Source organism: Nipponia nippon, unplaced genomic scaffold (assembly GCF_047370975.1).
Source record: "Nipponia nippon isolate SJK-2023a ecotype South Korea unplaced genomic scaffold, ASM4737097v1 scaffold_3, whole genome shotgun sequence".
NCBI classification, from domain to species: Eukaryota; Metazoa; Chordata; class Aves; order Pelecaniformes; family Threskiornithidae; genus Nipponia; species Nipponia nippon.
The window spans coordinates 5264264-5551242 of NW_028262347.1; the positions used below are offsets into that span (position 1 = coordinate 5264264).

The 286979-nt window shown below is 43.6% G+C and overlaps 5 protein-coding genes and 1 long non-coding RNA gene across 11 annotated transcripts; 4 read left to right on the forward strand and 2 right to left on the reverse strand.

Annotated features, from left to right (window-relative positions):
• The first annotated feature begins 6535 nt into the window (after positions 1-6535).
• Positions 6536-36480, forward strand: ITIH2 (inter-alpha-trypsin inhibitor heavy chain 2). The gene is made up of 21 exons (XM_009462620.2): positions 6536-6728; positions 8313-8387; positions 14779-14814; positions 15540-15712; positions 16442-16546; positions 16869-17031; positions 18303-18410; positions 19603-19731; positions 20370-20486; positions 21725-21893; positions 23107-23232; positions 24109-24290; positions 25441-25626; positions 26636-26775; positions 27330-27502; positions 30252-30386; positions 32522-32635; positions 33740-33938; positions 34621-34793; positions 35552-35663; positions 36108-36480. The coding sequence occupies exons 1-21, from the start codon at positions 6645-6647 to the stop codon at positions 36253-36255; spliced, it is 2847 nt and encodes a 948-aa protein (XP_009460895.2). The 5' UTR covers positions 6536-6644; the 3' UTR covers positions 36256-36480.
• Positions 33950-54590, reverse strand: KIN (Kin17 DNA and RNA binding protein). Of its 3 annotated transcripts, none has more exons than XM_087764244.1 (15): positions 54422-54590; positions 51894-51988; positions 50969-51012; positions 50713-50835; positions 49576-49757; positions 48184-48232; positions 47805-47862; positions 44179-44299; positions 43637-43687; positions 42817-42885; positions 41633-41732; positions 40837-40937; positions 37712-39345; positions 37222-37451; positions 33950-34631 (listed from the first exon to the last, which is right to left on the reverse strand). In XM_087764244.1, the coding sequence occupies exons 1-13, from the start codon at positions 54533-54535 to the stop codon at positions 39283-39285; spliced, it is 1170 nt and encodes a 389-aa protein (XP_087620370.1). In that variant the 5' UTR covers positions 54536-54590; the 3' UTR covers positions 33950-34631; positions 37222-37451; positions 37712-39282. The 3 variants fall into 3 exon arrangements, with proteins under 3 accessions (XP_087620370.1, XP_009460896.1, XP_087620371.1); XM_009462621.2 differs by having other exon boundaries at positions 44179-44302; positions 54422-54589; XM_087764245.1 differs by lacking the exon at positions 42817-42885 and having other exon boundaries at positions 44179-44302.
• Positions 54591-54617: 27 nt separating this feature from the next.
• ATP5F1C (ATP synthase F1 subunit gamma) lies at positions 54618-62184 on the forward strand. Of its 2 annotated transcripts, XM_087764246.1 has the most exons (10): positions 54618-54742; positions 55452-55486; positions 56430-56561; positions 57215-57419; positions 57869-58012; positions 58404-58468; positions 59097-59252; positions 60380-60476; positions 61323-61360; positions 62047-62184. In XM_087764246.1, exons 1-9 carry the CDS (start codon positions 54699-54701, stop codon positions 61327-61329), a joined length of 885 nt encoding a protein of 294 aa, XP_087620372.1. In that variant the 5' UTR covers positions 54618-54698; the 3' UTR covers positions 61330-61360; positions 62047-62184. The 2 variants fall into 2 exon arrangements, with proteins under 2 accessions (XP_087620372.1, XP_087620373.1); XM_087764247.1 differs by lacking the exons at positions 61323-61360; positions 62047-62184 and having other exon boundaries at positions 60380-60480.
• A 4927-nt stretch (positions 62185-67111) lies between these two features.
• Positions 67112-183203, forward strand: TAF3 (TATA-box binding protein associated factor 3). The gene is made up of 7 exons (XM_009462624.2): positions 67112-67421; positions 78836-79078; positions 154843-156659; positions 161636-161718; positions 177397-177652; positions 181397-181503; positions 182259-183203. Exons 1-7 carry the CDS (start codon positions 67256-67258, stop codon positions 182371-182373), a joined length of 2787 nt encoding a protein of 928 aa, XP_009460899.2. The 5' UTR covers positions 67112-67255; the 3' UTR covers positions 182374-183203.
• On the reverse strand, positions 110262-114606 carry LOC148054489 (uncharacterized). The gene is made up of 2 exons (XR_015706915.1): positions 114382-114606; positions 110262-110597 (listed from the first exon to the last, which is right to left on the reverse strand). It is a non-coding gene; the product is annotated as an uncharacterized LOC148054489 (long non-coding RNA).
• A 23940-nt stretch (positions 183204-207143) lies between the features above and the next one.
• Positions 207144-237028, forward strand: GATA3 (GATA binding protein 3). Of its 3 annotated transcripts, none has more exons than XM_087766381.1 (6): positions 207144-207278; positions 216895-217512; positions 220225-220761; positions 223612-223757; positions 229245-229370; positions 235607-237028. In XM_087766381.1, exons 2-6 carry the CDS (start codon positions 217272-217274, stop codon positions 235889-235891), a joined length of 1335 nt encoding a protein of 444 aa, XP_087622507.1. In that variant the 5' UTR covers positions 207144-207278; positions 216895-217271; the 3' UTR covers positions 235892-237028. The 3 variants fall into 3 exon arrangements, with proteins under 3 accessions (XP_087622507.1, XP_087622506.1, XP_087622508.1); XM_087766380.1 differs by lacking the exon at positions 207144-207278 and adding an exon at positions 216108-216263; XM_087766382.1 differs by lacking the exon at positions 207144-207278 and adding an exon at positions 216108-216263 and having other exon boundaries at positions 223615-223757.
• The last annotated feature ends 49951 nt before the right edge of the window (positions 237029-286979 follow it).

The window sequence follows — 286979 nt, forward strand, 5'->3', positions numbered from 1 at the left end:
CTCTGGAGTGGCCACATCCCCAATGGGAGCCGCAGAGCTGGGCAGCACTGCAGGGAATGATGAAACGCTTATGTGGCTGGAGAAGAGAAGATGGGAGGAGAAAGCCAGAGGGAGGCTGGGCAGAATGCTTCAGGCCCCCAGAGACACCCCAAATGGTTGCTGTGCTGATCTGGTCCCTGCCAGAAGATAGTCAAGGCATCATGTTCAGCTCCTCACCATTTCAAAGGGAGATGGAAGCGGCCTCATTTGTCTAGTTGGGAATCAAGAAAGACTTCAAAGCAATGACTCAGGCTGAAACCTGGTTTAAGGACACCCAAAAAATGGTTTGAAGTATTTTTCATCTGGATCCAGTTTGTTTCAGCTCCTGCATGTCTTGTCTAGCTCAGACACAGAAGTGCACTGGAGTAGCGTGAGAAGTAGAGCCCTCACTACTGACATTAGGGTGGGCTGCTCCTCAACCTGCTCTGTCCATGCTTCACTAACCAGGGGACACAGATCAATAAAAGTCTCGCAGCATAAGCTTAGAAATGCTGGAAATGGACATTTAAAACAATACATATAGGATGATTTTCCCACTGTTTTGGAAAACCTAGAGGAAACCAAGGCACCCTTGTAAAAGCAAGTCAAAACTACCCTACTGACCCTAGAGGTAATGGTAGTTCCTGGGCAGGAAGGGGAGATGTTTGCCAGTTTGAGATAACCATTGGGCAGTCAGAAGGCATTTGGAAAAACAACCAAATCTCACCAGCTATCACTCTTTGCCTCCTGATCAGTATTCGGCTTGTTTCTACAGCTGCTCTGCTTCTCCCATTGCACACGTGAGGAGCTGAGGGCCAGAGTAAATCAAAACAGTGAGACAGTGCAAAGATATTGCAATATCTGCAATATCAGATATTGTTGATCCTAAGAGCATCTGGTGAAAGGTTATTCAGACCAAAACAGGAGCAAGTACAGGATAACCAACAGGCATGAAAGAATGAGCTGGGAAAAGCACTGACCTCCCCAAAGTGATTAAGAGCAGCCAATTCTGCTCATGCTCTCCTCAGCAAGGGCACATAAGGACACAGCACACAGCTAAATAAGACCAAGGTGTGTTTTAATGCAGTTCAAATGCGGTTAGGTTTGGTGAGTGAACATTAAGCCTGGGGTCTTGATTGTTCACATTATCTCCTCTTCCCCCTCCTTGGAATACGGTCTCCTGATTTGGGGGGAAAACATAGCAGGCACTGTTCTGGGGATGCTGTTGGAGACCAAGATAAGCAGTTACTCAGGTGTGTTCACATTAGACATGTTTGATGCTGACTTTTGCCGACTTAGCAAGATGAGCAGGTGTTCTTTGGGTGGGAGCTCAGCAAATTAAATTGCCTGGCATGCCTGCGGCCAGCATGAGCAGAGACATTGGAGAGAGGCATGATCTAACAGCTGAGCTTCCACACACATTTCGCCTGGAACGGATCATGTTATATCACGGAATCTCTCTGTGTTGACACACAAACACATGCACCTTGGTGATGCTCTGCCTTCACACATCTGCATCCCCCTGTTTTTCCATGCAAGGCTCATGGGTAGGACCATTCTTCCTCATTTTCACCATATCAGTTAAATAAACCCTGTAGGGAGTGTTGAAGCTAAAGAAAATATCAGCACCTTCTAGCTCAAGAGCAAGGGTTTTCCAGACTCCAGACTGAAGCTGAGAGAAGAAAATTAGAGCTGCATTTGGTCATAACATCGGTGCCATGGCTTCACGGATTCATAAATTAAAGATTTCCCGTTCTCTGTTCTTCTAGGTGGAAGAACGGGACACCAGACACCCACCTCATGCAGGGGCACCTACATTAAATGCCCAGCTAGAAGTGTCTGAACAAGGAACTAAATCTACCCAAAGCACTAACAAACTTCAGAATTTAGTGGCATTCAAAGCCAGCAATTTGATCAAGAAATTGGCAAGAGTCCCAAAGGGTTACACAGGCATAGACATAGATAAATGTCCAGAGGTAAAATTAATTATGGTGAAGTTCAGGGAATTACATTAACTATTTTCTTTCAGGTCTTAATCTAATCAATCTCCTCTGAAAGATCTGGATGGGACCTGATGGTCCTCAGTTCTGACACTATTTGGGAGGTGCCTGTGCTCCTGAAAGGTCTTTTCTGGGGTCCCAGTGGCTGCTGATCTCCCTGTTGCCATTAGCTGTGTGCACCATGGCCCAGCAGAGCATTTCAGAACTTCAAAATCTGGTATTGTTCTGATGAAATACACCCGAAGTCTCTGCCAAAGGGCCTTGGTGCTAGGGATGTCTGCCTCTGTCTGGGGGACTGCTGTGAAACCCACTCTGAAGAGGTCATCAGAGCAGACAGGCAGGTTGCTGAGCCCTGGTACCTGGTATGTCTCTTTTGAATGGCAGTACAAAGAGAAGAAAGTTGAAGCACCAAGAAAGTCTTTTCTATATGTCCGTATATCATTTCCCAGAATGGTTGGTGTGTAGTGGGATGGATCTCAGGGCAGAAGGCACCCTGGGTAAGTGTGTTGTCTTGCAGGTACACCCTGTTCTTACCTGGATCACTGCAAATTTTCAAATAAGAAATTCAGTATGGGAAGGGGAAACTGGCTATCTCATAAGACACAGAAATTGTGAGCATTTCTCCCCAGGTGCAAGCCAAGTTAACACAATTTAATTATTCTGAGGGACAGACTCTGCCCAGCAGTAACTCCAAGTGCTTCAGGAAGAACAGTGCATGAAAACTTCCTTCCAGAGGAATCCCAGCCATGAGAGGACAACTCATGAAACAGCCCAATGGACACATACCACAAAACATCTTACTGAGATCCTGTCCTCTTCATGAAATTCTGGGGAAGTTCACCTAACCTGACAGCAAATGATAGGGCTCTGAGCATCCTCAGCACTTGCTCCTCCTGTATATTTTCTGTATCTTCTCCTTGAGAAATTTCAGCTTTTTGGACTCTTTTGGACAGTATATTTGAGCAGTTCGTGCCATCTAGTGGTCACACTGATCTCCCTATCTCGCTATTTTTACCCAAAAAAATTAAGCCACATTTGGTGGTTATGAGAGGACTGAAATAAGGGGTTACAAAATTAGTGTTTAAATTAAATTCTGTTCTAAAGGGACTTTTTCATCTCTTCAGAGCAGCAGTTATTAGTTTCCCAGTCCAGGGTCCCAGATACCTCCAGAATAGCTATCTTAAGCTTTAAGTTTCTGATGAGAAAGACTGGTCACTGGAGCTAGGGACACTTGTGTGAACAGAACTCAGCTTAGACGGAAAATTCAAGCTATAGTAGATACTGTCAACACAGCAAAGACTGGGTGCCCCATGCCTGCTGTTCTTGCAGTCCTGGATCAGCCCTGTCATAGCCATAGCTCCAGCTGCACTCATGGAGGTGTTCCTAAGCTAACTTTAAGGTAGCTAACTTAAATACTGTAGGACTACAGGCACACAGCACTGAGCAAAATCCACCTAAGGGGCTGAGTAAACATTGAGTCCAAGGTATATGGTTAGATTGTCAGTCCCTTGACTACACGATTTAAAGCCAACCTGGATGTTCCATGTACCACAGAGCTGTAAGCCAACGTCCTGTTTGACGCAGCGTGCCTGGGATCTTAGCACTGAGCTTTCCCTCTGCTCAAAAACCCTATAATAGTGATAAATGCAGAGCAGCTCACTCCAGGAGGTAGGAGTCATTTGATGAAGTGTAGATGTCCCCAGAGCTGGTGTCCTCCTCTGAGCTCTCTGACTGGACTCCCTATATTGTACATGGCATGAATTAGACCCAGAAAGGGCAGGATTCATCCCATTCTATGGTGTGGCAGGTAATTAGTCAGGCACCATATGATCAGAAAAAATCTATTTATTTCCATGGACTAAAAAGAGAGACAAAGATATAGGGTACAGTAGGGTAATCTCATCCCTCATTATGCTACTTTGGTCAACAGCCAGCTGAATATGAGCTGGCAGTGTGCTCAGGTGGCCAAGAAGGCCAACAGCATCCTGGCTTGTATTAGAAATAGTGTGTCCAGCAGGGCTAGGGAAGTGATCGTCCCCCTGCACTCAGCACTGGTGAGGCCGCACCTCGAGTACTGTGTTCAGGTTTGGGCCCCTCACTACAAGAAGGACATCGAGGTGCTGGTGCATGTCCAAAGAAGGGCAACGAAGCTGGTGAAGGGTCTGGAGAACAAGTCTTATGAGGAGCAGCTGAGGGAACTGGGGTTGTTTAGTCTGGAGAAGAGGAGGCTGAGGGGAGACCTTATTGCTCTCTACAGCTACCTGAAAGGAGGTTGTAGCGAGGTGGGGGGTGGTCTCTTCTCCCAAGTAACAAGTGATAGGACAAGACGAAATGGCCTCAAGTTGCACCAGGGGAAGTTTAGGTTGGATATTAGGAAAAACTTCTTCACTGAACGGGCTGTCAAGCACTGGCACAGGCTGCCCAGGGAAGTTGTTGAGTCTCCATCCCTGGAGGTATTTAAAAGATGTGTAGATGTGCTGCTTACGGACATGGTTTAGTGGTGGACTTGGCAGGGTTATGGTTGGACTCAATGATCTTAAGTGTCTTTTCCAACATAAATGATTCTATGATTCTGTGTTTCTATGATTATTGAAAAACCCTGCTCCCATCCTCCCCATTCTCCTCCTCTACGCTCCCCTCTGCCGTGTAGATCACTTACCCCTGCCTTCATGGGAAGCTGCAACACAGAAGATGATCTGGAGTAACACAGGGGAGGGGAAGACTGCCCAGGTCATGCTGTTTGGGTCTGAGGGATGCAGAACTGCTTATCGAGTGACCTCTGCATCCAGAAACTGTCACTTCAGGAGAAGCAATGTTGCAGGCTCTACATATGCACCATCTGAGAGCTGAACCAGAGCTTAGGGAGAAAGTAATAAATAGGTGATGTGGGGAACTACTCTGTGGATGGATCAATGCAAAAGCAAGATGAATGTGCTGTGAAGGCTGTGTACTAGTTTGGGTGCAGCCTACAGGCTCCTAAGCTTTCTAGCAAATCTGGAGCTATGTCATCTCCAAGTTCAAGAACGAGATTGCTCAAAAGATTGTGGGAGGGAGTAAATCAGGACTAATTATTCAATGCCTTTTCCAGCATAACATCTGTGAAACAGTATATGGAGCTCTCTTGTGACAAGTTCAAAGTGATCAAAAGGCCGTGGTTTGTTCTGTGTATAGTTAAAGTGTTGAACTTCTTCTTACAGGAAGCTATGAATGCTAATTTTTTTATCCAATCTCTTCAGAGGATATGATAGGTTTTTAGAAAATAAATTAACTGAGGACTGCTAAATAAATGGAAACCATCTTCTAATCAGAATGTACCATAGCTACAAGTAGCTGGAGACTAGCAGGGTCTTTGGAAAATACCTTACATGCTTGCTCCAGTTCTTATGTTCTCTGCTAAGCACCTTACATGGCAGCGAGCTGAAAGGCCACTATTCTGCTTGGGTTCCTCGTGAACCTCTGAATGTAGTTGCAGGTCTCAGCCTGAGAAACAATCTATTGAAGAGATGGAGGAAGGATACATAACAGCAGACTGGTGCTGCAGAAATCTTTTACTGAAACATCGAAATATAACATAACATAGGGTAAGATAACAGAATATAATTCATAGAATCATAGAACACTTTGGGATGGAAGGGACCTTTAAAGGCCATCTAGTCCAACCCCCCTGCAATGGGCAGGGACACCGTCAACTAGGTCAGGTTGCTCAGAGCCCCATCCAGCCTGGCCTTGAATGTTTCCAAGGATGAGACATCTACCATCTCTCTGAGCAACCTGTTCCAGTGTTTTACCACCCTCATCGTGAAAAATTTTTTCCTTCCGTTTAGTCTGAATCTAGCCTTCTTTAGTTTAAAACCATTACCCCTTGTCCTGTCGCAGCAGGCCTTGCTAAAAAGTCTGTCCCCATCTTTCTTGTAGGCCCCCTTTAAGTAATTAAAGGCTGCAATCAGGTCTCCCCGCAGCCTTCTCTTCCCCAGGCTGAACAACCCCAGCTCTTTCAGCCTTTCCTCATAGGAGAGGTGCTCCATCCCTCTGATCATTTTCACATGACTAACTTTGAAAAACTAGAACTATCCTACCACCAGCTATGATCCTTTCCCAGCCAGAGTGGAAAAAAGGTATTTGTGTGGGTCAGGATCCAGCCCAAAGGTCTCTGCCAACCCCTGTGAGATGGCTGGGTGGGAGGACCCTTGGAGAAGCACAATATTGCTGCCTCTATCGCTCTGAGAACCAGTCTTCACCTCGTTTACTATAAACAAACAAGCTAGGAGTGAGTTCTTGCTTTGATCTTTCAACGTTTTGGATACTCCAAGGTCTGTGCCTAGCAGGACGTTAGTCAAACATCATGGGAAGCTACAAAAGCAAGAAGTGAGCCTATCCAAGCCTGAGCTGTTATCAAGGGCACAGGCGAGTGAAGACACTATTTGGATAACCCTTGCTCAGGCACCACAGCTCAGACTTGCGTTGCAAGGCAAATATTTACCTATGGCCTAAACAAAGTCAGCGTTTCAAAACTTTGTTCAAAATACTGCATAAGCCTGAGCTGTTTCCTTGAACTTGTCTCAGAGAAGGAAAGATCCTGTGTCTAGTACCTATGCGAACCCTTCTCAGGAGACAAGCAAGAAGAAAATGCAGCATCTGATCTGCTTCCTGGGTTTGTTCCTCATTTCAGGAGTAGGAAGCTTTGATCTTGTTATCGACGAAATCCCAGATGTGAGTATTTCAAGGCAGGGCCTAGGTCTCCCTTCCGTGCTGAAGTCAACATCGAAGCTGCAGCTGACTTCAGTGGAAGCAGAATTGGGTCATTGCTTCATAGCTCTGCTTGTATCTCATGAATTCTCTTCTACTTTTAGCTGTAAATGGCATTGTTCTGATAATTGGTTTTCACCTGTCATTCATAGGGTTGCTTTTTTAATAATGTTAGAGTTGGGGTAATATGGGCATAACTCCAAGTTTCTTTTCAAACAGGATTCATATTTTTACCTCAGCTTTGCCTTTTCTGGTGGTTTTAACTTTTAAACATTCAAATGGACTTCTATGTTCAGACCTTCAGCATATTTTATATCCTGTTTCCCTGGAATAAGAAGAAACAGAGCACTTAGACATCTTTTCAGATGGGGTCTCCTGTGTGGACCACTGTGAACTTCAGCAGAGCTTCATATGGACTCGGGTTTTTAACAGGAATTCAAATATGGAGTGAAGATCCTATTGACTGTACATTCCTCAGGAGAGGGATGAGATAATTTATAGAAGAGCTTGTAATTGCTTAGGATAATACAAGGACAAAAAGAAGTACAGTTATAGTTTTGACTCCGAAGCTTAGCCCAAATTTAAACCCCCAGGCTCAGATGAACTTAGGTTTGGGTGTCTACACCCATTTCCATATTGCCATATCGCAATATTTCTGTGAAATCAGCAGGGACAGCGCGAAGCTTTCTTTTCCTTTGCAAGATTAACAAAAAGAATTAGTGAGCGGGGATATCCTCTTTTTCTATCTTTTTACAGCACTTTTCATGACACAGTGAGATTTTTATCCTGAGTTTGTAATTCCCAGGAAGAATATTGCAGACCTGTGGTCCTTTCTAACCATAGCTGCTGTATCAGTTTAACATCAATGTGCTTAAACAATATCAGTTAATTTTGTGCAAACCTTTGTGTGTATGCTATCATACAAGTTGGAGAGCAACTCATTTACTTAAATTTCATTATTACCATAAATTAAACTTCTAACAAACTTTAATTAAGAGTATTGCTGTGGTGTAAGAACCACACTTCTGATTAAATCAGTGCAGCTTTGCACTTGGAAAAGACCTGATGTTCCTTTTCTGTCAATGGAACAAATTTAGTTTTCACATATGTGTGTATAAAACCAGAGACAATTTCTACTGGTTTGAGCAGAATTTCTCTGATCTTGCTGTGTTAAGTGAGATCAGTATCTGAAATCCTGTAGTTACCATGGCTAGACCCATCCTGATGATAATCTGCCTCTTGCTTTTTATGGTCATTTCAGCACGTTAAATATTACTCCATGTTTCAGAAGGAAAGGCTGTAAAATGGTGGTAAAGGTCATGATCTTATAAGCTATAACTTATAGAGCTAGTTGGTCACAGTGGGAAATTTAATGCGTGAAGATGCAGCATTTTGATCTGAGACGGTTTGTGCCTCTGCTCCCCATTTGCACCAAGGGGAGGTAAATTCCCTTTGGAACTCTATTAGAGTGCTAATTAATAATAAATCAAGTGATAAATCAAGCAGTAAGACAGCAGCAACACCTCTTTCTTCCTCTTTTTCCTCTAGGAAGTAGAAAACCTGATTGACCTAGAAATCAATGGATTTCCTTCAAGCTCCAAGACGAGAAATGGCAGGCACCAGGTACAGTACCCAGAAATGCTTCAAAAAAAGGGACGTAAGAACACCTGGGAGCTCTCTCCAGGTGCCTTGTTCGATGTCAAGGGTTGTGAGTGTGCAATCAGGTGGGAACAGCAGGTCCTTATATGCACTGAGACCTCCATATCTCTTGTTGGGATAAGAACTGCTACTACCTTTTATAGGATACTGCACAATATATTGTGCAGTACCTAGCACAACAAGGCTTTGTTCCATATCTGAGCTCCTAAGGACCATAATACAGATGCTAAACAGTGGAGATACTTGTCTGTCTAACTTCATGTGTGGGAAAAATCCCATTGATACTGGTGGGGCTTGCCCATGAGAAAATGGAAACGGACTTCAGACACCGGCAATGTAGGCTGAAACCTTTGAGACCTGCAGGTATAGAATCATAGAATAATAGGATGCTTTGGGATGGAAGGGACCTTTAAAGGTCATCTAGTCCATCCCCCTGCAATGGGCAGGGACACCTTCAACCAGATCAGGTTGCTCAGAGCCCCATCCAGCCTGGCCTTGAATGTTTCCAAGGATGAGACATCTACCATCTCTCTGAACAACCTGTTCCAGTGTTTTACCACCCTCATCGTGAAAAATTTTTTCCTTGTGTTTAGTCTGAATCTACCCTCCTTTAGTTTAAAACCATTACCCCTTGTCCTGTCGCAGCAGGCCTTGCTGAAAAGACTGTCCCCATCTTTCTTGTAGGCTCCCTTTAAGTATTGAAAGGTCATCCATTCATTCAAATTTTACTCAGGTCTAAAGAGAGCAGCACAGCGTCACAGGGGTAATGAGCTGGTGGAGTCTGAGACCAGGGTAGAAAATTTGTTTCCAGCATATTGACTGGTTGCAAATTATGATATTCTGTCGACTTCTGAAACAGAAACATTTAAAACAGAATTGCAGGAGTTTTCTTGTGTTTTACACAGTAGCAACTAAAAATAATAATCATGAAATCAGTCATTTGAAATTATTAACTTTTACCACACTGAATCAAAGAAATTATGATCTGAGTGGACCTTGTCCTCCACCAAAGCTCTGGTGCTGCCTTTCTTGAGCTTGTTCAGTATAGTGAAAACAAAAGATCCTCTTGAGTAAAGTTGGATTTCCCAGCATCTTTATAGTTAAGCACAGGCAAACATGATTCTTTAGCCTAAAGCTTTTTGAAAGGGGCCTCACACAGAGTGTAAATGTAACTTATTGACATCTAAAGCCTCCATTACACTGCCAGAAAAATACAATATTTTAGCATAAATGTGAATCAAGCCAGGTCACACTTGCCAGACCAGTATTTAAATAATTTAATCATGATCTTAAGCAGAAATCCCCTCTAGCTGCACTTCTTCAGGGCATCGTTTCTTTCCAACATGTCTGTATTAGTGCCATATGTATTATGTTGCCTCTGTTCCCCAACTTTCCAGATGCATAGTGATATAGACATATGCATGCAGTAATTTGCAGTTCTTCTAGTGGTTTTATTACACCGGTTATTCCTTATATTCCCATATATTATTTCCCATCCTTTACCTATCAAACGAGTCTTTGCAAACCAGCAGAACTAAGATCTCAGCTATAGGATGAGCTACCTTTATTTTAGTTGAGTCACAATAAAATATTAATAGATGAGATTAAACTGAACTACGTGAAACATGAGACACTAGCTCTTGGCCAACAGCAGGGATACAGTTACTTACTGTTAATCACTAGAGGAAGACTGTCTTACCAATTATTGTTTTAGCGCTATGGTTTTCTACAACGAGCTCACCAGCCATTGGCAACAAGACAACAGAACTCCTCTGCAGACCCTACTGATTAGTTCTAAATAGAAAGAATTGTTTTCTATGTCCAGATCAGGTATTCTGGTGAAAAATATTTAAGTAAAAAAATATCCTGAGTAATTCCAAAAATACTGTGTCTCAGGTATGTGAATGGTCCTCGTGACCAGAGAAGCAGAGCGCCCCATGGGCTGGAATGCAGGTAACCTTGTGAACCTCTATGTGATGGTGCACTGCCGTTATCTCTGTTTTGGAGGTAGATAACGGAGATTGTGTCTAGACTGTGAGGCGGGACGTTCTGTAGCATGTCCCCCAGTCTTGGTCCTGATCTCTGACTGTCCAGATCCAGGTGAGATCACACCTATTTCCTTACTGCTCTGCCTGCCTGGTTTCTTCTTCATGAGAACCAGCACAGAAAGGAAATACGGAAGGAGAGAGAGGGTGGAATCAGCTGGCTGGAGAGCCCCCCAGCTCCCAGGGTATACATGCAACCAGAGAGACCAGGATCCATCTGCAGCACTGTGAAGACAAACTCTGCCAAGCCTTAGGTTTGAAATTGTTCTTCTTGCACCTCACAGTAAGGGTCATGATCCCCAAAAGGAGTCTGAAATGGCTGCACTGAAACTGCAGTGTGTTAAAAACTGCTGAGGAAATTACTTACATGAAAAGAAGTGAATCTATGAGGAAACAGCACCTCAAAGAACTGGGAGGACATGCCAGGTAGATCTCATCTTCTGTCTAGTTTCTCGTGCTGGCCATCTGCTTTTCAACCTTTTTCATGCCCCAGCAGGAAAGTAATTTCCTTTGAATGCAGTATAACATCTCTGAATCCACTTTCCTTGTTTTACTAAGTCACAGCTCAGAAGTAGCCTGTGGACTGCAACTTGAAAGCAGTGGTAAGCTAAGCATCCCACAGATGACGTAAAAACTGCAATCTCTTGTAATGCATTCCTCCCTTAGACACCATGGTTTCTTCCTCCACAGACAGGACAGGAGGCATCAGGGCCAGCAGCCCTGCATACTAGTTAGCTTGAAGTACTCCATATGTTCTTGATGGAAGACTGCATAGTAATTGCAACATTCATGCACAGTGATTTGAACAAATATCATTATAAAGGGCTAAATATCCATAGTCTGCACAGATGTCAGGAGAAGATGGGTCTCAATACCTGAAGATAGGGCCCAGCATCTGTCAAGACCAGATCCTTAAAACAGCTCCTGAGGCATTTGTTGTCTCCACCCTAATTAACAACTGGCCATACATTAGATATTGCACAAGATACTGTTTCTATGCAGTGCAGTCATCAGCAGATGTGGATGTGGTTTAAAGTCAAGGATCAGCCATGAAGCCTCATGCCAGAAATAGCATGAGTCTCATGTGCCACAGAAGTCCCTACAAAGCCCATGTTCTCAGTAACCACATCAGCGCTCAAACCTGAAATATAGTTATCTATAGCTCTGTCCTCCTGACCTGTTGGACTGGCTGCCCTCTGCAACCTTTGAGATCCTAGGGGGATAGTTGGCCCACCCCATGTCTGATCTCTAACAACAGCAGTGGGAGTCACTACATGTGCAAACGATAAGCTCACATCTCCATCAGCACCTCCCTTTTCTCTTCCACCCTCATAAAAACAAACAGGAAGGAAACCTGGGCATCTTGAAAGCTTTAAGCACCATTTGTAAAGTGAGTTGGGAACCCTAAGCTCTTCTGAGAACCAGAAAAGTACCACAATAAAAAAAATCCCCTCTGTGCTAAGGGCTTGGTCTTCATCTTTTCAAAATTAAATTTGTTTCAGTTAAGGTTGGTTTAGTCTTAGTTTGTATTCATGCTGGTGATGTTTCCTATGCCAAGGGTAGGTGTGGGGACAACAGTCATTCTTCACGGTCTGATTCTTTATCAGATGTGAAGTGTCCAGTTCACTGTACAGTGATGTTTGTGGGGTGTCAGATGGACTGAGCAAGGATCAGTCCATCAGGCTTTGCAGAGGGTCTCTAGAGAGCCATAAACTTCCAGATCCTGAAATCCCAGTTTGAACGTTTCAGGTGGAGCCTGTATAGCTCATAAATAAAAACCTGCATTTGTTTTCAGGCAGGCGGGAAATCCTGCAGTCTCTCTACCTGGCTTTAAAGGATCCTTAAAATCATCTCATTAAAATGATCTTGCTATGACATGTATCATCTCTTATGCAGCCCGAGATTTTCCTAGTAACACTGTATTAATTAGCTTCAAATGAACTTAGTAACTGTATAGCAAGCCTTATATGCACTATATGTGACTAATGCAGTTTTCATCAACATCTTCTGTGGTTTTGGGTCCTCTTGGTTTCACGTGCTGCTGAAACCTGAGATGAGATTGGTAGGTGTTGGTACATTTTTATAACTTAGCCATCAGTATCTGAACTGGTCTCCCTAAGTTCCTGCTCGTCATCAGTGGAGTTGAATGGCTCAATTCAGTTGCCTACATGTAGGGATCTAGCAGTGTCCGAGACATCTTACTGGCTGTCAGATATCATGCAAAACCTACAGGAACCTCACGATCTCCTGGAGCCCCAGCTGAAGGCCAGGGTGGTACCCTTGGGCACCGCCAGCAGCACTGGGTACCCACTCCTCTAATCACAGAATCATAGAATCATAGAATCGTCAAGGTTGGAAAAGACCCTTAAGATCATCGAGTCCAACCATTAACCTAGCACTGCCAAGTCCATCTATACCATGTCCTCGAGCACCACATCTATCCGTTCTTTAAATACCACTAGGGATGGAGACTTAACCACTTCCCTGGGCAGCCTGGTCCAATGCTTGACCACCCTTTTGGTGAAGAAGTTTTTCCTAATATCCAACCTAAACTTCCCCTGGCGCAGCTTGAGGCCGTTTCCTCTCGTCCTATCACTCATTACTAGGGAGAAGAGACCGACCCCCACCTTGCTACAACTTCCTTTCAGGTGGTTGTAGAGAGCAACAAGGTCTCCCCTCAGCCTCCTCTTCTCCAGGCTAAACAACCCCAGCTCCCTCAGCTGCTCCTCATAAGACTTGTGCTCCAGACCCTTCACCAGCTTCGTTGCCCTTCTTTGGACACACTCCAGCACCTCGATGTCCTTCTTGTAGTGAGGGGCCCAACACTGAACACAGTACTCGAGGGGTGGCCTCACCAGTGCCGAGTACAAGGGCACTATCACCTCCCTGGTCCTGCTGGCCACACTATTCCTGACACAAGCCAGGATGCCATTGGCCTTCTTGGCCACCTGAGCACACTGCTGGCTCATGTTCAGGAGGCTGTCAACCAACACCCCAAGGTCCTTTTCCACCAGACAGCTCTCCAGCCACTCCTCCCCCAGCCTGCAGCGTTGCATGGGGTTGTTGTGACCCAAGTGCAGGACTCGGCACTGAGCCTTGTTGAATCTCATGCAGTTGGCCCCGGCCCAATGATCCAGGCTGTCCAGGTCCCTCTGCAGGGCCTTCCTATCCTCTAGCAGATCGACACTTCCACCCAACTTGGTGTCATCTGCAAACTTACTGAGGGTGCACTCCATCCCCTCATCCAGATCATCAATGAAGATGTTGAACAGGACCGGCCCCAACACTGAGCCCTGGGGAACACCACTCGTGACCGGCCGCCGACTGGATTTGACTCCATTTACCACCACTCTCTGGGCTTGGCCGTCCAGCCAGTTTTTAACCCAGCGTAATCAGTACAGTCAGCATGGTTGTGTGCAGGACTCATTCCACCAAAGGGGAGTGTCTATTTTCAGGTGAACAGGATCACTCCATTGACTGTAAAGAACTAAGTTTGCCTAGTTGTGATGATAACGCCAAAGCAGATAGCTGCATTAATCAATTGCCTCTCCCCCTAGAGCTAGGTGAGCCAAATCCCATCCCAGGGTTACTCATGCGAGTTTAAGTTTTAGTTAATTAAACAGAATGATACAGACGACCACAAGATGTCACCACCTCGTCATAGAAATTTTCAAATGGAAATATTCATATGGCAGGGGAAAAAATCCCACCATTAATGAACAGTTTCAGCTCTTCTAAGCAGTGCATACATAACTATCTTTACATATATATAGGTGTATAAATGTAGTATCAATTATGCAATAGGTTTTTGTGTACATACATATCGCGTATAATACAATGATATAAATATATATTCTATAATGTAAATGAAAACAAAATGAAATAAAGAGGTCTGGATTTTGAGGTTTTTCCACTTTTCCTAGGAAAAAAAAAAAAAGAGAATTTTTGTCTTAAAAGCTAGGGTTTCTGAGTATGGCTATTTGCCAGCACATTTTACTTTCAGGAAGAATATTTTTGTTCTAGAAGAGAATGTTTTGTATAAAAAATAAAGACAAAGAAAGCGATCTGTCCTTCTGTTTTTGATAGCCTCTAAGTCACAGCTGGGAGATCACATGCTCCAACATCCCATGTATAAATACATAAAATAAGACAAAAGGAATATACACACTAAGTCTGAGAACGCAAACCCATTCTCATCATCTTGGAAAGCAGCTCTTAGATGCTACCACTGTCTGATCCCTGTCTTGAAACAGCCACAATCTGTGTTATTATCTTTGCTGAAATACGTTCTCCATATTTTCCTTTTCCAGCGAAGCACATCCGACTGGGGGTATGTTGGAGATCTGGTGAGTTTTTTTCTTCCTCTGTGGAAAATAATACTGAACAAAGTGATTTTCTAGTTAACCATTTCTTGGAAATCAATCCTTTTGTTTGTTCAGTTCCTTGTTTTTACTGCTGGTTGGGTATTAACCTATTTTCTTTAAACAGAGCACTGTTTGCACAATGCTGTTTATACAACTGCTCCTGGAGGGAGAAGGGTATGGTAAATATGAAGAAATAAGCATCAAAAGTGATTCGACAAAGGCAGTATCTTAATATACCAGTTTAATACTGTTCTCCCACTGCCATGGTTTAACCATTTACAAGACTAGGTCAGTAACCAATGCTTGAGGTCTCCTTTGTTTAGGACTTTTATTGAAAATGTAAGCTCTCTCCTCCTCAGCATAGGATGCTGAGGATTACTGTGTACCCTTCTATGCTGGATTCCACCAATAGAGTATTCCAAGGACTGGTTGCATGGTCAAAAGCAAGGAAAACCTTCCAGCTTAATAAATTCCCTCTTTCAGCTGAAATGTTATAATGAACTGTATTCACATGAGTATCCTGCCACAATTGCCAGGGAAAATAAGGAGGTGTCCTGAACTTGAGTTCATGTCCCATTTAGCTGCCATATTGTAAGGCACAGCAGCTCTTAAAAAGGCACTGAGACTATAAAAGGGGTTGATATTGCCCTCTAGGGAACATTTTCTAGCTGTGTCCTAAATTTATAGAGTAATTTTGTCAATTACAGGTGGAGGACGATGACAAGATAGGTCTTTACAGCTACAAAGTTCAATCCACTATAACGTCACGGTTGGCCAACACAATGATCCAAGCCAAAATGGTGAATAATGCAAAACGGTCCCAGCACATAGTGTTTGATGTACAAGTCCCCAAAGGAGCTTTTATTGACAACTTTACTATGTAAGTAGTGGGCAGGTATCAGCCTTGTGCTCTGGCAGGGTTCAATGTGGTGGCAGAATGTGGTGGGAGGGAAATATTCGTAAAAGCAGAACACCTCTTATTATTTTCCAGCTCCAGTGTAATTTTAGCAGGCTTTCTCAAAGACAAAAGGCTCCTGTTGTCATACTGTATGTCTGTTCATCTCTTCCTCTCCAGTAATTATTGGGCCATTGGCCAACATCAACAAAATCTGACAAAAGGACAGAAGGCTCAAATAGACTAAGCTCCTACCTGTCTTGTGCAAGTTGGCACCAGATCAAAGGAGAGAGAGAGACCCAAATTAGGCCCCTCACTGAACAGAAAGAAACTAGCCTGGTTCAGTATCCATTCAGAGAGGCAGCAGACAGCTTGCTGGTCAGGAGACATGTCCTGATCCATGTTCCATGCCATGTAGCCATGACAAGAGTAGCTGCCTGCCCTGCCCAAAGAAAGGGGGATGTGCGAAGGAGGTGGGGGAGAGCAGATCCTCCTCAGAGTACAAGAGTGCTGGCTACTTGAAATAAAAAAGCAGGTAGGGAAAAAGATACAGCACTACTGGAAACCAGACTTCATTACTTTGGGGTTAAACAAGAGCCACCTTATTTCATTTCCCACCAGATTAGATTTCACTGATGTTTTTCTAAAGTGAAGAAACAGTCGTCAGTTGTAAAGCTGTTTCTTTTGCAAACTTACTGTGCTTCTCTCTCCTAGGGATGTCAATGGTATAACATTTACCAGCAAAATTCGGGAAAAATCTGAAGCCAGAAAAATGTACTCTCAAGCAAAAGCCAAAGGCAAAGCTGCTGGAATAGTAAGGTATAAAGTCTTTGGCATATGGATATTGTACTGAATTTATTTATAGAACTGAGGTGACCCACCCCAGGAGGCGATAGATGGGGGGGGGACCCTGGGAAGGAAAATAAGTTCCTTCCTTACAGCAACTCTAGTATTTAATTGTCAAGGTCTTAACTTGTGTTTCTGCTTCAGCTTGATAAAACGTATTGTGCTAACAGACAACTGCAGTTCCCCAGTATAGGCCACAGTTAGACCCAGCAAATGCATAACTCCAAACCAAAATGCAAAGAAGCTCTCTTTCTCCTTGTATTTTCTCAAAATAACCCCACAGCTGACTTTTCAGGAGCAATGCCTTGGATATGGAAAACTTCAAAACTGAAGTGAATGTGCCCCCAGGGATGAGGATCCAGTTTGAACTTCACTACCATGAAATGATTCGAAGGAAACTCAGCTCCTATGAGCACGTCATCTCTGTGAAGCCAGGACGCTTGGCAAAGCACATGGAGGTAAAGCAGTGTGTTTAGGCAGCACCCCACCAGTGAATCCTCATTGAGAAAGCAGCCAAGGTTCCTGTGAGCTCCACAGTAGGACACATCATCTACAGCTCCTTCCTTTTATATGGACTCAGTACAAATAGCCTCAAGGTCACTGTGTAGACCAGCATGAGACACTTCAAACCAGGAGCTACGTAGCTACACGAGTGAGGAGCAAATGTGTCCTGCCTCCTCATACTAACACGGTTGGGCATCTCCTTAATCGTGACTGACTCACGTCAGAACCACTTGGGTAAACAAGCTTTGGCCTATATATATCCTGGTGTAAACTTGCCTTGACTGAAAGAAAACAAACAATATTTGTTGTTTATTTGGAACAGTGCTTTTCACAATAATAGCAACTTCATGAGATAGTGTCCCAGGAGAGCACACGTTCTCTGAATGACAGTCCCTCCACAACTGGCTGCCAGAAGATGATTTGTCTTATTCTTACCCTCTTTCTTACGCTCATCCAAAGGTGTCCTCTGTCATCCATCAACAGACACAGGATACAGGGCTAGCTGGACATTTCCATCTGGCCATTCTCATGTCCCTGTATCATAAATGCCTTCTTCAGCTTTCCGTGTCTTCAGCACAAGCTGTATGTGAAAGTTTGCTGCTCACGTTTCCTTAGTGCAGGCTGTGATCTCCTTCAAGCTGCCCAAAGACCTGAGTTAATCTTACTGAAAAGGACACCATGTCCTGCCTCCTAGTAGTCTTACTAACTATTCAGAAATACAACCAGAAAAAGCCATTATCTCAGGCTGACAGGATAAAACTTTTATTTTCCAAATCGCCTTGGCCATCCAACCAAAAGGGAAAATACTCTCTGTCCTGTCGATAGCATGAGTAGAGAGGAAGAGAACTTATCATCAAGTGTGAGAACTCATCATCCTCCTGGCCTCCTAACCCAAAGTAACACTTAGGCAGTCACTTCATGCTTCTTTTGGGCTTTCGGCATAAACGATGGTATCACCCTTGACTCCTACCTCACCACTTGCCCCATGGGGTGGGAGAGAGAGGAATAATGAGCGTTTTTACCAAACTCTTTCTATTCTTTGGATGCATTTTTTTTGCCTTTCCATCGTGGGCTATTTTCAGCAATGCACGAATGAGACTAGCCATAGAGGAGCATTCTCAAGAGCATCCCAACCCCCAGCTGGAGTTTGCCTATGGAGGGTTCATGAGATCCTGGTACAACACTGGCACCGCTTCATACTAATGTCCTCCCTTCCCTCCTTTAGGTGGATGTCCGCATTATTGAGCCACAGGGGCTTCGCTACGTGCATGTTCCTAATTCACTTGGAGATCATTTTGATGGAATCACCACCATCTCCAAGGGAGAGAAAAAGGTAACAGTCACAGACTAGAAATAGCATGAAAACTTCCATTTTCACACCTGTTCCTATGCAGTCACGGCATTTTTCATACCTGCTAGAAGCATGTAAAAATATGCAAAAAAAATAGTGTCTTCATTATTGATACCTAAATGTATGTACAAGACGCTCAAATACTACAGTGACAGCAGTATAGAAGTAGTGTGTAGTCCGTCCATCTTTGTGCAAAGCTTTTAATTTATAATTCTGAAAGAGCAATGCACTGGGATTGCTGGATGTGAAAAAGGTAGGTGGTGAATACCAAGTGGAATAACCATTCTGGATTAAAATTCCACAGTTTCAGTTTCAACTAAGAACATCTGCATAGGGACTTATTTTAGGACAGCCCTTTGCCTTGACATTCTTACCCTAGCTTTCTCTAGCATAGCTCTTGTGTATAAGTAAAACCTTTCAACAACAGAGAAGTTTTTCTCAAGAAACTTCAAGCAGTGACTCTGGGAGGGTACAACTCTGCTTACTCTTACATAGACATCTAATACAGGTTATGTGAATCAGGCCCAAAAAATCTGTCTGTGCCACTATAATGATACATCAGGCAGTATTGTTTCTTGATACCTAGGCCCAACTTCATATCTCATTCACCCACGTTTAACAAATTATTTCAGAGGTAGTGTGGATATGTATTACGTCTTATCTTTTCAGGAAATTTCAAGTTATCCAGTCAAAGCAGAGAAATAGTGCCATAAAGTCTGCATAACCAATCACGTGATGAATGAAAATTATTCCTCGTACTTAATTTACAGACAAATTACAAGCTCTCGTTTGTTTGGGAAAAAAAATCAATTTAAAAGCTATTAAAAATGTTGATGAAATTATGGATAGTTTCAACTAGGAAAATGTTAAATAAGCCAACATATTACTTACTAGAAATGGTTTGCACAGCTTTAATTGAAATATTTGGTGCTGTAGATGGGTCAACTTGTTTGTGTCACAGTTGCTACTACTGAATCAGCATATCCAGGCAAACCTTAGTGCTGTTTTTCTTTTGAAGTGACAAAGTCCATTTTCCACTTAAACTAAGAGTACAAATAAAGAAAGAAGAAAAATATTCAGTGAAATAAGATGTTTCATGAATAGAACTCTTTTTGTTTCAATGATCACCTTTCACACAACATCTGATTGACTGATGATCACTTCTCATTTCAAGGCTCATGTTTCTTTCAAGCCAACGATGGCTCAGCAACGAAAATGCCCCACGTGCTCATCCACAGCAGTAGACGGAAATTTTGTGGTGCAATACGATGTGAACAGAGAAACTACAGGTGGAGAACTGGAAGTAAGTGTTGCTGTTTAAACGGGAGAGGAGATCTGTAAATGCAAGAATTGCTGTCATTAAGCAAACTGTGCTAAACTTCATCATTCAGGAGAATAAGCATGAGCTCTGTATCCAATTGAAAGAACAAAGGGATTTTAAGTGGGCAGAATGGATTTACTCAATTTATGACTAAGACGTGGTCCTATATATAGACAGGAGCAGATTCCTGTCTTGTCCAAAAGCCGATGTCTTTTATACCTAGCAGCAGTCTGGTGATTTAATGTTGAATCAAAGGACAGTCATTGGAAGCTGAACCAATATATCACAAGAAGACCACCAGAACATCATTATTTTTATGTTAACATGAAGCAGAGTTATGGGGTTGAATTATTACAGACAGAATGGTGTTTTTGAAAATGTTTTTCATTCCTCCCTATGCTAGTGCATGGCAGTTGTCTGAGAACCAGGCTCTGCCTTCCTTGATAAAAAGTACAGACTATGGAGTATAAATGGTGCTACAAATACAGAGATGTGCAGAGCTGAAAGTTAGATTTGGCCCATAAAGAAGAATAACATTTTCTGCTCTGTTATTGTCTTGAGTTTTCTGACATCTTTACTATAGCTCACTTCACTGTACATTTTTTTATTTTATTTTGCAGATTTTTAATGGCTACTTTATTCATTTCTTTGCTCCGGAAAATCTTGATCCTCTGCCCAAAAACATTTTATTTGTTATAGATGTCAGTGGCTCGATGTGGGGACTGAAAATGAAACAAGTAAGTGTTTGACCTCTATTGCAAAGTGAACCTCCTGCCAGCTTTTCCCATGTGCCTTCCCATACAATTCTGTAGCAGACTGGCACTTAAAATTATCAGCTAAGTTCTTTACACTTTACTCTGTCAAAAATCTCACTGAATTTGGAGAATATTTGGTCTTCATGATTTTACTCTTTATTTGTAATACTCCTTCCATGTTGTAAGGAAGAGGTGATGCCATCAGAATACTGATTTTAGCTCTAAAGTAAAATTTTAATTGACAGATCACAAAACATTTTGCAAAGGCTCTGACCTCCTCTTTCTCTAATCTCCTCTACCAAATCCTGGGAAAATTTCAGTGGGAATACTACATTCCTGCTTTCAAAAACTTGTGGACAAATTGTTGACAGCCCACTGAAGAGCAGTGAGAATTTTTTAGACCCATGCAGGGGAAAAAATGCAAAAAAATAAGGTGTTTTAGTCTGCAAGAGAAAAGACTTGGAGGGCCATAATCAGCCTCCAAATATGCAAAAAATTGTTCAAAAAGGGAAGCTCATCAACTGACATTCATGCCCACCCAGGGTAGAATAAGATGGAATCAGATGGATTTACAGCAGGAGAGATTTGTATTAGATATTAGGAAAAACTTTGTAGTGCTGAGAGGGGAGTTGAAGAGATTGTATATCATGTGGCACTAAGGTTTTTAAGAACTGGCTTGACAAACACTAGTCAGGGATGATCTAGGTATATTTGAATTTTCTTCGGAGCACAATACTAAGGCTTGGTAGATTGCTTCCTTTGGGAAATCAATGCTGCAAAACTGGGATACGAGCTAATTGACACTTGTTTAAATCACACATCTTCTAACAGATGTTATCCAGCCTGAAATGACAGCATTGCAGACAGAGCTAAGTCTCCTGAGCTGATATGAGTAATTCCTCTCTCCTGAACCACAACATCCCATAAACTGCTTCTCTCTCTCACCTCACTCTGTGTTAGCAGGAGTTAAGCAAGGATGGCTTGAGTCACATGGCTTTGTTCTTGCTAATTGCATTTTTTCTGTGTTTCTTTGGAGAAAAGTTCAACTTTATGCAAGAAGTGCAAAAAAGGAGAGATTTGGGTAGCAGATGCTATTTTGGATTCCAGTGCTCATGTTCTTATTCATCAGAGGCATCTGTTTGCTTGTAGTTACAAGTTAGGAAAATGCTTTCAGCAACAGGAAGCATAAACTCGTCTTCTCTTAAATTTCTTCTTTTCAGACCATCGAGGCCATGAAGGCAATATTGAGCGAGCTCCGTGCTGCTGATCAATTCTCCCTTATCGACTTCAACCACAATGTGAGATGCTGGAGAGATAATCTAGTCTCAGCCACCCCAGCGCAGGTTGAAGATGCTAAGAAGTACATCCAGACAATCCATCCCAACGGGGGTATGAGGTTTTGATTGCAAGGTGCTCATGGAAGTTAGATATCACAGGAATGGGTACCTCAGACAACTTTCAGATTGGCAGAGTATTCCTAAAAAAAGTCTGATTCCCAAAATAGGAAAAGCATGCCCTGGGGTTAGAGGAGAGCAAGGATTCCAGTTTATTTCCTTCTACTAAATAAGCTACGACAGATAGAACACACCATAGAACAGCTGCCTTTAATCCATCTGTCCTACCTCCAGCCTCACAGATCCCAAATATCCTTGAAAGACCAAGCCTGTCTCATGCCTTTGTAAAGCAGATCATAAGCAGCCCAACTCCAGGGTCTCCACTGGCTGTAAACTGTAGACTACACCATAATCTACTGAATGACACCTTGGGCACACTTTTCATCAGTTTTGTGCCTTCATTCCGTGTCTGATAAAAAAGGACAGTTGCTTTTTTCAGCCTTACTCAGTCCCCTCTGTGCCACAAGCCAAACCTTTAGACAGTGTGAGTAAAAATACACCTTTTGCAATCAAGATGTCCAAGGCTGGCTGTTTCTGGCGGATGCCAGAAGAGAAAGTTTCCTTCTTCTCTCATTCAATCGTCTACCTGCAAACCCACTACTTCTTCCCACAGCAAATAATTCCCAACACTACAAATGGCCCCACTGGAATTAGTGAGAGGGATGGCAGTGGGGGAAGGTGGAGATGACAACCTGGGATGAAAAAGGGTATCAACATTTGGTCTCTTAATCGAACTTAGTGCAAAACACATATGTATGTGTATATACAGATGTGTATAAATTCATATAAATACGTATTTATATATTTCAACATCATGCTAAGAATAAAGTAACATGCTGATGAACAAATTCAGATGGATTACAGACTATTTCCACTTACAGAGATGCACATCCTGACTATGTTGTTTTCAGTAAATAATACAACTATACCTAAGGAAAATAGAGAAGGTCTGTTGACAGAAAATAGAGAAGGTCTGTCAACATTGTCATGTTGACAATGACCCACATGCAACACATTTCAGCTGCTATTTCTTTAGGGAACCAGAGTGCTAGCAGATGTACTGTAAGCACCCCAGAGGAGGGATTTTGCTGCCTTGATCTCAGGTCTTGTCCATGCTGATTACTTCCACTAGAATCTCAGAACTGATGTGGATTTGACAAAAGCTATGACAAGAATCAAACTTGTTTTCTTCATTGTGTCTTTAACAGGTACAAATATCAATGAAGCTCTTCTCCGAGCCACTTTCATCCTGAATGAAGCCCAAAACTTAGGCATGTTGGACCCTAACTCAGTCTCCATGATTGTATTGGTGTCTGATGGAGACCCGACAGTAGGTAAGGATCCTGCTTTAGGTGAGAAGAAAGGCCAGTGGGATTAGCCTGAGAAAAGCAGGCAACATGTAGACACTTTGACAGTAAGTTAAAAAAATTCTGTTCCCCTTTCTTCCAATGCCTGTGCTGCTCTTTTGCCAAGTGCTATAGGTGCCATGAGGCTTTGCACAGAAGCTTTCAAAAGATGAGCAGATTATGTTATGCACGTTATGCACTTCTTGCAATTACAGAGATGCACAAGTCCTGTAGGAGAGGTAATCACAACCTTAGAAAAAATTCCCTCTTCCAATGACCTTAGCCCACACAGATCTATGCAGTCCCAAGTGTAACATGAAAACCAGGAAAATAAAGTAGAAAGCAAATTAATTTGGACTGGGTTTGGTACAGGACGAAAGCAATCACTTACTGCAAGTTGCCAGCCCAGAAGAGGCTGCCATTAAAAATAAGTTTGAAAAAAAAGTCAGTCCCAGTGGTGGCAGAGAACATCTTAAGTATCAGAAACAAAGTAAAACCTTTATGGAGATGTCTTACGCTGCAGAGTTTGAAGCAGTAACTCTGGGAGAAGTCTAGATGTGTTACAATTGCAAATGCCCCAGGAAATTAATAAAAGCACTGGATATACAAAGAATATGCATCAGATACCAAAAAAAGAGTTCAAAAGAATCATCTGCAGTGGAAACAATTTGTTAATCTCCATCCAAGAGAAACTCAAATGTCACTGTAGGCACTGCAAAATGGAGATTCGGCATCTGAGCTAGTTGCCTAGATTTCCCTTATATTAAGAGAGAACCAGAGATGCTGGAAGAGCATGAATGCACTTACCTTGATGGAGACTTCCTCCGTTGCTCAGATGGGTGTCACCCTTTGTGTGTCTCCAAGGCGAGCTAAAGCTGACGACGATCCAGAAGAACGTGAAGCAGAGCATAAAGGACGAATTCTCTCTCTTCTGCCTGGGGATTGGGTTTGATGTAGATTACGATTTCCTGCAGAGAATCGCAACTGACAACCGTGGCATGGCGCAGAGGATTTTTGGAAATCAGGAGACTTCTGCCCAAATGAAGGTGTGTTTCTGGCCCACTGCCTCTGAAACTGAGGGTCCGGTTCTGTTCACAGCTGTGGAGCTAGGTAACTCCACTAGCAAGAGCAGAGTTACTGTAGGTTCGTGGGGGAGGTCACAAAAAGCATTGTTTCTTCTGAAGAGTCCTGCAAGATGACAATCATGCATTAGCTTAAGTGCTCCTAGTTACAATTTTTGTAGTATCTGTAATACATACTTTACTGCTCTGTGTAGGATTTATATTCTAAAAAAACAGTCCTAACCATAAAAAAAGATTTTCTGAATTAAAATTAAGGCCTGGATTTTACCTCAGACCACTTCAGCACTAACAAAAAGGCCTAGATATAAATGCTAAATGCTAATCCAAAGTTTGCCAGTGTAAGAAAAAGTTCAGTTCTAGGAGGCTATGGCTCCAAATCCGTGAGCAGCCATTGCTGATGAACAAAATCTTACATCCTTATTCATTATTCCTTATTATTACATCCTAGGTTTCATCACCTATGCAGGCTTCCCATACTTCTTCTTTCCCATACTTCTTCTTTCCCAGCACAGGTGTGCCAGGACACACCACACGGTGTTCTGCCAAACAGCAGAGTGCAGCCCCTCGGTAGGAGACAGCCTCCATCCATAGCACTGGATGGGTACCTGTTTTCCCTCTCTGGTCCCATATGCTAAACCCAGCTGTGCACACATCCCAGTTCACATCAGCCAGGTACAACAGGGTCAGAAAATGGTAGACAGTCCACAGCACAGAAGCAAATACAAGTGAGATATAGGTCTAGTTTTTGGCAAGAATTAGGTGGGAAGCAGCTGTGTGTCTTACACAGTAGCCAAGAGCTGACCAACCTGATAATAGATTCAGGTTCATATACACCTGTGTTCAAGCCTTTTAGGTCTAGGAAGAACACAGCCCATGGGCATCTAACTATTCTTTGACTTCCACAAGACTTGGGCCAGACCTTCTTGCTGTACCCTTTTACAAGTGTACTAAGGTCTAAGTATAAGGGTGTCTGCATTCTCTGGGACAAGAAAAGTCCTGCTTGTCCATTGGAGCTCCAGGTTTTGTCACCTGCTGTCCTTTCAGTAAGAGTGGTGCATGTGGGAGGGTTGCTTCAGGTACAACAGACTCACTTCTCTGTCTCCTTCCATCTCAGAATTTCTACAACCAGGTCTCCACCCCACTCTTGAAGAAGATTCAGTTCAACTACCCCCAGGAGTCAGTGTCAGACGTCACTCAGAGCAGCTTCCACAACTATTTTGGTGGCTCGGAGATAGTAGTGGCTGGGAAGGTCGACACGGAAAACCTGCAGCACTTGGAAAGCATCGTCACAGCGACAGCAGTGAGTGAAGGTGTCCCTAGGATACTTGCTCCTGGGGTTTGGGCTGGTTCATTCGCTCATGTGCACAGTCTCCTTGCTGGAGGTTATTGCCAGCGGAGTGGTTTGTCCACTTGGGTTCTGGGTGGGAGTGTGGAGAAACTCATGGGGGGTTTGTCCAGCAATGTTTCACAATATCTTCTAGTACAGGCATGAATAGTCACATCCTGCAGCCTGCCAGAGGAACTTCCTTCTAATACATATACCACATAAAATTCAATTACAAACCAGACTAAGACTATGCTTCATGCTTTGTGAAGGTGCAGTGGAGGTCCCCTAAGGTAGCTCCTTTCATGGCTGAAGCTCCCACTTTTGGAGAGTTCAAGCTGGTGGGTCTACAATGTGCCAAGTCCTAGCGCTGTCCTTTTATGCTCTGCCTTACGGCATGTGTGATGAGACTTTCCCCATGTTTCAGGGCTGCTCTTCCAGCGGGAGTGGGATGGGGTGGGAATACTACATCCAGATCCCTCTTTCTGAGGAGGAACCAAAAGATCCACACTCTTTCAGGGCTTAAGAGTTGCCATTTGTTATTTGCTGGAAAAATCAAATAACACGCTCAATATTCTGTCCTGCCAAAACACAGTGCAGTCCAAGGGTCTGTGGGAGAAAGTAGAATTTCGTTCCTGTTCCTCAGTAGGAATGGCATGTGTGAAAGCCTGAGGGGAGGATAGCAGAGCTCTGTTAAAAGCCTGTTCTTTTGTCGTGTGGTAGCACCCTCTTTGGTTACCACTGACAGCTCCTTTACCTATTTTAATCCACTGTTGCTAAAACAGTCTTTAACAGAAGACCCTCTTACGACAGCTCCCCTCCCCATGGCAGTCAGGCCAACAGTGGTGGGACCTTCTGATCTAGAAGTAATCATGGGCAGAGCCAGAGTGGGTCCTTAATGCCAGCCGTGCTAAGAGGGGAACTCAAAGCCATCTCATTCTCCTGTCTCACCCTCCGTTATCTTTGTTTTTCATTGATTGCATAGGCAAATGCAGAGCTCGTCATGGAAACCCTGCGAGATGTTGAAGAACTGGATGGCTTCATGAAGAAAGACAAATACGCAGATCCCAAATTCACTAGGAAACTGTGGGCCTATCTGACTGTCAACCAGATGCTGGCAGAGAGGTGAGGAGAAATGTGGTCTGTGATGGGAGGGAAGTGAAGCTTGAGAGCAGTCTGGTCCTCTCTGAGACTACAGCCATGAGCCTGCTCACAGAGTTTCAAATGGGTAAGGTAAAAAAATCAAAATAAAGGTAGGTGATATCTTCAGCCACATTCCTCCTATTTTTAGCACTCACAGATATCAGGGAGTAGAGTTTGGGAGCAGTTAATTAGAAGAATAAGTGTCAAACAGACCTGGCTGTGTGAATGAAACGAATGGGAGATTTGCCTTATGGAGCCTGAGTAAAAGCTATGGAGCCGTTCAGGATGAATCCCCCCTGAAGCAGAAAGAGGTCTCCTGCTGAGACTAGGAGAAGGACTGGGTTTCTTTGAGTCCAGGCCAAAGCTCACAGAAGCCAAGAATAGTCCTTCTATGGAGAGTGCATTCACGCAGGCTCTCAGCCTTTCCTTCTTGCAACACCTACCAGTTTGTCTCTATGACTGCTCTGTGGAAGCACTGTCATGGCAGCTGCCCTGCAGAGCTGCTAACCATGCCTTCTGTTTTGTTTTCCACCCAGAAACACAGCCCCCACTGCAGCTTTGAAGAGGAACATCACCAAATCCATCCTACAGATGTCTCTTGACCATCATATTGTTACCCCCTTCACAGCCATGCTGATAGAGAACGCCGAAAAGGACGAGATAATGCTGGCAGACCAGCCCAAAGACCCCAGAAGGGGCTGCTGCCCAGGTCAGTGTCTCAGTCTGTCTGACTCTACCTCTCACTGTGGCTTTCTTCTTCTTCTGTTGGAAGAACAACTGTGTTCATTGTTCACTCCGAGTGTTTGTGCTTATAGGATAGCCTGTATTTTCAGTGAAAGCTGACCAAATCTTCAGCAACTTTGAGATCATCCTGTTACACAAGTGCTGTTTGGAGCCATTGGCTTCAGTGAGGACTGCATGTGCCAACGCTGCAATAATGAGTTTTCCAATAAGCCTACAATGTCACAGATTGAACATCTTCTTACTGGGACAGATGTGCCTAGATCCCTGCACTGAAGCTGTAGAATTGACTAAACCATATCTTATCTCCACTTTTAAGCCTTGGAAGCTTCCTAAGATTGTTACCAATCAGCCACAAGCCTACATGGAATCTGAGTTGTCCTAACAGAGTGTCCCTCATTAATTAAACTTCTGGCTTTCTCCTTTAAATCCATTACTTCAATATGTGTTCCAAGGTCCTTGTTACAGCAACCTTACATCCAGCCAAATGAGGTGGGGTTGGCATGTTCTGGCATTATATGGTAGAGTAAGTCTCAAAGCAAAAGCTGTTGACATCCGTGAGTGTCTAGCAGATCCAAAGTCATCCCTGCACAGCCATGTGCTTCCAATGAAACCTAACAGCAGCTGTTTTGCACCCTCACCAGTCAGTGATTTGAAAAAGCACAACTGTTGCTGTCAGGAAAACGCTGCCAGTGCGATGCAATGGAAGCACTGAAAGTAAAAGACCAACTCCTTGAACAACTGAGTCTGAGTCTAAAACCTATTAATAAACGGGAGAGTTTACAATTGGTTGTGAAGGAAAGAAACAACCTACATTACAGCAACAGACATCATCATCCATCTGGCATTTCACACTAGAAATGATTGTGACTGCTGAAAGTCCAAGCGCGTGTCCTGCATGCTCAGTTCTCATGCTCCTGGATAACTGTAAAAATGTCCGATGATGGCTCAATGAAACAGGGCTTTTATGGCTGTCCATTGTTATTTTTTGGTTCATTTATTCTTCTTTTCAATTTTAAAGTCTGCAGCTGAGATCCAAAGAGAAATTAAATAGTTGTTATTTATACTGCATACTACAACTCGAGTTCAAGGAGCATCTGGACGACACTCATAGTCATATGGTTTAGTGTGAGGTAGTCCTGTAAGGAGCAGGGAGTTGGACTTGATGATCCTTATGGGTCTCTTCCAACTCGAGGTATTCTACAATGCTATGAGTCCATGATTCTATGACTCTATGAACTCACAACCACCAAACAGTTCAGCACAGAAACAGCATGTGTTGCATTCATGTATAATGAATTCATTATACATGGCACAAGCTGGTGAATTCAGACCATAATTATCTTGATTTAGATGATGCAGAGGATTTAAGTGATTTTAATATAGATTCCTCTGTCTTTTTGTTTGATGGAATAGTCAAAACTTAACAGCACTGAAATCGGGGCCAAGGCATCTGTGACTTTCAGGGACAGTGGGACGTGACTCTTGAAACTTAGCAGAGGACAGAGCTTGCAAAAATAATATCGAAGTAAATCTGTGCTTCGGATTGTGCAAGATGTGGGCTATACTAAAAAGTTTGCATATACAAGGCGTAGAATGGGTAATCTGAAATAGATTTTTCTGTCTGTTGCACAACTCTCATCAGAGCTGCACTGTCTGTCTCCATAGGCAGAAACTGTCTTCCACTGAAATCACTCACTTTTCAAAGGATTGCCTAACTGTTCTTTTATCATGACAGACTTATTGCAAAACTGGACTGTGCATGGGGGAACTTCTTCATGCATAATAGTCTGTGAAGTTAATATGACCTGGAAACTCAGAACTCTGTCCAGTTTTTAGTTCCTTTATTACCTTCACTGACTTCACCTGTAACTGTGCTAATAGAAATAACACTGCCTGTGTGAAAACAGCCTATGGTCTCAATTAGGGCTTCAAGGAAGAAGATGCTGACAGAGGTTTAGAAGATCTAGCTGTGCAATATTCTGTCCTGCTGTGGTCCTCCAGCTCCTTTTTCCCCTGACTCCTTTTCAGAGCAGGGCCAACAGATGTGAATATGTGCCCTGCCTCAGCTCTTGTCGTTTTCAGCCCAACATATTAAAACAAACCACGTTTCATGGATCATTTAAGATCATTTTGCTTTATGAACTAAGTGGGAGAGAGAGGGCACATGTTACTTTCTTCTGCCTCTCTCATGGCAAAGGCAGAGAGACGTCTAGCAGAAGGGGACGTTAGGAGATTGTATTTTAAATGCTTGCACTTATTTGCAACCTTTATGCATGTGGGACAGCCTAGGACATGCAGAAAGAGTCCTACCTCTTCTCAGGCACCCCAAACTCAGGACCCAAGTCAGTAAAGCTTTTTACCACATGCTAATTTTTAAAAATGCAGCTTTGGTAAAACACTTAAACCCTTGCATTGGGAGCTTTGCTGAAGTGGGGCCTATTCATATGCATAAGAGTTAAAAAGTCAGGCTCCATTTTTCACCAATAGTTTATGGTTGGCTCAGCTGCACTGGTAAGTCATGTTCCTCTGGTGGAGACACTGGAGTAAATCCATCCTAACTTCATTATAGAAATCTATATCTGTTGTAAACGGTATTGCACCTGCTTTACGTTGGTATAATGACATCAGGCTCTGATCTACTGCATTACTTTAAAAATTACACTATTAATTATGTCAGCACTAACAAAAACCTAATTAGGACTGTCATTTAACAGGTACCCTGGGATTAACTCCAAATGCACCCAATAATAACAAAGGTATCCCAGCCTGGGCCAATATCACAGCTGTACCAGTCAGCTTCATGCCTGAGCAAAGGAGTCCTCCTGTGTCCTCTCTGAGCATAAACAGAGGTAAAAGCTACAGTATTTCTCTGCCAAGAAACACCAAACAGAAACACTCATCACCTAATAAACAAATAAAGGCGATATAACCAAAGTTATTGGGCGCTTTGGGAATTTCAGCTTCTGTGACAGGATGTGAAGCCCAGTAATGATGGAGGAGTCTTTCACTTGCCTTAATTTTTCTTGTTGAGTTTTCTGAATTGTTGTAAAAGCTCTATCTTCATTTAGGGGCTAGTCCGCAAGAGAATAAATCAATGGCTGTGACTAGCTGATGAAGCTATTTCACTGCTGTTGCAGAGGACATCAGTGTGAAAGGTCCTTGATGAAGGTTGAGCAGGTCACAATCATGCGCATCCCAAATCACAGCCACCTCAGTCAAATTTTTGCAAATCCATCTAGCGCCCAGGATCAAGCTTTTCTTTATAAAATACCAGGTCATTTTGACTTTGAGTAGATGACCAGGTAAAAATATGCTCTAAGTTACAAGCATGAGGCTGGTTTAGATCCTAATAGGATCCCATCAATCCCATCTTCTGCTGCATGCTTCCCTGGGGCTGTGGCTGCTCACTGAGCTTACATTCAGCTTCTCTGCAGTAGCAAAGCTCATGTAAAATTCCTGCCGTTGTAAATGACAGATGAATGTTCTGTGGTAGATAAAAATCTCTGAATGCACTGATGACTGATGGATCCTGTTAATGCTTGGGCCTTTGCCACGGTTTAGTGCCTACTTAAACAAACCAGCTGTGAGAAGCATCGCCTATAAAAGCAGTATAACTACAATAGCTCTGGGAGGCTGCCTGTGTGCGGATGTGTGTATTTACGTATCTATCAAACAAAGAGCTATCAAACTCCTCAGCATAGCTCAAGGGTTAATCTAAGACTTTGGATAGTCAAGAAACTGCTTGGAAAAGAAGGTGAGCAAGGCAAAGTTACCTGTCCGTCCTATACATGTATTTTGAACTGGAAATTCTTTTTGTTCCTGGAAATGTTGATCAGAACAGGCCTTGGCATCAAGTTGAGGAAGACCAAGCAGTTGGTGAGAATAAGGAAAAATGATTGAGGGCTATATACTCAATATATTCAAAAGATTCAAGACATTCAAAAGCTCCTTCACCCCTTGGAGGGTACCTACCCTACTGTTCCCTGTGAAGACATTCCTGGTCAAGGGTCTAGGATTTATCTACAGCACAGGAAGAATTAAATGCTTCCAAAGGTGAGGAACACCAGTGAATGAATGGAAGCTGGCCTGGCTATCCCCATAGGCAACACTGAGCAGGGGCATGTCTCTGAATGTTAACAGGGAGATGCCACCCACCACCAAACCAGTAAGAGCTGGGCAGTGCTTTGCACTTCAAGATGAGACTGGAGGCAGCTGCCTTCAGTGATAGGTGCAGGTCTCATTTGAGGGAAATTTTAAAGGGCAATATGACTTTCGGAGGGGCCCAGTCCCACCAGGGTGTTAAACATACTGTGAGAATAAGTCCTGGATTGTATTCCTCAGGGGAGCTGGTAGGCGGGATGTATCTTTTCCCAACATCAGTAAGGTGGTATGGACTTGTAACGTGTCTGAGAGCTTCTTAGTTTGAGAGAGTGATGTCCCGGGAGTGCATCACTTCTAGAAATAGACAACAGCTAGGTGGGGGAGGGAGGTAGATATTAGTTTTGAACAAAGGTGTCACCCAAGTCCTGCTTTCTATGCCTTAGGTCTTTTCCTGGATCTAGGCTTCAAAGATATGTCTGTCTGGTGTCCAGATGGGTTCTCGGCCTCAGCTGGAGGCTGGCTTCTATCATGAAAAAATAAAGCTCAGCTTCTAGAACTCCAGGTTGAGCCTATGGCACCCTAGTGGGCAGCTGACCAGTTAAACCAGTAGTTCACTGGACTTGGCAGTGCTCCTCAAGCCAATAATGTCATATTTGTTCCTTAAACAGGGCAAGTATATGAGGAGAAAGTGTCCCAGGGGCTTTTGTGAGGAGCATCTGAGAACTTTAGCTACTTCAGGGGTGGAAAGGGCCCTCCTCCTGCTCTGAAGAGTCCCAAAAAGTGCTTCAAAATCCTCCGAGGAAAATGTCTCAGTCTTTGTGTCCCTTACCTCTAGGGCAAGTACCAGCCTGCTTCTCACACCTGTTTGTTTTCTATATTTCAGTTGACAATGACCCACATTTCATCATATACCTGCCCAAGAGCCAAAGGAACATCTGCTTCAATATTAACTCAGAGCCTGGAAAGATCCTAAACTTGGTTTCTGATCCTGGTACTGGTAAGGGAACAAAACACGGTTTACTTTGCAGCATGATTTTTTTCTCTCGGGTCTGAAAGGTGTGCAGAGGGAGCGAGGGAAATGCCTACAGGGAGGACTGTGTGCTAACAGGAATGTGGCCGGCAGGTTGAGGGAAGTGGTTATTTCCCTCCACATCTGGAGTACTGTGCCCAGTTTGAGGCTTGCCAGTACAAGAAAGATGGTGACAAACTGGATCAAATTCAGCAGTGGTCACCAAGATGATTATGGGGCTGGAGCAAGGACGTACAGGGAGAGGCTGAGACAGTTGGCTTTGGTCAATCTTAAGAAAAGAAGACCCGCGGTGAATCTTGTTGTTGTCTACAACCACCTAATCCGAAGGTAAAGATGGAGCCTGACACATCTCCAAGATGCATAGCTAAAGGACAAGAGGCAACAGAAACAAGATGCAATAGGTGAAATTCAGAGTAGGAGTGAGCTATTAGGAAAAACTTTTGCACTGTGAGGATGGCCAAACACTGGGAAAGGAGTCAAGATAGGTGAGGAAATCTCCATGATAGGTGAGGATTCCCCTTCCTCATTTGTACTTTTAAAGAAGAAAGTGGAAGACAGATACAAAGAGAAATAAAAATGGAGGCATCCCTGGTGGCAGGCAGAAAAAATGTGTAACGGTACTCCCAAAGGAATCAAAGGGAATCAGCCTCCTCTTCTCAGAGGGCTTTACCTACCAGCATTTCTTTAACTTCTGGAATATATGTGAAAAGCAACGAGCATTTGGAGGCAGGTTAAGCTGGGCTGGAAATGTGGTACCATTCCTCCACTGCCCATCCACCCCATGCTTTTCACAGACAGCAAGGGACCGAGCGGCTTATGAATCAGCTCACACTGCCAGCAAGACCTAACATCAATTCCCACCAGATTAATATGCTAAGGGGTGAACAGTAGCATCAGGAGGTGATTTAATAAATTATTCTCTTCTCTTGGCTTGCAAGATGAGAAAAAACAGGAGGTCAGAGGGGTTTCTCTTTCTTCTGATCCCATGGTACTCCCTGCTGAGATCAGAACTCCAAGTCTCCAGGTGGTGCTCCAAGATTTAGGCAACATCTTCTTCTCTGCTATTCACAGGAGTTGTGGTCAATGGCCAGCTCGTTGGGGCCAAGAAAACAGAGAATAAGAAACTCAACACATACTTTGGAAAAATCGGTTTTTATTTCAAAAACAAAGGCCTGAAAGTGGAGATCACCACAGAAACAATAACAATGAAAGACGGATCCTACGGCATCACGCTGACCTGGTCTGACACGGGGCACATCATTCGCAAACAGTAAGCTGCTGAACATTTGTTGTCTGCTTTATGGAAACCATTTGCAACACAGCATTGGACCGACCCTGCTATGGGTGGGATCCAGGTCACAGGGTACACGTGAATCTTAGCTAGATGTCTGAGCTCTCGTTATAGTTAATGAAATTAGGCAGTAGGGCCAAGAGAGCGATTCAGTTGATCAGACACAAGTAGAAAGAGCTGAATTCCTCCCCCTACTGCTGGTTGCATTAGCTAAGACCAGGATTCAGTTGCCTAAACACAAGCACCTAATGATACTTGAGATACCTTCAGGGTTCCTGACACGATGGGAGACATGACTCACAACATCCAGGAGACCTTCACCTGCAGATTAACAGCTACAGCCATGCTGGACACCCTACAGCACTAGACACCTGTTTAGGCAACAGGATCAATTCCAAAATCTCCATTCATTGTAGCAAGAGCTTAAATTTGTAGGCCAAGATTTGGTTTGCCTGAATATGGGCATGAAGTGTCTGTCCTATTAGGCACTGTCCTGCCAGACCTCTGGGTACCACTCCCAAGGCTGTGGGTTTCTGATGGATCCTCCATCATACCTGCCAGTCCCGTGCGGTTGTTCTGGATGCCTGAGAGCATCTCAAGGAACCTGAGAGCTTATTGTGAGCAGCTGAGCTGAGTCCTTCCTTTGGTTCATCTCTGCCAGGCTTCTCATATCTGTGAAGAAAGAAAGCAACGTTACTATCACCGTGGGTGAGGAGATGTCCTTCATGGTTTTGCTGCACCGCGTGTGGAAGAAACACCCAGTTAATGTTGACTTCCTGGGAATCTACATTCCACCTGAAAACCGGTTCTCTCCTGCAGCCCACGGGCTGATAGGTAAGGGCTGCGGGTCGGGCGGTGGGAACGGCGGGGCACTAGGAAGGGTTTTTGCTAGATCTTTGAGTGGGTTAGCTGGCGTCAGGGTCTTGATGGGGAAGGTGTGAAAATTATTCAAATAGAAAATGGGGGAGATTCCGGTAATGTCCTGGAAGCCCCAAGGACATTGCAGAACATCAGGGACCAGGAGATTATTCCTCGTCCCAGCTGGGGAGGGTGTTTTCAAAACAGGCCTGACTGGACTTGGTGACACTGCGATGGGGCTTTCCCAGCCTGGCTCATCTGCTGCGGATTGAAAATAAAAAGACTGAAACAAACCCCTCAAACCTTCTTTCTGAGAAGACTTCTGTGCAAACGGTTGTGATTCAGCTCTGCCCTGAATGACAGCCCTTTTCTGGCAACGGTATAAAACAAAAGCAAGGGCTCAGTTCATAGGGAAAATCAGCCCTCTGAGCCCTGGGCCCACCCAAGACTCCTTTTAAAATGTGGGAATCCTGAGCAGCAGAGGTTGTTTTCCCAAATACTCTTCGGCGCTGCAGTCTGCTTCGGTAGAAGAGGTTTGCTGGCTCAGAAGCAGAGCTTTTTACCCCCCCAGTGCGGGTGATCCGACAGCGCTGGAGACACGCTGCCCTGTGATCCGTGCAGGAGGGGTTTGCCTGCTGCAGCTAGTTTGATTTTCCAAAAGTGCCCGGCAGCGGCTTACAGGAGAGCCTCAAAGGTTAGGACACACCGAGAGCTTTAAACCTCTCTTTGATCAGGTCAGTTTACCTCTGAACCAGAAGTGTATATCCACCACCAAAGACCTGGGCAAGCTCCAGAGAAACCACAAGCCACCATGGAAGTGAAAGGCAACAAGCTCACTGTTACCAGGTAAGAACAACGTGCTTTACTGCTCTCTTTCTAAATCTGATTGCTTTTCAATGACGTCAATGACTGCAGGCTTATTAACTCTCAAGGATCTCAGGGAAAAAAAATCCCTCTCTTTGCCCTCTGCTGATAATCTGGTTTTAACAGTTGGTAAAACACTTGGGACAAGTTGGGTTCTTTTGGATTTGTGCATGAACAGTTCTGTCCATGTAGCTGCCCAGCATCCGACAGGCCGTGTAAAAGTGCCTGGGACCCCCACAAAAGGGCCCACGAGGTCACAGAACCGTAAAACCCATTGCATTTTGTGGTTGTTTCCACTCTCTGCTGGTGGAGGACACACATCTCACCGCTTTGGCAGAGCAGCGCCATGAATGAGCAGGATTATCCATGTCTTCTTGTCTACTTGTCATGCCATGACTTTCATTTTGGGTGGCCGCTTCCTCACAGGGGATTGCAGAAGGACTACAGGACGGAGCGCGTGCTTGGGACCGATGTGCAGTGCTGGTTTGTGCACAACAGCGGGAAAGGTTTCATAGACGGCCACTACAAAGATTACCTCGTCCCCCACCTGTACAGCTTTCTGAAGAAACCCTGAATGCTCCCAACACAAAACCGGTTTCTTACAAAAAAAATATTCTTATCTGCTCCTTCACGCCCCAACAACTCTTCCGAACAGTAGCTGTCAGTCTGTCAAGCCAGATCGACCGAAGGTGACTTCACCACCGTTCGCTTTATAAATGATCAGTGTTTCAAAGCAATGTAACTCCCTTTTCTGTTAAAAAATGAAATCTGTAATAAAGTGACATGCTGGGTTGTGGTAGGTGTCTTGCACTTCTGTGCCTGATTTAGTCGACATTAAACCCCATTAAACATTTCAGCTGTTTTGTAATATACATTTCACAGTAAACTCGTAACAGCATTGTGGCTGCTGCAGCGTGGGTAACACACGTGACCAGATTCAATACTTACACTTTTGGTTTTTCAGACTGCTGGGAAAATAGAAGTTCATGCACTGCTGGACTGGGCAGAAAGCAATGGGGTTTTTAAGCCTGGCCAGGAGGATGGGCATTAGATGTAAGGGAAATCCAAGAGAAAAGGAACATGGGCTCTGGAATGGGTATCGCGAGGAGTCTCCAGTCCTTGAGGATGGATTAACCAGTGGTGAGGAATGTCCTTGAAATAGCTGATGCTGCCATATTGCAGGAAAATGAATTAGGTGAGTCTGAGATATCCTCCAGCCTATTTTTTTTTGTGAAAATTTCAACGTCACAGTGGAGCTCACACCCAGATATAAACCTGGGATAGCAGGAAAAATTCAGACTTCATAGAATTCACCATCAGTACTAAAAACTTCCCATCCAGTGGGATCAGCTCCCAAAAGATGCCTTACTCTTCAATAGTATTCAACAATGAATGAGATCAGTAGCAAACCAAGTATACAGGTATCTGTACCTAGAGCCAGATTTAAAACTCTGCTTTCAGGCAACCTTAGGAAAAAAACGTTGGCCAGATTCTTCTCGGCGGCCTTAATCTGGGAAGGGGACTCAAGTCATCTACTTACCATTCTGAACTTTATTTTCCTTCTCTTACGAATGAAAGGCTGGTACATGACCTTTCTTGCAGCCATGGTGTCAGGAGTGAGAGGATTGATGTGTTTTAACTGTCTCTTCAAAGTAACTCTCCGAAGTGTGAGCAACTTCCCTACAACCACTCACTGCTTCTTTGAACTCCTTTGTTAGCTTTGGCCTCCCCACCCTCCTGCAGCAGCGAGTTCCCCAGTTTAACTAGGCCCTGTGGGGGGAAGAGAAACCTGTCAAGTGCTTTTTTAAATCCCCAAATCAGTAATTCCCGTTTCCTAGCTTGTATGTGACTACAAGCTGTGAATAATCATTCCCTGTTCATCTCCACAGAATTCGTAACTTATCTATTATATTCACTTTAACTTTTCAGGCTCCATAATTTTACGTGTAATTATTTTCAGTGATACAGAAGCAGTTCTGTTCTGTCACTTATCCTCATTACTCTCCTACGTACCTCTTCTCACTCAGTACCTGTTCTTTGAGAACGGGTGGAGCTGTTTACACAATCCAGGTTGCACAAAGAGCCTGAATTAACAGACAAGTGTGTCTTCTGCCTCCGGTTCCCTTCCTCACAATTCTCCATTCTTTAGACACTGCATTACTGCTCGACTCTGCCTTGCATTTATGTCCGGGATCCCTGGAAAGCCATTTGATGTCCTCTGTGAGGTTATTTCAGGCTACTCCAGACAGCAGCTGTTTCACTAAAACTCTGCAGTCTTTCAGTTTTCCTGCAGGGGTCCCCTGGAAACCACAAATCAACAAGACAGTGAACCTTTGAGGCAAGGAAAGGGACAAGGAACAGCGAGTTTTGCCTCTAGCGACCTTGAACTTTTAAACTGCAACATAACTGATGTCCTTGCGTCAGGACAGCAACCCTCAGCTGAGAGCTCCTCTGAAGGGTATGGGGGCTATCGGTCTTCTTTCCATCAGGTTCCAGGGACGCACAACCTCGCCGGGGGCAGGCGGGACCATCAGCTGATGGTTTGTGTTTTGCCTGGGATGAGTTGCATCTTTCTTTTACACAAATGAGGCCGTGCACCGGCTGGGCACTTCGCTGTGCTCTTCGGTGGATATAAACCAACAGACGCATCACGCGTTCAAAAGGCTGGTAAGAAATACACTGCCCTAAGAAAGGTTTATGTTTATTCCTGAACTGCCTTAGAAATTAAACATCGTACAAAATGTGACATTTTTAAAAATATAAAAAAAGTAATGTTACAGCATGCAGCATGAGTAATGTTACTCATGTAGTAGAGCAACAACGGAAGCACGAACAAAGGAAAGGGTTCTGGAAAACCCAAACAGCAATCACCAATTCATATCCGCACACACTTGGGCTGGCATCCTACAAACCCCACAAGTAACGTCCATCTTGGAGTCCATATGAAGATAAATTGCGTATTAGTATTACTAGGAACTCTGACAAACAAGATGACGGAGGAGAGCTGACTTGCATTCTACTATCACTGATGTGCTAACCAAAAAATAAGTCGGCGACAGCACTTAATAAACCAGACCATTCTTACAACATCCAGGAAAATAATCCCTTGCAGCACTGTTACCTCCCTGCTAGTCTCTTAATCCCTTCCCTTGTTCCTGCAGCCAGAACTCAATTTTGGCTGCAGATTGAGAAGTGTGTTGTTTAAACTCCACTGGCTCCGACACACGCTGCCTGCCTCAAGCAGCTATTTGTAGGTAATTCTCTCTCTTATGGAACTGCTAACATTCTTCAGTAAAGAAAATACTCCAGCTTGCAGCCATCTGCTATATTTTACAAAAGGGAATTGAACCAAATATTATAACTTTGATATAGAATCAGATGAAATATTTCCACTGATAAGATTTCCACAAACATTTTATATAACAAATCCATAGTGATCTTTAAATAAATCCAGTTTGCTTCTGGTTAAATTCTATATACATTATAAATACATACACACACACAATTAAAACCCTGACATGGTAGAGTCTTGTGTCTGCCTGCAAGATGCCAGAAAGATGTCTTTGGGAACCAAAATCTTCTCTGATCCACAATTAGCCCCTCAGGCGAGTTTGGAAATGTCTTCATACTGGATATCTTCAACTCGGCGTCCTTTTAAAGGTCCCTGGAGAATAACGTAGTGTAAGAAATAAGATCAAAATATAAACTTGTTTTTTTGTTCAATTCCCAATAGGGAGCTTAAAGTAAGATAGCTAAAGGGGCTGTACGAAATCTCACCACATTCAGACATTTTTCAAGAAGCACAACCAACGTGAATAGAACTGGAAATCAGGCATTAGTGGTTTTACTCACTGCTGCACAGAGTAAAAGCACGACGACTACTTTTCTGTTGAAGTGCTCTGTCCAAAAGCCACGTATAACTGCACACTGGAGGCTGTACAGGGGATGCACAGCAGAACGCATCCAAACTGCAGGTTTGGGATTTGCTCATGACACAGTGTTTTCAGTTTCATTATTTTCAACCTGACCAGAGAATGTGACAGGGCCTCAACACCTTCCCAGAAATCTTTTCACTTTCAGGACACTTTTTGTGTTAGTTAAAGTCCTTGCAATTTTGGGGCAAACATAAGCAGCTGTTTTGAATTAATTCACTGTGAACTTATAAGTAGTGAAAGATTTAATTTTGAATACAAACTTCTTATATATAAAAATCCTGGTCACCCTAGAATTAATAAGAAAATTCTCACAGACTTCACTGGTTTCCAGGAGTAATTTCACTTATTTTTAATCTATAGACTCAGAGTTCATGCAGGAAGGGGAAATCTTAACACCTACAACCATCAGAACTAGAGAAAAACTACCCTTGCTCTCCAAGACCAACGTTATCATGATCCTTAGCTCCAACCAAAGCCCCTGCTGTGGTTCGCACATCTGCACAGTCTCTTCTCAAGCAAATTCTCCAGAATCCAACATGGGCTGAGTTTCTGCAGCCCTTCTTTGAACAGGATCCTAACAGGGTCTCTCTCCTGCAAGCTGTGTTTAAGAAATGTGACTTTGAGCCAATATCCTCTCTGCTGTATCAATGAGTTTAAAGATTGCTTTTGCAGAGGAGAACAAAGTAGCCAGGCAGACATGATGACATGGCCTAATTTTAGCCCAGAGAAAGGCGATACGTAAAAAAACAAAACCAACAACAAACAAATCCAAAACCAAAAAATCAACCATAATCATTAACCATGAACAAGACAACAAATAAGCACATAAAGCTCCACGTTCAGTCTGGAAAAGGCAGGAGAAAATTCACCTCCTTGCATATTTCACATTTTTTACCTTCCCACAAAATAGTACAACAACAGCCACATTCAAAATAAACATACAAAATATTCTGCAAGTCTCTTTCAAGTTCAAAACTTGCTAAATTCAGCATGCTGGCATCTTTTTAAAGGCAAACAGCAGAGCATTAATCTGCAATGGGGAATATGTGGCTGTTTTCCTACTGGTTGGGAATAGGCGGGGGGTGGCCACAGCATTTTGCACACCGTAAATCCCACCCGTAAGACAGGATTAATGACACTATCTTTCTTTGTGAAAGCTCTCCAATGTACAGATAAAAAGGGCTCTACGCAAATGAGATCTTGCAGTGTTTGATACGTACAGAGTCAATGATTATCGTTGCTGAAAACCTCTTTTCATTGATAGATTCCAAGATGCCTTCATTTCCCCTGTAACCACCATTTAATACCATCACTTTCTTGCCTGAAATGAGATACAGGAAAACAGTTACACAACAGGGCTCTCAACTTCTTTTGATGGAGCTGTGAACTCACCAACACCATCAACCAGCTCTTCACCAGCTGCAGAAATGCAGACTGCGTCAGGTCTGCTGAAAAAAATGTGAATCCCAAAATCTTATGCCCTGTTTCCCCCCTACACTGACATTGTTCTGCTCACCGTTCCCTGAAATACTGGTCAGATGCTACACACAAGTGTTAGTGTGTACCAGCCAAAGAAACACCAGTGAACCAAACAGGAGATGAGGTAAGCTTTGCCAAGTACCCACAGCTAGTCGAGGCATGACTTTGGAGGGAAGATACAGGATAAATATGACCAAGGGCTCTGTAGGGCTCCCAGAGATGCTTCCTCGCAGCTGAAGAGAGATGCTTTCATCTCGTCAAATGAACTGATTCCTAAAGCACTTCTGCCTTCTCAGAAAAGAATCTAATTGTTACAAGAAGGGACTGTGAAGTCTCACAGCAGAAGCAATGTAATAATTCCCTAGAAAGTAACCAGAGGATATTTGGTAAATGATCAGAGTAGCTTACGAAATGCTGTCCCAAGAGCAAGATGGCTCTTGTTATGGTACTTTCAAGTGGATGAATTATAGTTTAAAAGAGCTGAAATATAAGTTTTGCAGTGACAACTAAGCTGAAAAATGAACAAAACAGCTATACCTGGTGCGGGTATTACAGTTTCCAGATGCGTCTGGTCAAGCTTCAGTTTGTCTCCAGAATCAATCATCTTCACAACTGCTGTATATTTGTCAATCACTTCCTGTTGTGAAAGGCAGAGCCCAATCAGAAAAATAACAAAATTCTCTAAATTTACATTTCAAAATTAACAAACTCAGGACCATGAGTCTGCATTTCTACATTTTCAGAAACAGCAAGGACTTCTGAGCTGTTCTAATGGCATCCAGCTTTCACGAACTGCTGACTGGCCCTGCTCTGAAGTTAAGGCTAGATTAAGAGGGCTCCTCTTGAACATCAATGACTGGTCTAATTGACCACTGATTTTGTTGGCCTTGTCTGAAGGTTTTGTCAACCTTCGGGTTAGCTATCTTAGCTATTCTCTCAGAGATGGAGAGTAAATTAGAGGCTTCTTTCCCCCATGGGAGGCTAGGCTGGCTGGAAGCCACACAGTGACAACTGGGATACTACCTCTCAGTGAGGTGAAACGTCACTGATCATCTTTGCGCCTATTGGAAACCATCTTCCACCTCTTATATTCAGAGCTCAATAGGAGACAGCCATTGAGACTCGTAAACCCTCCCAGATGCTTACCAAAACCAGCTGTGATTCTGAGCTCTATAGGCTCTTGTCAATCATCCAAAATGCACCTGGGTGTTGTCTTTGGCACTCTTGCCAGAGACTGTTGAGCCTTGGACTACCTAGTACAACATCACTTCATTGGCAGTGGCTAAAATAAAACACTTCGAAAGAACAGAGCAAGGCTTACAGCCTGAAGAGTTTGTAGGCAAATGAGATCTTGTTCAAAGGCAGCCTGCAGCTTAAATATCAGCGCAAAACTGACTAGTCTCAGATTAAAATGCAATTGCACTGCTTTTGGTCATACCACATTGACAAAGTGACTGTTCTCCAAGATGGATGCGTTAATAGGGACAAACTACACAGAACAAAACAGTGCTTTGGAAAGGGTCACTGAGTAAATGACATTAAACCAATTCAGAGACTCACTTCCTGCCCAGAGTAAGTCCCAATACAGTTAAGGTGACGCTTCAGCCCCTATCGGTGTTCACTTAAGGCTGAACTACTTGCACAATGAAACAAAACTTCATAAGTCATCTGATACCAGAAAAGCCTAGCCAATGCCACATGCTTCCATTTGCACACTTTACCTTCACAACTGCCTTCTTCTTGTGATACTTCTCTCCAAGCTTTTTTGTTACAATTTTTACAACAATTTCCTGGAAGATTTGAAAGGAGAAAAAAAGAATAAAATGCTAAAATACACAAACATCTACACAATCTAAACTAACTGCACATTCAGGTTGCTCTGACTCCAACCACAGACTGGGCAGCACAGCACAGGAAGCAACAATAGTAAAGACTCAGCTTCCAGGAATTTGTCTTTATCCTCAAATTATTGCCTCAAAATAGCACCTCTCAAGACTTTTTTTTTTGTTTGTTTTACAACTACAGTCACACTTGAATTCAGGATATGATGTGACGGCCCACAACAGGTCAAGGGCAGGATTTCTTGATCTAGAATTCTAGTCAAAAAGTAGAAGCTGAGGTGAGGTCTCTCAGCTCAAAGGCTGATGTTGACTTCTACATCTCTGTGCGAGTCAACTACTAGGTAGAAAGAAGAAGGCTGTAAGTAATAGCATGATTTAAACATGATCGGTAGAGACTCGCAGTACCAACTCTTTAATTAGAGAATTCCACCCCATCTGAGATCAGGCGTACAATGCTTCAGACTGCAGATCATGCTCAACCAGAAGAGTAATTCCTCCCAGATACTGTAATATTCCACATTTGGCAGCTTGGAAAGTAAGAGTGAATTTAGTTTGGAATCTGGTTTTGGATCCTTACACGAATCAATAGCGGCTTCAGAGAGGCAGAATTGGTTGTATTTGGTATAATAATAATAATAATAATAATAATAATAATAATAATAATAATAATAATAATAATAATAATTTTTAAGACACTTACAGGCTGCAACCAGTAGTCTCTTCGAGATGTTCTTTTCTTCTCCTCTTCAAGCTACAGAACAAAAACAAATAATCACCATTTACTTCCTCTTTTCATTGCAGCTTTCCCATGCCTTTGAAAAGCTGAACCATTTCTCCAGGCCCACATCAAGTGGGAATAAAAAAAAAACAAAAAAAAAACCCTTAATAAGGGTAAGTCAGTGTGTGCTTGCTGCATAAAAATCAATCTGATGAGATCCAGAAATCCATGATAATATGATGGAGATTTACGTTCGGTTTTTGTCAAGTGTTTCTAGATATTTTCTTCTCTTCCAAAATCTGTATTCCTTTACTTCCAACATCTCAGTCGTCTGGGGAATAGGCACAGATGAGCAGCAGAAACCAGTTTTAATGGGGAAGTGAAATCATTTTGCCTGGTAAGATATGAAAGTCTGAATTCCACACGAACTGAAGGTCTGAGGTCACTTCAAAGGGACGCCCTGGTAAAGTGGACATTGCCATAGGCATGGGGTTACAAAGACACAGATCCTGCATGATTATTACCTCCATGATCTCATCCAGTGCAGATTTCTTCTTTTTCTCTTTGGACTGACCAGAGCTATGAGCTGATTCTTTTCTTTTAACTGCCCCTTCCACCATCTTCAGTGCATTCGGTCCAAGGACACTGCTGGAAGAGTAAGATGGTGTTTTCACAGCAGACCTTACATTGTTTCCTCTATCAAGACGCATTTGAAGAACTGGTTGTGCAAAAAGGCCTGCTGATCTATTTAATTTCAGTTGTGCAAGTCACCTTCCAGACCCTGCATGCGTCCTTCTCTAGGACTGCATTTGGCAGCTAGAACTGAGCTTCTTGAGGTGTAAACTCCATGTCCACTGACGTTTGCTGCTAGCAGTCCAGCAGAATGAAAACAACCTAACCATCAGTTCACAAGGGCAAAAGCAAAGAGTTGATCGGGGACTTGAGTTCAATGGAGAAGCTAAAAGCAGGTCTGCAAATAAGATTTTCAAATTCAAAAGGACAAACCTGGGGCTTTAGAGAAGCCACCTGGACAGAGCAACTCTCAAACATGGTAGACATCTAGAACTCCTTCCAGACAGAGATACTTAACCTATCCAGCAATAGAAGAAAACACACGGGAATCTGTAGAAAAGGGCTCCATCACCCAGCAAATAAACACCATTGTCACAATCATATTCAAAACAGGCAGCCTATGAATTATGAAAGAAAAGAAAAATCAGCACAAAATGTTACATCTCAGGGATCAGGGAACATCTGAGTAAAGTGAGAACTGCCTAAAGGCAGCCTGAGTTAAGCCATTTTTATAAAAGACATTTGAATGCCATAAAAAAATTTAGGTGTTCTCTCATCCAGAAAGATAAAGAAGGTGGCTGTGAGGTGGACAGTAAGGTAATATTAATATGGCCTTACAACAAATCGCATGTTCTGCCGGTGGTGAGGGTGTTGGATATACTTGCAAAGGGAAGATACGTAATGGGAATGAAGACACAAAAATGGCAGCAGAAGCAAAATTGAGAGAAAAATTGTATTTCAGATGAAGTCTGGATAATCTCCATAGCAGAGTTCTAGAAGAAATAGCACATTAAATCACAAATCAAATAGCAAGTACTTAAAATAACATCTCATAAAGGGTAACATACAATTAAAATGTGACAACTGCAGTGCCTGTATTTAAGAAGGAAAACTTATCTAGCTGTGAGGTTACTAAGGGATTCCTGGGTGTCAATAGTAAAACGAATCTATTTAACATATTCATTAAGGACCCTGGGACAACGAGTGAGAGACCACCAACGCTGTTCAGGTGCATCATCAATATGGAGGACACAAGAAAGAACCGGACACTAGAAGGGACTTGTTTATCTTGAAAACCATGTTTTAAAAACCACAAAATTCAACAGCACATTATGCAAGCTCACATACTTTGAAAAAGGTTGCTCTGATTACCTTCTATCTACTGGGAGCTGTTTAAGAACAACAAAAGCAGAAAGGGGTCTGGCTATAGTCACAGATGACAGCTACCTGTGTGGACCAGTCATGAAAGAGCCAAATGCAATCCTAGGAAGCATCATGACAGAGAAGCATTAGTGCCTTGTATAAGCCATGGCGATGTTTCATTTGCAGCATGCACAAATTTGATCAGCTCCCCTGTTCAAGATTAGCTGAAACTGGAACAAGGACAAGGCAGGGATATTCAGTGGATCAGGGGAATGGGGAGATGAGGCCAGCACCGTGCAGGCCTGCTTGTACAGCACAGTGAAGGCTGAGGGGCTAAAACTGTTCTCTGTGTTGTCTGAGAAAGCAAACACCAGGGAGAAAAAGAACTATTTATGTTAAACGCCCATACCAACTGGTATAAACTGGCCATGACTACATTTACCTGGGTAATTACAGACAAGGTCCTCACCATCAGAGCAAACAGGTTTTGAAGGATCTTCCCTTGGGATTATAGGGCTGGGGAGACCCTAACTGTGTACAATGGAGGCTGATCAGTGTGCGGACAGGACTGTACACTGGTACACTTGCAGTACTGCAGACAAGAGTCAGTGACTTTGATAATAATTTCTGCTCATTCCTTAGTTAGAAGTAATTCTAATCTTACTTGTCCACTGAGTGAGTTAAGCAGGGATTTGAGGATGTAAGTTCTTGAGGGGAAAAAAGTAAGCCCAGGGCTCCCAGCTTGCTCAAGGGCAGTCGGCATCAGAAGCCGTGCCCGCAGCGGCAGCGGTGACTCCCAGCTTCACGTCGGCCACATGGATGCTCAAGGGAAGGCACACCTCCCCTTCTCAGCAAGGCTCCAACTCCATCTCTGTACCCAACTACCAGTATCCCCATGCCCTCGAAACTCCACTACCATCCACTACCTACAATCTCCTGGTCCTATTTCTGCACCCTGCTCAGGAAATACAAGCACCAGGTTTCTGTAGCTTGTGCTGCGAGCATAGGTGGGAAGCCGGGAAGTCCTACTGCATGCTGCGCTGGGGTACTGGACATCAGGTTGAACTCAACTGATCCTCAGTAACAGCCAACAGCTGCAGAACATACCTTTACACTGACACAGGGAAGCAGTTTCCATATATGACTCTGAAGTGATTCCTGTATCACCAGTGACACGTAAACCACCATCTGGTCACTTTACCATGAAGTGGGTATCCTAACTTTGCTTCTACATTACCATTACAAAGTTTACAGACAAGTATCTCTCATATGCTATGAAAAAAATTAGACTACTTGATACATGATTTCACATTCAGCCAAATTTTAGCAAGCACCTTAACTATTCCTCACTGAAACTATTCAAATGGGTGTCTGAATTAAGTTTCAGACTCATCTTAAGCACAACTCAATGCTTAGGGATACTTTACAAATTTTCCTCAAAGCCTGAAATCTGTATCTGTTATTGAAATGAACTACTTTATTGTCTCATTTTCTACCTGGCATATCTCCCATCAGATACCTTATCTGAGAGCTGAGCTTGTGATGAGAGGAAAGCTTTCGTTTTACTTGCAATACATTTAATTACAATATTGCCTCACATGAAAAGATGTACTGCTCATCAAACAGTTTCACAGACTGCTATAAGTCAGTATTGTTTGCATTATTGATCCCTTTTGTTCTGTGCTGCTCGTGGCCATATGATGACAATTAAATTAATGAGCTTTAGAAAGACTGACATCAGGTAGATTCAGCTTCTTAAATGATGATCAGAGAAAGTATTACCTCCAATTAGAGAAGGCAAGCAACCCTTGTAGGAACCAAAATTAACAAGTCATGAATACCCATTCATAGACGGCAGCTGGGACTAGATGGCATTCACTTCAAATGTTTTGACTGGATCCCTCATCCACCCTTTCACATACCAGTATCTTCTCAGAGGAACCTGCAACTGCCTGTTACTTTAGGGGCATCTGCCATGAACCACAGTGAATTCAGGAAGGCTCCTCACAGCACACATTTAAGATACACCCATTCATCCATTTTAAATACAAAAGGAACCATGAAGTCACCTAGTATCCCCTCCTGAATAACATGACAGGATGAGATATTAGACTCCAAATATTTCAGGACAAGATATATCTTCCTGCCCATGCAAATATCATTGTCATACAAGTGCTTTGCAACAGTAAGGGTTGCCCTTAAATTCTTTTCTCACCTTGTTTTAGAAGATGCTGCTATTGAAGTACTTGCTCCTTTGTTTAAATTAAATGTAACTAAAAAATAAAAAGACATTACTCTATTTCTATCTTTAAAAATAACTGCATTAAAGGATGTTACGATTTTTAAAATCTGCAAATGGAAAAGATCATAAACTTGAAAATATTCACTAATCTATGTTTTGGTTCAGCTTTTAAAATAAATTACTTTGAACTTTATAAGAAAGAATAGTCTGTATTTCCATATTCCAGTGCTCTTTATAACTGATCTCAAAGCAGTTTATGAAGCACCGAACAAGCCTCAGTGCTCATCTCGTTTTAATCACAAAATCAGTTTCAGTAGGTTCTAGAAAATTACATATATCAAAATCTGGTTACCTTTTTCTTCTTCATTTTCTCTGTTCAGTTCAGTATAGACTGGCTTTTCCTGACAAAAGAACACAAAACACGTTTCAAGAGTCAAACAGAAAACCGAGCCAAGATATCATTTTTTGGTGATCATTGATTAGCTCAGTTTTACAGACTGCTGTGAGATTATTACAAGTAAGTATAATATTCAACCTGGCTTGATTCATAGAAGATTACAAATTGAAAACATTATCTCATTACAGGCTCCTGTGCAAAATTCTCTAATTAACACTCTCTACAGAGATGCTGTCTAAACTTGCTTGATTCCAGCATGAAAGGAAAGTGGCCTTACTGTAGCAGTTTTCTCTATTTGAACCAGCATGATTAGACTGGTTTCTGGACAGACTGATAACCCAAAGAAGGAAATTCTGGAATCTTTCCAAATTTTTAGCACCGAAGGCTCAGACCATTTAAATTTCAATTAGTTTTAAATTAAGAAAAAGATAATTGTTTACAACAGCATTTAAATGTACCTATCAATACCCAGGATCAAATGGGAGGTTCCAGTCCCAGGCAACAACATGTATGGAAGTCATGGAATGATGCCAAATAAACAGATCCCAAATACCACACCAGCACTACTACCACACCCCCTAAAAGTTGTGAAATACCATAAATGAAGACGTGTCATGCTGGTTACTGTATTGTTTGCTCTCCCCTCCTAAATTCAAGAGTGATTTTTAAATCATTGATCACTTGAAGAGCAGTAATTATTATCCCTTTAGTTCTAAAGCAAGCCAGGTACAAAGCAACTCCCAAGTTTTCCTCCAGAGTAGGTTACAACCTATAATAACTGTATAGTAGAAAACTCAGAATATAAGTGAACTAATGTGGTGATTCAAGCATGGACAAAGACAGCCTAAATCAAAGCCTGAAACGGCCAGGATCAGACACTAGGGCCACAAGATACTATTCTTGTAGATTTCAAAATCACATCAAATCTAAAAGGAGCTGAAACCTCTGCTTTCTTTTATTTATTTATTTTTTGAAACTGTGATTCCATAGAGGACCTGCACGTTCATCAGCTAGCTGTAAAAACCACCAGCAAGTCGGTTAGTCAAGGAAATGTAACAAGCTGCAGTTTCAACCGAAACAAGTTAGTTAAGGCTGATACCAGAAGTATCTGGGAGAAGACTATTCCTTGTGGCTTGGAAAAGAACAGCAACGCAGCCAAATATGCCCACTGTTCCCCAGTTTGAACTGGTGATGAGCTCGTAACCTGAACGTGAAGCTTACTTATCACCTTGTAACTGGCTGCAAAGGAAATACCAGTGCAAGGATCCCAGCAGCATCGAATTCACCATTAACTTAACCAAGAGGAGTTTTGAGCTGAAGGTTGACATACAGTGCAATTTTCCTCACCAGTTCTTTCCCCTCCAAACCTCTTCTAACTTGTTGTTCAATGAATTTAGCAGTTTTTTCTTCATCATCAAGGTCCTGTTTCTTCTTCCTCTCTTGTTCTTGTTGCCTGCGAATAGTCTCTGGGTCCCTATCAATATATTGAATATACCAGCCTTTTGGAGTCTCATCAACCTTGCAAAGACCTACAAAGTCAATGCAAGATAAAGTAAGATTAATACTCACAAAAGCAAGCAAGGGATAAAGAAAATATCAAGATCATTTTCACCGTCCATGTTCACTATAACAATGCAGATACTTTACCAGAGACAATGTACCCCTTACTGACCTGGTAAAATTGATATTGAATTATCTTTAGTGTCTGTTTCTGCCCTTCAGCTACCCAATTCTATCTGGAAATATGCCAGAGTACATAATAAAGTGGAATGTTTCATAATACTTCCCTTATTGAAGCAAATGTTTCCTTCCCACTGTTTTAATAAGGAAGAAAACAGAAATCTAACATATATAAACAATACACGCTAATAGCATCACACTAAAGGAAATTTTACCATGCTATGCTATTGTTACTAACTCTCGCTAGAGTGACTTTTCAAACACTATATGACTCATGAATGTATCCTGTAGGACACAGGCAATCGGAGCCAAAGTAAACTTTCTGTCATACCACAGTGCCATTTAATCTCTCTTCCTCCCACTGAACACAAAACTGCAGATCTCAAGCTTTAACCCTTTCACTAAGCCAGGAATGAAGACAACTGCTCGCTTCTCGTCACCTTAAATACTGAAGGATTCTGTAGTCATAAGAAATGTTCTATCATAGTTTTTAAGTTTTAAATGGCAACTGTTGGAAGTTGATTTAGAATTTAGCAATACCTCCAGTAAATACAGACCAACGGATGAAACAAGGAAAGGTTCATGATTGACGCATTTATCCCAGACTTCTGACATTTTTCATAAGCAAATTCCTAATGGTTAGCAGAGAAATATGTTTGGACATCTGTTAATATATATACAGGAGGGGAGGGGAAGAAAGAAAAAGGAAATGGGAGAACTAACATAGAAGTTTACTGATGACTTATCAGCAATGCAATTACCCAATAACTGTAAAACTTCCCATCCCTGAGCAACTACATTTACCTTCTCTCCCCAGCCATTTAGTAAAATCAGTAAGTGTCTCCCACTGCGTGGCATTCATGTGGATGTGTTCTCGATGACTGATATATTCATTGTACACAATATTATTGTGGACTCTCTTTGTTCCTGAAATACAGAATTATTATTATTATTAAACAGAAATATGGGGCCTAGGAGAAAGCAACCAAAACTTCTTGCACGGAACTAATAAAAGACATTAAAAACAAACAAACAAGCAAACAAACAGTAAAATATTTACCAAATCGCCTCCTGAGCAGTTCTAGGAAATCATTTCGGAACTCCCTTAGGGGAAAAAAATAAAGTATTTCAGTAAAACTTTAATGATTACAAAGCAATTTTCTATTGTCATTACAATTACATATGTGCAGTATAAAAATGCATACTCTTTTGAACTAAGCATAATGAAATTCAGACACTCATTTCCCTTTTGCAGTAACGTAGCATTAAATGCAGTATTTATGCAAAGAAACACAGTATGGTACCTCCACATACAAGTTAAATCTTCAAAAGGATAATACCCTTTCTAAAGGCATAAAATGGAAAGAACGAAATCTAAACATTTCCCACTAATTGCTGGTATCTCATTACCAGGTATCTTCCCAGGTTGACTGACACAAAACACACGGCGGGACAAAGGGCAGCAGCGGCAGATGGGGTAGATTGATCACTCATCTCACTGCTAATTCAAGGGCTTGAGTATAAAGCCTCGCTTCAGACTCGTGCTGAAGACAGTTCCAGTCAACCCAGCTGTCATGTAGGTCAGCTGGACAAAGGACTGGGGGAAACTGTGGGACGTTAGTCACACCCCTGACTTGTTCTCTCTCGGTAATGGTTCTTTAAGCTCTTTGTAACTCTGCCTGTGTGGCAGTCGCTTAGCTGGGGCAGAACAGCGACGGACTGTGTAACACAGAGCAACTTAAAACGGGACTCAGACACGGGATAAAACAGTCAAATTTAATTAAACATCATGGCCGCCTGAAACCTCTTACATGCATTCGACAGTGACATCGCCTAAATTTTCAAATTGCCGTTAAAAAAAGAGCTGACACTAAAATGTATCAGAATAAAGTGTTTTCAATGGGACGTGATTGGGCCTCAGAGGTATGGCTGTGTAGATCTGATACAGGAGTGAAGATCTGGGTAAGAACATAGAGCAAACTTACTCAGAAAAGTAATCCATGAATTGCTGAGGATTTTCAGAAGCCAGCAGCAATTGCCTCTGGTGGGACTCAGACATGCAATGACATTTGAAGCCATTCTATCAAATAAAAAGAAATATGTTGTCTGTCTTTGTCTCAATTTGCAACACTTACACAGCTGAAGAGCATTAAAAATAACATTTTATAAGTTATATTTCTTGGAGGCTCCACAGCAAACACCTTAACTCAGCCATAGCCTATACACGGTGGTTCCGCCTCCTGATCGGGCAAGCCAGAAACAAAACTCTTCCCGAGGCCAAGAGCCTTAAGACAAACTGTGAAAGGGGTTATGAGACAGGACATTGCAGCAGTCCTCTTCATCCTTTGTGCAACAGGAAGACGTGGCACCACCCAGGTCCACCCTGGACCCATCCAGGTGCTTGTGCGAGAGCACTGGAAATGTTTGCTGGCTCCCTACCTGACCAACAGTGACGCCAAATGTGTGTAAGGAGGGGATGGTGTCCTGGGAGTGCTCAAGCTACGGACTGTGATAGTACAGCCACCTCTGGCACAGGGTTGAAGTCATCAGAGCTCCCCAAAAAGCACCCAGACACATGACGTTGACCACACCCTTTTTTTTTTGTCTAATACAATGCTCTTTCACCACAATATGATTAAATCTACAGCAAATTTCATTCCATGGGAGGCCTCTCCCCCCTTACAAAAAGATCTGGTTATAACACAGTGAATCTTTTTTACTTGTAGTCACTGGGAAGAGAAAGGGATTTGAGCTTCTTGGGTGAAAGGAAGAGGGGGGCAGAAACAGCTGAAGAATGAGACAATTAAGCATCCACAGGATGCTTTACTTCTCTAAGGCACATTAAAGAGGCTATTCATAGAGAATGAAAAACTAAAAGCACAGTTAGCCCAGGTGGAGGTACTTTTGGAGCACAACTGGTAGAAATCAGGAAGAGGACACTCACATCCCACAGGCATCTGCGTCCAAGTAAACAGACAAGTGAAAAGAAGAGGAGGAAGCTTCAGGGAAAAGGCATCTCTTCATAACAGGAGAAGAAGGGAAGAAACCACGACAGAATCAGAAGGAAGGAATCCTCAGTACAAGAAAGACATGGACCTGTTGGAGCGGGGCCAGAGGAGGCCACAAAAATGACCAGAGGAATGGAACACCTCTGCTATGAGGAAAGGCTGAAAGAGCTGGGGTTGTTCAGCCTGGAGAGGAGAAGGCTGCAGGGAGACCTCATTGCAGCCTTTCAGTACTTAAAGGGGGCTTATAAGAAAGATGGGGACAAACTTTTTAGTAGGGCCTGTTGCGATAGGACAAGGGGTAATGGTTTTAAACTAAAAGAGGGTAGATTCAGACTAGATATAAGGAAGAAATTTTTTACAATGAGGGTGGTGAAACACTGGAACGGGTTGCCCAGAGAGGTGGTAGATGTGCCATCCTTGGAAACATTCAAGGTCGGGTTGAACATGGCTCTGAGCAACCTGATCTAGTTGAAGACGTCCCTGCCCATGGCAGGGGGTTTGGAATAGGTGATCTTTAAAGGTCCCTTCCAACCCAAACCATTCTGTGCTTCTATGAAGAGACCTCACAGTGCTCCAGACATGCATCCCCTTGGCCTTGTCACCGCACCCACCCTGTCCCCAAGGGAAATCGTGGCTACCCTCAGCTTCCCCTCTGAGGCGGATGGAAGCCACCTAATTCTCAACCCCATCGATCTCTCAACCCCCTGCCCCTCTCCAGGGGGTTTGGGGCCACTCTGTGCTCCCCCTCACCCGGGGTTGATCAGTCACTCTGCAGGGGATTGAACGTCCCCAAAGATGGATCAGGGCCAACATGCTTTCTCCAAAGTGGATGAGGACTCCTCCCATGGGGGACTGGAGATCCCAATAGGATCGCCCCACCCCCAGCAACTGGGAACCCTCCAGGTCCCACCAATCTGCCCCCAAGGGGACCGTGGTCCATACAAGAGGAACTGGGGACCCCCAAAGGAGAACAAGGGCCCTCTCCAATGCTCCCCTAAATAGAGTCAGGGGTCCCCGTGCTCCCACCAAGTGGGGCTGCTATGCTCCCTAAAGGATCGCACCCCACAGATAGGGATCAGAGCCCTCACAAGCAGACTAGGGACACTTACAAGAGGAATCTGGGCCAGCCCTGTACCCCCACAAGGGGACTGGGCAACCCACAAGAAGGTTATGAGACCATATACCCCCTAAGGCGATCGCAGTTCCCCACAAGAGGACCGGGGACCGCAACAAGGGCGACCGGAGCCCCCCCATGTCCCCCTCAATGGCACCGGGGACGCTTCCAAGGGGGATCCAAACCCCCCGAAGAGGACTGAGGACCCCAGCCGCGGGGATCTGCCGCCCCTGTGTATCCCCAACGGAGCTGCCCCCTCAAGGGAACCGGGCTTCCCTACCAGGGGGGATCGGAGCCCCCCGTGCCCCCTCACAGAGGATCGCCCGCCCTCCCGCCCTCAGAGATCGAGGCCCGCCGCCCTCAGGCCCAGCCGCCGCCGGGGCGAGCTCACCTCATCACGGCACTGCTTCTGGCACATCTGACAGTACCAGCGCAGCTTCTGCAGCCCCTTGGACTTGATGCGGTTGGCGATGGCCTTGGGGCTGAGGAAATCCGACTTCCCCATGGCGGCGACGCCGACCCTCCGCCACCCCCGTCCCGCTCCCGACACCCGCCGGAAGTGACCTCCCGCGTCCCGGAAGCACTTCCCGCCCCCCGCCGGGCCCGGCTGCGCGCATGCGCGCTGCGGCGGCGCTGACCTTCAGCGGGGCTGTGGTGGAGGCGCCGCCATGTTCGCCCGGGGGGCCGCCGTCGCGCTTTACCAGCCGCAATGGTAACGGGCGGGGCTGCGGGCCGGGAAGGGGCCTGTGGGGATGGGGGGACGCGTCCTGGGGGTGGCGGCAAGCGGCGGGGCGGCCTCGCCTTTGGGGCCGGCTGCGGGGGGCTGGGGGGCCGCCGCTCCCCGCAGCCCCGCGGCGCCCAGGGGCGGCGGGGCCGCCGGCCGGCCCAGCCCCTGAGGTGCTGTGGGCTGCGGTGTGGCTGGAGGAGCGGTGCCCGTGAGGCTGAGGGGAAGAGGCCTCCTGGGGGCGTGGGGGGACGGGAGCTCGTAGGGAAAGGACGGCCGGGGGGTGAATGGGCGAGGCAGGAGGGCTCAAAAGGAGAGCTTCGTAGGTGACAGGGCGTGCAAGGAGACTCTGCTCTTGTCAGGAAATGGTTTAGCCTCTTCTGCTTCGTTTTAATCATTTTAAAAAAAAACAGCTCCGGTTTTTGAAAGTTGTACCTTTCTGATGCCCTGTTGTCTGGCCCTCATTTGCATTGTGCCATTATCCAAGGCAATGGATTAAGTGATCTAGGAGATGTGGGGAAGGATGGAAGGTATGCATACAAGGCTTGGGTTAGAGTGGCTTGTCCCTGTTACAAATTCTTTTTAAGGAACAACAGTTCTTAAATTTTCACCCCTCTGAAAGGGATGTGCCCTTGATGGGCGTTGGTTTGCTGGAGAGCTGGTGAACTATCCTCATTTCTTCTGCATTCGTTTTCAGGGGCCAAGTCAGGAATATGGCAACTCTGAAAGACAGTAAGTACTGCTTTTGTTTGCCTTGGAGAGAGGGAAAGTGTTGCAGGAAAAACATACGTTAAGATATAATTTTGGGTAGCGTGTGTCGGATAAACTAATTGTGATACACTGTAACATTGATACGTGAGCTTTTAGCACTTGTTATGTGAAACAAGTGTCCTTCGGAAAAGGCATTGCTTAAAATGTTTTCAGCGCTAATTTAGATGTCATCTCAGCAAACCAATATAGTTTTACTCAAACGTATTTTAAAAATAACTTTATCATGTGTGCTAAAACAGATTTTTGCTCACCCTTAAGAATGAATTTATTTTCTGTTATGTTTATTTCCCTGGGCATTTATTCAACATTGGGGGATAAAAGGTTGGCTGAATGGTTTCACTTTGATAATGCTTCTTTAAGCCGTTCCTTGTAGGTTCTTATACAGGGATATTGCCTTGGAATTGTGCTTGTCTATAGGACACCTGTTTTGTTTTCTTTTTGCATCAATGTTTTTATAAATCTCATTTTGCCACAAACAAAACAGACCAGGAAGTTTATTCTGTCTCTTTATAGTATGGAGTCTTTTTGGTTTGTTTGTTTGCCCCCCTTGCCATCTAGGAAAAGGTGACAGTATGCCTCAGATGATACATTTGTGAAACAGGTAGAAGTGGAAGGAAAGAGAATAGTAAATAGAGCTTATGTTGGGCTAAATGTTAAATGAATGTTATGTCTGGGGGAAAAGACGCGTTTGGGTTAGCCAGATTACTACTCTTACTGCTTTCTTACTGTAAGTACTAAGGGCATGTCTTTTATGAGGTTTATTTGTGCGTTGTTTGTTTATTTTGTTTCTTCTTTGAGGAACTTGGCAAGATGTTTTTGGATAGTGGTTGCTAGCATTTTATTGCTTGTTTTTGATGTCATTATGCCCAGTACAGCCCATGACCTTCAACTATTAACCTTATAGTTACCAGGCGCTTGAAGTCCATCAAGAACATTCAGAAAATTACAAAATCCATGAAGATGGTTTCCGCAGCAAAATATGCAAGAGCTGAGAGGGAGCTGAAGCCTGCTAGGGTCTATGGAACAGGAGCACTGGGTGAGAGAAGACTCTTGCACTGTGCGATGTGGGAACAGAAGAGGAAGGCTTTCATGGTGGTGATAAAATGCTTAGACATTTTTAACCTTTTGGTAGATTTTTTCCAAAAGAATTTATAACTCTAGGTCACTGTCACCTTGAGCATTCCTTATAAGTTATTTGCAGGTAGCCATTTTTAAGAGTTCTAATGTGACGTTCATTATGATTTCTCATTACTTTTTTTAACTGTATGTGGCTGCATGGTTGTTTTTGTTAGTCGTAAAAGCACCCCAGCTCAGAATTTCTGGCCTGCTTCTATCTGTTAATGGAATTGCGTCCTGTCCTGTAGCATCTACGGCTACTGCCAGACCTCCTTGTGAGCTCTTGGGCTGCACGAGCTCCTGAGGCAGTGGGCTCGCACAGTGAACTTAACTAAGTAATGACACTGATTGGGTGATCTCCAGTGCAGAGATCTGGCTGGCTTTGAGTTGTTTCTTTGTCACCTCTGGTCAGATCACCTGCAAACTTGAATGAGTATGAGGGAGAGAAAATTAATCTGGCTGAGATTTGGAGCCCCTTTAGAAATAGCTTTAGTTAGAATAAGTCCAAGGTATTTTGAAATGACCTATTTGCTTCCTGGCACCCTTGAAAAACTTACCCATCTTTTTTTTTAGCGCTCTATGAGAAAGCAGAAATAAAGGCACCTGAGGACAAGAAGAAGCACCTCCTTATTGGTGTGTCCTCTGACCGAGGTCTGTGTGGTGCTATCCACACGTCTATTGCTAAAACCTTGAAGAACGAGATCACCAACCTCTCAAACGCAGGGAAAGAAGTTATGGTGGTTGGAGTAGGTGACAAGATCAGAAGCCTGCTTCAGAGGTAAAAAGGAGAAGGGTTTGGTTTGGTGGTTTTGTTTGTTTTCTGCGGTAGAAATTTCAAGACTGCTCAGAAAGCTGTGTGGCATCCACAGGCAATTGCGTTTAATGGAACTGTGTGAAATTCAAGCCCCTTTAAAAAAAAAAATCTGCAAATATGCTAAAAGGGGTTTTGATCATTCAGACATTCATGAAACTGCTGCACACCACTATTATATTTTTGAAATAAAAGTCTGAAAGCTAGCAACACTGGCGCTGTTACACGTGTGTGTTTATCATTGAAGCTATCATAATAATTCAACTAAAAAAAAGCAAAATTTCTCTCAGACCCTAATTCAGTGAAATGCCTAGTTCTGGACACTAGTAAGTTGCACTAGTAAGTAAGTCTTGCTGCCACGTAGTTGTACATTAGAGCATCCGCTTGGTTCTAACACAGAGTCGATGTTACTGCAGGACACATAGCAATTACTTCCTGCTGACATTCAAAGAAGTGGGACGGAGACCTCCGAGCTTTGGAGATGCTTCCATCATCGCCTCGGAGTTGTTGAACTCTGGGTATGAATTTGATGAAGGCTCTGTCATCTACAATCGGTTCAGGTAAGATTAAACTGAAACTGCGCTGGAAAAATATTGGGTAGAAGGCTTCAAACAGCACGTTGGCCCGATGAAGTAATATGAAAACTGATTGAGTTGTCACATTTACGTTATTGCTTGAGGAGGGAGTGCATTTTGTCGCGTGTGAAGAGCCATTGTTGGTTGTTTTTTTTTTTAATAGCTGTGGTTGGAATTCTCTTTTTACTTGTATAGCGGGTGCTGTTTATACTTACAGTCAGCACATCATTATATCCACCTGGTATCTGAGATGTCTTCATCAGTATTATCGCAGAACTTTGTGGAATTGGAAGGCCAGAAGTTGTCTATTCTAATTTGATTTTAAACAGTCAATTTAGTTGAACTGAAGTGAGCCTATTACGCTGGTTTTATACAGGTCTGTGATCTCCTACAAGACCGATGAAAAACCAATCTTCTCCCTTGAAACAGTTGCTGGTTCTGGTAAGTAGTGAACTAGAAAACAGTTATGTGAAGCGATAAATCACAGAAAAAGTACTCTGAGCATGGGAATATGGTATTAAAACTCCTTATTATGCTGTTATGCTACACGTGTCACAAGTTTACCAGGTTGTTTTATCTTGGCAGTCCAAGGCTGCCCTGTGAAGGTGCTGTGGGGCAGGGAGGTTAAAAAGAAAGGTCATACTAATTTTGGTTTGAGATTCGCTCTCAAGCAAGAATTGTGCATATGCCAAACTCTGTCAGTTTGAGTGTTTTCAGCACCGAACGGCCTGGGCATTGAGGGACTTTGCACTACTCAGTACAAATATCCCAGAATGCTTCTGCAACATCGTATGGGAAGATGAAACATAATACACCGATAATGTATTTGGCCTTCGTCAGAATCTGACTTTCCTAGTATTAAATTGAATGAAAACACATAAAATACTTAAATCTCTCTGCTACTTAAAATTTTGTTAAGAAAGTACGCATAGTGCATAGACAAAATCCCTCTGCGCTGCCTTCAGTAGAGAAACCGGCTAGCCTAGCAGTCTTTCGCATGGCATTGTGTTGTTTTGCTAGAAGTAGTATATCTTGGATTTCTCCATGTCTGCTCTTTCACATTTTACAGAAAGCCTAAGTATCTATGATGATATTGATGCTGATGTGCTGAGAAACTACCAGGAATTTACACTAGCAAATATTCTGTACTACTCCCTGAAAGAATCCACCACCAGCGAGCAGAGTGCTAGGATGACCGCTATGGACAACGCTAGCAAAAATGCGTGTAAGTCTACACAGTGGGCTTCCCAGGACTTCAGTAGTTTAGCGTGAAAATACTGACCTCCCTTTGTGTAATTCTTTGTTTCTAAAATTATAAGAAATGAGCTGGTTTCTCTCTTAATTCCATTTTGAGTCTGTTTTTTTGAGCCAGTCCAACTGGGATTCTTTTCTGAACACGTGAACCTTATTTAGTCCCTGGAAAGAGGGATTGCTGTCCAGTATGTGAGAAACAAGACTAGGTAACTGGAAGTGAAATAACAGATTCTTTCATAAGAATATGAAATACTAAACTAATCTTGTAATGGCCAAAAATTCTTTACACTCTTCTCATATGGCTGGTCTGAGGATTTCCAAAATTCTTATAAACCTGTATGTACTTGTGAGCCCGATGTAATTAGTACTGCACCAATTTAAAGGTGGGGAAACTGAAACAGTGGTTAAATACTTTACCAGCTGTCATGCAACAAGCTGAGAACATACAAGTATTCCTGGAAGGGGTCCAAGCTGGGTGCAGAGCAGAGCGCATGCAGTTGGTGTTAGTGGGAGCCAGCTGACAGCTTGTAATGTGGCATGGCGGTAAGACCTCGGTCCCAAGAAGGCAGCGTTGCGTAAAGGATACTGGCGACTGAGTGAAGCTGATGTGATATGCAGTTGGGCTACCTGGAACTGTAGGTTAGTGGCTCTCTGCTGACCACCTTGCCTTGAGAGAAAGAGATGATACCTTCTGCGTTTAAAAAACAATCGAAAAATCAAAAAAATCTGGCTGCCTTTGCCAAACCAGCAGTAACTTGAAAGAAATGCCAATGTAGTTAATTGACAGTGAAATCTAATTTAAAGGCAAATAATGCATGCTTGTGTTATGTTAAAGTAAACGATGTCATACCATGGTATTTACTAGTCTGTCAGCTGTTCTTCAGATGTTTAACTCTGATGCCTCAAGCCAAATGATCAAGTTTCTAGATCGTCTGTTAATAGTGTTATCTGTAGGGGGAAAAAAATGAACGGTGCAGTAAGCCTCTTGATCGTTCGCGTGGATTTGCAAGACTATTTGGTATTCTGTTCATACGGCCTCTCTTTATCTGTATTTGAGTACTTATTATATGTTTAAAATCCAACCTTAATTTTTTCTAGCTGAGATGATTGACAAATTGACCTTGACGTTCAACCGTACCCGTCAAGCCGTCATTACCAAGGAGCTTATTGAGATCATCTCTGGTGCTGCTGCTTTGTGAGTACCTGTATAAACGTGAAACGGGAGTCGTTGCAAAGTCATGTAACGCTCGTACGTCCTGCTTCGGTCAGGTTAAGGGGGAAGGTTAGGGCACGTAGGTCCTAAAACCGAAGGGAGGACAGCCCATGGCACGACCCCCAGGTTTTCAGCTTGCGCTGTTCTACTAACAAGCGTGACGTTTGGCAGTCTTTTTTGGCCAGATAAAAGTTAAAAAGCTGGTAAAATAGATCTTTAGCCTCAACGCACAGCCTTGCCTGAACAGGCAGTGGTTTTCCTCCTTTTTGGCTTTGAGTGGATTTCCCCCCTCCCCCCTTCCACCTGGGCTTCTCCTGCTCGGCCTGCTCACACAGCCCACTGGTGTCAGATGGGGGGGCAACTCCGGCAACCGAAATGCTTTTGGATAAATCAGCCTGTGGTGGTGGTCAGAAGCTGAGAGTTTGGGGGTGGGGTTGGAAGGAGGGGATTTCCAGAATCTGTTGATACTGAATGTGTATTTTACTTCAAGTTCAGTATTTTGCTTATTTCCCTGAGAAAGAAATTTTGTGAAGGTGTCTACTGCAGGTTACAAATGTGTGGGCTTAGACCACAATGTGTAACTGCATGTAGCTAATGTGTATTACATCTAACAGCTAAAAATTTGCGCTGGACTCGGATGCAAATACATGCGTTAATGTCCTGTGTGTTTACAAAATGCCTGGAATACGGAGAATATTGCAGTTACGTGCTGTATTGTGCTCCTCACAATACATCTGCGGTCATAAATACGTGCATAGTTTTGCCTGAATTTGCATGAGTTGCTTCCTAACCTGCTTGTTCTGTTTTTTCTCATAATACCATAACCAGGGATTAATCGGAAAAAGCGGTTCAGCCAAATCCAAGAGGTAAAGTTATGAAGTAGAAACTAGATTGTGTTTTAAAATAAATGAACACAGACAATCTTGAAGTCAAATGAGGAAGTTGGAATTCGGTGGCGTTGGTCAAACTTCTCTTCCCAAAGAGCTGGGAAGCTGCCCATTCCTAGTTTGAATCTCTCTGAACAAAAAATTGAGCGCCAATAATTTAAAGCAAAATATGTCCGTGACAGCATATGTCCACATTTGACATAGTTTTCTGTGGTTTTTTTAAACAGCTCTGGGTCATTGGATTCCCTTGCAGTTACTGTTTTATTTTTTTTCGTAGTGCCTTGACCTTACGCAATGGCTTAAAAATGTCTGTGTGTAAGACATTGTACCTGAAGAGGTTGCTGTAGCAATATAAGCATATTGAAAATTTAAAACTTCAAGGCAAAATAGACTTAATAGAGAGTTTTTGGGGGGGAGAGAGTAAGGAAGATGAATGAGTTGAAGTATTCAAATTGGAGGAGATAAAAGTTCGGTGTTTCTTTTTTTTTTAAAAAAAAAAAAACACCGAACTTTTATCTCCTCCAATTTTTGATATTTTTGGTATTTTTTTTAAATTTGATATTTTTGGTATTTTTTTTAAATTTGATATTTTTGGTATTTTTTTTAAATTTGATTTTTTTTAAAAAAAAAGAAGGGTTTTTAATTTGCTTCAATTTTCCTTACAGGTAAAGAAGAGCTCTTCTGAGCATGTGGTTTAACCTCCCTGTGTCTGTGTTAACAAGACTGCTCTGTTATTTTGTGAAGAAGTGGCAAAGCCCCAGAAATCTGTAAATTCTTACAATAAACCACCTACATGAAACAAATGCTCTTGGTGTCGAAATTTCTGGCTTTGACTTGGTTACTCTTTGAAACATAATTTTTTTTTAAAGCTGTGCTTTACATTTTGTAATGCATCTGGCACGCAAAACATGTAAGCGGGGGTTTCTTTGTTTGAAGAGTGGGAGAGATTGCCGGTCTTCACCTTGGGTTTCCAAGTGTTGGTTTGTTACGTACGTGGTGCCGTGTGCTGAAGGAGGAGACTGGCATAACACTGATCTCTGATCTCATTTGAATACCATATTACTGCTATTTCTAGATGTTCGTATTCTGAACTGATCTGGTTACGAGTCATTTCAGTGTTTATTTAGAATGCACGCTGGTTTTGTCATGGTCAGTGTGTGTATATATATTTGCATGCTATAAAATACAGGAACACCGCAGTTTTCGGCCCTCGCTGGGCACGATGGAAATGTGAGAATGGATAAAACGTAAAAAATAAGAGTATAGCAAAAGCCTAAAAAAGAAATGGTGGTGGTGCAGTGTAACCATAGTAGAAAGCTGCCGCTCTCATTCTGGTAGACAAAACAAGGGCCTCGAAGGGCTCGGGAATGTACGGGATGGAAACGGGAAGAGGGTTTGCAGAAGAGATCTGAAGAGAATGGAAATGGCCTTGAGCTTCAAAGCCATCAGAGTGTGACAGAGGGACAGGCGTGCGCAGCCACCTGCTTGCTCAGGCTGCTGTTGGCTTGAGCTGGACCTAAGTCAGCGGGTCTAGGTCTAGGAACCCCACAATCAAGTCCTGAGCTTGAGCTGATCTGTTTCCTTAGAGGCAACTTGTTGGCTTAACGAAGGGATGTGGTGATACCCTGCAGCTTTGTGTGTGTGGGTAAGAAGGGAAGCAATATTGGGACCTGAGCTGAGATTTGGGAAAACGAGACTGTGTCGGAGCAGATTTGTTACGGATTTAGAAAACTCTTCGTGTGACTTCTTTTAAGGAACTACAGTGCTAATGCTGCTGTTACTCACACAACTGGAGTGGCAGATGGGTTAGAACGGGTGAATTCAGGGAGTGCTAAAACGGGAAGACAAACCAGCCACTGGCTGTTGGGAGAGCGTACAAGTCCCTGATGTATTACGCCACTCCTAGTTCACAACCTTGAGCCTCTAATTCTTTAAAGCATAACTTTATTTTTATTTAGACCCCCTTTTAAATCACATCTTGTCTTGTTTCCTTTTCTACCTAAGTGTGCAAAACATTGCTTTGAAACTACAAGCCTAAAATGACAGATTATAATTTACGCTGTTAAAGTTGAGAGTTAGCCCCATTGTTTAAACTTCCATTTTTTTTTTTGAGGTAATCCTGACGATTTATGTTCCTCTCTTCCTCTGTAAATTTATCCATCCTCTCTGTTCTCTCCCATGTGAAATTACATCCCTGTTAAGGAATAATTTAGGCTACTGCTGGCTTTCTAATGCTAATTCCTGTCCTGGTGGCACGTGAACCAAGGTCCCTACCCGTAGGGCCAAAGCTTTCCCACAGCGTCCGAGTTTTCGTGGCTGCCTGGCCTGCTCTCACCGCCTTGCAGGGCAGAGCGTGCAGCCACTGGGCTCAGCGGGGCAGGCAGCCACCCGTTGCCGTCATCCCCGATGAAAGGGATGACGCGGGTCACGCTGAGCACGGAAACGCTGGTCTGTTTGGAATGGTTGGCAAAGGGGAAACGGCCGCGTTGGCCCTGGGCGAACTGCCTGGTTCAGCGGCAGTGTGCCACGCCAGCTGGGTCCCTCAGGGACCCTCCTGCTGTCCCCAGCCCATCTGACTGTTCCCACTCCCCACGCACGTCCCTTAATTCTTCTGATAAGCAAGGAAATCCCTTCTGCAACCTCCAGCCTTCCCTTCTTCCCCCTTTCAAGACACAAAGGAGTATCTTGTACGCAGCCCGGGTCAGGTCGATGCACCTAAGGAGTAGCATGTCCACAGAGGGAAGTTCTTTCCAAGTCCTTGAATTCCATGTTCATAAAATAGTTTGTGTTGGAAGGGACCTTTAAAGGTCATCTAGTCCAAACCCCCTGCCGTGAGTAGGGACATCTACAACTCGATCAGGTTGCTCAGAGCCCCATCCAGCCTGGCCTTGAATGTTTCCAGGGATGGGGCATCTACCACCTCTCTGGGCAACCTGTGCCAGTGTTTCATTACATTCAGTGGAAAAAACTTCTTCCTTAGATCTAGTCTAAATCTACCTTCTTTTAGTTTAAAAACATTACCCCTTGTCCTACCGCAACAGGGCCTATTAAAAGTCTGTCCTCATCTTTCTTATAAGCCCCCTTTAAGTACTGAAAGGCCGCAATGAGGTCTCCCCGCAGCCTTCTCCTCTCCAGGCTGAACAACCCCAACTCTCTCAGCCTTTCCTCACAGCAGAGGTGCTCCATCCCTCCAATCATTTCTGTGGCCTCCTCTGGCCCCGCTCCAACAGCTCCATGTCCTTCCCGTGCTGAGGACCCCAGAGCTGGACGCAGGGCTCCAGGGGGGTCTCACCAGAGCAGAGCAGAGGGGCAGGATCCCCTCCCTCGCCCTGCTGGCCACGCTGCTGGGGATGCAGCCCAGGGTACGGTTGGCTTTCTGGGCCACAAGAGCACATTGCTGGGTCATGTCCAGCTTTTCACCCACCGGTACCCCCAAGCCCTTCTCGGCAGGGCTGCTCTCAATCCCTTCATCCCCCAGCCTGTACTGATACCGGGGATTGCCCCGACCCAGGTGCAGAACCCTGCGCTTGGCCTTGTTGAACCCCATGAGGTTCACCCAGGCCCACCTCTCCAGCTTGACCAGGTCCCTCTGCATGGCATCCCGTCCCTCAGATGTGTCAACCACACCACTCAGCTTGGTGTCATCTGCAAACTTGCTGAGGGAGCACTTGATCTCACTGTCTGTGTCGTTGATGGAGATACTAAACAGCACTGGCCCCAGTACGGACCCCTGAGGGACACCACTCATCACTGTTCCCCATCTGGACATTGAGCTGTTGACCACTACCCTCTGGATGTGACCATCCAACCAATTCCTCATCCACCAAACAGTCCACCCATCAAATCCATATCTCTCCAATTTAGAGACAAGGATGCTGTGGGGGAGCGTGCCAAAACTGCATGTTAATTCCCTTGAGAACACTTGTGAAGTTTCAAAAAGGGGGCCTGTCCATTTGCAGCTTTCCAGAGCACTCAAAAAAATACGTTTCTAAGATAGGAAATGTGATGCCAGTTCAAAACTGCCCAAAGTTTCTCAAGGGACTGAAGGGAGTGAGCAAAGATCCACCTGCCCTGACAAACGATGAGCTGCAGGACTTAGTCATGCGTCCAGCTCCCCTCTCCTCAGGGTGCAGACTTAAGATGTGACTGATACAAGAGACTGGGCTGTTTATTGACTAATCAACACGCTACTAACCATCTAATAAATCAAAGAGCTAATTTGTGAACTAATTAACTTACAATAACAGACTGCTATTATTTACAATGCTGTCCTTCACGCTCCGATTAGTTACACACAATTACCGAGTTACAGTTTAGCACTTGTGGTATTGGTGTACACACAGCCACCACTGCCTAACAGCTCCATTGCTCCTCGTTCTACCTCCCACACCACTCCGTAACCATTATTTTTGTTTCTGGATCTTCCTTTTTGCCACCACAGTTTCATCCTTTCCCTGCTTGTTTTTATCCCAAATAAACAACTCACCCATAAACACTTCCTCATTGTTGCCAATTTTGCTACATCTGTTCCCAAAGTTGATGTTTCTACTGCCTAGGCAATCTCGGCCTTGTATGTAATTATTTATATACCTACCTACGTATCGGTGACCTTGCAAGGTTCTGCTTTCTCAAAAGATCCCCCAAACTTGCCTTTGATTTGGCTCGTACTGGCTCTTAAAATTTTTTGTTGTTGTTGTTGTTCCACCAGGTGCAAAAAAACTGCAGCTGCAGAAGAGATTCACAAAAGTCTTCTTTTTCTTAGGTCTGGAGGAATTACTGAAATTAGAAAGGAGAGAAATTTAACAAATCAGCCTTTTTTTTTCTGCAAAGGAGAAATATCCCCTACAAGTCGTCTGGTATTAAAGTCAGCTTTGTTTTAGTGTCTTAAATCAGGCTCCTTCCTGCGTTCTTAAGCCTCTTCACTGTCAAAGGATTTTCTCTGTTACACTAAAATGTCCTCTCCCATTTCTCAGATTCCCGTTCCTTACAGCACAGAACTAATCCTCCAACTCCCACCCGAGCGCAGGATGTTGCTCCCAAACAAACCTAACACGGTGCTGGCCATACGTGTGACACATATGACAACACGTGTGGCGAGGCTGTACGGCTGTGGAGTGACGTGGTGGGACCCGACAGCCCGAAACTGCCATCTGCCAACCAAAAAGTGACCAACTGACAGGATTAGCGTGAAGAGTAATTAAAGGGCTTCACTCAAAAGGGAATATTTAATGGCAAGGTCTTGTCAGCAAACGTTTGATGTCTGTGGGGATGCATTAGGTGGAGGGGAAACCCAGCGATGGCTGACATCTGCCTCCTCCATCCAGCTGAAAAGGAAAAAGAAGAGAAAAAAATAATCAAACAGGGCTTCGGATAAACTGTTTTGACCAAGAATTTTCAGCTTTTTTGGTAACACGTGGCGTTGCTGCTGGTTTAAATGATGCGCCCGGGTTCTGCTCCGGCGCCTCACGGGTGTGGCCCCTGCTCGGCTGCTTCGGGCGAGGAAAGGGGGCAGCGGCGGTCCCTCGCCCCTGGGGAAGCCCAGCCCAGCCCAGCCCAGGGCCCTCCGAAAGGCCGCCCGACACCAACTTTTCCTCACACCGCTGTAGGAAACTCCAATTTCGGGGTTTTTTGGGCGAACTCGAGCCGCTTCGCGCCAAGGCCCGCGCCGCCGCTCTGCCGACGGCCGAGCGCTCGATGCGACGCGTCCCGCTCGATGCGCTCGGCGCTGGAACGGCGCGGCCTGAGGCGGGCGGCGGGGAGGCGCGGCGCCAAGATGGCGGCGGCGGCGGGCTGTGCGTGAGCCTCCCTCGGCCCTCCCGGCCCAGGGCGGGCGGCGGGCCCGGGCGGCGCCGCGCCGCGCCGAGCCGAGCCGGCATGTGCGAGACCTACTCGCGGTGGCTGTTGCGGGTGTCGGTGGCGCAGATTTGCCAGGCGTTGGGTTGGGACTCGGTGCAGGTTTCGGCCTGCGATCTCCTCACCGACGTGCTGCAGCGGTACCTGCAGGGGCTGGGCCGGGGCTGCCACCGCTACTGCGAGCTCTGTGAGTGCGGGCCGGGCCGGGGTCTGGGGGGCTGCGCTGTGGGGAGAGGGGCTGCGGCAAGGGACGTAGTCGTTGCCGCCTGGACGCGGTGCTGGGAAGCCGGCTGTGGGTGGCCCTGCTTGAGCAGGGGTCTGGACCAAGTGACCTCCATAAGTCCCTGCCGGCCTCGGCCATTCTGTGAAGGGAGGGTGCGGAGCAGTGCTGTGGGCCGTGGGGAGGGGAGTCTGTGGGGAGGAAGGCGGTGGGGCAGCACCGTGGAGGCATGGGGAGGGCAGCTGTAGGGAGAGAGGCTGTAGGGCAGGGCTGGAGGCTGGGGGGTGCTTTGTAGAGGGAGGGTTGTGGAGATGCGGGCTGTGGGGCAGTGCTGGAGGACATGGGATGGCGACTGTGGGGCAGCGGGTGCGAGGTGTGTGTATGGGGGAGACCAGGCTGTGGGGCAGTGTTGTGGTGGCATGCGGAGGTGGCCTGTGGGGCAGTTCTGTAGGGAGAGAGCATGGGGAAGCGGTCTGTAGCAGGGAGGTGAGGGTATGGGGGAGATCAGGCTGTGGGGCCGTGGGGAGGTGGGCTGTGGGGTACTCCCGCTGGGGGAAGATCAAGGGGAGCTGGGCTGTGGAGCAGTGCGGGGGGCTGAGAGGAGAAGGGGGGAAGCCATGGGGTAGTACTGGTGCACAGGGGCCTTAGGGCGAGGAAGGGGTGGGCAGTGGGGCTGGGTTGTGGGTATGGGTGAGGAGTTGGGGCTGTGGACTTGAAGGAAACAGAGCTCTGAGGCAGTGGGTTTGGAGCGTGGGGAGATGGGGCTGCTGCCCCCCTTTCTCTGGCTACAGTATGCAGGGTACTAGAGTGTGTGATACAGGAGGGGGAGATGGGACTGCTGGCCCTGCTGCTAGGGCTGTAGTGTTCTGAATCTGGGAGGAGGGTGTACTGCAGAAGGGGCAGCTAACCCTCTTGCGGGTTGGTATGTGTGCATGAGAGCATGCGATGCTGCTGCTCGGCACTGGTGAGGCCGCACCTCAAGTACTGTGTTCAGTTTTGGGCCCCTCACTACAAGAAGGACATCGAGGTGTTGGAGCGTGTCCAAAGAAGGGCAACGAAGCTGGTGAAGGATCTGGAGCACAAGTCTTATGAGGAGCGGCTGAGGGAGCTGGGGTTGTTTAGACTGGAGAAGAGAAGGCTGAGGGGAGACCTTATTGCTCTCTACAACTACCTGAAAGGAGGTTGTAGCGAGGTGGGGGTTGGTCTCTTCTCCCTAGTAAGAAGCGATAGGATGAGAGGACACGGCCTCAAGCTGCGCCAGGGGAGGTTTTGGTTGGATATTAGGAAAAACTTCTTCACCAAAAGGGCAATCAGGCCCTGGCACAGGCTGCCCAGGGAAGTGGTTGAGTCTCCATCCCTGGAGGTATTTAAAAGACGGGTAGACGTGGTGCTTGAGGACATGGTTTAGTGGTGGACTTGGCAGTGATAGGTTAACGGTTGGACTCGATGATCTTAAGGGTCTTTTCCAACCTTAACAATTCTATGATTCTATGCTATGTTGTCCGGGCTCATCTCTGGGTCAGGATCTGTGCCCTGGTGGGAATGCTGAGGAGGCTGTGGCGGCCTGCTGCAGGTGGGGATGTGTGTGTAGGGTCCAGGATGTGGGCATAAGGGGAAGTGCTGAAGCTGCAGGGCGCAGGGTTTGGGCTGGGTGTATGGGGCAGGGAGGCGGTAGGTGTTAACCCCTGCCACGGGAGGTGTTTAAGGAGTGAAGAGATGGAGCTGCAGTGCATGGGGTCCAAGAGCTGTGCCTTGGACAAGTGGAGTCACCTGCACGGGGAGAAAGAGGTGTTGCTGGAAACGGTATTGCTGGGGCTGGAATGCTCTGGATTGGGTATATATGTGTAAGGGGGCAGTGGTTTGTGGGGCTTGGAGGTGTATGTGGGGAAGGGGAGGTGTGGGGCTTTAATGCTGGTGGGGGATGCACGTGTACTATGCTGTGTGGGGTCAGGGATGTATGTGTATAGGGGTGACATGGGGCTGCGGTGCCTGGTGACAGGGATGCACATGTATGGGGGTGGGCAGGGGGCTGTGGGCAGGGATTGACCTGTACCAGGGCAGCATGGGGCCATATACGTGAGGCTGGGGATGTATGCGTACAGGGGGAAGCAATGGTACCGTGGGAACCTGTGTATGGGGGATGTGGGGCTGCAGTGTGTGAAGGCAGGGATGCACTGGAGTGTTTTTTGGGGGAGATGGAGCTGTAGTGCACAGGACGTGGGAAGGTGATGGGGCTGCATGTGGGAGGTGTGGAATATGTGTACGGAGAATGGGAGGGATGGGGCTGGGGATAATTTTAGTGCATGTGGCATGAGGTGCGAGTGTCTTCGTGTGGGTGCAATGGAAGAGGTTTGGCTGGATATGTGGGGGACTGGAGTTAGCCAATGCTGCCATTGAGGTGGCAAGTGCAGAAGGAGCTGGGAGTGATGGTGGGGGCAGGATGCCCAGGGCCTCGCTGGGTTTGGGGTGAGGCTGTGCTGGGGTGGGATTGTGGAAGGGGTGAGTTTACACCAAGTGGGAGAAGAGAAAGAAAGGCTCAGGCTGTCCGTGTGGTTGCAGGATTGTGAGTCTGGGCGGGGGGGGCCTTTGCTGCCTTACGTGTGGGGCAGGGAGGGTGTAACGTGCCAGGGAGGACAGCAGTGACGAGTGTGCAGAGATGGGGCTGCCAGTGCTGCTGCTGGATCTGTAAGTACTGGGGGGGAGATGAAAGGGGGGCGCGGAGAGGGTAGGGGGAGTGAGGGTGCCCTGGGGGGTGGGTATAGGCTGTGTGTGTGTGGAGAAACAGGGCTGCTTGTGCCTCCTGTGCCGAGGGGAACATGTTCCCCCTTCCTTTGGCGTGCTGGGGAGCTGTGGGGTTGTGGGCTGCCGCTGCTCCACGTGTCTATGTGTACTTGTGGAGGGGGAAGTCCTGGAGGGCCCCTTGGGTGGAGGTCAGAGCTGCTGCAGTTGGGTCTGGCAGCGGGGAAGGCGTTTAGAGGAAGCAGGAGTTGGAGTTGGGATGGATAATGTGGTTGCTCACCTGAGGTGCTGGGTGAGGAGAAGGTGACCCACTGATAGTGGATTTGGGGCTACCATAGCCACCACCAATTCAGAGAACGTGCTGGGGACTGCAGGTTATGGGAGAGATAACAGGGATGGCAGCCCTGAAATGCGTAAATGGAAAAGTTTGTCAGTGCTTCTGCCCAACTTGTGGGAGCTGTGCTAACAAGGGTGTCGCAGCCGTGGATGAGAGGAGTATCAGAGGCATGTTGCTGTCAACTGGTAGTACTTGCAGCCTCAAGAACAGAGGAACTGTGGAGGCTGGAGGTGTCGGCTTCCTCTGCAAGACTGAATTTGGAGAGTGTGTGGAGCAAAGACCCATGAGGTGGGAAGCGCGGCGTGATCAGCTCAGTCGGGAGAGGAGCAGCTATGGCCTGGAGGTGCCGCTGCTTGTGGTCATGTCCGTTCTCTGAAGCAGAAGTTTTCACTGCTGCAGTGATTCCTGATGAAGCAAAGTGATGAGCTGAATGTACCTGAAACCTGGCCCTCCCTCTGCTCATCATTTCAGGAATAATTGAGTCTGTCACTGCCAGTGTAACTGAGCTTAGGAGGGACTTAGCGATATCGCTGTAAACTTTTTGGATTTCAGTTCTAGGTTGAATAGGTTTCCTTGTACAAGCTTTCCCCAAATTTAAGAGCTAGTTAGATGTGAAGCTGTGTACAGTTAGTCTGGAAATGGGACTGTGCAATATTAACCCCTGTCTCCCGGCAGCGTAAGTGCAGCTGCTGCACCTCTGAAGTGTGTATCTCAATCCAAACAAATTATCTGTAAAGCAATTAAAGGGGACAACATAGAGAGTTTGGGAGAACTGAGTATGGGGTGAAAAAGGAGGTAACCTAAGCTTGGTCAGAGCTGTCCATTGATATGGTTAGTACAAATATTGGGGAAGAAGCTTTTGTTACTGGATCACTGCTTGTGCAAGAGATGAGTTGTTGAGCAGCGTTACTGCCGGAGCTCAGCTGCCTCTGCCACAGGTACTGCAGTGTTTGTCAGACTGGGAGGAAAAGACTCAGAGATGGTGAAAATACAGCTTTTTCCTTTCAGTGCTGTGGTGGGTTGACCCTGGCTGGATGCCAGGTGCCCACCAAAGCTGCTCTATCACTCCCCTCCTCAGCTGGACAGGGAGAGAAAATATAACGAAAGGCTCATGCTTGAGGTATTGGAAGTGCATAGAACTAAGGTATCCCTCTCTTGCTTTGGGTGTGCTTATGAAAATGCATGAAAATGGGGAAAGGAATTTTTTTTTCCCCTCTATGAATGGCGAAGGAAGTACCACAGTAATTTTTTTTCTTTTTTTTTTTTTTTTTGTGGAGGAGAGAGGGAGTACGCTGTTTTCATGCCAGTGATACGGTATTTTTTGCATTACCTCTCTTAAAATGATTCCTGTATTTCTTTCTTTGCAAGGTTTGTAAAAAGACATCTTAATGCTCAGCTGACATCTCCCTGCTTTTTCAGAATTGTTTCCTTTTGCTCCTAAAATAAGTTACTGTACAAACCCAGCTCTGGATGAATGAGTTGAATTTTGCTATGGTTTTGCATAAGTAGAATTAATTAAATTCCAATTGTAGCATCTTCATTGTTAGTGTGTTATCTCGGAGTCAAACCAGTGGGGTTCGAGTTAGCAGGGTTGTCAGCTGGAGGGACATAATCTTTGTATTCAAAAACTGAATGGATTTACTCTGACGTAATTGAGACAGTGTGGTATTGCTCTGAAAAGCATGTCATTGCCGTTCACGTATTTTCTCAGTTGCAAAAGAAAATGATGGCTTTCCCAGCTGTGTTAGATCTTTGTTCCAGCTGTTACATCCCATTAGGAGAGCTACATTCAAGATTTTCATTACTTTTCTGCTGTTGTTTCTTTGCATTTGGAGTAGCTGTAGTTGACGGGAGCTTCTGTGGCTGCAAAGAGAAGGCAAAAGGATTTGCAAAGCGGGCTTGAGATGTGTTTGATGCCGTGAAATGCTTCTGAATACAGTCTTGGGGGTGGAGGAGAGAGTGAACTTAGAGGGGAGAAAATAAGGGTTTTTCTGTTAAAGTACAGCACATTATGCTGTTCAACTTTGTGGAAAGCTTGTAAGAGGAAGCCTGTTCAATATGCTGTACGCTTCACACATGTTTTTATCATAAAACTTAAATAAAATATTTGAAAAACAGTGTTGGAGCATGTAATTCAGGTATTGAACTACAAAACAAACTGACATCATGTGGTTTCTGAGGGCGGAGTTCTACATTTTTGTTGTTGTTTGTTTTACACAGAGGTGAAAAGGGAGAAGTTCACTGTTGTGCCGCTTCGTTTTGCACTCGCATTTCATGTGGTTTGATAGAGGTGGCGGCACAGCTGGTGCTTTGGGTTAACGGCTGTGGATTTTCCAGTATATGTTGGGTTTTTTTACACTGGGGAACTGTCCAGCGAAGACAGAAGGTACCTGCTTCATTTGCTATGAATTTAGCTAATGCAGCTTGGCAGTGGGATGGTTGGTTATAAACATGCAGAATACATCGTGTTTTACCTCTTAACTTAGCACATCCAGTAAGAGAGTTCAGTTTCCAGTATATTTACGTGGGTGGTGCAATTTGTGGGAGGGATGAGGAGGGGAGTCATGGTTAATGCCCCCAAAAGCCTGATTTTTCTATTACATTGCTTTCAAAACCAGCCAGGTAGAACCTACTTAACTTTAATCACTGAGGGCACCTGGGCATATTTCAGCAGGACAAATTTAGATCATCTGCTGCTAAAACTAGAAGTGAATAAACTAGATAATTAACTTCGAGGTGTGTTGGATCTAGAAGTGTTTTTTTCAGTACTCTTTCCTTGAATTTTCGGTGTTGAGGATAGGCTTGGATATGCTGTGATTTTTTTTGTTATTATTATTTTTATTTTTTCTGCTGAAATTTGCTTACAGTGAGGAAATAAAGTTTAAAAGTTCCTCTTTAGTTTCATTTTGTGTGCTACTTTTTTGAAGATTATTTTTATGTAAACATAGAATATCTAAAGTTGGAAGGGACCCATAAGGATCATTGAGTCCAACTCCCTGCTCCTCACAGGACGACCTAAACCTAACTTTATATATATATATATATATATATATATATATGAAATATAATATAAAATATATTAAAAATTAAATAATAAATTGATATTAATAATGCAACTGCATTTATATTAAAAAGGCAGGTTCTGATCTGGTGAGCACAACATTGTAACTGGAAGGAAAAATGACAGATGTTGCAAGATGTTTTGCCAAGATAGAGCTGGCTCAAAACCTGCTCCAATATCACTGCACAATCTCCTGTAAAGGAAAACTTAACTTCATTATGGCAAATCTCTGGTTTGGAGAATGCAAACAGCAGACCAATATTTTCATTGGGAATTACCACAGTGGAGAGAATTGACCTGGCATCAACCAAATTTTTATTTCTTTCTAATGAAATGTCAAGTTCACCTCATACTTTTTGTTTGTTTGTTTGTTTTGTTACTTCACTCTTGCCAGTATATAATAATAATCTCTACCAAAGTGTTAGATTTTGATGATCAGTTTAAATGAGCTGATTCCCTGTACTGATGTTGAATGACTGTTGTAACAAATATCTGTCCAGGACCCATAACATTTGTTATCGGAAGTGTACCTCTTTATGTCCTGATAACCTTAACTGTTGATATTTTTAAGCTAATTAACTTCTTGCTGGCTACCAGTAAAGAAGGTCAGCTTGGTTTTTTGCTTGACATTTATGAGGTTAGCGGGAAAAGGAGCAGACTCTGAGCAGCAATAGCAAGAAGATGTTTTTGCCTGCCTGGTAACTACATTAATAAGACCATTTTTCCCCACTTAAGTGCACTCAGGTAAGGCATATATACTTATTAAATAACCTACTGTGTATGCTTCTGACTATTCTTGTGGATGCTGGATGGAAGCGATGTGTTGTCTGCTTGAAAGAGTTACCCTGGAGTAACTCTTCAGTGTAAATACATGGGTATTTCATGCGTGACAGGGTTGTGTGACATGCTAGAGCACAAGGAATCTGTGATAGAGCCTGTAATAAAATTACTGAGGAACGATACCTAATAATTTGCTGGTTAAAATAAATTTTTTTAAAAACCTCTTTCATAGCAGACATGAGGGTGAATGCTGAGGTATTTATAATAGACTGTACATGTTGTATGGGTGGTGACTCATTAATTTTTTTCAGTGTGTTTATTACAGAGCTGTAGTTGCTCCCTTTAAAAAATGCGGCATGAAACTAAAAGCTCTTCTGTACTTACTCATTTGTTAAATTTTCATGGATTCATACGAACTTTGGGCCAGGAAGGAGGAGGTGGTGGGGGTGAGTTTGACAGAAGTAAATCAGCTATTCCTGAGACTGAATTTAAGGAAAGGAACATAGTTTTTCCCTAACACCCACCCACCCCCTCCCAGTTTCTTTGGGTGACGTGAGCATCGGTCAGCTTGTTTGCTGGAGGGCTGGAGGAATTCTTGTGACTTGTGCAAAAACAGCTAGGCTTTAGTAGCTTCTAAAAATTCCTTTTCCCCACAAACCGAAAGCGAGCTTTTAGTGCTTGAAAGGGAGTTAGTGCACCGCCCTTGTTCTGTTTGATTTGTTTTTCCTTGTGGACAGCTAGGTTTACCTGCAGGTGATGCTGAGCAGCAGGGTTGAGGGCTGGATAACTTCCCACCCAAATCCCCGGCTCTGCGTGGATTCTGTTTCCCCGTAGTTTCGGTGCTGTACTTTTTTCGGGATCCATTTCTGTGTGTAGATTCCTCCTCACCCGCTGTTTGTTCCCATGCACAGGGAAGCTGAGAGTATCATAACTGCATGGCCATTCCCACAGGTTTCTGGTGAACTGTTTTGAGACCGAATGGTCTTAATTTAGCTCTGCTGTTTGCTGCAGCTGTGTCAGTTTTGGAGCACAGTTCCCGTTCAGGGAGATAGTACAGCTTAAAAGCTCATGAGAAAGGTATTTTCTTAGTTCACTGTTTGCAGGCTAAGGAGGAGATTTGTAACTTGCTGGATGAACTATTCCCACCTCCTTCCATCTCTTCCCAATCCTGGACAACAGATCACATTTGAAATGTTGTGGTATAGGGAACAGCAAGAGGCTGGAAACCAAAAGCTCCAAGGCTGTTTGTGATCTGGCACGGACTTGCTGTGTGACATCGGATTAATTATTTCACTAGGAGGCTTCAGCATCTGAATTTTTAAACTGAGGATAGCACAAATATCTGAAGAATATTGAGACAAGTTCAGTATGCAGAAATTAAACTTTTTTTGTGTGTGTCATTTACTTACAGAAAAAAGCCTAAGACTAAATGAAAGACCAGGAGAGAGTGTGTTACGTGTTTGTCAGCATTCTCTTTCATGTGTCTGGCTTCTGCTATTTTAGTGAATTTTTGTTAAACCAGAGAGAGAAGAGGAATGCTAAACTGTTAAACTAAAAGTATAAAGGCACAAGCCTTTATTTGATGAATCACCTGAAATTACATTTAATGCAATTTTGTGCTGTGCATATTTCCAATTGATAAGTGTTTTGATTTAAATACAGATGTGAATACAGACCTGAAATTTTGTTTGTACACTTTTACCACTGAAGACACTCTTGAAAAGAAGAGGTTAACTGATCAGTCCTTTTGTCCCTGTGACAGTTGCAGGTTTAAAAATTTTTTTTAGCTTTAATCAATCTTAGTACTTGACATTGTCTCTTTGGAGGCAAATGTCAAAGATATGGGAAATTTGAATCTTCGTCACTTTTTTTTTTGCTCACCTTTTGAACCTGCTTTCTAACATTCGTAATTGGTTTTTGATATGGTTGCTTAAATATTTCCATATTTCAATTATACTTAGTAGTTGCTTCTCTGCCACATGTTCTTAATAAGCACTTGTAGGAAGAAGTCCTTTTTAGCATTTATCACTTGCTAATCACGTTGGTAGGCTTTTTTGGAGGTTAAAAAGATCACGTGCGGATCTAGGAAAAGACCTTTTTCTATTGCAGTGATAAACTAGACTAAACTTTCACCTTGAGTACGTGCTGGTGTCAAGAGGCACACACTGAGCAAGGTACTCAAAACACCTTCTTGGAGCCCCAGCGATGGGGTAGATGATGTGCAGATCTCCTGTGCCCCAGGTTGTCCAGTTGGAGAACCTATTGCAGCATTTTCCCTGCCTGTGCACTTGGTTTTTCTTCCAAGGGAAACTGGACACTGGCACGGTGTGTGTCCGTGCTTGTCGGTACGCTTTCCAGGTCTAGGCAATGCCCACCTGGGAATGAGTGCTGTGAGGCTCACCATCAGTCCCCCCGTCCTGCAAACAGCACAGCCAGTGATTTCAGGAGTGTCCGAGGAATACGTACGCTCTACTTCTGGGATCGTTGAAAAGTTTTCCCCAAGTTTTTCTTTTTAACTGGCTGTCCGACTGGTACCTGTTCAGTCTTGACACTTAGAAAATGGTTCAGTAAGTTCAGAGGCGTATTCGTAATCTGAGGAGCAACTAAAAGTGACAACGCAAAATTTCTTAGCTGTGTCAATTATCTGAATTTAATTTTTTAAGGATAAAACACTCTTCTGTCTGCCTAATAACTATAGCGATCTCGTAACTACTCCAGAGTGGTGATATCCTCCTTTAATTATGTTTATGTAAGTCTCCACGTTTTTCTGTCGCTAGAGTCTGCAGGGGAAACTAGTATGGCACTTGTGCTAGACATTATAGAAGCACAAAATCCGAGATGGTTCTTGCTGTACGGAGTTCACATTCTAAATACAGGCGGACAAAAGATGATAACTTGGTCTGATCTCCCTTTTAGCTGTGGAGAGAATTAAAACACAAGCGACTTGCCCAGAGTCACACAAGAGGCCAGTGTTACAGAGCTGAGAATCAAAACCATAATCTGAGTATTACCCTTATCTTCACCGCAAGACTAAGAAGAGAAATTCTAGAACAAAATTCTTATTTTCTAAATGTACCTGCAGGCGTAAGTTGGCTGGGGGTTTGAATGCATCCAGTGATGTGAGAACCAGCCTGCTCGACTGCTTCGGCTTCAAGATAAACCAAGAAGAGATTAGGTTAAAGGACAAACAAAAGAGCACCCCCCCATTCTCCAAAGCTGGGGATTCACAATAGCGATTGTGTTCCTTCAATAAGCACGGGCTGGTTTTCCGTAATTACTTTTTAAAGTAAATCACAGCTTATCATCATGTAGGGATGTAATATTTTCATAAGCCAACTATACAGAATTTTAATAATTAAGTATAATTTTATTCAATTAAAAAAAATCATGTTTGGGGTTTAAGGCATCTTTTTTTTTTGTGTTATTGTTATTACGAAAAGTTAGGATGAGACTCAAAAGTGGTGCCGTGGCTACCAAAGCCGGGTGCCGAGTTCTCCCTCTGGAGGCCTTCAGAGGAATTTCCCTCTGTCAGGTCAGGGAAACTGAGGCACTTGGAGAACTTCTGTGCCATATAATTTAAATGTTTGAGCCAAATTACATGTGTAGAACAAACTGCATCCTCTCTTGGACTGTTTTCTTGGAGGTCATATTAAATAAAGATCCTGACCACTTGGCCTATAAGGTTTCACTATGCTTTTCGTAAAGAAAAGATGATTTTTTGCAGTAGAGTCAAACTTAAATTGCACCCCAGGAAATCAGCCCCTGAAGTTTAGTATAAAATATTCTCTCCTCATCAGACCACTACGTAATATTCCTGTGTTTCATCCAGGAGGTATATCTAACCGGTAGGTAAAGTGACTCATAGTTTATGAAGTCTGTAGATTTCATCTGGTGGAAAGATACTATGTGAAGTATTTTTTTTTTTTATCAAGAGATACATGAGATACCTTCTTTTTTTTTGCTACCTGTAAACTACAGTTGCTTCAACAAAATGAAATTGTTCCTTTTCTAGGTTGAAAAAAAATGTTTGGTCTGTTACATACTGGTAAAGGGCCACTTTCTGCATATTAAGGGCTTGCTTCATTCATTTCAATTTACATGATGAAACTGAAAACTATTTTAAGTGGTGTTGCAGGATGTTAATTGACCGTTGCCAGGTAAAGCTGGCTGTTGCTGCTCCCTCGGTTTTCCTTGATTTGCTTCTTGAGGTGCAGTTCTTTAGTGGCATGAATCGAAAGAAAGTGATATGGATCGAAACAAAACACGTAAATGAGAGCGTGTTCTTAGCCTGAAACGTTGTATAGCCCGATAAACAGTAAACCTGGCAGAACCGTGGGACGGTCATCTCCGTTACTGGTGGCGAGCCGTGGTGGACTGTAATCTTTAAGTGTAGATCTGCAGGTCAATTTTTTTAAACTGGATTTTTGCAAAAATGTTGTTCTTTTCTTGTTTTTTTTGTTACAGATGGCCGCACAGATCCAATTTTGGATGATGTAGGTGATGCCTTCAAGCTTATGGGGGTTAACCTGCATGAGCTGGAAGATTATATACACAATATTGAACCTGTCACTTTCGCCCATCAAATCCCTTCATTTCCCGTCAGCAAGAACAATGTCCTGCAGTTTCCCCAGCCGGGAAGTAAAGATGCAGAAGAAAGGAAGGAGTACATCCCTGATTATATGCCACCTATTGTCTCCTCTCAAGAAGGTGCGAAATTAATCCTTTGCTTTAAGTTTTGGTCCCTGTGTGTTTGCGTATTTGTTTGCATCCTCGAGCAGTTTGAGTTGTGCTGCCCATAGCAGTCGCTCAGAAAGGACCCGCTGGGTGTTACACAAGCATGGTTTCAAAACAGGTAGCAGTGCTGTGGCAAGTTTATTTTCCACTCTTTTACTTTCCGCCAAGATTAACTGGTGTCAAAATACACCGTGTTAATACACGCTTCTATAATGCATTTAAATTTTAAGGTTTTGGTTGACAATGCTTTACATTACCTTTTATGTGTTAGCCTCCCTCTTATATGTACTGCGAGAGCTTACATAATTTGGTAAAGGTAGAAGGAAGGTTGGCGAGACCGGCACAGCATTCCCAGCTCCTGACAGCCGCAAATTTAACAACAACAACAACAAAAATATAAAGCTCTTCCAATTAAAATGAAGTTAGATTTAAAATAAGGAAGTAAGAATTGTCTACAGGTACAGTGCTTGCTTTTAATTCTCTTTGCTAATGCTGATTAGGGTTTAATCATCACTGTTGCAACTGCTCTCCTTCCCCTTCTTGTGTAAAAGTCCCACGGAGGCAGGGGTTGAGGATCACTGTAGCAGTGAAACCAACGGTACAAATGCCGTGAGCTGCAGTTAGCCTGAGAATTTTAACAGTGGCAGTGGAAAAAGCAAAATAATTTTTTTCTATTTTTCAGCTATATGAGACTTGATTGCTAATTAGAGAAACCTTTAGGAAATATGACCTAGTCTAAATTTCCCTTTGAATAGTGAACGTCACACAACTATACTTTGTGGGGAAATAAACGTGTGTAAGCTTGTGGACCGGGTACAAAAATCCTGGACAGAGGAACTTTCTTTTCCAAAAGAGTGTAACAGACAGGTGCAGTCCTCACAAGATACCCACGTAATTTATAATTTCTGTGGAGCATGGTATCCATTCTGGCCCCATTATGCGTAGTGTTCTTTTTGAAGAACTAAGGTCTCAGAGACTGAACACTGAAATATGTGTAAAAATTCTGCCCTGAGTAAAGGTGACATCACTTGATTGGGTAAACGAAATCCTTTTCTGTGCCGCTACAAATGTCACACGGGGCAGTTTTTCAGTGATTTAGTAAGGTGTAGTAAGTATAGTTTCAGTCATGAAAATCACGTTCAGATAGATAAATGCAGTTACTGTGTGCTGCAGTTAGACTAAGTGAAATTATAGTCAGGAACAGGTATCTGAAGCGTAAAAGACTGTCAGATGCAATGGTTTTAGTGTGTGCAGTAGAAAAAAATATGCTAGTTCCAGTTACAATGTGAGGTCTTACTCATGCTGATGAGTATTTCTGAAGCTCTGTAGACCTGACTTTTCTGTTTTCTTTAATTACATATAATACGTAGTTATTTTATAGATCAAGAGCATTTTAATGTCTCTTGCCTTAATATAACCCAGCAAGTGAAACTGCTGGGTTTCAGTGAAACTGCAGAAATATTTTCTTGGATTGACAAGAAGGTACTAGAATCTCCCCCTTGTGAAGTTTGTTAAAAGGCTTGTTTTTAAAATCTAACAATGAACTCTCTTAAACCAGAAAGAGACAAACGGAATGTAAATATATATGTAGACAACATTAAGAAGAGAAAAGTATAGAGGAAGAAGACTGTTCTGCCTACTTTCTTGAAACACTTCAGCCTGATTTTTCAGGAGGTAAACAAACACCTTTCTGTCAGAGAAATCCAGCATCTTTGAAGTGTAACAAGTTACCCTGCACTTTGGTGTTTTGGGTTTTTGTTGTTGGTTTTTGTTTGTTTTGGTTTGGTTTTTTTTACTTGGAAAATCATACTTTAAAAATATGCAAGAAAGACCGAATCCAACAAGGCTCAAAGTGGCTGTAGACAAATATCTGAACATGGGGAGCGAGAGATGAGAGTATTAGACTCAGTCTGGTGACACACGACGTAGAATGAGAGGCTAAAAATTGAAATGGGGACAATTGTGTGCCTTTTTTAATGTAACTTTTTATACTCTTTCTCTTGCAAGTTAGATCCAGGAGTTAGATTTTAGCAGTCCTTATAAATAATGTATGAATCCTTTTAACACCCGAAGCAAGAAGATATTATTTCCAAAGTTGGATGAGAACCAGGAAAACTTCTAATGCCTAGGGCTAGTGTATCAGAGGACCTATAGACACAACTTCAAAAAATGAATACGATTTTTTTTTTTTTTAATGGAAATTTAAAGTGAGCATTAAATACAACTGCTGAATGCAGGTTTGTTATAGTTGATTTAAAATACTTATAGTTGAGGACATTTTAATTTTTAATTAAGTGTTTTCTGAAAATGCTATTTGTAATTTTGTGCCCTATGGTTTTTTTTTTTTTTTTTTGAAGGGGTGAGGTGGATCAAGAAACTCTGTTGTATATGTTTTGTTGTATTTTACTCCAAGTAAAATTTGGAAGACAAACTTTTACTTTTGCAGATTAAAGGAATGCGTCGTAAAAATACTGAGGAATTGCAGAAGCTGTTTCAATAGTGTGCAGATCTTTGTAGAGTAGAAAAAAGAATGTGCTGCTGCTAAGATTGTGCAGTTCATAACATTTGAGTTGCTTTGAGTAGGCAATAAAGATAATTAGTAATGAAGGAAGGCTTCATGCACGTTATGATGTATAATGTAAATCTTTCAGTCACTTAAAGGAACTGTCAGGAAGACTTGTTATGTCCCATTTTATATCAAAGCCTAGAGCTCAGCTCATGTTATGAATATTTATTTACTGATATGATTTAGAAATTACTAGCGCTGATATATTTTGGCAATAATGTAGCCATGACGGTCTAAGGGTATGAGCAGAACAAGTTTTATTGGGAGAGGTGATATCTTTTAATTTTATCAGTTGATCTAATTAGAAGCATTACCTCTGGTGACAAACTGACTTCATAGGTAATTTTAGCTAGGTACATTAGTAAGAAGAAGCTTTTTTTATTGTTCATTTGAAAAAAAACCCAAAACCTAAAACAAAACAGTGTTCAGTATGCACTGTGACCAGTAGGTGTTGCTAACCTCCTTCTCAAAAGTCCTCTAGTTCTGCACATGTAACTAACTTCTTATTTCCACTTACTCTAGAACTGGTGGTGTTGGGTTCAGAGTGTACAATCTGCCCAGCAGCTTGTGCGATGTTTTAGTTGTCAGTGCCAAAGACTCGATAAGAGCAAAAAGTCCTGTCCAGCCTGAGAGGAGCCGTTTCCTTCATATGCACTCAGTAGTAAGAAGTGCTGAAACAGCTCTTTGAGCGATTTCTGAAGTTGTGGGGGAAAGGGAGGAAAGCAAATAGGTTTTCAAGATCTGTAATTTGTGTCAGTTGGAAGTTCGGTTCAGTGGTACAAGTTTTGTTCCAAGAAAGCAGAAAATGTTTTCTTGCCTTAAATATGCTGTGCCTCATTTCAGTAATGTGCAGTAACTAAATGATCTGGTGCAGACTCCAAATGCTTGCACTGCGAGGATCCGCATATAAAATTATATATTTTATAAAACAATCTGACTCAGTATTGCCATGGCAAATGTTGGGTTTTTAGCAGTATTTTTACAAAGGACGCGGAAGGGATGATTTTATGCCAATGTATCATGATGTTCGCTGTCTGCCTATTTTTAATTAGTCTCCTTTTTGTTTTTAGAGTTATTTTAGCGCTGTTGTCACTAAAATGTCATGGTAAACTTGTAAGACATTAAAAAAGGAGAAAAAAATAAATTAGTTGCAAAACATGATGGTCATGCTTTATTTCTTGTGCTTTAATGTAAAAGAACATACATTTTGCAATAATACATCAACTTCATAGGATTTGTTGATTGCACTTGAAGCAAAACAGTACTGTGCTGAAACTAGGCCAGTTGAGAAAGCCCAGATACTTTTCCACAGCTAACAGTAATCACTATTATATTTTGTGATAATGTTGAGAGCCCTGGGTCCTGGTGCTTTAAGAACATGTATCATTCTCCATAATTAAAACAAAGAAAAGTGAAGTGTGAATCCTACATGTGCCATGGCAACCTTATTTTTAAGCTTCCTAGAATGAATTTCTACCTGTGCTTGCTGCCTCTTGTTATTACCTCGTTTTAAATAATAATAATAGTAATAATAATGATTTAAAAAACCAAACAAACCGACCACTTTGTCAACTGCTTTCTTTTTCTGACTTTTTGAAGTCACGGGTAGTCCATCCCTGTTTCTCTGACTGGAAGACCGAAGAAAACATGTTGCTTTTGTGTATGCAGTGCTGTTCATAGTCTATTGTATTTGCATTAGGCCCTCATTCCTCTCTTGCGCTGTAATTGTGCTGGGGTATGTCAGAAGGATAGGAAGGAGAAGACCATGAGAGTCTCTTGCCAGTAATTGGGATTTTTTGTGGGGAGAGGGATAGCTTTTACGGAGTCAAACTTCCTCCTCAATTCTTGCTTCATTTTTTTCCATCTTCTGCTTCAGATCACTCCCTCTTCACAGAGATTCAGCTCCTTTCTGTTAAGATGATCTGGAAACAAATGTCATTTTTACTGGGCGTTAAGTTTTGTGGTCTTTCATTCTCAATAATGTGTGTTCAAGCACTGGCATTGTATTTCTGATCATTGAGTCAGGACCAGTTCTTGGCATGGTGTACCAATTTAGATTTATTTGTAGCCTTTTCTGTCAGAGCATTTTATTTCCATGGCAGATCAAAGCACAAAATTGTTGATCTTCTTACAGTCCTGCCTTTTCCCCTCTTTCCTGTTGATGTGATGTTTGGACCTGTTACCCACCAAAACCTGATGCTTGCAGCCACCTGGAAGCGTGGAAACCCAGCTGTCAAATTATACATCATCTCAGAACATCTCCAGCTTTTTCTTACAGTGTTAGTTGCTAAAAATCACATTTGAATTGATTGGGGGCGGGGGGGGGTGAAGCAAGGTGCTAATCAAAATAGCATGATTTTTGCATCTGATATCTAGGGTCTACCGGTGCTAGAATTGTAGTTGTATAAAGCATTAAGCATCACAGTGGTATAAAGCATTAGTGTCTAGCTTCAGTGGCTAGATATATCAGATTTTAAAATTGTCACTGGCCCCTCAGTCTAGCCGTGCTTTCTTTGGCCGTGGTCCATAACTGAATGTAGCAAGTCTTGGATCTCAGACCAGTCTCATTTCAATCTCTGGTTTCTTCAAGGGTTAAACAAAGCCAATACCTCTTTCTAAATTAGCACATGATGGGCTTTAAAAAGGATACTGGGATATCGACTTTGCCATTTTGATAACACAGGTCTCGCCGTTGTCATTTTTAAGCCTTTCTGCCTTTCTCCAGATCTAGTTTAACCCCGCAGACTAACTCTTCTTCATTCTAACAGCTGCACCGATGATTTAAAAGCAGCAGTGATCTTTTCAACAAAGCTTTTCCAGTGTACTTGGTTAGGAAACCGCCACCCATCAACAAACAGGTACTGTGTAGGCAACCAGTTTGAAGAGTTAAACCCCTGCCAGACTGTGAATGCTTTGCTCCTGGCTGCTAACCGTGCCTGGTTGCTGAGTATTTGCAAGCATCCTTTAGCCGTCCGTGCACTATGCTGAGTGTTAGACGCTGATTGCTTTTGTGCGAATGAGTCTTCACTCATGCATATACCAGGCTAGCAAGGAAGAAGCAACAGGAGAAACAGACAAAATGAGAAAGGCAGCCAAGCTTGAGATGCAGACAGAAGAAAGGCATTGGGAAAGAGCCAATAGGAGAGGCAGGTTTCAAAGAAAAAGGAAAATAAGAGACAGGAACAAAAAAAATGTACAGAAAATGTGCCTGGTTTAAATCTTGCCATTAGTCAGAAAAATAACTCTTTTTCATAGAAGGCATGCTGATAAAGCTGTAATTGGGAAGACAACTGTATCTTTACCTTTTCTTAAGAAGAAGCTGTATCATACTCGAAAGCATAATTTCCAGTGAAATACTGCAAGAAAAGATTTAATGAGGAAGATTTTTTTTTTTTAAAAAAGCTTAAAATGTGAAGCTAAATAGACTTTTGCCGAAGAGCTTCATTTAATTTGCAGCATTTGGGAAAAAAAAAAAATCAATGTAATAAGTGCTATAGTAAAACTTTATCCGTGGCAGAAACCAAATCACATAGCTGGGATCCGTAGACTATGCAGACAGAGGCATACGCTATTTTATATTCTATAGGAGGCTAGTGCCTAACTTTTCCTTGTCATTCATGTCTTTGGACAAAAACAAAAAAAACCCACGAACCTCTTGCTATTTTTGTAAGAAGCAGAGTGGCAGCTGGAAGTGGGGAATGGAGAAAATGGATTAAAAGCATTTGCATTGGTTTTGGGAGAGAGCTCGTGATGGATTTTCATGTTTTTGTTTGTTGGGGTCTTTTAAGTGTTGTATCCTTCAGAACAAATAAACTGGCTGGAACCTGGCTGTACCTGAATAAGCAAATCGGAAAATACATTTTATAAAGATGTTGACTCCAGGTTTTTTTAAAAGTAATAATGAGGAGTTAGTAGTACTAACTATAAAAATTCAGCATTGTGAAAACGTATTTCTTTAGCTTTTCCAGCTATCTAGTGTTATTCGCTGCATATAGCAAATGAAATGAAGTTAACGTGACTTTTCTTCAAGGGGATATCATCCTTTTAAAACCTTCCCACAAAGATTTTTCTGTTTTTTCAGACCTGTTTAGATAACTTACAAGTTGTTAGTGATTCTTAAGGATTCAAAAGAAAAACTGCACAATGCAGAAGCTGACTCATAAAAGCCAGCCTTTTGCAGTAAATTATTTACATTGAATTGGAATGAAAGTCATGGGTTCTTTCACTGCATTGTGATGTGCAAATTGCAATTTTGGCTATAATAAAACTGGAGGAGAAAATGGGACTTTATGATAAAAGGGTTCTATTGTCTTGTGTATTTAGAACAGAAATGCTGTCATGATTTTAATTTCCTACTGATCCTTTTTCAGCAAAACTTTTGTCACTTGTCTTGACTCGTCATGTCAGATCAGTTTTTTCCCTTTTCTGACAATGTATGACTTTGTTTAGCGCCTGCGTTGCTTCCTGCACTGTCTACTGCTACTATACTTGAGGATTTTATTTCATCTGGATCATCAGACACCTTTGTGCCTTTGAAAGCATAAGTTTCAAATTAAGTTATCGTCTGATAGCTGGGTGTTACTGTTCTCAAGTGTTTCAGACTTTCCCTTACTGCACCGAGTGTTTTTGGTGACTCTAGGGGAGGGGGTGGGAAATGGAAAGTCTAGCCACCGCTTACAGCAGGATAAAAGAGAAGCGCAACTGGCCTGTTTTAAGGGCTGACCTTGTGCCTTTATTATTTCTTAGTGCTTTTGCTTCATGCAGGAGCCATTCCTATTTTGCTTCTCATCGAACGCTTTTAGCTTTTTCTCTTTAACTTTTGCCACCAAGGATGCTTTAACTTAATGAAAAGGTTAGTCAGTGGTTACTAACAACTCCTGGCCTTTAAAAAGCGAATAAAAATTACTTTAGCTATTGTGAGCAAAACCACAAATCTGATTGTTACCCCCCCTGCACAGGAATTTGTGCCAAACTTCCTGAGAAATGGCTGATAACCCAAGCAAGCCTTGATTTCGTACTGTACTTGAGAGAATTGTTTGGGAAGGACATGGAAGTAGAACATGTTGGTTGAGACCTCATACGTATATGTGATTTGGAGACATGTGGACTTAAGTTTCTCCAGCAATGCCAGCATCCTCCTGCTGCTGATCAACAGCTGTGGCAGGTACATGGACACGGGAAGGGGTCCACGCCTGGAGTTCAGGAGTTGGCACTCCAGGTAGTTGTTCTGAATAACGCTCCCGTCCAGAGGAAAGGTACTTGCAAGTAACTTTTTTCAGTTAAACACTTTTGAAGTGTCTGAAACATTTCTTTCCCCCTGTGAAAAATATCCATGCTTGGAGCTATTCGGGAATAGACATTGCACTGTGTTTACACGCACGTTTTCAAGTGTAGCTGAGCCTAACCTTGATCTTAGCATCAGAACAAGCCGTTGTCTAGACAAAGATCACTAGTGGATTCCGGGACCCGTATCTCTCTTGCATTTATCAGGTGAATGACTCATTGCAAGCTTCTGCAGACAAGTATGTGGTAGAGTCCAGGTTAAGACCAAGGCAGTCTGCCTTCTAATTTTTAAAATTATGACTAAGAAAGCTCATTTGAATTACTTGTCTTTTGCCACACACAGATAAGCACTATAACTTTACCGTACAGCTCTTAACTTCAGTGCCTTCTTCCAGTCTTCACCTTTGGTACGTGTTCCTGTTTTCTCCAACTCTCAACTAAAGGGAATATTAGTGAGTGGGTAAGTCATTAGGAAGGGATAACTCAGTTTTGTGTGTAGGCAGTTCCACTTCATTCTGCAAGCGCTTGAGAAATGTAAAGTTGGATGGATAACAGGGAGAGTTCAAATTAGAAGGCATTTGGAGACATGATCGTGGTTCATGTAGCAAGACACTTGGATAATTAAAGTTCATCTGTAACTGAGTGGTTTTTTGGAATCTTTCATTTTTGTAATTGCACTCACTAGAAACATTAATGGCTTTCTGATGACTTGACAAGGTGGTATTTTTATAGATTTCTTTAGTTTGGATTTCGTTTCTTTGAACAGCTGTGTATTGCGTGACTAGGTAAACTGTAATTCTGTTTGCATGTTGTGTATAAATGTATATTGTTTGGATCAGTTAAGCAAAAGCTACCATAGCATACCTGTGTTTTTGAGAAGCAATGTCAAACTCGAGCAGGGCTGGATCTGGCTTGTATTTAGCCCAAGGCTGGAAAACATAGGGTCTTCAGGTGGTAACACAGTAAGTCACAAATTTCTCTGACTTGGTTTGAGATTAATGTTTCAATCGTGGTTATAAGTGATGACGCCACGCTGCCAGAGGTGGGATTTTATATGGAGAGATAAATTGAAGTTCAACTCTGCGTGTGCGTGTTTAAAAAACAGTCCAATAACAACTTAAATGGCCTTTATTCTGGCCACTTTACAATCTGCAGCGTTCTCCTTAATTTATTTTCTTTGGTGAACTTGTTTGCCCTCTGCATTCGCACTGTTGATGTCTGCTGCTTTCCCATTCCAAAGAGTTGTGCTAAAGGAAGACTCTGCGTTTCATGTGTATTCTTACGGTTGGGATGAAGCATACTTTTCTTCAAACGTTATGAGCTCTTTTCCCTGAGGGGAGGAGGATGGTACTGATTCTGTGCGTCTGAGAAGTACAGCTTAACAGATTGGCCAAATAATCCATCCTGAATTGGAGAGTGAATAATTTTAATACCCCTTATCTTGCATAGATTTTTGTGGATATTCATCTCAGCAAATGAACTTTGCATTTCTAAATGTTCAGAGCAGCATGTTCGTTCAGGTACAGCATACTTGAATCTTAATATTCTCCAAGTTTCTCCACGTTTCTCCAGGTTTCTGTGCATGTGGGACTTTTGTTCCAGGCGTATTTAAACAAATGTTTTGCCCTTGTGTGCGGCCAACGCTAATTACGTCTGACAGTCACAACTGGGAATAGCATGGAGGAAATAATAGTTCTTGACCAATCGCTAAAACACGGGAAGTCCTGGTGCCATAGGAAGGGAGAGAAACTCACTTTTCATTTCCTTTCAAGTCCAATGTGTTCAGATTAACTTTAAAGGGAGCTGAGATGCAGCTCTGAGGATTTAGTCTTCAATCGTGTGCTACCTACGCGTGGAGCCCGTCTCAGCAGGCGGTTAGTCACCGGCCAGGAAAGCTGTCGTAGCTCAGCTGCTGGGTATCCTATTGCAAATTAAATATGAAACAAGGATGCGCTTGGTTTTGCATGAGAAACTTTTAACACATTCATTAAAGAGGCTTTCTTTCTGTTCTGAATATTTTAAATCACAATATTGTTGAAGGTGATAGCTCATCTGTAATCTCTCAAGAGATAACTAGTTTCTTTTGCTATTTTAAAGAGAATTGATGGATTTTTACCATTCTTATGTGCAACAGTTTTCATTTTCTGTAATACAGGCTTTACATGTTCAGATCAGCAAGGTTCATTGTAATTCAGTTACCTTAATGTTATGTGTGTATAAAATATTCTACAAGCAAATATTTGCAATGTGATGAAAACATGCACAGATTTTTTTTTTTTTTTTTTTTTTTTTTAAGATAAAAGCTACGGTTAAAAATCACATATCCTTGTCCAGGGAACTTGAGTTGGGATTTTTTTTTTTTAAGAAGCTTTAGAATTACAAGTGAAAATCTACTTAGATTTTGGTGAGATTTAGCCATTCGTTTATCCTCCTTTAGCATCGTACCTTAACATTTTTCAGAGTCCTTAAAACATGATATAAAATCACATTGGTTGTGATGAGCTGAAAAATCAAGGGGGAATTTTTATTGTTACAGTGTTGCTGTGTGGTTTAGTTACACTTAAAAATGGAGCATATGAAGGGTTTATCACAATATTGCATATATTGAAACAAGTCAATATTTTTTAGGACTCTTGGGGAAGGTAAACTTTATGTGAATTAAAAAGCTATAAGTATCGTAATGCTTACATGGCAGGTAACAGCCTTCTCTTAGATGAGCTGATTTTCATGGAGTACAGCTTATGTGTAGTATCTAGTTAAAACTTAAGGTGACTCAGGCTGGAACACTGAATTTCTTCAAAACCTCAGTGTAAACCTCAGTTTTATAAATGGCCCATCTATTTAAGCAGTTTTTCCTTCACGCAGACATTCCTTCTCACGTGAGCTCATGAAGCTGAGCTCCTTGCATGTATTTTTGGTCCGGCTCTGCTGTGCAGGGCAGAGAGCTGGGTGAGCCGAACGCCCAACACATCTTTTAGACCTCCCCCGGTGTAATCTCCTACAGCTGGGATGCCAGTGTAAAGCTGTGGTCTGAAAAACTAGCCCTGCTGCCTGGTCAAAGACAAAATGCTTCCACTGGTATGGGAAGTGAAGAATGTTAGAAGAAATTTGAGTTTGAATTTTGCAGTATCGGTGGTCCGTATGTCCTGTGTGGGGGATGTCTGTCCTGCGCCCTGGTGTAGCGGGCTATGATTTTCCTAGGTCGCAGGCTAAGCCAAGCAGGGTTGCTGCAGGAGTCGTAACAGGAGATATCCCAGGCAATCCAACGAAGCAGTAAATAGTGTTGATTAGTAGATGGCATTTTATAAGAAGCTTGGTCTGCTGTTGAGACTGGCATATTTCAAACGAGATGAAAAATTAAGCCCTTGCCACTTGTGGTGATTAAAGCCTCGGTGGCTCGCTTTTCAAGAGTAGCATGTGAACCCTGCTGGCGCGGTTCCAGTTGGGTTATAGAGTTCTGCCAACCGAAATGCCCCGAGCAGTTTCAAATTCGTGGAGGAGAAACCGCTCGGCGCTGTTCTGTGCCGCTGAATAGCCGCCGCATCCTCCCACCAAGATTACTGCATTTCAGCGGTAATTGAAGCGATGCTGAGTTGATGCCAGGTCCTATCGACGGAATGCAAGCAGCAAGCATATTTTTTCTTTTTTTTTAAGGGTAAATCCAGCAGTGCACGCGTGTTTTCTAGGGTAGCGTTAGACCTGTATGTGTAAATGATGATAAATAAATAAATGCAAGGTCGTTACGCTCTTTCAGGACAGGGGGTAGAGCCCATCCTGGTATCAAATCTGTGTTTGCAGAGGAGAGAAACGTATGTGATCTGCAGGTGCTGCTAACGTACTGAAGAAACTCAGGCAAATAAACAGAAATGTTGATTCCTTTTATCTAAATAGTTTTCTTCCTTTCACTTGCGGGCTGCTTTTGTGCATAATATAGATAATAATTTCCGTGCGGTATATTTAGCAGTCGATGTATAGAAAAGGTGTGTGGACTGTTAGAGTAATTAGATGCGAATAGCCAAGGAGAGGGACGACTGGTTCTAGTCTGCCGTGAAAGAAAGGCCTGCGACGTGGGAAGGCGATGCCACCAGAAGGATGCATGTTGGGGTTAAATAACTTACAGTAGGATTTTTGTCAAATGGAATAATTCTTACTAGCCCCGTGGTGAAACGGCTAACGCTCGTGCTGCTTTCAGACTCCAGCGTTACACATGTGCTTATTCTGTGCCGTAGCTGTTGGCCTTATCTAAATGGAAAACCCTTTCCAGCTTGAGAACAACTTAGCAACTTTTTAATATCAAAAAGAGCACATTATACACAACACATGTACAAGACTCAAAGGAACATGTATGCTGCCTAAAGTTTTTGGAGCTTGTGTGTGTGCGTACGCTAATCTCCTGAGAGTTCATTGCTCCAAGCTTTCATCGAGAGCAAAGGGAGTCAGAGCCGAAGACTTCTGTGCACTGCCACTCCATCTGAAAGACCCAGCTCCTTTTTCCTTAGTTCAAGGCAATACACCCATAAGTATGTGTACATCGTTCCTATCAATGCAGTCGCAGGACTCTGACTTTCTTTTTAAGTGAAAATAAATGAAAATGTTTTCATTCCGTATTGTTAAACGGCGGAGGAGGTTTCTGCTACAGTCTAATTGTCTTAGATCTGTTTCTCAATGCAGCACATCTTTGCATTAAGCTGTTATTACCTTTTAATGTTGTTTAGAAGAGATAAAATACATTGGTAGTATCTCAAGGGAAAGACTCTAGATGCTGGTTTTACAAGGAAAAGCTGAAATGTGGTTTAAAAACCTGCTTTCTTCTGGTTGTCACAAAGATGACTCTGAGTTGACTGCAGTTCAAACTACTCGGAGTTACTGCAGCGTCTAAATGTCCAGTTTTGCCATTTCTTTGCCTTAATTGGTGTAAGTTTTGCTTTCCCAGATAATCTTTTATGAAAGGGCAGTGAGATGAGGGAATGAGCGAGCTTCGGAGTGAGAGATCCAGTCAAGAAGTCGTGTCCACTTAGTATCACGTTAACAGGCAGCGAACACGCGAGCTATCAGATTGCACGCTAAACACTATTCTCCAGAATTAGGTGACTTTGTTTCCTTCCCTGCATTTAGTGTCCCAGCGTCTCCCAGAGGTCGGGGTTACTTTTTGAACAGCCAAAGCTGCATTAGTGCCATTCTTCTTCTGAATGGTAGTTCATTTATTTCTCTAGCATTAAGACAGAGGCTGTAACCTTTTCATTTTAATGAGCCAAAGCTTTGTTAAACCAGGAACCTCTCCTGGTCATATGTAGCATGGTACATGAACATATTTAAGGCAATTCAATTTCTGTAAGAAACGGTATGCAAAGAAAAGTCTTGCTTCCTCATGCAAAGAGCTGGATTCCTAATTACAACGGAGTTGACAAAGAATGACATTTGGCAAAAATCCAGAGCAATACTCAGCCTCGTTGCCTCTTGTTGCAGAGTGAGGCACCTTAACTGCTCTGTCATCACACCTTCTGATTTAATATAAGGCAAGTTAGAAATGTAAGTGGAGATTTTTTTAAGATTTTTTTTTCCTCCCACGTCTGTTTGAGAACATATTAATACTGCACTCATCAAGGATTTACATTTCTTTAATGTTAGCTATCTATATTGAATTATATCACAGCTACCTTCACTCTGCTGATGCAGTATCAAGGCTGAAACTTTTATTCTGCAAAACCCAAGTCATTTCTCTCGAGCTTTTATTTTGCCTTTTATGTGCATCTCTCACTTACAGCATTCATAGCAAAATATGTGTTCCTAAAATAACAGCAGCATAATCTGGTTACATACAGCAAAGGAAATAATACGAAAGATCTAGGCTTTCTCTAATCCGAGTCCATATAGCATCTTACATTGCTATGTGTTATGTGGCTATAAAATGCATTGCACAAGTGGAATATTTTAAGCACTGTGTTAAAATTTGCCATTTTTAAAAATTTAGCATCAGTAAAAGACTAGTATTAAAGTTTACTGCTTTTTAATTAAAATGAATTAAATGTGTTTATTTGGAAGTTTACTTGCAATTGCTTACTAGCTCTTTCTACCACCGCCTCTTTTCTTGCTCGAAAACAAAACAAAGGAGCATATATCCAGAGAGGGTGGTTGCTTGTACACCACACGCTGGCTTTCAGAATGGAAACTTCAGGAGGGAAGCCGAGAGGAGCCAGACGAGCACATGCGAAGAAAATTAAATGTTTCAGGCCGATCTGAGCAGTGGAGATCAGATAACTACAGTCGTGGTGTATCTTCTTGGAGGTTGTATTCGTAGTTACTATGCAGTAATCTCTACTAAAGAACAAGAGCTTAGTGTGTGATATACCTGGCACAATTTGGAACATGAGGCCCAGCGGTTTGCTGGAAGCAATCTCTGTCCTCAGGAGACAAAAAAAAGAGACACCAAAGTGGTCTGGCTCTGGCAGTTGTTAGAGTTTGGGGGAAAGGGAAAACAACTAAAACGCTGTCCATGCTAGTGAAGAACACGTTCTGCGGTTGAGTTGAACCAGAGCCGTCCGGGCAGACCAAGCTGTCGGCAATGTCATCGCCGTTCCTGTTGCAGCTCTAGGAAAAGCGCAGGACCACAGCCTGTCTCCAGTTGCACCCCCATCAATTTGAGGTGCCGAGGACATGGTGATGCTGGGGGAAGGGAGATGACGACTTGGAGGGAGCCAAACCCTTCCCACAAACTTGTTGTGGTACTGTAGTTCTGGTGTGTAACTCGGTAAAGGGAGGTTTAGGGGTGTGATGTAAAAGAGATGTAAGCCAGGACTTGAAGTGTGTGCCTAAGGTCTGTTGCAGTCACAGATAATGGTGCTAAACAAATTAACTTGGGTATTAGAAACAGCAGAGCCATGTTAACAGGACACTTTTGTCAGGTCAATTTATGCTCTTGAGAAGAGCCAAAGCCAAGCTGTGCCTGGCAAGCTGAACCTCTGTCTAGGCGGGTGTCCTGTAATGGGAACACTTGGTGGAGAGTGCTTTGGATTGCAGCTTGCACAATACCCTTCTACAACGTACACGTGTAGCAATATCTGCTTGAAGGACTTCTTTATTCTGAGACTACATCCACATCTTTTTGTTCGATATTCCTTGATGGATGCATCTAAAGAAGAGCAGGAATCCCTGCCGAGAAGCAGAATACGTTAGTCCAGGTGGAGTGCCGCGTTAAGGGCACATCATTTGCTTTGCTAGCTGAGCAAGGTTTTGGGATACAGGTACACCACTCTCAAGTTTAGACTGGTTCTGAGATGTCCTTTCTCCCTGCAAAACAAGTGGGCTACGTGTCTGCAGAGTGTTGGTCAGCGTTTGGAGTCTGTTAATGAGCCAACTGTACAGAAAATACATGTTCCACTCGTTTTTCTCTTCATCAATCTCCTAGATATCCTAGAAAATTAGATATTTTCCTTTTCCCACTTGAAACTCAATCAGATGAGATCAGGTGTTTTCAAATAACACAGCTGTGGTTTTTCACTACAGTTATTGTATCTCATTTAGGGACATGGTTTAGAGGTGGACCTGGCAGTTAGGTCAACGGTTGATCTCAGAGGTCTTTTCCAACCTTAATGATTCTGTGATTTGCTGCTTAATGGAAATTCAGTAATCATATTGGTTCAGACTTCTACACTGACTGCATTGGTGTATTTTTAACAGTCATATTTTACAAATCACTTCAGAAATGCGTAGGTCGCACACTATTTTCAGAGGAATTTCCAACTTGAAAGGACAGTAAGCTTTCTTTATCTTAGCTAGAAAATCCCGAGGTGTAAAAGCCCGAAAGGTCTATATCACTCTTCTCCCTTCAGATACCACACGTGCAACAATTTTATAGCATCGTTCCAAGCCTCAAGTTGAGAGAAGTTATGACTTAAGGCTATTGAACATGTAGTTTTTCAGACAGCTGCAAGTTCTGCTATTTCTAAATGCTTCTTCACCTGCAACAAAAGCTCTAGTTATTCTGTGTGCTAATGTATTCAATAAAATTTGATTTAAAACATTTTTGATATTTTAGCTGCATTTTGCTAATAAAAAAGGAATGTGGAAGGAAATATTTTGTGAACTCAAATAGCTGAAGTCTTACGGCAACTTTCTCACATCGGTTCAGCTCCTAAGTGGAAACCATGCGTAAGATGTTGTATTTCTAACAGATACAGTTGGGGTTTTTTCCCCCCTAAGAATTATAAATGTCTGAGGCATGATTTAAAATGGAAATAGCATCGTAGCCTTCACCGTCATGTCACTATTTGCTATAGTTAAACCATTCGGGGAGATAAAATAGATTCAATAGAGCTATCAGATAGTATCTCACAGTCTTTTTATTTAAATGCGCCTCACTCTTAATGCGAAAGAGACCATGATATATGTGCCTATGTATGTTACCGAAAGGGACTAAAGAGCCTGAGTGCTGCTGGTGCTCAGTGAGTTTTGCTTTTCTGTGTTAGTGTTTTTGCAAACCTCATGTACCCTTTTCCCCCATCCTAACTTTTATACATGTATTACTTTCCTAAACCAGCATGCTAAGCAATATTTTTTTTTTTCTCAAAGCTCAGTCTTTCCAGCATTCTGGAATTTTAAATTTTCCTAAGCCCCTTCTAATTTGTGTGCAATATCCTCAGCTGGAAACTGGAACCTGGTTTTGACGTACAGCTCTACACGGTTTCCATGCAGTGTTGTGGGTCTTCTAGTAGTAAGACTGACCTAAATGCTATGGTCAAATTCGGTGTGCCTTTTCTCTCTGCCAGTGCATTCCTCTTACTAGTAGTTACCGCTCCGAAGTATTTCATGCTTCTCTTTCTAGTTAACAGGTTTCTTGAAATGCATTAAGTATTTTTTTGTCTGTGTGCAGAGATCAGCTTGCAGTGTTCTAAGCATAATAGTTTATTTATGCATATATTTCTCATAGCTGCCATTTTCCATGAATGTTTGCGCCACACTTTCAATGTTATACTTTCTGACAAGTTTCATTAAATGGGATCATCCTTGTTTTTAGAATATGCCACAATAAAAGCATGCCTAAATTATATTCTTTTGGTTCCTTACTAGATAGCTCTCTCTACTCGTTCATTACCACTTGTCTGCATTCTTTCAGCATGTTTAATTTTTCGTCCAAGACTTTTCAAGTAAGATTTTGTGATACTGTCAGATATCAAACTTTAAAGCTTCTATTACAGTTTCCAGTTATCTATTATTTTTGTAGTTCTTTCAGAAGAATCTGAAAATTGATCAAGTTATCTTTTTTCTTTTTTTTTCCTGTCTAATCTTGCAGTGGTTTTTTTCTTAATACATCCTAATTCTGTTATGGGTTGAAGTGGTAGTTGTTAGGGTCATTCTTTTGAAGTGTGTGTATATTCTGGACTTACTGATAATATTAATTAGATACATGTAATAACAAGCAGCTTTAGTAATTAGTGAACTCCTGATAGAGACAGCACAATAGTTTGAGACATGTCTTGCTGCTCGAGAAAATTCAAAATGATCCAGATGCTCTTCGTTTCGGTATCAAAACAATGTTGCCTGCTATGTACAGGTTTCTTGGGTTCGGGACACACACCATTTGGTACTGACTGGCTGCTTATAATTCTGGAATTTGCTAGTGATGGTTACAGTCTGAGACTACTCAGAATGAAAAAAAGGCAAAACAAAAATACAATATGTTTATTCTACATCACTGAAAAAGCTTTTCTTCTCTACAAGTTTTGTTATAGAAATGTGAAGATATTATTAAATGAGCAGAAGCAGCTGAAAATGGAAACTGCCCAAGAAGTTAAAAAAAGTCAGCATAAAGTGCAGAGAGAGAGAGAGAGAGACAGACAGACAGACAGACAGACAGACTTAAAGCGTTGCAGTTTGTATTTCCATCCCTGTTTGCCTCCCTGGAAACTTGCCCTGGGTTTGTACTTAGGACCAGCTGCTCGTGGTAGCCGAGAGAGATGTGGCTGTAACCTATGACCACCCTTACAGGCAAATGCTTTTCTCTAGAGTTCTTGTTAAAGGACAAATATAAAATAATTTTCAATCTTTTCTTACTGGAGTTTCCTTTTATTTCCCTAGTTTGTGTTCGTCTGAAAAGGCAAAAGGGTTTTCTTTGCGTAGATGGATAGTGCAGGAGTCTTTGACTATTAATTTGACTATTAATTAATTAATGTCTGCCTGGTGTTATATCCAAACTCAATGGCTGCTGTGGTCCAGATTTAGCATATCTTAGAGGTTTGAATGGTTATGCTTAACACTGAAAAAAGTTTTGACATGTATCTTGACACTGTTGCATCAGTGCTAACTGCAATTTTTTTTAATCCAATAGAAGATATACTATTATATCCAATTATTTTTCTCTATTAAATGTGCTTATCTTGGCTTACATACCACTGATGTGGCTTAAAGTAATTTTATCACCTCCACTTAACCTTCGGTGTGCATGAGTTCAAATGTATGTCCAGCGGAGGCTCACCTGCGGCGATCTCTGCAGTGGTCTCTCATGGGGGGAAAAAAGCTTCGTAAAAAATTAGACTCGTGAACATTAGGCTCACAACACAGATTTGAAGTTTAAATAAGTGACGCGTGAGGAAGGGTGCCTCGGTCCTCAAAAGACACACTTTTGATCTCTCAGCTTTTTCTATACTATTTTTCTACTTATTTTTCAGGGCGCAGTTAACCAAAAGTATCCCAGCTTTGCTGATGTGAAACAGAGGCAAAAGAGAGGTAGATCTGGATGCAGAAAGCCCAGGGCTTGTAACAGTATGTAGTAAAGAAACAGGCTGTCGGGATTGCTAAGAACTCATATCTTTCTTTGAAATTAGCAGCACCTGTAGGTACTCCCAACCCTGAAGGTTTATACCTAGTTTTAGCATCCTGATTTCAAACCATTGTGCTCGATAAAGGTCGCAGAAGACGGTGTCCATATCAAAGCCTGAGCGAGCATCCCGCTCGCATTCTCCAGCATCACCATCTAGATGAGGGTTTGATAGATTACCACCTCTCGGGAAGCTTGCGAGGTGGTGGAAAAGTTACTGTAATCTACAGTACGTGCAAAAAAACTGCCTTCAGGACTGCCAGCCTGCATTTATGTTTTACATTGAATGTTCTCTGTCATTTAAAGCCACATAAATTTAATATTTCTCAAGAATAGGATGGGGGTTTTTTTATTACTACTATTAAAATGAAAGCAGGAAGATCACCATTTACCCATAGTTTTTAAAAAAGGTGTCCCTAAGGTGGAAAGACAGGCGTTTTAACCTGGTCTGTGTTTGCTCCTTTCATGCTGTTCACCTTGCTCCTCTGCATATCTGGAGAGCACAGTGTCTGCTCTTACCTAAATTTTATGGCCACAATCTAATCTAAAATATCTGGGTGCTTGTGGCTGTATTTTTTTGCAGGTGACAAAAATTATTTGTGAGTTAGTCATTAGAGAGCTGTTCAATAACTTGTGAATTTGGGGAAAAGGCAACGGTCAGACTTTCAAAACTGTGGTTCATTTGTATTAGTTAAAATGCTTAAAGCTTTGGTCAAAGAAAAAAACATGAAAGTGGGATCTCCTTTTATTCTTCCTTCCCTCCTTCTATTCTCCCAGATTAAGGTAGGAAAGCCAAGGGATGTAAGGGAGGGTCTGCCTACCTCACGTCTGTACGAGGTCAGTCCCGAGAACCTCCGTTTTTATAGCTATGAATTGTGCTGCTGAAATAGTTCCCCCAAACACAGAAAATTAGAAAAATTGCATTGAAACCAGATTGTGAAAATCCACTCTCTCAGGAAGAGTTTACTTTTATTTGGTCCTTTTAAAATCCCAGTTGTAATGGGGGGGGGGGGGGGGGGGGAGTGCGGGTGTCATTCAGTGGTTGGTTTTTTTTCCCTTAAGGAAAAAGGAATGGTGAAGGAGCTGTCAGAGATTTCTAGGCTACACTTTCCAGTCGTGCTAAGATCCTTTACCTCCTATTTCTGTTTCCCCTTTTCCACTTGGCCATCTGAAACTGGAATTCTGAAAAACAATGGCCAGCCTCCCCTTGGTGCCTGGGATGGTGTTTATTTAGCTGGTTTATTGTCAGGAGCCAGACAGCAGTATTTTGGGGGAATTTACCATCTCGGGAGAAATCAGTTTTCTTTGTTAAAATGTATTGAATAATGAATCAATTTTTTTTTATTTGGTTTAGATTATTTCATAGCCCGTTTGCTTTCAAAGGTGTTTCTAGTATCATCTCATTATATCCATCGTAATGCATAAGAAAACTAAGTTGGATCTTAAGAAAAGCAGTGCTTTAGTACGGGATCCTAAACAGATTAGTCTTCGGGAATATCCTCGCTATATGGATCTTGCGAGTGAGCACGAAACAATTCAGACCTCAGACATTGCTTTTTAAATTTCTTTGAACTACGACTGTCTTTCGAAAAGATTAGTTGCAATCTCATTGAAAAATGCACACCTCCCACCATCCCGCGCTGGCCTGTTCATCCTGCGGGAAGTTGGCTTAATTCGGTTTTGTGAGGGTGCCTGATTTTAAGCAGAAATGATCCCGAAATAGCGATGCCTGGTTTTGTGTCCTGTTTGGTGTCCGTGCAATAATTCAGCATTATTTTGATGCCTCAGCAGAGGGCACTGTTGTAGCATTAAAGGCAGTTGAAAGTCTCATCTCCAGCTTTTCTTGATTTTTTTTTTTTTTTGGAAAGTGTTTAATGTTCTCCATGTAATTAAATTCAGTTCCCTGTATAATTAGCAATGGAGCCTTATTCTTTGTGCCACTGCTGTGGATAGTATTATTTTTGTCTCTATTTGCCTTCAGTCAATGCAAAATACTGTTGCCTATCAAAACGTAGAAAGTTTTATTGCTATCTCTCAAAGCTAAGCAATATTTAAAGGTGGAAATATAAAACTGTATAGTTAGTTTCATTTAGTTGCTCAGAGTAAATAGGAAACCTTTAAAATTCCTGCTCATGGCTTGGGAAATAGCAGAGTTAATGCGCCATAATAATTTTACCTTTGTATCTGAATGTGTATTATAATATTTTTGGATTGTCGGTACTTGCAGGTTGTTAAAAATATATGCAAACCTGTAATATTTAATTATGTGGGAAACCTATTGATTTTATTTGGCAGATTTTTTTATTTCCCTCTTTAATTTGTTTTCCTGTGTATCTTTGCAAGAAGTTGTACTGTATTAATGCTGTTTAGCATATTGAAATATTAATTACAGAGTGATCAGGCATAGTTATTTTTCATTAATTGCAAATGCAAAGTAATTACTGTGACCTAGAAGTAGTTTGCTTGTCCAAATACCTGTAAGCATCCTAATTTTTTTATAATTTATGAAGACCAGCTACAAAACATTGGGTCAGAAAGAAATAATTTTCTGAGGTACTAGAGATCTTAAATCTTACTGCTTACATTACATGAGAACGGTCTGACTGCTTGTACAGAGAAGATATTTGGAAGATGGGAGTCTATTAATATTCTGATATATTTGGCTCGTAAATTGGCAAATACGTACAGAATTAATTACAAAAAACATGTTCTAGTTTTCTTTCAGAACGCGACTCTTTGTCTGTAACTGGTTGAGTTACATGAACAACCTGGAGAAGTTTGCATTAAAGATCGAGGGATACGCTCTGCCGCTGACTGGCAGGATACTCTTACATTCATTTAAAAATCAACCACAAAAGACATCGTCTCCAAAAATCTCTGTTGCCTTAGAAATAGCGAGGAATCTTTTTTTTTTTTTTTTGGTAGTTGAAAATGTTAATTGATTTATCGACAGCTAAATGAGGTCGGGAGGATTGCGAGGAAAGGAGCACCAAAGAGTTTGAAACGAAAGCATGTGATAGGGATCCGTACGCCTCTTCACTTCTAGGGCTTCCAGGAGAAATCGTGGGGTCGGGGCCTGATCCTGCTGCGGACCTGGTTCCTTCGTGGTCCGTAGGGTCTCTAGGAACAGAGGGCTCTGCAGGATCTGGCCGCGGGCTGCCCGGCTGCAGGCAGCAGGACTCGTGTCTCAAGGCCAATGCCGCTGTCTAAAGTCGCCGCTAGGATTGCAGCTGGAAACAGCAACTTGAAATAACAAAGGCAAAAGTTGGTTGCGTTGCTTTTTGTCAGTGCAGTGCAATGCAACTGGCTTTTACTTTCACAGAGAGAGGCGATTGCCTCCGAAAAGAAAAAAAAAGCATACTCGGTAATACTGTTGTGCAGCGAATTGTAACGATCTGGCATTACATATTTTCTAAGGGGACTAATACTGTGCCCAAGCAGACTCTAATTAAATGTACGGTTTTGTTCTTTAAAGCTTTCTTTCATATCGTTTCCTATTTATTAGTGTCTCCTTACATCTGCTTGGTAGGCTAATATTCAAGCAAATTCTTGTTTCGTCTGAAACATTAATACTGATGTACTGCTCCTGTATCATCTCTGTAGCTGTTATCTGTTGTATGTTTTCCCCATGAGAGGCTATCGCAGGTTTTTAGTCCAGACTGTTTGTATTTGACAAGGTCAAGATAAGTTTTATCTCTCTAGATAAGTCAAGTGCATTAGGATCAATACAGTTACAGTAAAATACATTGGCAATATTTATTGCCAAGATCCTAATGAATTTTTAAAGCTTGTAAGACTCTGTCAGTGTAGTGTGGATGTCCTAAATCGTTGTTTGTAACGGAGCCTATGCAATTATAGAGTTAGGTACTTTCTAAAAATAAAAAACGTACAACTTTATGTTTTTTAACAGAGATGGAGCTTTATGTTCCTCCTCCCCCAAATCCTAACAGATTCTTAAGACGCAATCGAAATAAGTGTTTACTTTCTGTTCACTTGGGTGTCTGTATAGGGATTTAGGAGGCTTATCCCCAAGTTACCTGTTATGATTACAAAGTTGCTCTATTTTTAGCACTCTAATAGTTTTTTGGAATTTTACCTTCCATTTTTTATTGACAAGATAATTGTCTTTGTTTTGGCTTTGACAGAGTGGCTTAGGCCAGTTTCATTTGTGATATAAATTTCCCTAGGTACATATTTATGCAGTTAAATCAATAAGTATTTCATAATCTCTCTAAATACTTATGTAACTTAATAATTCCAGCCATTATGATGCATCCACTTAAATATGTATTTTATGTAGGGGCATTTAAAAATGCAAATTATAGGGATTATTTTCCTTCAGGCTTTGTATTTTTCTGCTGCATCAGATAGAGAATAAGAAAATTAACCCACAAAAAATCCTACTAAAGTAATACTGAAGATCTGACTTATATCCGGTAAAGATAATTTGTTGATAAGACTGCATGGCTCGCTCAAACTCATTTTGCTTTCTCTGTTTTCTGTAGTTGATCTTTTAAACCACGCGATGCAGCCATGGTAGCATGAGGACTAAGTTAAGGAGAAAGTTTCCACCTTTGCCCCAGTCACCTACTTGTGGGTCTTCTAGTAATGCCCCGTTGTCATTTTTTGTAGGTGTGTTTTCTACCTCTCCTGGCTCCAGAGCACCCAAAGATTGCTTCTGCGTATTCTTAATACTTCGAAATTCAAAATCAGGATTGATAATACTGTGTTCGGAAGCTGCTGCGTAGCTTCTCTTCGTCTTTACTATGGAGGTTTGATACCTGACACTTTTAATTTAATTTAATTAGGGAGGCAGAACCCCATCTTCGTGTTCATTAAGGGGATTATTCATCAAAGTTATTGCTTCCTTGATGGAGAATAACAATATCACTCGCAATAGCTGATGTTGCTCTCATAATTACATTACTTTCTACTATTTTTCTCTCCAGGGCTTTGTACTTAGTCTCTTTATTTGAAAATTTTAAATTGAGGGAAGCATAAACTTCTGGTATAGCAAATTCACGAGGGCCACATTTATTTTAGTCTAGTAGCTTTATGTCATGTAAGTGCTTCGTTGAATTTTTTTTTTCCTGCTTTTTATTGGTTCTCTGCGCTGTCTTTAAATATTTGTGTTTCTTTCAAGCTTAGCTGCACTTCAGCTCGGGGCCTGAGGTTTCTGGCTGCCTGTTTGCTGATGTAGCTGAACTCCACCGCGCTGAAATCCTGCAGAGATCGCTGTAGTAAGGAAGCCTCTGCGGAGCAGGGAGTCACTGTGGGGTTTGCTGGCACAGAGTCGAAATCTAATGTAAAATTAATAAGGGGGGGGGAGAGCAGACTGTTTGCAAAAGTTATCTTTTGTAACACAGCCCTAATCAAATATTCAGAAAATGACAGCTTTAAAAATAGAACAGTTGTCCTTTTAAAACATGAGTAGTTTGGTTAATTTACCCCCAAGTATCCGGTGTCTGTGACGCAGAAAAACCCATATCTACTAAGGGGGGGGAAAGAACATTGCAGAAAAGGTGACAAGTTTTCACCTCTTTCCTCAGAGAACATTTTAATTCCGCTTTAATCAGGCTGCCAATAAAGGAGTACTTGGCTTTCAAGGGGAAACAAATCAAAATATGCATTTATCAGTCACGAGGCAGAATTCAATCGCTCACAACTGATGAACTCCAAAAGGAATGAAACTAGTACTATCACACTGCCTTGGTGGTTTGCTTTGTACTATCAAAGAGCTGGTACTATCTTTTTCTGCCACATCCACTGTTTGTCTGTCATCCCTAATTATGGCCTTTCAAAAGAAACGCTTCATAATTGCTGTTAATAGTTAAAATAAAAAAATTTCGCATCTAGATAACTAAACTAGTGTTCTGCTGTGTGCAGATTTGTACGTTCTGCAGCTGCCAAAATAACTAAAAAAAAAATTAGCCAGAGATGAGGAAAGAGAAAGAGGTTGCAAAGTGGTACCGTCAGTGTTATCATACAGGGCTCCTGCGAGGGCATGTCACAGGCCTGTCTTACTAAAATAAAACTTTATTTTCCGCTAGGAGAGGAGACTTTGGGTTCACGTTGCACTGCACAGGTGGGCTCTCATTTCAGACTCCTCTCTGCCGCTCCAGTTAAGAAAGAAGAGACTGAAGTGGAAAGAAGTGGGGTTTTTTTTGTATTGAAGCAAAGTTGGATGCTGTTTCACGTATGGGTGTTTCTAGGTTGTGGCAATTGGTTGCTCTGGGTTTTCTGCCTGTTTAGCACGAGGCGAACACATTGCTCACTTTATTGATATTAAACAGAGTCGTCCTGATGGTTACAGTAGTTAGGCTACAGCATTATACACAAAGCTGAATCTTTCTGGTGAGAGAAACTGCATTCTTTGGGCTTATCTTGCTCCCTGCGCTGGAATTTACATGCGTAACTACCAGTGCATCAAGATGAGTTTTTCGCCTTTGTGTGGTTTGCATCTCAATGAGGGTGGAGAGGTGCAGTCTGTTTAGCTTTCCTTCTCCCTGCCCTGAAAAATGGTTAAAACTCACCTCATACTTTATTTATGCTTTGTTCCATCCGACTTCTCTTCTGCTAGTAAGGATTTATGAGGCCAGAAAGCAAGAGCCAAACTGCTCTTCTGTTTCGTTTTCTCCATTTCTCGTCCTTGTTTGCTTTCTTTTTTGCTCCCGGTGCAGAACGCGCTTTCCCCTGCCTGACTGCCTGCCCCTCTGGGGCAAGGCCCGGGCAGATCCCGGGGTGCTGGGCTCCCAAACACAGCACCATGCCCTGTTCAAACCCACGCCTCCACTCCGGGGTCCCGGGATCGCATCCTGAAACTGGTTGTGCAAAATACCAGCTTTGGCGTGAGTTTGATGTGCAAAAACACCAGGATCTGACCTCTTGTCTCTCCTTTTCCCCTTCCTGTGCTTCCACAGTATCTCACTTGTCTTGCCCGGGTCTGGGGAGCTTTCTGCTCTCCTCCATCCCACTGAGCTCCATCCTCTCTTCAGATCTCACCTCCTGACCTCTTTTTTTTTCCCCGGGAGTAGATGAGACAAGGGAGGTACGTTGTCATGTGGATGGTATATACAAATAAACGGCATTGTATTTTTTTCTCTTTTATGGTTGATTTTAATCTTGTGCTTCAAAAGCATGCTAGTAGTGGTTGCAGTTAAAAGAAATATAAAGTAGGATTATTAAAGCGCCTGTTTGGGTCACGCGTTTGTGAAAACGAATGTGTTGATGTTGCTTGAATAGCTAGGAGAACTTGTGATACTCTAAAATTAAAAAGCGGGGAGAAACAAGGTAGAAATGTGATGGTGGGGGAGAAACTTTTGTCTCTTCTTCTGTTTGAGCGTTGTAGCGTAGTGGTAGCAAAGGGGTTTGTGTGCTCAGCTATTCATTTCAGGACTGCTTACATTTAATTGACATGAAACTGAGTGTGCTTCATTTGAAAGGTATGTTGCACAGCTTCGGAAAATGAAGTTTAGGAAAATCAAGTAGAACCGTAAATAATAGTAAGTTTATAAAAATACTCTTATGCCTGCAGATAAATAATTTAGGATTATAACCTGCCGTTGCTTAAATAAACAATTGACTTTACAGACAGTACAGAAACCAAAAGTTTTCAAAATAACCTTAATTTTTAAAGGAGAGCTAAAGGAGACTCGTAAAGCTTTGCATGGAGCTTCTTACATTTCATGAATGCATTTGCATTCGTGCTTTTGTCACATAGACCTTCGCAGACTTCGTGCTTTCATACATGTCGCTTGAATTCTTGCCCCTGTTGCCCAATTTACTGATGATTTACTGCACTCAAGAAATATTTATATATTCATTCTGGGAAAACATGGAAACATTACTTCTCTGTTAGGTAGTTTTGCTCAAGAAGTAACCTGCTGAAGGTGGTAGTGTATTATGTGTCTGAAGCATTGAATTATTGTATATACAGGCTACTAGTCTTAAATTAAACTGTTTGTACTGCTAGGTGTGAATATAAGATAGTTCTGTGTTTTCCAGAGAGCTGATGATTAGAAAAATGCCACATTATTAGACAGCACTAAGGAAGGTATGTCACATGAAGCCTGGAGGAGGAGGAGGGGGACTACTGGGTAAAGGATGAGTCAGAAGCTGACAAAGTTCTTCAGAATTTGGTAATTACGAGAAGTGAAAATAGGCGTCAGCAGGAGCTGGAATGACAAGGATCTCTAACTTCTTTTAAGAATGCAGAAATCCAGGTGCTGTAATGCTGGGTCTGTATCCTGATAGAGGCTTTGGTTTGTTATCCCGTGTGTGACAGGTAAATTCCAAGGGTATCACAGAAAAGTATGAAATGTCCTTTGGAGGACAACTAGAACATCCTACCCCCCAAAATAAAAATTTTCCCTTAGCTTTCCCTGCAAGGCTTGTGTGCTGAATCATAAGGACTTAGAATAGACTTTTTTAGTAGAGCTGTGGCTAGTCTTATTAAATGTGTCAAATTATTTCCAAGTTTTTCACGAATTTTGGAGTTTTTTGGCGATACATTTCCTGAATCTAGTGGTACGCTTTTGGGGGGGGGGGGGGAAAGATGAATTTTATATTTTTGTCTGTGGGAATTAAATGCCTAATTTATCTTTACCTCCTCTGTACTTCTACCTATACTGCTCTTTTTTTTTTTTTCCCTTTTTATTTTCATTTTTCTTTCAAGTAAGCGTGTAAGATGACTGGATACTTGTGTCACAACTTTGGCCACTGAGTTCTGCCCTTGTGGGTCTAATTAGCTGCCCTGTTATATTGCCATATTATGTTGTTTGGCATGTAACAGCCACCTATTATTATTTTTTTTTCCTGACCCTCCTATGAAGGGAAACCACCATGATTGAAGGGGCCTCTGATTTTGTAGCCCTTTCGCTGGATGTGTTTGTGTATGTTACTTCAGTATTCTCGGGCAATTTTTATTATGCTTCTCATGGCCAAATCTTGTTCTCAATAAGATCAGTGGGAAATGTCCCCCTTATTTCTTTGGGGGCAGATTTTGCTACTGTGCATTTATAACTTCAAAGAGAGCAATAAATAGCTGGTCCCCATCATTGGAGTGAAACACACTTGAGTGAAAGGTCAGAAAGAGGTGGCAATGCTAAGAAATGTCTCTAAATGTCAAAATCAATTAAAATATTACTTTATTTAAATTACCGATTTCATGGCATTATTCTAATTCGTGGAGCCTTTTAAAGCCATGAGTTCCATTTGGAAATATTAACAGTAAAAAGCATTTGGGTGCCTGAAAGCTGTGGGTTTGGGCGTTTTTATTACTATTTTTTTTAGGAGATGAGTAAGTTGGAGTCCTTCTAGTTTATGAAAGCATAGACAGAAGATGTAAGACACAGGAATATGAAGGAGAGATTAATGCAAGACCCTTTCCTGGCTGCTTTTTAATCTGCTGCAATTACTGTTTATTCTTAACCCTGTAAGTAAATGAAGTTGGAAACTCAGCTATCCCTTACCAAAAAAAAAAAAATCGGTGCATTGGGTTTCAGAGAAAGACGCCACCGCCATCGCCTGCAGTGTGGTGGTAACCTAAGGGTCAGGCGAACTTGAACTGCAGCATTAGGTCTGTCGTTACGTCTATCAAGCTTTTCCTGCGAACCGGCGCTCCCTGCGCCGCTGACTCGGGCTCGCACGCCGCTGCCGCCGCAACGTTTTCAAAGCAGCTCCTTCCTGGTGCCTTTGGCACGACAGAGAGGAGAAATACATGTCATCCACTGGTTTCGCCGCCTCCGGTCGGAAGGAGCTTTTACCTTCCCGTTTCACTCGCTGCTGAGAACTTCGCCTGAGCTATTGTGATGGGAAGTAATGCTATTTAAAGAGAAATATGTTTTGGCATGCCATGTTTATCTTACGATAGGACTTGTTAAGTGTCTGATGTGTAGCTTGTTTTTACCATGGACGTGCTACAGTTGACTAAAAAACTCGAGGCAACATTTAGCGTTTTATTTGATCCAGCACACACATTTTTGATGCTCACTTAATGTTCAAATTGGTAGCAGCAAAGTCCAGCTTTCCATAAGTAACTACTAGCTCTTAGCCTCATTTTTCAGATTGTGGTGTTCCATACTGCTTTAAAATATGGTCTAATCTTTGTACGAATGGCTCCGTCATAAGCATTCATGCACTAAACACATGCTTGGTTGAAAAGGTAGTTTAAAAATTTAGGTGGTAGCTGACCTGGAGGACAGACAAATGGCCTTTTTAAGAATTTTCCCCAGTATTGCTATTTGGGTTTACTTAAAACTTAGTACTTTCCAAATTAGACAAGATGACCAATGAAAAATAAAAGCTTTGTGAACTAGTAGCTTCTGGTTTTGAGTACTGCAAACCCAAGGAGCCATTTACCCTTTGGATTTCACAGCTGTGATGATGCACAAGATGATTCAACCAGACTGAACCTCCACTCAGTTTAATGTATTCATTGGTTTCTTTTTTTAAGCCAGAGGAATCATTAAAACATTTATTTCAACCTTCAGTATAACAGGCAGTAGATTTCTCATTGGCTTGCTTTGTATCGAGTCCAGGACGTTTGGAATTTTAAATCTTATTTTCCCCTCCAATATTGCCTGTGTGCACCTCTTGCAGCAGGCAAATGCTTTCACTGGCAGGGCAAGCTAAGGAGCACTTACTGATAAGGAAAAGTGACAATGAACTTCAAAAGAAACAAAACAAAACAAAACCCTAAAACACAGTGTGTGAAAGCTTGACCTCTGCTAACTTGACCCTCTGTTTCAGGGCATTTTGTTTGTATTGGATGCAAAGGGGTGGCTGTGGGTCTGCAGCCACACAGCAAGGGAGCACAACACCCTATAACTGAAAACTCCTCAGTGATTAAATCTTGATTATTGGAATACTTGATTATTGGAATATCTCGATTATAGTCTTGATTATTTTGTTCCTCTTGATTATTTTGTTCCTCCTGATTTTTGAAACTTCTGGATGTGCTTAAAGCACATTACATTCATAACTATAAGAACTAGAAAGTGTTTGCAGTGAAAGCCAGAATCGCTCATGCAGTCTTCTGGACCTGCACATGAAGTCCAGAGAGAAATGCAAAATACCTCTTTAAAAAAAAAAAAAAAAAAAAAAAGTAGAATTTGGAAACCTGCTAATATGCTTTTTTCCCCCCTCTCTTATTTCCCTTAGCTTCTTGGATTAGCAAATATAGTTGGGAGAACTATATACGGTTTGTATTTTTAATATTCTTCCAGACCCGTTCATGCCCTTCCAGGGATTTCTCAGGAGTACCAAGGGGACCTCCCTGCATGGACAAAGCATTTAGTTACTTTTGGAAAAATTTCTCATTCCTGACAGCTGGAGCAGGAGCAAGACACGGGGCTTTCTGGCTCTTGCTGCCTTTTTGCTTGGCAGAGTGGGGAAGGACCAAGGAGGAGGGGGAGAGGGAGGACCTGGAGGGTGGTGGAAGCGGAGGACGGAGATGCAAGATGTCCTTAGGGCTGTAGGGAGGTGTTTGGATCTCAGCACCGCTCTGGTCAGCTCTCCTTGTGTGTGAACGTTTTATGCAACAGTTTGTTTAAACAAAAAGAAGAGAAACGTTTTTGTAAAATGGCAGAAGAGGTAGCATGGTGTAGCAGGAGATCGTAATAGAAATGGTCTTTTAAGTGTAGTAGATAAAGGAAGCGTTGGGGGTGCAGGTAGCCTAATCTGCTAGAGATCTCGGTGAAATGCCAGCTGTGTTTGGTTCTGTGTTTGTGTGTATATTCCCTGCATTGTTAGATGCTTCTGTGTCTGAAGGAGTGCTAGCTGCTGCAGGAGCTTTAGAGAGGTATGAAAAACATTCCTTCTAAAAATACTGGGAAGCTCCCTCCACCCCCATTGTTTATTGGAAACTTTTCCCCCCTCTTAAGATATTTGATTATGGTGTAATGCAGCTAATTTAAGCATCTGTTTATCACCGCCTGGCTAGACTGAATGTGAAATTTCAATTGAATTACCTCCCAAGAGAGCTTTGAGCTCTGAGGGTAAAACAAATCATTTTCTCTCCATTCCCCTGGGATTGTCAATAAAAAGAATTCATCTAAATAGTTTACATGCGTTTTGAAATGTTGCATCTACTAGACTTGGTTTTGTTGTTAGTGGAAAATTGCCAGTGTGAGTAGAATATCGGCTTTAACTCGGCTATGGCAGTGTTGTAACATGGTAGTACAGTGTCTGGAAAGGCTACAGCTATGAAAGCATCTGCGGCTAAGTAATTCATATTTGATCAATAAACGTGCATGGTTTATTTTAGAACAGAAGATAGCGTATAAACCTTAGCTCACTAAAACCTCAGACCGAAGCTGCCACCAGCCCAGTAGCTTCTCCAGCTCTTCCAGCTGGCGTATGTTACAACAAAGCAAATTATTGCTGTGAGCTGCTGGTGGGACACGGTGAGCCCCTCACGAACACCGCAGCTTTGTCTGCTCCTAAATATTTGTGTGCGCACGTTATTAAAAATATTTCCGCTTCCACAAGAAACAGTAGATTTTCTCGTTTATTTATCATCATGTCAACAAAAATCTGGGAGGGGGCAGAGTACAGGTTTTTCTTGCTTTGCAAAAAAACTAGTTACCAGGTTTACATCTTCTTTGTTATTTTGGTAGTGCGAAGAGAGGAGATTTTCCTTCTTTGTCTCACTTAGATTTGAAGTGAAATCTGCTGCCATCCGCATGCAGAAGACCTGCAGATCTGATCTGTAGTTGCTTTTACAGTGGACTGGGCTGCTCTGCTGCAGGGCAGGTGCTGGGACGTGTGGCCGTGAGCTGCAGGCAGCAATCCACGTGCTGGGGATGCCCCGGTGTCTCCCTGCTGCTCTCCTGGAAGGACAAGCAAGTTTTCCTCCAGCTGAGTTTACTGACTGGGAAAGAGCTCTAGACTGTCTCGACGTAAATAACTGTGGGCTACATTTCCAGATGCAAGCAATGACAAAAAGATCAGGCTTCCTTATGGGAATATCCACACTAACCTTTGTGCCCATCACTGGGCTCTCACCAGTGCAACACCACTGTGCCCTTCAGCTCAGATCTTCTGGCTTACTTGGAGCTGCAGTATAAAGGCTGAGAGTAATTTCATTCAAGCAGGAAAACTAAAATCCCAAGAGTAATCAAACTGGAAGGTGTCATGACAGCGTGAATGCTTGTACCCCAGCTATTGTACCCCAAACCAGCGTGCAGGTAACCTAGAGAGTGAGCAAACCAAAGGGAGGTGGACAGCAGAATTTGTTTTGCCGACAGCTCTCCTCTTGCCAGCAGCAATTCCAGCTGAGAGTTAGAAGAAGGTCTCGCGGTAGCGAGATGCTTCATCAGCAAACACCTTTATACCAGTTTGCCTTTTATGATGTGGCTAGTTAAAATTTGCTCTTGTACAGGTATTCAGGCAGTGAAGAAAAACTTCTTTAAACATCTTCTAGCAGTGATAGCAGTAAGAAGATCGGAGGTACCCGTGCAGAGCAAATGCCTGTTGATTATTTTAGAGTGGAGACATGTTCAGACCTGCAGGAGCTAGCCCAGGTTAGCAGCTAAACTTGTGTCATTGCCCTTTTACTCCTTGTCTCCTGTCCTGGTTCTGTTTTTATTGATTATAAAAATCATCTCATTATGTTAACTGGGATAATTTTAGATGACATAGCAGTTGGGATGACAATCAAAAATCAGAGTCCAAAAACTGCACAAACTTTTAAATAAAATAGATGACAGCTTGAAAGCTTAAAGAAATTTTAGAGTACGCTTGTTCAGCAGTTTGGTTTTTCTGCAGTCATTCTGATGGCTGGTCATGTGTAATGGCAAAGCCTAAAGAAGTTGAATTCCACATATGTGGCTAGCGTATTTTCCTAAGAGCTCTAACCAGCAGTAGTTCCTACAGTCATCACAGGGAGGGTTTGAAGAAAGGGACACAATATTGCTTGTTTACGTATCGATATTTTCTTTATTATGAGGGATGGACTGTTTAAAGTACTTGTTTGCAGAAGCAACAGAAGTTATTCACAGATTGCAATGGTCTAGGAATGATTACTTCTAAATGTAAATTTAAATTATAGCAACATTCATCCTTAGCAGCAAAGGCATAATCATGGTAAAGATCATTCTGGATTTTTATTCCAAAATGGTAGTAGACCAGAAGTCTGCGGGTACGTTGGAGCTTTGGCACGTGTTGTGAGATGCTAATAGTCTGTATTTCCTTTCTGGCTCTAAATACGGAACTCTTTTGACAGTTTAAGTATACTTTAAAACGATTAATCCTGACAGGGTTGATAGTAACCTAAGAAAAATTTTTTTAAACCCCAAAACTGCAGTTTATCTTAATGAGTAGCTCACACTGTCAACAGCAAAGCCCTGTTACTGTGTGTAATAGGGTTTAGAGACTATCACGATGAGAAAGGACAGGTCTTGTAATTTTAAAGTACATGAGAAGTAAGAGACAGCCCCTTCTCTGCAGCCATCCGTAGTCCTCCAGTGTGCCCCAAGCCCCAGGTGCTTCACCTGTGCCTCTCTCCCCTTTCTTGCAAAACAATCTTAAGAAGAAATTTATTTTTGAGATCCTTGAACTGAAATGGTCTTCTTTTAGGAAAGGTGTGCGAAGATACCAGCTACTTAAGATAAAATAGATACAAGTGTTTGTGTAATGTTAAAAGCAAGCACCCACATGAGAATAATCTTGGAGTGTTTCCAAATACAAATCAGTCCTGTGTCACAAAAAGTCAGAAGTCTCCCTTGAATGAAGATCATTACCCTCAGGGTGCTTCTTGGTCACTCTTTAAAATTCTTATAAAAACAAAGAAATTAATTATCCAGTATAAAAATGGGGCATACGTCTCCTGGCAAACATTCAATTAACTTTTTAGTGCTTGCTACTTAACGTTGTGTTTGACCAGTCGAGCATTGAGAACGACTTTCCTTTGAAAGGGAGCTGGGGTGGAACGTGGCATTGCGCTGGAGCTTTGCTCCGGCGGCCAGTTGCGGCTGGTCATCAACATTTTTCCCATGATCGTTGAGTGTGGAGCTAGTTATATTTTACTTATGCATGTGAGATGTAGTTTGCTTTGGGACAGGTTTTTTTGTAGGCTGGATGATGTTTTATTGAGAATATAATTTAGCTAGTTTTGCAATCGTAGACTGGATTGCAGTGGTTGAGCATGAACTACCAATTAAAAGCAACTGTATAATACTTCTAACTCCCATGACTAATGGGCTGAAAATATGGAGCTCTTTGACCTGGATCGAATCCAAGCTAAAGATGAATTATGCCACATAGATCACATTTTCTACTGTTAAAATGGCAAATGGTGCAAATGTAAACCCCAAAATTTAAGAAATACTGACTTCCAAGGGATGAGCTGATGTGATGAGAGATATATTTTCAGAGTAATGCATGAGCAATACTTGAATAAATTTTCTTTTTAGAACTTTTACCTATTTCTGTGCACATCGATATCATTATAATCTCCTTTCACCATTAATCTCCTGCTGCTTTGCTAACAAGTGACTGTGTACTGAAATAATTGGAAGGGAAAGGTTCCCTGGGTTTTTTTTTATTGAGTGCCCCGTGTCCTTTAGATTGGCAGTATAAATCTTATTGTTACAAGACATATCTTTTTTTTTAAGTGCATCCTGTATGTAGAGATTCTCAAATTGATCTTTGATTGTTGTGTATTATTTATATGGGTTTTTTTCCTCAAAAGGATTGCTAAAATTGGTGAATTTGGTGTTAAATCTGGTAATCTAAATAGCCAAGTTTTGTTGTTCTTGTAGCAGAGCAAAATTAAATATCTATGGGTTAAACTTAAGGCTGCTCGGACTGCTAAAAGCTGTATAAATATGCAAGGCGCCGGAGCTTATGTGAAGGAAAGTGCTCTGCTCGTCAAACGAGGGAGTGATTACGTGGCAGGGCAGTAGGAGTTCTCTTGGAAACAGGGGAAATTATCAGCGTACCAGGACAGAATGCAAAGGTCGATCTGCTGAATACAAATAAAGTATTGAGCACCAGGTTCTGCCTCATGGAGCTGGCGCTTTTGGAACCGCTGTGATAAATGCACTGATAAATTCGAGGGAATGAGTGCTATTGCAAAAGCCTGATGAAGGCTAGAAAGTGTCCAGCTAGTAGGAATTGCATTGCTTGGTCAGGCACAATGAAATTAAATAGAATTTGCTTTAGTGAAATTGCATCAAGGATGATTAAAGGTGCTGCTGGGAGAAGGTGGTGATCACCTTTCACTGAAGCCACTTCAGTGACTCTGTCGCTTACTCCTTACGTCTGTTTTGTTTTTTCTCCTTTGCTCGTTTCCTCTAACTCCAAGGCTCCTCTCCCTCTCCTGTTCCCTTCCACCGTCACGTCGTGCCCCTGCTCCGAGCCTGGAGGTAACACCAGGGCTTCTTCAAAGAACAGGGAGCTCGTCAGAAGCCTCTTGTCAGCACCATTCCTTGGGACCGTGAGAGTTTGCCCAAATACACCAGGTCCTGCACGTCCCCCTAACCAATATGCAGTGTTCTCCGTTCCCTTGTTCTTTGGTAGTTGCGGTTTGGGTCAAGATTTGGCCTTTTAGCTGCGCTGTCAACAGCTCCAAAAAGCTGATCCGCGTAACGCGGCGCCGCGTTTCGTTCTTACCTAGGTGAGACAGAGACGTGCGGGTCGGAGCTGCTCTCTGCTCCATCCCCAGCTCGGCTGTTCGGATCTGCCGTTGGGATTCCAGTCTGTAGCTCATTTCCAGCTAAGTCACCAAGCAGTCTCTGATCCCTAGCTGCTCTGGTGTGGCATCACGGGCTTCTCGCCTCTGTGGCTAAACTCCTCTTTGTTTTCTTGATGCAGAAGTCTGCAGAAAAGACCGAGTCAACCTCCTGTTGGTTTTGCTTTAATATTTTTGCATTTTGGATGACTTTTTAGGGACCTTTGGCCTCATGGGTGTTGAACAATGAACTGTAACAAGATTCACATCTTTCCAGTTGTTTTGCTTTCTTAAAATGTGACGGCAGAGCAATGCCTGGCAGCTGCGGGCAGGACCGAGGCCTCGCTGTGCTCCACTGCGTTTGCAGGGGAGCTGTGATACCATGAATGTGAAGTTTGAATGACGTGAACTGGGTTTTACCCCAGATGGGCTGACAGTGTAACTAGTCTCTTCAGGTAAAACGAAACACATATGCACACAGAAATACACACACACATGTATATAACCACGTGTAACATCCATGTGTTACCGAGATGAGACAGTATCTCATGACTTTTTTATTTCCATTTGATATTTAAATGATCCTCTGGCAATGGGACCAGAGTTGCATACTCTAAGTAAAAAGAGACATCTTCAAATTCATGTAAGAAAACCTTGGCACTGTAAGTGGAGCCTATTTCCTCAGTGTATATATTTTCTTGAACAGTTTGACATTTTACCTCTTCTGCTGCTGGTTAATACTAGACTGAGAAGTGTAAGGAATATTTTTCATTATTACAGTTGTTGGAGCAGTGCATGTGCAGAGCTATATTCGGTCATTTATTACCTCTTCATTTTTGTAACAATTGTAGCATGAACTAATTATTTTCTCAGCTTGAGAAGTATTGGAGTTGCGTTTGATAACTGTTTATTTTACAGACCCTTTTTTGAAGGAGTGACCTAAGCTCGGATGTGGGGTCCTCTGCTCCGCTCCCTTCAAAGGCACGGGGACGATCAGGGGCTTTGCCAGGGGGGAAGAAGTTGGGCAGTAGATTGGTGCACCGCCTTCGTCCACGTATGAATATCCAGGTGAAAAGTTAATGCTGCCACTAACGGGATTATCTTCTGCTCCGTGCTGGCACATCCCTTGTATTGCCCAGACAACAGCAGAGGTAGCCAAATGGAGCCGCGCGGCTCGGAGGAGGTGGGGAGAGAGAGAGAAGCAGAGGTGTTTCAGCAAAGAAATCAGCACGCTGTTAGGTTTAAACTGTTTCTCTTTGCTTATCTTGGGAATCAGAGCCACCGAAATGCTATCTTCTCTCTGCCATTGACTCCTTTCCAGAGGATTTGCTTTTGGCCAGTACGAAGGAACCTCAAATACACTGCAGAGCTCAAAACTTGCACCAAAATGAAGCCATATTAATAATAATAATAATAATGAGTTACAGTTTCCTACAGATTTAAATGGGCTCAGTAAATGTGACACCACGTTTAGCTTCTGAGGTGATAATGCATCAGATTACACTGTGCGGTTGTTTTTCGTGGCATGTCAGTAAAATGGAAACTAATATTCTACATTGGCATTTCAGAAGATGTTTCTTCAGAGGGTTAAGCTTTCAGTGAGGATTTAAAGACTGTTAGTGTAAATGTGACCGTTCTGTGTATTTTTCAATTCAGGCAGCCTACTTCTATTATAGAGAAAATGTTAACAACTTAATATTTTGGTTTAGAGTTATAGATGGTAGAGTTTTAGAACATAAATAGATGCTCTGTATGGCAAAAAACTTTGAAATAGCACTTGAAAGAGTTCATCAGCTTCGTATTTCCATAACTTCATTAGTTCCCTAACTTACTTAGTGCTCAAGCAGCGTTTGCTGGGTGCTTTGTATGCGCACAAAGGGGCAGTTTTTGCCCTGAAAAGCTCGGTCTTGGGGCATCAGATGTAGGATTTGTTAATGCAGGAAGCAGTAAACGATGACCAATTCTGTACAGTTTTAACTGTGATAGCTGGTTAAAGAAATTTGCAAGCTATTCTTTAAGAGAAAATGAGGCTCTCAATTGCACTAATACTTTCCTTGAAAGGGATTTTGCTTTCTGTAGAAAACTGCCTTTTTGTGGTAAACCAGAAAACTACTTTTTTTTTTTTCTTGTAGGGAAGAGTTCTTCACAGGAAACCATTTTCTGACCAGCTTTAAAATACAGAGATAACAAAGACCACTTACAGTTTTTTCTCATCACTCCTAGGGAAACTAAATGCTAAACTCTCAGCATTATATGAGGTTTACTGAAAGCAGGAAAGGTCCTTGCTTTTTCATCCTTTGCCTGTACCCCAGAAGAGGAAGAAAATAAAGTAAAATATAAATACCAGGCTATTTTTGCCCCAAAGTTGTTATTGAGAGCTTTAGCTGCTCAGTGCTTTGCTGTCTTCTCTGCTCTGAAACCGTGCTTATCGGTCTCTCTTGCAGCAGCCTGCATGGAGATGGCAGCAGCCTAAAATATTTAAAAATGTGTGGGACAGGAGGAGGTTACATTGGCTTTTTCCTGGAAAATGTGACATTTTCACCAAACGTTGATACAGCAAAAGTTTTTTGAGGGAGAAACCAGAGCTTCCATTTGGAAATGCTGCTGTAACGCTGCAGGGAAGTCATCGCTGGGTCGACTCGTGTGCTGTCTCCTCGTGGCCCGGGTTCCCTGGGTGGACTTTGGCTTCTTCATCCGAATGACTGTGCCTTTTCATTAAGCTGTGCTGGTAAAGCAGAGAAAACAAGTCTGGTTGGAAAGCTACATGTACAGAGGGCAGCAAGGAGGGGAAAAAAAAGAGGCACCGAACTGCAGTGCCTCTGAGATACAGCGATGGCGGCTCTAGAAGGCTACATTGGGTTTTCATCTTTTAGACAAAAACCAACCTTGTGGTCCCAGTAATGCTTTCTAGTAGCACTTGGTGTTTGCTAAATTGTGTGCTTGCCCATTAAGCTTCCTTTACCATATGTGCAACATCAGCATTTATTTGTGTTAAAGCAAAACAGCGTCAGAAGGTACTTCATTAATATAATGATGGGTCTCTTTGGATCGCCCTATAAATATATGTCACTGCAATACCAGGTATCATTCATCATATTTGTCCCTGCAATACCAGGTGTATCGTTCCCAGACTCTGCTGGAGCAGCTTAGGTCAATTTGTGTAGCAAATCAATGGCCAGACTAGTATTAGCACGTAAGATTTCTTGATTCCTGGCCTCTTACCTGACCATAAAGAGCACGATAATTTTGAAATAATTGGTGTTTTGTTAGGGTTTTTAATGAAAAAAATAATATATGCATATTTTTCATTTTGGCAGTCAGAGGTCTCAGCCCAAACAAGCAAAATCAGAGCTACAATAGATGAATAAACAACTTAGTTGATGTTCTTCGTTATTGGCAGTTGCTGTAGCGATAGGCTGCCACAGATTCCCATATAATGGTTCTGGTGTGTGGCTGCTCGCCACATCAGTCAGATCGGAGGTGCATCCTCCCTGGTAATGGAGATGATAAAAATATCTTATGCCATAAAACTGGGTTTTCATGGTACTTAGAACGGTAGGAGTTATATGTCCATGTGGGGTGGGTTTTTTTGCTGTAGCAGTATAAAGCATGAATCAATTCCCAGAGGTTTGTCCAGTGGGATAACTCCAAGTGAAGAATTTTTTTGTTACAGCATCCCTGTGCTTGGTCTGGCTAGTGCCAAAGCAACGCAGCTGTGTAACTGTGGTGGAGGAATCCCATTTCGCACTGTATTTTTAAAGACCATAAAACTTTATTTGAAGGGCAGAAGCGGAACACTTGGAATGCACTTCCTTATTCTTAACCCCAAGGTCTCAACTCCGTGATGGCATGGGATGGTTTCTTCTTTCTGCCCCTAAACAGTGGTTTGTCCCTGGTTTTTCACTAATTCTAAATTGTGTGTTTACGGGCTGTTCATGGTGCATATTTCCCTCCTCACCAAACAATAGTTTTTCATGTAGCAAGGTGTAGCCCTCCGGATCTTCACCTCCAGCATGACGGGATTGGGTTTTTTGGAGCGCTCAGCCCATCAGAATTCGACCCAGCTGTGTTTATTTCAATGTGTGATCTTGCACATGCATGAGGACATTCAGACGTAGCCAGTGCCTTCATTCAAATCTCAAATTGCTCGTTCAAATAAACTGTGCCGTGTCTGAACGGCTGATCAATAGCACATCGGTTCCTTCCTTAGACAAGAAGAAATCCAATGGAAAAATTGATTATTAACACTACACGGTAGAAAAAGGAGGACAGAGAAGGCAGGAAATCAGGCTTGGGGTTTTGGTAGCTGTTTTAATTTGGCTACATAGCTCATAAAATGTCCACATATTAAATTATGTGCTTTGGTTGTAACATGAATATGGATTTTGGTATACCGAACTCCGCATGCATTGGAAATCTGTTTTTTGCTGTGGAAAAGCTGTGCATGGAACACAAAACATTTTGGGATGGTTAGATGGGGATGTGCTGCTTGTACAGGAGAGTTTATGTTGAAATATATACTCAAAAAAAAAAAAAAAAAACCCGGAACAAAGTAATTTCAGCTACAAAATGTATTTTCAGGCCTTCATATGGTTGCTTGACTATAATCTCATTAACTATTCTTTTAATTGAATATGGAGGCAGACTTAAGCTCTGAAATTTAGGTCTAAATGTTTAAAAAAAAAATAATCAAAATTGCTCCTGTTGAGGGATTTGGTTCAGGATCCTCTTTAAACATATATGGGAATATTCACACGGGCTAATGCAGGCTAACACAGATGTCTGGGTTGTTTGACACATGATAACAAACGGGAACCAAAGATTTCTATAAAGCCATTGAACAGAGAGACTGGGGAGAAGATTCAACACATTGGATATCTAAACTAAATGTCTAAAGAAAATTATACAAATATCTCTGGTTCTCCCCTATTTTCCTCCCCGCCCTGTTCTTCCAACAGAGATTTATATTAATCCACTAGCAAAAAAAGGTGGTTTCCTTCTTTGTTCCGCAGATTGTTTTGGCCTTAAACACAACACAATCTATAAAAATGCAATTATTTAAGTTTTCGTTTTTAATGTGCCTCTTCATTTCTAAATTGAAGAACCTGGGATTAAAAAAAGCACGTAATGTGAATTAAATGTGGCGGTGGACAGCGAGTGTTTGTGTTACAGCAACAGAATCGCAGGTTCATTTCCTTTGTATATCTTACTGCAGTTTTGCAAACTGGGATGGGGTTTTTCCAGCTTTTTCTGTATACTTTTCCAGGGGCTTTTGTTTCCAAAGATGTAAATTGAAAGGGATGACATTTCCACGCAAAGAGAAGAAATGTTTATTTTAAGAACACACAAGTACCCAGTTACAATATAACTTGTTGAATCCTCGATGCCAGACTGGCTTTGCTTGGAAGACGAATGTGAATTTGAAAAGGACCCTGTCAAAGTAATTCGGCTTTACAGCTTACTCCTATTAGCCAAATCTTTGCTTCAAGCTCCTCTGTTCTGTCTTGTAAGCATGCAGTAGCAACGTTTAAGAAAAAAAAAGTTTGCAGCCGTGGTGCATATGTGGTGAGACATTTTCATGATTTATGTACTGTTTCTAAACATGGGCCAAGCCTTCCCCTCTGCCCCCTCCCCAAAAAGAAGAAAAAAAGGAAACAAGCACCCAAAAACCTCAGTACAAGCAGAGAGAAGCAAAATGAGCAAAACCTCAGACAAGTTTTGGTTAGAGTTGTATTTTTTTCCCCCTACACCGATGTTGCTGTTAATTTATAGGTGGAGCAGCCTGTGGCTGCGGGGAGATGTGTCGAGCTCCCGGCTGGGTTCCCTGGTCGGGACGGGGATGCTGTAGGTCACGGCTGCGACTCGCGGTGTCTGGCTGCAGGTCCCCGGGCACAGCGGAGACCGGTGCCGACTCGATCGTGCTTTCAGCTTGCGTGGAAGAAGAAACTGGTTGTTTAAAACAGGCTACCACATTTTCGTCATGCCTTCTTTTTCTGCCAAAGTTGTACAGATGCAGGGAGTGAGAGTATCCTCCTGCCACCTTTCCGGAGGCATTTTTATCCCCACACTTCACTGTAAATTGGAAAAGCAATAAAACAGGGGAAAGGGACAGTGTAAGGATCAGCTGAGCTATAGCAGTCACTTCCTGAGGGTGCTTAACCTTGCATATATGATTTTCTTTTTGTCTAACTGTTGCATGTGTATCTGCAGACAATGTGCTGTTAGAAAAATTAGAAGTGGGAATTAAATATCGCGCTACAGGATGGTACGGTAAAGCTGGGGGTTTCTCATGTAACTTTGCAGAAACATTCTGCTTTCCGCTGATCTTTTTTTCAGCATTTAGAGATGTAAGATTTGCAGTCCTTTTTCTGGCATATTTTTTAATCCTGGTATGCTTCTTGCACTCTACTTTCCCGTTCAGATTTCTGTATTTCTAAATGTTATGTGTATGGACAAGGGTTCATAAATATATATGTTCCTTGACGGTTTCAGTTCATGCGTGCGTGTATTAATATATATCCCTCGATGGAGTTTCAGTTCTGCTGCAGACGCGATGGATTTCTCCCTCTTTATCAGTGGCACCATTAGTAGAGATAGAAATGGAAACTTTTTCAACTAAAACCAGCTGGGATATCATTGATCAAGATACAGTCTAACCCAGGAAAATGGGGTGTAAGTAGTAATTGGAGCTGTAATACAGTTGAAATGATGTTTTTCTTGCTGTTTGTTTTTAGGCTATTTCATGACCTATTCATTCATTCATTCTCTCTCTCTCTCTCTCTTTTTCTCTTAAAAATATAAATTTCTCAAAGCTAAAGATAAGGAGGGTTTTAAGGCTGCTTAAACAACAGATGGAAAGGCTATCAGTTTGTTCTTTCAGAAAATATTTAATAATACATTAGAAGTTTGTAGAAGGGGAAATATGACTCTCTAAGGAATTTTCAAGTTAGTGACATCTTTTCCCTTTAATGTGTTATACTTAACATTGCTGTTTAATAGCATGGAATATGGAGACTTCATAGGTTCATGTTGTTTTGTTGTTGTTGTTGTTTTAAAAAAAAAAAAAAAACCAAACCTTCCCAAGGCACTGGATTTACATTTTAAAAAGAAAACACATTACAAAGACCCTGCCGTTAACTGTACAGAAATGAGCATTTGATGATGAGTTTCAAAGGAAACAGATTAGTGGTTAGCAAGTACTGTGGCATTTGGCACGTGTGCAGATTCAAGCAATAAGTCAAAAAGACACAGATAAAATATTCTCAGGGGACTGGCTTTGTTGCATCTGTTTTGATGACAAAGATCTAATTTTGAATTATTTTGACAAATTAGAAATGCAGTTTACACCAGCAAGTATTTTTCCCTTAAACGTAGAGTGCCAGGCAGACAAAACGACTTGCCTTGACTATCTTCTTTTCAGTACTTAGTCTCCATAACTAAGTTCTGGAGTCAGCTCCGGAAACTAATTTACCTTCCTTTCTAAAATGCATTTTAAAGACAAAACCTAAACCGTATTAAATATTTACATGTCATCAGTCACCGTAATTACCATAATGTTTATATTCTGTTTGCAGAGAGTGAGGGAGGTGGTCATGCAACATCAAGAGGCAGTTGATATTTAGGAGACAACTTCTATCGTAGCACGATCACTGTGAGCATACTTTGAGGCAAGGAAATTCTTTTTCCAATCAAATGCGTTTTATTAGAAGATTCAATCATCGATCCTTCCTTGCAATCCTCCTTTCTCAGTTGGCTGCCTGGACGTTATTAATTTTCACTACAGGTTAGCCCAGATATGGCTCAGATTTTCCCAGTTTCTTCCCTCTGTAGTTCTTTCCATTCCCTCCCTCATCCCAAGGACTTTCTTCCCAGCATATGCCCATCGTTTTTATACTCTTCTTTTTAGGAAGGTGATATTAAAACAGTATTATAGCAGCCTCCAGTACATTTGGAGTCTGTGTGTATTGATTACATGGGATTAGTGATTGTAGCTACGTGTACACACAAAAATAGTTGTTGTACATCTTTGGCCAGTTGACCTCGCTGCTGATCAGTCTCCCTTTGGATTTCTAGTATTAAAAGCTCCGTAACAAACTCAGAAAATTGCTTTTTTATTAATCAGTATTCTGGAAACAGAGGAAAAGTTCTCGCCTTTCTTACTCAATTTTTCAAAGATCCTCTGCAGTTCCTCCTGTATCACACACCAAAGCCACATCCATTCCTAGAGCAGTGTTTAGGTTCTGTGTATCGTGATAGTACATAGTACCCCAGCTATTCGGAAGGGGTATGGACCACCAAATTTTAGCTTGTGTAGTTCATGATATAGCAGACTTAATGTTGTTGTATAAAAAAGCTGCTTTCTTTTAAATGAAGAAAAATCATAGCAATCCAAAAAGTGTTTCTGTCCATTAGAAGTTTGACAGTAACACCTTGGGTGTGAACAGCTAGAAGAAATTTTAACAGGTTTGAGTCATTATTTGTTAAAGCTGCACTATAATCTTTATTTCTAAATACACATGTGCACACATATGCATCACAGTTGTGCTGCAGCTTTTAGCTTCACCCCCCAAAAATGCAGTCATCTCAAATCAGGCCAGGGAAACTGTTATGGAGGTATTTTGTATGTGCTCATTTTGAGACGTAAATCACTCACGCAGTGTCTTGTTTGTATGCTGAGGGAATCCCAGAGCATCTGGAAAGTCACACCTGCATGAAGATACATTAGAGCCACCTCCTGTGACAGGTAACAGGTAGATGATTCACAGCCCTTTGCCTCAACTTTGTCCTCCCGCACGATGGCACGAAGAACTTTGTCTTTATACACCCTAGTGTTGTGAAAATTGCAATAATAAATTTAACATCCGAGCAGAGTAAGAAAGCTTGTTTATTTTTGCCATATTTGCAGTCCCCTCACTCCTACATAGATGCATCAAACTCCATGGCAGTTATCTTAAAAGAATGAAAACCAGGTTGGAAATCCCATTAGGATTCCACACGAGGGTTTCTGAGCACTCCACATCTGCAAAAAAATTGAACATTTCGTCCCATCCCTTAAGATTGGGGAGGCAGCACCGCTCCTTGTGGTACAGAGACGCTTGTACCGTGCGTTGCTGTTTCTTCCACCTAGCCTGGCTGCGAAGTAGTCAGAGTTTTTGGCCATAGGACACTCAGAGCCATGAGCCCAGATAATTGGCATTTAAAAGCATTGCCAGGATCATGTAAAATTGTGGTTTATTTTCTCATAATTCAGGAGAGTTGTTTATTTAATTTTTTTCACGGTGGCAATTATAATAAACGTGCTAGTGTTTCAAAAAGCATAATAATGCATTGTTTTTATGGGGAGACAGAGCTCCAGAGGAAATGATGGTTTGATTTTGTGCATATTTTCTGCAGTAAACATTTTTGGCATTCCTCTTTTTTTTTTCTAATACTTTATTTTTCCTTCTTGGTTTAATGCAGCATAACCTTCTCTAAATTTAGTGGGAAGTGTAAACGTATGTAATGCTTTTTCTGTGGTTAGAAAATACATGTAGCATTAAGTTATTAAAGCTTGACTTTAAACTATGTCTTGGGCTAATGATTTTACAGTATAATTGCTTTAGTTAATTTGAAGGCAGGTATACATACAGCTTATTCCATTTTGGCACTATAAAGTTTGCCATTGGTATTATACCTCATTTTTTATATGATTTACATAATTTGTGAAACAGATTTAATATTTTGTGTGTGAGCTAATTAGTTTCTGGTTTAGAGCCTTCATTGTATGTTCATTGGGTTTTGAACACCTTTTACAGTAGCACAGAAGGTCATTGTTGGATCTAAATTCTTTGTAGAGCAATCAATCCCGTTTTAATAAAATAAGTTGCGTAATTTTTAATGTAATTAAATTGGGTTACACGGAATTGTTTTCAGCTGTAAATTTGCTGAATTGGAAGAAATACAGTAGTGACGTGTTAATTACTGCGCTGTGCTCTTGTTATGGTGTAGTTAGAGATTACTGGACTTCGGATGAGCGCAATTTTATATGCACCTCTGAGGAGCTCTTAAAGGGTGTCTGACTTCTTCTGTTAGAGGGGGAAAAAAGGAGGAACATTTCTAGTAGAATTAAAAAAAAAATCTGCATAACTTTCAGAAGATTCAATGTTAATGTCGGTAACATTTATTAGTAATTGCCGGTTGACAGCAATACCAGCACTGACCAAGCACCGAGCTCTTTGGCAGGTGGTGGCTGAAATAAAAATGCCCCTTTCCCAGTTCCAGGGGCACGCCGGAGAAATGGAGCCCCTCCGTGCACAGTAAGCATCTCACAGTCACGTCACACGCCAGCCCAAAAAACTTCTTTTCCTCTGGTATGTGATTCCTACATGAGGGCGCACGCTGGCTGTTTTCCTCTCCAAGGAATTGTTTTCTTGGCTGCCGCCATCCAGTGTTTAACAGTACTGTGCAGCTTTAACGGCTCCTGGCTTATTAGGAGTCTAAACAGTCTCCTGTATCCTTTGTGTCAAAATGAGTGAAAGCTTTGGAAATCATTTTGGGATTCATTGAGCAGGAAAAGGAGTTGCTCGAAAGAGTCAGACCCTGCAGAAAGGCTAACTTTGCAAGTTAAAAATGGACAGTCGCAATTCCTTTCCGAAAGTTTTTTGCATCCGTTCCTTGTGCTAACTCAGTCTCTTAATTTACTCAGATTATTTCTGTACGCAAATTATTTCTAATGTGGATTTTACCTTTCTGTTGCTATGTCTCTTTTTACCTGCGTAGCTCGCACATGCATGCTCATGCTTTTTTTTTTTCTTGGTAAAATAGTTGCATTTAGTACAGAGATAAATTAAAGTTAATGAGACAGAACCAGAACACGGTGCAGGTATTTCCCTCTGTTTGTGTGCTGTTAGGAACTGGTTCTGGGATTAAAAAAAAAAAAAAAAAATATTCGATCAGACACAATGCAAGTCCGTATCTCGTGGGGCAGTTGCTGTAAGTTGTACTCCGTGTGTAACGCTGGATCTGCTACACGCATTTTGTGTTAGCAGCAAATACTAACAGTCGCCTTCGTGCTCTTTGCTAACGTGCATCTGATTTCATTTAACAGCGCACACGAACAGTCTCTTACGCAGCCACTGCCATAGAGGTTTTTTGATTATTTCTAAGAACCTTGAACAAAGGCTGTGTTTTTCTGACATGTTTACGTGTATACGTAGCTATTAAAAAAAAAAAAAAGATAAGCTGACTTTTTATTGCTGTATTTGCAGTCATTCTTGCTCAGCATAGAGTTGTTAGACCTTTGCAATACAATTATACCAGTGGAAGCCTTTAAGGCATTTATTTCCAAGTGGGAATACTGTTTCTCCTACTTTAAACAATTAGATGAAGTGTAATCTCACTTTCTTCCTGTGGGATGCCACACTTTTATTGCTATCATTTATCAGTTGCGAGATGTAAATAAGACGTAAGCTTAGGAGCCCGGCTCAAATAAAACCAGATTGTATTGATTCTTGTGTGGTACAGAATGAAACGGAAAATCATCTGACATCCACTCGGTGTTCATCGAAGCAATTTTTAAAGAATAAAGGCTGAATACGTACAATATAAATTCCTTATCTTGTTTACTTGATATACCTGTGCAGTTCAAAAGTCAGAAACCTGATAAAAATTGCAGCTAATTGTGTGAGATAGTGCCTATTATTTTCATTATAGGTTTAAAACGTGTGATGTTGTGGGTTGGTCTAAAAGCAGCTTTGAAGTATGCAGGAACTTTGGAGATGTGCTGACAATTTATTGATGGCTGCCTAAAGACAGGGAGAGAAAAAAAAAAAAAAACACCAAAACTTTCACATCACTGACAGCAAATGAAAGGGAGTGAAAAACGGAGGTTTTGTCCATGCGGCAAGTTAATGATTTTCTTTTTTTAAAAAAAAAAAAAAACCTTTCCCCATCCCCCTGCACTGCCAGGGAGACAAGACGGCTGCTGATTTCTTAAAGCCTTAAAGTTAGCTGACCTCCTAGCTGAACCCGACTTTAATGTAAACATTTTCTTGAGATGGTTCGTAGCAGGGCCAGCAAATCTGGAGAATATTAGTGGCGCTGTGTTTGCGGGAAGCAGGAATCCCTTGGTAATTCTTGGGAGCTCTTTTCCAGGCCAAGGCAGCCTGAGACACAGTTGTGTTTTCAGTTTTGCAGGGTTCGTTGGTAATGCCCTGTGTATCGTTTTAAAATGTAATTAGTAAAACGCATAATTAGTTTTTGCTTTGAAGTCGAGGTTTTTTTAACTCGCTCTCGCTCCATTAAAACTCTCTATCTTCCCCCACCATAGGTAAATAATATGATAGCATAATATTCGTGTTGCTTTAGTCATCGACGTTTTGGCGTTGGTATACGAATCTAAACAGCAGAGGGAAATTAAGAGCAGGGCTTCCTCCAGATCACCTCTCTTTGCAAGAATATTAAGTCCCTTTAATGCTCCACACTTAAGCGAAATGCATGGCTGCTGACTCGACCCCGATATTTTAAAGAAAAGTTTTATGCTTGTTTGGGTGTTTGGTGGCACTTGCAGGATCTTCTTGTGTGCCCATTCTGTACAGCGTGCATTGATTACCACGGCTGCATGGCGCCTGATCTCATCAAGTATTTTGCAGGTAGCAACTTGCCGTTGAATTTCTAAATTTTCCTTACCTGCGTGCTCTTTTTTCAAGATATTTTGTGTTTGTCATAAGCTTGAGCAGCTGTTGAAATGGCATGCTGAAATGAGATGTAATACTTAGCACTTACTTCTCGCTTTTCAGCTTCAAAGTGCTTTTCACACGTTAATTGATCTCCCCAGTGTCCCAGTCTGCCCAGTACTTGCTGCAGTACAGCAGCGTGCCTGGAGTGGGTGCACTGGTGAACAGGAGTCCGACGGACGTCAGTCACTTGTGCTTATTACGCCCTAGCACATGCTCTGTGTTGTATTACACTAACTGTAAAAATCTTAATTTTACTTGCACAAAAAAGCACGTTTACCCATAAGAAACCTGTGCCTGTTATGGGCAGTTGGTTGCTGTCACTGCATGTTAATCCCTACTCCAAAAATTGAGCTCAAGCTGTTGGTCCATCAGGTGAAAACACTTGATAGAACAGACAGATTGATGGAAAGAAACCATGTGTGTAGTTGATCTTTTTTCTTCTGTGCAAAAAAATACAGCAAAATTCCTTTTTCGATTCAGAAGGAAACCTTACAGTTCTTCTATGAAAGTGTCTGAAATCCAGTGTTCACTTTCAGCACAGGGCCACAGAGATGGAAAACTCCCTTTAGATTTTTCATTTGAATTATTGGGCACGCTTGCAGAAGGGAGTGGGGGGGAAGCCCAAGACTGATGTATTCCCCTTATATTTTTTTTTATTTCAGTTTCAGCACTATGTACCATTGCCGTCTTGATCAAAACTCCCATGAACAGCACAAAACCGGTGCTTTTGCAGAGTTAGAGCAGAACCCAGGCAGGATGTTACCAACATTTGCTGGTTTTCCGAGATGAGTTGCATCAATTAATCGTTCTTCTCTTGCCCTTCTACCCCAGCTCCCTCTAGTCATCGAGCCTGCTGCGCGTTTTCTGGAGCAAGGATTCTCTTCGTTTACCTTTTTTGTAGTTTGTAGGGTGCTTTGAACGCACTGGTTGCTAGTTGGAGCATGTGCGACTTTCTGAAATAAAAATAATAATGTAAAGGGTCTGTGTTATTACATAATAATTTGATTGACGTTTCTCAAAGTATTTTTTTTTTCAGGTTTTGATCGCAGATATGTTTAATTGGTGTTAAATTTGGCTGTTGTGTATGTTCGTTGTCATGGCTTGTTTAATGCCTAGTGTTTGCAGTTGTCCTAGTTTTACCATCTTGAAAGATGGTTTCTATTTAGTTCCCTTAATGTTTTCCACAGTTTGTTTTAAAACCCACAAATTTAGCTGAAGTGTTTGTTTTTTTACTTAAGAATGTTAACTTTAGAAATAAAATATTTCCTGTTTATCAGCAAAAGTGTTTCTTCCCACTTGCTGGCATGATTTCGAAGATGGATTTTTTATTTCCTTCTCTTACGCCGCCTTTCTTTCTTGTGCTAGACATAATAAACCCTGAGCAATGATAAAGCTTATTTAACCCAAATATACCTGCCTCACCTCAAATAAATACAAAATAAATTGGGCAAAAGAAAGAGATAATATTTTTGAATCAGTACACAAACATTGCTCTCTGTAAGATATTCATTGTACTGCAATAAATGGGGAAAATATATTGAATTTATGCACACATGATTGACTTTTCATACAGTGAACCCAGGTTAAACATCTTGAATATGGAATATGAATAGAGCTAACATTTTCATATGAAGCAATAATGAAAATGAACAGAGCTCCATTTCGACTGATAGCAAAGAACATTTGATACTCCAAGGCATAAAATGTGTTTAGTACTTGGGTTTTGTTAAGCCTGACAGAAGCCTGGAAATGGGACGGTACAACTGCCGCATAAAGGCTGCTTCTGTACCCGATGACAGGCTCGAGGACGTAACGGGGTAAAAACAATAACGCCACCCGCCCGCTCTTCATTCCCTACAGTAAGAGGAGAAGGTATTCATGGCTGCGTGTCGTCAATGGGTTCGCGTCTGAAATTATCAGTCGCTGGGACGTGGGTTTTGTTCCCCGGGCCGAGCCTGGCGCCAGGCTGCAGGGAGAGGGGCGGGAGGGAAGAGAAAAACTCCTCTTCGTGGAATTTACAGGGTGGACAATGCATGTGGTTTGTTTGGGGTTTTTTCCCCTTGTTTTGTTCTGTAATAGCCCTGGATGAAATGGGTTTTAGGCCAGGTAACGGGAAGGATATCCCGGTGTTTTCCTCTTCTAGTGAGGTGCATGGCTTGCAAAGCAGCTGCAGTTTAAGCGTACCGGCATTACTTGCTCTGGGTTCCTAACCACAGCGGTCCTTTCTTCTCCCCCGTGGCAGCATCTTCTGTTCGCCCTGCTCCAACAGAGGATAACAAGCCTGTATTTTCAGGATTTTTTCCCTGCCGTGATTTCAATCCCTGATGAGCTTTACTTGTCGAGTCTGTGCGTGTTACTGTTTGACAGGCAGAAAAATCAGAAGTCAAAATATGCAGGTAACACAAAAACCACCCGAAACTTTCTTTATATTCCCTTCCCTGCCCACCCACCCCTTTCACTTCTAGCAGAAGCTCAAGTTGCTTTTCTCTTGCAGCCCTATGAATGCACTTGTTTCCTTAGTCGTAACCCTATAAATGCTCTTATTTAACATGGGCTGTGTTTGAAGAGTTGACCTCTTATTTCTTTTTAGTGTTTTAAATGAAAAGTTTAAAGGTACCTAAAAAGCAACTTAAAGAAAAACTTGGCCCGGCAGTTAAGGTTTGATGTCTGAGTCTTTCCAGCTCCTGCATACATGCAAGGAAACTTTCCTGAAGAGTCAGACAAGGGAGAAATTCATCCGATCAGCAAATACACAGCTCATACAGCTCTGAAGGAAAGCTTGGCTTCCACTCAATTAAAACAGGCTCTTAATTGATCCTGTGCTAACCCAGAATGGGAGCTTTTTGCTTTCTTTCAGAAAGATGGAGACAAAAATAAACTAACAAGGACACCTGTCAGCTTCCAAGCTCTGGGTGTTTTCAGATGTGTCTGCTGAAAGGACGTTGCGATGCTTACGGTTTAATCATCACAATGATGATTTACATTAGCAGCTTAAATATATAGAACTTCCTAGTGATACCGTTAACTAAATCTGTACTTAAATTCCTTAGGACTGACCTGAAATACCTTGGTATTGTGTATTTTAAATACAAATGCCATATCAGCATCCAGGAGAGTTAAAGAGCCACTGGAGGGCTTGCTACTTCTGTGCTAGCTTAAAGGTGATGCGTTTTACTGATCTTCAGCATCAGCTTCAGCCAGTGTAAGTTGAAGGTCTTGGACCACTTATCTTTGCAGTGACTGTTTTCTGTATTGTGGATCCTGTTATGCATTAAAAAAATGCGTTTTTAACAGGTTTCTCTGCACATCTTGCAAGTTCATTATTGTGAGTGAAGAGTCTTAATTCAAGAACTCTTTGAATTTGTGTCAAGCTTTTGGCTGATCCAGCACGCAGTCATCTTGTATCATTTAATCTCCGTTTGTTCATCTGTGAAATGCATGTGTTGTGTCGCTTAAGAAATGCACTTAATACACCAGTATCTCCTGCAAACAAATAGGATATTATGTATAGAGAACTTGCTGATGGGTGGTAGGACAATGGTATATGCTGAATTTTCCAGACACAGAGGGTGTAGAAGGGACAATACAGTTGTGGTTTTTGAGTATTGTGTGAGAATAAAACTTTTTAGTCCACCAAGGAAGACACTGTACCTCATTTAGAAAGTCCTTTGAAAACCTGCACAGACTGTTGGAGCTACATTTTCCAAACCAAAAAGTGAGACAAAATGGCAAAGGGTGAAGGCCACCGAAGATTTTTGTCTTCCCATCCTTAAAATTATCACTGTTGTCTGCAGCTGTAAAACTGTTTGGTTGTCTTGCCCGACTGGAGCCCTGAGCTCTCCTGGTGCAGCATCAGCCTTGCTGTGCCAGTTCCTCATCTCAGGAGGAAGATGAAGAACAGTTTTGCAATTAGTGCAGCGGACTGGGATTCGGAAGATCGGGGTCAGGCTTGCTTTGTGACCTTAGATAGGTCACTTCCTCCATAAATCAGTATTATTACAGTAATATTTCCTTTCCTTCATCTTAGGTATGTCTTCTGTATTTGATTTGTAAACTGTTCTGGCGGAGGGCTTTTCAGGTTAAGTCTGGACAGCATCTACCACAATGGAGTTCTGTTGTTAGCTGGGGTCTCCAAGATGCTTCTTTAATAAAAACAATCATAAATTCAAAGCTACTATTATGTTATATCATTCTTTTAAACATTGAGACACATGAGGTTATACTTGTTAAGCTCAAAAAAGTCAGGAAATACCAGTGGTGAGGTTGGACGCAGAATCTTAACATGTCATCGCACGAGTGTGTTACAGTCACAACTTTTTTCTCACGTGCACGATACCATTAATGTTTGACTTATCAGAACTCTGCAAACAGGAGTGGATGCAGCATGATGTTGTGCACTCAGAGCAGTGCTTCATTTGGCAAATCTGGATCTACAAAACTACAATACAGTAGTTTTGTTTGGTATTTACATCCAGGCACCTAATACCTAATTTAGTCATTGGTGTATCGTTTTGTAGGTACTCGTCATTGTGTATGTACGAGATTCTTTTCTGCTTTAATTTTATTCACTTGTAATACTAGCCTTTACGTTGAATATTTCAGAATCCAGAGAAGCATTTTAGAACAGCAAAATTTTAATCAGTGTATGGCATGTGAATGAACCTACTGCTGAAGCCCAGTAGAAACGATCTGTGTACGCCCAGTTTGTCCAGTGCTTCCCAGTTTAAAGCTGACCGTGCCTTTGCAGCCCAGCCTGTGTGCACAGGAAATCCCTGCTCACGGTTGAGCAGACCTAGGAAAAGAAAACAACGGGAGCGAGATGCCTTTGCCAGGGCAAGTCATTCAGCCCGCTCTGGTTTTCCAAGTATTCCCCAGACGTGCTGCTGTAGAAGAATGGGCAGATCAGATTGGTTTTTCTGTTCTGGCAAGACACACGCAACCAGCAGATCATCAGTTGGGCCCATCTGCAGCGTCAAAGATATATAACTCAACTCAAAGCACTTCCAGTCTTTCGAGAGTTAGCAGGCATCCCTGTCACTGTCTCAGGATAGTTTTATGCGAAATTTGTTGGATATTTAAAAGCAAAAAATATATAAGATTCGTTTTGGCTGCACACTAGTAGATTGGCCTGTTCTGTACATGACCAGAGTTGTGCCTTGCATCAAAGCTTGCATGGACGGGGAAGGGGGTTTGCTACGGTAGGAAAGTCCGTGAGTAGAAAACTGAGGTCCAGAAAATGCTGTCCTACATCGTTTCTGCAGAGTCCAGTTTTGTTTGCTTTTGCTTGATAAGGAGTGAGGCAAAGATCTAAAAGCCCTGACTTATTTAAGTAGGAAACCTCGTTTGTACTTGTGGAAGTAGGGCCAATTAATTCATGTATATGCCTGGTACAACACAGCTTCTTGGAGCATGGTGTCCCTCTGTTTCATATTACTTTGACAGCCATGTAAATTCTCGCTTTCATTATTTTACACTTTATTGAATTTACATGAGTGGATTCAATGATACCATACCTAGTTTTCACCAAAAAACTCCAAAGCACCATTAAGAGAGGTTGCTCAAGTGGTTTCCACCTCTGCTCTGTCACCCCTGGGGTTTTGTTCTACTTTCCCATGATTTGAGCAGGAGTGAGTAATATGGCCTAACTTTTTTTTTTTTTTTTAAGGTTATGACAGGCCAGACCTGATAAATTTTGGCATGATAGGGAAAGCTATAACCTGCTGAAAATGGGGGTTATAATTAAAATGTGTAGGCACCCTGAATTATAGCTGTTGCGAGTGTTCCAGCTATAGTAATAATTGAAGACCTTTTAATAATTTTATATGTTCTTTTCTAGCATGGCCTTGAGCTTACGCAGGACTTCAGTTTCAAGATAATTTTCTTGTCCTCAAAAGTTAAATTGCTTTCTTTAATATAAAGCATACAATAAGGAGTGCAGCTGAAAAGCTGAATGCCTACTGAACCTGCTCTTTCAGCATGAGACTCCACTTGTTAGGAGCAGATCCAGAGGAACAAACACTCTTTTATTATTAGATGATAAATCCCTGATGCCGTATCACTGTTTTGGCTTTCAACCTTATTGAGCTTTCAAGAGAAATGCCTCTGTTTATAACATGAACTGCCCAGTAGCATCCAAATATCTGTCACTGTACTATGGACTTGAATTTTTATTCAGTAAACCGTGTAGTGTGCTGTGTTGTTGATAGCATGTGTGATACTATAGGACTAGGATCTGGTTTATATCCTGATGAAAAGCTGTAGAATGAGATGTGGGGTTTACCATTTTTATTACAGAATTTTGATTGCAAGTTAGAACTTCTAATAAGTTTTAATTAAAGGAGTTGGCAAATTAAGGTAGGTTCTTCTGAGTGCCTAGGAAATATAAAATACTATTTCTGCCGAAAGTTATTGGGATTGTTATTCCTAGATTACTGAAGCGCTGTTGAGAATATGGCCCTGAGTTCAACAATATCTGTGCTGAAGGCAAAAACCTATGTGCTTTAGAAAGTATTAATTACTACCACGTATAAATATGTAAATAAATAGTAATACCTCTAGCATCTGACTTTGTTAAATGCAGAAAGTCTGTTGGAATGGAAAAGCAATTTGTATTTCTGCGTGCATGCACATACGCGTGTTTGGCAAATTATGCTTCCATGTCTGAGTTTTAAGTCACTGTTCTCAAGTAGGTTCTGCAGTCTCTAAAATTGGGGAAACTGAGGCAAGGCTCTGAATTTATTTTGCAGGCACCCGTGGCAAAGCAAAGATAAAAGTTGAAATTCACTGGCTGACGGATCAGTGTCTTAGGTGCAGGGTTGCCTGTGAAATTTGCTTCCAAATCTTTTCCTTTGAGATACCCAGCATGTTGTTCCAGCAGGAATCTTTGCTTTTGACACAGCAGTGGGGTATTATGCCAAGAAACATCTTAATAATATTGATATCTTAGCCCACAGTACAATATTTGTTTAATATTTGGTAAGGTCTCAGCTGTAACAACCAGCTAGCAAAAATTTTCTTCTGATGGGAGCTTTCTAACCAAGTCCTAGCACGTAGTCAAGATCTGGTATTTTATAATGCCAAGAAATGTTGTTAAAAGGCTTTATAAGCTATCGGGCTTTAAGCGGTGTTTTCTGCTGCAGAGTATCAAATTGATAGTCAACCATAATTTGGTTTTTAAGTTTGTCTGTTGAATGAGTACCAATTTGTATAGATAATATATTGTGTGTTAAAGTGAGTGCTCCGCTTTTGTACATTCCCGTCCATTAAGAAGATGAGACCTCGGATAACTAGGAGTTTCAGATAATGTGGAATCAAATACGTTAGCAAGTCGTACTGTAACAAATCAGCACAATGACTATTTTATGTTTGAAGTGGAGATCGTGTTTTGAGTGCCTGTAAATGCCTTGTTAGAAAAAATCAATTCTGAGCATCCCCTTTCTCCACGTTTTGATTCATTTTACCTTGAATGTATTTTGACACTGAAAGTTTCAGTCCGCTCACATGCAGGGTTTAACTCTCTTGGCTTTTTTAAGCTTAGTCCAGATTTACACTAAGGTGGCTGGGAACAGCGTATGCTTTTGAAGGGCACGTTAACCAGTGCTTAATTACTGTGTATGACTGGTAAAGCAGTGTAAGAAAAGCATGCACAGAGGACATCTGAAGAAGAAATTAAACTTAAACCACATGACGCTTCTCAATTGTTTCCTCAAGACATCTCCCTAGACCTCAAACTCCTCATATTTTTGGACGTCTCCAGTTTTTTGGCAGACTTGCACCGTGTAGAACAGTAACACCATAGCATCCTGCCCAGTAGGATTGAGAGAGCTTGTTTCGTTTGGGGCAGGCAAATGAATAAATAAGGCTTTCTGGTACACTCAGAGAGCTCAGAGCACTCAGGGAAAAATATCAGTAATCCTCATTTGACAGAGGGTGGGAGTAAGGCGCAGAGTTGCGTCTTGTCAAGCACCGCCGAGCTGGTCACTGGCAGAGTGCGGCCTTCAAATCTGCTTGAAATAAGAAAGTCGATGAGAGAAAGAGATACGGGAGGGCTATTCAAGGCTGCCAGTTTGGAGGGAGAGGTTTATAGAGAGATGTAACGTGTTCCTTAGTTTGATTTACTTATTTTTCCTCGCTGAGGAGAGAGTCTGCTATATTCCACGTTAGATAGTCTTTGCCCTGGGTGCAATAAGCTTTTGCATTTTCTGAAGGGATATATTGGTAGTATTGTGAAAATGTGACTGTGACCTATTTAGAAGGGTTAGAGTGGGGTACAAATCTCTGCACTAGGAAGAAGTATCATTTTCCAGCTGGGCAGAAAATCGCATTTCTTCTGTAATAGAACACAAGAGCTCATTGAACACCGGAGTGGAGTGGCTGAGCCGTCGGCGCTCCGCTGGGGTAATGAAGTCTCCGCTTAAATATTCCATCAGATAGCAGAAATCCTGGGAGTCCCAAGAACAGAATTACTGGCTTAGGCAGATGACCAAAAGTTCTTCTTTTTCTCAGGAGAGACTGCTCGGCTGCAGCAGAGGATTGTTTTTAGAGGAGCTGCAAGATGCTTTCTGTATGTATTCTCCTTGCTAGTTGTCAAGGGCTGAAAATAAAGAGGGGAAGTATTATACATAAGCATAACCCTGGACTGCCAAGATGACGACGTTCAGAGATTCATGCACATTTAAACGAGCCTGTCTTAGAAACGGGAACTTTTGAATCAAAGGCTTCTGTTTCTCAGAAAATCGACCATTTGACCTAAATGCACAGAAGCTGGGTAGGGGGACTACCCTAAATTATTAGGGGTGGGACAGTCCAATATTTGTGTTGATAACGTTGCAGCCAGGATCAGACAGTTTGTAGGAAGAGGTAATATCTCTTCTTAGACCTCCTGTTGTGGTCAGGAAAAAAGCAAAACAAAAAACTTTCAAGCACGCAAGGTCCTGGCGAATAGCTTGTGCATCCAAAACTGCATCTGTTTTTTCCATCTGTACTTACTAGGCTAACAGGAGATTGCTTCCCCTTATAAGCCTAGACTTTGCTGCCTTTCTTCAAGAAATACTTGAAGATGATGGACTTTTAGAATTTAATTTAAGATTTAAAGACGCTTCACAAATTCACACTGTAATAAAAATATTAGCGTGCAAGACTGTGAATTTGGGCGATGTCACATCATTAGGTTTGTGCAGGTGCTCTGAAGTGCATCACAGTTATTAAATTTCATTGTGCGAGACGGGCAAATCTTATCTTGGCCTCATGCTAGCGTCACAGCAGTGAACTTGTTGAATTCCCCTAAGTTATGGAAATACCTGGTGTACAACCTAAACTCTGTATTACAAGTTTTGACACAACTCTGTTTCAACCAATGGGGAACATATATTATTTTCTATCCTTCAAAGCTGCTTTTCTGTAGAGATAGCATTGGCAAGGATAGCTTCGAAGATAGGCGCTCACTCAGCGGAGGAACATTTCTGTATTACTCACAAAGATAAGGCGGTATTAAGAACTTCCTTGGAGTTCTTACCGAAAATCAATTCTATCTTTTATAGTTCTCCAGAGATAATTCATCCTTCTCCCCATCCTAATCCGCACTGCGGGGGGCGGAGGCAGGGAGGAGGCTGCGGTACAAAAAGTGGATGTTACAATCTCACAGTCCTTTTGTGATTTATTTTAAAATTAAAAACTATACCTTGCCTGAATGGGGCATCAACCACTAAGTGATGGTCGTTCCCAAATAGGTCATAGCCCGGTGACCAAAGTAGCTAATGAATTGCAAGGAATTAAACTACTCTCTCTGCCAGAAGAAACTACTTCTGTTTTTTTTCAGTGGCAGGAGGAGCTTGCCTCTCCTAAGGAGAGATGCAGATCATACTGCAGATGAAAAAACACCAACAATTCCTTTTTTTTAAGACATATCCCCTAATCCAAGGAGTGAGAGATGGACTCTTTCTCCTTCTGACTGTATAAAAAATATGATTAGCCAGATTACACCTTCTCTTAAGCAAAAGGTAAACTAGTAGGTTCTGTGTTAGATGTCCAAACTCATCCTACACTTGTAATTTTCAGCTCTGCCACCAGTATTTTGTGTGACAGTGGCCATACATAGTTTGTCCTTTCTGAGCCCCGTTTGGTTTTTTCCCTCTGTAAGATGAGACCACTGATTTTGTTTGTGCAAATTCTTTGCCATTTGTGGATGAAGAGCCTGTAAAAATATGTGGCTGTGGTATGAGCAGGTTGTCCTGAAATATCTGGTCTTGGTCGCAGAAAATTCCCAAAACAGTAGCTTGGCAAAAATATTATTCCTGAGCAAGAATGAATTTAGACTTTTATTCTGAATCGAGTATCTTGTGCCTCTAAATACCTGCTATTCTTGAGCAGTCATAGAGCTTATTAATCTTACTGCTTATGATGAATGATATTTTTTGCCACTCTGTCATTCAGCATGTCTGGTGTATGTCAAGGGTAATATTCTCTTGAGGTGGTGTAGCATATTGAAAATGGAAATAATGTATTTGCAGTTTCTCAGGTGTCTTGACTAAAATTGTTACCTGTCTTTTCTCCTCCCAGTTCCTTATACTTTTGAGCATAACTGACTATTTTTTTTCTTTTCTAATTTGCAGAAGGCATAGATGCAAGTCGTGACAACACCTTTCTTACTCAGAGAGTTAAGAAGGTGTCCTTGTTCTTGCTCACAAATTTTATGGATAGATTTCTTTCTCCCCGTAAGGCACCTAGGTTTTTTTATACAGCTTTCTGTGCAGATAGCTGAGTAAATCTTAGATTTTTGTAGGAAACCTTTAATAGCCAGAGCACAAGATATTTATCCCACGGTAGCAGATGTATCTCGCAGACCCATAAAGAATTTATGGCAAAAGGAAGCTAGTAGATATTGTATTAAAATTTCTAATGCTTTGTTTTTCTTGTTACTTCATCCCACAGTTCTGGAGGTCATTTTGATTGAACTTAATGAGTTCCTGCGTGTACACAGAGTACACCAACGTTTTCTGTTTGTTTCTCTAGCCCAGAAATGGTGGAGGAGCCGGGGAGAAGCTCAGAAATAAAACAAGAATTTGATGTCTGCCAGGGTCTTATCAAGCACTTGAAACAAACTCAAATATTTGTGGATCTGAAATTCTTTGTTAAAGGCTCTTTAGCTCCCTGCAAAAGAAGTGGTGGCAGGTCCTTTTTGTACGTTTCAGTGATATTTCATCTTTGAGAGAGATTTCTAGACATTATCTGAAGTTCTGCTACTGTCTGTCTTTCAACTCAGAGCAGTGACAGTTCTTGGTGGGAGGGAGAGAGGAAAGGGTTTTCCTTCTCCCACTTTATTAGGGGATAATATGGTGTAAAGAGCAGGAAACAAAGCAAAATTTAGAAGGTAAATGGAGGAGTGATCTCTGCTGAGTCAAAGATGCCATTCAGGAAAAATAAATAAATCTCCTGCCCCAGCTGGAAAAAGAATCTTCTGTCCTACTGCAATGAAAGAGATCTGAATAAGCCTTCTCCTGAACTTTCTCCATCTGCAGCAGGAGGCTGAATGGGTACACAAGCACCCGTATCTACCCTTAAGAGAAGATGAAGGAATTCCCATCTCACCTGAAAGGGCTTATAGGTCTACCAAAGTACAAAAAGCAAGGTTAGCAACAGAAATCATGTATGTATACGGTGATATACTGACCTTGAACGTTGTGTTTTCATCATATGCCCTTCTTTTAAGTTGGAGGACCGATACTCCCATGTCTGCCGTAGGCTGCTACGTGCTGGCTGGAAGGTTTATCTGCTGTAGCTGTGGGATACTGCCAAGAGGAGCAGGCATGCTTTCCTCTCTGGCTAGTCGTTTCTCCCTCTTTCCTTCGAGTTGGTTAAACAAGTTGATTACGCTAAAAGTTGTTTTTTTCAGGGAGGAGGGAGAGGAGAATTTGGCTTTTCCTTCAGCTCACTGAACTGATCTGCCCTGTGGCTGCAGGGCCACTGGATGCCGTGGGACGAATGTCAGAGCATGGCTGTGCTTGAAGCAAGGGTAACGTGCAACCATGCGCTAAGGTCGTCTACATTAGACGGTGTTGGTACCCCATGTCCCAGGCTGCTGATCATTGCAAGCAACTTCATCCTCTTGAGCATTGTATTAGAAACCAGAAAAACCCAAGAGATTGAAAGCTAATTCGTCTTGGCCGTAATGTGCTAGACAGATATATTCTCGTGGTTTGGCATGGTGACACTAAATTCACCATTTTGAGCAAGACAATCTATAACTTAGTAACCAAACTGGGATTCTTCAGCTATTCCTGGTTTCTACTATAACATATGAATAACAAATCAGGATCTGCAGAAGTTATATATCTAAAAGTTCGATATCTACATCCCTTCTGAAAGTAATGAATGCTTCATGAGAATCTGAGGTGTAATTACTTTTTAATAACTGCTGAGATACGTCACATCTGAACAGCTTCTTATCTAAGAATATCCTCAGGCATTTTTTATTTTCCTGGACGTGCATAAGGAACGAAGCCACAGTATTTGCCATGACAGGTGTGAGATGGAAGAACTCGGGAGTGAAGAGACTCTCCCTAAATGAGTGTTCGAGGACCAAAGCTTGCAGGATTTAGCATCATGTGATGGAGAAACCAAACTAGCAAGCAATTGCTCCCCATTCACATTTTGTTCCACAGTCACTTTGGCCATGCGTCCACATCGTTATTTATTCTATCTTCCTCATTTTGCCCCTGAAATACTTATTTAGTGTAACCCCCCTTTCTCTCCTCTCCCTCTTCTCAGTACTTCTTACAGTCCAGTGTTTCATGGGCTTCCTGGATGTTTTATCCTTTACCCTTTGCTTCAGTCTTGCCTTTGGCCACCAGTCTCCTTCATGAAAATATCCCAAGTGACACGAAAAGCAAATGTGTTCTTCCCTCTTCTAGTTTTTATCTTTCTGCTAAATGCTAGCAAAAGAGAAAGCTTAGAGTGAGGGACAGGGAAAGGCAGAAAAACTGTAATACAGAAAAACGAATATTGTCTGGGTTTTGGAAGGGGCAGGCAATGAAGACCAAACTAAAGGAGGAAAATACAAGGATGAGAGAAAACAGAGAATCAGAACAAAAAGAAGAAACAAAGAAATGCGAAACAAAGTCTTCAGTGTTGTTTATGTTCGTGATTTATTCATGCAGCAGTGTGGGTGATGGCAGCGCTTTACAAACGTAATTCAGGTCCCTGCCCCGTGAATTTACAATTTGAATTGGGAGGTGGGAGAAATTAATGCAGAAAACCTCCCGCATTTCAATTTATTTCTCTGTAACGCATCCCAGAGCATATTTCATTTTGGGGAGAGGAGGTAACGACAGATTGTTGTTGCTAATAGGATTTGGGTCAAACTGCTGCTTACTATTTGGCACGTAACTAGATTAATGGGGGGGTGTTCTTAAAAATTACATGCCATGGCAGGAAGATAATCCCCTCCCCACCAAATTTCAAGTCCCGTTCATCAGCAAAGGTGTTTGGCTGAGCGTACTCTGCAACAATTAAAACCCAAGCTTCCCTACCACTGGCTTTAATCCTAGCTTGGAAGGAGCTCCCTCGCCACGGCTGAGCGCGCTTCGTTCTGCCTGAATCCCGAGAACACCAACAGTTCGTGCTCACTCCCATAGATAAATCTCCCCTCCACCCCCAAAACTTATGAAGGCGGAGGTGGTAAAGGTCTGAGTTTATGGAAGTCATATGGAAGCTTTATCTGCGTTAGCCAAGAGCTCAAAGACAGTCAAGCAACCTAGGTTAAAAATTGCCAAACTGCCCCTCCAGATGCTAGCAAGGGCTGGTTATATCCATCTACCAGAATGGCATTTATAATTACAAGGAAACTATGTCTAGAAAATAGCTTATACGAGGTATTACATGAGATCTGCTGGAGCTGGAAGGTTGATGGGCTTTTAAAAATAAAGTTTGCAGATTTTGTTTGACGGTGGTGGTTTTAAGAACACGGGTTTAGAAAGTGTGGCAACAAGAAGGTCAATTGAATAGTTAGAGATTAATTTTGCATCGGCTATAAATGCTTTTGCTGCGTCTGATAGCTAAGGGAAGTTTTGTATCTCAAGGTGAAGGAGTTGTTTTTAGTTTGTGGCTTCTTCGGAGGTCTTTGTAGAGCATCAGCTGACGTCCTTGGGAATTTCAGTTCCCTCTCGGCACGGAGTCACCTGGTGGTGTACCCGTCTCAGGTCCATGAAATGGGAAGATTACATGGGAATCCGACAGCTCTAAAATGAAGGATTTTTTTTTTTTTTATGTCTGAGTGGAAAGTTAATGTTACGTAAAACTGCCTACTGAAGCCAATTCTTTTGCTAAATTTGTTTTCATAGGGTTTTTTCACTTCTCCCATGTGTCCAAGAAAAATATTACTTAGCTAAAAGACATTAATTCAGTTTAAATCAGGGTATCAAGCCCTCTGAGTCTAGTGCTGATGTGTGTGCACAAGTTTCTTGTTTAAATTAAGTCTGCTGGTTACTGGCTCTTTGTTTGTTTCTCCGCTATCCCTGCTTTCCCTATATTCCGGATGCTTATCTCATAAACTGCTAGAAACCTAACGGCCGAGTACCATTTTTTAAATAATTCAGATGGAAAAGCAATATCCTGCAAAATTTCTGTAATCAAGTATGTATACAATCCAGCTGGTGCGGAAACTTGAGCAAAATAGATCCTTAACTTCTAGTTAAGCCTAATTAGGGTGGGTTTTTTTTAAAAGCAGTGTTCGATGCAAAACCACTTCTCATTTTGCTTTGCAATCAGCACATCATTTTTGTTTTGTTGAAGGACACAAGTTGCATCCCTTAGATATACAGCTTGGGCAAAGCTTTGCAAAACAATTAGTGCATCTTTCACATGGTCTAAACTTGATTGAATAATTACTCAAATAATGGTCAGTAATGGAATACATAGGGTTATCTCGTGGCTAATCCTCAGGTAATGGAGTTGGTGTATCTCTGATTTTTCTCTTAGCCGTTCCCAGTGAACAGGAGACTGAGACAAAAGTGATTATGGGAAGTAGAGGGAGTCACTGGAGGCCAGCAAGGGAAAGGAGGCCTTATCTTAAGCAATTAATCAAGAAAACTCCTATTGTGGGACAATTATTCAAAGCTAATTCTAAAATAGCTTTAGAGCCTGAGGTCCTGGAGGTTTTTGTGTGTGTTTTTTGGTTTTGGTTTTGTTTTGTTTTAAGTATTTTGCCAAGGTCGTTGGGAGCACCTGGGCAGACCTCGCATCAAAATGAAGGCTGCTGCGTACTTCGGAGTGAGTTGAGTGTAAAGTGCGGCGTCACGCAACGTTGGCTTTGAGGTGGTTGTCAGAGCCATAGTTTTTTATTTAAAAAGCAGGTTGGAATGTTTCTAAAAAGAGACGGTATTTTGAAAGTTGCCTAATGTTTCCACAAAAATGTCCTCTGTTACTTTGCATCCATTGCAAGCAATATTGAGAGGGGCGTATCACAAATCATTGCACCTCTGTGCCCCACTCTCCGAGCGTACATGCAGGACTCTGATATCTCTGAACCTCTCTCCTATTTTTTTTCTCTGTTTTTTTGCACTGCTTTTTGCTTAGCTTAGTTGTCCTACAAAGGCTTGCAGCAACTGCAGAAGCGTAGGATTGTTTTGTGGCTGTGGCTTTGCAAAAGACCACGAGGTCTTTCCAGTCGTCCCCCAAAAAAGCTCTTGTACGGTGAGAGCATCTAACAGCCGCCCCTTGCTCTGTTTTTAGCCTCTGAGCTCCCTTGGAAGTGAGATTTATTTGAAGATGTTGCTGTGATCCATGAGGTCCTACGGAAAGAAGCAATAGATTTTAGCAGCTGTCCCTGAAAAATTATAAGGTCGCTGAAAAAAAAAGCAGAGGTTTTAAATTGGATGTGGTTTAAATTTTCCTACGGCCTCCTGGATTGAGCTCCTTGCTGGAGTGGGAAGCTGCCCACAGAATTATTACTCGGCACGGTCACCCCATGCTCTCGCAGCACTTTTTTCTCCAGCGGTGCTGACAGCAGCGTTTTGAACCCGCCTTAGCGCGGGGCTGTCCGATCCGGTTTCCGATGGCTGTCGAGTGCCGCCTGAGAAGTGCCGCCGTCTGGATGTATAGGTGATCACGCTGCCCTGATTAGTTTTCTCTCTGCCTATGGGCACCTTTTGCAGGGCAGGGTTACAGGGAGAGCCAGGGACACGCATGTGCTCCCATACAGACTAAATGCAGAGAGGCTGAAAGACAAAGAGAGTCACTAATTGGATTTGTAGCTGTAAGGAAAAAAAACGCTTAAAGTAAACATTTTCCTCTCTTTAAGTCTTTCCTTGGCTTCTTTCTTGAAGACAGCTTGAAAGTATCTGTTTCGGGGGTGAACCCTTCCCAGCAAATTTAATTTTGAGGCTTGTCAAGCTTTATTAAAGCCTTATCATCAGTGATTTCCTTCTCTGCTAGATCAAGAAGATTATATTTGTTATGGGATTCGTATTGTATCTCAGAATTCTTTCCAGCAAATGTGAGTTTTCATGTATGTACCAAGACACACCACTACCAATTCAGAGTACTGAAGTCCCGGGGTGTGCGCTGTCAGCACATAGTCATGAAGACTTGGGATGCTGTTCAAAGTCATAAGCTGGGACTGCATTTGTATTTCTGAGTTAGCAACTATTTAAATAAACGCATTGCTCTGGATGGCAAAAGCATTCCTAATTGCTGCTGGTATCCTTAAAGAAATGAGCTGATACACCCATTCCCAACAGCTGGAATATTTGGGCAACACTTCTGGGTATGGTGTGCATACATATATTAAAAGAGAGGGTGAACACATGTCTTTTTTTACTTTGAAGATGTAGTAACTCTGTTTGCATTAGTGGGAGTTGCCAGTCAATGGCAGGGCTATTTTTATTTTTTTTTCATTATTACATTTCAGGGACTTATGTTCATCTGTGCCACTATGGATAGATACCGCAGATCGGGGGTTTGTGTAACAGTGTAGACAGACTTTTCCCATTTTATTCTAGAGCACAGGATCTGGCTGACATTTTTATACACCTGAATTCATATATTGAAAATAAACTTCTCCCCCCCCCAGTCTTTTCTCATTTTTATATAATATTTTTTTATTGCTGGGAAAATACTTCATTTCCCTTTCGTATCCGATGAAGACAGTCAAATGGATGGAAGAGTCTCTAAATACGTGCTCTGTTGGGTTTTGATTTTTTTTATAGTGCCCAGAAGTAACCAAAGCACTTTGAAAAATACAGATACGGTTCTTGCCCTGAGCAGCTTATCATTTGGTTTCGAACGTGCCCTTGCAATTGCAAGTAATGCTCAATAGGAAGAGGAGCGGAAAGGCAATTAATGGCCAAATGAGTTGTTGAACTAAAAAGTTATTTGAAGGTGATATAAGCATTCACAGCCTTTTTATGATGGCAAAGTTGCATCTTTGTCCTGCATAGCAAGAGTGATGATGGTCTTTAAGTTGCGTTGAGCCAAAGCTTCCTTCTGGTAATGCGTTTTTCCAGAAGCTCCATCACATGAGCAAGTATATAACAGATTAATACCCAAAATAGCCCAGGTTTACTTTTGAGGGAGTAAAGCAAGTCCCAGGCAGACGCCGGTAATTGTAGCCGATTGCAGACCTCGTCTGGCAGAGGTGCTCTCTCTCCACCTGAATTTTGTGCCGCACCTAGCACAGCGGTGTCCCTGTTTATCCTCTGAACGTTGAGATGAGCTCATCGTTCAATAGGAGACCACTGTCTTCCTATTCCCATTTCTTCCATGCTGCCACTTATACATCAGACATCTTCCCTGCGCTGATCAGTATTGCCACCGTCTCCCTTCCCATCTCTTCTACCTTTGCCACAAAACCAGTAATGAGTCGGGTCACTAATGATAGCTGGGCTGAAGGGCATGTTAGCTATTTATAGCAGCAATATAAATAGAAATATGCTTATTAATACAATCTAAAATACCCCATCGTGCCATCATGTCTGTCTCCTACTTGCTGTCTCTGAGACTCCTGAGGACAAGAAATGTGACTCTTAAATTCTAGCACCTGCGCCCTAAACCACAGTTCTGCTGTCATGGGTGCGTTACACAGAAAGCAAAGCTTTTGGGGTTTAAATTTTGAATTTTTGGGAAGAAAGGGTGAGGTCTGAAGTAATACAGTAAAAGAAATATGTGATGTCCATGGGACAATTATGCCTTATCATTTCTGGGGTTCTTTAGCTCTGTTGCAAAATACGATGTTAAATATTATCGCCGTATTTTCTCACTTCCGAATCAAAATACCTGAATGCATATGTAGGTTGCAAATCTGTGAAGGACTCAAACAAATTCTGCAACGCCAGGTAAAAATTACTAGTATGGCAGAAGTACAGGTAATACAAGGTAATAAATACCTAGTTTGTTCCTCTGCTAGGAGGTATAAATACTTGCTTCCTAAAATATTTGTAAAAGTCTGGGGTTTTTAGCACAGGATTTTATTGAAGGTAGAACAGTATATTTTCTTATACAAGACCATAATATATAAAAGGAAAAGTAAATTCCTTCCAAATGTTTATATAAAGTTCAGTGGTTTTGTTTTTAGTAAGATTTGTGATACTTGAAAAGCTGGTTTGGAAAGCTCAGCCAGGAAGATTAGATACAGAGGTGCAAAGTGAAAAGACTGACCGTCTGCTTTCTTTTTGTCAAGAAAAATACGTATAAACCCCTCGTATTACATTTGAGAATTGTTAGATACAGATAATACGACGTGGATTTTGAGTCTTTAGATCATAAATTCGATCCTTGCAAGGAGAGTAGCGCCGAACGTTAGTTGTAACAGAAATTCTCATCCGGAAATACTTCCAGGAAGGTTATTAAAATACTACAGGTACTGACATCGGCTACAAAGATCTACTTGTGCATATTTCTTTAAAGGGGGGGAAAAAACACCTTAATACACAGTATTACCATAGCTAGGCCCTATTATACTATTGTAATCATAGCTGAAGCAAGAACGGTGATTAACGATGGCAATTTATTGTATCTGACGAGGGGAGAAAATAGGAGATGTTGTCGTTATCATAAATCATATCATAAATAACCAAAGAGAAGCACTCAGAAAGCTTGTGTGGTGTCAGCAGCAAGCCCTTTCAGGCACGTTAGCCCAGGATGTAGCCATAGAAACCCCAAAGTCATATTGTTATCTTAGTCTTGCTGCAGTTATGTGATACAACAGTATTAACATATAGATTAGGCCATTTATAATACTAGGTGTCATTTCAGGTTGGCTTGCTTATATAGCATTTTAGGTTTTTATTGTGCCGAATGTTAGGGAAACGCTGCATTTTTACAGGTCAGTATAGAGCCATTTATAACGTATCGGCTTCACACCTCTGTCAGTCTTGCTAATGTACTCTGTTATTGATTGGTTGTACTCTATGAATTGTCATTGCCTAATTACCTTGTCTTTGCTAATAATTTCATTTTTTAGAAGTCAAAATGTTCCTTTAAAGAGAAAACCTCTACCCCTGCATGTGTACTTCGGGGTGAGTTCCCAATTCTGTTAAGGATCGTACAACCCAGAGGGAGTAAAAAGTAAAATAAAAAGCATACAGATTAATCCAAATTTTGTCACGGAGGTTTTCTGTCCCTGGCTGTATGTTTTGATCAAACGGCGGTGGTTTTTGCATCACACTCGGTTCTGCAAATTTCAAGGGAGAGACTCCATCACAGGTAATTCAGAGCAACACCAATGTGACTGAACCAAGGCTGCCCTGCTGATAGGGAACTGGCTGGTTCTCACACATCTTCTCGCTCAATCACTGCCTAAAGATGCTTCTGTGGTTGGTTTTACTCTCCATCCAAAGTCGGCATAACAGCTCCAGACACATTAGCATAGCGTTGCCATGCACATGCATTCATTCATGTATGTATGCGTGATCTACAAAAACTATTGAGCCACTGTTAAAAAGTCAAAGCAAAAATAAAGCCTCCCTCTTTGTATTTAGACAGAAACATGGTTTTGCTTGCTATATGCAGCGCAAATGCAGGACTGATATTTTGTCAGGTCAGAGAGAGATTGTGAGTGTAGCTGATAACAATCTGCCAACGCTGTTTTTCTCTCTTCAGCAGGAAGCTGGGTGTGTCATTTTAAGAACCCTGAGTAGTTTGGCTTCATAAACATTGCATATTCTAAAAAGTATTGTAATGAGGACCGCCACTAGTAAGTATTTAAAAGTGTTATTCTCATTGCATCCAGTATCCTAAAGCAGCCCTGAAGCCAAAGTTGCACATTATACCCTAAAGCCAAGATCTGGTGTCCGAAGAGTGATGCTCCGCACCTCTCTCCTTTCCCACACCCTTAGGCTTGCATGATCCTGAGGTGGGCTTTTTACTTTGCCGACTGGACAGAAAAATACTTTATCCTTTTTTTTTTTTTCCTTCCACCCCCAGATATATTTCCATCTGAGTTAGGCCATTAAGTTACTTCACTGTGGAGAAGGGGCAAGGTGGTGATATAAGAAAGGAGCTGCAGGACTTTCCTCTGGCTTATTCTAGCCCAAAAGTTTGAGTAGCATCATGACAGACCAGATTGGTGAATTGAGTTTAAACTAACAGTTAATCTTTTTTATTTTAGCCTGGATTAATTTCCCATTCTCCTGCACAAATTCTTGAACCAGGACAAAAGAAAGGATGGGACTGTTTCTTTTTAAAGCAATGCTGTGATGTAGAACTACAGCTTTAGTAGTTGTGGTTTGTTTCTGGCAAACTATGGATTTCTTATTCCCATGTTGATGTTCATCTCCGTTGATTTCATACCAAGAAATGCCTAATCAAGAGTGTGAAGCAGTTGTTCAACAGGGTGAAGAGGTAACTGAATTGGGCTGGAAATTTCTGAGTCCTGAACCAGATTTTTGCTATCATCCATATGTCAAAATGGATGGATGTATTTTGTCATTAGGGATGGCAGGGGGGGGTTGTCGACCACTTGTAGCTTCTTGGACAGGTTAAGAACTACTTTTGGAGTGACTGATAAATGTATACACCAAGTCAGTCAGCCTTGTTGGACACCTCCAAGTTCAATCCAGAGTAATACCGATTGCTGAAGGCACCAGCCAGCCATTTGGGCCAAAATTTTGCAAAGTGACTAATGAATCTGGATGCTTAACTTCAGGTACCCTTAACATCCTCTTTACAGTGTTTCAGTTATATATGCAAAATCACTAGCCACACCTGAAAGCTCTTTTTTTTTTTTTTATGTATTTGTGGTTTCTGCATTTTAGAACATACCGAGAAGGCACTGGATTGAACTTGCTGGCAATGTCAGTGGAAAAAATTTGAGACACGTGGAAGATGAGCTCCTTGATGGTGCTCTCTTACCAGCTCTCTTCCCATAGAAGGTGTCAACTGGAAAATGTCAGGGTTGGGTAATGGGTTGGTTGATCTCCTTTATATGGTAAAAGTGAAATTTGTTGCTGTATCACCTGTTTGGTAAACAATTCACATCAGTGATCAGTTGTGTTCATATGGCAAAGAAATTACATATATAACAACATATATTAAAAACATATATATATACACACATATATCTATATAAAATCTGGCATTTTAAGCTCAAAATGTATTGCAGGTATCTTAGTGTGTTCATTTTGCATTAGGGTATCAGGATATTGGCCTGTAGGATATCAGGATTGAATTTTGTCGCTCTTCCATTAATTTCCTTTATGGACTACAAGCATACTTTCTGTTTGTTTTGGGAAAAGGCCATTGTTATTACAAGTTAAAGAGATAAAACCTATCATGGCATAAGAAAAAAACTTTTCACTGTTCACAGAAGTCAAAAGCCCCTATTTATTAGGATATGACAGGGATGTTAAGATCTTGACTTAGTGACTTAAAATTTCCCAGAAGATATCTTTGGCTTAATCTCGTGCTTTATCTAGACAGTAGGAAAATTATTCTGGAAGTCTACAGGAAGTTTTTTTGGTATTTTTTTTTTCACTAAAAAGTTTCATATGTTGGGTGGGAACGATCGCTTCCTTTCTTGCATTTGAGAGGCTGAGCTGGCTTGTGTAGAAAACCTTCAGCTCGATATCCATGCGGTCCAAAGGAGCATATGCTTGGAAAAAAGATGGGTTGAAGATTTTAGTGCAGGCACTGCCACATTATTTCCTTTCATGGGTCCTAATTTTCCTTAAAAACCCTGACACCTTCAACTTCCATACTTAGGTACTTGGTACCATCCTGATATGAGCAGAACTGTGCGTGAAAGAAATGCGTGATCTACTGATAGATCTTTATTTGGTCATTTTGCATTCCGTTAGGAAATAAAATGTTCTAATTCTGTTTAAAAAGAAAAGGGTTATGGAAGAAATTTAACTGTTGAAAATAGACATGTATGAGTTACATGGAAACATCTGCTCATTCAGAATTGTATCCTAGTGGGTTTGCTCTGATAGGTGATACTGTTTATCTGGCATACTAAAGTTAATATCAAATACCAAATGCGAAAATCTTGCATTATTGTAACAGCAAGAGTTGGCTTCCATAGAAAGTGTTACCTGCCTGAGCTTTGTGCAATTAATACATTAGCCATTGCACTGGAGGTGAGAGGCTGCTGTTACTCACACCATGTTATGCTTTCTTCAGCGAGTGGTGCCCGTCTTTAGGCCAGCATGTCTGACCCTGCTTCATCTCGTACCTAAGAAATACTGGTTTATTCTTAGATCTCCAGGTCTTAGCCAGATGGTTTTATCCTACCACCACCCTGTGACATAGAGAAATACTAATCCAGTTTCCAGAAGAGAGACTGGAACTTTGCTTAAGTTAAATACCAGCCAACAGACAGTTTTTGGCAGGGTCAAGAGCTGAGCAGAGATCATGTCTGTCCCAATCTGTGCCATGTTCCTTAGGACATCATCTAGCTGTAAGTGCTCATGCTGCTGTCTCTGAAGCTACCAAGTAAAAAGTCTAGTAATGACCAAGATGATGACAATTTTAATTTTACATTTATAGTTTTATATATATTTTTAAAATATATATATATATGTGTGTGTCATAGGTTTTCTTGCTTGAAGAATATCTATACATAGGTGCATTTCTCTTCAATCAGAAGAGTTTTGCCTCTATTTTTTCCTGCCTTCGCTTTCATCTGACCTGTTGTTGAAAGAGCAATGTGTGCAGCCTCCCCTGATGAGGCAGCCAGGAGAGCGTGATAGCGTGGTATGGGTAATTGCACTTCTTTTTCTGCAATAAAGGCAGAATTTCTGTTCCTCTGTATCCCTGTGTCAGTTTTAAGGACAAATTGTCCCTCGATCATCGTGAACTTGGAAGTTCATTACTGAAGTGTTGAGTATTGCTGTCCTGAAGCTGAGCCACGGCCAAATTAAGAAGGTATATATTCAGTAAGCCTTTGGTTTTGGAGTCCCTGCTGTGCTACAGGAACGCGATGTACAAAGAAAGAAGTTTTGTGCTTCTTCAGTGGTTTCTCCTTAAAAAGGTGCTGGAGTTTTGGTTTCTTGCCTGAACTATTCAGCTTAAGAAATTTTCCAGCGTTTGAAGTGGTGACAGATCCCCACGGCTTGCATTTGGGATTCTAATGCTTTCTGTCCAGAGATCCCGAGGAGCTACATATTTATCAAGTTCAGCTTTTACAGCACCTCTGCGAGATGAAATTATCATCGCTTGTCAGATGGGAAGACGACAGTACGTAGCGTGACCTGCCTGAGATCGTGCTGCAGAGCTGTGTCAAGGGAGGACTGGATTCCTTCCTCCCTTAACTTCAAAATCATCCCTTCGTGAAAGTGAAGAACTTGCCTCGTTACATAGACAGGCGATGTTGCACATCCTAACATGCTCCAGTAAGAAATGCTCTCTTAACAAACAGTTTTCTCAGAAGCAGCGTGCTAAGAGCTGTCAGCTTGTTTTATTTCGGCGTTGGACAAGTTCACCTTTGGGGCTGCACAGCGACGGCTGAACCCATCCCTCCTGTAACCTGTGCATCGTCTGAACCCGCACATGGGCCCGGCTGACATAATAAACAATTGCTCCGTATAGCTTTAGTAATGTGAGCATTAATATTGATCCAGCACTGACTTCTCTAACAACAACCAAAAAAAAAAAATGTATCTGTTATCTTGAGAAACCTCCCAAACAGCTCCAGTCTCCTTTCATTACAGGAAAGAGTTATTAGGGCAGATGGCCGAGGTGATATCCATTTGACCTATAGATGCTAACTCAAGAGTCGGATCATTAATAAGGTGGCCGGAGATAGGGAGAGATGGGAGTAAAGAGAGTTAAAAAGCAGTCCTGTGCACAAAGGATTGCGCGTCGAGAAGCGCCGGGTAGCAAATGAGATGGACAAAGGTGAAAAAGTGGCTGCGTGGTTTTAAATGCTCATTGCCAAGTCAAGCAGATTATGCTTAAAAGCTGATGTTTTCCATATTTGGTTCCTGCTCCTGCGTGAATCCTTCTGGAGGAAAAAGAGCCTGTAGCTCTTGAAGGCAAGACAGAGATTTGACTTTCTCTAATTAAACCCCCCCCAAAAAAAGTGCTTTATTGTTTTCTGCCACGGTCACAGCTGCGGTGGCTCGGGTTTGAAAGCCACTGCCTGGCAGAAAACCAGTCCTCGCTGAGGATCAGACCGTGGCCTTGTTCCAAGAGAAATTTGGGTTTCATTTGACCACGATAGGATTCCAGATTGTCATCTGAGCATGTCTGAAAAGTGGTGAATGTGTGTCAGTAGTTAAGTGCTCGTGAACTTCCTTAGTCCCTGGATTGTTCAGGACTGACCCAGGCAATTTTTTCCAGATGTTTTGGGGAATCCAAGGCCATATAAAAGGGATGGTAATGCTTCTGCTTCCTTACTAAGTTGTCTTTGCGGCTTGCAGGAATGTGCATGAAAGCTGGAGCCAAGACACCCCGATTTCTAGTCTCACCTCTACAAACTGCACTTTAACCTTTTCTGCCCTTCCCTGGCATCTCCACACAAGATCACAGAAACTTCATGGTCCTGGTGCAAACTTTACTTGGCCTTATTAAAAAAAAAATAAGCATCGCTCTTTTTTTATTGTACAGAACTCCGGTCCCTGTTCTCCAAACCTCCTCTGAAATTGTTTTTTTGCCTTTGATCCAGCAGCTGCTGGTTTTCTGTAATCCTGAGTAGGTAAAACATGAGAAGCACCTTGGGATGGGAAGGAGTTACAAAAATATGAAAAATTGCAGTGCACTTCCGTGAGACACGGTGTAACAGAGTGGCTGTTTAAGCAGGCACCGGGCAGAAATCTTCAGCAGATAAATGTTCTGATTTTTCCAGGAAATGTAGGGTTTTTTACGGCTTGTTGCAGTTGTTTCTCTTCCACTTTATTGACTCTTTTTATCCCCGTGTTTTTTATATTAAAATAGTTTATGTTGCTACCTCTAGAGTCTGAATGATCAAACCCTGTCTTTCCTAATGTTTGAATTTGGATACACCTTTCGTCTTGTAGCCAAAGCAGAAGACTTCTCTAAATCCCGCTTGTAAAGTATGGTGTTTGTTTTAAATTTCATCGCTCTTTAAAATTTTAAATGAAAACAAACTCTCAGTAGCAAACTAGGTTGAATGGGGTTGGGAGGGAATTGCTCGGTAGCAACCGGTGCTGTATGACATCTGATGAATGCTAATTCTTCATCCCCAAAACAGTTTTGAGCAGATGAAGGCAGCTGATCTCTGCAACAGCTTAAACAGAGATTGAAATGACTTCCATGATCTGGAAGCAGATTTTTTTCCCCCATAGCAGGTGCAGGCTTGGTCTACAGTGATTTCTCAGTTATACTCTAACTTTGGAGTTTAAAAAATTTAATGTCAGTGCCCAGCCAGGCAAAACCTAACTCCCTAACATTTCTGTTTTTCACGGAAGGCTAAGACTTTATCCTCAGGCAAAGTCTCCTCTCTGGGCTGACTGCTGTAAATCCTCTGGGCCCTGGCAAAAGCCAGAGTTGCTAGCTCATTTTACTTAATTTGTGATGCTGGCAAGATTTGTGCTGCAGCCCAGGGCTCTTGACTCAACTCTCCTAAATCAGAGCATTGACACATTACGGTAGAGAAACACCAGCACAGAAAACCTGAAAATAAACGCCTCAAAAAGAGATATTTCAGAAAGATGCTGGCTTACAAAGGTTTAAATGGTGTTAATGTAAAGTTATAAGTTTCTTGGTGTTTGCTTCTTTAAAAGCACCTGCTCATTAAGAGGTTGGGTTTTAGCCACTGTCATAATAAATGTTTTTTACTACGTTTTTCATGTGAGAATCTTAGGGCACTTGATATCTTTCCGCGGAAACCCTGCTAGACAAAATGTCATGCGTTTTTACAGGTGGGTAAACAGACACATGGGGTAAAGTGAAGTGAGGTTGTCTACACAGGAGTGTTAACCCACATGGCTGTAATGATGTAATTACAGCAAATATAAATGTGTCAGGTTAACGCTGGTGCGGACGTTCTTATTCCAGAGTAAGAATCCTTTTTCCTGCTTGGATAATTCCGTTTTGAAAGTGAGGAAGTGTATCCAAGAGGATAAAGTGCTTGGCTGCGGTTGGGGAGATCAGAGGTTCTCTTCTCAAACCTGCCGTGGATTTGCTGGGAGATCTCAAGTAAATTTTCTCCTTTCTCTGCACCATAATGTCACATGTGTAGGACGGAAGGTGGTGTTATATGTAGGGAAAAAAAATAATTGCTATTAAACAAAAAAACAGAGCAATCACACAGGTGGTGTCCACGCTAGCTTGAAACACTTGGTGCCTGATGTCCACACTGTGTGTGTTTCAGGTTTATCTTATTTTCAAAAGCTGTTTCTTTGGTCTCATAGCCTGAATGCCCACTTGCGACTGGAGCATGTTAGGTGTATTCTTCTGGCAACGTATCTTTCATTTTGGTTTCCCTATAGCAGGAAGCCAGCATATGCACTGCAGGATTGCTCCATGATGCAAACAAAACAACAGAAAGCAGGGATGATGGGGAGATGCATTTCAAAGGCATGCTCCTGATCCAAACCAACACGCACACACAAAATGCTGGGGTGTTCCCATATATTCATAACAGATAACGTCCGTGTGCAGCAAGCTCTTAAGATGGTATCGGAGACAGAACTTGGCAGGTTGAATGGGGCTTAGTCCTCTGCCTTAACCTTCAGACTGTGCTGCTTCAGGAAAAACAAACCAGGTTTAGGAAGACATTTTCCTAGTAGTTAATCTGCAGTCAAAATTGTGCGATATATAAGCAAGACAGCTAATTCCAGTGAATTTTACTTTGGTGTATGCTTTGTGGTCCACTTTGTTAGAGCAAAAAATGCTTCAACCTCTCTCCCTTTGTTTAAAATGAATGAAGCAGGTTCATGTTACTGTAATCTCAACAACTGCAGTAAGAAATAATCAGGACATTTTTAGGTAGAACTGACACTTTGGGCCTGCTCCACAAGGTCTGCCGTCATTGGTGAGCTCTACTCTTATATCCTTTGCTCGTGGGTTTGACGTTACACTACGATGAGTGCACCTGCCAGTTGTGATGTTGGCTGATGCGAGACAGAGGAGATGCCACACTTTCCTTCCAAGTAGACCAGTAAGAAGCTATTAGGTGGCCAGTTATCTCTTATGGGCTGAGATGCATGTGAACATTTGCTCTGATGCTTGTTTGTTTCTGTAAAACACATTTTAAATTATCCTAATGCTTTTTTAAAATGTTCTTTGTTACAGAAGAGGAAGAGGAACAGGTGCCTACCGATGGAGGTACATCTGCAGAGGCCATGCAGGTGCCACTGGAAGAAGAGGGAGATATGGAAGAGGATGAGGCAATTAATGATGAGAACTACTTAAGCAAGAGGCCGTTAGAAAGTCCTGATGCTGAGGAATTTCCGCCTGTGAAACGGCCAAAACTATCTGTTTCCAAAGGGGACAACTTGGATGGAGCTTTGGAACCACGTGAGCCTCTTAGCTCAATAAATACTCAAAAAGTACCACCAATGCTTTCTCCAGTTCATGTTCAGGACAGTACAGACTTAGTCCCTCCTTCACCAGAACCACCAATGTTGGCTCCCATTGCAAAATCGCAAGTGCCAACCCCCAAAACTTTAGAGGCAAAGCCGTTTGTGCCCAAAACAAAGTCCAAAACAAGTTCTCCAGGACAGAAGACAAAATCGCCTAAAACTACGCCCTCACCAGTAGTAACTGGAAGTCCCATACGTTCACCAAAAACTGGATCCAAAGAAAAAAAGTCACCAGGTCGTGCCAAGAGCCCAAAAAGTCCTAAAAGTCCAAAGGTTCCTGCTCACGTTCCCCAACCACCTGTCAAGCCTGAAACACCAAGTAGAACCCCTCTGGCTGCATTAAGTGACAAGATAGGAAAGGAAAACATTCAAGTAAAACAAGGACAGACGCCACCTGAGCCTGCCACCAAGCCAAATGTTGAAAACCAGACTAAGAAAGCACCAGTAATGGACAAGACCATTGATGATTCAATTGATGCTGTGATTGCTCGTGCATGTGCAGAACGAGAACCGGATCCCTTTGAGTTTTCCTCTGGTTCGGAATCAGAAGGGGAAATTTTTACCAGTCCTAAAAGGCTTTCTATTTCAGAGACTACAACTCCTAAACCTTCTGTTTCTGCCAATAATGCAAATAAGGCAGGAGCAACTCCAATACCTCCCTCAGGTGGGACTTCAAGTTCAGACATTTCATGGACAATGGATGACTCGATTGATGAGGTCATTCGAAAGGCAAACATGGGGACACCTTCTAATCCACCTACCAACTTCACTTATTTCTCCTCTCCTTCTGCTTCACCACCAACTCCAGAACCTCTTCTCAAAGTCTATGAGGAGAAAACCAAGTTGACTTCATCGGTAGAAGTGAAAAAGAAATTGAAAAAGGAGCTGAAGACAAAAATGAAGAAGAAAGAAAAACAAAAAGAAAAAGATAAAGAGAAAAACAAGGAGAAAAACAAGGAGAAGGAAAAGAACAAGGAGAAGGATAAAGACAAGGAAGGAAACAAGGAAGCAAAATTTCAGTGGAAGGAACTACTCAAAGATGATGATCTTGATCCCTATAAATTCAAACTAAAGGACTTTGAGGATGCTGACACAAAAGTAAAGTTGAAAGACAGCAATACAAAAAAAGAGAGAGAAAAACATAAAGATAAAAAGAAAGAGAAAGAGAAAGGTAAAAAAGACAAGGATAAGAAAGACAAAGAGAAACTTAAAGATAAGGGTAAGGAAGATAAGATAAAGGCTCCCTCAGCACCTCTTGTGTTACCTCCCAAAGAAATGTCTTTGCCCTTGTTCAGCACACCAACTGCCATGAGACTTCCCAGCATGTTACCTTCCTTGTCTCCAATGCTTCCTGAAAAACTGTTTGAGGACAAAGAGAAACCAAAAGAGAAGAAGAAAGACAAAAAAGAGAAGAAGAAAAAGAAAGAAAGGGAGAAAGACAAAGAAAAGGAAAAGAAGGAGAAGGAAAAGGAGAGGAAAGAAAGAGAAAAGAAAGAGAAAGAAAAAGAGAAACACAAACATGAAAAGGTAAGCTGTTTAGATGAGTTGAGATGGCATACTTGCTTGAAAAATGCACATGGATTCCTGTATTTGCTGCTGAGCGTCGTTTAAGAGCTTTGAGGTGATGTGTGATTACAGGTTTGGTATTTTTTAAAAATAACGACTCCAAGGAAGACATCCCACCTCTTTGGAAGACAAGACAATGGAAGTTCAGTTGTGTGAATTTGAAATGTGAGATTGTCTTTCTGGTTTTCCTCAACTCACTTTTCACTTCGAAAAGCTGGGGCTCAGACTCAAAACCAGCACACACACCAAATGTAGGTAGTGTTGCAATGCACAAATTTTGTTCTGTAGATTTCCATTAGTAGGGCCAGCAACCATACGCCTTCCATATAAACTTCAAATTTAGTTTCTAAAAGTCTACTGTTTCAAAGCTTGTAGAAGTCTGTAAATTGCCAGGTGGACAGAAATGAGCAGACTGCCTTCAAATAAACAAGTTCACCAGTTATCTCAGATGTTCAGAAGAGCTGCTGAATCCTCTCTTAGCAAGACCGTCCCCTTGTTGCTCCAATTTGTTTGAAGTAAGAAAATCGTTTTGAAACTATGGTCTAAATGTTCAAATGTCACCTTTCATTTTGAGTCTTATGCTTGAGAGAGAGAAGACAAGAGCTAGTTTTCAAGTGGGTTGAGCTCCTTCCACTCCTGTAACACTTACTGATTTACATCAGCTAAAGATAATTTCTGCTTTCCAGTATCACCTAATCTTGAGAATATATTTAATATTTAAGAAATGAAACCAGCATATTTGCATGTTATCAGATTTGAAGTCCCATTAGAAATGGCTCCCCTAATTCAGGGTTTGCTCTAATTTTTTATCACTTCACCTTATAATATGCATTAAATTGTTAATTTAAAAAAAAAAAAAAAAAGAAAAGAAAAAAGAAGAAAAGAAAGAGATTGTGATAACCTTGGATACAGGATTTCCTAAATCTCTATCCTCAGCATTAGAAAGCACTAATAAGTTCTGGTTTTACCAAGATGCTTTTTACATCCTGCTTTGAGTGTAATACTCAGTTCCTACCAGCTCAGATTTGGGACATTCCTCACTTTCCTTTTTTGCCACTGTACTCTGTTGTGCTGCCTGCTGGACTTGAAACAAACTGCTGACTTCAAAACTTGACGTATTTTTTAAATTGACAGATGGTTTTTCAGTGCAGAATCCGGGTGATCTGCAGAACTAATATTTGTCTGCTGTGGATGAGTCGGTGATCAACAGGGTGGTGGTCCAGTTGTCCATGTTAATTTAATGTCCAGTTTTAGACTGCAGCAACGCTTTCATGGATTCCCCATTTTGTCTGTCTGCCCTTCATGCCTCAGATGTTTTGTTTTCATTGAGAATTTCTGCAGAGATTTCTTTTTGAGTTAAATACGTGTGTATATAAAATAGAGACACTGAGTTTGCTCGTTTTTCATACATTTGATTTTACATTTCTTCTGCAAATCTCTACAGCTAGTTTGCTTTAGAGCAATGTAACAGACACACAGCCAAACACAAACTGGTGAAGCTTCGGTATGGATTGAACGTATATATATTAGGAAAAGGAGTTCAACAGTAATAAAAACTTGGACAAATTAAATTGACAAAGCTGCCCATTACGTTGGCAAAAAGTCCCTGTCAAAAGATAAACTTTAAAGCTAGAATGCATGAAAGAGTCCCCAGATAGAATTAAAATTTAAACTGATTCTTGATAGATAAGCTTTTTTTAAATCCACCTCTTTGCTGCAAGTCAGGATTTTAAAAATAAATTTCCCCTTTAAATCTCTTGAGCGATTTTCATTTTTTGCAAGGCCGCACTGCTGGTGTCCTGGAAAAATGGAGAGTTAGAGCTTTATCAGTTGGTGCCCTGAGGTATGTGGCAAAGAAGCTAAATCCTTGAAGATTAGCAAAAAAAATGCAGCACATGGCAATAAGGGGCTTATATGACTACTAGTATTAGTTCAGGTGAAAGAAGTATTGCTTATACATAAAACTGGACAAATCCACTGACAATGTATTTTTAGTTAGCTACAAAGGAGTCTTATATTGCTGGACTTTACCTCTTTGGTGATTTGGGAAGCTTAGTAATCCACTGTAAATGCTCTTCTGCTGGCCCCAATTCCCAGTATTACTCCAGAATGCTGCTCTTTCGTTTTAACCCCTAAAAGTACATGTTTCCTTAATTTAGCTTCTAGATCACACTATGACTTATTTAGCCAGCAGTTGTGCTGTAAGAGCAAATGATCAAGTTACTGCTCAGATGCTTAACCTTCCACGGCGCGTCCGCTTGCAGAGGCGTAAGTGCAACCTGAAAGAGGAGTTTGTGGGCTAACTGCAGTTTCAGCTCTTGATGGCCAGTAGAAAATATCAAACTTCTTTTTCTAATATTGCTATACTTCAACAAAAGAGTGACTCAACGGTAATGTTTCCATCTTTCGGTATTGTTATAGTTATGGCATAAATGTGCATCCCATCCTGTTGGGGAATTGCACCTTTTTATCAAGTTTTCCCTGTAATTTTGCCCCAAGCTGCTGGAAGACACAGAACAGCAACCAGTACCCTGCATAAATGGCAGAAAGCAGAAGCTGAAGGCTGCACGCTAGAAGCGTTCAGTGGTGGGACTGAGGAAGAGGAGCTTTCACGTAGGGCTTCCCTGCAGCTAATTCCAGGCAACGGAATTGCTGGGGTGCTGTCCTTGGAGCCAGGAAAGGAGACGGTGAGCTGGGGTGCTGCCTTGCATGCAGTACCAAATTAAAAGCAGACAGTTGAAGCAGTTACACCCCACGTCTACGATGGAGATTACCAGGCGTGCTGTAGGAGTGACTGAGCAGCTCACGAGGCAGCTGCTGACCCAGTTTCAGCTAACCTTAATACGCTGAGCTGCAAACTAAAGTAGTTGAGGAACTGCTTCGTGAGAAATGGAGCCATCCTTGCATCAGGGCAGGGCTTGCCGGAGATGCCCCAAAGTAAACTGCCCTTACTTGTGAATCAAAATCCTGTCATCGATGTAGAAGAATACCAGGATATCCAGGATATAACTGTGAATGCTCCTTAATTTTCCCTCTGCTCCAGTCGTGCAAACCCTACACACAAACCCATGTTGTAGAAAGATGCTTCCTCTCCTCTTGTATCAAAGGATAAGATTTAGGATTGTCGTGGAGCCCAGTTTTCCTCTCATAGCAGACTGCAATGTTGGTATCTGGGCATAAAGAAATGTTTTGTGTGCTTTTCTGCTGCCGCATGAGCCCACACCACCATTGTTTAGAACATCTTGGTGGTATACAAATAATAATACAAAGGACCTTTACACAAAGGATGGATGACATGGGTATCTTTCTGTGCTGTGTGCTGGAAGCTAAGCAGCAGTGTTTGTCCTAGGAAGTTTTGTGTTCAAAGTAGGCACTACAGAGGAGGAGAAACCTGCAGGAAAAGAGGTAAGGTAGATAGTCTGTGCAAAGCCACGTGCCTGAGCCTCCTGTACCCAGGGTTCAATTCCATGTCTCTACCCAATGCTAGAGGTTAAGATGCTGGGAAAGCAGTTAAGAGATTTACCTATGGAAAGTGGCAGTGAAATTGTTGGAGGCATTAGGAGCTCCAGAAGAAAAAAGCTCTTGCAATGCTCCAGGGGAATGACATAACAAAAAATCGTGCTATATAAACAAAAGCGTAGAGGGAGGCCTGTGAAGTAGGCTAATACATATCCACGGAGAGCTTTTTTGAAAAGCATGGTTAACCGTGTCAAAACAGAAATACTACTCAGGCTGCATCCCTTCTCTCTCTGGAGTAGACATCTCCAAATGAGCAGCTCCGATCCTTTGGGCAAGGTGCATGGCACGGGACTTTGTCATTACCATTCCTCAGTGTAAGTCCTCCCACTCTGGCCTGCTGTCTCCTGCGCTGTTTTCTGTGCTTTGAATTGATTGTTTGCCATCCCTTTCTTTATGAAAGCTTTTTAAAACAGATTTCTCCCACTGAGAGTTGCTTGGGTTTCCATTTAGTGTATGCATACTATTTTTGTCTCTTTAAGTTCCCAGACCAGATTCAGCTAAGTAGTTATTTTATTAAATACGATGATGCACATGCTCAAAATGAGATCAGTCTCCCTCTCTTTCTGTATATATACATGTATCTATAATGTATATACACTTCTTATATATATGGATATAAGTTGAGCAACTTATGTATGGAGAATCATTACAATGTCAACTGTAAAATCTGAGATGATTCTGTACAGGTTTTGCAAAGCAGTAGCTCAATGGGAGTTGGTAATTTTGGGAGATAGTGGTTCAAAGAGTTTAAGGACATACTCAAGTGATCTAAACTCCAGCAGATACTGAGGTTGGAAACCAGGCCATTTGAAAAATAGCCATTAGAAACCTCAGCCTAGCTGCGTTAAAAAGCAGTGGTTCTGTTATACCTATGTGGATAAGCACTTTCATAAAGAACTCAGTGTTGGTGCTTGGGGTTTATTTGCTTCTTCTGTGTCTAATATTTATTCAGGAAGGTCACAGTACATTTATGTGATGAACCTGGGAAATAATTGAATTTAAATCTCAGAAGAAAGTGCAAACACCGGTGGGCATCTATCAAGTTTGAGTACTAAGGTCAAAGCATTTCATGTCATTGTTTAGAAACGTACTGGGGTTTTTGATTTCTCTAGAAAAATAGTAAATCAGGAAGGCTTGTTAACAGAGTGTATGAGCAGGTACAAATGCAATGAAATTTCAACTTGACTTTTTAGTCTAGAATTCATATTTGTGATGTGCTATGGCTGGGAGCTCCCAACAGACTCTGGCCGTCCATGCTACAGCATGAAGCGTGAGAGAGTGGTGATCAGTCTGTCATAGGTCTGTCTCATTAAGCCGATATACTCTATTTGGTTAACTCCATCAGTGCTTTCATGTAATTAATATATTTTGGGAGTCTGCTTGCAGTCTTTGATTGATGATTGTGTTCCCTTGCACAGATAAAGGTGGAACCAGTTGTTCCGGCTCCATCACCGGTTATTCCTCGGCTGACATTAAGAGTGGGTGCAGGCCAAGACAAGATGTAAGTACAAATAAATTCATCTGCAAGGTGTATACTTACCACAGTTCATCCTCTGTCACTTGGGGTAGCTCTTATTTTTAGTGGGAAACACTTAAAAATTAGTGGCAAATAATATTCATACAGCTGTGACATCATTTGACCATTCCAATGAAAAATCAAGCAGAACACTTACCAACAGAAACTTTTTGGGACATTTTGCCCTTTTTCTTCTACTCTCCAAGTGCCTTTCTAGGGCCCGGATTACAAGCCTCCATCTAGACATGTATGATGCCTCCAGTGACATTTAGTGAGGCTTCCATAATGGATGGTTATCCCTAGTGTAACCTATAGCCAAGTTTCATAACGCTTTTCAGCTAACAGTTGTTTCATGCTTTAAAACATAACAGCTGAAATTCCTTTATACGCGTCTGTTTTATTATAACTGTTGATGATTATTCATAAGTGTACCTAACGCATTTCAAATGTTGGTTCATTAGCTCCCTAATTATTGGGTGCTGTTGTCCAAATAATAGTTACTTTGTACGGTATGAGCGAAAATAGGATGATGCCTGCCCTGAGATCGTACAGCATAACCAGGTGGCTGGAGAGGCTGGGGAAACCATGCGTCACTGGGCTTTTTAGGCTGCTCCTGTGTTGCATGTGAAGGGTTTCTTTTAATCAGGTTTTTCATTATTTTATGGCACAGAGCACACTTTCATGTCTGATGGTAAACATGAGCACCAAACAGATTTTTCCTTTCCATTCATCCCATTAAATATCGCTACTGTAGTTGTTTCTCTTTTATAGCCATTTTGAACTAAATCTCCCAATCACTGATTTTTCTGCTTTGTAAGTTAAATGGCATCTTTGATGATTATTCTGTTTTTCTATACTGTCATACTCCTCCTCAATAGGTAACTGTGAGTTTTACTGGTTTGAAGTTGCTACAGGACTTCAATCGTTTCTTTTTCCTGCTCTTCAACCATTTCTGCTTTCTTCCTTTCACAATATTTGAGTGTGATCTAAAACTTCTGTGCCTCAGATCGCTGTACGAAAGCTCCAGCTTTCTCAGAACAGTTGTCTGTCTTGCTGTGCATGATTTGGATGTGCATGGCTGGACAGACTGTCCCTTTAAAGCCCACAAATCCATTTTCCTCCTTGAGGAGCTATGGATACTTTTAAATTTCTCTTTTTCAAGGACTGTACAAGTGTTTATATGGGAAAAATTAATTCATATTTTCAAGGCAGAACTTCTAAAATAAAGTTCTGAGGCTAAATTTTAGCACCAAAGAGTTGACTTTGCTTCCCATCTTATCTCACCCCAGTCTTTCTCATACCCACGCACATTTTGAGAAGGGACTTCAGACTCCATCTGCTTGCTACAAATCATATGGGTACATCATCGTCGGTCCTGCCAGCCCATAGCGGGTCAGAGATGCTGACGTCTTGGTTTATGTCCTTTTGGGAAACTCACTTCTATTCCAGTTTCCTTTGTGCATCTTTAGTGGCACCTTGACCACCATCTGAGGACCTCAGATGTTGTGATCCTTAGCCCGGCAGAGCCTAGAGTTTAAACCCTGACTCCAGGGTGGGAGATACACAAAGCTGACTTAGCTCAAAGTTTCTAGACAAATTAGGGGAGAATTAAACACCAGGGCCAAGATCTTCAGGGGCAGGGGGGTCCTGGAGGCAGCCGGTAGGAAATGTTAAAAAGTGATTGTGCTCCAGCTCTCTGCAGCATCTGTACTGGGCCTGAGAGGTGAACTTCATCTTCTCTGTGTGACACTCGTCCTTGAGATTGCTTTAGGCTGTGTAAGCAAACGAGGTTTGAGTCATTAGTATTCCATCTCTATTTGCTTACTGGTTTCTCTTTTCTACCTTAAATACCTCCTCACTGCCCACCATATTGGCACCCTAAAGTTGTCACATTGTAGTGGCTGTATCACCCCGTTGCACTTTCTCACTGGTGGCAAACAAGAACTTACGGAGGTTTGTAATAGCTTTTAGGATTTGTTGTAGTATTCCAAGGCAAAATCCAGGAAGAAATTTGCCGTTACACAAGTAAATACAGTATGCGCTACGTGGCTCTGGGAGCTGTTGTGTTGCGTGTGGATCTGGTGTCTAATGCAGCGGAGCTCACAGTAGAGCTGTCCTGCTCTAAATGATACGTTTGCTTTCATCCTCAACAATTAATATTCAGCCTGAACTCGGAGTGTATTTTAATTTTCATGTGTTGTGATCATTATGAAAAGGACTGGCGTGGCTCTGAGGCAAAGCGTTACATAGCTGTGTGCGTGGCTTGGACCTCTGAAGTAATACCAGAAGTCTCTGTGACCTCTATTGAAAGTTATTAGTTGAAAAGACCATAGTAGGATCATCAACCTTTTAAGTAGCTTGTAACAGGCAGAAACAAAAGCTTTTGTGATGTGTTATGTTAAGGGAAAGTTAAACTTTTGTTTCATCTGTGTTGGTAATGAAGTTCTGAATATCTGGTAATTATCATATGGAAACGTTGTGTTTCAATTAGCACGTCTCTGGAGTTCACTAGCATGGGATTGTTTGAAGATACCATGAATCTCTATGGAAAGGTATTAGAAAAGTTTTTGGGGATTCATAGAATTTGATGAGTAAAACTAAATGGACTAATGAGTTATTTCAATTTCCTCTGTTAGAGAGAAGAGCTGTTTGGAGGCTTTTGGAGGTACTTAAGTACCTGTTCAACTAGAGGTTGGTTGGTCTTGGGGCAACTTCATATAAAACATTGTCTTTAATGAAGTACTTACAGATCTTGATGAGGCCAGGAAGTCTTTCATGTGTCTGAAGAAAAAGTGTCAGGTTGATGGTGCTTGAAATGGAGGTTCACATCACCCCATAAACACAGCACAACGACAGCAACACAAGTTTACTCAAATAATGCAGCGGTGGTAAGGAAAATGCCTTTGCAGTGTAGCAAACAGTTTATCATTTTGCTTCTTGGCTCCTCTGCTTGGACCATCATACAAAGCAGTGATGGTAGTGGCAGAGAAGTCTCCCTCTTTCTTGTTTCTGTGAATACGAGTACGTATTGCTCCTAGATTCAAAGTGATCTCTGCATTCGAGCTTGTCTGGTGTGCAAATATTCTTAAAACACACAAGAGCTTTCAAGAGAGACAGCTATTAATAACATTAGGTTAATAGACGTGAAAATGTGCTGTTGCTGAAGGATGGAGAAACCAGTATTGGAAAAATTGTTCTACTTTAGGGTTTTTTGCAAGTGTTTTAACTGCACAGTAAAACAAGAAGAAAGTAGATTATAATCAAAGCATTTCCATCTTAGTTGTAAACAATTACAGCAATACTTGCATGGATGCCACATTAGAAGAAATTTACTGGATTCCATTCTAATGCAATTAGAGCTAATTTTGTTCTTCAAATGAATAAAAGGTCAGCTAGTAAATCTAGTTTATCTCAAGTCCAGGCTTCAATAAATTGTTTTATTTAATTTGTTGTAAAAGATCTTATCCTTAATGGGTCTAGCTCTTATTAGTTTGCTTGGGTTCTAAAATATTTATGACCACCTTTTTAGATATGATTTGAATGATATGTTGGAAGGGTTTTTCACTGGTTTTTTTTTTTTTCCACTCCAGTGTTATCAAGGTAGATGGCTAACTGAGTTAGTATAGGAAGGAACTAGAGATGCTATCTTTTTTTAAAAAAACAAAACAAAATAAAAAACCACAGCTAGTATAGACTTTTAAATCAGCTGCAAATGATGAGCAGAATTTAATACTTTTATTCAATTGCATCATAGTTTCTTTTTGTCTAGTTATTTTTCCTAAGCACAATCATTTTTCATACACATAAGTTTTTTAAAACCATATCTGTTGATGAGGTGTTGACATTCCAGCTACTACCACAGTTGACATAAACTTCAGCAAAAGTATGTGCTGTAATTTTTAATACTTCAGATAAATCTATTCTACATTTAAATACAGTTTTTAAGAAAAAACATGTGGCTTCTGACACTAGTGCCAGACCACAAAGCAGAGTGCCACTCGCTGGTGCTGTTCCAGTGCTTCTGTGACTTTGAAGCAGGATAAATATTTTTTGTGAAATCGCATCTCCAAATTTACCTTAAAATACCGTGCTTTTGCTCCAGATTCGTGCTGCATTCTATCATAGCTCTGCCATCAGCAGGGAAAACCCTGGAAAACCAGACATGAGAAGGGAAGACAAGCATTTTAAGTGTGTTTAACGTGTAAACCTGACCTGCCACTCTAATGAAGTTGCCCCTTGTCTTACATATTTTTAAAGTGAGTAGATATGTGACTTTCTCCAAAAACAAATTGCACACGTGCTCAGATATGTGTGGATATGCGTTTATAAAAAATGTATCTTAAATAACCTGTGGATTGTAAAATAAAATCCTAACAGGATTAAGGGATAGAAGAAGTTTTGTTATCCAGATATTTAATTGACTCTACTAAAGCTTTTTATCGCTTGGTAGGATATTATCAGTCCAAGGCCTAACTTATGTTCGTTTGGAGGCTCACCAGACTGCATGATAACCCCATGACAAAAGCCACCCGCATAGCTAACTGACATTCTTTGTAGGGAATCTCAAAGCCAAGTGGCATATATATAGACGAAATTATTTTGTGACCAGTAGATGTGACCTCTCTGTGTAATATTTGTGACCGAGAGCATACTTTTGGGACAAGAGGACAGCAGAACCTGTCCTGTTGCTTTCTGTTCTATTACACTGAGTTTCTGTAATTGCCCATCTAAGAACTTTTATCACAATAAGGTGCTCATAGTACATATTTTTATAAGTTGGCAAAATAGTATGTGTCTGAAAAAGTGGAAGCTTGAAAGGAAATGTAGCTTGAGAAAATCTCCACATTGAAGCTATAACCCTACCTGAAACACAGCTGGACTGTTGGAGAAGTTTATTTTTGATAAATGTACATGGTTTGAGTCATCACTGCTACTTGCTCAAGAATTTGTTATTTTAAGTGCAACCGCAGTTGGGCAACAGAATTGCAGTAAAACAGTTCTTTAGTCACATTTCTTGAAATTCTGTAAAACTTTATTATCTAACCTGCAGCATGCAGAGTGCCACCAAGTTTATTATAGGGTAATGTTCTCCAAAACCAAATGCCTAAGTGATGGATCTTCTATCTGCAACAAGCTTAATTTACTAACAGTTGAGCTGCAAACTCTCCAGAGGTTGAATTTTCTTGTACACACACACATACACAGTCAGACTTTAAAAAGGTAATGGCACCAAGGGAGGAGAGAAGAAGGTATTAGCAAATCCATCGATATGCTTTTTATTGACCTGGTTGAAGACAAGAAATCAGGCAAGGACTGTGTTGGTGTTCCCCTAAGCTCACTGGGGATCTGTAGTTGCTGCTGTAAGATGAATATGTGTTTTTTAAAACTGCTCAAACTCACTGGGAGTTGTGAAAAAAAAGCTAGATGTCTAAGACAGGATTTTGCTATTAGCTTCAATTAAACTAGAATTCTGCCTTATGTCGTTTCCAAGAATGCATCTCACTTTCACGGTATCATCTTTGGTGGATATTCAGGATCTCTCATTTTTAATAGGGCTATTCTCGTACGGATAAATCAGACCGTGTGAAGAAACGTTTGAACTTTGGGTGCTATTTAGTGGAGAGCTACTCAGACTTTGATAATTTAGATTACTGTCTTCATAGTGTTTGCCCACAACAGCTGAATAATGGGGTTCATTAACCTCCCTGTGTAGGCATATCCAAATTGTTTGCCTCTAGCCTTGGCTCCCTGCGTGTGGCTGGGGAGGAAAGGATGGGCTTTTTATTGACTTGTCAAGCCGTAGGTTTGCATTACCAGCCAAGTAGCTCATGACCCATTCCATTTATTTCACTGTTTTGTGGTGGGGAAACAGGTAAAGGAATCCTGCTGGAAGCCCCTCCTTCCGCACGTTTTTATGAATAAGAGCAGTGTTTGGAGCAGTTAAGGCACCGTGACCAAATCCTCCGAAAGACGTAATGCAAGCAGCATGGGGCTATTGTGGGACACAGCTGTGGGCGGTGTTGGTTACCCTGCGAGACGTTGCTTATTCAACAGAAAGCTTTGGAGGAGAACTTACTGTGGAATTAAATAGGAGGGAAAAAGTGATACTTCAGGGAGAAAAATGTAGAAGGGTAAACCACTGTTTGGGAAAACTAAACAATAGAGTCCGGGCAGTGAAAGTCTGTTTATTGCAGGACTAATGGGTATCCGAGTTATTTTACAGTGTAGCACTTAGCAGAGAAAGACCATGTTAACTGTCCATTAACAGAACTAATGCTCTGGGTGTCAATCCAACTTTGGCTGTGAGACAGAAAAGAGCGTGTGATGGTGGAATCATTTTTGATATGATCAATAGACCACCTAAGTGAGGAGGCAGAGTCGTGAAAAATGATCTTGCTCCTCTCCAAGGCTGCAGAGGTGTGCTTAAGGAATTCCAGTGATCTTTACAGCTTTCAAAAGTCTGTGTGTGTGTTTGTGTGTGTGTATACATACCCGCATTTTTCTGTTCTGTAGTCTTTTGAATTATAAGAGCTGGAGGACTGATTTTCAATGCCTTTTTAAATGCTGAATGTATTTTAATGAAGATATTGTTTCAGGTATGATTCATATCCCTTTCCCGATTGTTCTTTTTCAGTGTAACATATTGGCCCCGATCCTGCAGTAAAATCCCCATGTGTGGTCTTGTATCCATCCAAAAGTCTCGTTCACTTCAGTGGAGGTTCCCCAGCCTCTCCCTCGCTGCAGGACTGCAGCTTTGACATGAAAAAAAAGTGAAGAATACTATATCCCTTTTACCAAAACAAGTAAATGATCATTTTTGTTTATATCTCTAGAGGTGATTTAGAAGAGTTTTTTCTTCCTTGAGTGTGAGCTATTTCCAACTTCAGATGTAGTCCTTAGCTTTTTTCTTCTCTTTTTTTTTTTTTAATTACTGAAGCCACCCCAACTAATTATTCATCCTGTTTATGGTAGGTGGTAGGCTGTGGCAAATTATTTTCATTTTGCTGCTGGCCGCATTGGGTGATGACTCCAAAAGTGAATCCATAAAAAGGCTTGAGTCATTAGAAAACAAAACAACTTACTGTGAGATTCTTTGATTTTGCTGCTTATTGCTCAAGAGTAAAAAAATTGTATACTGTATGCTGCAAATAAAAAAAAAAAAAAAAGAAAAATACTTCAGGCAGGTTTAGACATGTAAGTGAATTGCCTGTGTAAATGGGCATGAGCAGCTGTCCTTATAAAGCGCAACAGAAACTGATCAAATACGTGTGAAAGATTAGAAAGGCAGATGGGTATTTGTTTAAAAAATAAACTTTGCCTCCGTAGAAGATGACTGCAAGAGACAGGTACTGATTTGTTCTTGTCTTTGACAGAGGTGCTTCTTTTTATTCACTCTTTTATTGAAGTTTTTAAACAAAAGTGAGGGAACTATATAGACCCAAGGATTCATGTTGTAGTCCTGGGAGCTGGACGTGGGACAAGAGGGCCACAGAGAAGTAGCCATCCATAGACACAAAGGAAAAAGATGGTCCTACCTGAATTTAGTAAAATTGTCCTGGGAGCAATTGATCTTTTGCTGTACAGAGCTTCCAAGTTCAGGACGGAGCGGCTCACTTGTTTTTTTCAAAAACATTTCTCAGTAACAAGCTGGAAATTACAGTTTTAGAGGTTTCTAAACCCATGCTGGTGTCATTTTCTGAGAGTTAATAAAATTCATTTTCTACACTTGTTTCCATTAAAGGGGGTAGATGTAGGATTGGTTTATGGGCAAGCTTCTAGATCATGCATCCCATAACATTTCCCAAAACAAATGACAATAAAGGGCAGTTTGCAAGGAACACGTAAGAGAAAGTTTGCAAAGAGCTCGTTGGCATAAACATGTTTTACCAGCTTCTGGTTTTGCTGTTGAGAGCTCAGCAGAAGGGGATAATGCCAGGTGGTTTTCACATCGAAGCTCTGAGCAGCTTGTTATTGATGATAAGAGAGAAAAGAAGATGAAAGATAGCAAGACGCCACGCTACCAGCTCAGTTTTGTTTTGTCAGACTGGCGATGAACCATCTGGAGATGTAAGTCAGAATGGTGAGAAAGAATGGGAGGGAGATTTAGGAGTCATCGGCAGAAAGGTGTTTGTGGTTGTTGGGAGAAATACCCTGGTTTAACAGATACGGAGGGTGGAGGCCAAGGGCAGAACTCTGTTTCACTTAAAGTAATGGAAAAATAAACAGTAGAAAACCTGCAATTCAATTTCAAGAGTGTAGATGTCCATAAACCAAAGGAGTTAGCTAGAAATGTCAGCTGGACTGCAGACCTAATGGATTTAAAAGTGATGTTTTCTGCCTGTGGGAAGGGGGCACTTGTAGCAAAATGGCTACAGAGTGAATTGTGTGAATAACTCCTTCCACAAGAACACTGGGAATAAGCGTCGTACCTCTAGGAGAAAAGGACTGTTAGCAAAGAAGTTACGTCTTCAAGGCGAAATACTGTGGAGGTGAAGTCAGGCTTGGCAGAAGTCAAACTGCATTAAATGTTGTGAAGGATATTGAGCAAATAGGAAAAGAAGGGAAGAAGGAGAACCATGGAAATTAAGACAGGGAGAAGGTGAAGGATAACATAGGTGTGAGCCAGGAACATACGAATACTTTCCTTCTGATCCTATGTTCATCCTCTCCTTTACTGAGGACGAGGACAAGACAGGTAACAGCAGTAGGTTGACAGCGGTGGAAATGGCCATAATGGAAAGGGAAGCAAAATACAGGGACCTTCACACACTGAAATCAAGGAATGGGATAATCTTTCTCCCACGTTCTAGAAGAACTGGGTCATGAATTTGGAGACTCAGTGACAAGTAATTTTTAATGCATTTCTTTTTATTTTAAAATACAATGTTTGTTAAATCTATTTTTAATCAATAATAGAAAAAATAGAAGTGCTGAAGAAGGGAAGAAAAGAAAAGTAATCTAGACACCTGGTGACAGCAGTACACATAGTTATAAAACAGATTTTGGAGGAAGGGCTGATTAAAGGCTTGGAAGTAATGGAATAAAACACAAAAGGGAAGTGAGCCATACCAACAGGCTTGATATCAATCTTTGATAAAGCAACTGATTTTCTAGGTTAACCCAGTCCAGTTGGCAGACCCTGCGAGAGATGTGGCTGGCAGTGGCTGATTTTTTGCCCTGCATCTCAGGTATCTGTTTCCATCACCAATGCTGAGAGCAGCTGCCTCCACCTCCCACTGCTAAGTGATTTCTGCTGGATTGGGGAAGCCATCGCTGCGGGCAGGATCAAATCGCTTCCCCTCCAAGGGAGAGTCTCAGCTGCGGTGGAGAAGAGGTGGGACACTCAGACGTGCACAGCTGGAATAAAGTTGACATCTGTCCTGCCATTGGGAGAAGAGATGCTCTCTTCTGGATGAATAAAAGATGGCAAATCCGAACTGGATTTTGGGAAAGCGTTTAATACTCTCACACAGAACATTCATAGTGAAGCTGGCAAAGATGGGATTAGCAGAGGAACTGCTCAGTAGTAAGGAACTGGCTCAAAGGAAGATAGCAACTGAGAGTTGTAAGAGAGCTTATCTAACCAGAGAGGAGGGTACTAGTGAGCATGCTCAAGGATGTATTTCAGGACTGGTTTGATTTAATAATTTCATTTAAAATTTTGTCACAGAAGGAGGTAGAACACTGATGGTTTCTGTTGGCAGTAAGGTTGAAGGACCATGTCAGTACAAATGAGGATCTGATCATTGTCTGGAAAGACTGGATCCACTTGAATAGAAGGGAAAAAAATGGTATTTAATTCAGGAAATGAAAAATTGCAGTTAAGGCTTTGCATTCGAAGTGTACCACTGGAAACTTTAGCCAGAAGTAAAGAGCTGATCAGTAGGTGTATCGCTCGGGTAGGTGCATTAAGTGGGTGAGGGATCGTTAGTTGATCACAGAATGACAGACTTGCCAACATGATATAAATGTGACCGTAGGATGCGTTACAAGAGGTAATTTTAGCAGAGAGAGTGGAAGTGTCCTGGCCATCATATGAGAACCTGTTGATACTTCATCTGAAAAGTTATATTCTGTTCTTTAAGGCAGCTTGTATTCAGGAAGGATGAATTGGGAAGGGCAGGTGCAGAGGAGGGCTGGGAGCACTGTTAGGAGGAGCACAGGAGAGTCTGTATTATGATGGGAGAGGAGAGCAACTTTGTGTGTTTAGTCTAGCATGTGAAGAGGGGATATGATTGCTGGCTACAAATACATCAGGCAAGTAAACATTTCGGAGGGAGAAGGCTATTTAAGCTAAAGAACAATGTTGGCACAAAAACAAATGGGAATTATTTGGCTATGAATGTAGGCTGGAAATTAGAAGAGGTTGCTGTGCCACCACAGCAGTGAGATCCTGCAACAGGGTAATGGTGGGGACAAAAAGATTAACTGGTTTTAAGATGAAGGTCAATAAACTTGTGAATGGGATTAGGTGACACGATGTCTGCAACATCACTAGACTCATTTGCCCAGGAAGGGATGTTTGTGGGATTTTGCCACAGTGATGAAATGGAGAATGGGCTGATGAGCTCCATGTGCACCACTGAAGGTCAACACGCTTACGTGGAAGTTGTTCCCTTTGTATGAGACCGGGCAGTGTCCACAAAAATGGATGATCTCTTGGAATAAGTGTTCAAAGTTCATTTTCCTTGAGAGAGAAGAATATCACACTGCAGGCAATTTATCACATGAAAATATTTATATTTTTTTAATTTCAAGTTTAAGTACCGAAGTCTTTTCATTTGCAAAATTGCTAGGGGCTCCGCTGGAGATTTGATACATTTTGGGACTCTGCAAACGCAAGAGTTGGTCATAGCGTGTATTTGTGGAGCTTGTATTTGCCAATATGACTTGTTTGCACAGAATAAAATATTCAGCAGGGCATAAGAGATAAAAACTAAATTTCCCTTTCTAAAAGTAACATGGGAATTAGCCTACATTACAGAGCTTAAATTACACTGATTCTCCTCCAGGGTTGAAATAAAATTTTCAAAATCACCTCTAATCTGTGAAGAATCTAAACCATATGGAAATCTTCCTAATTCCCCTGGGTGTTTTTGACACTCTTACCCATAGGTTTTAGAGTATTTCGTTTTTTTTCTGGTACAACAATCTCAGTTCCAGGTGTGAGATTTTTCAGTAATAAAATAGTTACATCACTTAACTTTCTAGCGTCGAGGAACTTACATCAATAAGGGAATATCAGTACTAATAGATAATAATATCGCTCGTAGTAATCCGAGTTGTATTAGTTTTAATTATGTCAGTGCAGTTGATGGTGTCATTTTCCTGCGTACAAAGACCCCTTTAGCTCCTGCTCCTTGCTCAAAAATGGGACACGGGTTCAGAAATTAGGACTTTCCAAATGCTGTTTTTCCTTTGGGCAGAGAAACAGCTTCTATGGAGCTCTGCCTCTGAGAAACGAAGATTGCTGTGATTTTTCACTAGACCTTCCGAAGTACTGATACAGCATTTTTTTGGAGCTCATCACCCATAGCAATCATTCAGCCCTGTGGCTCATATCCTATTTTTGAAAAGCCATTTCCTTTTGGTGCACGTCTTTTCCCTGTGTTTATATGAAGCAGTCAATGGGGCTTTCAGCCGTAAGGATCAGAATGAAATCAAATAAATTACTTCCAAAGATAGGAAACGATTTCACACCTTGGAGCCTCATTTTGCTTCAGATGTAGCATGTTACAGCTCATGCCAGTTAGAGCCGATTATAAACCAACTGAACTGTCACGACGCTTAAAATCTTGGTAGAATTTGCACTTCGCCTGCAAGCCGACAATTCGTTTTCATCCTGTTTGGGTTTGGATCTGTAGCTGTGAACAGGGTGATTGCCCCAGAATAATGATGAAAATGGGTTTTCATTCGCTCTACCATTATGAAGAGGTGTATCAATACATGCATTCAGTTATAAATGCACAAGCTCTGTAAGAAATACAGTTTCTGCTAGTATTTAAAAAAAAATCCAAAGTGAATTTACATTGGACACAACCAGATACACAATGTTTACATTAATTCTGTTTTTTTTTTTTAAAGGGAATGGTAACCTTTAGTGATGATTTATGGAGGGTCTTATTACCACATCTATTCCAAGGGTTTTCTCACACCCCTTCATTCTGGAGGAACTATTTTGATTCAAAAACAACTTTAATTGACTTTTTATCTTTCAGCGTAGAACATGTTTGTGATATATTGTCAGGCAAGCAGCCTGCAGAGAAGTGTAATTCTTGTCTCAGGCCCCTGAGTGTGTTGATGGTGGTTGATGTTCATTTGTGTTTGATTACCTCAAAAAATATTAATCCATCCTTAGTTTTAGAGTTTTTGAATTGGGGTGGGGAAGGAGGTGAAATTATGTCTTATTTAGTATTGTACTTGCAGACTTTTCATATGCAAGTGCTGATTTTGGAAGCATGTGAAAAACGCATTTGGGAAAGAAGATAACAATACATGTATGGTGATGTCCAAACGTAGAGTTTAAATCCTAGCAGGGACCTAGGTACTAGGAGGATCGAAGCTTTGCTGTAGTGAGTACCACCTACTTGCAGCGTGCTCTGTGCCTCACGTTTGCTGTCTGTAAAATAGAGCTCATAAATCTTGCCATCATTTACATAGTGTTTTGATATCAGGTTTCTCTCCAAGTCTGAAGTAACATTAATTATTAGTCATGGGACTGCTATTTCCCTTTGATTTCTCCCCACCTCCGTATTGCCATGTACGCAGCCCCTTCTTCAGGATGGAGGACAGGCTAAACCACCCTCGCTGAGATTACTCCATTACCTCTAATGGTGTAACACAAAGCCATTCATTTCTCCACTCTGGAGTCTAAAGTCTCTGGACTTCATTAGCTCAAGGGAGTGGTAGGCCCAAGCATGCTCCGAAATGCCGATCTCCTGTTTTGATAACTGAGCTCTAAAATCAAGATAAACAAGCTGCCCTATATACTGAACATGTCCTAATTGCACACTTCAAGCAAACCAGCCAATCGACGAGTGCATCGCCCGCTAATGAATATTTGTAGTTTTGGAAGATTTCATATGTGATGTTCCTTGCAGCTTCTGCAGTTATTAGCAGCCTGGCTTCGAAGACCCTGTTCAGGAGGAGAACCTGGCTTTATCTAGACCAAGAAGCTGTGTAATTTAATTTCATATGTTAGCTGGGCATGGTCACTCTTATTCAAATTATATTAGCTAATACTTCTTTAAAACTGTTTACACTGTGTGCAAAGTTGTGTTTAAAATCCTATTAGCTAATACATTTCCTAGTCTAGACTCAGGGAGGGTTGACTCCCTGAAGAACTCATAGCAGGACTTTGTTTACTTGGAGGGGGTAGAAGAGGGAGGCGGGGAATGAAGGGGTAATGATGTTTGAAACCATCCAAATGACTTTTGCTCTGCCAAATATTTTGCTGTCTGTCCCTCTCCTCGCTTTTATTATTGCTAAGATTTTTTTTTATAGAGAGGTGGCTCTCAAGTCGTGAGGGTAACTTTGGAAACCATGGGAGTATTGCCACCAACCACAGTCTTGGGTGTTCAGCGTTGGGAGCCAGGGCTCTCTGTGGGAGCAGTGGAAGGAGGAAGGCACAGAATAAGCATCTGAGTCGGGGTGGCCAGTCTGGCAGGAGCCCCAGGGAGCCACGCACTAAGACCTTCGTTGAACCAGAAACACATCATGGGCATTCAAGAGCCAAAGAGAAAACTTTCTTGGTGGGGGATAACAGCGGCTTCTCAGATGTACCCCACTAACAGGAGAGAGAGGCTGGATTTGATGTGTAGATTGCTCCCAGGATGGCCTGATAATAGGACTTCCTTCCTTTTGCAAGTCCCAGACCATCTAAGTTATGAGTCTTGCACTTTGACTCACAGTCTAGCACCTTACTGACATATATAAAGAGCCTGAGCTCCCAGATTAGGTACCTGAAACAATCACTAGGACATCAAGTGGTGTGACTGCCTTCAGTGTTGCTCATGGAAAATCATCTAACGCCGTTGAGATTCTGCTCCGCTCTAAGGTTCTAAACTTCCTTAGTTTTGGTTTTCTTCCCCTAGTTGCTCATGGTAGGTCTCGGAGGTAGGTGTGATGCTACAGTTGGCAGGTTAGGCAGGAACACCAAACCCATTGCTCTGTTTCCTTTTACTAAGTCTGTTTTTACTATAACTTGCCGTAGTTCTGATTTAGTAGTGCAAGTGGCATATCTTGGGAGAAAAACACTGTTATCTCAGCCAAGCATTAAATACTGTATGATTCCAAGCCTTTCTCAAATGGTGGCTTGGATTATTGACTTGAAATGCAGACCATGTTTCCGATCGTAGTGATACTGCCTTTTGAATATTGTAAGAGAGCTGCAGTAAACTCTAAAGTTGAATGTAAAATTCCCATTGATGGTGGAGCTGGACTTTCCTGGTTCTCAGGAGTTGTTGCGATTTGATTTTCGTCATGGTTTTCCTACTGATGTCTCTGTTTTTTGCATTCTTAAGATATCCTCCTCTCTGGAATGTCTAACCTTTCTTTAAATCGCCTTCTTCCTACAGTCCCATCACAAATCAATTGCACTCCCACAGTTACCATTCAAATATAAATAAGTTAGTTAAATGATTTACCAAAATGTGGTAAAACAAATAGACCTATCCTGTGTTTTGTTTGAGGGTTTTTTTTGTTTTGTTTTCTAAAACATCCTTTTCCTTCTCTTTATGTTTCTAACCTAGAGCCTTATAGTAAGGGCTTTTTCTGTCTTGTCTGTTAAATTGCATGCACATCAACAACACTGTGTATCAACATTCATTAATAAATGTTGGGTCCTCTATGTATCCCCCTTCCTGGGCAAGATGATTCTATACTGTGTATTTACTAGAGCTACATCCTGTCTACTTCAGCTACTCGAGTAAGTAGCAATATTTTAACTGCTGAGTATATAGTGTGCGTCATTTATTTGTCCTGACTAGATCCACTGCTGATTTCATAAACATTTGGGGAAAGAAATACCAAACTAGCAAATATTTGGAGAACCCCTTAATGTAGGATCTTAAGAGGATGATATAGTCTCTCAGTTTGAAGATTAAAATCAGTGCTGTTCACAGCTGATTAACTTTCATTTCTAATCATAGAATCACAGAATGGTTTGGGTTGGAAGGAACCTTAAAAATCATCTCGTTCCAACCCCCCTGCCATGGGCAGGGACACCTTCCTCTAGACCAGGTTGCTCAAAGCCCGATCCAACCTGGCCTTGGAACACTTCCAGGGATGGGGCATCCGCAGCTTCTCTGGGCAACCTGTGCCAGTGCCTCACCACCCTCATAGTGAAGAGTATTTCCCACAAATTGAGCTAATGTAATAAAACATAACGAAACAAGGTTTAGTAAAGCCACAGAGAATATTTATATGACAGCGACCTATAGAGTGGCTCAGGCTGTCCTGGCATTCACTTTGTAATGCTTCTGTGCTTTATCCTGTCCAATGGATGGGTGTAGCAATGACAACAGTCCTTGTGTTGGGTTGGAACAGCCTCTTTGATGACTCAAAGGTGATGTGAATTAGCTGCACTGTTTTCTTTATATTTATTCATGATCGATCATTGCTTTCTTTCCCATCAACTAATGATTCTCATTTTTGGTCCTACAGAGTCATCAGCAAAGTGGTGCCAGCTCCAGAAGCGAAACCTTCTACTCCTGTGAGCCGGCCCAAAACACCTCCACCCGTGCCATCACCAGTACCAGCTCCTGTTCATGTCACCCCTCCTCCAGCTCCAGCTCCTCCTCCTCCACAGGCTACCGTCTCACCAGTCCTGATCCCACCGCCCTCTCCAGCTGTCTCGGCAGCAGGAGGCTCCAAAGCTCCGGTTAGGAGCGTGGTGACCGAGACCGTCAGTACTTATGTGGTAGGTAACGCATACTGCACGTGGTAGGTAACGCAGGGTAACGCATACTGCCGTGCTTTGTCCCAGTGCCACCGACACTCATCTCTTGAATTGTTGAGCTCCTGGGTGACTCATCGTCTCAAACTGATGGTACCTGGGCTTGTGATGTTGCTCTATCAAGCTACTCTTTATCTGGCCCTTGCTTCCATGCATGTGTTTTGAGGGGTTAATAACTTAATTAAAACACTACTACTTGGACTGAATTTGTCCTGTGTTCCCAGTTCAATGTTTAAGTTTCTTCTAACAAGCCCAGTTATATCCCACTTGGTATTTTCTGCTAACTGAGCTAGAGCATTTATTTTTGGAGGTGGTGATTTTTTTATAGATGCTTTTATAAGTGCTGAATTGAAACCTCAAATGTCAAACTCGCCATAGATTTTGCTGTCAGTCAGGTGAAGTACAAAACCCTCATACAGCATCAAGAATTTGACTGAGCCTTCATTTGAAATGTGGAGAGTACACTAATCTCTTTTCTGGTTACCTCAACATACAGAAATTGCAAATGTTTGTGCATCTCAGGAAGTCTGTAGATAGTTCATTAGTCTACAGTTGATTAGTCTGTTTGACATATGTGCTGAACTTGGCCTCTCTCTGGTAGCATTAAGACGTCTTCATTCCTTTAAAAAAGTCTCCCATCCAATGGGATGTAGGAGCTACATTCTCTAAAAGAACATGAACATGCCCCTGGGCAGGACTAGGATTGCTGTGCTACTGAAAATTTCTGCTTTATATGCAATGTAAAATGGAAGTCCTGACCGTTTCTGGTCATTGAAGAGCAGCAGATACCATTAACAACGGTAGCAGTGTTGTTATCCTCCCTGTCCTGGCTAAGTTCCAGCTTGGTTGGTGACACCTTGCTTATCTGTAGTGGGTAGCAGTTTAAAAATCTCACCATTTAAAACACCTGAAACTTGTTTTTATGACAGTTTCCTGTGCTTTAATTGCAACGTAGGCATGGTTTTTCTTTTTGTTTTTAATTCCTGTTTTTATAATGATTCCTAGTGTAAATCTACCCTGCTGTTTCTAATGGAAAAGGTGCTCCTCCCTGCTAGACTTAAACTGTTGTATCGTGTTACTGGTCTCTGTTTAAAGAGCTGCTACATTTCACTCCCCGAGTTGGTTACAGCACTAGACGACAGCACATAGGCTGTGCGTATCTTTAGGGTGCAGGATACACATCCTCACCTTCTGTATCACAGGTGTAAATGCAGAGTCACTCCTACCTATTACAGTAGTGCCCAGAAGCTTGGACATTCACTCTAAGGGAGAAACATTTCCAAAATACTATACTACATCGCATTTTCTTCAGTAAGCATTAAAAGGAAATAACTTAGAAATGATGTTAGTTTAAAGAAAGAAAACCTACAAATTTTCCTAGGTACTTCCAGTGGTAACACCGTTAGCACCTTATGGAGAATTCAGAGGACACATAGGCTGCAGGTTATTTCTTTCTTTTAAAACATAGTTGAAAACAGGGCTTTACTGCATTAGGATCCAACTATGTGCACAGGCAGAGAGACTCCTGATGCGAGACATTTGTAAGTCAAAAAGCTGAGAGAGAGGTTGAGGAAGAAGGGAATAATTAATAACTATTAGCCCCTTGTACAAAGGGAATCCAGGGCACAGAATGATGAAATGGCTTTCCTCAAGTCACACAGGAAAGCTCTTCTAGAGGTAAGACTGGAGCCGGTGTGACAGAGGTGCGCAACTTCCTTCTGCAGGAGAGGACGGGAGGATGATCTTATAGTTTAAAAAAAAAAAAAAAAAAGATACAATGTGGGATCTCCCTGTAGGATAGCATCTCAGTAAGTGTGCTCTGATCATTAACTCACAGCGGTTTGTACTAAAATAGCATTCAGCAATCACATATTGTCCCTCCTTCCACGACCCTTAGCTCATTAAGGAATGAGAAGTTACGCAAGATTTTTAACATCCCCATTCAGCACTCCAATTTCTTGTTTAACAAACAGGCAGAAGTTTCAGTGATTATAGGCCACCCTGTCCCGCTCCAGCCCCTGAAAGCCTGAGACAGGTATTCTGCAGATAAACATCCTCCCTGGAAAAAAGTTTGGAAAAGTTAGGGTATCTGTCTTCTGATGGAGCAGCATCAGGCAGCGCTGCCTGCACCTGGCACCAGCGGTGCCTACAGCAGGCAGCAGCGTGGATGGGGTGCCTGCCGAGTGCCAGGGCCCGTGCCGGCGGACGGCGTGGCTGCAGCCGGGTCGCTCAGGCGGGTTGTAAAGGGCTGTAGCTGTCAGCCCAACAACCCACAGCATTGCCTCTCTGCAGCACCGCGGCACAGCATCTCCTCCTTCCCAGCAGGATTACCCCACAGAAACGACTACGGACCTCTTCACGCTGAGTGCAGGCAGTTTACCTGCGGAGCAGATGCTTCCTTACCAACTTAAAATGACTTTGCAGATGTGAGATTAGATGCATAGATAGGAATGAATATTGTAATCATTCAGCTTTAAAATCCAGTTTATTGTATGACGTTGCCTACTCCATTTCGCTGTTGGGAAGGGGATTGTTCCCTGCTTAATATTCCTGGGCTTTGTGTTTTCTAGTCTTAAATCACAAAAAAAAAATCAGGGGTTTAAGAGGAGTCAGTCAAGAGTGATGTGTTGGTTGCAGCTCTGGTACATTCTTATTGATTTTTCGGGAAGTGGTGTAAGATGTACAGACCACCGTGTAGTGGCTTTTTTTTTGTTCCTAAGAGCATTTGGGGCTTTTCATCTACTACTTTTTAATATCATTTTTGTAAGCTGTACAGATAGCAAGAAGTTATTGCCTTAGATATGTGTAAATGCACTAATGCACAGAAGCCGAGAACAAAACCGTTTATGTTTTTGAGATTCGGTGATAACGTGCAAATCTTCATAAAGGAATGATGAAATCAGGGTAATAACCCAGACATTTTGTACTTTGTCTTGTTAATTGCACTTCTTTGGGTGGATTTCGTGACATTTTGCATGGTGTTTTTACCAAAGGACTGTTAAAGAAACCACTTGAAGTTTAAAAATACAAATAATGGGTCTAGCAGGATATAAACATTAAAAAAATTTCATAAAGCTCTGAATATGATAAATCCAGTAAGCAGCTGCCTAATACTGTAAATGATCTGCCTCTCTTGTCTCGTTTACCCTTTAGTAAATTGTACTGTGACATAAATGTCATAAGGGGAATGGAAAGTTACTCAGTAACAACTTTTTTTATATCCTGATCTTATCAGCTAGTTGAAGTTGAAGACTTTGGCTAATAAGTAATACGGCAATATATACACATGGCACTGTATATTTTACATGCATATAAGACTGTTATCTTACACAGCAGGCTGCCGTTGCTTGTTCTTGCCATTAATAGGGTAGAATTTTAAAAGTTGCAATAGTATAGACAGAGAAGGAATTGTGTCCTTAAGCCCTGGCTGCTATATGCGAATGCCTGTGCTTAGGTCGGGTGGTATAACTGGCTTTACTGGTTTACAGGACAATACAGAAAAATGCATGCTTTTGTCAACAAGTATGGTGTAGAAAAATACATTAAAACGTAATGCTGAGCACTTACGATCAGAGAATTCATAAATGACAGCAGTGACCGCTGAATAGCTTTGTCAGATAAGCAAGAAACTTTTTTTTTTTTTTAAATGTCAATTTTGCTGTCTGCTTAGCCCTGAAAACCAGCTAACTTTCCTTTTCTTTGCACCAGATCCGAGACGAGTGGGGTAACCAGATCTGGATCTGTCCTGGCTGTAACAAGCCAGATGATGGCAGTCCAATGATAGGTTGCGATGACTGCGATGATTGGTATCACTGGTAAGTTGCTCTCATCCATCCTCTTCTGCCGTTCCCTGGCACATTGGGACTATATTATTAAAAACCTTTTTTTTTTTTTTATATGGTTTGTGACGCCGGGAATATTTAAATGGCTTTACTGTGTCCAATTTAATAATCTGGAAGATATTTTTATCTCTGTTTCTCCGGAATTTGAAAAAGCACATTTTAAGCTGTGAAGGAGAGTTACTTTTTAATTAATGGGCATTGGTGATAACAGTTGTTTTTCAAACTGCTGGGAAATATTGCTGATTCCGGTCGTTTTGTGAGAACTACAGGATTATGAGCATAGTGTATACAGATAGACATTTCAAATTATGAAGCATTGTAAGAACAGTAATATAAATGTCAAATCTTATAAAAGGGTTGGAGGGAATTAATCACTTTTTAGGCATTTTCTTAAACAGCTACATAAAATCAGAAGGTTTTTTGCAAGTGTGTTAAAGAAGCATTTGAAATTATTTTAAATCTAGCCTATTATATCTGAAAGTGCGCTCATATTTTCTATTAAAATAACATTTCTTATCTTAGTGTCCTTTCGATATATTTATTTTTGTTTCAAAGCAAGTGTTTTTTAGGTTTCTGTTCGATCGTTATTCCTTAAGATGATAATATAATTGCTATCTTAATTTGAAGGCCAGATCCTGTCTCCCACTGAAAAGTTTAATGTCTTTGGGTAAGAAACAAAACGGATGGTACTCCACTGAGATGGTCCGATATTTTCCTGTCCTTCACAGGCCTTGCGTTGGGATTACGACTGCACCCCCGGAAGAGATACAATGGTTCTGCTCCAAGTGTGCCAACAAAAAGAAGGATAAAAAACACAAGAAGAGGAAGCACAGGGCACACTGAAGACCTTGCAGGGGACTGAAGTCGCGCGGTCGCCGTGGCACCTTCTGCCCTGGCTCCGTTGCAGGGGGGATCCAGCCTGCTCGTGTCTCACCCTCCGTCGTCAGCTGTTAGGGTTATGACTCTGGAGTGAATCAGGGGCGAGGAGATGCTCTCCGTTGGGGGCTGTTGCGTTTCGCAGACCGTCCGAGCCCAGGGGGTTGGATTTTGGTACATTCTGATGCTGTCTTTCACCTACCGAGGGAAATTTGCACAGAGCGATATGAAGACTTCGGTAGTTCATGGTACCGCTCCCGCTCCTGTGGCTCGGCAGCAACAAAGATGAATGTTGTAAATACAGATATCTGTCCTATTCTTTCTCAATTTGTTATTAATCCCTCTTGAACCTTTGCAGTAAGGTGCTGAGAGGAGGAGAAAATGTAAATTGCCGTAAGTTGTAAACTGAGGAGACCTTCTGGAATGATTTCTGTAGTCTGGATGCAGTTCAGCCTCTACTCCTGCTGAGCCAGATAATCATAACATGGAAATAAAAAGTGGCTGGTAAATATTTTTGTGATGAGAATATATGAAGCTTTTTTCCTTGATTTTTAGTACTAACATAAAATAAACACGTTCAAGCTTTTGTGATATATCTTCTATTTTTTAAAAAAAAAAATTTCTATTGTGTCGATTTTTTTCTTCCATGTGAATTTATTTCGGTGGACCTGTAATATATTTTATACTTTGGTTTTTGTTTTTTAGTCTTTGTCAATGTACCTTTCCATTGCTTGTACATTTCATTGGTGTGTAAAAACACTTCCCATTAAAAGATTTTCACACGTGTAAATACCCGATATTTATAAAGTACTTTTTTTTTTTAATTATTTTTTAGAGCTTGAGGATTTTTATTTTCGTTTGCCTGAGAGTACAAACCTAGCAGCTATTAAAAGCCCGTGCGACATACGCCTGTCCTTATGGCTTTAAGGGATTGGCGAGATCTGCCCCAGTGGCGCACGCACGAGGAGTCGGCCAGCACCGTAATTAGGCCTCGATTCAGATACTTAAACATGTGGTAACTTCTTAAGAAGTGAGTAATCCTATTGCCTTCAAGGAGCCTGTTCCCACACTTCGTTATACATGTGCTTAAATGCCTTCTGAACTGAGAGCTTAGGCCAGGGGGCTCTGCACTTTTAATGGTAGCTACAGTGTGTTAATCTGTAGCTGGAATTGAGCTTTTCTTCTTTTTTCTTTTTTTTTTTTTTTTTTTAACAAGTGGTAGTGTGTTTGCCAAAACGATCAGACTGGCGTTTAGATGGAGGAGATGCAGAATGGCGTCATGCAGAAGATGCATTACTCTGCTTTGTGTATCCCCTTGGAAAGCCCGGTAAAGTGAATACGAGTTGCATTCCCCATTGAAAATGAGGGGGGAAATTGCAAAGAACAATAAAATAAGGCAGTATTAGATATTGTAATGCAGTGGGTCTCAGAGCCAAATAAAATACAAGAATAAATCTGGAAAAAGAAAAATACCTTTTGTTTCCAAAGCGATTTTAAACTTCATCGGTTAATTTGGGGATATTTCTACTTTAAACCATACAGTGAGAAACATCTGATGTTTGAGAATATCGCCCTTTAACCTGTTGCACAGATATTAAGAGTTATTTTTTAAATGCATCCAAATTGATATTAATGAGAATGAATTGGTCATGTTTTTAAAAGTACCAGTCTAGTTAGGGAAATGAGGCTTTGCTGATAGAACTGTTAAATTGCAAATCAGTGGAGATATGGATGAAATTGGTTTATTAAAAGTGCACTGTTACTTTCTTTGTTCAATGCCACCTCATTTATATTCTGTCCCTGCTAATTACCAGTCAAAAAGTTCTTGAGTTTGATTTTTTTAAATTTTATTTTGAATTATTGGATGTTGCAAACCTGATTCTTGTTTTTTTCCATGTGTAATGTGCAGACATACAAAAAAACACAGTCTTTGGTCATTTCTGGTCACAATAATAAAGAACTAGCTTTTGGTAAGTTGTTTATCCATTTCCTCCTCCCCTCTGTTAATCAGAACTTCTCACATTTAATCAACTAAATTATTCAAGGTGCCGTGGGAGGGCTGAACTTTGCCATTTCGACGGCCGTTCAGCTATTTCTATGCATGCTTGTGCGTTGCTGCCGCCAGGTTGGTTTCCTACCCCGGGTTTTATGATTTTATAAATGACCCCCGTGGCAATAAAACCAAAGCATCATTTTCAGGAGGCTTGTGTGGCTGATGGGATTAGTAATGGGAGAAGGGGCCCTTCACCTCCGGGTCATCGGTTTGAAGCCAGCCTTGGTCCGTAGCCGTGCAGAGCCTGCCTCCCCTTTCACTTACGCTGGTGTGTATCAGGAATCAGTGGTATAAAAGAATAATCAGCTTCCAAAAATAGTGACCACCCGAGCAGCCGTGTGGCGTGGGCCTTCCTCACAGCCCCTCGTACCACCCAATGCTGAGCAAGCCCAAGCTGCTTCCCCAGATGTTTGTATTTGCTGCTATAACTTCACGGGTTGTGTTTCTTCTCCATAAATCAAGGGCTGCTCCCTTGGTTCGCTGCTTGATTTTATGGTTGGGCATTTGTGTTCCTCTGAATCCATTTATGATTGGGGTTTTGGACATCGCTGGCCATGGGAAGATGGTACGGCGGGTGGGTTGCAGGTTGGTTTGCTCGTCGGAGGTCATGGGAGAGCATCAGTGTCTCTGAATGGTTTTCCTGCCTCAGAGGGCAGCTTCATCCCAGAGGAAGGTCAGTTGTGAGCACTACCTCTGGAAAGCATCTATATCCAAGGGTAGTTGGAGTAGAACAGGTTAAAAGTTTAGAAAGTAAAGAATTAAAGTTTTCAGTGATGAGAAGACAACTCGCCATCTGCCCCCGGTATCAAGAGAAGACAGATACAATTTTCCCCCCTTTACTGATGCACTGTACATAGTGGATTTAAGCGGTACAGCGAGTATTGGTAGCAAATATTCAAGAAAAGAGCGTAAAAGCTATTCCGTGAGAAAAGCTTGTTGAATCCTGCCTTTAGTCTGGGGCCAGATTATTATCTGGAGTCAGTTGGGAGTCAGTTGGAGCTGTGTCAGCTTACACCAGCCCAGGAGCTGCCCGCTCGTGCGGCCGACGTTGGGGCTGGGGAGCAGCTCCGTTTATTGTGAAACGAGGCGGGGTTTTTTTATCCTTTTTATCCTGTAAATCCTCCTTTAGCGCAGCCTGTGCCTGCAGGTCATCGGAGAAAACGGCAGTGCTGGGTGCTGGCTGCGAAGCCTGGTAGTCGTTAGGCAAAATTGCAACGTGTTAATGAGTTTTGCACCCAGAAAAAAACATGACATTAATATCAAGATGGTAAGCACAAAGCTCAGAAATGGAAGAAACTATCTTGACTACTGATTTTTATTGGAGGACAGAGATATAAACGCAGAGCATCCATTCCCGGAGTAATGGGGATGCGCTTTTCCTGAGATAATCTTCCTTCGGGGCTGTATGTTGTGCTCAAAGCATCATTTCTCTGCTTGACAAGGTGTTTCTCTTCTGAAGGTGTCCGCAGCTAAGTACAGTGAGGATCTTTATGCTCCACAACTGATTTGTGATTCCAAATGTCCTGGAAGAGAAAGAAAAAAAAAAAAAACAACCAACCCTGAATCGGAGGGTATCAGAGCCTGCTGACTTTGTCTGGGCTTTCCAGAGATAAAATATAGTGTATTACTTCACTGTATCACCTAAACCTTCTTTGTTCTCCTTTCAATAGGACGATTAAACAAAGACCTACTAACCAAATTAAAGTATAAAATGAACGCTGAGATATGGAAACCTTGCCAGGAAGAATGTTAATGAATGAAGTTCACTAAAGGCATGCTGGCTAAGTTTTCAATACAAATAGTTTTATGGCCAATCTCTTTAGATCATAGCAGTTTTCTTTAGAAGTTTTAAGTCTCAAAAGTAGATGAGTTTCCTTTGCCGGGGAATGAATTAGATAATGCTCTGAATAAACTCCCTCTTCGCAGTCTTGTCAGTCATGCTACTTAGGGAACTCTCCCTTTCTTCTGGGGACTCTCGGATCAGCTGTAACCTAAAAAGTAGAAAGCTGCTATTAATCCCTGTGTGCTGTATGGCAGAGGAGGCTGTAACGGGAGATTTACGGCCGGCAAACAGCTCGTACCTGGCTGATGTGAGCAGAAGCCTTTAAACGTGAGCTCTGGCAGCTGATCCTGGTGTGCTTTCCCTCGAAGGTGCTGTTTCAGCCTGTTTAAGGTTATGCCAGTGAAGGGGGGGCAGACTTTTTAGCAGAGCCTGTTGCGATAGGACAAGGGGTAATAGTTTTAAACTAAAGGAGGGTAGATTCAAACTGGATATAAGAAAGAAATTTTTTATGATGAGGGTGGTGAAACACTGGCAGAGGTGGCCCAGAGGGGTGGCAGATGCCCCGTCCCTGGAAACATTCAAGGTCAGGTTGATGAGGCTGTGAGCAACCTGATCTAGTTGAAGAAGTTGGGGGGTTGGACTAGATGACCTTTAAAGGTCCTTTCCAACCCAAACCATCTTATGATTCTGTGATTCTAAGATGCAGCTCTTCATGCTTATGGAGTGACCTTTTGCACCAGGACTTTGAATCCTGTGATGCTCTCCGAGGGAGAGAGGAGAGCTGGGGGCTACTGGGCCTCAAGGCCCCCTTCGCCCGCTCCCCCTTGGCAGTCTCCCCCTTAATTTTCCTTCCAGTCCTTGTTTGCTCCAGAGATCCCAACCCTTAACTCGGGTTTCTGGTGGCCAGTGCCGAAACCACAGCAGCTCGGCGGCTGTTGGGTGCCATGAACAAACGGGGACTTGCATTCAAATGTGGTGGCACCAAGCAGGTGCTGAGAGTTGAGATTTGGTGGAACATTACTGCCTTGAGTTTCGACCAAGAAGGCCAATTTTTCAAAAAGCAAAATGTCAAGTAAACCCAGGATAGGTGGAAGATCTTCCACATATTTTTTAAAACACAAGGAGAAAGTCATTTCTCATGAACACAACTCAACATTGAGAACATTCTCACATTGGGAACATAATGTTCTCATAAGGACTTTGAAACAGATTTATAAAACCAAACAGAAAATAATCAGATGATTTTATTGCTTAAACGAGGGGATGAGGGAGAAAGAGACTTAAAGCACATTTACAAAAATTCAGCTTTCATCACCTGTCACGAGTAGGAATTTGGTTTATAAATTCGAAAGTCTTGCCTGTCAATTCCTCCTGAAGCCAGCGTGGTTCTGACAACTTACTGTGCCTGTCATTTGCTTACCGTGGGACAAGTGTGATGGGGTGTCACCGTCCCACCAGCCTGGTGTCACCCAAGCCCTCCAGCGCCGCTGCTGCTTAGCTGCGTGCAGGAGACCTTCCGTCTTTCTCCTTCAAGCTGATCCCTCCCCAGGTGTGGGACTGGGCACTATTTGCTGTGGATTTTTTAAATTTGGCATTCAAATTTAAATTTAAAACAAATTATGAAATAGGGGCAGGGAATAGTGTGCAATTTTTAATTTTTGATTGAGATGTCATTTACAGCACTTTTCTAAGAAGTGCTGTAAGAATTGTCATGTTTAGGGTATACATCTGCTTGTAGGTTTGGTTGTCCACGTGGTAACCATTGCACGTATTCAAAGGGAGAAACATCGTCTTGTTGTCGGGAAAGCTGGACACAGTTCTCAGCTCTGTCGTGGCTTTACTGGTGTGTTTGGGCACGGGATGGGTGCGTGTCCCCGTTTCCATCCACAGGCAGATGATAACGTTTCCTGCTCTGGCAGCTCTGCTTCAGCCTTGGACCCAGGTGACGTGAAGCTTGTAAAGACAGCCCAGACCTTCCCACGGGTTAAATAACTAGAACAACACCTTTCACACGGGGTGGATAAAACTGCAGAACTATTAGGAGCTCCCCCAGTGCCAGGTCCGTTCTTGAACCTGCTCCTCAGCTGAGCCTTTCTCTGCACTGCTGCACTTGTGTTTTCATTGAGGTTGGGAGCTGGAAACGATCCATTACACTCCTGAACCAGACAGATCCTTGGGCTCTGCAGGTTTTAATTGACTTTCTTCCAACAAGTTTTCCAACGTGAATCCAACCCTCTTTTCATTCGCTGATTTTGAGCCGTTCTGTGGAAGGAGCCTGTCTGGGCTCACATTGAGACCTTCTTTTGCTACTAGCTCTTTTTGTTTCCAGGGCTATCTGGTGGGGTTTATCTGAGAAACAGCTTCTTGCTTAAGATTACTTTAGGAACGTCAAAATACACCTCTCATAATTCGTACAATAGCTGCCTTCTCTGGGCTTTGTGGGCTGTGAAGCGTCTGAGTTAGCGCTTGGAGTTGGCCTGTATTAAGACGCTGAGAATGAAGTGATGCTGTTGTTCTCTATACTTTCTGCAAAGACAGATGCTCAGTCAAGCCCAAAATCCAGGCCTTGGCCTCAGTATCTAATAACCCAGCCCAACCATCGACTCTTAGTGCCACCTACTTTCTAAAAGGCTGGATTTGCAGTGCCAGGGCTCAGGGGGAAGCCCATCCCTTCAGCCCTCCCGGTTGCCACTGGCTAAACGCTGCATTTCTTTGGTTTCAGGATTGCTTTGACCTGGCCAAAAAAAAAAGAGCTTCCCAAAGCAAGGACGTTCAGCAATTTTGTGCTGAGGATCCCACTGAAGATGCCATAGCTCTCTAACACATGAGATGACATTTAAGGAATATAACCATGACCTATGACCAGCTCAAGGCTGAACCAGGAGGATTCCCTTGGAGATGCTCTGGTTTGGTGGGCAGTTTGCAATGAAGAAATGTCTTTCAAATTCACTGAACCTTCAGGTGTCACGCGTGTGTCCTGTCTGGGATGGTTTTTTAAGTCTACCTGGAGATTTCATAACAAGCATGGCAACTGTCACAGTGCATCTGCTTAACCTTTATTCAGACTCTATTTACTCATTTTAATCAGATCACAAGGGATCTATTTTGCAAAACCCTTGTGTCCCTTAGAACTGGGAAAAACACCTCCTGCCTACCAGCCCCTTTGGAAGCTGATCCTGCTCCGTTTGGTTCTCTATGTCTCGTGTTTCTGTGTTCTGCAAGATTTGGCGACGTGACCCATGGGGGCCAGAAGGATGGACTATTTTTGCCCTGTGCTCCCAAGTCACAGTGATTCCAATTCAGATGTGTTTAAGATGACTATTATTTAGCTATTTTGAAGACGATGTATGTACCTGCCCTTTCAAAAAAGGATGCACCTGGGACATGGACAACAGAAACGTACTCAGGAGCAGCACACTGAGGCAACTCATGACAAGTTTGTCCTTTCTGCATAGCCTCTAGATTAGCAGCTGCTCAAGCAAATACGCCTTGAAAGAAGTACATCTGAAGTGTGTTTGTTCTTCCACCCATAGCACCCAAGGTAGCATGGCTATGTGTTGAAACCAGTGCTCAGGATCTTGTGGTGCCTTTTTCTTCTTTATTATTGCGGTAACAAAAGTGCAGGAGAAACAGGTAGTTCTTACATGATCCTTATTGCTGGTGGCAAAGTTTCAACTGTTCTCTGTATACATGGCAGTGACCTTTCCAGCAGTTTGAGTCTTTTCTCCATGTCGGGCCAAACACAGATTTTTCTGTACCACTATGGGCATGGACCTATTTTTCTTAGTATGGCTTCTGCGAATATAGAAAATGAGATTCATTTGTCTCTAATAACTCTAGTCATCATGGGATATTTTCATTCTTTTGAGGGTCTTGGATGGGAAAGGGATGAAGCGGCAAGCAGAGGGTAAAATGTTAGAAACTACTGAGAAAACACAGCGTTCGAGCAGATATATTCATCCAGCGTAAGAACAGCTGGATTCCACCTTTACCCAATCTCACCCGCATTGCAGGTGTTGGAGTTCATCATTTGCCCAGTGCAGGCCAGCTCATATTTGTGCCCAGGGTCTTTGGAAAACTTAATTCTTCAGATTTAAAACAGGCACAGTTTGCAACTTCTTGCAAGCACATCCGAGGGCAGATCTGCTGTTGCTAACGATGGTTAGGCCCAAGGTGAGCTTTTGGCAGGTATCAAATCCTGCTTTCGAGCCAAGAAGTTCCCACTACTAGAGAGCAACGCTATGGTCTACTTAAGTTTTGTAAGCCGTTAATGAGTCACTCGATATCAGCCAGATCAGTTCGCTTACATGGAAAGGGCTCCTATTTCTCCTGGTGGCATTGACTTCGGCATGTAGAGCAGGGGAGCGCGGAGCTCCAGTGACTGATCCTTCCTACACTCGCTTGCACAAGCGTACGGCGGTGCGATGGACTCATCTCAGATTCCTTCGGGAGGTGGTGACAGAGCTCCACCTTAATGAGTTCATTGCCCTGCCAGCATTCTTCCCACACCCAGGTGCCCATGTTGGCAAAGCTACACTCCACCAGCTCGCTGGAAAACGTTCCCCAGGCTTTTAACAGGCTACAGATCTCGGGATGCCCGCCCGACTCTTCATTTTCAGTTGGCCTTGGTTGATGGTCCGGTTGTGTTTACAAGCAGAGCTGAGCTTGCTGGTTTGGTGTCAGGGAAGGAGGGCGGTGGGGAGACGCGGGGGGACCAGCTTAATTGCCAGGGCTCCCACTGGGCCAAGTTTTGTACAAGTCGCCCAGTGTGCAGGGGGGTGGAGGGAGGAGCCAGTGCCTTAGCCCGTGCCCGAGGCTCCGATGAGTATTATACCAGCTCTGTTTACCAAAGCCATGCTTAAATGGCTGCAGAGCTGCATCACGTCTTTGTTTTTCTTCTTGCTTCTGGATCGCATGCACTGGTCATGGAGTTAACGCTTACCAAATAGTATTACTCGGACTTCTGGTATGAATCCAGCCTTGGATGCACACGTTGCAAAATAGTTTCAGAGCAGAGTGCGCTCTTGGCATCGCCTCCCCCAAGGTACTCTGATTTTCTGCAACGACGTAGTGATTTAGCTGTTTATCTCCATTTTGAGTTATCCTTATCTCAGCCAGAAGTGTCCTACTGCTTGCAATGGGTCCATCACTTTTACTTGCCTGACACTGCACGTTTCCCCCCTGTGCAAGACAAGTGCCTGTTGGCATCTGCTGGAGATACACCTTCCACACCTCTGGTGTCCAGGAGCGTGGAAGCTGCTGGAGATCAGACCTTAGCAGATAGCAACCTACTCCTTCCCTGCTGGCATCACACTCTACAGCCAGAGAACATAACTGATCACTCTTTATAGGAATTTAAGACATAAGGAGACCTCCTGAGACATCTAGTCATATTTTGCCATCACGGTGCAACACGTCCCACCATGCCGTTCCTATGTTCGCATGTGTTTGGGCAAGGCGGGTGGATGCCCCCAACAGTCTCTGGGAGAGGGTAATAAAAACAGATAACTATTTGGCGTGGGTGTTAGTTTAATGGCTTAAGGACGCAAAAGCTGTGATAGTTCCCATCAGACGTGCTTGCAGATATCATGGGGCCAGGCTAGCATGGCTGACTTTCTGTGAACAAGGACTGATTTGTTTTCTGCTGGCACTACGAACAGCGAAACCGAAGCAGGGCGGTGAAGTGATTTGTGCCAGGTCACAGAGCATGTCAGGGGCAAAGCTGAGATGAGAACAGGCACCTCCGAGCTCCCGGCTCCTCTCGACACCAAGCAGATGAGGCTGGTGCCAGAGCTGTCTGAGGCCAAGAGGGTCAGTATCTGTGGAGAAGAGTCGCCTGATGATACAAGAAGGGAAATCTTCTTCTGCCTTCTAAGCTTCAGGTCCCTTCTAGCAGTTAATCCTTGCTTCAATAGTGACATCTGTTGCAAAAACACCTTTGAGCCTCCTTCATCCTTGGGTACCTCCCCAAGTACTTTTCCAGGAACATTTATATGAACCTATCACTGCGGGCACTAGCTTATGCTGAGTTTTTATCCCAAAAGTGGGTCTCAGCTGCCAAGATCTCCATATGACAGACATGCAAAAGTCTGGATCCCTCTGCAAGGTCCTTCCAAACCAAAGGCATGGTGAGATGTCTGTACGTGGGCTCCCCCTGAGGCTGCTTGACACACCTCCCAACCACAACTGGGGTATAATGCAAGGTGAGCTGAGCAAAACCCTTGCAAGAACCGGGCAGGAAGTGGTGACTTTGGATAAAATCAGGTTCATTTCTTCTTGAACCAAGAGACGCATCTCTGCAGAGACCCCAGTTGCTTGGTCACAGATGTACGCGCAGACAGCACTGCGGCCTGGTGAGCAAACTGGAAATGAGAGTCTCCCAACTGGTTGCGATAAACTCTATCAGCCAACAGACATCTGAGAAAGGCATTTCCATTTCTGTGGTCCCAGGTCAGGATAATGTGTTTGTAAATCCACACTTGCTTTTTCTTTAGGTTATTGCATGGCATCTCTGAGCTGAAGTGGTTGAGCTGCATCCACTGTAATTTTCCACACCTAGCTTCTTTGGATTTCTTTTTTTAAGCTTCACCTTAACTCTAAATTTATTCGGGTTTGTTTTTGTTCGCATGATAATCACAACATTCTTTTGATACATTTTTTTTAAGCCTTGATTTACTGAGATTTGCTTGCAACCTTCGTTCCAGTTTACCATTTTTTGTGCGTGGGGATATTTTAAATGAATATAATTATATTTAATAGCTTTTGCAGGTACTAAAGCATCTTTTGATTTGAGTCCTAACTTTCGTTATTACCCCCCACACACATACACACCTTTTTAGATATTCTCTGTTTAACCTATGCCTAGAGATTAATTAAAGTGTCATTAAAATGCCTTTAGTACGTTTTGTGTCCTCATGCCTGGAAATATCTTTTTCCCACAGTCAGAATTGTTGTGCTTGTACCAACAATAACTGGCATGTGACTTGTTTTGTAGATCTCCATGAGATATCATGAACGCTCCTAATTAGAAGAAAACACATTCATTTTTTGGATGTTCAAAGTTTCCTCAGGAAGACCCACTAGTTTTTCATTTACATCTCTCCATCGCTCTTGGCCAGCTCTGATGCCAGGGCCAAGCGCTTGCTCGGGAGCGCGGGGTGAGTCCTGCATCACAAATGGTTGTGAAATGGAAATTCAGGATCTTCCCGAGCAAGTGTGGGGCAGAGTTTCTACCCCATCCATCCATTTTCAAGCATTTGAGTGTTTAAATGTGTATAGTCCAGCCTTGGGTACAAAGTCTCCCTCCTCTTTCAATATTTCTGCTTGGGGAGAACCCATAGCTGGAAATTAATCTGGATTTAGAGCATATATGCCAGGAGTAGGTTTATCTGCAGCTAAATCCTACAGCTGCCCTTGCAAAAAGGGAGCTGGTCAAAGAATGGGAATGGATATGCTCTGGCCATTGCTATCAATGACCAGAAAAACTAAAGAAGGCAAATGAAACTCCAAAATTTAGTTAATCACCCATTTCTTTCTCCCTGCATTGTTTCCAGCCCGGTCGTCTCCTGTGAGCTGGATTGCTCAACCAGAGCAGCATCGTAGGAGTAGAAATTAGGAGGTCTTGGTATTTCACTGGGCAAGGAGCAGGACCGGTCCAGGTATTAACGTAAATAATTTGGGACACTATACAACACGGCTTGGTGCTTTCTCCTCCAGTCTTTTGCACCTCCTTAAGAGGATCAAAACAAACCCCAACAAATAAATGCACGTGAGCAGCTGCGGTAGAAAAACAAAACCCAAACTGCACAGCCTCCCCAAGGACCCATTTCAACTCTCGGTGACACCTTTCTGAAGTGGAAAGCAGGACCCTGAGCTCCTCATTCCCAGTTCCTAGGGGAACTGTGGCATCAGGCCAGGCAGCAAGCTCTCATGCAAAGTCAATACCAGCTTGGAGGTGCTTCGGCTGCCTTCTGGTTTCATCTCCATCAGAAAAGGAGCTGAGGCTCCCAACATCCCAGAGGTTTTCAGCCAGGGAGCCAAGCTTGGAGCCCTCCTCATTCCCTTGCTTGGGGGATGCACCAGGAAGGTGCCAGCCTGGGGATCACAGAGGCTTTTAGCATCACCCTGGCGCAGCTCCTGTAGTCTCCTCTCCTAAAAGACATGAGAAGAATAAAACAAGAAATGACATGAGAAGAATAAAACAAAAAAATGGGAGCAAATTACCGACTTCTTGAGGAAGATCATGCTGAAGATAGTGTAATTATAATCCCTTTCAACAGCTGAGAGGGTTTGGGTTGTTTCATGGCCTGACGTCTAAACCTTGACAAGTTTTCCAGCCGTAGGCTTTGGAGAGCCTCTGCTGAGCAGCTCTCCCCCTGCTGGTAATTTGTCACCAGCTTAACAGGAGCCTTGGCCTCGCAGGCTGGCGCATCGGTGGGGACACCCTTGGGACATCACTGGGGACCATCGTGGGCAGACCCCATGGCCTCTCTTCTCCTCCCATGACTCAGGGCCAGGGCGACCACATCGCCTCTCAATAACAATTCCTTCTTTTGTAAGAGGACTGACAGCGATCCGCCTTGCAATTAGCAGGTTGTTTGGGGAGAAATGCTAATAAGCACCCTGAAGAAGGTGAACCAGAGAGGGAGGCGGATGCTGCCTTGACTCAGCGTCCTCCTGGGGCCGGGGGGGGAGGGGGGGAGAAGGATGCTCGGGATCTGCTGGACATGATTTTGCGACATAGCCTTGCTCACCCTCCATTTCCAAAGACTCTTGGGGCATCCCATCCTGGATGAGCTGGTGAAGAGCCCTGGAGAAAAGGTTACCACCAGTTTTAGATGGGGGCTGTCCACTGCCACCCTCTCCCCGTGAATTTTTGCAGCCTCTCTGCTGCCATTAATACCTTATTGCCAACATCCTTTTCATTCCTCGCTTTTCTGGTGGGTACCACTTTGCAGGAGCGTTGGAAAAGCCTTAGCGGACCACCGTCGGTTCAGAAACAAGGGGTCACCGCCCCAAAAAAATCCCAGATCTTCCCTCCTGTAGCCTTCAACCCCTCCATCCCCCCTCACAGGTCAGTGCCGTGGGTTATAATTTGTGCTACAGTAGCTCCAATCAGGACCTGGGGTATTATTTATCGCATTTAGTACCTGCCATCAGTCATGAAAACTTAACAAAGACCCTATTGGGTTTATCTATAGGCAGCTAAACAAACGTATCTTGCTCTCCTGTTATCTTCTTGTTAACAAAACACTATCAGGATGTTCTAAACATCAGCATTTACTGCACAAGAGCCCTTTATCTGGCGTGATATATAGAGAGCCCATCAATTAGTGCAGGGGGCTCGGAAATACCTGCCACGCTTCGCTCAAAAGTCCCAGCACCATCCCAGGGCTGCATCACTAGCAAATATCCCTGTGCGTTTCCCGGCCTTGAGCATCCCTGCCTGAGCTGGGAGAGCAGAAATCATGATAAATATATTTTTTTCCACCTTTTTTTTTAATATCAAGCAAGGCAGGCTGGAGACTTTCCATGGAAGGAGCAGTGTAAGGGCAGCCAGGGCACTGGATGGTGCAGGGGATGGGGAAAAGGGAAATGGGCTTTTATTCAGAAAGGCTGGATGTAATTTGGGAATACACTGAAAAGTGCCATGAGAAAGTGCATCCTCTGCACAGCAAGACCTTGCCTGCAGGATCAGTCCCTCTCGGGTCCCCCCACCATAATGTCACACGAGTGGAGCAAGCCTCGCTCTTGCTCACTGTCAGCTCCAAGGGGTAGACATGGCAGGTCTTGGACACCAACCACTGAAGATCCAGGGCAGCCACTTTCTTCAAACACCTCTGCCAAATCACCACCTCAGCAGAGGAGCCACTTCACCCCACACCATAAACCACGCTCCTGTGTGTCAGCTGGACCGATGGTGTTTCACCCTCCTCCACGATGGTTCCATCGTAGTAGGAAAGTGATTCTTCAGATAAATGGCAGATTGGGAGGATTAACCCCAACTCCTGTTTGTCTCTGATTATTTGAATATCTTGCAAAACAGAAACTTTGTAAACAAGCACATGGCCTGGTTTGGAAACCGCTGCGTCTGTCTCCAAGTGATGGTTTGTTCTTGGGAGATGTTTTCTTCTAGGTGGATCTCCAAGCCCAGGGCTTCATGCACTTGCAGAGGTTGGACTCATGTGGACATCCCAGTCATTTGAGTGGCTCCATGTATCCAAGAGAAGAAGCTGAATGTTTAAAGGTTGTTGTTGTTTGTTTTTTTTTTTAATTCCAAAACTAAAAACAAAGGGAGAAACAGTGGAGGCGATGGGGCTGGGCTGACCTCTGCCTGGCTTTGAAGAGGCGGCATCAAAAATTTAAATGAAATAGGTGATAAAACCAGTGAAGCCAGCAACAAGAGTTGGAGAGGGCAGATGGGATCAGAGCTTTGGGCCAGGCCGGTGCAATTAGGAGTGTGTTTTGCACCAAGCTGACCAGGACACTGTAGGAGGGAGACCAGAGAGGTGCAGCAATATGGAGAGATAAGATCCCGGAGCAGTGCTGGAGCTGTCTGGAGAGAGAAGAGTAGGAGGCACCATAGAAATTTCCTGGGAGCTTATCACCGTGGGCCATCTTCTCCTCCTCTTTCACATCCGCAGCAGACCTGAAGCTGCAGGACTGTCCGAGCAGCCGCCCAGCCCTCGCCTGTCCCTGCTGCCATCAGGTACCACGGCTGCAAGACCCATCACAGCAGGGTGGGGGTTCTCTGGCCAGACATGGTTGGAAATTTAGACCTCCAGAGATGTTTAGGTGCCTCAAAACAGACTCGGAAAGAGGTGACAAATACCTTCAGGCCAAGGACTCGTGATCCCAGGCACCAAGAGGTGGTGGGGCTGGTGACCAGCAGATACTGAATGCGGACATTTGTTGGGGTTGGCTTCAGTGCTAAATTCAGGAATCCACCAAAACACATCTGAGCGTTTATCCATGCTGTTCCCAGTGGGAAAGGGCTGCTTGCTAAAAGCCAGCCCAAAGTGACGCATCGCATTCGGTCTCCAGGGGCGAAGGATGGGGCTGAAATAAAATCCACCAGCATGGCCCCATATGGGCAAAACCTCACTGGTGGGGAGGGAGCACCTCAGGTTAGTGGGAACCTTTTCCAGCAGCACATTAACCCGTTGTCCTCTTACAGCTGGAGCTGGCTTTTAGCACCCTTAAACCACGAGAAGGACCCTCTACAACTTATACCCAGAGCCAGGAAGCCCAGATAAGGGGCAAGGTAGAAATTAGACTTAAAAAGAAAATCCCCCTGGCGAGGGAGTGGTCATTGCCAATGGTCATTTAGTTATTCCTGTTTGGGAGGTGCTTGGTTTTGCAGGACGAATCTCCATGTGAGGTTTACATTCAGATATTCACCTCACACCGCGCTCATATCGTTGCTGTTGGCTGTTTTTTCCTCCAACTGCTATTAAAGTTACTATTTGATAGGAGAACAAAAGACAAATAGGAATCATTGGTGCGCAACCTCGCCATCTAAGCGTGATCTTTCTGGACCAGGAACTCTAAGCCCCTGATCTGTGTGATATATAGTTTGGGTACAATAATATCTGCTACAGTTATTATTACCTATATTACAAAGATCTCAAAAAAAAAGGGGGGGGGGGGGGGAGAGAGATTGCACACGTGCCGACTAGTTTTGCTGTTAGGGGGAGGGGGGAAAAAAAAAGAATAAAAGTTTAATAAACGTGTGCTGTGTTGTGGATGACTTTGTGGCGACCTTTGTTGCAAATGGCCTATGCATGCGGAATAATGGTCTCCGTGCAGAGAGGGAAATGGCTTAGTGCTATCATCGTTGCCTCGGTAACCATCAGAGTCTCCATCTAGCAGAGAGAAATGAGTTATGAAAAGGCTTGAGTGAAGAAGGGATTAACACATGATCCCCGGGACAGCATGTCAATCAAAATCAGCGGAGAAATTACACTGCTCTATTTGAGAATGTCTCCGGAAACGCAACCTTAGTGGGTGTATGTACGGGGATGTATGCAGGCATGATGGAGAGACGTACGGCTCTCAGCCTCGTATGAAAAATGTATATTTTTATACATATAAAGCACAAGATATCTGCGAGCACTGGTGTGCACATGCACAACCACCCCCTGCACACACGCTACCTATATGTTTGTGTCCAAACACACGCCTGAGGCCTCCCTCCGTAGGGACACACCTTTGCAACGCCCATACGACACGAGGCCCTGTGCTCGCTGGGCTCCGTGCTACCCTGAGCAGACGAGAAAATGAAAACAACTAGAATAAAAAAAAAAAAATCTAAATAATCCAAAATGCATATTTGATCCTGAAATTTGCTCACCCTCTCTCCTGTCCTCACTAGGCTTCGTTGAAGTCTCCCTGATGGCATCCCTCGTTCCTCCAGGACAGCCCAGGGGCTGAACCCCCTGAAGTCCTTCATGCACCTCCAAAAGGGAGAGCAGACGGAATTCGTTCCCCTATAACATGCTCAAAATGCAAAAGCCGGGGCGATATGGAGACGATGGCTTTAGACTGAGGGCCTCGGTGGCTTCACCTGGATATCTTCCGTCAGCGTCGCACTCCTGGGCCCTGCAACTTGTAGGTCAAGGGCATGGGAACTAAACCCACGATTAACTCCCTCTTGGTTTTAGCTATTGCAAACTCTCTGGTAGTTACAACCCCCGGCGCTGCTCAGCCGTGTGTAGCTGTGCACACATTTCCTATGGCGATTGTTTGCCTTGATTCAGCTGACGAGCTTTACATTACCTGGGACCGGAGTGAGTGTTCTGCTAATGTTGGGAGGAAAATGTGATTGCTGGCAAGGGAGGGCTTGTGCAGCTTCATAGCTGAGGAGTGTGGCTGGAAAAGGCCTCGAGTATTTGTTCTGTTCATTGGCCACTTCAGTAATAGAAAACTTTCTCTTCCAGGAAATTCTCTCTCTCTTTTTTATTTATTTTTTTTAAGCAGATGACTATTACAGGGAAAGTAAAATTTCTCTTTGGCGTCTTCTTTGCCTGCTGAGCCGCCCAGCCCGCCCCCACGCCGGGAAGTGCAAGGGCACTCAGGGAGGGGATTTGCCCCCCAAAATCATTGCTGGGTCACCCAGCACCCCACAGCCCCAGGTCCTCCCTGCGCTCATCGCCCAGCACCTCCCACTCACACCCGCTCCTCGGCACAGCGCAGAGCCCCTTGCACCCATGGTCCTGCACCCCTGCATAGCTCATCCTACACCCGCAGCTGATTCACACCTTGAGTTTCACCTTTACAACTGCCCCTATATGTTCCATATGTGCACAAGCTCTTCACCTGCCCCCATCCTGCCATATCCCCATCACCCCAGGCAAACACTTCCATACATCCCTCCTAACGCACAGACACATATGGCACCTCCCTAACCCCCCTTACAGCCTCGTGCCAAAACACACGTGCCCTGCATCGCCCCCAGGACCACAGCCCCGCACCGGGGTACTCAGCCCTCCCGGCCAGCCCTGCCCTCACGCACCCTTGGCACGAACGCACCTTCTCGCGTGCACCGCTGGGGTTTTCCCCTGCACACAAACATCGTGTGGGTCCCTCCACCCACACACTACAAAATCCCCCCCCGCGTCTTCAAACCCCGACGGCTGCACCCGCTCATCCGGGGTGCACCCACCCGCACCCTGCAGCCTCTCCTACAAAACACCCAGGATCAAGCACAAGCCCAAATGTAGATGCCATCAAAATACATGCGTTGTGCAAACACTCCCAGACACCCCCCAGCGATGGACAGGGCCACCCCCAGCCTAGCCAGAGCCACCAGTAAACCCTCCACCAAGGGTTTCCATAGCCCTCCGCCACCATGAAACCCTTGGCCCTGACTTTTTGGGCCTCTCCAAGCCCTGCATCTCTCCCCACACCCCATCCTCTTCCTTCCCCCTTCCTCGCTTTCCTTTCTCTCGGGTTTATTTCCCATCGGCTCCCACTCCTTCCCCCCTTTCCTTCCCTCCCCCCCTGCCACGTCCCCAGCCTCCCACACAAGTTTAAAGCCATCAGCCCAGCCAACGGTTAACCAAATCGCCTTGACCTCTCTGCTATTTGATATTTGCCTCCTTGACACTCATTTAGGAGCGCGCAGCGGTAAAGCAGACATTGGACAAGTCCAGCCTGAAACCAAAGCCCTATGAAAGGAGGAGAGAGATCAGAAGAACCTGATAGCTAGGAACTTGTTCTCTCCAAAGGCTTTCTGGACATTTTAGCCTGGATCAGGGGTCCGTGGAGCGCCAGTTCGTCGCCAAGCAGGGTGTAAACGTTAAATGTTAGCTATTTGTTCCAGAGATTGGCATGAAGATCGAGTCTTTCTGCCTCCTCTCCCCCCCTAGCCCCCCTCCCGCAGTCTCTCCAGCCCGTCCAGAGTCTCACAGACACTCATTCATTAGCGGTTTAATAACCCTCCCGACGTGATAACATCCTTTACTCCCGGCTCTGCCAGCGGAGGTGACCCTGGGGGGGGGGGGGCTGCTCACTCGAGATGCTCCGGGACCGGGGGGGGGGGGGATCGGGGGTACCGGGCATTCAGCACCGGCTACTCCGGGTGAAGAAAAGCATCTTCCCCCCCCCCCGCGCCAAAAAACAACAAAAGAATAAAACCCAACTTTGGTGCTCGAGTCCCTAAAAGTCCACGGGGTGGCTCCCCCCGAGGTCCCCAGGCCCGGAGAGGGGGACACACCGCTGCCCACCCCCGTGGCCCCAGCCCCGGCCCCGCCGCCGGAGCCCCCAGTCCCCTTCCCGGGTGATGCTGGCGGTGCCTCACCTGATCAAGCCCTATATTATTTTAAATGGCTCTAATTTCAACATTTATCGCATTTGCCCCGTAACTGCGGATTCAGGCATCTGAAGCAACCTTTCGAAACTCTGATTAGTTCAGCTTCGTTCAGTGCCTTTTCCTCCCTCTCCTTTCTCTCCAGGTTTTTTTTTTTCCCCTCTCTCCCTTTCTGCGCGACTTTCATGCGCTGCAGATAAGATATAAAATACTCTATCGGGATACTGTAATATTAAAGATCAAAAGTGGCATCAATTGAAGACCAAACGCAGGGAAAACAAAGGGGAAGGCTGGGAGATGTTCATCAGCTAATTACAACTGCAAATATTATGCAAATTTATCTTGGCACAAAAATGGAGAAAGCGAGTTTAAGTGCGGAGATAATGCTGGAATATTGAATGCTCAGCTGAGGGTGGGACGTGGTCCAATAAATTCATCTGAGGGAGAACCGGTATTATATATATGTATATTCCTATCAAATCATCTACACTTCAGATTGGGGGGGGATCAAAAATTGCGGTTATAATTGATACTTGAAATTCCTTGACAAATATTGCAGGGAATATACGGTGGAGGAAGAGTAGGGCAGCAGAGATTACCGTTTGGATGGGATTTGTGAAACACCGCGTATAAAATGATGACCCTATAGCGGGGAGACGTGCATTTGCACCACGCACACGGGGAGGTGGGGGGCGAGGTCCCCCCACTCAAGACCCCAGGTGGAAGCTTTCCCCTTTAGGCAAAGGGGAAAAGCAAGTTATTTTTCAACCTCATTTCAGAAACGTCTCTCCCTTCCTGGAAAAAAAAGGACCGTGCTAGACCTGGTTAATGATTAAACGCCGTCCCTGTGCCGGGAGAGCCAAGAAGGGATGAGAGGGAGCCAGGGAAACTTAAACCAAGGTAGAACAGGGCTGCCAGCACCTCTCCCCAGAAATTTTAGCATCAGGAGTGCCTGTACACAAAGGGGAAAAAAAAAGAAGAAGAAGAAAAAAAAAAAAAGAAGGCAAAAAAAAAAAAAAAGCTCAGCGCAGCAAATTGACTACGAAGAGGATTTTAGGCACCATTTTCTCTCCGGTGCTGCCCAAGACCTGAAGAGGCGGGGATGCTCGGACGCGGGTCGGGAGCATCCCCAGCCCCTCGGCAGGGTTGTGGGGGTGGGTTGAGCCCGTATCGGGTTTGCCCCGCGCCGTGGTTCAGTCGAGATGAACTTTTGGGCTGAGTTGTTATGGCTATGGGAATCCCCCCCCCCCCCCGCCCCCAACCCATCGCTTAGAGGGGAATAAATGGTGTTATTCGCCGCAGAAAATATTTGAAATGCATCTTTTTCCCTGCGCAGGTGAGGAGGCAGACACCGGCTGCTTCATCCCTTCAAGGATTCAAACGAATACATTTAAATCCAGCAAAATATCAGCAGATCTTCCCCTCCTCAGGCACAGGAATATCAATAATTTCAGGTGAATGCCCCCCTCCCCTTTCATTTCTGCAGCCAGAAACACAGAGCAGCGTTCATTTGCATACAAAGCAACCCGCGGAGTTTCTCCAGTTTATGAGAAATGCCTTAAAAAAAAAAAAAAAGAGGCAGACACACAGGGAGAGAGAGGGGAGAGACTCCTAGCAGAAATCTTATCGATTTTTTGCTATGCATGTATTTATTTGGCAACGGGGCGGGGAGAAAAATTGAACATTATTGGCAGCCTTCCCTTAAAAAAAAAAAAAAGGGAAAAAAACGAGAGAGATGCAAATTGTGTTTTATCTTAACCCGGCTCCGTGCTTTATTCAATGTTTATGATGCATTATCTCCCCCTTAAATAAAAAATAAATCATGTAAAATTAGGATCTCGCAGCCACCGAGAGGAGAAGCTCCGGTCGATTTTCTTAATTTCAGTCGGAAAGTGACACTCTAATTAAAGCCCTCCCCCCAACTTCTTTTTATTATTATTATCAGATTTACCTTGTATTTTCCCAATTTAAATAAAATAAAATAAAAAAAAAATCAGTTTCGCTGCCCCCAAGATAAAACTAAACTAAAATAAGGACCCCCGGTTTTTTTTTTCCCCAACGTTGCCCATCGCTTTCCGCCATCAGATTCATTGTGATGTATTAGATGCAATAAATTATCCCATGTAACAAAACATTGGGAGCTGAAAGGGTGATAATCTGGAAAGCAGAGATAAGGATTCATTATTCCGAATCATTATGAATCCAACGTTGCCTCTGACTTCTTTCTTAATCAGCTCCTCTGATCCTGGATATGTGAGCAGCACAGATAAGGAAAGAGTCATTTATAATTCTGTACCTCGTCTAATATTTTAAATAAAGTCAGAGGCAAGAAAACGCTATAAAACACAAGCAAGAGGCGGGCTCCGAATGAAATATCACTTCGATGTTGTTAGAGCCGCAGTAAGATTTAATTAAAATTCCCCACTTCCACGTGCTTCATATATTTTTATAAATATATTTCGCACCTTAGCTGTAATGGATAGGAATTTGCAACCGGGGCTATTTGTTGGGCTCTGGACTTTATTTCCAAGTCCTGATTTGGGTGAATGGAAGAAGGGGGGGGGGGATTATTTTAATTTCCGAGGTCCCCCCCGCCCCGCTCTCCCTCCCCGGCGTTCACACAAAGTCCTTAGGTCGATCCTACCAATGTCGGAGGCTACGTTTAATGGAAATCGTTTTAAAGCGAATATACTCTGCGCACACAAAGCGCAGGATCAATGCCAAACCGGCTGATTTGGGGAGACCAAGAGGAAGGGTGCTTTCTCCCCCCTCCTCGGAAATTAAGATTGCAACCGGGATATTAAAAAAATAACCTATCTGAGGCTGTGTTTTCGCAGCCGGGGAGGGGGAAATTATTGATTATTGACAACTTTTCTCCGGGGTGGGGGCAGAGAAGGGTGGGTTTTCTCTCCAGAGCACACAAGGCAGTTTAATTACAGCGAATAAAACATCCCTAACCTCCTTTCTGCAACCGGCGGAGCGGTTATCACTAACAATAACGTATGGATTATATTTATGGAGGGTCCGACTGCAAATCTTGGTTCAGGCGGAGCCGAAATCGATTGTGTGTGTGTGTGGAGGTATTTATTTCGATGTATACGCGACTAAATGTGTGCCAGGAGGAGAGCAAGAGGTGGGATTTGCTAACGCACTCGGAGAACCACAGGCTCCCGTAGTGAGTTGGAAAACACAAGGAAAAAAAAGTATTTTATATATATATATATATATACACACACACCCTTATATATGTATTCCACATATATATATTCCATACATATGCACACACGAGGAAAAAATACATATATGTGTGTGTGTATGTATATGCATGTATTTGTTTCTTTAAATGACCTCTGGCTACCTGACTATTGCTTTTAATGTATATTCGGACCCAAACTGCAGGCATCAAGGAAGGTCTGTGATATCTATGATAAACCCCGGGTGCCATTTAAAGCCTCATTAGTTATGTTTAACCTTTGAATCACCAGCCATCATAGCTGGAAATGAACTTGACGGTGCGGGGTGAAGGGGGGGGGTGAGGGTGAGTGGGGATGCGCCTGCGCCTCTGCCCAAATCCCCGCTCCCCCCCAGCACGCCCCAGCCGGGGGAGCAGAGACAATAACGCCGGGACTCCGTCCCCACGGGCTCCCCGAGCTGGGTTTGCAGGAGGATCCTTGATTTTTCGTTTCCCCACCTCGCCCCTACTTCCACGCTGTGCTCAGACATCCCAGATCCAGCTCCCTCACCTTCTTTTTTTTTTTTTTTTTTTTTTTTTTTTGGGCAGTTTTGGAGGGATCCGGCAACCTCTTCCACGCTGGTCGCGCCTCCCTCCCGCAGCACTATTTGGGCGAGCAGAAGATTTCTCAGGGATTTTCCCTGCCCGGTGATGGGGAGCACACACCCCGAGTGATTTTAGCTCTATTCTCCTTTTTTTTTTATCCCGTACCATGTAAGGATTTAGCCCCGGCTCCTCCGCTCGGCTCAGTACAAACCGCACAAGCCTCGTGGCTTTAAAATACTCGTTTTTCGAAGCCTTTCCCTAGCAAACCCCACATTCCTCGGCGAGGGAAGATGGGCTCAACCCGCCTCCCCCTCGCTGTTGGGGTGCCCGAGCTGTTTCTATCGGTGTTTCGCGGTGGGAAGGCTCCCTTCGCAGCTCTAATGAGCTTTAACTTATTACCTTAATTGAATGGGTTTTCTAAAGATAGAACTGGGAGACGATCGCGTTGCCTTTCACCTTACAAAGAGTCACTCGAGAAGCGGAGATAGCGAACTCCCAACGTCAGCACAAAAAAAAAAAAAACAAAACAAAAAACCAAAAAACCCAAACCCCACAATATCCCTCCAGGACCAGGAGTGTGTATATATATATTTTATTTTTTTTTCCCCTGAGTGATCAATTTTCGCCCCCGTTTCTGAAGCGCCGGGACCCCGCGCCGCCGGGATGCGCGGAATCGCCGCCGGGTACCGCGGAGCCGGGCCGGGGAGGGCGGCTCTGCACTCCCCCCCCCCCCCCCCCCCAGCACGAGTGGGTCTCCCACTCGTGGGGCCTGGGGACTGATGCCCGCACCTTATTTAGCCCTGGGAATAAAGCACTTCTGGCTTACTCCGGTGGGATCATTTCACGCCAGTGGATGTGGAGTCTGATGTTAAGGGGGGGGACGACGACACCTCCCCATTTTCCCCCCCCCCCCCCACTTCTTCTCCCACCCCGGGACGTTGCTGCCCACCCGGGTGAACAGCGTGGGCACCCCAGGACGCGTTTTCCGTGGCCATGTCCCCCCTCCAGGCTGGTCCTCCGGCTCTTGTCCCGCATCGCTGGCAGGACCCCCACCCCCGGGGGGGCTTTGCAGAAATGAGCACCCACCCTCAGCACTAAAACCCGTCATCCCCAAAACGCGGGGAAGTTCCCTTGCAAGCAAACCTGCCCGTGGAGCAAGGCGGGGGGGACGCACGGCAGCATTAGGTTTTGGGGGCTGACACGAGTGGGGGGGTTAAATGGGGAAAATCACAACCCCTCCCCCCCGCTCCCTCCATCTCCTTCTCATCGGTGCAAGATTTGGGGATGCCCCGGAGCCGGCGGCACGGCCACGGCCCGGCTCCCGGGCTTCTCCCCCGGCCCCACGGCAGGCTGGGGGGGGAACAGGTTGGGAGGGGGGGGATTTTGTCTTCTTCTCCCTCCCCAGCCCTCGAAAGCCCCCAGGTCTTCATCGGGAGGCGGGACTGGGGAGCGGGCAGGGGGCTGCAGCTCCCCCCGGCCGTCCCGGTCGCTCCGCACGGAGATCGGCCCTGGGTTCAAGCTCTGGGAAGGACAGACAGCCTGGCGGGGGGACGGACGGACAGACCGCTCGGGCTGGGGCCGACCGCCAAGGTCGGTGTCTCGCTGTGGAGGTGCCGCGCTCCTGCCCGCCGCCGGGAGCCTTCCTCGTCCTGATGAAGAGGAGGGGACAAGGGGGACAGGGGGACAGGGGGACAGGCCCCCCCTGCTCTCGGAGTGCCAGGGGATGCGTGTGGATTATATACTTTTTTTTTTTTTTCCTGTCCAGATCCTGGAGCTTTACTCAGAGACATACACAAAATAAAAATAAATATTAATAATAATTTAAAAGATTAAATAAAGGAAAATAAGGTCAATAAAAGTCCCTCCCGAGGGGGAGGGGGGACAGAGGAGAAGAACCAGCCCCTCGTAGCTCATGTCACCGCTTTTCCTCGAAAGCTTTCGATGCAAGCGGAGCGAGCCCCGGCGTTATTGGTATGATCATACGCTTAATTATTTTTTTTCCCTCTCTCTCTTCCCAGGCGTTGCAGGCTGTCGGCAGTGACAGTTGCTGCCGGGACGGGTTACATCACGCTCACACCGCTGCGAGCCCCAGTACCTGGCGCATCCCCCCGGCCCTGCCCCTGTCCCCCCCTCCCACCTCCCCGCCCCTTGTGATTCCCGGGTTGGGTGTGTGTAAAAAAAAAAAAAAAAAAAAGGCCCATCATATTTCTCTCCCTCTTTCTCTGCCCTTTCCCAACCCGGAAGAGCTCTGATCTTCAGCCCAGCCCGGAGGAGGAGGAGGAGGAGGAGGAGGGCAAGGGTGGGCGTTTGGAGGATGCGGCTCCCCCAGGTTTTCCCCCTCGGTGGGAGCTTGCGAGATGCCAACAGCCGCCGCCGCGGCTCCGCTCCTCCCGCACTCCTGCCCTGAGAGCTCCAGCGGAGCGGGACAGAATAAAAAGCATCTGCCCAGGTCAGTGAATACTCCGATTTGTGTGTCTCTATGTCCCCCCACCCTCCTTCTTCTTCCTTTTTCCTCTTTTTTTTTTTTTTTTTTTTTTATTTAATTCCTTCGCCTCCTCCTTTTACTCCTTCTCCACGTGGAGGGAATTAGGATGGGGATCTCGGCTCAGAGGGCAGCAGCCGCCGGCTTGAAACACAACCCGACCCCCCCTTATTGCTTGGGAGAGGTGGGGGGGGAGCTGGGTTTTCCCGGTGACCTTGGAGAAAGGCACCCCCCAACCCGGGAGGGAGCCGAAATTTGGGAAGCGAGTGAGAAAAAGCTGGTTTACCCCTCGGTGTTAGAGGCAAAGGAGCGAGGCTGGGATGGTCGCGGGTGGAAGATGGGACACGGCGCTGTCACACCTGGATGTGAAATATTGATCTCAGGACGGGATAATATACCTGTGTATGCGGGATCGGGGCCTTCCCGTGCCTGGCTTCGTACCTATGTGCATATACCTTAGCACATACAGCCCCGCACACCCCTCTCGCTTCTCTGTTTCTGCAGAGAGCGGTGTCCGTGCGTGCCCCGTCTGCCGGTGCCCGCCAGCGCGGCTGCGAGCGGCAGGTCCGCCTTTCTATACTGCTCCCCCCTATAGCGCTCACCCATGTTCATTTGGTGATGTTGGGTCGGTCCGTGCTGTGTAGTACATTATATATACCATATATTTTTAGCACTATATATATTTATGGTAAAATATGTGTAGTATATAATACATAGCAAGCATACTATGCTGCTAGTAGGATCTACTCAGCTCGATCTTCCGCCCCGTTCCGCAGATATTCCTCTTTTTTTTTATACCTTGTAAACCCAAACCCCAGCCGCGGAGGAGAGTCGTGCCGTTAAGGCAGGCTGAGATGAGGAGGGAGACGGCTCCGCTCCGGGCCCGGACCTCGCACCTTCCCCGCGGCTCCCGGCCCCGCCGGGCAGCGCTGCCCGCAGCGCCCGGGGGCATCCGCGGCCCGGGCAGGGCCGTCCTGGGCTCCGGGCAGGACCCGGTGCCGACAGAGGAGAAGAGGTTCCCCTCGCTCCCGACACCCCTGGATTTAGGTCTCTCACCTCCTTCTCCCCTTGTAGGAATTTTTTCCACCCTTCAGACTGGGCGGAGGGTATTTCGGGAGGGAGCCTGGAAATGGCTCGGGCCGTCCAGAAATGCGCGTTAGCTGTCACTGAGCGTCTTCAAAACAGAAAAGGGAGAAAAATATGTGTATGTGTATCTATCTATCTATTTGTCTGTCTATCTAACTAACTATCTATCCATCCATCCATCCATCTATCTATCTATCCATCCATCTATCCATCCATCCATCCACCTCGCCTTCTCTTACCTTCACGTGTCCGTACACAAGCAGAGGGCTCTGGGTGACGGATTTTAATGCAACCGGATAATTAATAACCACCCGCCCTGCTTGTTTTCTCCATTATTTATGGGCCGCAGGTGCGGAGCGCGGGAGCCGGCACTCGGCGGTGCCGCGGGCAGGGGCCGCAGCGGCGGCTGCCCCGGCCGGACCCCGGTGCCCCCGCCCCGGTCCCCCGGGGGCTGGCATCCCCGGTCCCCCGGGCAGACAGGGGGGACAGAGAGGGTCCCGGCAGCCCGGGAAAGGAGAAATAGGCTCTCGGGAAAGAAGAAGAGGGAGAGGGAAGGTCTCCCCTCCGGCACTTTGTTCCTGGCTGGGGCAAAGCGCTTCCTTCTCCCCGGGGATGGTTTGGGGTTTTTTCCTACAGAGCCGAGGGGGGGTGTTTTAATTTAGAGGGGGGGTGTTTTAATTTCAAGGAGGGGAAAAAAGACGAGGAGGTGCTCCGGGGTGCAGCGGGGACGACGACCCGGCTGGGGTCTCTGCTCCCCCCCGGGCTGCGGCAGCATCTCCGCTGTGTTTGGGGGGGGACACAGCATCTCAGGAGTGCCCATATGGGCACCTCCCGGGAATTTGGGGTGAGATAGTCCCCTCCTTAGAGGGAAAAGAAATCGTGCAGATTTTACCCCCACCCCCGGTGCTATCTGAATTTGGGAGCCCGGGAGGGTAAATGTGAGCCCCACATTTAGGCAGCGGGGTGTGCCGCTGTGCGAGGCGGCCGTGGCCTGCCGGCTTCCCCCCGGGGGGGTCTGAGGACACGGGGGGGGGGGTATTTTGGGGGATGCTGGGGGTGCAGGGACAGCTCTAAGGTAGCGGCAGCCGGACGCTTCCCGGAGCAAATCGCTCCGGTTTTAATCCCGGGAGGTCAGGCTATGCCCCTGCTCCTCGCCAAGGGACTGGTGTTAATTCTGCCGCCTCTTCTCACGCCAACCGCCTGGCGATTTGCGTTTTCTGCTTTATCTAAGTCCCAGGGTAATTTCTGCTTTAAAAAAAAAAAATAATTAAAAAAGTCATTAAACCCGACGGCAGCTTCACCTTCTCCGGGGGAAAACGGCGCGGCTCGGGTTTAAAGCCCGCAAGATGCTTTGCCTTCGCTTCAGTCCGCCTTCAAATCTATCGCCCAAAACGGTCCTGGGCGATAAAGCAAAGCCGAGAAACCCGAAATAAAACGACTCCCCCCTCCTTTTTTTTTTTTTTTCTTTTTTTGCTAACGCGCGTTTCCTTAATTTGGAGTGGCTGTTCAGGCGGATTTCTAGGTTTTGTTCTTCTCTTATTTTTTAATTTATGGGGCAGAAGCCTTTCCGGAGCGCTGCCCGACCGTCCCTGCCCCGGCACCCCGCGGGCGGGAGCGATGCCCGGTGCCGCGGCGGGGACCCCCTCCGCGCAGCTTGGAGAGGGGGGGAAAAGGGGGAAAAAAAATAAAAGGGAGAAGGAGAACCCCTTTTTAAGCCACCCCTTTGCTGTCGGAGAAGGGGAAGGAGAGGGGGGAAGGGAGAAAAGGGACTTACCGGGTTGAGCTTGAAAGCGGGGCTGTGCTGCGGAGGGGAGGAAGGAGGGGAGGGAGCCGGCCTCTGCCTCCCCTCCCGGAGCGGGACGGGGCGCCGGCAGCAGGGGTGACACCGGTCCCCCCCCCCCTTCTCCCCTCTGCCCGGCTCCGCTCCGCGTTTCTGCCGCGCAGTTTGGGGAATGTGGCGGGGGGAGAGGTCTCCCCTGGGACTTGCGGAGCCGGTTTTTGATCTTTCTCAGATTTTTTTTTTTTTTTTTTTTACTCCTGCAGTGTCCCGGGGCAGTCGCCCTCCTCTCAGCTTCAAAGAATGGGGGTGGGGGGGAGGAGGGGAAAGAAAAGTCCCAGTTTCTCTCCTCCCAATTTTAATTCTTCGAATTTCTTTTCTGCGGCAGAGCAGGGTTTTCCCCCTCTCTTCCTCCCCCCTTCCTCCATCAAATAGCATCATTTGCGCTGAAAAAAAGTGTGTGTGTCGGGGGGGGGTGTGGGGGGGGAGAGTGGTGATGTACGAAAGGAGAAAAAATTGGACCCGATATAATCAGAGGTTGATTTGGTCTGTCTCTGAATTTGCATGGCTCGGCACTTCTTTGTATGCGTGTGTTTATGTTTCCTCCCGATCTTCACGAAGGGGAGATAAATGAATTATTAGAAGAGAACGGAAATATGTATGTATATATTTAAAAAAAAAAAAAAGAGGTGTAAAAAAAAAAAAAAAAAGATAAACCACCCATGCGGCTGGTTTCGAAGCGGAGGGGAAGGCTCAGATGGGACGGGAAAGGGGAGACGCTGAAATGCCAGTCTGGTATCTCCGGCTCTCTTTCTCTTGGAATTATTATTATTATTATTATTATTATTATTATTATTATTATTATTATTATTATTATTATTATTATTATTATATTACTATTATTATTAATATTATTTTGCTCGGTTGTGGTTCGTTTTACTGAGAAAAAGAGAAGGGGTTGGTCTGGGGGGAACAGATCATAATTCTTGCCTGATTCGCGAAGTGTGTGTGTGGGGGGAGGAAAACAAAATATTCCCTCTTCTCTCCGCCTTTGTTTAAGCCGAGATTATCTCAGCAGCCCGACCAGGGCCCAGCCATCCCAGGCCGGGGCCGTCCCCGGGGGCCGGCAGGCTCCGTGCCCGGGGGGGGCTGCCCGAGCCCGCGGCTGGGCTCAGCGCCCTGCCCTCCCCCGGCCCAAGCAGGGAGATGGCAAAGCCTCTCACAAGCCCGGGTCCCTCGGCAAGAGAGCAAATTGCTGTATACAGAGGGGGAAAAAAAAAAATAAAAATAATCTTCGGAGCTCTGCCCTGGGCCGTGTCCTCTCCATAACCCTCCGATTCGTCGCTGCCGGCTGTTTGTACAGCTTTACCTGTACTATTCTGGTACCCTGTAAAAAAAAAAAAAAAACCAAACAAAAAAAAAACAAAACAAAAAACCAGCCCGGCAAATGTAACTTAATCCGCTTTCAGTCAATTGTCGTCTAAAAGGGGGCTAAAGGGGGGGGGGGGGGAGGAGGGGGCTTCTTCTGCCTGTCCCCGCCCCGAGGTGCCAGCCCCAGCCGTGGGGACAGCGGGTGGCCCCGGGTCCCGGCACCAGAAAAAACCTCCCCTGGATCTGTTTGAATAGAAAGACGTGGAGGAAAAAAGTGGGGGGGCAGCTTTAGTGCCCTTTGACTGCTCATTTTTTAGGGGAGGGGTAGGCTGGGTAACCGCCCCATCTCGAGTTTGTTTTTTTTGTTGCTGTTGTTAATTTTTTTATTATTATTATTTCCCCCCTTTTGGGACTTTCAGTGACTTTTTTCAAAAGCGTTTCCTCCTGACCTTCCAGCGCCAGAGCTGTTCTCCCCCCTCCATCCCTCCCCTAGGAGGGATGCTGGAGCCCCGCTCCCCGCAGCTCCCCCCCCCGCCAGAATTAACCCCCGAGCCCCCGAGCCTTATCTGGCGGCTGGTGGCGAGCTTGGGGCTAATTGCTCCAACAATGGGCTCCTATTAACGCCGAGCTGTCACTGGAAACCCTGCTGGGGGCTGCCGGGGGGGCGAGGTGAGGGATCTGCAGCCACAGCCTGGGAAAAGGACGGTCAAGGCCAGCGCTCCTCGCAAAACCCCCGGGGATCACAAATTAATCCGAGGAGGGGGGCAAAATGATGGGTTTGCTTTTTATTTTTTCCTAATTTTTTTTTTTTTTGAGAGGGATGTTTTTGCCCTCCCCACCACGGTTTCCCCCCCCCGGCTGGGAAGGGAATAGGAAGATTGCGACTATGGAGGCCGGGGTGAAAACGCAGGGACGGGCTGAGAAAACTTAATTTGAAAGCGGGCGTCCTCCTCCCGAAGCTGGGGCTGTGGCTGCGAGGGTCCCACCGTGCCCCCCGTCCCCTCCCGTCGGGGCCCTCAGGGCTGTTCCCACTTCTTCCCCCCCGCCACTGAGCAGACTTGGTATAGCTACTGAGTTCCTTTTTTATTTTATTTTATTTTATTTTATTTTATTTTATTTTATTTTATTTTATTTTATTTTATTTTATTTTATTTTATTTGTTTACTTTATTCATTTTATTTTGCATTAAACATTCCCTGCCCTCCAAATAGCTGAAGGAGAGCGGTTTCCCCCTACCCCCGGTCAGGGGAAAGGCACGTTTTTCTCGATGGCTTAGCAATTTTGTGACCTCTAGATGGAAATTCCCCTCCTGATCCCACAGCTGTAGGTCCCAGGGCTGTAACTGCGGGAGGGGGGGTTGGGAATCTCAGCTCACCTGCCTAAAGGTCCCAGCTCGGCACTAAGACCCCCTCCTTACCCAGATGTTAAAAGAGATTTCTTTTTAACGTGATTTTTTTTTCCAAGTGCTGGAGACCACCCTCACCCGCGGGGGCTGCCTGAGGTCTGGGGAAATTTGGGGAGCGAGGATAAAGGGGCAAATCCCGGGGAGAGACTTCGCCTTCACGGCTGTAAAACGCTTAAAGCTGTGTATGTGTGCGGGGAAAGTTTGTGCTCTTGCCTGCAAATAAATGCTTTGTAAACGATGCTCCCCTCCTTACTGTCCTCCTCCTCTCAAAGAAACCCCCCTCCCAAGGAGGAGCCGGCGGCGCATCCCGGCGAGCACATCAGGAGAGATAACGCTGGTTCCCCCCCCCCCCGTGTACCCCAAAAACTGGGGTAGGGAAAGGGGGGGGCACCCTGCAAAAAAACCACCCAAACCGCAGGCGAAGCGGCTCCTGTCTAACCGGGGGGAGAGAGGAAAGACGAGCTTTCCCGGAGCGAGTTAAAGCCCCCGGCTCGGGGAGGGCCATGAGCATCCCCCCCCCCCCCCCCGCCCCGGCATCCCCCCCCTTTCCCCCGTCCTCCTAATGGGCCTCCGGGAGCGGTGCCCGGCTCCCCCCGGGCGGCGGGGCTCGGCGCTCGGCCCCGCCGGCGTCGGCGAGGCTGGACAGCGAGGGGCAGCGCCGAGCCCGGCCCCGCCGCGGCCTCCCCCTCCCCGGGCTGTCCCGAAGCGGGGGGGTCGGACCTGCCACCCCCATCCCGGCTTATCCACCCCCCGGTTCCCCCCAGGCTGGGCTGCACCGACCCCAACGCACGGCTGGTTCCCCGGGTTTATACTTGCCCCAGATGCTTTTTATTTTTTTTAAATAAAATAAATATATATATGTGCATCCGCACCGTGCATCCCCACCGAGGAGCGTGAAACCTCAGCGGTGCTTCTCTGTCCCCACGCCCAGCGGCGGATGGGCCGCACCGTGGGCTTAAAACCGGGCTTAAAATGGGCGCAAAGACCCGGAGCATCCGTCTGAGGCTCAGCTCCTCCGGCCGTCGAGGAGCGGATCGGCCGGGGAGGCATTTCCAGGCTGCAGGCTGAGCCCAGCCCGCTGCTGCCGCCGCGGGGAGCGGCGCTGGCCCCGGAGCCCGGAGGAGAGCGGAGCCCGGAGAGCGGAGCCCGCCCCGGCGGCACCGGCGGGGGCAGCGGCAGCGGCCGCCGCTGCGGAGCCCCGGTTGTTAATTAGACCCCCCCGTATAAAACCTGCCGAGAGGCGCTTCCTCTCGCAGCCGGGTCAGAGGCTCTCTCTTGCCGGCGTGCGGAGGGACAGCACGCAAAGGCACTCTGTAAGTGACTTTTTCTAGTTCTTGTTTTTTATTATTATTCTTTTTTTCCTTTCCCCCCTATTTTTCTTTTTTCCTTTTTTCCTTCCCCTTCTTTTCTTTTTTTTTTAATTTTCTTTTTCTTTTCTCTTTTTCTTTTCTTTTTTCATTTTAAAATTTTCTCTTCCATTTTCTTTTCTTTTCTTTTCTTTTCTTTTCTTTTCTTTTCTTTTCTTTTCTTTTCTTTTCTTTTCTTTTCTTTTCTTTTCTTTTCTTTTCTTTTCTTTTCTTTTCTTTTCTTTTCTTTTCTTTTCTTTTCTTTTCTTTTCTTTTCTTTTCTTTTCTTTTCTTTCTTTTCTTTTCTCGCTCATTTTTTCCCTTTTCTTTTCTTTTCTTTTCTTTTCTTTTCTTTTCTTTTCTTTTCTTTTCTTTTCTTTTCTTTTCTTTTCTCGCTCATTTTTTCCCTTTTCTTTTCTTTTCTTTTCTTTTCTTTTCTTTTCTTTTCTTTTCTTTTCTTTTCTTTTCTTTTCTTTTCTTTTCTTTTCTTTTCTTTTCTTTTCTTTTCTTTTCTTTTCTTATTTCTGTCCTTTTTCTTTTTCCCTTTGCCTCCTTGTCTTTCTGTCTTTCTGCCTGTCTTTCCTTTCTCTCTGCATCTTTCATCTTTCTCTCTTTTCCCCTCCCCTCTCTCTCCCTCTTCCTTTTTCTTTCCCTCTTCCCTCACTTCCCTCGCTGTCCTCTCTTTCTCGAAACAGAGAGAGGGGGAAAGGAGAGAGAGCAGAGAGGGGAGCGAGATCCTCTTCCTGCTCTGCCCCTTCCTCTCCTTTCTCTATTCCTCTCCCTTTCTCCCTCCCTCCCCCTCTCCCTCCGCCAGTCCCCCGGTGCCGGGGCTGTCCCCTGGCCGGTGCCCGGGGCGGAGGAGGCCGGGGCCGTGCGGGGCCGTGCGGGGCCGGGCCGCGCTGCCGGCGGTGCCGCTAGGGGATGCCCTGGCTCAAGGCAGCGGCCGGGCCGGCCGGCGGGGCGCGGGCGCGCAGCCAATCAGCTCCTCCCGCTGCCGGCGCCCCAGTTCCTGCTCTGCCCCCATTGGCTGCGGCGGGCGCGGCGGCGGCCCCCGCTGGGCGGCGGGCGGCGCTGCGGAGGCCGGGGGCGGCCGGGGGCGGCCGGGGGTCCCCGCCGCAGCCCCCCCGGGCCCGGAGCCTCCCTCTGCCCCTGCCCTCCGCCCCGAGCAGCCTCCCCGGCTCTCCTTCAGCCCCGCGGGGATCTCCAGTGGAACTGGGAAGGGGAAAAAAAACCAAACAAACCCACCCTGAAACACCCCAAACCGCCCCCAAACCGTACTATTTCCAAACGCGGCCGTTTCTCTGCGCTTATATCCTTAAGAAAAATAGAATTTAAATCCTTTATGCGACGGAGCAGCTCTAAACCCGCCGGTTTAGGAGAGGCAGCTTTGTTCCAGGCCCCCGGAGGTCCTGCACCTGCCGGCACATCCCCGGCTCGGCCCGGTCTCGCCCCTGGGGGGGCTCCGGTCCCTCTCCGCATCCCCCGGGGTGTCGGCAGGAGGACGCACGACCTCCCGGAGTGGCCACTCGCAGAGTTTCCCGACCAGCGGGAAAACTTATTTTCCTCCTTAAAAAGGGAGAATTAAGAAAAATAAAAAATTAAAATAACTTGGCAAAAGGGGGTTCCCGCGGGGGCAGCGCGGAGGCGGCCGGTGCGCCCCGCCGGTCCCCTCCTCAGGCGGGGACAGGCTCCGCCTCCCCCGGGCTTATGACACTGGAACCTCCTTAAGTTGCGTCTCGCCACAGCTGTCTGTAAGCACTGAGCCGGCTGGCGCCATCCTGCTCCTTTCAGAAAGGATGCCTTCCCTGTAAAAAAAAAAAAAAAAAAAAAAAAAGAAGGGGGAAAAAAAAAGAGAGGGAGGAAAAAAAAATAGGGAAAAAAATAGGGCGAGCGAGCGAGCACAATCTGATCTGATCAAGCACTTTCAGCTTCATCCCTCCTGGGTCACATACTGCTTCTCCACCAAGGTTTGTGCGGAATTTCTTTAGCAACTTGTCGCTTCCCCCCCCCCCTTCTCTCTCTCCCCCTCCTTTCCTCCTCGCTCCTTCCCCTCACCCCCACCCTCTCCTCCATCCGTTTACCCCCCCCCCCTCGATTTATTTTTCCCCCCTTCTCTTTTCCCCTTCTTCCCCCCTTTCTCGGTTGCATAATAATTAATGAGCAATCAAAGCGACTCTAGGCTGCAGAGCAGCGAATGGCACAAGTTCTCACCGGCTTAAGCCACTGGAGCTTCTCAGGTGCAAATTGAGCAAATAAACAAATAAACAAACAACCGCGACGACAAAAAAAGAAAAAGGCAAAAAAAAAAAAGGCAAAAAAAAAAAAAGGCAAGAATAAGAGCTGAGGAGGCAGGAGAGCGATTGGAGCTGCTGAGCTCCGCTCCGAGCCGGGAGAGGAGAGAGCGAAAGAGAAAGAGGCGCTGGGGAGAGGTGGGTCCAGGGCAGAGGAGCAGGCGCTTCCCAGGGATGGCTGCCGAGGGATGGGATGGGTTTTCTCCTGCCTAAAAAGTCAGGTGCTAAAGTTCAGAACTTCTCAAGCACGTTTCTCTCTCTGCCTCTCTCTCTCTCTCCTCCTTCCCTTCCCTCTTTCTCGTTACAGGTGATCAAAGAAGAGAAACATCTGCAAAAGAGCGGAAGATACCGAGGGGATCTCACTTCGTAGAGATTTTTTTTTCCCCTGAGTTTGTTTGTTTTCCCTTTCCCCCCCTTTTTTATTATATTCTTTTTTTTCCCCTTTTTTCCCCCTCTCTTTTTTTTTTTTTTTTTTTTTTTGGAATCGATTGTTTATCACCATACCCCCCCTCCCTCCTCTTTAAACCAAACCTGACCAGAAACATCCCCAAACTCGCCGAGCACTTTCCCCACCACCACCCTCTGCATAACTCCAGCACCGTCTCCCCCTCCTATCGCAAGCCCTCCGCGCCTTGCTGAGGAGGAGGAGGAGGAAGAGCAGCGGCGGAGCAGCCGGCGCGGAAGATGGAGGTCTCCACGGACCAGCCGCGGTGGGTGAGCCACCACCACCCGGCCGTGCTCAATGGGCAGCACCCGGACTCGCACCACCCCACGCTTGGCCATACCTACATGGACCCCACGCAGTATCCTCTCGCCGAGGAAGTGGATGTACTTTTTAATATCGACGGACAAGGCAACCCCGTCCCTCCGTATTACGGCAACTCCGTCAGAGCCACCGTGCAGAGATACCCCACGGCCCACCACGGTGAGTCTGCCCACCCGGCCCCCGGCTCCCACGGGGCGGCCCCGGCCCCGGCCCCGGCCCCGGCCCCGGCCCCGGCCCCGGCCCCGGCCCCGGCCCCGGCCCCGGCCCCGGCGGCTCCGCGCTGCCCCCAGCCCCGCCGGCCCGGCTGCCGTCGGGCAGACCCCGGCCGCTCTCCTGCCGGCGGGGAAACTACGTCACGGGTGGATTTTGGGGTTGGCTTGTTGGAAATTAATCAAAATCCAGGCTTCCTTCCTTTCTTGTTCTCTTTCTTTCTCTATTTCTTTTTTTTTAAATCCCTCTTTCTTTCCCTTTTTCTTTCCCTCCTTCCTTTCTTTCCTTTCTTTGCTCTGTTTCTTTCTCCATATCTTTCTTTCTTTATAGTTCTTTCACTCTTTCTCTTGCCCTCTTTCTTTCTCTCGTTCTTTCGCTCTTTCTTTCTCTTGCTCTCTTTCCTCTCTTATCACTCTTTCCTCTCTCTTCTCTCTCCCTTTCCCCCTCTCTCTTGCTCACCTTATTTCTCTTTCTTTCCCTTTCATCTTTCTCTTGTTTTCTTCCTCTTTCCCTCTCTCTTTCACTTTAGCTCCCCTCCCTTCTCTTTAATTAGGTTAACAGTTAGGGTTTTCATACAGTGTTTAGTTTTTGCACGATTAAGCTGCTCTGGAGAAGAAAAGCAAGCTGGAGAGCAGGGGTGTGAAAATCACCCCGCTGTCCTCACGCTTGCGCTATTTCATTCGCACTTGGTGAGCTTGTTAGGCTTGGATTGAAAGTTTTGCACATCCACCCAGGGCTGCACCACGGCGTGTGTTAAAAATAAGAAAGAAAGAAAAAAATAAATCGCTTGGTGTAATTAGGTATCAGACCTGGTGTGTTTTCCTGAGGGTCCTGCAGGAGGGTAATGATCCACAATGTGAATTTTGTTTCTGGGTCACAGCTTTTAGAGAGGAGGCGAAATACCTGGGACCGGTGGGGCCCAGGTCCGCGGAGGGACGAGTGCTTTGGTGCCAGCTTTTATGAAGAATCAGAGAGATGCAGTATTTATAGCTGGAGGTTACCTGTGTGGTTTAAAAACAGGGAAAAGAGAAAAATAAAAAAAAAGGAGGGAAAAAGGCAGATGCTGATGTGTGAAGCCAAAGGGTGACCTTCCCAGTGGCAAAAACCTGAGGTTGGCAGTGGAAATCACCCCAAAATCAAGGAGCAGAAAGTGGGACAAGTGAGTGGAGATGGAGCCGAGCCGGGTTCAGGGGCTGCTCCCAGCCCTCAGCTACTTGTTGAGTGCGAGCCTGCATTAGGCTCCGCTCAGTAACTGCATTGTTCTGCTATTAGTCCCTTTAAAACAATTATTTCTAAGGATCAGCAGCCTTTGTCCTTTCTTTCTTTTCTTTTCATTTCTTTTTTCCAATATATCAGCAGAAAGTGGAAATGCGGTCTCTCTGATCTAGCCTGAATATTATTTACTATGCTACTTCCTGGAGAAGATAATGAATCTTGACCCTTTCTATTCATATAACCCACCTTCCCTTCCTTTCGAGCACTTACTTTCAGTATTGTTCACAAATGTCTGGTACGATGAAAACCAGCTTGGAGATTTTCTAGACATGCACAAGCTCCCATGCAAACATACGTGTCCACGCTGCACCAGCTCTATACCTATCTGGGGCTCTATAGATCTGTGTTTGCATCTCCCTTCTGTATATTTAGCAGTCTCTATACACATATCACGATACCTACAGAGGTTAAGGCTCTCTAGATGTCAATGCCTTTCTAGGGCTTTATTAGCAGGCACAAACTTGCTCTCCTCCAGTTGTATAACTGTGTTTTTCAGCTTATAGTGATGTCTTCAAGTTGCTGTGGGTTTGGGTAGATTTGATTCTTTGGATACATATATATATACACACATGTATTTTAGCAAAGGCAGCATTTAATTTAAAATATTAGGTACCATCCCTAAAGAGTATATATAACCAAAGAAAACAAGGTTTGACTGCGTAAATCTAGTGTTTGGGGTTTTTTTTGCAAAGGCCAGGTCTGTATTTTAAAAATACAAGTGAAGCGTCTCTTGCCATAAGAAGGGGATGGAGAGTTTCTTTTGAGAGAGTTGGTACTCGCTGCGTGTGCCCTATCGCCACGAAAAAGCTGTCTAACATTTGTGTGCAGCCTCGTGGAAGAAAAAAAGACAAAAACTAGGCGGTTTGCAAAGTTTAGCAGCTCTGTTGGAAAGGTTATTAACACGTCTGTGGGCATCTTCTGGTCTTCTTCGTTTGGCCAGAATATTCCCAGGGTTTATAGCCCACGGCTGCCTTCGGGAAATTATTTTCCAGCTAAGAAAAAAAATGATTTCTGCAGTCGGGACTTGGCAATTTCACGCAGGATCTTCGCTTCAAAGTCCGCGTGGGATTGTCTGGAAAAGGGAGAAAGTGAAGGGGGGCTCGCCACATTCCGTGTCCCAGGGCTGGCATCCCTGCTCGGGGGGTCCCGACCCGGACACCCGGTCCTGAGCAGGATCGGGGCCGCCACCTCAGGCTATTGCAGCGTTTAAATTTTAATTTTTAAAGGGGAGTAGGGTTTGTTTTTGTAATTTGGCTTGCTCCCCCCTGATGCTGAGCCCTTTGGGAAGGAGGGAGGAGGGGGGTACAGCCCGGCACCCCCCCTGGGGGCTTCGCCAGGGTGGCCCAGGGAGTGTAACGGGAGTTTCGCTGTGTTTTCTCCGAGCAGGGAGCCAGGTGTGCCGGCCCCCGCTGCTGCACGGCTCGCTGCCCTGGCTGGACGGGAGCAAGGCGCTGAGCAGCCACCACAGCGCTTCCCCCTGGAACCTCAGCCCTTTCTCCAAGACCTCCATCCATCACAGCTCACCGGGACCCCTTTCCGTCTACCCACCCGCCTCCTCTTCCACTTTATCCGCCGGTCACTCCAGCCCGCACCTTTTCACCTTCCCACCGACCCCTCCTAAAGATGTATCCCCGGATCCGTCCATCTCCACTCCCGGCTCCACCGGCTCCACCCGGCAGGACGAGAAGGAATGCATCAAATACCAGGTCTCCCTGGCCGATACCATGAAGCTGGAGTCCTCTCACTCTCGGAGCAGCATGGCCTCTTTAGGGGGAGCCACCTCCTCCGCTCATCACCCCATCACTACCTACCCACCGTATGTCCCAGAATATGGCTCTGGACTTTTTCCCCCCAGTAGCCTCTTAGGAGGATCGCCTACCGGGTTCGGGTGTAAATCGCGACCGAAAGCACGGTCAAGCACAGGTAGGGCTTTTGGCTTCTTCATCCCCGTTGTTCGGGAGAGGAAGCTATGGGGGGAAACGGGGGGCAAAGGGATGAGGCTGCCCCCCGACCCACACGCAGAGGGATGCGCACAACCATCCGTGGGATGAAAACACACGGCGAGAGGGGACTTTACCTTCCCCACAGGTTGCCCTGCTGGGTTTATAACTAAATTCCTCCTTGCCCAAGCCGGGCTGGGGGTACAACCCCAGGCACGCCGGCCCAGGACCCCAAACCTGCCCCCCCCCCCCCCCCCTCCGCGATCCGGCCCCCTCCGCCGCCCCAAGCGCCTACGGTGTGCTCAGCTGCGGCGCCTAAGGAGGAAACGAAACCCAGGGAACCGCAGCATTAGTCTATCTCTCTGTATTTTAATAATGGTACTAAATCCCGGCCAACTTCCCCCGCCTGCCCTCCGCCTCGCTCTTCCCAGGGCCTCTTCCCATGCGGCGACGCGCCGAGGGTTTTCCCGAGGGGGAGCTCGCCCACGCAGCCCCCAGCCCCATCCAGCTCCGTGGCAGGGTCTTTTATCACCCCCAAAGCAAGACCCCAAAAGCATCCCCCCCCGGCCGCACTGCTCGGGGAGGAGCGGGGGGTCCCAGCACCCCGCGCAGCTGGGACGGGGGATGCGCGGCTGAACGCTCCGGGCGCGGAGGTTTGTGTGCACCGGGGGGTTGTGTGAGAGCCGAGGGGTGTGTGTGTGTGTGTGTGTGTGTGTGTGTGTGTGTGCGCGCAGAGGAAAGGGCGATTAGTCAAAACTCTTTTTTTTTTCTCTCCATTTTTTTTTCCGAGGAGGCTGCTGCAGGGTTGCCTGGCATGAATGAGATCAGTTTTCAGGGTTTTTCCAGGGTGACATTTACTCTGTCTGTCTGAGCAGGGACTGTCTCTATTTAGCTGATATGTTTGAGCTAATCCAATTATTTTCAGACTGCTGCACGCGACAGTTGCATTGTTTATCCAGCGCCAGGAACTTTAATAGAGTCCGGATGCGGTTTGAGTGACAAAAAAACCCAGACCTGTATGTTTTGTACATGAAAGCAGGAGAGAGAGAGAGATGGAGTGAAACAAAAGAGAGGGACAGAGACTCAAACAGCCCCGGAGCGGCTGCCCCGTTTAACCGGAGGGGAACAAAACGACCTGGGTATTAACGGGAGCGGCTCCCCGCCTGGCCCCGGTCCGGACCGGGCGCTGTGTCGGGGTAGGGACCGGTTTATTCTGTCCCCCGGCCGCCCCGGTGCCCGCCGAGCCGCAGCTCCCGCCGGGGCACCGGCTGCGCGGTATTTTCAAACCGTCTTTGCCCACCCCCACCCCCCCGCCTCTTGTTTTCCTTTTGCCACTTTCTGTTACCTTACCTTCTAGAGAGACATCTGCGGTTCGTGATAAACCAACCCCACGAGCAACACCTATTTTTTTTCTTTCTATTTTTTTTTTTTTAAAGTTGATTTTAGCAAGCTGGGAAGCTCGCAGACAAAGGGGGTTAGTGCTGGAGGAAAAGGAGGGAGGGGGTGTTTTTGCAGGATGAAAGAGGGAGAAACGGCTGCAAATGTCTTTTTTTTTTTTTTCTTTTTTGTTGAGGGGGTGAGAGGAGAGGGGTTTAGTGCAAAGGCTCTGGAAAAACGGTTGCCGTTTGTGGTTAGGGCGCGGATGCCTCTTGCTCGAATGCAGCGCGGGCTGGGGCAGTGGGGAGCTGGCTCTCTGCTGAGTTAGCTCTGCTCTGGCCGGCTGAGGTCTTCTGCTGCTCTCAGATGGGTTGGAAGTGTCATTAGGTGCAAGAAAAAAAACCCCAACAAACCAAACACTCAACAAAAAAAACGACTCAACCCTCTGAAAATAGCTGAGAGGCATGCCCGGACCCCCTCAGTTGCCTCCTCCAAACTGGGAGCCGGTGGGCTGGGGGAGACACCCCCTCCAGTAGCCGGGGAGAGGGTAGAGAGGTGCCAAAAAGGAGGAGAAGAAAGAGGGAAAGACCTTAATCAGGGCTCATGCAGGCTCGGGGCTGTTGGGGATCCCAAATATCAGGGATGGACCATCAGGCTGCAGATGCGGTGGGGAAGCCAGAGGGATTTCCGCAAGTTGGGTGGTGGAAGCTTAATTGCAAATTAATCGATAGAGGATATTGGCAGAGTGGTTGTGTATTGGCTGGGGCCGGGGAGGTGTTTTGGTTGTTGATCTGTGATTATTTTGGGGGTCCTTGATGTGATTTGACCTGAAGCCAAAGGAAGAGACCCCCCCCCCCCAGGCTCATGCACCCCCCTTGGAGCTGGGGCAGTGCTCGAGGAGTGACCCCAGGGTCCCCATAGACATCAGAAAGGGGGGCATGGACTTAAATTTGGTATCCATCCATCTCGGAGGGGTTGGAGGCTCCTGCAAAGCCTGCCAAGATTTGCCTGGTCCATATAACAGCATAGGGTCTGGAGGGCTGCAGGAGCCCTTAGTCCAGAGGGGAGGGGGAACTGCCAACCCCTCACCAAAGGAGGGACCTGCGAGAGGGTTGAGAGCTTCTCCAGGGAGCCCCTCGAGCCACCATGGGGTTTGGGTTGTCATTTTCACCATCCCTTTTCCCTGCTACTGGGACACAGGCCTGATGCTGCCTGTGGGCTGGTCCTGGGGAAGGGGGACAGGATCAGGCCCCGCCAGACTCTCCCCAGTCTGTGCCAGAGCTGTCGCTCAGCCATGGCCTCAGACCCTTGCTTGGACACCCTGAGCTTGGAGAGGACTGGCAAGGCCTGGCATGGCTGGGTCTCTCGGGGGGTTGGTTTTATTTTTGGGGGGGCTTCCCCCAGCCCCTTTTACCTCTGCTTTCCCTAAGTGAACTATGTGCTCTCTTGTTTCCAGAAGGCAGGGAGTGTGTAAATTGTGGGGCTACCTCAACCCCTCTGTGGAGAAGAGACGGCACTGGGCACTATTTGTGTAACGCCTGTGGACTCTATCACAAAATGAACGGGCAGAACCGGCCCCTGATCAAACCCAAGAGAAGGCTGGTAAGTCTCCTTCTTTTTTATTTTTTCTTTTCTTTCTTCTGCAACTTTTGCTTCTTGTCTGCAGCTCAGGATGTACAGGGAAGCTCAGCCAGCTCCGAAATCTAGTTCCATTGTGTCAGAGGGATGCTCGGAGAGATGCTCCCAGCTGCTGTGGGCCTCAGTTGTCTGGTCCTCTTGCAAACTGCCAAAAAGGTTAAAAAAAATCAAGATCCAGGGCTTCTTGCAAACCAGAACTGTGCTTTCTCTCAGGTCGCAATGGGGCAGATGCCTCTGCACAGCGCTTCTGGGTGGTGACACAAGGACGGTGGCTCTTTCCAGGGGCAGACTAATCCTTTCTTAGTGACCAAAGAGATTATCAGGAGAACAGGATTTCTCCTGGTCTCTCCACACTGCTGTCCTCCCCTTTCCAAGTGTGTCTCCATCCCCCTTGACTGGTGGTGTCATGGAGGGGGGGACCCAAGCTGGGTACCGGGTGCCGCTGGGGCATCAGCCGGACCTTGGTCTTGCAAAGAGCTTGGCTGATGGTCCTGGTGCCTCTTGAACCTGGTGTGGTCATTTGTGCCTGAGCCATGTGGCTCTCAAATTGTGTCATTCCCCTCGGTGTGAGCAAGGACACAAGGTGGGGATGGCAAAGCCCTGTGAGTGTGCAAAGCCGAGCGTGCGCCCGGGGCCACAGAAGCTGGAGGAAGACGAAAAGCGCGGGTAAATATTTGAAATAATAGTTGCAAGCCTCATGACTGTACTATGTACAGGCAATATGTTAAAGCATCCCCAGCGATCTATTTATGAATTTCCCTGTAAGCCACAAAAAGGTCTGGAAGCTGTGGGCACGGCTAATAAATGCGTTGAAGTATATTTGGCAAATAATCAGGCAAACCACAAGGGGAAAAAATATATCAAGCAGGGGGAAAAAATATGTACCCGGCTTGGGAAGTTATTGAATGTTTCGAATTGAGACACGTTTGGTTTTGTTAGGATTAAAGACATGGACAGGCTCCGGGGGGCTGCTCAAAATGCGAAGGAAAAGTGGCTCTCGCCTCTCCATGGAGTTTCTGAGCTGATGGATGGATCCAGCTGGTGGCGTGGGGCTTGTGCCCGGCACGGCTGGATCCTGTGGGCAGGCAGAGGGTGGTTCCTTGGCCTCGTGTTCCCTGTGGAGGTGCTCACGGCCTCGGTCCGGCAACTCTTAGACACGGATTCAACTTCCTCACTTATGAGATGCCCACAAAATTGGACCGGCGTTATTTCCACCGGCACTGGGAAGCGTTTGCAGGATACGACCCCAGGAGGGGTTACGCTGTAAGAGGCAGTGGCGTTGGCTCTGTCTGGCCGTGGGGGTTTTGGGGAAGATGCGGGTTTGCTCCTCTACCCCCAAACTTCCCGCGGGCGAAACCTCTCTGTGTCTTCCCCTGGGCATTTCCCTTCTAGGAAAATGTTGGTCTCCCTTGTCTTTCATAGCCTTGTTAGAAAAAAGGAAAAGCTTTCTAGGGAGGGAAGTGCAGGCTGGGATTTTTAATTTTTTTGGGCAGCTCTCTTGTTCTCTTCTCCTCCTGCCCCCGGCCCTTCTGTCTTAAACACACACACCTCGTTTTCTTTTTTTTTTTTTTTTTTTTTTCCCCCCTCGTTCTCTCTTTATGTGTAAAGTTAACTTCCTAGGAAAAAGCTGCCGGATATCTGAGCCCTGGAGATAACTCCTAAACAACAGCTCCGTTTCCCCAGCCCAAACACACAGGAGCTTGAGCGTATCCAAACAAACGGAGGGGAGGCAGAATAGGAAAGCGGCTGGAAAGGGGGGGGAGAGCTTTCAAAAAGTGTCTGATGGAACCACGAAAGAATGTCCCGAGTCACCCTCAGCCCGGCACATGTAAAATGAACCATATAAATAAATACATTGTAAAAAGTCATTCTTGGGGGGGGGGGGGGAAGGAGAAAGGAAGAAAAAAATAGAGAGAGACCTTGTCTTGCATAATCGCTCTGATCTTGGGCATTTTAGCTAAAGTTTAAGTTACAAAAAAGTTCCCATTCTTTGAATACGGCCTCTGCTAAATGGGAACTTTTGATTTTTCTATATATATTTTTTTTTTCTCCAGCACTGCCTGGGAAAAAAAGGGAGAAACATTTCTAACGCTGTTTGCCTCTAGATTTATTTCCCTTGCTAACCTCAAAAAAAAAAAAATCAGAAGGCACCAAAGCTGGGCCTGCGTTTGCATTTTGTGTGCGTGGATGTAGATGTGTGTGTGTCCGTGGTGTGACTTCATCTTTCCTGACTTGTGCAGGCGAGCGGGCTGGGGAAGGTGACATGTGTATGGAGGCTCAGGGTGGGGATCCAGCCTGTGCTCCTCTCCCTCTGCCACAAGTTTCCTTTGTGACCTTGGGCTGGTTTTGTAGGCTCTGATCCCAGGTGCGCCAAAACTAATGAAAGGACTCCGATGGGTTGGAGAGAGAAGGCAAATAAATCCTTAGATGCTGAGAACCCAGCCCAAGCTTTATTAAATTCAATGAGCATCTTTGTAAGGGCTTTCTTTAGGGGGCTCAAAGAGGTCTGCTTTGGGGAGAAGGTAGAAGATTTGGAGATATTGGCAGGGGCATCAGGAATGGGCAGGTGGTACCATGCCACCGCTCTGCTTAAAAGGTCTACAGCCCTCTTGGAGACCGGTCCTGTCCCTGTTGAAGCCAGTGGCAGCCCTGTCAGTGATGTTACTGAGATAAAACCTTCCTTTGGGTTTTCTTCCTTTCCCTGTCCGTGTGGACGCAGGGCTTTCCGCTTCCGTGTCCAGCCGTGCTGGTTTTGAAAGGATTATAGCCAATTTCTCAGAAGGCCCATGTACGTGCAGTCTTTTTTTGTATGAAGCTGATGCTTGCAGCTTTCTAGGTACCTCATGTAAATTCAGACACCTAAAATGCCTCTGAATTAAGCATCTTTATCAGTGCTTGGTTCTTCCTGCACTGTCCTCTATTCCACTTTCTCATCACTACCAGCGTTTCTGAAGTTGTGTCCTCGCTCACATGCAACTGGGCCATGGGGTCTGGTCCTACAGATGATATGGGGCACCCTATTAGTCATCCCGTTACTTACATGGTCAGGCTCAGGTGGGTGACTAGCGTCAGTGGATGCCATTGCTGGGAGCTTTTACAATAGCGTTATTATTCATTGTTTCCTGCCTGCTGCCGGTGTCTTCAGTCTAAGTTCGTACAGCATGAAAGGTACAGCCTGGGACCAAAAGAGCACAGAGTTTAAAATATTCAGCTAATGACACTGAATTTTTGCAGGGGAAATGTGGCAGATGGAAAAAGTTTTAGAGAAGATAGTGGATGTTGTGATTTATTTGTTTATTTAATGTCAGAGTTTGTTTGAAGGTAGCAACGTGGTGACCAAGCGTGTCTTTTAAACGCACTTACCGTCAGAAATTACAGCGAGCGCCGTGTAGAAACCCCAAATATCTTCAAAGGGGATGTTTCCCCTGTGTGGGCTGAGTCAAATATCACTGGTTTTTAGAAATTTCCTTAGGCTTGATTTTTGGGTCTGATAAGGGCAAAGCTGCCACCGAGAGATTCGATCCAGCCCCTGAGCCACCCGTGCCGGCCGACGGGAGCCGGGGGGGCAGAGACCTGCAGACTCGGCCCCCGCGTCTCAGCGAGAGCCCGGCTCTGCAAACTGTTGTGTCCGTGTTGTGTTTGAAGCATGTGTATTAACCCGTTGATTTTGATGGGAACAAAATTTGAGGCCATGGCATGGTCCGGAGGAGGACAGGACTGAGGCGTCTATGCACACAACTGTTAGGGGCTCTGCCATTCGTGGTGGGATGCTTCAGCTTCTCCTGCCGGCACTGGGATTTTTGCAACCAAAGACTTGTGTGCTGTTCCCAGCTCCCACTTGTCATCAGCAAGGAGAAGTCAGCTAGAGGCCTCATTGGGCTTGAGATCGGCTTGTTTCAGCGTGGTTTATGGTTAGGCAAAGTGGAACTGTCCCCACGGGCAGCTGGTGAGAGCCCCTTGCTGTCAGACCAGGCTCTCTGTGATGCTTCCTAATGCTCATGGGCATCGTATTATTTATATTTTAGACAGTCCTTTTTGTCTAATTAAAAAAAAAATCCTACTCTATCTAAAACAAAACCAACCCGTCCGCTCTCCACCTACGCCGCATTCAATTATGATTAAAATTGCAACATGACCTAACAAGAGTTGGTATTAACGCTAGCGCTGTTCCAGTGTCCATGTTTGCATTTTGGGTTTGTTGTACGGTATCCAAAGATGTGGTATTTTTTTTTTTTTTTTTAAATGTTGGATGTGTTACAGTGTGCGGCTGTGTGGGGTGAGGGGTAAATTTGAAACAGTAAGAGCACAAAAGAGAGCATTAAAGGCTCAGTTCTGCAAGGTGCCAAGCATTGCTATGATCTGGCAAATCGCTTAAGCACATGTTTTAACTTTAAGCACATGAGCAGTCCCATTGAAAGCAATGCATTGGGATGAAATCAGAGCTCTGGGACTGTGTCATATTGATGAAGAAGAGATAGGACGGGGATCTAAAGGTCTTTTTTTAGGAGCTGTAGGCACTTGCACACAGGCAAACATGCATACGCATTCACATAGGAGTCTGCAAACTCCTTTTCCTCCTTCAGTGCCAGAAGGACAATTTGTGTGCTAAAGTTACAGTTTTTAAATGATAAGCTCAAATTCATGCACGTGAAAGAGGAGTGACTTTGCTAAATTTGGCTTTGCTAAATCATTATCACAGCCAACAAAACAGCTTCTTTTATACACCTTGACATGTAGACTTTTTTCCTTCTCCCTCCCCCTTTATTAAATGGTAAATTCTTCTTTCAGGCTCATTAACAATCCTTAAATAAACATGAAGGTTTAGGCTGCAAAAGGGTGTAATTAAAAACTTGGGATTCTCGCTCTTTGCCACAGTGTTATTTCCGATCTGGAGCCCGTATCCTTTGAAGCTGAGCTGAATTTACGGGACCGGGCCGTGCTTGCGGTTGGACCCGGCGAGCAGCTGCCCACCGAGCTCAGCGTGGGTCTCACGGCGCTCGCTGGAGCCGGCGTGACTCACGCCGTTGACTCCGGCAATTGTTGGTTCAGGCCCTGACTGCAGAATTAGACCCCTGGGGGGTCTGAGAGAATTAAGATGGAAAGACATGTTGGCATTTAAATAATATTTTCCCCTCTGGAATGGGCTGTGCCAGCGCTGCTAATTTTGATGAGTTCTATCAGAGGTTTAGCACTCACTTTTAGGATGCCCTTTGGCACCTGATTCAGTTCATATATAATTTGGGATTAAAGTACCTTGGGGATTTTTTTCAGAATTATTATTTGTTCTCACAAGCCAGTTTCTGGAGGCCTCTGCTGATGTGCGTCAGTCTTGCAGGGTTGATGTTTTCTTTCTCAGCAATTTTGCTGATTGCATCTTTTTTTTTTTTTTAACACGGGTGCTTTTCTCTCCCTCTTCTTCTCTTCCCCTGTCTCTCCCCTTCCTTCCCGCAGTCTGCAGCCAGGAGGGCGGGCACATCCTGCGCGAACTGTCAGACCACCACTACCACCCTGTGGAGGAGAAATGCCAACGGCGATCCCGTCTGTAACGCCTGCGGGCTCTACTACAAGCTACACAATGTAAGTGTGACTGTAACGCTCAATAGCAGGGCCTCAGTTTTGGTGCTCTATGGTCCAAACGCTTCCTTGACTTAAGGATTTCCAGTCTTGGGTGGTTGCCGAGACCTCCTTTATCCCTTTGGGGGCCTTGGGGGCTGAAGTGATGAGTTTGCATCCCCTCAAATGTAGCCGATCTGACTTGGGGAGGTATAAGACAGGGCTGTCCACAGGTAATGTTAGAGCTTTCCCATGCCTGAGCCAAGAAAGGAGGAGTGGATCAACACAGAGAGAGACGTTATCCGTTGCTGATTGGGCTCAGGGCGTTGGAAAAGACAACAAGCTATCCTGCAAGGCGATACCCCTTCTATGTGTGGCTTGGTTCCTCCAGCAAATACAAACTCTGGGAAAAAAGCAAAATGTGCCAGCAACTATTTAGATCTTTCTTGGGTTTGTGGCTGCCTTTGTCCCGTCCCTCCACCCGTCCCCAAAGATGATTTATTTAGGTCTTGTGTTTGCCCTGGTTGACGCAAGCGATTCCTAAACCAAAAAAGACTTAATTTAGTTAGTGGGTTGCAGAGTCTGCTCGACCTGTGATGTGAATTTTAAAGCATCTGTCATGGAAAGGAAGGAAAAATGAAATGAAATGGCTGGCAGATTTAATCTAATATCTCCATGCAAAGCCAGCTTGCAGGAACCAGGGATATGTGCCCCAGAGAAAAAGCTAAAGGGATCTGAAAAGTCTTCTACTGAATAATACTGCTAATGAAGGAGTCTTAAGACTACTCCTGTTACTCTTATTGCACATGTGGCATTAGAATAATTATTATGTCAGAAGAAGGAAAAGACTTTCAATTTCTCTGCTTTGATATCGCTTTTTTTTTTTTTTTTTTTCCTAGTGGTCGTTTGCTTTATGTTTGACTTAGAAATCTCGGGCTATGTTTTGCCCTCATGTCCACCCACGCAAACACATCAAAGACAGATTGGGTTTCATGGGGCACCCAACCCTTTTGGTGTCTCAGTCCCTTCCATTTGTTATTTCAAGCTCTTTGGTTTCTTGGGATGAGTAAACAAGTTTGGATTAAGTAGAAAAAAAAACCAACCAAGGTAATTTTTCACCTGTTCTGTGAGAGGCATCTCTCTTGGAAAAAAAGGAAAATGTGTTTACCCTTTAGTGGGCAGGCGTCTCAGCACATTTTGAGTCCTATGTAGCAAGCAAAGCTTGTCATCAAACTCTCAGTGTGATCACTGCAAACAAAGGGGTTGGACCCAGAATGAAAGCTCTCAGAATAGCACAAGAAAATATTCTCTGTTTGCTATTTCCGTAGCAAGAAGGCAACAAGGTCAGCCAGCTTCACTGGAGGAATCTATGCTTGTGCTATGTTTTCATTTTGGCCTTGTAGCTACCGGTGGTAGGACTTAAATCATGTAGCTTGGGAGACCTATAGGGAGACCTATACCTGAGCTGCTCCCCCTGTACCCAGCAAAGCCCTTTGAAGCAAATAGGGTCTTCTCAGGTGCCATTCATTGGACCTGGTGGAGATGCCTGTGTTTGGATGAGACGAGTTGTAGTCTTGAAGATGGTGTAGTTTCTCCCCATGATGACAAAGGTCACAGGATGATGAGTTCAGATGTGTCTACCTGCATTGTAGACATCTGACTGGAGGAATTCCCCCTAAGGTATCTAGAAGGGTGTCTGAGTGCTGAGGTTCTCCAGAAATGTGCCTGCAAGAGCACATCCTTTTCTTTTTCACACTAATGTTGTGAACCTAGTTGGCCTCAATTAACCCCTAGATCCACTGTTTAGGGAAACTCCGATCCAGCTGTGAAATTTGTGACATGGGGCAGGCCTTGAGCACATTGGAACCATTTTCGTATTCATTAAAACCACCGACAGCTGCTTAAAAGCTCAGCACAGCTACTTACCGAAGTCAAGTAATATCTTGCCTTATGAGCAACTCCTTTAATGGGACCTGCTTAAATGAAACCCCTAGAGGACTGAGATACTGTGTGCAGCAATATAACTGGGCAAAGATACTAAAATCTGGCTATGAGTGGGTAGATCCTTTTTTCTTCTTTTACTTTTTTAAGACGATGCTTAGTTATGACTGTGGTGAGAAACAGGCAACATCACAGCCGATAGCCCTTGAACATACCACCCTCAGCTTTAAACGTCCACGATGGCAGAGCACTGGAGCATTATTCTGCAGCCCAACTGGCTTTAGAGGTTGTGACTGTGAAGGCCAGGTTGTGCTTCAGAAGCCAAATACGAGTGAGTTTTTTGTGACCAGTGGTAAGGCAGTGGTAGCTTCATGGAGATGCCTTCTCTTTTTGGCTGCTGGGAGGCAGGACCTAGGGAGCTGTGCTAACTGCCTGGTGAATGGCACCAGCATCATCCTTTAATGAGCTCAAGGCAGGGAGGAAGTCTGGTGGTTGCACGTAGACAACGTTCCTTGGCTGGTGCAAATTGGTCTGGTCTGTTGAAGTGCAAGACCTGTTTGCATAGTCAGTGGTCCAGCTCCCTTTGAGTATCTTACCTGCATTGGTTCTCCATCAGGAGAGGTGTCAGAAATAGAGAGGCTCATCATAGCATGTCCCTCCCAAGCAGCTGAGTGTGTCTGCACAGATATTGTGTCAATACCAGTAGAAGGGCTTTGGCCACTCAGAAGATGCCTTCACCCTGTTTCAGGCTAGACTGTAGGGAATTCCTGGCTGCTTTTTTATCCCTCCTCGATTTTGTCTTTTCTTTGGGTTTAATGATTTTTTCTTGGTCCTTCAGATTATTAGGGTATTTTAATGGATTGATCTGAAGATGAAACTTACCCAGTTTTTAAGTCCACACCAGGAATGGCTGCAGTGAAAAGGCTATTTTTTTCATGGCGCTATTTTTTTCATGGGGCTATACCAGTTTGTTTTACTGTTGATTCCCACAGCTTAAGCAAACCCATTTGTCAGTAGGATATAAGCAATAATCATAATAGTCTTGGGGTGCATTTAGTGAAGCTGCTGGCATTTCTCCCACTGACTTCAACAAGAGCCGGCTCCATTAACACCAGTATTAACAATGACTAATATTTCACATTGATACGGTGCCTTTCATCCTGTGGCATCCCAGAGTGCTTTCTAAGATACAGCCAGCCTGGAAGATTAACCCAACATTGTAATGACTATGTCTGAAGGATAAATCCGCTTCAGTGACAGGACCTTATTGAGGTCAATGGCAAAATCCCATTGTCTTCAGTCAGAGCAAGATCAGACCTATAATGTTTAAAACTATCCCCTGGATTTGATCTGTTGAATGTGAGGTTCTTGTCCTTGTTATTTTAGTCCTTCTTAGAAGTGGGATGAGCCTTTATTCACTTCAGGGATGGGTGGGAGTGTACCTTGCTGGAGCTGCACAGCAGACTGGCCTGTGCCCATAGGAATGAGTGAGTTGCCATTGTTTTTGGTAAAAGTCCTCAGAAAAGGCCTCTATTTCACAATCTCCTAAAGCAGGGCTAAGCATCCCAAGAGCAGAGCAGTTGGTATTTTGCGTATGTTAAAACAAAGAGCATAATTCCTGCCCATAATTAATTGGCTCCATCTGAAATTAATGAATTTCATATACATGCGTTGGGTTGGTTTAGTTTTAATTTAGCATGTGTTTGTCATATTTATCACAGTGAATTTTCGTGGAGAAGGTCTTCCCTCTGGATCTTTCGTTTCTCTACCCCAGAAACAGAGATGGGTCCATGGCTTTAATATTTTGGGAATAACTTCAACTCTGCTGTGACTGGCCTTTGAAATCACTGGAAAAATTTTCCAGTTTGCTCTGTGACCATGCTGGTCTCACTCTTCTTGACATTTATTCGAGTCCTTATCTATTTGGCACTTGGGTCAGGTACCTGCTAGGAGAGTGGGACCATGTACACCAGGATGATGTCTCCAGCTAACAGCTTGGATGGCATCTCCGACCCCAGTTGCACGTCTGGCTGTGGCTTTGTCACCATCCTGAGCAAACCTGGTATTCCAATCCTTAAGTTTCACATCAAATCATGCCCTGGGCCAATCTGTTCTTAGCGACTGAGTGAAACATGAGAGACGTTGCTTTGGGGAAGGGGTCATTGTCCTGCAGGACATGACACCAAGCTACACAGGATCAGGACCCAGTGCTCGCTGTAAGAGCCAGCACAGCCCCAGTCCCAGCACCAGGCTGATGTCACTTTGCCACTGACAGCTCTTGAGCTTGCACCTTTGCTGCTTCACCTGGAAATCAATTCTGGCTGCCCCTGACCCTTTGTGTCGCAATGCAAATCCTCATTAGGAGCTGGGGAGCCTGGGACTCATGTGTGCCTCCCCAGATCTGAGCCGGATTCATCAGGGATCAAGACTTCCACGTCTCCTCTAGCATCGCTGCCTGGTGGGGCTCACTTGGGCTTCCTCCTGGCTTTAAACCTGGGCAACACGTCCCTGTTGGCTGACTTAAAACAGGTCAGGCAAAGGTTTCCCATCCCAGCCATCCAGCTGGAGCAAAGGGCCTTCCTTCTGTGTGTGTCCCTGTTCCCTCGGTGAGGACAGGAAGCCAGGGAGATGGGTGATGTATTTAGAGCCCATGACAGTTGAGGTTTTTGCGTGTTGCTGCCCCAGGGCTGCTGGTGGGCTGTGCCTGGGCAGCTTTCTCCCTCCTATCTTTAGCAAGCAGGGCTGCTCCCTCTGGCTCCCTTTATCCAGAGGCAGAAGAATCAGTTTTTTATTCACCCATTTTTAGGATGAGGTGAAGTTTCCCATCACCGCTGGTACGGAGAGCAGGGGGTCACTAATTCAGGCTGGGATGATGAACTTTGGGATACCTAAACTGGAGCAAATGAGAGTGGTCCTTCCTCTCCCTGTGCCTCCATCACCACATGTAACAGGGAGCTATTGTATCCCTGCCTCCTCGGGGAGAGAAATCCGTGAATGTTGCAGGGAAAGGCACCAGGCAGTGGCTGATGAGCAAGAAGTGAATCTTTGCTGTGATCTGGAAGAAGGGAGTGCTTTGTTCTTTGCACTGATTTAAGATCCTATGGATGAAGATCTGCTCAGGGCCCTTGTAGGAAACTCTTCATTGTCCTTCACCGGGGTTGAGACAGTAGTTCCCAGTGGATTGTGGATCCATTTTTTCCCCCTTTTCACCTTTGTGCAGAATATCCATCAGCACTGTCATGTGCTCACATTTATTAGGAAAAGCGGTGTTCAGCCCTGGGAGATTTTCTGGGCTCTCCTGCCTTCTGCAATGGGTGAAATTTTGCAGAGGAGCCAGTGCAAGACCTATATAACTCCCCACGTACACTTCCAAGTCCAGATTTTTAAGGATATTCATGCATATTGGATGCATAAATTCCTTCCCAAGTGTGGTCTTTGGGGCTTTCACAGCACCTGTGCTAATGCATGTTATGATGCTGGCTCTCCATGCAGCAGTAGGAGTTTCTTACAGGAGGTCCAACAGACCTTTTCCTACCATTTCCCAACCCTGACGGGTGTATGGTTGGTGACTGCAATTGCTTATATCCATACAGAAGAATATAATGCTTAGGTTTCCTATAGATATGTCTGCATGCAAATAGAAAATGTTCTGCTGCGCAGTGCAGATACCTGTTTCAGCACCCCCAGAAAAAACCTGGAAGGCTTTAGAAATAAAATCAGATCTGCTAAAGTAAACTTGAAAGGATGGTCAGAGAAAAATCTTTCAAAAGAAGAAAAATAAGACAAATACCTGCCACTTTTGTGAAGAGTTTGCCCAGCTCCCTAATATCACTGCGAAAGTTTGAGACCCCTCGTAACACTGAAATCCCAGCAGGTCTTGCTGCTAATGGTTTTAGATCAGTCAGGAAGCCTCGGGGTGAGATGGTGTCTGCGGGCAATATTTCAAGGTGATAATGATTGGTTTCATTCCTAAACATGGTGCAATTCCCTAATGTGCAGATAGCTGAAATTTTTCAGCCCCTGCAAGTTATTTGTGTATGTTTTGCTCCTGTGAGGCCCTGCCAGTAATCTTCTGTTGTCCAGTCTTCAGAAATTTCAACCGAACTTGGGATTTCCTGGTGGGATCTGAATTTGAGGATGGGGGGGAGAGGTTATGTGGCTGTGGCACACAGGGCGTACAAGGGGAGGAGGGGGGCTGCTGGCTGTTCAGCTGGTCCTGGGCACATCCCTGCAACTGCCTGGGCATGGGGTACACAAATCCCATGGTGATTCGGGGAGAAGGGATAGAAGCACAAAAAAAATAATTGATTTTTGTTTAGATTAACAGACCCCTGACTATGAAGAAAGAAGGAATTCAGACCAGAAACCGAAAAATGTCTAGCAAATCCAAAAAGTGCAAAAAAGTCCATGACAACCTTGAAGACTTTCCCAAGAGCAGCTCCTTTAACCCCGCCGCCCTCTCCAGACACATGTCCTCCATCAGCCACATTTCACCTTTCAGTCACTCCAGTCACATGCTGACTACACCAACACCGATGCATCCTCCATCCAGCCTCTCCTTCGGACCTCACCATCCTTCCAGTATGGTCACTGCCATGGGTTAGCAAGAGACTCCCCTGCTGAATGCTTACGGTCTCAAAATGAGATTTACTTTATATACTTGCATTTTTGCAGGCGTGTGGTTATGGGTCTGACATCCCGAAACAAATGGGAGGGGGAAAAAAGAATTAAAAAAAAAATGTTATTTGAAGGCGTAAGAGAGAAAAAACAAAAACCCAGAAAAAAAACTACAAAAAGCACAAAAAGGAAAAAAAAAAGAAAAAAAAGAGAAAAAAGTAAAAAAAAAAGTTTTAAAAAGTGATGTTTGCCACTTTTTAAAGGAACTCACTATGGCGTCTATGTATTCTTACCCACTGAATCTGGATACCATTTGTGAATAAGCCATTCAGAACTTGCATTCCCTATTGGACAGGATCTCTAGTGCTGTGAAAAAAATAATAAAATAAAATAAAAAATGCTGAACATTGCATATAACTTATATTGTAAGAAATACTGTACATTTGAGGAAGACTTTATTGCATCTGGAGAGCTGTAAAGAAAAAGGCATGAAGGACTCCGAAAGATTTTTTTTTTAAAGGAAAAGAAAAAAAAAAAGAGGACGGGAGGACAATTTAAAAGACAGAAAAACAAACAATGCAGACCAAGAGGAAACGCGGTCTTACGAACAAATGGACCAACTGCCAGTCATGTCTTCTCCTTTTATTTTATTTTTATTTCAGTTTTTTTGGTTGGTTTTTTTTGGTTTCTTTTTTGTTTCCGGGGAGGGGGAGGGGGCTGGCTAGAACGGTTTTGATGATGCATTAACTAACTAACTAATTAACTAAATAACTAAATAAATAAAACCTGTAGGGAGATCATTCATTTCAGGCCACGGGCCTTTTACATAGGAAGTACCAATGGTGTCAGGCAATCAGTGTTAACATGCGGACATTGCCAACAAGGGGTTTTCAGATAGCCATTCTCCAGGTCTATACGCATTGTGAACAAGTTCCTGTAATTGTTGTTTGTATGTATAATTCAACGCACCAAAATAAGAAAGATGTAGATTTATTTCATCCTATTATACAGACTGAATGGTTGTACAAATTTATTTACTGCTAGTGATAAGACCTGCTTTTTTTTTGTTTTGTTTTCATATTTTTTCCTCCTTTTTTTTTTTGAGAATAAACTAGATTAAATTCTGTTGACTTAAAAGTGTTTTGTGCTTGGGGGTGGGAAAGGGAATATGTTTCTTTCTTTCTTATTTTTTTTAATTTGCTTTTTATGGTATTTATTACATGGTTACCACGGGTATGGGAATGTGTGTCTCTGCGCTCATGCTAACAGCCAATGCAGTGTTTGCGGTGGCTTGATTAAAAAAAAAACAACCACAGAACAAAGGGAAAAAACCCCTCAAAAATAAATGGACTGCATGTTAGTGTAATCCCACTGTCCAGTGTGTGCTCCCTGTCCCTCGAACCGCAGTCCAGCCGCTGCCTCTGCTTGCTGTTGGGCTCCCATGTGGGATGGGTCCCTTTTGGTCTCAGTCAGCTATGGCCACCATGGTGGCAAACCCATGTCGATGACAATTTGGGACTGGAATAAGTGCAAAGCCAGGTCCTAATGGTCCTGGCTACTTTTTGGGCAATACTAGGAAAGACCCTGAGACTTTGGACAGGAGCTGGAAAAGCACTTCCTGCTCTGCCCCATTGGGTACTCAGGGGTATAATTTGATGGTGTAAAGTTGAGAACTTGATATGAAATCAAGATGGACCAGACCCTGTCCCTGTGCTTGGAGGAATGGGCAGAACCTGTTACAAAAGGCTGGGTTTGATGGTAGACACAGGACAATTCCCAAAAATTCAAAGGCTGTCAACCAGCCCCTTCCTTCAAGAGTTTTCTTTGAAATAATGTCATTTGTATTGATATTATTATTGTTAATAGAAAAGTTTGGCTTTTATAATTTGATTTCTGATGGTTTAATCCTTAGTAATTTTTCCTTCTTTTAGTCTTCAGTATTTACTCTTCCAGCTTCTTTATACCATCATAAGGGTTGGGCATTTACTTTCCAAATGAAGTGTTCTTATCACCCCACGTCATTTGCTGGAGATTTAAGCATGGTGTGATAAGACAGAGGTTGCCAAGGCTGTGACAAAATGCTTAAAAAACCCCAAACAAAAAAACAACCCTCAAACGTAAAAACCTCAGCAGACATGACCTGCAAATGAATTTTTTTTTAATGTGAAATGAAATTACTGAGTCCTTTCACCCAGAAATATGTGTACTCCTGACTTTCAAGTGGATTGAAAAATATCACTGTATCTGTCAGATGCTATTTTGAACCCACTTTCTCTTGGGTGATAACTGGAGAGGATAACAATGACATGGTCTAATCTTCTTCTGCAGGATGGCTCACATAAGTAAGGATGTTTCATGTAAGAAAGACCACTTCGAAACTTTCAGGATGATTATACAGAGGTTAAATAGTCATTTGATTTGGGAATGGGGGAGGAGGGGAAGAGGATTGACATTTATTTGGCCTTTTTCTCCCCTGTTTCAAAATGAACCTAGTAAAACTGTGTCTACCATAAAGGAAGATTTAGCAGATGTAAGCAGAACAGGCAGTAATCATTTTGTAATGTTGTATATTCTTTCCTTTTTTCTCTGTTGACAAAAATGTGTAAAAAAAGTCAGAACAAACGGCACACATTTCAAATCTTATGTTAATCACCTTTCTGCTTTCTCAATGAATATTTTAAGTATAAAGACTAAATGTCAAAATAAAACAGAGTGAAGAATTACTGAGATGCAAATGGAGATCTTGTTGGCTCCTAATTAATCATCTGCGAATTATAAAGCTATTTTCAATTAGTCTGACAAATCAAAGGAAATAATCATCTTTGCTGATAGTAAGCTTGAGAGATTATTATTTTTTAATTCGTGATGCTACAACCTTTCCCTCCTTTTGCTCATCAACAGATTGCAGTTGGACTAAGATACTGATTCCAGGACCTCAGCAATGGTGAAAATTAGAGGACGGTTCACACAGCAGAATTTTCCACTCATATTATTGTGTTTGAATCTTTCCATATGCTTTGGAGGGAACTGGCTCCTGAGTTTGTCTAACTTCTTTTTCTGAAAACTGGAAACAGCTTCTTGCAGTTTCCTTCTGATGTTGTTTCATAGGTCTTAGGGGCATTGAGCCAGATGAAGCAGGATTGGGGCCAGCTCAGAGGATGGGCATCCTGAAAAGGACACACGTGCAGGCGCTCTGTCTGCATATACTCTAGGAAACATATACAGTTTGTCTAGAGAGTTCTTACATCAATTGTCTTATATTCTGATGCCAGGAGCAGGATGAACAAGATCTCTCACATCACATACCCCCTGATTACTGCCTGAGATGCTAAATTAACATGAGTGGTCTACCAGTTTATCAGTTTTGTTTTTTTTCTTTTCTTCTCCTAGAGAAAATATTTCAGAATTTTAATGTCTTGAAGGGTTTTGTTTGCTTGTTTGTTTTTTTGTCATTTTTTTGTTTTGTTTGCTTGGGTTTTTTGTTTCTTTCCTTCCCTTTAACACATGGGAAAAAGCTGGTTTACAGAAAAGACGGAGAGCTGTTGTTCTTGTGCAAACGTCTTGTGAACGGCAGCTCTGCCTTTCTTCATTTCTGAAGTTGCAGGGAAGAGCTGATGACAGGCAGGTTGGAGCAGGAAAACCCTCTGAGTCATGGCTGTACTTCAATAATCTATATTGTGTAGAAAACACCATGGAAGTCATTAGTGGGGTCAAATCTTGTGGTCTTTTTGCAGGCAAAATGCCTTCTGGGAATTTGAGTGAGTAATAGCTGCTGTGCTGATGTGACCATGGTAACTACATTTTATTCATGATCCAAGCAAAAGTCCATTGACATCAGTGGAAAGACTCCTAACGAGTAATGCAATAAGACTTGAATCAAGGCCTCCTAAGTATTAATTTCAGTGTTATCACCTTGATTTATCTGCCTTAGTTAACTTTTCAGCTGCATCGGTCCTGTGTCAGTACACATGCAGGCCCACAAGACACATGCGCGATATTGAAGGGCTATTTTACCAAGCTCAATGCTTCAAGGTTGAAGAAATGAGAAATGCTGTAATTAACATAATGAAAAACCTTTCTTTTTTTCCCTATGTATTTGAATCATGAGTTGTCTTACGATGCATCTAGATCTGCATTAGCAGTGTGTTTTTGAAGTGATTTCCCAATAGTCCCACTTTAGGGCAATGAGATTTTGCCTTGGCTTATGCAACATGGTTTCCTTGCACCCCACCTAATGTGCTACTACAGTAATGGGAACTCAGGCCACAGGGCCACACTAAAACTACCCCGAAGCAACCCCCCCCCAAATAGGGTCTTTGTGTCTTCAGCGCAGATTGTTTTTCCCTCCAGAGTCACTCCTATTGCTGATGCACACATTGCCATAAACTACACGTTCTCATACTCCTTTTTGGTCACTGAGACTCCTGATTCACTCAGGACTGGTTGTAGTCTGGGGAAGAATCTGGGTGGTTGATGGAGGGTCTAGAGGGAACCTGTCTTTTTTTTTTTTTTCAGCATCTGGGAGGTGTTTGGGATAAGACACCAGAAGACATTCTCATTGAAAAAAACCGTAAACTACTCCCTAAAAAGTGTCACGTTTATCCCTACTTCTTTCATAGAGGTTCTATATGGCATTGGGAAACTCAGCCCAGTCTTGTCACACGGGGACAGCCACTAATCGTGTGATTCTCCCTTTTGGAGATGCCTAATTTCACACCCTGACTTCTGCTTTGCAGAGATGTTCCGTGCTCTCAGTGGTATCTGAAGCCAGGGGATCTTGTGCCTGGATTAATGCTGCATAATACTGAATTCTTGAAAAATACAGGGTTTATCTCAACCTGAACTGCAAAGACAGGCCTTCATTTCTTCAACCTCCTTCCACCCCCAAATCTGGAGAACAGATAATAACTCCTTCTCTCCTCAAAGATGTGTTATGAAGATAAATCCATCACTTGTGAAGTACTTGGGTGCAGGTTGATGAGCACCATGGAAAACCCCTCAGCTTCAGCAGGTCTGCAGGAAGGAAGGCGTGAGGAGTAAGCAAAATATAGGTCCACTGCTCATGAAGGGCAATGTCCTGAATGAGGCAAAGAAAACAAAAAGTGCACTGAATGAGGCAAAGGAAACAAAATTTGGTGTGATTGTCATATGTTGAAGGAACTATGGAGGTGGAGGGAGAGTGAGTAATTCAATCTGATGGTTCCTAACATTTCAGTGGTTGATTTTTTAATCTTCTCACTATTTTTAACGCATTTTTTGGTTACATTCTTCTGTAAAAATATATGTGTACAGGTACAGATGGGTGCTTATTGGTGGTATGGACTCCATACCTTGTCAGCAAAGGAAATGTGATGTGTGTCATACCTGTGAGTAAGTATGTCTACTGCCAGAGAATTAGAGGGTGCCTGTTGTCACCCGTCTGTCTTTATTGGTTGTGTGATGTTCTGTGTGTGCCTGTCTGGATATCTAAGCTACAGCTCTACAGAAACCAAGGCACAACACGAATGTATAGCAAATTTATACCTGTTTCACACAATTCCCTGAGGCTATGCAGACTCCCGGATGGAGGTTAGATCACTCTATCTTAGAATTATATTTTCCTTGTTATAAGTTTAAATTAAGGCTTTGACCTGAAGCTCAACTCATTTTTTTCTCCCAAGGTAGAAAACACCTGGTTATTTAACCTGTCCTTTTACATTTCCACTCTGGGTTACTGTCGACTCCAGAGGCACTGACATAATTCATGAGAATCTGTCCTCTGGGAAGACAGAAGTGACTGAAATGCTCAGGGAACGCTTGTTTGTGAGCCTCACAGGCTGGTGTTCATGCTAATGTGGGTAATTAGCCGGCTTTCTGCACATGTATTTAGGCTTCCCCCATGAACTGTTTTAGTTCCCAATTAATATTATATTGCAATATTATGGTGAAATCTTTTGCTTAACTATTTCTGTATTAGAACTACATTAATCTTCTTGCACTATGTGACTGGATAGCTCTTTTCTCACTAAGCTACAAATCACCCAGAGCGTAAACTGGGGTGGTCCCATTGACTGCAGGGAGCACTGCTGTCTGCAGACCTGGGTTGCTTTATTCCAGGTCAGGATACAACTCTTCAGCTCCAATTCTGTTTTTAATTACACTCTTTGCTAATAGTCACCAGTCGTAGGAGAGCTTTCTCTCTCAGCTGAGGTCATGATGAATAATTAAGAAGTTAGGAGAAAGCAATATGAACTGCTGTAAATGCAGGGGGCTGTTGACGACTGTTGGCTTCTTGAGACTCTTGGTTTCTTCCCCCATGTGCCAAGACTGCCCATGGCCAGGGAGGCTGGAGGAGCCCTCTCTGCAAGAGGTGAAGTTGTCTTGCTCACAAACCCTCAAGCTAGTTGCAGAAGGTCATGTCTTTTTTTGCATGCATGCAGAAATGATCACTGATGAATTTACTTCCTGCGGAGTTGCACTGGAGCAGATTTATAGATTCTGTGATAAATTTTAAACTATATTTAGGGACTCTGAGGAAACAGGAATGAATAGGCACAGGTCCTGAACTGTGATTCTTGATTGCAGCTGCTTCATAATAGACTTTTTTTTTTTTTTTAAAGTACCAGTATGGGACAGGAAGTGGAGGGGAATACAGAATTATGCTGAGCCTGGAGAGAGGAGGATGCTCAAGTAGGAATTGAACAGGACCCATGGGAAAGCCAAAAATGAGGAAGGAGGGACTGAACCTATGATGGATTTCTGAACAGTCACCCAGGGTCTTTCCATTAATAGCAGGCAGGATGTTTTCCTTTATGAAAACCCGATTAAGTTTGTCAGACACTGATAACCTTTCTATAAGAATTTTCATACTCTGTGTAGTGTATATATGTACATAATAGGGATATTGTTGTCTATTAATTTCCGTAGGGTGGCTTTTCTATAAAATCCTGTACATTAAAAAAGAGTTATGCTTGCATATGGGCCTGTCAACCTTGTTTGTATCTAGTAGACCTTTTCCAAAAGGGTCATGGGAGAGGAAGGTGGAAGCCTGGGGATTTGATGACGTATATCTGACCCTGTTGTGTATGCATAGGTATTTCATGGATGGCACACAGGAATGGCTGTTATGTTTGCTCTACAGAGTTGTCCTTTTGCATCAGGGGATGTAAAAGCTGGATGCAAGCTCTGGTAAGGACACCTCTCCTTACCACCTCATTGACAAATTGACTTGAAGTTTTATCCAACTCCAAGCATCAAATTCAGCATCTCTGCTCTGAGTCACTGTTTCAAAGTGTCCCTTCTCTCCGCTCTTGCTCTGAAAGTGGACAACACCCAGGTCTTGCTTGGCTTCCGGCTTTAGCAGCGTGTCTCAGGTTTCACTTGCCCATGGTGCAGAGGAAATCTGTTCAAATTGTTCCTGACCCGTTTCAGTGGAAGTAGCTGGTCTCTGGAAGTTTTTTTTTAGGGAGAATTGAGTTGGGAGGCAGGTAGGAGGCAATAAACTTTCCAAGCCTTCAAGTGGTATGTCTTCATGCCTCCTGGCCTTTTGAAGACCTCAGGCTGGTCAAGCACATAAGTGCTTGCTTTACTTGAGTAGGATGGATCAGCATAGAGTGTGTCGGCAGCTCAGACATAATTTACAATGTTTGGAGAGATAAGGAAATCCTGTGTTTTCCCTGAATTTTCTTTCCATTCCCTCTGGTCTACTTGATCCACATCTCTGACATGATATCATGCATCTTTACTGTGTATGTAGAGTGAATAACACTTCAACTCAAATCTGCCTTCAAACTTGGAGGATCAGGTCTTCATCCCAGTGTTGCTAAAATCAACTGCCAGGTCTCATTCTCTGCTCACTCCTAGGAATTACTGGTTCCCTCGACTAATTTCTCCCTTCAGGCCATTGCATACCCAAATTTTCTCTCTTCTCCACCATAAATCTCCTGCTGGGTTAGGAATATGAACCTTTTTCCCTTTAAGGCACTGGGAAGTCTGTAGTCAATGAGAATCCAGTGACATGGAAGGGAAAACATCTATCACACCTATAGAAGTGTATTGATTTTGATAAATGCTTGGGCTAAGATCAATCCAAATAAACATATTCCTGCTGTTGCAGAATAATCACAAAGATTTCCAGGTGTTTTTAGATAGTTCTGTGATGTATTTTAAATGTTGTCTTTGACCATTTTTCAGCTTGCTGACTGACTATGGCTTAGGAACATGAGTGGACTGCATTACCTAAATGGGGGATGCGCCCTTTTCACAGCTCCTGGGTGCAGAAGTAATTGTGTCCACACTAGCTGCAATAATGGATAAGAAGCAGTGATACATGTGATAGACTCACAGGCCTGCACAAGCTCTAGCACATCTCAGCATATCAGAGTATATGTCAGGTGGATGAGCACCCACAAATATAATTAATCAGATTGACCTGCAAAATAGTTTATTCTGCATTCCTTCTGCTAAACCAAAGCCAAACTTTTCTTATGTATAAAAATACATGATCTCATTTCAAAAGACCCTGCACTCAAGTGTCTGTTCATTCATTTCTAAGTCCATTCCCCTATCTTATGTACTCCATCCTTAAGGCTTTTCTATGGCCTCTGGCCTTTGCCCGAGTAATGATTTCCTGACTCTGCTATTTACGTTCAGCAAAGCAGAGGCAGCTTGCAGCAGTAAGTGCATCAGGATTGATTCAGTTGATTCAGCAGCTGATTCAGAAATATGAATCAACTCAGATCCTTTTCTTCTGGAAGATGTTGCTTCTGAAAAGGACTTCTCCTCTCCCTTGAGGTCCATCTCCAGAGCCACTGGCGCTGATGGAAAGCCTCCCGCCTCATTTGTCAGCTTTAGATCAGTCCTGAGCGAGGGTCAGATGTTGGATTTCCTGGGCTGTCAGCCATTCTTGGTCCTCAGAGGAACAGACAACCTGTCAGAGGTGATCAATAAATGCCATTTCTTGCCCTGGAGTGTGAGGCTTTTCAAAAAGAAACTCCCAGGAGGAGATTCATGCCTGGGATATAAGCTTGACCACACTCAGTTGATATTCAGTAAGGGGGGGTTTATGATGGTGGTAGTCTTCCTTCAAAATGTTCACAGCACTTATGTCCTCAAGCAAAGAAAAAAGAGGTGGAAAAGAGGTGGCTTGTCCTCCTCTGGCACTGGTTTTTTATACCGGTATCCTCATACTTTTATACCTCCTTTACAGCTAAGGAAGGTGGAGTAACACCTTATTTATACTGGACTGGGATCAGCATTTTGGCTGGGTCCTTTACATTTTTATATGATCAGGAAAAGTCCATCTCTGCTCTCAAGTGCATCAATGTAATTGATTTTGATGGCGTTAAAGCTGTGAAACTAAGGCTGGAATTAATCCAATAATAAAGTTACATCCTGAATTATATCCTCTAGTTGAGCCACGTGAAACAGGAACAACTTTGGAGTTCAAACTCTCTCTGCAGTGAATATCCAAGGAAAAGACTGCTGTTCCTGAAAAATAACATGTATTTAGAGTCCTCTGATCTCTGCAACCTGCACCAGTGTCTATGGGAGCTGGCCAGTGACTCAGTGTGAACACAGAAAATAACCGTTTTTCCCCTGAGGTCTCTTACAACAGGTTTCTGACTGTGTTTGCTGTGTTACCTGGATCATTTTGCATGTTCCACTACCTCCTTATGCTTGGAGTTAGAAATATTCAGTTGGAGAAACGCCTTTTTCAGGTATATCTAGTCAACTATTATGTGTCATTGGGCTTGAGATTCTTTTCAGACAACTTTGGACCCTACAGAGAAAGAGTTTACTTACTGGTAGTTGTTTGGAGTCTCTCAACAGTAAGTGGAGAGAAAAAGGCACTTCTAAGATTTGAATCTCACACATATTTTCGACAATCATTTTAGGATGTTAACCACATCCTGGAAGTACCTATTTCTTTCCACTGAGTAGCTCTACTGAAGATACTGGCTTTGCCAGTACTTGGAGGTAGGAGAGATAAGTCCCACCCCAGGTATCAGTGCAAAATGTGCAAGAATTGTCTTCATGCATGGCAAGGGTGACTTTGCTTGCCTTTGACCTTTGCACAGAAGATTAGTTAGTTTGAAAGTGGTCTGGCACCCCTTGATAGCAAGGCATTTTCCAAGGAATAGAGTAGGTAGATTAGGAAGGAGACTTGTATCGCTCCTCACTTAAAAATGCCCTCCTAAAATGGCATCCCAGCAAAGTCCCCAATGGCCAAACCTTTTCAGATCTGGGCATCTTTGTTTTTATCGGCACTGTCAATGTTGCACTCAGTGCTGCAGTGATTCTTCCTTAACTTTATTATGATCAACTAATTTACATGGATCAGGTTTTCTTTTTGGTCTTAGACATGGTATCAAACGGGCTTCTGGCAGCAGCAGCAATAATTACAGACACAGATTATTTTCATATTTATCTTATCTAACATCTGAACATGTAATTGGAGGGCACCCAGACACACCAGTGATGTTAAAGGAGATTGAAATGCCATTGTATAAGTAAATAAACAAACACATAAATACTTTGATTCTCAGCTACATAGAGTTAATGCTTCGCAGATCTTAAGGGGGTGTTATTTCACTGTTAAAGCACTGTTAAAGCACTAAAATAAAGTCAGGACTCCTGAGTCCTACTTTAACTTGTGCATTTAACCAGTCACAAAATTATGGTCACGTAGACACAAATCTATGAAGTGGTCCTTAATTAATTATACACATTTTTTCCTTGCCCACATTAGCTTTCAAGACTTTATCTGGGATGGTGGAAGAGAATTTTAGGCTCCAATGCCTATTTCTGTAAATTGTTAGGTTCTCATCTTTTTGTACATCTGAAAAATGAGGCTAATTAGCCCCATGTCATCAAACACTGCGAAACCATTTGAGATGCAAAGTATTGTATCTATCTCCTTCATTATGCAAGAATAACAATGCATTTTTGACTGTGATGTTAAAAGCTTCAAAGCTAAAAGAACAGAATAAAGTGGCTGCCATAACAGTACAGACCCTGTCGAACTCCAACTAGTGACCTCAGAAATAACAAAACCCCTTTTACAATACCCTTACTTAATATTACGGTACTTTGCCACCGCAGGAACTAGGTGAAGCTCTGTCTGAGAAATACTGTTTTCTGAGGATAAAGTCCTGATAAATCTTCTAAATCTGCAAGCATGCCAACCCACAAAGGACGACAGTGCAAAAATCAGTGGGTTGTTTCTGTTGCCAATCTTAAAAAGTTAGAGATTAATAACGCGAAAAATAATTCTGGCTACTAAAGATGGTGTTAGATTATGGCATTGCATTGGCTTCTTCTCACAGGAACTAAGTTCCTGGTGGAGCAAACAAGTTCATAATCTCCCTGCAGCTGGGTATTTTTTTAAGTTAGATTTACTAGAAAATAATGTGAAAGGGATGGAGACTCATTTCAAAAACTGGGCTTGAAGTTGACTGAAAAAAGCTGTGAGGAAATTAATCATCAAATGTATAATTTAAATATTTTCAAAATGTTTCTCTCTGGAAATGTATTTGCTTTCATGTTTCCAAAGCAAATGTTTTGATTTTTCATTTTGAAAAGGTGCTCCTCATAAAAACCTGAATTACCTTAAAAAAAAAGAAAACTAAGAAAAAAAATAAGGCTAATTAACGTAAAAATTAGAGGGTCAAGTTGATCGAAATATTTTGCCTTGACCTACAATTAATTAAAAAAAAAATTCTAACACAAAATTAAAAATGAATGTTAACTTTCCTTAATTTTTTAATTCAGTTTCTGAATGGAACTCATCCTCATTTTCTAGCAAAGGGTAATTTTTTTTCCAGATCATTCTTGGGCTTAATCTGCTCTGTTTGTGATCAATAATCAAGCTAGGCCAACATGGCCTGACTTCAGAAATCCCATCATTAACAGGGATCATGACATTTTAATGCTCTCTTTAGACACCCTATAGAGACATCCAGTGTAAAGAAAGCTTTATTTTATCTATGAGTGACATATTGACCAGTGCTCATGAATGAGATCACACATTTCTGTCCAGGCAGAATGAAGAACAATAATAATGATGCCATGTAAAAACAGTGTGCGTACACACACACATGCACAGAGTGAAGAGCTGGACTTCTTGGCTGAGCATATAAATCTAAAGGCTTTCAACTACATAGTTATCAATTCAGCTGTCAAATAATTGTACCACTTCCCACTGGATTTTTGGCATGAACATCTCTGAGGCCATCTTGCCAGAAGAGCACTAACAAGTAGAGGAGATGAGAGTTTGCCTGGACTAACAAAATAGCTCCTTAGGTATCCTCCTCTTCTCTTCTCTTCTCTTCTCTTCTCTTCTCTTCTCTTCTCTTCTCTTCTCTTCTCTTCTCTTCTCTTCTCTTCTCTTCTCTTCTCTTCTCTTCTCTTCTCTTCTCTTCTCTTCTCTTCTCTTCTCTTCTCTTCTCTTCTCTTCTCTTCTCTTCTCTTCTCTTCTCTTCTCTTCTCTTCTCTTCTCTTCTCTTTTCTCTTCTCTTCTCTTCTCTTCTCTTCTCTTCTCTTCTCTTCTCTTCTCTTCTCTTCTCTTCTCTTCTCTTCTCTTCTCTTCTCTTCTCTTCTCTTCTCTTCTCTTCTCTTCTCTTCTCTTCTCTTCTCTTCTCTCTCTCCTCTCCTCTCCTCTCCTCTCCTCTCCTCTCCTCTCCTCTCCTCTCCTCTCCTCTCCTCTCCTCTCCTCTCCTCTCCTCTCCTCTCCTCTCCTCTCCTCTCCTCTCCTCTCCTCTCCTCTCCTCTCCTCTCCTCTCCTCTCCTCTCCTCTCCTCTCCTCTCCTCTCCTCTCCTCTCCTCTCCTCTCCTCTCCTCTCCTCTCCTCTCCTCTCCTTCTTTCTCCCCATTCTGAGCCCTAGTGTTGGGGTGGCATAGACCTACATGGGCCTGCCCCCCAAATGAACAAAAGGACACCATTTCACCATTGCCTTTCCAAGAGAGTTGCTTACGTCAACAGAGGGACTCCAGAGACAGCACTAGGCTCTGTACAATGCAGGGAATCAGTCTAAAATGGTTCCAAAAAGCTCATCCTAAAGGGTAGGTGTCTTGGCAGCTTCATGGATTGGGCATTGTTTTAGTTTGTTAGGTCAGATTTTTGGAAGGCTGCTAAGGCATGGCAATGCATTGGCTTCTTCCAAGGCATGGGGTACTGTCAGGGAAAGAAAAGTGGGCCTAGATGTGCTAAAGAAGTTGTGTATTTTCACAAGTCCTTCAGCTGCTCCCCTATAATCCAGGAATGTAGGGGTGTAAATCCCAATCTAATATCATAGTTATGTTTGATCTACTACTAATAATAGCTCCACCTACTTGACATGGAGCATAACTCACTGACATTTGTAAGGCCATCTGGGTCTTACAAGTAAGATTGCTGTAATAAAAACAGTGCTCACATTGCCATTTCATTTTAATTTTGGCTAACAGGGGCCTTGCCAGCCTGGAACTTGGGGTTCCTGCCATGAAAACACCCAGCAGAAAGCCCACAGAAACAATTTTCTCATTTTGCTTTTTATCTCCCATTTCTAGAGAGACTAGTACTAAAACAAAAATCCCCTGGGAACATACCTGGGCTGTGACCAGGGTTTGATTTAAGGGGAGAACAACCTGTTGGGTCAAGAGAAATGGTTAACAGCAGCAGTGCTCAGTTACCTCTGCATGACCTTCATTGCAAATGTGGACGGGAGTCTCTCAGCAGTGCTGCAGATATTGGATGACTCTGCTAGTGCTGTTGAAAGACAGGGATGATAAATAGTGTTTGAGCTACGATTCTCCCCTCCTTCAGGCAGAATTTGAGAATCTCAGGTATACGGCCTTGGGAGAGTGATTCACGAGGTACCACTCGCACTGGCTTCCTCCGAGGGAGAAAGCTGACACTTCCAGGACACTGACCTCGAGCCTGTACGCATTTTAAATGTTTCAGCACCCTCAGGAAAACCACAATTAGACGTTGCCTCCCTGTATTTAACACCCAGAGACCAGGAAAACACATGGCTGGGGAACGAATGTTTGAGAAACAAATGTCAGAGATTTTAAAAAAAAAAAAAGACTTTAAAAAAAAAAAAATCTCTGACACCAGTTGGGTGAATTTGAGCTTGTTTGGAAGTGAGTTGAATACCTTTTTGCACCTCCCCACACAATCACCTTGCAGAAAAACAACCCCTCAGCCAAAAAAAAAAAAAAAGGCAAACCCACACAGATTTTGCACTTTGTAGAGGCAAGACGGTGCTTCAAATCTGCCTTCGTTATACAACTACATCTGGCCAGGCTGAGCCTTGCACCCGCTCCTCATGCCTTCCCCTCCTGTGCAGCACACGAGCTCTAGACGTTGGCAGCTGAGTGTAGGCAGGATCTCAGATATCATGGTAATATAAATAAATAGAGAACGATGAGATAAAGTATACAGGCAGATGGAGGGGCTGATAACAAGATAGGCTGATAGGGTGGTCAGGGTAACTGCACTTCAGCACATGTATAAATACGTGGGTTGTGCCCCTTACCCTAGGGGCAAAATATCCAGCATCCAAAATGACAAGCACATGGCCATTCAGCCAAAAGTACTCCAAAGCCTATGGTAAGAATAAACCTTCTCTTGTGCAGCATGCTTAGAGTAACAGCAGTTTCTATAAAAAAATCTTTTTTTAATGACAGATACTTGTAAGTGGGTCAGGTATAATTTGACTCCAAGGTTTCAAGAAAAAGTTAAACAAATACAACACTCCAATATTGCCCCTACCCATCACCACCCTTTTAGGTATGCAAATACCCAGATTCTAAACTGAGAGCTGCCTCTATTAGGAGAAATGTCCAAATGGCCATGGGAGGAGTGATTTTTTGTTACATTCCCAAACTTTCTGCTATGAGGACCACTAGGGAAAATGTGAAGGTCATATGCTGTAGCCTTTTTCTTGACACTTGACCAGCTTTTCAGTGTGCAAACATTACTGTAGACCCGTACAAGCTCAGTGGTGATCGTGAATTTCTGCCTGTGGGCATCATGCTCTCTGTGAGTCCCTTCCCTATGAAAATAACCACAAAAAACTGCTCTAGTTGTGGTCTGGTTTGATGTAGAGTCTGTTACTTGCTGGGTATTTTTGCCAGAGCACTGGTGATGATTTGGAACACTGTCTTGTCTCATGCTTGCTTACTAAATTCAGCTTTTGGTAACAAGCAGTTAGCATTTTGTACTCTATAGTGTGGAGTAGAATGTATGTATTTCAATAAATGGTACATTTTTACCAGGGACAAAAACACTGGTTGAATTTGCTGGAGAAATTTGTGACCAAAATAAATAAGGGAAGTGTTTAAAAATGTGTAGATATTTGTAGGGTAAAATGTTTCCTTTATGGAAATAACAATTTGATTTGACTTTTTAAAACTGAAGCATTTTGCATTTTTCAATTCCAAATGGCATTTTCTTTGAGGGATTGACCTAATTTAGAAAAAAAAAAGATAAGGAAGAAAGAAAAGTTCTAAATGACTTCCAAATGATACTCAGCATTTCATGTTCCACTGAAGAAAATGTTTTGGGCTGACTCAAATGATTTTTTTGTTTGTTTGTTTCATTAAAACCAAATGAAAACCTTCAAACTTCCCATTTTGCTTTGCTTTGACTCTGTCATTTTTTTTCCTCCGCACTTATTATTCTTGGCCACGCCACTGGAAAATGCAGTAATTCACCGAAGTGAATCACTACTGGTGACCTCTTTGAAAATACTTTTGGTGATACACCTCAAACATCTCCAATCTTTCACATCTTTCTTCAGGTCTGAGCATTTGTTAATTAAGCATTGCCACACAGTGCCGAGGGAAAAAGCTATTATCACAAAATGAATGCAAGTTTTTATGTGACCTGGCTGGAGATATTGGGACCATTAGTTTTTCAAGCAAGGACAAAACCTGAGATTCTTGAAGTGTTTCCTCCTCAAACTATGGTTGGCAATTCTGCATCACTGCTGGGAGTTACCTGTCCATGTGAAGTCGCCAAGAACGCAGCCACTGCAACAACTAGGTAAATTTCGCTAAGAAATAATGGTTTTTTGTATGGAAAAATGACGTTCCAAGCCCCAATGTTGCCTTGTCTGGGACATTTCATAAAGGGTAATCAGGCACTGGCGCAAAAAGAAAAAAAAAAAACCAAACTGAACTTTCTGTGGATGTGCAATGCAAACAAAACCGCAGTTTTGCCTTCCCCACCCTTGCACCAAAACTATGTTGAGGTTTTGGAAAGTATATTCATATTTTCATTTTCACTCCTCCAAGGTAGGACAAGAAGCAGGATGTGCTGAAATACCACAAAGGGCCGTCTGGTCTGGGTAGGTTTCCAGCACACTTTTGCAGAGCCCAGGACAGCTCATGTTCATGAGTGGGTTTGGAGGTGGGGCTTTTCCCGTGAGCTGAAACCTTCACCCAGCCTCGCCATCCTAAGTGTAAAAACTGAGTGTTCGTTGTAGGTGACTGAGAATGATCCTGGCTTACAGATGTAAAGAGGGCAAAATAAAATCTTCATTCCTAAGCTAATTTTACAGTGAGCCCTGTCACTGGTCAAGTCCCTATTGAGGCTGCAAAAATTTCTGCTCTCATTGCAATCAGGGTGGATTTTACCCCTACCTTGAAACAGAGTAGTGGTGGGCCAGCAGATAGGGACCGGCAGTGGAGGAGTCAGGGAGAATAAAGCAAGATTATTTAATAGGAGAATTACAGTCTTTTATTTGCATTGTTTCTTTTCCTCAGCTCCAAGCTTTGCATAAAGCTGTCTTTGTTAAAACATCTTGTTGGGCTATGGTATTGGATTGACAAAAAGGCATTTATGCTGGGGTTTAATGCAGCACAGAAACACGGTATAGTTGCTTTAAATGAAAATCAAGGGTAGGCAGCCTCCTGAGAGCCTGAAAGTTTAAACAAATTACAAGAAGTATTTCTCAGGTGAAATTGGAAAAGGTGCTTCGTGATGCAGAAGAGTGGCCATGAGTCCTCTGTGCTCACACTGTCTTGGGTATTGTAAGGAGCTTTCTTGTGAAACTGTTTGCCAAACCAGAAGTCCTAAATTGAAATGTGTTGACAGAAAGAATCTTACTACTTATTTATAATTTAAATACATCTTGAGGCAGGTTATGAGATGATGCGGGTAAGTCATAATCCACCCTCCTTCCTTCCTCCCGTGTCCTGGCACTCCTTCTAACACTGGCCAGGGCTGCCAGGGCATTTGGCGTTTTGGGTGCTGATGCTGGGCATCACCCCTTCACCCTGCATTTCAGAGGGGGGCGAGGGTGCTGGGAACTTGGCAGGATCAGACCCTTCACCTCATGCAATCCTATGACCCTGAGGGAGCCCACACACAGATTTGTTCCATAACACCTAACAAACAACTTCGTTTTACTTAAAGGGAGGGAGATGAGCACTTTGAACAAATGATGCATTAAATCAGGGCTGCCAACTGCACCTTGATGCAAGTGCTTTATGCCAAGATCTGTCTATCTATCTATATCATCTTTTATATTCCCAGCTCTTCCTGCTCATCTATCTATCCATCTCTCTCACTCTCTCTCTGTATGTATCTTCCTTATTTCAAACTCTTTCTGTCTATCTGTCTGTTAATCTGTCTACTTATTTTGATGGCTGTCATCAGAATAACATCTATAACTGTGCTGGCAAAGGACACATTAGAATTCCCCTGACAAAATTATAGTTACATGGAAATCAGGCCCCAGTTTAGCTTCACTGAAATCAAGTGAAAAGAGCAGTTGGGTGGCAGGTTTTATTGTCCAGTGGTCAGAGCCTGGAGCTCGGTTTAGGGACTGTAGGATCTAGTCCATGGTCTGCTATGGGATTGACTCCTTGCAATCTCTCTCCTGTCCTCATAAAGTTTTCCTCCTTTTTCTCATTTCTACACTCTCCAGGCCTGCTGTGGGTATCATAAACAGGTTTCTATTTTTCACCTAGAAAACTGACACATGGGCTTTGTGGCACACGTAGATCTGTCACTTAGGAACATGGTTTAGTGGGACTTGGCTGTGTTAGGTTTACGGTTGGACTCAATGATCTTAAAGGTCTTTCCAACCTGAATGATTCTATGATTCTATGATCTCTAGGTGCTACTGAAAGGAAATTACATCTTGTTTTCCCCATACTCTGCCCTCACATATGATAGGTACCCTCCATCTCTCTTTAAAGGCTTCTGGGAGGGGAGCTGCCATTTTGCATTTGAGCTCAGTGCAGGTAATTAGTTGTACTATCTCCTCTCAAGTGGTCAAATTTTAAGGATTTTTTTCTATTTACTTTTTCCTTTTTGTCACCTGAAAGAAAATGAATCTGACCCTTTCTCTTCTCCCCCCCATCCCTTCTTCCTGTTGTCCCCATGTTTTACTCTCTGTATATAGTAAAACACATGCTTAGCGTACTTGGATTGTATTCACATGTATTAACTTCTACAGCCTGCAGCGAACAGTGAAAACCCATCTAAGTAGGGAAATAACTATAGCTGCGCATTGGCTGGTAAAGACAGAGGAAGAGTTTCAATGTACACAAGGAAATCGAACCTCCAATTTGCATAAGACTAGACTGTGCTAATTTGTTAAGTGAATAGATAGATGAGAAACAAAAACATGCCTTAAAGCATGCATCGATGGTTACTGCAGAAACCAGTACCCAAAATGGGTCAGATCCAAAAGGGAAGCTGTCGAGCCCACTGGCTGCTGCTGGTGTTGGTCTTGATCAAAGGATGAATAAAAAGCAAATATTCATCTGCTCCATGAAACCGCAGCCCTTGCATTTGAAAGGCAGCAGGGATCCACCTGGCACTAAGGGATGCTCCAGAAGTGATGGTATATCCAGGGATGTGTGCAGGATCTCCCAGATGCTCCAGAAACCTAGGATTATTATTTTTTTCAGGGTTCACCCCAAGGTATCAGCCTTCCCAAAGTCTGGCAGAGAAGTTTTGCTGGAGAAGCACAGAGTGAGGCAGATGGGAACACAATCTCATTTCCTCTCCTTTCCCAGTGAATTACTTGCTGCTCTTGCAGAGAAAACTTAAATTTCCCAAGGGAAATGAAATCAATGGAAGTCTCTGGGACTTTCCCTCTTTGTTACCTATGAAAGAGACAGTCTTTAGGTCTGTGCTCAAGAAACATGATCACGTCCAGCAGCAAAGAGAGAGAGACTTGATATTAGCCATCATGTGAATGTACACACACCTATGATACATATATGTGTGTATGTGTACATATATATGTGTATATATATATAAATCCAGCTGAGTAGGTTTTCCATGTCAAATAAATACCTGGGATCCCCAGGATCAGACAGTTTGATGAAATACACTTTTGCTAAGCATTTGCTGTTTTCTCCACCAATTTGATTTATTTAACTAACAATAAGGAGTAATTTTGGAGCAAGAACAAAAATAACCGTTTCTCGATGCGAAAAAGCTCTAAAATAATAAATGCCAAGAGCTCGCTGAGATGAAAGACCTGAGGTGGTTGTTCTGGAGGAAGGGAAGCTGCTTTGTGGAAGTGGAATAATATTTTCCTTGCCTTAAGACTATGAAGGCTTTTCTGTTCAATCTTTCCCCTGGAGCTTTAGCAGGATACGGCCATGTTATTACACCTTTGATAGCGCACAGCCAGGCGATAGCTGCATTAGCAGGTGTGTTAGGGGTTGCAGCGAAACTTTACAGTCAGGGCTTGTTTTCAGGAATCCGTTTGATTATGTCTTTAAACAGTACAGCTAGGTGGCAAGAGACCGCAGCAAACTGCTCCCTGTAGATGAGGTCCTGGGTGGCTCAGAAACATTGCAACGTTTCCAGCCAGACATTATGTGAGCCCCCCAGGCTGATGAGCTGGGTATCTATAAAGGCTACTGCCATTGCTGCCTGCCTTTGGCTTGCTTCTGGCTGATGCCGTTGAACGGGGAGATATTGGTCACGATCCTTCCAGCGCTACTGAAAGATGCCTGAACACCTCCAGAGGGAGGTGGTACAGGGACCTGTAGAGAGCAGAATGGAAGTAAATATGTTTTCCTGGAAAAGTAGCAAATGCAGTAAATAGCATAGGAAGGAACTTCAGGGGTGAGGGAAGTCAATCCCTTGCTCTCACCTCGAGGTCTATGAAGACAGGTTCAGCTATTTGTCAGTGGTTCTTGAAACCTCCTCTTCCTGCGATTAATATACTCACCATTAGAAAGAATTCCTCTCTTCTTGTCTGATGTCTCCAAGGAAAAACACAAGACTTCATAGTATCCCTAAACCACCAATTACTTATTAGTTACATAGCAAGCCCAGGAGATCACAAGTTGCCCCTCGGGCAAACAGCCGTTACACATTATGGAAAATAACGATCTGACTTTTGGATAACTGAAAGGGGTGGATTGTGAGTGAGGCGCTCAATTTGTCAGAGAACTGCCAACCATTTTATAGCTGGGAATGGCTGAGAAGATATCTCCTCTGCTGGCAAACCACAAGGGAAAAATAGGCAGCTATCAAAGGGGTTCATGAACCTAGATACATTGCTGGGCTTGCTGCTTTTCCACTGGGCATTGGCAGCCCTCTGGCCTTCTACCGTATGGGATATCCAATGAGAGCGAATGAGACATGAGCTCTGAATGTGGGCGTAGGCTGAGTGAGGACTTGGATCTTCAATGCTGTAAGACTTTGCCTTGTCAACAGTTCTACGGATATCACTATAGACTCTTCATAATAATATTTACCAAATTCATTAGCTATGCAAAAGAATTATTTATCCTTCTTCATGTGCTCCTTCTCTCCTTTCTGCAGTCTTCCTTTCCAAAGGGCTGGTTCCCAGCAGGAAAGCTACTGGTGACTCGTGCTTTGTAATATATGTAGCTGTATATTTAGGGGAGCATTTGGAGTAGGAGTTTTGAGGGGTTAACTGGCTCCACCATTGAATGTCCACCTCAGGGTTTTGCTGCTGAGCCGTGTCTGTGGTGGATGAATGTGCTGGAGGCAATGAGTGCTTGTGGCCATGGCCGCTTGTCTGTCCATCCACCTACTCCTTGTCATACTCTCTCAGAAACCTCAGTGGGTGAAATGCCCAAATATCTGGTATCCTACTGCATCCCTTCTCTGAAAACATCCTGCTGACTCGAGCCTTCCCCAAGCTCTTGCTGCAGCACCCAGTTTGGCAGAGTCCTGTAAGCCATTTTGTAGATCTTAATGATTGCACAGACCTCATTTTGAAGGCTCCCTAGTGTTTGCTTCAGGTATGCCAAAAAGAGAGGGTGCGGTACAGGCTTCGGTGAGTTGGCACCCACTGACTTGAGTCAGTATTTTCAAGCCCTCAATTTTGCAGACAGTGGAACCTGGAGCACTGGCTCTGCTCGTGGTCCTCCTCCTCCCTCCCTTTGTCAAGGAGGCTGGTGCACGAGTGCACGGAGTGCTGATGGGAGCCACGGTGATGGAGGCCATCTTGGTTGGCAGGGTGAGACATGAGTGGGGAAAGGGAAACAACACCCAGATGGCAAGAACAACCCAGGGCTCCTCACAGCATTGGGGTGGCCACTGGGCCATGTGAGGCCCTCATCTCTGAGATGACATCGTGGGCTTGAATCGTACCACTTGGCTAGGAGGTATCTCCACTTTGCAAGCGTGACATGATAACCATCTAGAGCTGTCTACACGTGTGCAGGGTTATCTTTGGCAATACAACATGTGGAACCAACAGCAATGAGATAATGCAGTGCCATGGCTATGTATTACAACAACTAGTGATGAGACAAAGTTGAGCTCAAGTTGAACGTACATATCAAAAAGGACTTTCTTTGCTGTGAGAGCTTATGGGCAGTGGAGCAGTTGTTGTAGAAAAATGGGGACTCTGTCATATAGAGTGTTTAAGGCTGGATAAGACACTAGGGAACATACTAATCCCACCTTGTCGGCCTGCCTGACCCAGCCTGCCTTTTCCCCCTTTCTAACATGTTGCCTCACCTGACATCACTCAGATCTTGGTGACAAAAGATCAAGGAGGCCATGCAGCCTGGCCTCTGACCAAGGCGGGATTCTTCCACCTGCCCTGCCTATACCACACACAACAAAGAGATGGCTGTTAGTTCACGATCATTCCTCCCCCCCCCCCCCCCCCCCCCCTTTTTTTAAATCCTGAAGTAAACACACCACAGCTACAGAAGGGGTGGTATGCAGACACTGGGCCAGGGCTGGCTTCTACCGCGGTGGTAGGAATGGGAATTCTACTGCAGGCTAAGGGGAAGTGAGAGCCCTCCAAGCTAATGTGATGTGGGAGGTCTAATTCCTACCATCCTGGGCCTGATTTGTAGGCAACAGATTATTTCACTGGCTTTCACGATGGTTTTTATATCTTAGGTTTGTTTTGTGTTTTTTTTTTACATGAAAGCAGGAGTGTGTGGATTTTGCAGGTAAATTATAATGAAAGTTGTTGGGTGCTTGTGTAGGCTTGTAGAGGGTTTGCGCACAGAAAGCAAGCAGGGGCTGGAGGGAATAGCTGAATGCCCAGGGAAGGTTTAATTAGCATATAGTGAAAAATCTAAAGGTTATACCTAGCCCCAGTTCGGTGAAAGACAAAAACCGACTGTTCTCAGAACATACCACAGCAGCAAAGCCTGTCGCACCTGATGCAATGCTTCTCTCTTGGGCCACCCACCTCCAAGACATGATTATGCAGTGAGAAAGAAGCAGCGCTTTGCACTTTCTGTTATCATGGTCCTTCTTAATTATACAGGCGTAAGCGTTCAGACACGGCCGCAATGAACATGGTACACATCCAGGGGAAGTGAGATTCATCTGAGAATCTCTTACCACTTGGCAGGCATTTATTAACTCAGCCTCCCAACACCCCCGTGAGGAAAAATGTGTCGAAACCCATTTTCAGCATTAATTTAAAAAAAAAACAAACTTAAGCAAGCAAAGTGATTTGCTCAAAGCCAAACAGCAGGTTGGTGTGAAAGAGCTTGTCTTAAAAACCCAGAATAAGGGGTTTTGCCCTTCATCTCTTCACACGAGGCCATGTTCCCACGTTGCTCGGTGTTTCTACAGAAACTACAACAGGGGGGTCCTGCTCCGTGACTCAGGGTCTTGGTTCAAATCCAGAGAGCCGTGTTTCCATGATTACTCCTCCTTTATGTAAAATGGCCCTTGTACAGGCTCATCTTGCTGAGCTGTTTGGCGCTGTTCCTGGGCCTGACTGCTACCATGGGGTAGGACTGCAGGATCACATTTCCATTTTGTAAGGAGACTCACTTTCTCAGGATGCATGGAAGCCTGGCTAATTTCAATAGGAAGTCTGCGTGAACCAGAGCTGCAAGCTTGGATCTACTGCATTATTATTATTATTATTATTATTATTATTATTATTATTAACATTAACATTAACATTAACATTAACATTAACATTAACATTAACATTAACATTAACATTAACATTCATTGCAGTAGTGTGTCTAATTCCTAAGCAGCGATCAGAGCTCTTGTGCTAGGAAACAGTAATTGTCCTTAGAGATCTCAGGTCTAGATCCACCAGAGTTTAACTTCTAATTATGTGCTAATGTCCACAGGTTTTACTGGGAAGCCGTAAGTTGGGAACAAAACTAGCTTTGCAGACCTTGGCTGAAATCTTTGCAATACAACACCATTCCTTGCATCCTGGTGCAAAACTGTTCTCCCTGTGCAGAGCAGCTTGCTGTGTGAGAACCAGCCATCCTGTGCGTGCTTCATATTGCAGGATCAAGGCCTCTATTAATGACAAGGCTTGACAATGGGATGAGACCTGAAAAGAGAGGGAGAAGGAGGTGCCGAGGGTGTCTTGTGATTATGCGGTTAGCGTGTGTTTCTCCACAGTGCAACAAAAAGGGAAAGAAAACCAGCTAGACTACAACAGGCATCCTTGTGTGGCCTCCAAACTGCAGCGTCATTCATGGCCTCACTTGGAAACCCTTGCAAAGTTTTATTAACATCTGCTCCTCCATGAATAGCGATATTTTGTGCACAGAAACTCAGCTTCACCTCCCTTTTCTACCTTTTTCTTTCTTGTGTGTATGCTGATTCTGTCTTTTTTTTTCTCTTTTTTTGGTGGTTGCCTAGTAGCTAGCAGTTGCATTCTGCCTTATCAGATTGTGCCTAGTTACAATCTTTCTCTGTGTGCCGAGGGCAACCCACCATAAGAGCATATGGAATATTTTAGTGTACGTTGTTTTTTTTTTTCTCTTTCTGTATTTTTTCTAAAATAGACTTCGGTTTTATTCCCAGTGTAGTTTTGTTGCCATTCAGATCGTCTTTTGTCTCTGATAAAAGCTGACATCCACAGCCTGGGAGCTATCAAAAGAATCTGGTGAACTGAGGAAGGTGGTAAGGTTTGATGACTTTGGGGCCCTTTTTAGCTTAAAAAAAGAAAAAAAAAAACACATTCTGATCTGGATTCAACCCTCCTTCCTTCTGGCCTCTGAGTGAGAAGACTGTGTTCAGTCCATGTAATGTCTGAATTGCCTTTTGGAGGTGCCTACATTTCTCCCAGCTGAGAGTAAAGAGAGCCTCCAAAATGTGGCCTCTGAAATTCAGGCTGTGCCGTATAAGCAGCAAAAAGCCACACATGTAGCGTGCTCTTCCAGTTCTGTTTTACCATGCCGGCTTTGCTGAATGGGACAAAAAGAGAAAGTCAATGACACCTCTTGATTCAAGCTAGGCTGTTTCTTAAGCAGTGACAAAAAGGAAAGCATGCTGCTTTTGGCAAGGAATGACACACGGGCTAAATGAGGGCTGTTGGGCTGCCTGTTCCTGGGCTTTTTGCAAAGTCTGATCTTCAGTGTGGGTGCAGATCAGTGTTTCACACCTGGGGTGCAAGTAAGGAGGATTTGGCCATGTTGCTCTTGTTAGGCTTCCTTTCTGATGGAAATTCAGCTCATGAGATCATGCTCTGTGCCAGGCTGTGTGTGCATGTCTGTGTGTCTGTCCGCCTGGTAACTTTGGAAGCCATTAGCCAGATTCAATCATATTTGACAGCAGGGCTAGAGATTTAAAGATACGCAGCTCCCGTAAGTTGCTGGAAAACAGGCAACTGACAGGAGTTGAAGGTTTTGTTGAAAGAAAGGCAGCAATGTGAGGTCCGCCCTTGTTGCACATTAGAGAATTCACACAGGAAAGGTGTTTTGAATGCCCTACCTGTAGGAACAGCTTTAATCTGTTTATGTCCTATCATATACCACAGAAATTGCTGCCTGCTTCTGTTTTCTCTGTGGCATACTTTCTTTCTTTCTTTCTCTTTTTTTCTTTCTTTCTTTCTTCCTTCCTTCCTCCCTTTCTTTCTTTCTTCCTTCCTTCCTTCCTTCCTTCCTTCCTTCCTTTCTTCCTTTCTTTCTTTCTTTCTTTCTTTCTTTCTTTCTTTCTTTCTTTCTTCCTTCCTTCCTTCCTTCCTTCCTTCCTTCCTTCCTTCCTTCCTTGCTTGCTTCCTTCCTTCCTTTCTTCCTCCCTTCTTCCCTTCCTTTCTTTCTTCCTTTCTTCCTTTCTTCCTTTCTTTCTTTCTTTCTTTCTTTCTTTCTTTCTTTCTTTCTTTCTTTCTTTCTTTCTTTCTTTCTTTCTTTCTTTTCTTTCTGTCTTTTCTTTCTGTCTTTCTTTTCTTTCTGTCTTTCTCTTTCTTTCTTTCTTCCTTTCTTCCTTTCTTCCTTTCTTTCTTCCTTTCTTCCTTTCTTCCTTTCTTTCTTTTCTTTCTTTCTTTCTTTCTTTCTTTCTTTCTTTCTTTCTTTCTTTCTTTCTATCTTTTTCTTTCCTTCTTTCCTTCCTTCTTTCCTTCCTTCTTTCTTTCCTTCTTTCCTATGACTAATAAGGGAGCTCCTGCTGCAACCTTAGTGCTACCCTATTAGAAGTCAATCAACCATCAGATAAAAATCACTTGGACACAAGCTCCATGAGACCTGCTGTCCACTTGCTATTTTTTCCCTCTTCTAATGACTTGGAAAGGGAGTCCCAGAGGCTGGAAGAAACACTTACTAGCTTATTATTTGAGGTAAATCTAATCAGCAGGTGATCTATCATAATGACATTTCTCTGAACATAAGAGGAGAAAAAGCCTGGGGACATATTAGTGATGTTTCCCACCCAAGACAAACCAAGGTGAGCCCTATTGGGTCAGAGCATGAGTGATCACTGTGGTCATACCCTGTCACATATCTTGCAAGGAAGCTCACATCTTCTTGTGGGTAGGTTAGTACTGTTTCTCATTATTAATATGGCTCTGTAGGTGTGCCAGGCCCTTTCCAGACTAATTAAATAAAAGGTCTCTGCCCCAAGGAACTAACCCAGCAAGGGATGACAATAAACAGCAAGAGGAAGAGGGTTACGCAAGTGAAAGATCATGAGATACATCTCATGTTGTACCAGTATGTTGGGCCAAATCCTCAAGTAATTACATAAAGCCCAATTTTGCCAAGTTGTTCATTGTTAAGTTACTCCGCCCTCACGTAAGAAATCCCAGTGAATTCACTTACTGAGAAAAAGACATGGAGCTGTACTGAGAGGTGAGCAATCACACCTTGCAGCCCAAGACAGTGGTTCTGGTTGTGAGGAAAGGGACCACTCAACAGGAGATAAAGAGTACAACTGAGCTTTAGGCTGTTATCTGGGCAATATATAGATACTTAGCTTTATTAAGCACAGCAACAAGGTGGAACAAAGCACTCAAGTTCCCTTGAAATTAATTCTTCGCAGATTCAGTTATTAGGACTGGATCTTATAAGACACTTAGGAATCAATGGGAGACAAGCACCCTGGAGAATCTAGCTTCATATCTTTAAAACTGGATCTTCTGCACTAGCTATTAATTCCCATCTCTCCCTCAGAAAGACCTTGTCTGAGAGGTTCCCTCATTCCTGAAGCCACAATGACTCACACTTGCAGTTGACATTCAAGGAACAAAGAAGTCTTCGGCATCTATCTTGATGTTCATGTGGGCCAAGATGGCAAGTCACAATCTGCCTTGCTTTGAGCTTGGAGAGAGAGGGGCTGATGCTATAAAGATCAAAATGAGGTTCAGATTCCCCTGACGTTATTCTGCTTAAATGTAGGGTTTGGGGATAATTCCCAGGTCTAGTTCCAGGAAAACCTCCTAACTTTCAGCTGCGAGTCGAGGTCTATCAAGGAAGCTAACGCTCCTGTTACAAGAGAATCCAGGTCTATGGCAAACAACGGCATTGATAGTGGGAGATTTTTTTTCTCCACTGGATCCAGGCCATGTACAGCTGAAATATAATTCTGAGAAGTGGGCAAACAACTGCAGGGAGGGAATAGTTGGGAGCGGGACTGCGTTCAGGTACGTAGGTTGAAGGTAAAGGAAACTTTGTATATGTTGGCTCTGAAGCCATGTGAGGTAGAGGGTGGTACAGAGAAGAGCTCAGACAGTAGCTCACCTCCTTCTTCCCCTGGGGCAAATGCCTTTTTTTCAGTTAGGAATGGATACATAATAAAAGAGCCAACTCTGTAGCCGTCATGATGCAGAACCTGGCAGTGCCTGTTTCAGAATGCTGGCTTAAGCATAAACAAGACCACATGAGAACAGGGAGAATGATGACGGACCCAAAATTTTTAAAACTACTTGCAGAGCACACATTTTGCCTATGCTTTGATAATCAGGGCTCTTGCAGAGCTTCCTCAGGTCCATGTGTTCCCCAGGGACTTGCTGCTCTTGGTGAGCAAAGCGAGAAGGTGCTGTGACTGCATTGTTCCCTTTTGGCCAAGGTCAGCTCACAGAGAAGAAGAAGAAGCAGGACATCAGGGATCCTAGCAGGAACCTCATGCTAATGTGGTACCCTGTGAAGACCAGGGACTTCCGTTTGTCAGTCCACTGTCACCACCTCTCCCAGCTCCTGACCAATGCTGTTCAGCCACATCCAGCCCTGGCAAGGTATATATATGTGCCCCCAGGAAGCACAGATGGATGTCTGCTCAGCAGCATCAGGGACTTGAGTTACCCTGGTCTCCTGTTTGTGCTGCCTGTCAGAAATGATATAACCCGATGGCTCAGGCCGGGGACTCGGAAGTGAAACTGATACAGAACGGTTAATACAACACCGGTCCTTTACACTGAGGATGAGCCAGTCACTTCTGAGCAACATAAGAAATCCACTCCAGCTGAAGAGCATATGTTTCTTTTCTCTTTACAGCAAAGCTCCCATTTCAGGCAGTGGTATTATTTGTTTCTTGAAATCCCCTTTCCTGTGTCTGCTTCGCTGACCCGATCATCTGAGAGCCCTGAGAGTGGTAGTTATCCCTTCCTACTATTGTTTGCTCTCGAAATCAGTTTGGAAGTGCTGCGTGCATGTGTGTTTGTTTTGTTTCTCCTGCTGGTTGTTGTTGTTTCCCGCCCCCCCCCCCCCCCTTTCTCCAGGCTTAGATGTATGCAAATGCAACAAAGAAATCAGAAGCGGGAGGACTGTGGCATGCAAATCTGTCAACATGATGTTCAATTAGTGTATTGTTACAAGTGAAACACCAGCAGCCTAGTGAGAAAAAGGAAGTACCAGGTGCTAAAAGGACAACCATACAGTTTTTGGTGTAGCGTATCAGACAGGTTTTTCCCTCTTCAAAAAGTTTACTTGTTCTCTCTCCCATACAGACTCATAAAACTGGAGTGCACCTCTTGAGTGCCTAAGTCATATCTATCTCTTCTCTCTTTTAATCTCTTCCATGAGCTGAAAAGGGTTCATGGGGAAGGAAGTTTCTTGTTTGTGTGTTTTTGCTCCCATTACACTAACTGGAAGCTTTTCAGGTTCTTCACCCTAGTCTTTCTTCCACCAGCCTGTGTTTATTTAGTTTCAGTTTATGCCACGTATTGTGCCCATGCTTTTAGTTTAAATATAGCTTTTTTTCCCCCTGTTTGCTCTCCTGATGTATTTATATAAATCAGCGCTGTCATCTTTTAGCCTTCACTTTCTTCAGCTGAACAAGCCAAGACGTATATTTTCTTCCCATGACACGGGCTCACCATCTCCTGATGCATCCCAGTACTTCAGCTTTGTACTCTGAGTTCATCTCTCCTAAATATAGGCAACTAGGATTGTTGTCTACCCTGGAATTGTTCTGGTGCTTTAGAGGTTGTCCTCTCTGTGTTTTGTGCAGATCAAGACAGAAGTTTCCCTGTCCTTATTGGAAATACCTTGTAAAACTCATTTTTGACAGCCATGTCACATGTTCTCTACTGATGGGTGATCCATGTATCCCACTTTTCAGACCTTCTTTAATGGAATAGCTTCAAAAACTCTCCTTAGTACCTAATCTAATAATGCATCGATCCAGCATCCATCTTGAATGTCTGTAGTGTTGTTGTCTAGCCTAGGCTAATTGTCTATGGTTCCTCTACATACACAGAAGAGAAAATAGGTATCATATCTTACTATAAGTGTCTGAAAAAGACAACCTCAGAGTTTGATTTATCTATTTATGTCTTTGCTTGAATATAGCAGGAATTTAGCCAGCTAACTTGGACTCCATGTTCAACATAGTTAAAGTTAGGTGAGATGTATGACCCCTTTAGTACTGAACTTCCAGTTCTCAAGGACACACAGTTCATCTTATATCATAACTTTATGCTCTTATGCACTGACAGCCATGCCTTCTGAGTTTCTGTTAGCAGCAAATTTTAATAATGCTGCCCCACTTTTTGTGAGGAGGACATTTGGCAAAATATTAAATAAAATCAGTCCCAAAACTGATTTCTGAAGAACTGCAGCCATAACTTCCTTCCAGCTCAGTACTTCCTCTCTCAACTCCATCTGTCATCATTTCCTCTGTAGTGACTCCCTTTTCCATCCTAAAATTCTTCTCCTAATTTCCATACTCTACCGCTTAATAATTTCCCATGAGGTATTATAACAAATGCTTTTCTGAAGTCCAGAGAGATTAGATCTACTGCATTTCCTTTCATTAGAAAATCAGTGATCTTATCAAAGTAAACGATCAGGTCAGTTCAGAATGATCTATCTTTGTCAGAAAACATGCTGTGTTTTATTGCAATTTACCTTTACATCCATGTCTTTAATTATTCTTTACTGATGAAGGTGTTCTAAAGTCTGACTTATTGTTGATGCCAGCTCACATTTTCTGGATCAACTCCTTCAACCTAGGACTTGATAGATCTCTTAAAATTATTCACAGTCAGACTTTGTGCCTATGTTTAGACATGTAAAGAAAATATTTCAGAGCTCATTCTCTGATCCCAAAGAGAAACTGCAGGGCATGGCCTGAGACGGTACACCTAGACTCTAAAACCCACCTCCCCACTAAAAAAGAGTGGTCCCATGGGTACTGTGTACTGAGAATGATGTCTGGCACTTGATGTCTTCTGAATCGTGCCTCAGCATGCCAGGTAACACAGGACAAAACTTGATAGGACTCAGCTAAGAGCAGAGCAATCACATGCCCTGGCCTTGTTTAATATACTAGTATAGGCAAAACTAATGATTCTCTATGCCTTTTCTCTCAGAACTCTGTAGGAAGACTGTTTAGCTTCCCCTTGAGCTGACAATAATTTCAAGGAGGCACTTCCTACTCCCATCCCCTCTTTCACATTAGCCTTTATGCCTCTAAGCCCGTGTTCAGTATTCGCGTCCTTTCCTGGAAACTTCTGCGATTTGTTTGAATTTCCTTTGCAAATTCTGACTGGCTTTGACTTGTGGCAATTTTCCTGCTTGGTGCGTTTGTTTCAGCCATCGTACTTCAGTCATCAAAAAGTTCAGTGCCCAGTTTCGGATGGTGTGAATTTGCCTCTCTCTGCCATGTATGGATGAACCGAAGCACTGGTCTCCATTCCTGTCCCTTAGAAGCTGGGGTAGATGGGTCTCATCCTATATTTACACATCCCTCTTTCTCAGTCTTATTCTTGCTACAATGAACTACTAACCAGAAAATTCAACATTGTAGGTCAGGTGGCTGTAAATCTAAAGCCAGCTCTGTTGGCTCAACAGTGATTTTCACCAGCAGACACCTGTGCCCGCAGCTTTCTCTAGTGAACCAGGGTGAGAACGGTTTGACGCCATTTTTTCCTACGCAAGTCAGACACAAATGGGATCGTTGCTCCCATGCAAGGTTTTTCCTCCCCACCCCTGTGACGTGAAGCATAAGGCTGCACATTTCAGCTACTTTTTGGATGGAGGCAATAATTTCTTAATTTGCCCTGAAGGGGCACGCGCAAAAATGGGGAGGAAAAAAAAAAAAGAGCTTGTGGAATTGATTGGAGGAGAGATGCATCTTGTTCAAACTAGAAGTGAAAATATATTCCAAAGGAGAAATCATTAGCATTTTCATTAAATGCCAAAGAGTGTGACTATTAGACCTACCTCAGGCAACCCTGGGGTTGAAAACTTTTCAACAAGATTTAATTGATCCAGATGGATTGAGGTTGTTTTTGGTTTTTACCCCTTCCACCCTTCTACCCCCTGCTTAAATCTCTGTACTCCATCACATGTGAGAAAACCCCAAACCGAACCAAATTAAAATAAATAAACAACGCTTTCAGCCCACGCCCTGGAATGAAAACTGCAGTGTAATATGAAATGTGTCCTGATCGTCTTGTTATGGAGCCCAGTGACTCACCAACTGTTACAATTGGGGTTAGATAAAATAAAAGAATTATAATTAAGAAGGCAGCAGGAGGATGTTAACTGGGCAGTCAGATGGAAGCAGGCCCATTACAGTTTTGGGTGTGCTGGGGTTCGTCTTGGCTTTTGGAGGGTTGCTGGGGATGTGTGCACACGTGGCTTCGCTGGGTGGTTTGCAGCAGAGAGTCTGCTAAAAAACATAAAAGGGGCCCATTTGGCTGAGCTACTCCAGCATAGTGGGAGGAGGGGGCCCCAGTTCCCATTTGGTCTTCTGTAGGTATTGCCCAAAAATGCCCTGTTCCAGGCTAACGTGAATGTGGGTGAAGTGCCCACTTGCCAGTCCTGGTCAAGGGAAGTTATGGGCCCCTTGCTGCAGTTATCTGAGGATTGGAAAGTATTTCTGGGCAGTATTTTGACCCTGGACCTCAATGTAGGACCTTCTTTCCCCTGAAAAGAAATCTGAACCAGCCCTCTGGACCCAGCACAAACTCCTGCTTGGATGACTATCAGTAGGGCCAGTGCAGGCACCATCCTCCATGGCAGCAGGGAGCAAAGGGCTTTAATTGTGATGGGGGAGAAGACAACAGCTCGGTGGTGCATGACTATTAGGTTTAGACTACATACTTGGCACAGGGGCAATAGTTTTTTAACCTGTTGGATACAAGGTCACGTAGCAAGTAGGCAGGTTGGGTCTTCCAATGTCTGCCATACCAATACAGCTATTTTTTCCCCTCATGTTTCCAGCTTGCTTTGCTGCTTCTTGGCCTCCTGGAGGAAAATGACTGCAGGAATAATTCTGTTAAGATCTCCTGTGTATTTATCATCTTACTTCCAGCAGCCTGAGTGAGCTGGCCTCAAAGTCCCAAAGCCAGGTGTGTCATACAATGGTGTTCCACATGTCAGCATGCCGGAGCAGTGCCACAAATGATCTATGGCCAGTGTAAATGCTTCTTATGTAAGCCCATGCAAACCATTTGCATGGGTGCAAAGCACCTAATGCTTTAGTTTGGGCTAGCTTAATACCTCCAGTAATTATCCGAAGGAGCCCTGAACACTATCATGATTAATTATTAGGTTGGAACTGGACCTGAGATGGAATCTGTGAAAATGCAGTCATGGCTGGAAAGGGCTGCAGGAGTCATCTGGGGCTGTGACCACACTACCAGAGTATCTTGGAAGGAAAAGTGCAATGATTTCTCTAGTGAAAACTATATGGGAGTTTCGGTAGGATGTTCTGTATTATTCCCCAGCCTGGAGTTTTGCCAGAACACGGGAATTTATGCGCCTGAACACAATGTTTCCCTGATGGAGCTGGTAGCTGGCTAAGCCTGAAGCTGTGCTCCAAACCTTCACCCCTGAATCAGCCACATGTGTATCCCCGTTTCCTCATACTCCTCCATCCCTCCATATCTGCCTGTTGTCACTCATCTGACACTTACACTGGAAATGCCCTGGGGCTGGCATCCCCTTTTTGTTCTGGGCTCGCACAGCCTCTTGCACAACAAGCCCTGTGGTAATACGGCCAAACAACAATTGCTAAGGGTGAAAGATAGCCAAGTTATAGATGGCAAAACCAGTCTGCAGGAGTGGCTGTGTAATAGAACAACAACAACAAATTCATAATAATAATGGCAGAAATAATGAATGGATATATTCAAATATTAGCTAGCTACCTAGAGCTCGCCACTTGTCCTTTCTGCAGCTCCTATAAAACTCATTCTCCTTGCTGAACATGTATTTGCCTGCACTGCCAATGTGCTAATTCTGCTCCTCACCATTTTTCCATTTGCCTTGCTGAATCTTTCTCATTTAAAAAAAAAAAAAGAAGAAATAAAAATCAAATCACATTCCATCAAAGAGCTACATCGGGAGGTCATTGCATCAAATGGTGCCGCTAGTTTAATAAAGGAACTGACTAATGCACTCATTAGTGGTGCTCGTTGCTAATGCCCGATCAGATAATGAAATTGAAATATCATGTTTTAGGGTGTAATCAGGATCCCTGCAGATGCTGGGATGGAATTGCCCCATAGGTACAGCATTACACAGTTAACTAGGTGTGTTACTTGACGGGGGTGTTTCAGCTTCCCAAGCCTGCGGGTAGGAAGAGATGAGCAGGACTGTCAGCATAGTTAGTGAGAATGGGGAATTAGGTTGGAAACAAGGGAAAAAAGCCGAGGTGACCTTGGCTGAAGGGGTTGGAGGCAGCTGGGAGCAAGTGGCAGGTGTCAAGCCAGCTACGGGACCAGCTAGGACCAGGTGGATGTGTGGAGGCACGGTGCTGGCCCTTTGGGAGGACATGTCAAGCTGCCTGCAGATGAGGAGCTCCCTGGGTTGGCTAAGCACTGGTGGGTGTGTGCAGAGAAGTGCACTGAAGCAGAGCTCCTGGGAACATCAAAGGCTTTGTTGCCTCCCTGGCATTTGGAAAGTAGAGAAGAAAAGACTAGTGTGGACACAAAAGACCTGTGCATGGAATTGGAGGTAGAGGGGGCCTGTTAGACCACCCCTGATCGGGGATACCAGGCTGCTTTTAGCACTGGCTCTAGCCTAATTGCAAAGCCCCTGATTAGCAGGCAGTAGCGACAAGGGGTGCGTCTTGCTTCTCTGGGTCTGCAGTGTCACCTACACAAGGCTTTTAATCCTCAGTGTCCTGAGGGAGCTGCAATTGCAATTTCATTGTCCAGGGATGACAGACAAGCACATCAGAAGCCTAGCATCAGCTTTCTCTTCCCCAAATCAAACATCTGCCTTCTAAGTTTTCCAGCAAGTGGCTAAAAGTCCAACGAAGTTAGCAGCACTCTTTTTTAATTGCATTTTTTTTAAAAAATAGAAAAAATGAAAACACATTAAAAAAATTCAAACCCAACCCCAGCCTAATCAATGCTACCAGACTTTGGGTAAACCGGGCTGAATGACAAGAGTTTTCCAGAGGAATTTGTTCTGTATGGAAGTTAACTTTAAACGCTTTTCTTCATTGCCAGATGATTTAATACTGGATGAGCCAATGAAAGACAAAGCACTTCAGAGACACTCAAATTACTTCCCAAGTTGCTCACAGAATATGTTCTGCTGAGACAACACCAGGCTAGAGACTTCAGTGGGATTAGCAGTAAAGCAAAGTTTTGTTTTACTACAGTATTTTAGATTGTCTTCAATCTTTATTTCTTTTAATTTTTCTCCTTCCTGCTCCCAATTGCTTAATAATAATAACTTACATGTCAATAACAACGCCTCCTGGCTAGCATCTCTCAGCACTTTCTGTTTGTCCTCCTCTTCCTTCAGCATCCCAGACCTTCCTCCTTCCACCTTTTTTCATGCACTGTCCTGGAAAGAGAGTTCAAATCCTTTCAGATGAAGGAGTGAGCTCACCCAGTACTTACACATCCGCTGTGAGGTCCTTCAGAAGAGGGATAAAAGAGGTGGGGAAGAGGAAAGAGCATGCCCCTTCCTTGGGTTTCTGAGAGAAAAATCTTTGCTTAACTCCAGGAGAGGGGTCAGGGCCATAAATCCACTGGGAAGGGAGATGTCCTCTTGCTGCCCAGAATATGGTACCTACATCCTAGAGGGAGGCAGGATTTAAAACCTTTCTTTTATTCTCTTTTCCCCTTGCTGTTCTCTATTGGTTAGTTTAGGCAGGCTCCTGAGCCATGTGCAGACTGCTATGAAACCTGTTTTTAGGTACATTCTACAGGGAGATCCATGGGAATTAAGTCCCTAAATAATTACGCTTAAGCACCTAAAGCTATGGCTGTGTTGATAAACTAAACAAGGCCAGGGCTCAAGCCCAGGTACTGGCACAGGATCTCCCAATCTATCCAACCCTTAGCACGGTCCCTGGCAATGGTTTTGTCCTGTTCCAACTAGCACTCTCCCAGACAATGCCTGGGCACGGTCCAGGGACAGCCTGGGCCAAGGAGCATCACCACAGGCGGTTCAGATGCAGCCCCCCAGTTTTGGAAGGAAAGACGCTTATCAGCACGGACGCAAGTCGGTCCATGCCAATTGGCCTCTGGGCCAAAGAACAGCCCCATGCATGTTTTATTTACTAGAATAGATGAAGTTAAATGCTTTCAAGAATGTAGCCTGACATGCTAAATAGGGACTTGGGAGCATAGTTGGGATCCTAGCACTGAAAAAGAAAGGGGGGTAAAAGTGATGCTTGGTTTATCCAAGTATTAACTCATTCCTTCCTACAGACCTGCTTTGCACAGCTTCATTTCCAGAAGACCCAAAAGAGACTAGATTCCCCATTGCCCTTTTCTGCTGCTGTTATTCTCTTGAACCCTCATAATCCACTTGTGATCACTTCCCAGATCTCCCAACAGGGTAAAAGTCTTGAAGATGGACAACTGGGGCAGCAAGTCAGGGTTATTTATACCCGAATGGAAGTGAAGTTTTTAGCAGGAACAAGGTGTTCTGGTGTTTTCCTTCAGGTTGTCAGAAGTGTCTGAAGTCTTTGTCATAACTTGGTGAAACAAGATTTTTCTCCCCCTCCAGTCCGTGCCAGTGCAATATTTAGTGGAAGGGGGTAATGAGACTTCAGCATTTTTGCTGGTGAGAATAAATCTGAGGAGATGATTCTGGCCGTTCTCACAGCACAAAATGAAAGCTGGCATATCTGTATCCCTTGCCACAAGCACTCAGCCGTCTGGGTGAACAATAGAGCCTGTGTTCATGCAGCACCTCGTGGAGGGGTGTCCTTGTCCCCAGCCAGCTTGCCGAGCAACATGACACCGCAAGCACTAAACCCAGCAGACCATCCACATCCTTCAAACTGGGGGGGCTCTGAACATGCTGCTTGAAAATCTTTGTTGCGGTTGTCTTGGCATTAACATTTAGGGGAGTTTCTCAGCCTATTGATAATTTGCTGAATTGGACAAAATGGCTATGGAAGGAAAAAAAATGAAGCTTTTAAATCCAGACTTTGAAACATATTTTTGGTTTAATCCACTCCAATTTCTGCCTATATAAAATCTAATTTTCTTGCATTAGAAATTAGGTGTGTATTATACATGCACATACGATGTGTGTGTATTACAAGCAGAGGTGCATGTAATAGATATGTATGTGTATTCTTTATCCCTGGATGGATGTTTCATGTTATAATCCCTGATTCCTGTGGCAATGGAGACCCTGTTTAAAATCATGGTCCTGCTGGAATAGATGTTTCGCTGCTCAATGACTAGTGCCCAGGTGTCAGCAGCCATCTAGCCCAAGGCATGAAGGATTAGCCTCACAGTCTCTTCTCAGGATCCTGCTTCCTCAAGGGCAATTCATTCTGGTGTATGTGTTACTTGGACCTCTGGAGGCGATGTCCCCACTCCTGCATGTGTCACTTGGGTGTCTGGAGGTGACATGGCTGATGTCGGAGAAGTGCATGGCAGAGCTTAGCTAAACCCAGCCTGGTGGAGTTATCGGTTGTGATCTTAACTAGAAGGTCCTTTTTCTGCTCACTTACCCTTGCACATACGCACATAATTGCAGTGTGAATTCATAATATAAACCATGATGTAATAGACACCAACTCAACTCAACTTAATTACTGTACAAATGAACAACAACTTAAATCACAAGCAGAGTCCCATTAAAAGTAATCAGATCCTGGGTGGGGAGATGGTTAAAGGTGGTGTTTGAACTCCAAAGAAAAATATGCTCTTGTTTGGACATAATTGGGTTTCTTTTTTATTGTTATTTTTTCTTACACAGTGTATTTTTGCTCTCTCTCCCTGGCTCTTTCTCATTTTAATTTTTTCAACCTTTTCCTGATAAACCAAACTAGCCTAGACATATCTTTTGAGAGCAAATGTTCTCTAAGCTATGTTCATTCCTTGTGAGTTTGTACGTTAATCATTAAATATAATTAATTAGAACATCTTGTAATTAACTTGGAAAGCAAAATTATACAAGGGAATGAGTTTGTAACCACATCACATTTGAAATAAAAATAAAACTTTGACTAAAAGGAATAACTGCTCTTTGGAATTAGATGAGTAACAGTGTTGGATTGGCTCCCCCGAAGCTGTAATGTTGGCTCTGAACTCATTCACATATATTCACCATATTTTACATTGATACACACACACACACACACACATGCATGTGCACACACACCATAGTGCCATAATCCAGAGTTAGCCCACTACAGGGATGCTTTAAGCCACCTCTCTCTCTTCTCGGCTCTCTGACACATGGGACTCAGCAAACGTGCCATCAAGCAGCCTTAGGGTTGCTCTAACTTGCCCTGACTAGTTGTGATGGCCCTTTGGGTATGATGCTGGCTGGAAATTGTGGCATTTCATAGTAGGCTTTCCTGCCAAGGCAGGAAAGGAGGGAGCTGGCAGGGGGTGACAGACATTTGCCCATGGGGCTACCCCGCAGCCGGAGATTCCTGGTCCAAAGGAATCCTTATATACATGCTGGGACCAGTTCTCAGGTCCACCACTTCTCTAAAAGGCAGGTTCTGGGCTGACCTATGGAGCTCAGCTAATGAACCACCTTAGCTGTCCAGTCAAAAAAAAAGTGAATAGAGTTTTTCTCTTCTTGCCAAGCAATTTTTTTCCATCGGAAGTTAAGCACCACAATAATTTCCTTGTATATGCAAAGAGTTCTGACATCCCTGCTTGGCTGAGTGAATTGGGGATGTCCTGGGAGAGGGGGGTTTCACTGTGCCCAACAGGAACACACCTGCTCATGGCTGCTGCGGCATCCCAGGGTGAGATACTGGGCTCGGAGGCTTTGTGTCAAGAAGCCCCTGAGATCTGTAGGAGCAGCACTCCTGGAGATTCCTCAGCTGACTACCTAGAGGGTGTTGGGAAGGCTAGCAGTGACCATACAACAGTCCCCAGGGCTGTGTTGGGCTTTGCCACTTGCTTGCCATATGGCCTGGAGCATGTCATTTCATCTCTGTTTCTCCTTCCTCTCTGCCCTAGATGAGTACATTTTATTGGTGGGGGGATCACCCTTCCCCTACACATTGGGCAGACACTACCGCTAGCCAAAAGGGCTCTTTTGCCCCTGTTGTGTCTCCAGTTGGGACCATGCTTTCCCCAACAGCTGGCGTCTGCTTGAACTGGCCAGAGTACTTCATTGGTCTGAGCTTGCTCTGCCGTATTTTGCCTTTCACTCTTTTGGCAGGAGGAATTGCTAAGCTTTTCTCCAATAAAATTTCCACCCTCCACAGCCAGACAATCGCTTGACTGTGTTGTTTATCACCACCTAGGCACAGAAACTTTCCTCACATTTTTGTGGTCGGTTTTCAGGCTGATGGGAGGGGAGGCAACTGAGGAGGAGGGGGGCTAAGGTGGAGAGGAGTGGAGGTGGAAGAAGGCTCCTCAGAAGATGGAGGAAATGAAAGATGGGATTGTCTGGAAGTCCCAGCCCTGAGATGAGGGATCCCAGTGAGTGGAGAAACATCGTAAGTAACTGCAGTGAGGCAGGGTCCTTTCCTCTTCTGGGGTCATAAGCTGAGTGACCAAAGGACTTGGAGATATGGCCTTGGATATCCCTCTCCATTCGTCAGGGCATCCCCGCTTTGTGTCAGGCTTTCAAACTGCATGTTGACCCCCTTCACTGGTTCCTTAGGCTGGAAATCAGCTAAGAAGCCATTCCTTGGCTGAAGTTTGCTTGGGCTGTGGAGGGTTAATTAATTTCAAGAGGCTCAAAAATATGATCCCCCCACGTTGATGAGCAGATGAAACAGGGTGTGGATTTCCTGGGCCAGGGTGAAGGGGGAGAGGTGCTAGGAGCATAACTGTGTTCTCCTTGCCTCCTGCCTTCTCCCTGCTTGTGGGTAGCACCTTGCCGCTGGGGCAGGCACCAGGGGTGGGATGAAGCTTGCCTAATGTTGAGCAGGTTTATGTCAGACATCTGGGGTAAACTAGATGGGTCATAGCACCTTCTCCAGGCAGAGGGGAGGGACAGACACCTCCGGGAGAAGAGCATCCTATTGCAACAGGGGGCTAAGTTCCACCCAGTATAGACACTTGGGGTAACAAATGAAGTGCCCATCTTACTCTTCAATGGTGACATGAATCCCACATCCAAAAGAGGAACAGGAGCTGGAGTTATGTCCCTGGAGAGTGGTTGCACTCTGCCTCCCACTCCCATTTCACCCACTCTCCCACCACCACCTTAGCTGTATCTGTCCTTCCTGGCCTCTTCTCTTTGGCAAAACTGCCATTCCAGAGAAAGATAAGATGGGTCTGATCCTGACATGTAAGAAGGGGTCTGCTCTACGTGGGACAAGAAATCTGCCCATATTTATTGCATTGCAGATGTGGGGCACCACGAATAAATGAGGGTGCATGCATATTCCTAAAGAACAACAGCAGCAAATGACAATGAAAAAAATCTAAAAGAGATGTGACAGTAGTTTTGAATAGAGCTGACACTGAGCAAACACTTCACATAGTGTGGAGGGTGATATAATATCCTGCCCTTTCAGAGTGTCACTGTGACGGGTATTTAACATTCATTGGCAGCAGCAGCCCAGCTTGATCTTCACGCTGCAAGGTGCTGCGCATATATCTAGGAAAAAAGAAGATAGTTAAAGAGATGCACCCTGTTCTCTGCCGTTTCTTTTGTGGGTGTGAATCTGCCTTAGTAGAACCCATGGAAGCTTTACTACTGACTTCAGTTCCTATTAACCTCCCTGATGAGTAGTAGGAAATTAGGCATGCATGGAGGGAAGGGTGTTTATGAAAAGCAAGGTCTAATGAGAACCCGGTTTCAGAGTTAATTATGGAACAACTATTGCCGCTCCCTAACCCAATACTGTGCCTGATTCTGATCTTGCTGCATGGGAAAGCAAGATACTTCATACCCATGGGGGCTCTTGGGCTGCATATGGCTCTTGAGCAATTTAAGTTCATTTATGCCGGAGTGATATCATGTGATCAGCAGTGGGACTACATCGATGCAGGGCTGCTGGGTAATCTGTGGGATGAAGCAAATCAGCAGGACTTGCCAGGTCATGCCCAGCCCCGTCCCATTCCACAGTGGTGCAGAGAGACGGAGGAGAGCTGTTGTTATCTCCTCGGTGAACCACTCCTGCTGCTCTCCCTCCCTTCATTCTCTGATGTGCCTGATACATGTCTTCTGTCTCTTGGCTGAATGAAAGGTGTTGGTAGATGGTTTGTAAGGTCAGCAAGATGGGCCAGTGTCGGGATCAATTGAGTTGTACCCGCGTGTGTATGTAATCAGGATCTGGCCCTCTGCTAATTAAAAAGCTTAAACAAACGCATGCAAATGAGACAGATATGAACACGCAGGTGGATTGCTGGAAACAACACCCTCCACTCCTCCAATCGAGGGGGCAGCCTGTCCCAGCACTCCCTTTTGTTTTGTTGTTTCCACAAAAAAGCTGCCTCTGTTGTGGGGAAGTTTCCCCTTGGTTGAGTTCAGCGCGTATGGTCCTGGGGCATAAACAGCCTCTTGTCCCACGAGACACGCTTGCCCTGAGATTACACACAGCTTGTCAGAGATGGCACAAAACACTTCACTGAGGGTGTGAGGAAAAGCTACATTCCCATTTCTCTTGGCCTTGCATTTGATGGGCTGGGAGCCTTTTCGAGAATGAATCTCAGATGGTTTGCAGCATATGACAGATTTTTCTGGGTCTGATTCTCTTTTCCCTGAGGCCATCTTACATAGCTGCCCTGGGAAAACCTGGGAAAGATACATTTCTTGCTATGAGAATGGTGCATAAAACAGGTACACAGGTGACAGCTCTGGGCTCATTAAACCTGAATCAAGATGCAGTCAATCATATTTTTTGGTACAAACCAGATTCTGGGATAACTTTTATAAACACTTGCACTGCTTTTGTCACTGCACTTCCAGAGTCCTTTGAGAACAGGGATTTTTCCCACTAACATAAATGGTCCTTTGATAATGGAAAATTTGCCTGAGTGAAGGCTGACTGTCTAATGCTGTGGTTAAATCATTGCTTTAATCTGGCATAGCTCTTGAAAAATCTGCTGGAAAGAGTTACTGGAAGGGTCTTTTGAGTCCCCTTGTACCTACAGCCACTCATTCCCTTTGTTTGTTCACGGATCTGCATGGTGATTCAGATCGGGGAATTGAGCTGACCATAAACTCACTTGGCCAAAAAAAGAAAACAAACAAACAAAAAAGCCAAAATAAAAAAATAAAGCTTGTTTTATTTGTAAAGCAATGTGTCAGCATGAGATCCACTGTCAATCAGAGGGAGATGATGGGAATGAGAGGAGGTCATGGATGTGATGGAGGTGAGCCCTGTCTATTGCACACAGTCAACAGAAAAGTGCTAGTGCCATGGAGCACACTGTGCTGAAGACCAACCTCCAACCCACTTCCAGCTTATATACAGGATAGCTAATATCTGCTAGATGCCTGACGTACTTAGAAAAACCTATACTTGAAATGCCCCAGCTCAGGCTGTGCATCAGGGCTGGTCACCTAGGAGTGGAGACTGTCATTCTCCAGTTTGATACAGTGAAGGTAACTTGGTAAGAAACAAAGTCAGAGGGAGATCTACTCAACACATAATCACACATAATTTCTAATGATCTTTACCTCCATGGTTGACTTTTCTACCTCTGCTGAAAATGAGTCTATGCTATATTTTACTTTGGGTAGCACTGAATGTGGAAAGAACTTCAGATCTTTTTCTCCAGCTCTCCTTTTTGAAATGACTCTCAAATATCTCCCATATTCTCTTTCCCCTGCGTGGCCCTGTAAAGGACGATTGTACCAAAACACCAAAAAAGAGTCTCACTAGACCTAGGTGCACAATATGCTATTTGACTTCATATATTTTAACTTTCAGTAGAACTTAGGCTACTCTAAATCTCTGTCTAATATTCACAGGCTGGGTGTTCAGCAGAGACGGGCAAAGCGGTGTGTTAATTTGTTTGGCATAGCCTTGTCATGTGGGTTTTCATTTTGCAACTCCACAACCAAAATGAAGGGTAGCTGAGATCAAAGTCATTTACTATTTAAACTCTAATGCTCAGGGGAAGGTAGAGGTGCTATTTCAGATAAGAACAAGTCTCTGATTTCACGTCATTAAAACCGTATGTTTCAGTTCCTGAAAGCACATAAATACACTTAAAGTTGAGCTTAAAGACAGGAGCATATGTAAATACTTTGATAAAGCAGAGGTAGGATTACATGAAGTGCTTCTTACTCTTGTGTTGACTTACTTGAGTTAGCTAATTCAGACAAAAAATGCCATATAAGCATAGTAACTTTGTTTTTAACTAGATTAAAGTTAGAAGGAACAGATTAAAGCATAGAGGGGGCTTGGATGCTGAACACTAATTGCTAGTTAGAGTTGATCTCAAAATGCCCTTATCTTTGATCGGTTCAGAAGTAGAAGTAGATTCAAATGGAGAATTCCAGCTCATATTGGAAGCCTTCACCAAGAGTTTGATTATGGGAAGGGCTTGTGACAATCTCTCCCTTACAGACAGTCTAGATAGAGATGGAGCTGCTTTGTTTCCAGAATTTTTTTCTGGGATTGTCTGGAGCCACCACTTTTTCATGTTTGCTTTACTGAATCTGGTTGGCCATGCAAGTTAAGAGTCCTCTTCTTTTTTTATTCCCACTGAAAACAGACCTTGAGATGTAGATACAGTGTAAAGTTTTGGCTGAAATCCTTGTTCCAAGGTGTTCCTTGGTGTCAACAACAGATTCCAGATTCCTGTTTACTTTAATTGGCTTTGCTTTTAGCCACAAGTAAAGATTGCAAAACTCAAAGACGTGGAATGGCCATCCCCTGCTTCCCGTCTGGGTCTGTATCACTTTTTCTTTTTTCCCCTGGGCTTCTTATGTGAATGTGTTTTTGAAACCACTTGAATCAGGAATTTTGTTTTCAAGTGGAGACCTAAATTTAGGATCCTGAATCCATATTTAGAAATGGATAAAAATAACAAAAAGTTACTTAGTGCTCTTCTCCATGGAGATTTCTTGGCCCTGAGAACTTTCAAGATTTTGGATGTGGAATATCCTATTTGTCAGCATAAAGATTGCCAAAACTTTCCCAATCATAATCTACAGCAGAAACAGCAGATTTTTGTTTATATGTTGCTCAGTACCACTCAACGAATATGCTCATGGCATTGTAGGCGCAATTGGTGTGAACAGATATGTGAAAAAACATGACAAATGACCTGAGTTTCTAAAGCAGAGCACTCAGTGATATCTCCCAATGTCATGGCTGAAGTTAACTCTTCAGGAAGAGCCATCTGATATGCTCTCAGCCCATTCCTTACACCTGAGGGTGTTTTGGACTGGGATTTTCCAAAGTGCTCAGCGTTCACTGAACTCCACTATGAAATTTACTGGCAGTGGTTGCCAGTGATTCATTAGGAGCAGAGCTAGGCCAGAAATTAGACCCTCTGAAGAAGTCCACAGTGAGATCCTGTCCTGAGGTGCCCATCTGCTGAGGAAGATTTCCTCCTGGGCCTTTTTATTGGTGGCTGTAGAGTGAAATGACCCAAGAAAACTGGAACAGTGCACCTTGGTGGGAAAACAAATGCTATTGCCATGAATCTTTTATGGTTGAAGGTGATCAAATTCTTTCTGGGGAAGTTATGAAAAGTCCTTCTTATTGCCCAGTGCACTGTGTCATGCCACTTGTGAGCTAATCTCTCCATGCAGCCTGCTCTCCTGGCTGATAGACCTGTGGTATCTCTTCCACTCTGCTTGTGGTTTTGAAATGTTTCTTCCTTCCACACTGGGGTGTGATGGACAGGAGATGCGTGTCCACCTTTGCCCTTGGTGTGATCTGAAAGAGAGAAAATTCACCGAAACCTCTCCTATCAAAATCCTTCAAGAACTATACATTGTGAAACAACAGAAAGTCCCAATGCAAGTTGGAGACCTGTAGCCAAGGATGACCAGAGCAACAGTGAAAAGCAACTATCAATAACATTCTCTGTCTCCCTTATTTTCTGTCCTTCTCACAAGGCTCCTTTCAACCTCCTCCTCATTTCATGATCCCAGTTCTTTTATCCTGGATGATGGTGGTAGTCGGAGATAGCACGTTTGGACATATTTGCCCTCATGTGGCTTGTCCTTCTCACCCCACCCATGCTCTGGCTGTGATGATGCATATCTATGGGAGTCAGTGGGAGATCTTTTCACAAACACTCACTGTGTGTTGTGTCTCTTGTGGGCAGAGATGTTGCTGTGTTAGCCATCATTATTTGATCTGCCTCTCTGACAAGATTGCTTTAAAGCCTAAATGTTGTTTTCTGTTCTTAGCTGGGAACATGCTATAGCTATAGTTACAGCTTTGCCTGCGTGGCCAAGTCCAGTTCCTCAGCTATGTTGGGATTGCCTGGTACTGTGGAATGGAAACTGTGGAGAACAAAATCTGTGACAAGGAGTGTTGCATGAAAGAAAGGGAATACCCTACTGGAGTACTTTAGGAGCAATATTTTTTTTTGCTAGGGCAAATAATACTGCCCAAAAATATGCCTCAGTTGGAGCTGGAAATACTCACTGAAGTCAATGGGATTTCAGAAAGTTGGGTGTAAGAGGTGGAGAAGTATTGATTCTACCTTCAAGTGATGGAGGTGGAGTTGAAATCCAGATTATAACCACCTCTGCATTTTGCTCCCCGTGTTTCCATTTTGTCTGTTCTGTAGAAAACAGTAATTTATGTAATTTTCAATTTGGAATAGAACTGGAAATTTCCCTTGCTCACCAAGGTCAAGAGCTGGAACAGAAAGTCACCAGCATTCATCATGGTCTTGGAGTGCCTTCAGCTATGAAAACCAAGTACCCACTGAGGTGGTAGTTATCTTCTGATCCTTCCATTATCAATGGATTGAAAGAGTCACTTAAATCGGTAAAACTAATATCTAAACCATCCTCCGGTGGGAATTCCCTCTCTTGTTCCTGAGTTATCTCTCTTAAGATGTCAAAATTGAATTGAATGCACCTGAGTTAGAGTGATTCTCTACCAAATGTTTCTTCCCAAAAGAAGAAGAACAGAGGGTATGGGAAAATGTGGCCGAGTGAGAGTGAGGAAGGAAGAAAATGGTACCCTCTGCAGGACAGAAAAAACTACTTCTCCTTGGGAAGAGCATAGGAGCACAGGAAGGATGAGATTCTCCAAGGCAAGACTTTTTCCTGGGATTTCTTTGAACATGAGATTTTATTGAGATTTCGTATTTTATGAGATTTCTACAGTGCTTAAGGCCAATTATCTGTCTTTGGCCCAATATGCTACCCTGAGATCAGCTCTAGATTTTGATGAATGCAGGTGTTTTGAAGAGTTTTCTAATCACTATTAAAGAAAGCTTCAATGAAAGCTCTCAATGGATCCTCAAGGGCCTGGCCCTACTCCTGCAGAAGGCAGTAGAAAAGTCCTGCAGTCTTCAAGAAATGTATGTATGTTGGCCTTTCTAGACAGAGATGACCTTTCAGAATGGACTAGGAAAGGGAGAGGACTGAAAACAAATGCACTATAGCTGAGTGAGGCTTGAGAGGGGACAGTGAAAAAGCAGAGAAATAATTTGGTTTTCCTGCAACTGCTTTAGGCCTGTGATGGCATGGCAAGATCGGCATGTGTCAGAGAATGAAGGCCACAGAGATGAGAAGAAAAATCTTGGCCAGTGTGAACTGATGGGATGCCAGGGGAGTGGGATGCAGCTGAAGAGCTGGCTGGCTGCAGAAGTCCATGTTTGCTCAGAGTGCAGAGCAGGAACCCTTCTGGGAAAAAGCCAAGAGAAGTTATTGCACCTGTCCAGGGATTTCAAAATACTATTTTGTGTGGAGGGAATTGTGGGAATGAGGTACTGAAAAGCTGGGGTGTAAAAATAAGAAAGGACGCTGTGACCTGCCCAGGGGTTTGAGTGGGGTTTTGTATGCTGCTCTTGTCTCATCACAATGCAAGACCAGGCTGCCTTATAGCCAGCAGAGCTGGGTGTAGATGAGAAACAACAGAGATCAGAATAAAACCTCCAGCATTTTTCGGGGTAACAGCTACTCTATGAGTGACATACTGGAAACAGCCGGGGGAAATCGGAGAGAGATAAGATAGCTGTGTTTCTTTGGCCGGTGTCCTCAGTCAGTTTGCAGGATTGCAGATTAGGTCCTTTTCTCTGGTTTCTCTTGCAAGTGCCACAGGGTTGTGATAAGGAGGAGGTCAGAATGGTGCTCTAACTGCACGGTGTTTTTTTCACATGCAGCGGGATACGCTAACTGAAAGCAAATATGCCTGAATCCTTCCTCTGCTTGTGGCTCTTTCCATCCAACAAAGCTGGGATCTGGGGAGGTGCACCAGGGGAAGGAAAGAGGGTCTATGGGAAGGGATTTGGCACCCTCTGTGCCAAAAAGCCTCCCTACAGTTTCAGCATGGGTCTGTGTTTTGTTGCCCCAGTATGACCATTGATGCTCAAGGCTGCAGCTAGACAGTGCCTTGTGCTTCTCCCTTCAGCCATCCCTTCCTGCCTGCATGGAGCACCCCAGGGTTCACCTGACGTTCTGTAGGGGATCATCACAGGTGCAGGCAGCTGCATGGGGACACCAGGTTGCCATTTCTTTGGCCTGATTGCTTTGGTGACTGCCCCATACGACCTGCTGGCCAAACCATCTGTGTGGGTGCTTCCTGAATGAGGTCGATGTAGGCAGCTTAAATACCAGGTATTATCCAAGCTGGAGCGCATGAGGGTGTTCACAGTCAGTTGATCGAAGAAGGAAACACCCATAGGACAGAGGAACCATAGCAAGCCAGATGGGTATGGAGATTTTTTTTTGGCCAGCATGGGTAGATCTGGAACCGATCCTGTAGCCTGCATCACCCATCCTCAGGGAGCAGCCCCGACCCCGCAGCCCCTTGGAGAAGGCAGAAAATGCACACTCTTCTGCATTTTCCTGGGAGAGAGAGGAGCAGGACAGGTTTCTGCCCAGGGATCCAGTCACCCTGGCAGCACAGGGGTCAGGGGTGGCCTTCATGATGTTTCTTGCAACGTTGAGTCAGGGCTATGATGTACTAGCCTTGCATAAGCAGGAATGCCATCACCAGCAGTAAGCTGAAAAACACCAAGCTCTATTTTCAAAGACAGCTCAGAGGTTATTTATGTACGGAAATGCTCCTTATCTCTTTATTCCCAGACTGATGGGTGGAAGATATGCAAAGAGTGACTTCTGTCAGAGACAAGCTCACCAGCACTGCTACTGTCTTGGCAAGAGGGGAGGGCTCTCTGCGCCTTCCCTGGTAGCAATGCTGACTAAGGGCCATAGGAATCTTAATTCCTGGCCCAGAGACAGCAAGCCAAGCTATCTGATGGGCTGGGTGACTGACAGTTAATATCCTGTCGCAGAGTAGTAAGTATTCATGATATAGCAGCTTTTTTTTTTTTTTTGTTTTGCACCAGGAAGACCAGAGTGGGGATACCCAACAAATTCTCCATTTTGTGCTTAAATATCAGGTCTGTCCTCAAACAGCCTCAATCAGACCTATTCTTTTATCTTTCAAAGACTATATCAAAACTTCTTGGTATCAAAAATGTTTTCTTTTTTTTTTTTTTTTTCATTATTAGCCTCAGATTCAAGCTGGAATCTGAAATTCAATCCCATTTCCTTGTAGCTTGAACGTTATTAGTAGGTAGAAATTTGCAACTGGAAATAAGTTAATGATTCCTCTGTAAGTACAGCAGACAGAGAAATCCAGCTTCTTTTCCCTGGCTAATCTGACACTGGCATGCTAACTAAAAGTAGTAAAACATTTATTAATGAGTGGGGTAGGCAAAAGAAAAAAAAAACCTACAGCAATGAACATAGGTAATAGGGTGTCATTATTAAAGAGCTATCTGTCAGAGTAGGACATGCATAAGAATTAGGTTTCCTGGAAAATGCTGTGAAAAAAATATCTCTACTTCTGTTTGATGGAATCAAATTTCAATTTGCATGAACTTTTCACAGACTAAATTTGTCTCTAAAGAGACCATATCTCTTAATAGACAGTAATGACAACCTTATTTACAATGAATGACATTTTTCCACCCATTGGGCCAGAAAGAATAAATTCTTTTCGTAGTGTAGGGAAAAAAATACCTCATCGATAAATTTTTCTTGGTGGTGGTGTATTGTGGATTATGTGAAGAGTAAAAACAAAACCTTCTGCATAGGAATCATAGTGGATTTATAACATAGAAGAAAAGAAAATAAAAGAAGCTGTTTTTTGCATGGGAAGGGATTTTCTAACATATCCCTCTTGGGAGATTTGGATGGAAGGTTTTGGCTTGCTGGCTGCCTGACTCTTGAGAGGAGCCTTGCAGGCAGGGAGGCTGAATTCTCTGTTTTTCTGCTTTGCCTGGCCTCAACCTCTGTTTGCTCTCCTTGATCCAGGCTGCCAGGCAGGCAACTGCCAGTGAGGGAGCAGAGGAATCAGTGGTTGCAGTAGCAGAGGAGGCTGGACTGCCTTGGAGAGCAGCGGGGTCCACAACTCCCTGCCTTCTGTGCTGCCAGGATCAGGTCGGCTCGCCACAGCAGAGCTGGAGAGGAATGGACATGATGCCCTGGGGAAACAATGTGAGGGGATTGCTCCTTGCATCCCACCTGAAAGCCTTGAAAATGGCAACTGAGGCTGTTTCTGGGTTCATGATGGAAATTTTCCTTTCCTTTCCTTTCCTTTCCTTTCCTTTCCTTTCCTTTCCTTTCCTTTCCTTTCCTTTCCTTTCCTTTCCTTTCCTTTCCTTTCCTTTCCTTTCCTTTCCTTTCCTTTCCTTTCCTTTCCTTTCCTTTCCTTTCCTTTCCTTTCCTTTCCTTTCCTTTCCTTTCCTTTCCTTTCCTTTCCTTTCCTTTCCTTTCCTTTCCTTTCCTTTCCTTTCCTTTCCTTTCCTTTCCTTTCCTTTCCTTTCCTTTCCTTTCCTTTCCTTTCCTTTCCTTTCCTTTCCTTTCCTTTCCTTTCCTTTCCTTTCCTTTCCTTTCCTTTCCTTTCCTTTCCTTTCCTTTCCTTTCCTTTCCTTTCCTTTCCTTTCCTTTCCTTTCCTTTCCTTTCCTTTCCTTTCCTTTCCTTTCCTTTCCTTTCCTTTCCTTTCCTTTCCTTTCCTTTCCTTTCCTTTCCTTTCCTTTCCTTTCCTTTCCTTTCCTTTCCTTTCCTTTCCTTTCCTTTCCTTTCCTTTCCTTTCCTTTCCTTTCCTTTCCTTTCCTTTCCTTTCCTTTCCTTTCCTTTCCTTTCCTTTCCTTTCCTTTCCTTTCCTTTCCTTTCCTTTCCTTTCCTTTCCTTTCCTTTCCTTTCCTTTCCTTTCCTTTCCTTTCCTTTCCTTTCCTTTCCTTTCCTTTCCTTTCCTTTCCTTTCCTTTCCTTTCCTTTCCTTTCCTTTCCTTTCCTTTCCTTTCCTTTCCTTTCCTTTCCTTTCCTTTCCTTTCCTTTCCTTTCCTTTCCTTTCCTTTCCTTTCCTTTCCTTTCCTTTCCTTTCCTTTCCTTTCCTTTCCTTTCCTTTCCTTTCCTTTCCTTTCCTTTCCTTTCCTTTCCTTTCCTTTCCTTTCCTTTCCTTTCCTTTCCTTTCCGTCCTGTCTTCACTTCTTGTCCCATCCCATCCCTTGTTGCAACCCGATTTTCCAATTGGAAAATCCTTCAGGTGGTAGGATCCTGAATCAGCCCAAATCACTACATATTGTCCACAGACCTCTTGATCCCAAGGGAATGGCCACTATAGTAAGGAGCTGCTGTGTGTGACTCAAGGTGACCAAGCTAAGCTCTCTGCATGAATAGTGGTTCAGGTGCTGATGCATCATTTCTTTTCTGCAGTGAGAAATGGGATGAGAAGGTTCACATGAGCTCATTCGGTCTTTATGGGCTTGAACCGGCTTCCATTGGAGTCAATAGGAATCTTTCCATTGGCTTTAATGAGAGCTAGATTGGATCCTAAATTAGTACCTTCATCCTTCAAATTATTTTGCAGTGCCTATCCCCATCCATAATTAACACAAACTGGCTGCGATAGTCATCAACAGGAAAATTATACCAAAATGTCCTCAGTAGGTTTATTTCTGCTCTCACTGAAGATGATAGGAGCCTCACAATTAACTTCAAACAGGATTGGTTTGTATCGTGATTATAAAATATCTTGATATATTTGTAAGGGAAAGTTCAGTCTGAGCAAGTTCTTAATTGCATGTCAGGACTAAAAGGGTTGGCTGTGACCAAAGACGGCCACACTGAAAAATCAGGCCGTATTAAGGAGCATGATTTGACTTTGTGGCTACATAAATCAGTATTTCAGTTTCTCATTTGGTATTCACTGAAATGAAAACATAATCTGAGTTAATTGCTCTTCCCCAAGGTGCCTTGTTGCGCAATGTTTTATAAAATTAAAGCCTGTTAAGTACACACGAAGAAACATACTTTAGATGCAGAACATAAAATACTAGCACCTCTAATTCTGCTGTCATGTATGGTTGATTAACCTGGTACAACAGAAGCCTTGGGGAGAGTTTCTGTGCTGTTAGAAAACATATTTCCACTTAAGGGAATTTAGACAACAAAGGGATCTCACAAATCGCATTGTTGGAG

Coding starts and splice junctions, on each gene's coding strand:
- ITIH2 (XM_009462620.2), top strand. CDS start 6,645: ATGCAGCATCTGATCTGCTTCCTGGGTTTGTTCCTCATTTCAGGAGTA. Junction 16,547..16,868: donor AAAGCTGCTGGAATAGTAAG/GTATAAAGTCTT, acceptor CTGACTTTTCAG/GAGCAATGCCTTGGATATGG. Junction 20,487..21,724: donor GGGGACTGAAAATGAAACAA/GTAAGTGTTTGA, acceptor TCTTCTTTTCAG/ACCATCGAGGCCATGAAGGC.
- KIN (XM_009462621.2), bottom strand. CDS start 54,535: ATGGGGAAGTCGGATTTCCTCAGCCCCAAGGCCATCGCCAACCGCATC. Junction 51,989..54,421: donor AGAAGCAGTGCCGTGATGAG/GTGAGCTCGCCC, acceptor TTTATTTGATAG/AATGGCTTCAAATGTCATTG. Junction 48,233..49,575: donor GTTTGGAGGGGAAAGAACTG/GTGAGGAAAATT, acceptor TTCTTTTGTCAG/GAAAAGCCAGTCTATACTGA.
- ATP5F1C (XM_087764246.1), top strand. CDS start 54,699: ATGTTCGCCCGGGGGGCCGCCGTCGCGCTTTACCAGCCGCAATG. Junction 56,562..57,214: donor CTATGGAACAGGAGCACTGG/GTGAGAGAAGAC, acceptor CTTTTTTTTTAG/CGCTCTATGAGAAAGCAGAA. Junction 58,013..58,403: donor GTCATCTACAATCGGTTCAG/GTAAGATTAAAC, acceptor GGTTTTATACAG/GTCTGTGATCTCCTACAAGA.
- TAF3 (XM_009462624.2), top strand. CDS start 67,256: ATGTGCGAGACCTACTCGCGGTGGCTGTTGCGGGTGTCGGTGGCGCAG. Junction 67,422..78,835: donor CCACCGCTACTGCGAGCTCT/GTGAGTGCGGGC, acceptor TTTTTGTTACAG/ATGGCCGCACAGATCCAATT. Junction 156,660..161,635: donor AGAAACACAAACATGAAAAG/GTAAGCTGTTTA, acceptor TCCCTTGCACAG/ATAAAGGTGGAACCAGTTGT.
- GATA3 (XM_087766381.1), top strand. CDS start 217,272: ATGGAGGTCTCCACGGACCAGCCGCGGTGGGTGAGCCACCACCACCCG. Junction 220,762..223,611: donor GAAAGCACGGTCAAGCACAG/GTAGGGCTTTTG, acceptor TCTTGTTTCCAG/AAGGCAGGGAGTGTGTAAAT. Junction 229,371..235,606: donor TCTACTACAAGCTACACAAT/GTAAGTGTGACT, acceptor ATTTTTGTTTAG/ATTAACAGACCCCTGACTAT.